This window comes from Corylus avellana, chromosome 6, assembly GCF_965113065.1.
Source record: "Corylus avellana chromosome 6, dhCorAvel1.hap1.2, whole genome shotgun sequence".
In the NCBI taxonomy this organism is placed as follows: Eukaryota; Viridiplantae; Streptophyta; class Magnoliopsida; order Fagales; family Betulaceae; genus Corylus; species Corylus avellana.
The window spans coordinates 25,135,664-25,379,909 of record NC_142495.1 but is presented as its reverse complement, the minus strand read 5'-3'; the positions used below and the strand labels follow the sequence as shown (position 1 = coordinate 25,379,909).

The 244,246-nt window shown below is 34.9% G+C and overlaps 22 protein-coding genes, 2 non-coding genes and 2 pseudogenes across 40 annotated transcripts; 12 read left to right on the top strand and 14 right to left on the bottom strand.

Moving 5' to 3' along the window:
* Positions 1–18,514: 18,514 nt before the first annotated feature.
* Positions 18,515–30,820, bottom strand: LOC148585078 (uncharacterized; annotated as a pseudogene).
* A 1,242-nt stretch (positions 30,821–32,062) lies between these two features.
* Positions 32,063–33,345, bottom strand: LOC132188181 (putative LRR receptor-like serine/threonine-protein kinase At3g47570). Its single transcript, XM_088517131.1, has 2 exons — positions 32,765–33,345; positions 32,063–32,534 (listed from the first exon to the last, which is right to left on the bottom strand). Exons 1-2 carry the CDS (start codon positions 33,087–33,089, stop codon positions 32,140–32,142), a joined length of 720 nt encoding a protein of 239 aa, XP_088373257.1. The 5' UTR covers positions 33,090–33,345; the 3' UTR covers positions 32,063–32,139.
* Positions 33,346–50,164: 16,819 nt separating this feature from the next.
* Positions 50,165–51,778, bottom strand: LOC132188178 (putative LRR receptor-like serine/threonine-protein kinase At3g47570). The gene is given in 4 exon segments (XM_088517691.1): positions 50,165–50,559; positions 50,807–51,171; positions 51,173–51,427; positions 51,429–51,778. Coding segments are annotated over 4 exon segments (1,365 nt in total).
* A 92-nt stretch (positions 51,779–51,870) lies between these two features.
* Positions 51,871–53,467, bottom strand: LOC148585077 (uncharacterized; annotated as a pseudogene).
* Positions 53,468–62,309: 8,842 nt separating this feature from the next.
* Positions 62,310–80,289, bottom strand: SEC8 (subunit of exocyst complex 8). 4 transcript variants are annotated; one of them, XM_088517355.1, is made up of 28 exons: positions 80,152–80,289; positions 79,977–80,073; positions 79,432–79,632; positions 78,421–78,633; positions 77,859–78,032; positions 77,375–77,479; positions 76,495–76,604; positions 75,255–75,428; positions 74,878–75,061; positions 74,678–74,784; positions 73,400–73,707; positions 73,169–73,326; positions 72,495–72,610; positions 70,874–70,944; positions 70,539–70,669; positions 70,390–70,439; positions 69,835–69,935; positions 68,446–68,558; positions 68,143–68,250; positions 66,221–66,418; positions 65,692–65,777; positions 65,302–65,488; positions 65,102–65,179; positions 63,983–64,084; positions 63,783–63,857; positions 63,007–63,102; positions 62,868–62,917; positions 62,310–62,780 (listed from the first exon to the last, which is right to left on the bottom strand). In XM_088517355.1, exons 3-28 carry the CDS (start codon positions 79,471–79,473, stop codon positions 62,690–62,692), a joined length of 3,228 nt encoding a protein of 1,075 aa, XP_088373481.1. In that variant the 5' UTR covers positions 79,474–79,632; positions 79,977–80,073; positions 80,152–80,289; the 3' UTR covers positions 62,310–62,689. The 4 variants fall into 4 exon arrangements, with proteins under 4 accessions (XP_088373481.1, XP_059456224.2, XP_059456227.2 ...); XM_059600241.2 differs by having other exon boundaries at positions 79,977–80,050; XM_059600244.2 differs by having other exon boundaries at positions 75,255–75,423; positions 76,505–76,604; positions 79,977–80,050.
* A 1,819-nt stretch (positions 80,290–82,108) lies between these two features.
* LOC148585076 (cytochrome P450 704C1-like) lies at positions 82,109–83,239 on the bottom strand. The gene is made up of 3 exons (XM_088517824.1): positions 83,155–83,239; positions 82,698–82,901; positions 82,109–82,479 (listed from the first exon to the last, which is right to left on the bottom strand). Exons 1-3 carry the CDS (start codon positions 83,236–83,238, stop codon positions 82,291–82,293), a joined length of 477 nt encoding a protein of 158 aa, XP_088373950.1. The 5' UTR covers position 83,239; the 3' UTR covers positions 82,109–82,290.
* Positions 83,240–83,392: 153 nt separating this feature from the next.
* Positions 83,393–84,893, bottom strand: LOC132188180 (cytochrome P450 704C1-like). The gene is made up of 4 exons (XM_088517825.1): positions 84,556–84,893; positions 83,928–84,143; positions 83,557–83,846; positions 83,393–83,475 (listed from the first exon to the last, which is right to left on the bottom strand). Exons 1-3 carry the CDS (start codon positions 84,862–84,864, stop codon positions 83,604–83,606), a joined length of 768 nt encoding a protein of 255 aa, XP_088373951.1. The 5' UTR covers positions 84,865–84,893; the 3' UTR covers positions 83,393–83,475; positions 83,557–83,603.
* A 5,853-nt stretch (positions 84,894–90,746) lies between these two features.
* LOC132188523 (small ribosomal subunit protein eS1y) lies at positions 90,747–94,064 on the top strand. The gene is made up of 7 exons (XM_059603004.2): positions 90,747–90,885; positions 91,003–91,050; positions 91,135–91,240; positions 92,343–92,480; positions 92,587–92,772; positions 93,254–93,454; positions 93,694–94,064. The coding sequence occupies exons 1-7, from the start codon at positions 90,875–90,877 to the stop codon at positions 93,787–93,789; spliced, it is 786 nt and encodes a 261-aa protein (XP_059458987.1). The 5' UTR covers positions 90,747–90,874; the 3' UTR covers positions 93,790–94,064.
* A 1,307-nt stretch (positions 94,065–95,371) lies between these two features.
* LOC132187248 (cytochrome P450 704C1) lies at positions 95,372–98,300 on the bottom strand. Its single transcript, XM_059601495.2, has 6 exons — positions 97,837–98,300; positions 97,148–97,363; positions 96,776–97,066; positions 96,374–96,694; positions 95,937–96,140; positions 95,372–95,718 (listed from the first exon to the last, which is right to left on the bottom strand). Exons 1-6 carry the CDS (start codon positions 98,191–98,193, stop codon positions 95,530–95,532), a joined length of 1,578 nt encoding a protein of 525 aa, XP_059457478.2. The 5' UTR covers positions 98,194–98,300; the 3' UTR covers positions 95,372–95,529.
* A 20,324-nt stretch (positions 98,301–118,624) lies between these two features.
* LOC132187470 (cytochrome P450 704C1) lies at positions 118,625–122,656 on the bottom strand. Its single transcript, XM_059601789.2, has 5 exons — positions 122,120–122,656; positions 121,059–121,343; positions 119,992–120,321; positions 119,124–119,324; positions 118,625–118,932 (listed from the first exon to the last, which is right to left on the bottom strand). The coding sequence occupies exons 1-5, from the start codon at positions 122,639–122,641 to the stop codon at positions 118,744–118,746; spliced, it is 1,527 nt and encodes a 508-aa protein (XP_059457772.2). The 5' UTR covers positions 122,642–122,656; the 3' UTR covers positions 118,625–118,743.
* A 6,109-nt stretch (positions 122,657–128,765) lies between these two features.
* On the bottom strand, positions 128,766–132,858 carry LOC132187488 (NADPH-dependent alkenal/one oxidoreductase, cytosolic). 7 transcript variants are annotated; one of them, XM_088517241.1, is made up of 4 exons: positions 132,789–132,858; positions 132,544–132,633; positions 129,872–130,358; positions 128,766–129,351 (listed from the first exon to the last, which is right to left on the bottom strand). In XM_088517241.1, exons 3-4 carry the CDS (start codon positions 130,338–130,340, stop codon positions 128,975–128,977), a joined length of 846 nt encoding a protein of 281 aa, XP_088373367.1. In that variant the 5' UTR covers positions 130,341–130,358; positions 132,544–132,633; positions 132,789–132,858; the 3' UTR covers positions 128,766–128,974. The 7 variants fall into 7 exon arrangements, with proteins under 7 accessions (XP_088373367.1, XP_088373366.1, XP_059457798.2 ...); XM_088517240.1 differs by lacking the exons at positions 132,544–132,633; positions 132,789–132,858 and adding exons at positions 130,608–130,671; positions 130,842–130,927; XM_059601815.2 differs by lacking the exons at positions 132,544–132,633; positions 132,789–132,858 and adding an exon at positions 131,364–131,559 and having other exon boundaries at positions 129,872–130,677.
* A 305-nt stretch (positions 132,859–133,163) lies between these two features.
* TRNAD-GUC (transfer RNA aspartic acid (anticodon GUC)) lies at positions 133,164–133,235 on the bottom strand. Its single transcript has one exon. It is a non-coding gene; the product is annotated as a tRNA-Asp (tRNA).
* A 1,728-nt stretch (positions 133,236–134,963) lies between these two features.
* LOC132187397 (AAA-type ATPase family protein) lies at positions 134,964–144,333 on the top strand. 3 transcript variants are annotated; one of them, XM_059601694.2, is made up of 14 exons: positions 134,964–135,075; positions 135,164–135,473; positions 137,175–137,266; positions 137,381–137,400; positions 137,726–137,966; positions 138,073–138,168; positions 138,260–138,375; positions 138,492–138,572; positions 138,695–138,818; positions 139,076–139,125; positions 141,167–141,257; positions 142,731–142,766; positions 143,113–143,210; positions 144,021–144,333. In XM_059601694.2, the coding sequence occupies exons 2-14, from the start codon at positions 135,166–135,168 to the stop codon at positions 144,135–144,137; spliced, it is 1,470 nt and encodes a 489-aa protein (XP_059457677.2). In that variant the 5' UTR covers positions 134,964–135,075; positions 135,164–135,165; the 3' UTR covers positions 144,138–144,333. The 3 variants fall into 3 exon arrangements, 2 of the variants coding, with proteins under 2 accessions (XP_059457677.2, XP_059457676.2); XM_059601693.2 differs by lacking the exon at positions 134,964–135,075 and having other exon boundaries at positions 135,105–135,473; XR_009440828.2 differs by lacking the exons at positions 134,964–135,075; positions 141,167–141,257 and having other exon boundaries at positions 135,105–135,473; positions 138,695–138,802; positions 144,021–144,108.
* Positions 144,334–145,297: 964 nt separating this feature from the next.
* On the top strand, positions 145,298–147,865 carry AUR3 (ataurora3). The gene is made up of 6 exons (XM_059601936.2): positions 145,298–145,576; positions 145,673–145,915; positions 146,003–146,098; positions 147,015–147,229; positions 147,315–147,387; positions 147,496–147,865. Exons 1-6 carry the CDS (start codon positions 145,451–145,453, stop codon positions 147,592–147,594), a joined length of 852 nt encoding a protein of 283 aa, XP_059457919.2. The 5' UTR covers positions 145,298–145,450; the 3' UTR covers positions 147,595–147,865.
* Positions 147,866–148,779: 914 nt separating this feature from the next.
* TRNAV-AAC (transfer RNA valine (anticodon AAC)) lies at positions 148,780–148,853 on the top strand. The gene has a single exon. It is a non-coding gene; the product is annotated as a tRNA-Val (tRNA).
* A 287-nt stretch (positions 148,854–149,140) lies between these two features.
* On the bottom strand, positions 149,141–152,838 carry GRF9 (growth-regulating factor 9). Its single transcript, XM_059603172.2, has 4 exons — positions 152,613–152,838; positions 152,113–152,454; positions 150,631–151,386; positions 149,141–149,741 (listed from the first exon to the last, which is right to left on the bottom strand). The coding sequence occupies exons 1-4, from the start codon at positions 152,656–152,658 to the stop codon at positions 149,344–149,346; spliced, it is 1,542 nt and encodes a 513-aa protein (XP_059459155.2). The 5' UTR covers positions 152,659–152,838; the 3' UTR covers positions 149,141–149,343.
* Positions 152,839–159,838: 7,000 nt separating this feature from the next.
* Positions 159,839–161,471, top strand: FLA8 (FASCICLIN-like arabinogalactan protein 8). Its single transcript, XM_059600939.2, has one exon. The coding sequence runs from the start codon at positions 159,973–159,975 to the stop codon at positions 161,227–161,229; it is 1,257 nt and encodes a 418-aa protein (XP_059456922.1). The 5' UTR covers positions 159,839–159,972; the 3' UTR covers positions 161,230–161,471.
* Positions 161,472–168,717: 7,246 nt separating this feature from the next.
* On the top strand, positions 168,718–170,027 carry FRU (FER-like regulator of iron uptake). The gene is made up of 3 exons (XM_059603356.2): positions 168,718–169,170; positions 169,439–169,813; positions 169,923–170,027. Exons 1-3 carry the CDS (start codon positions 168,721–168,723, stop codon positions 170,025–170,027), a joined length of 930 nt encoding a protein of 309 aa, XP_059459339.2. The 5' UTR covers positions 168,718–168,720.
* Positions 170,028–173,586: 3,559 nt separating this feature from the next.
* On the top strand, positions 173,587–178,948 carry LOC132187717 (DNA-directed RNA polymerases II and IV subunit 5A). 3 transcript variants are annotated; one of them, XM_059602129.2, is made up of 5 exons: positions 173,587–173,714; positions 175,320–175,560; positions 176,395–176,574; positions 177,271–177,384; positions 178,634–178,723. In XM_059602129.2, the coding sequence occupies exons 2-5, from the start codon at positions 175,360–175,362 to the stop codon at positions 178,634–178,636; spliced, it is 498 nt and encodes a 165-aa protein (XP_059458112.1). In that variant the 5' UTR covers positions 173,587–173,714; positions 175,320–175,359; the 3' UTR covers positions 178,637–178,723. The 3 variants fall into 3 exon arrangements, with proteins under 3 accessions (XP_059458112.1, XP_059458110.1, XP_059458109.1); XM_059602127.2 differs by having other exon boundaries at positions 173,595–173,714; positions 175,358–175,560; positions 178,648–178,948; XM_059602126.2 differs by having other exon boundaries at positions 173,595–173,714; positions 178,648–178,948.
* A 1,059-nt stretch (positions 178,949–180,007) lies between these two features.
* LOC132187174 (zinc finger protein-like protein) lies at positions 180,008–186,651 on the top strand. The gene is made up of 7 exons (XM_059601390.2): positions 180,008–180,424; positions 180,778–181,232; positions 182,104–182,218; positions 182,667–183,341; positions 183,901–183,978; positions 185,678–185,791; positions 186,186–186,651. The coding sequence occupies exons 1-7, from the start codon at positions 180,068–180,070 to the stop codon at positions 186,456–186,458; spliced, it is 2,067 nt and encodes a 688-aa protein (XP_059457373.2). The 5' UTR covers positions 180,008–180,067; the 3' UTR covers positions 186,459–186,651.
* Positions 186,652–189,195: 2,544 nt separating this feature from the next.
* Positions 189,196–194,510, top strand: LOC132187034 (Cyclophilin-like peptidyl-prolyl cis-trans isomerase family protein). The gene is made up of 5 exons (XM_059601185.2): positions 189,196–189,308; positions 189,401–189,475; positions 190,139–190,300; positions 193,729–193,887; positions 194,109–194,510. Exons 1-5 carry the CDS (start codon positions 189,306–189,308, stop codon positions 194,190–194,192), a joined length of 483 nt encoding a protein of 160 aa, XP_059457168.1. The 5' UTR covers positions 189,196–189,305; the 3' UTR covers positions 194,193–194,510.
* Positions 194,511–195,147: 637 nt separating this feature from the next.
* On the top strand, positions 195,148–204,518 carry LOC132187779 (SMAD/FHA domain-containing protein). Of its 4 annotated transcripts, none has more exons than XM_059602214.2 (13): positions 195,148–195,459; positions 195,553–195,722; positions 195,800–195,903; positions 196,520–196,600; positions 197,442–197,545; positions 197,659–197,745; positions 198,167–198,369; positions 199,432–199,633; positions 199,735–199,785; positions 199,876–199,974; positions 200,105–200,164; positions 200,774–200,895; positions 202,708–204,518. In XM_059602214.2, exons 1-13 carry the CDS (start codon positions 195,205–195,207, stop codon positions 203,972–203,974), a joined length of 2,805 nt encoding a protein of 934 aa, XP_059458197.2. In that variant the 5' UTR covers positions 195,148–195,204; the 3' UTR covers positions 203,975–204,518. The 4 variants fall into 4 exon arrangements, with proteins under 4 accessions (XP_059458197.2, XP_059458195.2, XP_059458196.2 ...); XM_059602212.2 differs by having other exon boundaries at positions 200,771–200,895; XM_059602213.2 differs by having other exon boundaries at positions 200,102–200,164.
* Positions 204,519–212,719: 8,201 nt separating this feature from the next.
* On the top strand, positions 212,720–213,836 carry LOC132187719 (protein LITTLE ZIPPER 2). The gene is given in 3 exon segments (XM_059602131.2): positions 212,720–213,175; positions 213,269–213,439; positions 213,441–213,836. Coding segments are annotated over 3 exon segments (318 nt in total). The 5' UTR covers positions 212,720–213,071; the 3' UTR covers positions 213,484–213,836.
* A 3,446-nt stretch (positions 213,837–217,282) lies between these two features.
* Positions 217,283–219,681, bottom strand: DHDPS2 (dihydrodipicolinate synthase). Its single transcript, XM_059603019.2, has 3 exons — positions 219,278–219,681; positions 218,946–219,026; positions 217,283–218,369 (listed from the first exon to the last, which is right to left on the bottom strand). Exons 1-3 carry the CDS (start codon positions 219,340–219,342, stop codon positions 217,442–217,444), a joined length of 1,074 nt encoding a protein of 357 aa, XP_059459002.1. The 5' UTR covers positions 219,343–219,681; the 3' UTR covers positions 217,283–217,441.
* Positions 219,682–226,237: 6,556 nt separating this feature from the next.
* On the top strand, positions 226,238–237,960 carry ARK2 (armadillo repeat kinesin 2). The gene is made up of 19 exons (XM_059602683.2): positions 226,238–226,702; positions 227,254–227,354; positions 227,534–227,656; positions 227,905–228,090; positions 228,246–228,467; positions 228,622–228,775; positions 230,085–230,234; positions 231,189–231,277; positions 231,865–232,068; positions 232,572–232,694; positions 233,077–233,211; positions 233,321–233,452; positions 233,900–234,038; positions 234,131–234,223; positions 235,577–235,702; positions 235,841–235,966; positions 236,651–236,794; positions 237,105–237,233; positions 237,320–237,960. The coding sequence occupies exons 1-19, from the start codon at positions 226,516–226,518 to the stop codon at positions 237,481–237,483; spliced, it is 2,727 nt and encodes a 908-aa protein (XP_059458666.2). The 5' UTR covers positions 226,238–226,515; the 3' UTR covers positions 237,484–237,960.
* Positions 237,961–241,673: 3,713 nt separating this feature from the next.
* On the bottom strand, positions 241,674–242,826 carry LOC132187728 (AT-hook motif nuclear-localized protein 18). Its single transcript, XM_059602144.2, has one exon. It carries the CDS (start codon positions 242,593–242,595, stop codon positions 241,675–241,677), a length of 921 nt encoding a protein of 306 aa, XP_059458127.2. The 5' UTR covers positions 242,596–242,826; the 3' UTR covers position 241,674.
* Positions 242,827–244,246: the final 1,420 nt, after the last annotated feature.

Sequence of the window (244,246 nt, the reverse complement as noted above, 5' to 3'; positions counted from 1 at the left end):
TTCCACATTGTTTTCTCTTATTTATTTATTTTTCTTTTTTAAATGTTTTTAAGATACTTCTATTTGCAATTGCTGGTTAAAAGATTTCTCCGACCATTGGACATGACATTAATCTACCTAACATCGACTTTGAGAAAGTTGATCAAATTAATCAACGACTTTTCCAATAGCATTGCCTTTTATTTTTTAATTATTATTATTATTATTATTATTAAAACCAATTTTCATTTGTTTCTTAGTCTTTACGGTCTAGCTTTTGACCTCTGGAAATGCCTTTTACTATTATAATTGTTATAATAATTATTATTATTATAAGAAATCACGATGACTTTCCTCAAAGCAATGCCTTTTTTGTAAAACCTATGTTCACTTGTTTCTAATTAGTCTTTACGGTCCTAGATTTTGTCTTTAGAAATAAATACCTTTGATTCTTATAACTGTTATAATTTTTTATTTTTTTAATGAAAGAAAAAATATATTCAATCAACCAACTCGTTTTACTTACAGGAATAGGAAAAAAAAAAAAAAAAATGCAACTCGTTTTACCCTTTTCAGCAAATACAGCTCAATCACTTGACACTATAAAAGTATCAAAACTCTATTCACTGTACATATTTATTGAAACTCTCTACTTTCTATTACAGTCGGTGAATAAACTTATAATTAAATGAAAAATTAAATAGAAAGGCAAAATAAAGAGAAAAATAGAAATAAAAATTTACGGGTGATTCGGTGCTAAGACATTTATATTCACCACTAAAAAAGAATTGATAGGAATACATTATGTTTAATTCTTTATGATGTTTACATTACAAAAGACTCTTATTTATAAGATAATTGAAGTACGTGTAAAGATGAAGATAAATATCTCACTTTCCATAGAATTTTGTACACAATCTAATTTATATTCTAACAATAAACATAAGCATTAATGGAATAAATAACCACCAAACATTTATCTATTACATTAATTGTAATAAAAATACTAGAATCAATAGGAAAAGATTTTTTTTTTTAATTGATTAAGGAAATTGTTACAAAGGAGAATCTTTCCCACTCTCGAAAGGAAGAAATAATGGTGATCCTAAAACCAAAAAAGGAGTGGCTCACTAACAATATACCCAGGACAAACTAAAACAATACAAAAATAATTATAAAGAGTAGAAAATAGATCAAATGAGTGACATGATCCTTTAAAGGGACCGCACAAGATAGTTACAAAAGCAAAATAAACATAAATTCAAGCGAACTTATCTTAGCCTCTTACTTGAAAGTTTACGTTAAATATAAAGTTGAAATTTAATTTGCAGTTGACCGTACAAGTTCAAATATTGATCAAATCAAAATCTAGATTTTGAAAAAATTGTTTAAAGGCCATTATGTTTATTGGATTTAAGGAAATGGGAAAAAATGGAATTACAAAGGTGGATCTTTTCCACAATTTAAGAGAGTTCACTTGAGCGAGGATAAAAAAAAAAAAAAAAAATCCTGGAAAGATAGTGGACTACAAATTCCATCCCTTAAATGTCCTCAATATACATCAAACTAATAAAAATGTCTCAACGGATCATTGCATAAGCTTTTTTCTACAAACTTTTTGACGAGGAGTAAACGCCCCACTCAAACTGGAGTGCGGCGTTTACCACGACACCTCATTTTTCGTACCATACTCTGCATGCGACGTGTCAGAAAAGGCAAAAATCAAAATTTGACACAAAAGTCCACAGCCAACAAATTTTTAGAATTACGGAGCATAGTTTTATAAATTACCAATGCTTGTAAGCTCCAATAAATCCTTCATCTACACTAAAGCCAGGAGCCAGTATTATATATATATATATATTAACGACGTTAAAATAGGGGCGTTTTGTAAACGCCAACACATTATTAGCATTTTGGAAGCGCTAGTATTTTTTCATTGTTTACTAAATGTCAAAAATGTGTCAGCGGATTATAATTAGATGCCAACAAATTGTTTGCCTTCTCTAAAATTCATAATTTATCACCGTTTTCTAAACACTACAAATTTATTGATGGTTACAAATCGTTGATAATTTTATAATTATTGGTAAATATTGTTAAAGTAATGGTTAAGTGATTAAATTTATCTCTTCTTGTCGACTTAAACTTTGGGGAGAACTAATAATTTAACTTGGTATCAGAGCCAAAGGTCTTGAGATCGAACCTTGACCCGTCAATTTACCCCCATTTAAGTTAAATATTCCATGTGTTATGCCTCATCTATTGAAATGGAGTTTTGAGTCCACACGTAAGAGAAGTATTAAAGTAATGGTTAAGTGATTAAATTTACCTCTCACATCTTAAGAAGAAAAAAAAAAGCTGCTTCAACTACCTTTATAAATATTGTCAATATATGCAACATAATTTTCTAAAAACATAACCATATTTTGAAAACACTATTGTTGGTGCAATTTTTGGTCAACATTATTGTTTGCCAGCTATATTTCTTGGTTTTTCTTTTTGGTTGAGATTTCTATACTTCAATGGAGTTCCTGCAAAATAAGAGCACGGTTAGAAGTCGAAGACTCTTCGATGCCTAAATTGGCATCTCGTATATAAGTAAAAATACATAATTGTAATATGCCTCAAACACCCAACAATTTGTGTGTGAAATGAGATATATGAAAGGGGAGAGAGAGAGAGGGAGGTAAGGGAGAGAGAAGAGTTAAGGAGAAAATATGCACACCTATTTATGCTTATTTACCATTTTGCCATTGCCCACTCACAAGGTGCCAAGTGTCCACCTTGGTCACACTTAGGTATAAAAGGAGAAAGCTCTCCTTTTATAAAGGGAGGCTTCCCTTCTCTCCAACGTCTCCATCTCTCCAGGAGACACTTCTCTCTCCCTTACGCCTCTCTCTCTCTCCCCTTTCACATATTTCATTTCACACCCAAATTGTTGGGTGTTTGAGGCATATTACAATTATGTATTTTTACTTGTATACGAGATGCTAATTTAGGCATCGGAGAGTTTTCGGCCCCAACCGAAGACCGTGCTCTTATTTTGCAGCAACTCCAATATTCAGTGGCGGATCTAGGAGTTCATTCTACCAGGGGTGTCAATAAAATAATAAAATATAATGATAAAGTAATTTTTTTTTTCTTTATATATTATATTTTTATTATAATATGGTAAATACAGTAAAAAAAAAATTATACCACAATATATCTATCACAAAAGGCATATTTATATGCTAAATTAATATATTAGTTACTATGTAGGTACTTATACAAAAGTAAAGGAAAATACAAAATACAAAGTGCCTAAAATTGCATTCTATGCGGTCTTAGAGAAACAAAATCAAGTATCAAATCTAAATCGAAGCTTTCAGCAATTTCCCTTTCAATGTAGACAAGTAAATTATCTTCAAAAAATTCATCTTCCATTTTGTTACGAAGTACTATTTTAATAATTGTTTACTTCTCATACTCTAATGATATTATAATAAAATTATTAGCATATTCCGATAACTATTAGCCTAAAATGAATTAATAAAAAGAACAAATCTAAGATTTGTAATAATCTTCTGAAACTCATTGATGTTTGACAAAATCCCAAAGTATATAAAACACACCAAAAAAAATAATAATAATAAATAACAATATTTTTTTAGAATAAGATAAACAAAATGATGAAAATGAGAGATATATCTTAATTAAAAAGCTTAAATTATAACCAAGACAAATTAAGGCGTTAATGGCTTTAATTATAAACTTTACTCTCAACTTACTCGGCTGGGTACTTGGATTATGACAAGAAAATGTCAAATATTGATAAATAAACATTAAATTTCTTGACAATTTTTTTTTTTTTTTTTTTTTTTTTTTGGGTAACAAAATTTTGTTACCTGGGGCGATAAACAATTCATGCCAAAAAAATACTTTAATTTTTTTTTACCAAGGGCGATTGCCCCCAGGTCGCCTCCACTTCTCTCCACCACTGCCAATATTGACGTACAGAAATCCCAACCAAAAAGAAAAACAAAGAAATATCGCTGGTAAACAATAATGTAAACCAAAAATTGCACAAACAACTATTAAACATGAAAATAAAACATAAGATGAGCATCCAAACATTTGCTCAATACATCATGTCCAAATATCCATGAGAATACTCCACTAGAGCAGCCATCTGTCCAAATTGTCATCCTCGTCTTCAGACCCACCCTCATCCTCATTGTTGGCATGATTGTGATATGCTCAATCATAATGTTTTCAATAATAGGGAAAAGAATGATGAGAGGATCAATTACTTTCTCACAAACAATTTCCATAATTTAGTTTGTATCACCCATCCACCACCCAACATGCAAATTAGATACCCAATTCATTCCAAACTAAAGATGATCATAGAATGCAATTCAAAAACCATTGAATGACTCGAGTTATTACAGACCAATGACAACCAAAGATAGTTGGTAGCTAATAAGATCAGGACAGTTAGGCTAGCTGGGACTATTCATTGTTGGTAATGCTATTCTACAAGATAGGCCGCAAAAGTTTTTGAAGTTTTCGAGTCATTCAAAAACCATTGAATGACTCGAGTTATTACAGACCAATGACAACCAAAGATAGTTGGTAGCTAATAAGATCAGGACAGTTAGGCTAGCTGGGACTATTCATTGTTGGTAATGCTATTCTACAAGATAGGCCGCAGAAGTTTTTGAAGTTTTCGAGTCATTCAAAAACCATTGAATGACTCGAGTTATTACAGACCAATGACAACCAAAGATAGTTGGTAGCTAATAAGATCAGGACAGTTAGGCTAGCTGGGACTATTCATTGTTGGTAATGCTATTCTACAAGATAGGCCGCAGAAGTTTTTGATGCTATGAATTCAAAACTCAGTACCACTATGGAAGTATATGAAAAGTAGTTTACAAGCAGCTGTAATCTTTAGTAATTTTTTTTTTTTTGTTTCTTTATAGAAAAAGGGTAGGTTAGAGAGACCAAATGTTGTTATTCTATTTAGGCGTGATCATAATATATAGCACGTATCCATTAGGAGCCACACAAGAGTGACCTAAACGGTGTGAATCACTGGCACTCCTTCAAATCCGACTTAAGCCATAGCCTAACTCAGTATCACCAGAGCATCAATGAAAACTAAGGTGCTTTACAATAATCAGACATAGAAATTTCTGAAGATTTGGAATCTTTAGTAATTTGACTTGGAAGGCATGATATCTGTTAACAAATAAGTAGTTTATTTATTATTTATTATTTTTTAATTTTTAATTTTATTTTATGTTTGTTCCGATGAGTATAATAGTAACCACTTGGATGTCACTACAAAATATGTGCCCTTTCAAATCTTTTGAGTATTTTTCCATTAAGAAATTTGACTAATTCAATTCTAAAGTAAGTTTGAAATTTTACCACATTCTCCCTTTTCTCAAGATGATTTGGAAACCAATTTGCGACACCACACCGGTTGTATACCCAAAGCTACCATATATAATACACTAATATCCAAAAGACAACTACCATCTTGAATCACTCGAACCCAAAAAAAAGAATTATGAAACCAAAAGTTACCGTCCTTTAATTTCTCCGTTGAACTGTTAAAAGACACCATTTTGAGTAAAACAAAAATCTATTATTGTAAAATTTGGGGCAAAATCAACCTAGAATTATACACATTTTAACTTGAAGTGGAATTTATCACATGCTAACTTAAGTTAATACACATTGTGAGATACGTCTATACGATCATTACTCAACCAAATCATAAGGAAATTTTTTTCCACCTTTTTTTCTCTTTTTTATTTTTTATTTTTTAATGTTTTTAAGATAGTTCCATTTGCAATTGCTGACCAGCTGGCATTTGCTGCTTAAAAGATTTATACGGACCATTGGACACGCCATTAATCTAACTTCGAGAAAGTTGATCAAATTAATGATTTTGCCAAAAGCATTGCCTCTTTTTTTTTTTTTTTTTTTTATTAAAACTTATTTTCATTTGTTTCTTAGTCTTTACGTCCTAGCTTTTGACCTCTACAAATACCTTTTACTATTATATTTGTTATAATTATTATTGTTATAAGAAATCACGATGGCTTTCCCAAAAGCAATGCCCCTTTTTTTTTTTTTAAAAAAAAAAAAAAAACATATGTTCAATTGTTACACAAATTTACGAGTGGTTCGATGTTAGACATTTATGTCCACCATTGAAAAAGAATGGATAGGAATACATTATACTCTTATTCTTCATGATGTTTACATTACAAAAAACTATTAAAACTTGTTTGAGATTGCGTTAGAAAACTTAAAAAATATTTTTAGTACCAAAAATGTTGTACCAAACAAAAGTTGGCTAAAATGAACTTTTGACAAAAGCTTAAAGATGAAGAAAACGTTTTTTTGATTTAAAAGCTCTATTTCTCAAATATAATTTCAAACATTCTTTTATTTAGATATATGTTAGAATCTAATAAAAACTTCATATTTTGTTCATAAAAGTCCATGTGGCAAGATGTCACATCATCTTCTTTTTGTTTTGTCTTTTCTCTCCACTAAAAATATAATGAGACATTTTGCCACTTTAACTTTTATGGGCAAAATGTGAAGTTTTTATTAGATTCTAGCATTTCTCTTTTATTTATAAGATAATTAAGATACTTGAAGATAAAAGTAAATATCTTACTTTCCCATAGATTTTTTTTGCACAATATAGTTTATATTCTAACAATAAACATAGGTATAAATGAAATAAATAACCACCAAAAATTTATCTATTACATAAATTGTAAGAAAAAAAATATAAGTATTAATAAGAAAAGATTCATTTTTTTAATTGAATAAGAAAATGGTTACAAAGGATGATCATTTCCACTCTTAATCTGAAAGGAAGAAATAGTGGTGATTCTAAAACCAAGAAAATGAGTGTCTCTCTAACAACAGACTCAGAACAAGCTAAAACAATACAAAATCTAATGGATCCACCATTGAATTTATAAACACATGTAGGTTATACAAAATTCAATGAAAGATTCACTTTTTCACTATACGGATATGGTTGAAAGTTGGTTGAGATAATATTTTTTGTCATTTCTCTAATTATAATCAATATTTAAAGTTAATTATCTTCTAAGGAATATATATACATTTTATAAAACCATATCATATATTTTAGAAAAAAATGAATTTTTTAGCTAAAGAATATAGAGTTTATTGAGAATACTCTTAATAGGTGAGATCAAATACATGGAATATTTAAAAATAACCTACAAATAATATATTTAATTGAAATAGTAAGTGAAGAACTTGTTATTAACTTATGCACATCAAAGCTTAGTGGATTATTGGGGAGATACGATCAGACCCAATCAAATCATAAGGACACATTGTTTTCTCTTCTTTATTTAGTTTTCTTTTTTAAATGTTTTTAAGATACTTCCATGTGCAATTACTGCTTAAAAGATTTATCCGACAATTGGACATGGCATTAATCTACCTAACATCGACTTTGAGAAAGTTGATCAAATTAACGACTTTTCCAAAAGCATTGCCTTTTTTAATTATTATTAAAACCAATTTTCATTTGTTTCTTAGTCTTTACGGTCCTAGCTTTTGACCTTTAGAAATACCTTTTACTATTATAATTGTTATAATTATTATTATTATAAGAAATCACGATGACTTTCCCGAAAGCAACGCCTTTTTGTAAAACCTCTGTTCATTAGAAATAAATACCTTTGACTCTTATAATTGTTATAATTTTTTTTTAATGAAAGAGAAAATATATGCAATCAATCAACTCGTTTTACAGGAATAAAAAAAAAGAATTAAAAAAAAAAAAAAGCAACTCGTTTTACACGCATTTTCTACAAATACAGCTCAATCACTTGACACTCTAAAAGTATCAAAACTCTATGCACAGTACATATTTATTGAAACCCTCTACTTTCTATTAGAGTCCGTGAAGAAACTTATAATTACATGAAAAATTAAATAAAAAGGCAAAATAAAGATTTACGAGTGATTTAGTATTAAACATTTATATTCACCACTAAAAAAGAATTGATAAGAATACATTATGTTTTAATTCTTTATGATATTTAGTGTTTACATTACAAAAGACACTTATTTATAAGATAATTGGGATACGTGTAAAGATAAAGATAAATATCTCACTTTCCATAGAATTTTATGCACAATCTAATTTATATTCTAACAATAAACATAAGCATTAACGAAATAAATAACCACCAAACATTTATCTATTACATAAATTGCAATAAAAATATAAGTATTAATAGGAAAAGATTATTATTTTTTAATTGATTAAGGATATGGTTACAAAGGAAAATCTTTCATTCTCTTGATTTGAAAGGAAGAAATAGTGGTGATCCTAAAACCAAAAAAGGGGTAGCTCTCTAACAACATATTCAGAACAAACTAAAATAATACAAAAATAATTATAAATGGTAGGAAATTGATCAAACGAGCGACATGATCCTTTCAATAGACCGCACAACACGGTTACTAAAGCAAAATAAGCACAGATTAAAGCAAACTTATCTGAATCCCTACTTAAAAGTTCAAGTATAATACAAAGTTCAAATTTAATTTTCAGTGGACCATACAAGTCCAAATATTGATCAAATCAAAATCTAGATTTTGAAAAAATTGTTTCAAAGCCATAATGTTTATTGGATTTAAGAGAGTTCACTTGAGTGAGAAAAAAATAATAATTATTATAAAAAGGGAAATGCTAGGTGCTCTTCTAGTGTTCTCCTAGTCCAATGTGGATATTATTTTCTAAAAAACAAAAAAGAAAGTTGCTCTTATATCTCTCACTTGGTATTAATAAAATAATATCCATTTAGAACTAGGAGAATACTAAAAGAACCTTATAAAAATGTCTCAATATATTTTAACATAATGTATAACAATATATCTTTCTTGAACAACAAATGTATCAGATAACTAAAGTATTATCTGATACATTTATTTTCAAAACTAAAGTACTAAAGTATTATCTGATAAAACTAAAGTATTATTTTCAAGTGTGTGTGCATAACATGGTAATAATTAAGTTAGCCTTTTCTTAATACATTAACATTTGTAAAAACATTTTTGTGCATATAAGTAAAAGTTTTCATAATCCCAACATCAATTAAAACCATCATTAGGCTTTGTCATATTCTTTCATCCACTTTAACAAATGGGTTGTCCTATTAGCCTTTGTTTCTTGGAAGTGCGTCCTTAACAAAGATACACGCTATAGTCTCATCCTCAAAGGCTACATATTAAGAAATCTAATCGCACCGAGTTATATGCTCTAAGAGACACATCAACCTTTAATTAAGATCCTTCCATACTCCACAATATTTTATTTCTTGTATTTATTTATTTATTTGTTAATTTTCAGACTGATAATAATTTATTTCAAAAAAAATTTATGCACCATTCAAAATTATTTTCAACAATGAACTCTTCTGAAAACTCTGCCACAAACATTAAAGATCATTAATAGTATATATCCTTCTTTTTCTAATAGGACTGACCCAAAAAGTCTTCCCTTAATTGTGAGCGATTAGGTGTTGAATAATGGAGTTTGTAAAGTGATCTCAGGGGATCAATCCATAACCTTTTTTCTACAAACTTTTTGACGAGGATAAACGCCCCACTATCATTTTAACCTTATGCACGTGAAAGTTTAGTGAATTCTTGGTGAGATACGATCGGTACTCAACCAAATCATAACGAATTTTTTTTTCCACATTGTTTTCTCTTCTTTATTTTTTATTTATTTTTAATGTTTTTAAGATATTTCCATTTGTAATTGCTGACCAAGTGGCATTTGCCGCCTAAAAAATTTCTCCGGACCATTGGACATGGCATTAATCTACCTAACATCCACTTTGAGAAAGTTGATCAAATTAATGATTTTGCCAAAAGCATTGCCTTTTTTTATTATTATTAAAACCTATTTTCTTTTGTTTCTTAGTCTTTACGTCCTTTCTTTTGACCTCTAGAAATACCTTTTACTATTATAATTGTTATAATTATTATTGTTATAAGAAATCAAGATGACTTTCCCAAAAGCAATGCCTTTTCTTTTTTGTAAAACCTATGTTCATTTGTTCCATTTGCAATTGCTGCTTAAAAGATTTCTACGGACCATTGGACACGTCATTAATCTAACTTTGAGAAAGTTGATCAAATTAATGATTTTGTCAAAAGCATTGCCTTTTTTTTATTATTATTAAAACTTATTTTCATTTGTTTCGTAGTCTTTACGTCCTAGCTTTTGACTTCTACAAATACCTTTTACTATTATATTTATTATAATTATTATAATTATTATTGTTATAAGAAATCACGATGACTTTCCCAAAAGCAGTGCCTTCTTTTTTGTGAAACCTATGTTTGTTTATTTCCTGGTCTTTACGGTCCTAGCTTTTTTCCTTTAGAAAAAAATACCTTTGACTCTTATAATTGTTATTATTACTTTTTTTTTAATGCACGAGAAAATATAGACAAAAATGGAGACAAAAATCTATTATAATATAGACAAAAAAAATTTAATGCATGACTCTTATACTTGTATTCTTGGTTTTGCAGCATGTAGATTCTATGTTTGCATTTAAATAAATCAATCAAGACTTCCATGCGTAAAGAAATACCATGAAATAGGCATTGCCAACCAAAGTGAAAAAATAAGATCATTTCGAGAAACGAAGAAGAAATCTCATCATAACATGCAATGCAACAGCTCGAAGGGAAAAATGCAATGAGATTATTGACCTTGATATTTTTAATAGATATATCAAACTTTAACTGTCACTAATATTACCTGCTAATATTATGGTCTATGTTTAGTTCATTTGCCTCCATACGTTCCAGTTCCTAGAAGCTTTTTTATGATCAAATGAAACTCAGTTGTAACGTCTCTGATGTCTATCTGTTTTTTTAGTTGTTCAGAAAAACAAGCAATTCCAACCCAAAAATAAAAAATCAAGCAGTCCTGAATTATGTTTATTCTACTATTGTTTTTATTATGAAAATATTTCATAGTTGTCTCTTCTTCTCTTCTCGTAAAAAGAATTGGATCCAAAATCTCGACCACTCGGCCATTAAAAGTTTTTTGGACAAAGGAATGTAGACGAATCAGAGTGCCTTGGAACATGTCTAATAGCAGGATTCGATAACTATACACATCATCACGACACCTCATTTTCCGTACCATACTTTGCATGCAACGTGTCGGGGAAAAGCAAAAATCAATAATCTCACATTCCTTTGTCCCAATAGAGATTTGGGTAGGGCTTTAGAGTTTTTTGGATCCTTCTTGTCTCTTGTTGCATGGTTTGTAAATTATTATGTTTGCGGAACTTTGCCTACTTTAACCGTGTTTTTTTGTGGTACCAATTCTTTTGATGGCTTGAATCATCTATTTGACTCGTAATTCCTCAAAATACAATATGCAAGAAGATCAAATACTGCAATGGGGTGGAGTGGGTTGGGCCTCAACCTCACCTTTTTAAAATAATTAGGGACAGGCATCATCAAACCCGTGGCCATAACCCATACTAAGTTGGGCTTACTGGCCCATGACCAGCGACAAAAATAATTGATGCAACCAACCCCAATTAGCATTACGGTTTAGTCAAGTCTATGCAATTAAAGAAAAAGAGATAGGTAAGGCTGGGCAAAGCACAAAACAAACACTACCCACCACTGGGCTCCCTAAACCCGCTTCAGCACCTGGGTCCTTACTTGAAGAAGAGGCCTCCCAAGCCCATTTGTTAAAAGCCCACTTAAAACTGGACTTTAGATGAAACAAGCGTTTCATATGCTGGAGAGGCTCGTCTTTTTGCTTTTTAACCGCAGCATTGACTTTCTCCTGCAAAAATGGGCTTTGACTTTGACTAGAGGATATTAACACGAGATGGGCCTCTGAACCCTCCAACCCAATAGAATTCAAACCCTCATCAACATGGGCTTATATATAGGATAGGATACTTTTCTTTTTTAAGTGAAATTGAAAACAACTATTTTATAGTTTAGATTAGATTTACATAATACTTTTTATTTATTTTATTTTATTTTTTTTGCGAATTTTAAATGACTTGGCAACATATAACCGTTAGATATTGTGAAATCTAATCTAAACTATAAAATAGTTAATCTCCATTTCACTTAAAATGAAGATGATTATATTCCTAGCGAGACAATGTTGGGGTCATGCATTAAACAATTATATTAGAAATTTAAGATTTTTTGGCAGCAGTTACTTCATGCAAAAAATGCCATTTCCTTTTCATGACCTTTCATAAAATTGAATAATTATTAATAATAGGCATTACCTGCAAATAAATTTTGAATTTTCTTGAAGCAGAATGCAATATTTTCCCTGATGAGGGTTGTTTTTTTTTGATATCTTTGAGACCCTCTATGGCAAACACAATATGACCTACTGATATTTGCATAGGACAATGCTAAAGACTTCGTATCAGGTGATAGGTGAAACTTGAAAGTGCTTATACATAGACAACAATGCTATTAGTTTTAAATTTATCAGTTTCTTATATAATCCCAGTAGAATTTTGAGTATAATTGCAGACGGCTGCCATAAACTCCACTGCACTTCTCGTTCAGTCAAACAAAAGCTCAAAGTTAGCTGTCAAAACAGGCTCAATGCAGATGAAGTTTTCCTTCAACCTAATTTATTAAACTAATATATGCTTTTAGAGCATGTGATTTTCATGTACATTTTTTATCACATACTTTAATGAAATATGTCAATTTAATAGATTAGATTGTAGATATTGCATTACTCCGTTACACGTTTGCTCCATTCATTCAAAAAAACAACAAAACAAAAAAAAAAAAAAAGAGGGTTTTTTGAGTGATGCCATGTACATGTTCTTAAAGTATAAAGTAAAAGACAAGTATGTTGCCCTGTGCAATTGCTTCAACACTTTAGAAGAAAAGAAAAAGTAAAACTTTCACAGATAGTACTGAAAAAACGTGAAGTGAGAATAACTTCATTATTGTGGTTGCCAGCTGATTTTCATGAATATCGATTGAAATTAACTTCCACCTAAAATTTTAACTATGTCCCCCATGGAGATTGATTGCATTTTACTTTCTTCTGGAAAATTATTTTGCCTGCCACAATTAAGAACTAGATATGGTGGAATTAATGAAAAAAAAAAATTTTTATAAGGACTTCAAAAAATACATTAGATTTTCTTTAGAAATTATCTTAAATACATTAATTATTACTTAAATTACTGGCAATTTCAACAGGAAGTTACTTGAATGTTCTCGTAATTGTTATCTTCAACAGGAAGTTATCTCATAATTGTTACATAAACAAAGTTGGCTACTACTTTGTCAACTTCTTCTTTTTCTTGAACCAAAGGTCGTTAATTACTATGGGTTTCAACCATTATGTTGTAATACAACTGGTAATTTTGTCTTTTGAAATGGAAAATGCATCATTTGCAGATAGTGTAAGAAAAAGCAATTTTGTTCCCACTGCCACAAATTTTATCTAGCTTAAGTTGACATAGGGCATATTTATACGACACTGGCTTCCAGAGTGTATGAATCTAGCTTTTTAATTCATCTTTATGGAAGAAATAATTCTTAATTTTCGTTACGTGTTCTTTTTTGATATTCGGTTTCTTATCTGGCTTTTGCACATTTGAGTGCTATGACTTGCTTTAATTAAATTCTTTGCTACAATAATACACCATTGTTTATACTATTTCTGTAGTTGTACAAAACCTATAATTTTCTGCTTTTCAGGTATATATATGATGACATCGAAGATCAAGACGTCCTTATATGGGAGAATCATAAAAATACCATACTGCTTAAATTTCCTTGTTTGTGATATCCATGCTTTATAGTATAAAGAAAAAGCAAGTAAATTGCAATTGGCTCCTGCATGCTTCTTGCAGGGTGAATAAAGGGTCTAATATAAAGTTTCTGTTTCTGTATTCCTTTTATACACCCTACTGATTGAGTGCTGATTGCATGATCAAATGCAAAACTGCAGGCAATGGTGAAGGATCCATTTGGAAACTATGTTGTACAAAAGGTTCTTGAGACCTGCGATGACCCCCAGAGCCTCGAGTTGATTCTTTCTCGCATCAAGGTTCATTTGAATGCCTTGAAGAAGTAAACATACGGTAAACATATAGTTTCTCGAGTTGAGAAGCTCGTCACAGCTGGAGGTGAGGAACCTTAACCTTTTCCCTGAGAAATCTCAGATTTCTTCTGTCAGCCAGCCAGTTCAGTAAATATCAAGACTGTTAATAAGGTGCGTAGGGTTCTCGGTCTCCTTCTCTTCTTGAGGTATATATCACAATTTAGAACAAGACGTTTTTCCTCCGCCGCCACCGCCACCACCACCGAACACTTTGTACATGGATTTGATCAAGCTATTATCTGGAGTCGTTATATTCTAGGAGACTATAGTACGTAGTAGTTTGTAAGTAAACACAAAAAAAATAGGAATAAGAAAATTTTCCTACAATATTGACAGCAGAGACTCCAAACTCCAAAGAGGCGCCATCTTAGGAAGTCGAGATCAAAGAGACGGCACAATATAATTGCCTAACCTTTTCGAGATGACTTGTATAAAGCTTCATAGTTTGTATAGCAAAATTAGTTGTAAATGGTAAATCGCAATGTCAAGAGAGAGGATATTAATTAGTCTATATTAGGTTTGAGTCTTTGTTACATACATATGTTAATAAATTGCAATTTTCTTGAGATAAATAATTTTGCTTTCTTTTGGCTGTCGTGTTGTTTCTTGTGATCATAATTGATAAGATCATTTAACTTGTAGTTCCTAGTTGATATTTTATTATAAAGCGCAATTGAAAGATGGGCGAAGTTTTTCTCCAAATTTTGATGAAAAAATTCTTCAAACCCAAATTAATAAATTGGCACGTGTTTAAAATGCATATAAAAAATAAAAAATGCATGTGAGAATTTATATGCATTTTGGACAAATTAGTTTAATATGCTAGGTTAGAAGAATTTCTTTCAAACCCAATTAGGCTTGGAAAGATAATTAAATAAACTAATGAGGAAGCTGCATAAAATCCAATGACAATTACTCAAAATGAAATATGCAAGAAGGTCAAATACTTTAATGGGCTGGGCCTCGGCCTCACCATTTTTAATAATTAGGGACGGGCATAATCATACCCGAGGCCAGAGCCCAGGCTAAGCTGGGCTTGCTGGCCCATGACCAGTGCTAGCTGCAATTTGAAAGTGAAAATAATTGATGCAAGCAACCCCAACTAGCTATTCAAGTCTATGCAATTGAAGAATAAGTAAAAGGTAAGGCTAGGTGCAGCACAAAACAAACACTACCCACCACTGGGCCCTCTAAACCCGCTTCCGCACCCGGGTTTTTACTTGAAGAAGAGGTATCTCAAGCCCTTTTGCTCAACTTGAGATATTTACCAACTCTTTTTTGAGTGTTAAAGCCAGAAATTTATGATGAATTTGCATAGGTAAATAATTACTTATAAAATGATTTCCTAGCAGAAAATCACAGTGCATATTTGGGAAACGAAGTATCTTTGGGATAACAAATTTGTTATTGCTCTTCCAAATTGCAACAACTCTTTGCTTTATATTCTACCTTTCTTTCTTTCCCATCTATTCCTTTGAATGCGATGGGGGCTCTTCATTAGCATCCATTTTTTGAAGGAAGTGCATTCCACCTGCAACTACAGATTGTAGCTCCAGTATCTGTAAGGACACTAAGGCTATATGGCTTATATCCTAAGAAATTAAAGTTTCCTAAGACATACATATATCTTTTCTTTCCTTCACTAGGAGAAAAAATTATTTCTTCATTTCCTGTTTGAAAATGATAGATTTTTTAACTTTTTACCTCTTCCTTATTATTTTTGAGGTGAGTTGTTCCGCTCCTTTATTAGAACTACTGCTTTCCGCTCCTTCATCATTCTTAGGAGTATTAAAGCTTAGCTTTGCAAATTTTTCTCATTCATCTTTTTCTTGATGAGGAAAATCTTTTATCCACTTATGAACCCTATTATCTTAAAAATATAGATTTTTTTTTTTTTTTGGGAGGCTTGAAGGGATGTTGTCTCTTTATTTTGATCTTTTGTTAGATCACTTAGAAGCCACTGTCGTGAGACTCCTAAATCTTTCCAGTCTATTAGTCTAGGACTAATTTCTGTGTCAAATGGTCTAGGTTCAAATAATTCTACAAAAAATTTTGTCTAAATATCTTGTAGATGTCTGGGTTAGTCTTGTTAATTCATGGATTGTTTTCTAGTGAATTGATAGATCATGAGAGCTTTCTTTCATGTCTATACCTAACTGTGTCTTTCAGATTAGGATCATTGATAGAGATAAAATAATTTGGCTTAATGTTAAACCATACTACTCCATTGACAAGATTTGATTGAACTCCACCAATTATTGCTTTAAGAGGGTCGTTAAACCTTTTGTCTAAGATCAGACCACGGCTAAGACGGGAGTATCTATTCCTTGTCTAAAAAGTGCCGTAATTTCCATTTGAATTAGGCCTATATGGATATATCTAATTTAAGGATATTTCTTTTTCCATCTAGCTACCTTAGCTTTATCAAACAAAGTGATATCTATCTTTCCTTCATTTGATAGTTTTGCTGTGGTGTTTCCACATAATTGTTCAAAGACTCTTGCTGAGAAAATTTTGAATTTTGACAACCTATAGATCTCTTCCTTTTTTATTTCTTGTTTCTTTTTTAATTCTTCAATTTGTTCTTCAGTGAAGCTTATTTCTTCTCCAACAACATCTTTTGAGTCTTAGATTTTCTTTATGATGTTTACCGTACAAAATACTCATATTTATAGGATAATTAAGATAGGTGAAAATAAAAATAAGTATGGTAATCAAATCATTACAACCAGTGTTAATAACTAATTATCTTATAAGGAATATATACCTATTATAAAACCATATATTCAAACAATATGTCTCGCATACATCTTTCTATTTCAATACTAGAATGTAGGCAAAAAAAAAAAAAAAACTATAATGTAGAAACCTTTGTCTAATGATTATAAATTCCTTAAAAAGAAGAAGAAGAAGAAGAAGAATAGTCCATCTAAGAAGGAACTTCTCTTGAAATCTCATATTGAATTTCAATAAAGTATATTCTAAAGTGTTATTTGAAATAATATATATTAAACTAGCTAGTTGTTTTCTTGCTCCCTTCCCCTGTTCCGTAGTTGAAACAGGGCAATGCCTATGTTATAATAAAATATAGATTAAACTATTATTTCAATTCTTCAAATTTTCTTATAGAATCCAATTCTATACTCAAAAGTTCAGTTATATCAATTTAACCTTTTTAAGTATTAAATTCACAAATGAGCACCTTGTACGTAAAGAAATACCATGAAATCAGCAATGCTAACCAAAATGAAGAAACAAGAAGATCATTTCAAGAAACCGACAAGTAATCTCGTCTTAATAATGCAACGAAAGGGAAAAATGCAATGAGCTTCTAATTGACACCTTTAAGAGCTACATCAAACTATAATTGTCACACCAATATTACCTGTAGATCTTATGTTTTACATTTAATTAATTCAACTGCGTCCATGTGTACCAGTTTCAAGAAGTTTTTTTCTGATCAAATGAAACTCAGTTGCAACTTCTCTGATGTCTATCCGTTTTTTTTTTTGGTTGTTCAAAGGAACAAGCAATTTCAACCCCAAAAATAAAAAAAATCAAGCTCTCCTAGATTATGCTTCTTCTAGTGTCGTTATTATGAAAATCATTCATTGTTGTATCTTCTTCTTTTCCCGGGAAAATAATTGGATCCGAAATCTTGACCACTCCGTCAGTAAAAGTGTTTTGGACAAAGGAATGTAGATTTAGAGTGTCTTAGAACATGTCATTTGTGGGTCTTTTTCCGGTAAACATTTTGCTCTATACATTTAAAATCCAATCATTCATTCCTTCAACAAAACACTATAAAAATAGAAGAGGAAAAAAGTTACTTCAACTACCTTTATAAATATTGTCAATATAAACTACATAATATTCTAAAAACATAACCATATTTTGAAAACACTATTAAACATAAAAATAAAACAAAAGATAAGCATCCAAACATTTGTTCAATACATCATGTCGAAATATCCATGAGAATACTCCACTACAGCAGCCATTTGTCCAAATTGTCATCCTCGTCTTCAGATTCACCCTCATCCTCATTGTTAGCATAATATGTTCAATTCAATTCAATAATAGGAAGAAAAAAAAATTGACAGGACTCCAGGAGCATCAATTATAACAACAACAAAAAATAGAAATATATATATAAAATATGGATTTTTAATTCTGGGTTGTGTAAATCATGACCTACCAAAATATGTGTAGTCCCTACCCAATTCCTCCATATAATCAGTTGCTTTCCCACAAACAATTTCCATAATTTGTATCTTCAATTTGCTTAACCAAACTATAATTATCACTAAGTTACCAATATTACCCGTTGATATTATTGTCTACTCGTAATTCTACTAATTCCATGTATTCTATTTCAAGAAGCTTTTTCTTGATCAAAAGAAGCTTAGTACCCACATCTTTGATGCTCAAACGTTCTCTGGGCTGTTCAACAGAACAAGCAACTCCAATCCCAAATATCATAATCAAGCACTCATGGATTTCACTTCTTCTACGTACTGTTGCTGTTTTTGTGAGAATTATTCATGGATATATCTTGTTCGCTTCCCTGAAAAAGAATTGGATCTGCAATCTCAATCACTCGTTCAGGCGAAGCTTCTTGGACAAAGGAAGGTAGATTTAGAGTGTCTTGGAACATATTGTCTATTGGTCTTTTTCCAGTAAACATTTCTAATAAGAGGATCCCATAGCTATATACATCGCCATAGGAGGAGACCTCATTTTCCATACCATACTCTACGATTCAACATATATATATATATATATATATATATATATATATATATAATGATTAATTGTAATATGACTATATAATTAACACCTATATGCTAAGAAAGCAATTATGCTATGATACTCTCTATACGGTGAAACTAGGAAATAAAATTGTACAATACCAAGTTTGTATGAATAAAAAGCATGATAAAATTGTCTTATCCTCTTCAAACTTAGAAATTTTATTAAAAGAAAAAGGAATATAATTAAGGAATGAAAAAGAGTGTCTTCACCTGGAGGAGTATAACCAACAATTCCTCTTACGCCAATAGAGCTCGACTAGTTGGTTGAAGAGTTATGGTTTGCTTTGGGAGAGAATCTTGCTAACCCGAAGTCTCCAACATGCCCAATCATTTCATCATCAAGAAGAACATTGTTTGGCTTCAGGTCACAATGGAAGATTGGTATTTGACAATGATAGTGGAGATATTCCAATGCACTCGCAACATCAATTGTGATATTAAGTCTCTGATAAAGATTCAAATTCCTCTACTCTTGGTACTCCTCATCTTCTTTAGCAATTGGATGCAACCAATCCTCAAGGCTCCCATTGAACATAAATTCATAAACTAGAGCCTTGAAATTATTACCTTGATAATCAACACTTGAACAAACTATAAGAATCTTCACAAGATTCCGATGCCCGATGTTTCACAAGGCCTCGCACTCAGCAAGAAAGCTCTTGGAAGCTCCACGGTGCAGAAGGTTGAGCACCTTGACAGCAACTATCGTTTTGCCCTCATCGATGATTGCTTTATACACGGATCCAAAAAGGCGAACCCATTACTGGCTTTTAGGAGACTTTGGTAAGACAAATTCAAAAGCAAATTTTCAGAAGAACTTGAAGTAGTTTCTTTTCTTTTCTTTCTTAACCAACAAAGATACAGAAAAGAAAGCGTAGAAAATACTCCTAGAAGCCCGCAAATTATGGAGATAATTAATTTCATGGATAAGATCAATTTCATCTTCATGGACTCTTTGAAGTTACATTTTGACAACTGCATCTCAGGTACTCCCCCCACACAGTTGACTATTTCCCACAACTGAAGCTGCACTTAAGTTATTGAAAACGCCGTTTGTTGGCACTAGACCCTCAAAATTGTTGTAAGATAAATTCAAAAGATCCAACAAGTTGAAACCCGCAAAAAAGTCTGGAATTTTTCCTGACAAATTGTTTCAAGAAAGATCTAACTTCTAAAGTCCTCTCAAAGAACTAAAACTTGATGGAATGGTCCCTTGGAAGAAGTTTCCTTGCATGCCCAAAGTCTCCATCATAATACAACTGCCAATACTCTTTGGAATTTCACCAGATAACATGTTTTTTGACACATCCAATATACCCAGATTTTTCAAATTTCCAACTTCCATGGGAAGGGGACCTGTGAAGCAATTTCTGGACAAACTGAGAGCGATTGACAAGGATGAGAGGCCAAAGATTTGTGGAGGTATGGTGCCACTGAGATTGTTATTAGAAAGATCTAATCCATTCAAAGATTGGCAGTTTCCTAAACCTGAAGGTATGCTTCCGTGAAGATCATTATCCCCTAAAGATAGTTGGAGTAACATACTCAATTGCTTGTAATCTTTGAAGTTTTCCTATATCCGGGGGAATATTACTTGACAATTTGTTATTCCTGATATCGAGCCACTCTAAGTTGATTAGATTCACGATCCCACTCGGAATCGTTCCAGCTATATTATTGTAATCTACAAACAACCTTCTAAGGCTAGATGAGAAGTTACTGATGCATTCAGGTAAGACTCTACCTGAAAATTCTAAAACGACTCCAAACGACACCTATTCAAATGTCTAGGTGATTCACAAATATTAAGCGGAATAAGATCTGACCTAACAATTAATAATCAACCAAATTCAAATATGTAATGAAAAACAAGGACATAGATATTTGGTTACGAAGAGGAAACCATTTAGAGCATTCCCAGCAGCTACCCGGTCATCTTCCCTAAGTTTAAGGATCCAAACTACTTTCTGCTTCCCTATGTCAATTTGCACCCCAATAGCTTCCCTTAATGCTTCCCTTAATTATTAAAATATTATTATTTTTATTTTACCTTTTTTATATTTTATTCTTTTAATTGAACCTTTCTTTCTCTCTCTCTTCTCATCTCCGTCTTCATTCTTTCCTTTCTTTCCCTTCCAGCAGCAGCCCATTTCTTCTTCCTGTAATTTCTTCGTTTTCTTCTCCTCCCAGCAAGGAAGCACTCCCGTCCCTGTGATCCTCTTGCACCCAACCAACTCAAATTTCTTCAATTTCCAACACCCGCTCGCGATGGCTATCGACCTCATGTCGTCCAAGTCCGCCGAGTTCTTTATCGACAGCGACTCCAGCCCTTCGCACAACGCGATCCCATCCAACTGCGACCCAATCGGCATGCACATGCCTTGATGCCTTGTGTCTTTGATTTGATTTCTGGGTTTCTTTGGTTTGATTTGATTTATGGGTTTCCAATTTTTGCTATTTTTTAAGCACAACTTTAAGAGATTTCTGGGTTTCTTTGGTTTGATCAGTTGAAAGTTGAAACAAATATCTGATTCGGTTTGAAATCTCTGGTTTGATCGGTCTGGGTTTCTTTGATTTGAATGCTTTGTTGCTTGTTTGCCGTTTGGTGGTGCGAGCAAGAGAGAAAGAGAGGTGAGAGAGAGGGACGTGAGACGAGATCGAGGAGAGAGGAGAGAGAATATTTTTTTCTAATTTAATAACCCTTTGGATCGCTACAGTTGAACCCAAAACATTGGGTTCAATTGTAGCAGCTGATGGTTTAGGGAACCATATAGGGAATCTGCTGTGGGACGTTTTTTGCGATTTTTTAGACATATTCCCTAAACTTAGGGAACAGACTCCCTTATAGGGAGTCTGCTGGGAATGCTCTTAGAGAACTCTCTAAATGTAAAACCTCTCCGGGGCAGCCAAACCCAGGAAATCAATCCACTATAAGAAGAATAAGGAATACAAGAAGAATTACAAAACCTTTGCAATTTACTCTTCCTTGTACACGACAAGCGACCCACTTGACTTCTACCGCAGTAGCCTTTCCAGAACATCTGGCACAATTCTTCTATAAGATTTCCTTTCACCGGAACTCCGATTGGCTTCACGTATTTAATCCCTTCTCAAATAACCTAGAACAATATCTCTCTCTAAGCTCTCTGATTTTGCTCTCCAAAAATACGTACGTATCAATGTAGCAAAATTGTGTTTAAATAGAAAATAAAACAAAATAAAGCAGCCATGTCCGGACATGAGCAATCTGGTGTCCGGACCTTCCCTTCACAATAATCATTTCTGGAAATGGGGTCCGGACCCAGCTTCTGGCGGTCCGGACCTCTCCTTCAAAATCCAGTTTCTGGAAATCAGGTCCGGACCCAGCTTCTGGCGGTCCGGACCTGCCCATCAAAACAGGGTTGCTGGTTTCTGTGTCCGGACCCTTCTTCTGGTGGTCCGGACAGGTCATTCAACAGGAATTCTCTGGAAACTGGGTCCGGACCTGACTTCTGGGGGTCCGGACATGGCCTTCTAGAGTCTGTTTTTTGAACACTTTGAGATGCTTCATTTTCACCAACTTTACATGCAAACCGAATAAGCCAAAACATAACCCAACAAACTCCCCCTTTTGGCCATTCGGGGACAAAAACAATTTTTACATGAAAATGACACATCAAATCAACTCCCCCTTTTTGTCTCAGAAGGACAAAAGGAAACAAACAAACTAACAACCCAAGAAATCTGAAAAAAAAAAAAAAAAATAGCCACAAGGAAATAAGATAGATTATTCTTGCCAAAGATTATCCTTGATATACTTCACATCTTTCTCCAAAGTCGTATGGATTGTGCTACACTTCTTGGGTGAGTGAGTCTTGATCCTTTAAGTTGAAAAGATGGAATCACAGAGAAAGAAAAAGAAAAAAAATAACACACAAAAAAAATTGATCCTCCCCTTTAATATAAAAACAAAATAAACAATAAACCTTCGTTTTTTTTTTTTTTTTTTTTAAGGAAAACACAACTTGTATAGATATTCAATAAATCATGCATGCCCTTATGAATATCTTAACAATCCAGAGTGATCAACAAACTACACTTACACCTTAAATGCACCATATGCATGACACAACCTTGTTTTGTGAATGCAGTCAAGTAGGCAATAATCATAAATCTCATGTGAATGTGTAGTGTGTAAAAACTCCCATTAAATAAGATTTCATCAGTGGAAAGGAAATCTAGGCAGACATTTTTTAAATGAAAGACAAACAGTCTGATTCAAGCCATAGTAAAACCTTATAATGTTAGGACCTAGATTCCCTCATCCGATACACTCCCCCTGAGACTAATTATTCGTTTTTACCATGTCCTTTAGTAATCATCTATTTCCGCAATGATTTGATCACTGATTCTTTCTTTAGGGACATATAGAAGCAAAACTAAGTCATCTGAGCTTATTTTATGCCCCTTTTTCTTTTTCTTCTTTTTTTTTTTTTTGGAAGAAAATGGTGGAATTTTTAGGAGCTAGATTCAACTAACGAGTTGGTCAAGTGGATAGAACTGACACTACCTATCTTCCAAAAAAAAAATGTTTGATCCAAATTCCCAAAACACAAAAAATAATCTAAACCTAATGGGGGCATATAGTGCACAACTTGAACATGAGAGAAACTGACTCTTACTCCTTCAATAGTCTTCAGAAGAACAAGGTAGATCATAAAACATATGGAGCATTAGATGTAAATTGTAGAAATATTGACCCCACTCATATGTAAAATATTCATTTGAGCACAAGACATGAGAAACTGAGTATCCAACAATTAAAACAATCTAAAAGAATAAAAAAAAATAATCAAAGAAAATAAAAACAAAGCAAACAAAAATTCAAAAAGAAACAAAAATGCCCTAGAACAGCTATAGAAAAATATCAATATGCTCAATTTCTAGGCATGTTCTATGTGCCCACCTAATCTAGGTGAGTCCATTACCACTCCCCCTCAATGGGTGAATGGTATTAATCTTCTTGACCCAAACTTTCTTCACATCAGGGACAACTGTGTGACTCTTATCCAAGACATCTAACCGTATTACTACGTCTCTCATCATGTTGAATAATTTTTCATAACTATTTCTAGAATGGAAATATTCTCTTTTAGGCTCATGACTGTTAAGCTGAAAACACTTAGGACGAATATGTCCAAACTTACCACAGTTATGACACGTAGGAATAAACCTTTGAGAAGGTTGGTTCCTTAACATGTGCATACTTCTCGACTTAGAACTAGACATATAGGAATCAGTTAGAGTTCCCTTACCTTTTCCACCTTTGGAAATTTGAGGAGAAATTACCTTCTTTTCAGCCAAGCTATCTTCTTTGTTCACTGGTTTCACAAAAATCATCTTTGAAGAAGAAGCAACATTAGTAGATAAAATAGTAGATTTATCAAAACCCAATCCAGTTCTATCAAACGAATGTTTATGATTATGTAGCATTTGATTTAGCTTTTCACTAGAGAATTTTGTTAAATGATTCTTTGATTCATTCAGTTCATTTTCTAAGGATTTCACTTTGGCAATTAGCATTTGATTTTCAGACATCAAAGTATTATGAGTAGCAAGAGAATCAGTTAAGGTGACAAAAAGTTAATCATTTTCAAGATTAACCTCATTGAGTTTCTTCAATTGCTGCTTATTCAGCTTTTTCAGTTTAGTGTATTCCACAAAGAGATTATTATAAGCATTTTGCAAATCATCTTCTTCTTCCGAATCATTATCGGACACACCTTGTTTGTCTTGAGAATTACACTCACTATTCTCATGCTCACTCTCATAACTAACTCCAAATGCTAAGTAATTATCTCCCTGTTCAGCATCGTCCTTGTCTGGCTCATCACTTTGAGTCACATTAAATGCCTTGCCATTTGACTTTCTCAAGTTAGCACAGTCAACACGAATGTGCCCATGTCCTCCACATTCGTGACACTTGATACCTTTAGGTGACTTTCCTTTCTCAACATTCTCATTTCTAGATTTCTCAGAAAATTGTGAATTGCTATTTCTAAAATTTCCTTTCTTGGCTCTAAAGAATTTCCTAAACTTCTTAGCAAACATAGCAATTTCTTCCTCATTTCCAGAATCCTCATCAGATGAACCACAAGAGTCAACCTTAACATTTTTTGCCTTAAGAGCAATATTTTGGTATTCTTGTGTTTAGGAAGAATTAGCTCAAAGGTCTGAAGGGAACCTACAAGTTCTTCTACTCTCATAGTATCTAAGTCCTTGCTCTGTTGTATAGCAGCAATTTGAGGAATAAACCTCTCAGGTAAAGATCTTAAGATTTTTTTCACCACTTTAGCATCATCCATTTTCTTTCCCAAATTAATGGTAGAGTTTCTAATGGCACTAACCTTTGAATAGAATTCATCAAAAGTTTCATCTTCCTGCATTCTAATCTCCTCAAACTGAGAAACCAACATTTGAATTTTTGAAGTTCTAACAACCTTAGTTCCTTCATGTGTGATTTCTAAAGTTTCCCAGGCTTCCTTAGCTATTTCACATCTAGAAATTCTAGAAAATTTCTCATTTGAAACAGAGATGTAAATAGCATTTATAGCTTTGTCATTCGCAGTAGCATTATTCTTTTCCTCTGTTGTCCATTCAGCTATTGCCTTTTCTGGACGTGTCCATCCAGATTCGACAATATGCCAAACATTAATGGATTTAAAATATGCTCTCATACGAATTTTCCAAAGCGTATAATTTGTTCCGTCAAAGACGGGAAGAGAATTAGGAGCAACAGTATGAGACATTTGATATGGAGTCTCGGATCACACTCAGGAAATAAATCCTTCACAGAGTGAACCCGCTCTGATACCAATTGAAAATTCTAAAACAACTCCAAACGACACCTATTCAAATGTCTAGGTGATTCACAAATATTAAGCGGAATAAGATCTGACCTAACAATTAATAATCAACCAAATTCAAATATGTAATGAAAAACAAGGACATAGATATTTGGTTACGAAGAGGAAACCATTTAGAGAACTCTCTAAATGTAAAACCTCTCCGGGGTAGCCAAACCCAAGAAATCAATCCACTATAAGAAGAATAAGGAATACAAGAATAATTACAAAACCTTTGCAATTTACTCTTCCTTGTACACGACAAGCGACTCACTTGACTTCTACTGCAGTAGCCCTTTCCAGAACATCTGGCATAATTCTTCTATAAGATTTCCTTTCACCGGAACTCCGATTGGCTTCACGTATTTAATCCCTTCTCAAATAACCTAGAACAATATCTCTCTCTAAGCTCTCTGATTTTGCTCTCCAAAAATACGTACGTATCAATGTAGCAAAATTGTGTTTAAATAGAAAATAAAACAAAATAAAGCAGCCATGTCCGGACATGAGCAATCTGGTGTCCGGACCTTCCCTTCACAATAATCATTTCTGGAAATGGGGTCCGGACCCAGCTTCTGGCGGTCCGGACCTCTCCTTCAAAATCCAGTTTCTGGAAATCAGGTCCGGACCCAGCTTCTGGCGGTCCGGACCTGCCCATCAAAACAGGGTTGCTGGTTTCTGTGTCCGGACCCTTCTTCTAATGGTCCGGACAGGTCATTCAACAGGAATTCTCTGGAAACTGGGTCCGGACCTAACTTCTGAGGGTCCGGACATGGCCTTCTAGAGTCTGTTTTTGAACACTTTGAGATGCTTCATTTTCACCAACTTTACATGCAAACCGAATGAGCCAAAACATAACGCAACACTACCAAAATTGTTAGCGTTTATAACCAACCACTCTAAGCTGGTAGCATTGGTCAAAGAGCAGAGAAAACTCAAGTCATCATCTCCCCCAGTTCCTAGGTGGTTGTAGGTAGTGATCAACACTCGAAGCCTATGCAACTTTTCCAAAGAAGGCATTCCACTAAATTTGTTTTTTGCAACTTGAATTTGTTCCAGATTTGAGGCATTGGATATTGAAGGAGGAATGGAACCAGTAAATTGGTTAATGAAAACGGCAAGGTTTTGGAGATTAGAGAGAGTTATCCCTAAGTCCCACGGAAGACTCCCTTGGATTTGATTCATTGCCACATGAAGACTTCTAATAGAAGAGAGATTGAAGATTGATGGAGGGATGGTACCAGATAATTGATTATCATAAATTACAATATCTGTAAGATTCATAAGTTGGCCTAAAGCACTAGGAATACTCCCACCCAGATTATTTGAGGATAAATAAAGTTGTTCAAGTGACGATAAGTTGCCAAGAAATGGAGGGATACTTCCTGTTAGTTTGTTAACTTGTACATCAAATAATTGGAGCTTTGACAAAGAGCCAAGGTCAACAGGAATTTGCCCGACTAGATTGTTACGACCAAGACGGAAAATTTTGAGGTTGGAGCAAGCGGATACATTGGCAGGAATTCTCCCACCAATTGAATTATGCCTTAAAACAAGTACCTGCAATCTATGCAAACGGCCTATTTCTGGAGGGATTTCGTGGCCAAAGCTATTGTTTTGGAGATACAGAAACCTTAGAAAGCTCAAATTTCCAACGAAAGGAGATATGGATCCCACGAGTTTTTGAAATGGAAGGCGCAACTCTGTAACCCTTTGATGGCAGCGACCACATGTAACACCACGCCATTGGCAGAAGTGGGTGGTGTCATTCCATGAGCTCAAAACCATTAAAGAGTCGTCTTCTATTTTGGCCTTGAATTGAAGCAAGGATAGTCGGTCTATCTCAATATTTCCGCCAATGCCATAGGCGGTGGAACAAAAGCAAAAGACGAAAACGATTGTAAGGATGCAAAAAGCCGAGGAAGAGAGTGTGGGAGTTAAGGGGGGAAGCCCCTTGGTTGCTACTTCTTGATGTTTGGTTACACAAAATACTTTCCTGATTCTTCTCTTTTTCGCCTTAGAATATTGTGATTATAAAGAATGAGATAGAAAACTGAAGAGATAAATTGATCACTTTGGAGATATTCTAACAAAATAATTATTATAAAATAATATCTAAAATAATTAAGGAGATTTCAATAAAGAATGATTTTTATAATTAAGGACCTAGCACAAATTAAGTCTTTATAAAAAATTATTGTACTAATAAAAACGAGAAATGAAATTTAGTAGACTCTTATATGACTGTAAACTGTTATAAAACTATGATGATGTGACAGTGAATATCTGCCATTAATTTTTATTTTTACAAGCTCCTGTTTATTCAAATGTTGTTTTTTACTGCCACATCATCATAATTATATAATAGAAGGTCTTCTTATAAAATTGAAAAAAAATAGTCTCATCTTAAAAATGCAGAGAAGGCGAAAATGCAATGAGCTTATAATCATCATCAAATGGTACTATATATTGGACGCCTCATCAAATATGGTTAATTAAGCTACTAAACTACTAATATTACCTGTTGATATTATGGTCTATTTGTAGTTTCAAAAGTAAAGTATTTGCACGCTAAATCCCAGATAGGCGGGGTAATATTAGGGTGATAATTGTGGTGTACCAATCTACTTGGCTTTTCATATCTGAAAGTTTGAGATTGGTTCCTAGCCGTTCATGCTTATTTTAGTAGAAAATTTATTCATTTTTTCAGTGGGATCTATGTTGTCAACCATTTTTCAAAGACTCATTATTCTTTTTTGTAATAACAGGTGAATGGGATTATAACCATTTGATAGTGGAGGACTTCTTTCATATATCAATAAAAAGGAAAAGGGGCTCACCATTACAAAGTGGAGGACTTCTTTTCTAAAAGTTGTGTGCAATACTCATTTCTTTTTAAATATGTTAATAAAGTAAATACTATTTAGTAAATTGTTATAAGACTATTATATAATTGAAATGATGTGGTAATGAAAATTAATATTTAAATGAATTAAAACTTGTAAAAAGAAAAAGGAAAAAAAAAAAAAAAAAAAAACTCATAGCTAATTTTCACTACCACATTATTCTGCAGTTTACTAAATAACATTTTTCGTAGTAATATTATGAAAGACTAGGAATGCATGCTAAACTTTAATTGAAATGCACAAACCCTACGCCAAGGGCTTCGTGATGCACACTACACTTTCTTTTTTTTATTCTTTGTCTTTTTTAAAAGATGGAAAAAAATGTAAGATATAATTTCTAAAGCCAATTGTAGGAATTTAATAATAAGTAATAAGTTTTATCGCTAAACAAGAACTTAATTGCTCAATAACACTATTTTGAATAAGTCCATAAAGTAACTCGTACAATTTATATATATATTCCACTGAGAGGACCAAAATCAAAAGGTTGCCACGGTGTCTTGAATGGGGCTTGTCGAACGAGAAGAAAAGGAGTAGAAAAAGGGCTATCGGGGTTGGGATTGTGTGTGGAAGTTCATTTTCGTTAAGTGTGTAAAAATATGACGTGGAAGGTTTCCATTGTAGGGTGTAAATGACTTAACTTACACCAGGTATAGAAGGAGCTCTTAACTGTGTCTCCAACCTTGGATTAAAATTGAAAGTGTAACTTCCAACTATTTTATAACTCTTTTATAACTTTTGACACGTGTTAGCATATCATTGGAGGATCTTAAAATTAATCTTTTAGTGGTTAATGTGTCTCCAATTATATGCTAACACGTGTCAAAAGCTATAAAAGGGTTGTAAAATACTTTTTTTTTTTTGTAATGTTATGTAGTTAGTTAGAAATTAGTCATATTTTGGCATCAATAGGCATAAGACAAGACAATTATGGAACATAATTCCTTGGTTGACGTTGGGAGATAAAACAGTTATAAAGTTTTTACTAGCTAAGAGTACATTAATATACATAGTTGAACACCACTCTATCCCAAAAGCCTAAGTTAATAGGCTAAGGTCCACTTAAGTATATTAAGTACTCTTTTTCTTTTATATTTTCTCAATGTGAGACTCAACATTCACAAGTGCACTCACAACAATCTTTCTCTCACTTGTGAGTCTCTTCACATTGACCCAACTCCTCCTACCTTGTGAGTCATTTTACATTAAGAGTGTCTCACATCAAGGCTCTGATACCACTTGTTGGGAGATAAAACGGTTATGAAGTTTTTTTTACCAAGAGTACATTAATATACATAGTTGAACACAACTCTAACCCAAAAACTTAAGTTAATGGGCTAAGGTCAATTTAGGTATCTTAAGTACTTTTTTCTTTTATATTTTCTCTATGTGGGACTCAATACTCACAAGAGCACTCACAATATTTTGTAGTCTTGGGCCTCTCTCAACCTCAAAAACTAGCTTAAGAGGTGAGACTTTCTCTTACACTTATAAACTGATCATCAGCTCCTTTCACAACCGATGTGAAATAACCACAATAATCCCCCCTCACACATCGAACCCTAGGTCGGAGCAACGATAACAAAATTGCATCCAACCACTTTGTGTGGTAAAGCTTGTTTGAAAATTCAATCATAATCTAACGTTGAGATTTAATATGCAGTGGACCATATATGCAGGTCCAAATAATGATTAAAACTATGAAATTTTTTAAAGCCTGCAAATAAGAATAATGCAGTACAACCAGGACAACTAATAGCTACAAATTCCATTGTCCCCCACATAACCATCAAATGAATCAAAATGTCATGGCAACAATATTATATTATACTCCATGAGATAAAACACAACACAACAATTACAATCCAACTCCAAATATCTAAAAGCAAATAAAAAAAAGTCTCCAAACATAATAAGTAAATAAAAAACTTTAAACATCAATAAAAACCAATTTCTAGTTCATCAAACACAAATAAGACATCTCACCATGTCCATGTGAGCTTGAACCATACGACGAACCATATCCTCAGATCAGAAGGGTCTTGTCTTGGACCATTGTTTTATCTGAAAAAGAATATATAATAAGATTTAATGATTTACCTTATTAAGTATTACAAGTTAATCCACGCATGAGAACGATTCATTTTCTAAGTTTCTTTGTTTTTTTTTCAAACAAAAACCATCGCAACGACTTAGAAAAGTATGAATTTTAACATGATGTTTAACAATATATTACACTTGAGCAACAATTAAATATATCACGTAAACTATATGATCATTCCCAATATCAATAAACACACAACTACAATTCAAGGTGCTCATAGCTAAAATACGCGATATTCAAAGTATACACACTTGACGTATTAATACCAATTTTAATACAAAATTCCAAGAATTTCTTTACGCTTTTTAACCAAATCAACTCAATGTTATCCAAACATACAATCAAACAAACGTTAATACCTAAGATCAAATTGCAAAATCCCAAATTTTTCCTTGATAAATTTCCAATTTGGGCCCAATATGCCCAAGTCAGATTCACTCAATGCATTAAATCACTAGTTAAATTTCTCGATTTCATGTTTAAACTCTCAATTTTGGAAATACATCAATTAACTCTACAAAATATTTTCATTAACTTCACCCTAAACTGAAATACTAAATGGCTAGTATTCTCAAATTCATCACATGCATCTAATCTAAATTAAACATTCATGCAACTAATTTGATCAACTGGTTGCACAAGAAACCCTCAATTTGAAACAATTTAAGCCATGAACCAAAATCCCCAATTTTCATGCCTAAGTGACCTTCAATCTTAAATTTTCTCAAATTGATCGTAAATCACTAATTATAAAAGAACGGTGCAGCATGTGATTCTAACATTTATTTACATCCCTAAAATTTTGGTAAATTAAATTAAAGCCGAAATGGAAAAATCCCTAAAATTTCTTTAATTTATCTAAAGTTGACAGTAAAGATGGATAGACTGTGTCAACAAACATATTTCTATGCAATCAAATGAAGAAAAACACAAAATTTCGACGGTGGCTGACCTCTGCTTTAGGGGCATAATAGACCAAATAACATGTTAGAGTCTTGGTCTTCGTCTAAAATTGGCCTATTTATAGTGTTTCAACCTAAGGAGAGCCAAATGTTCTCATTCCTTGGCGTCAAAAGTGAAATAAAAAACATAAATAGTCTCATATTAGAAAATAAAAAAAAATAAAAAAAATTGAAATAAGCATTGAAATAGTCTCATCTTAGAAATGCAAAGATCTTATAATCATCATCAAATCTGCTTAACCAAGCTACTAAGCTACCAATATTACCTGTTGATATTATGGTCTACTTGTAGTTTGAAGTAGCCTTTTCTTGATCAAATGAAGTTCAGTTACAACATCTTTCATGTTCATCCGATCTCTTGGCTGTTCAACAGAACAAGCAACTCCAATCCCAAACATCAAAATCAAGCACTCTTGAATTTTGCTTCTTCTAGTCTTGCTATTATTATGAGAATTGTTCATCGCTATCTCTTCTTCTCTTTCCTGAAAAAGAATTGGATCGGCAATCTCGACCACTCGGTTAGGCAAAGCTTCTTGGACAAAATAATGTAAATTTAGAGTGCCTTGGAACATGTCATCCGTGGGTCGTTTTCCAGTGAACATTTCTAATAGTAGGATCCCATAGCTGTATACATCGCCATAGGAGGAGACTTCATTTCCCATGCCATACTCTGTAATATTTGAAGATATTGTAACATGACTATATAATTAACACTTGTATGCTACGAAAGGAATTATGCTATGATGCTCTCCATGTGATGAAACCAAAAAATAAAATTGTACAATACTAATTTTTTATGAATAAAATGAATAATAGACCCTTTTTATCCTCTTCAAACTTGGAAATGTTATTAAAAGAAAAAAAAAATTATAATTGAAGAATGATAAAGAGTGTCTTCACCTGGAGGAGTATAACCAATTGTTCCTCTAACACCAATAGAGCTTGATTGGTTGGTTGAAGAGTTATTGTTATCTTCGGAAGAAAATCTTGCTAACCCAAAGTCTCCAACATGTCCAATCATTTCATCGTCGAGAAGAACGTTGCTCGGCTTGAGGTCACAGTGGATGATTGGTTTTTGGCAATGATAATGGAGATATTCCACTACACTCGCAACATCAATGGCGATATTCATTCTCTGATTAAGATTAAGATCCCTCTTCTCTTGGTGCGCCTGATCTTCTATAGTACTTGGATGCAACCAATCCTCAAGGTTTCCATTGACCATGAATTCATAAACTAAAGCCTTGAAATCATTACCTTGATAATCAACACCTGAACAAACTGTAAGTATTTTTACAAGATTCCGATGCCTGATGTTTCTCAAGGCCTCACATTCAGCAAGAAAGCTCTTGGAAGCCCCACGGTGCAGAAGGTTGAGCACCTTGATAGCAATTGTCGTTCTGCCCTCATCGATGATTGCTTTATACACGGATCCAAAACTACCCACACCAAGCAAATTAGCAGAGGAAAGCCCATTAGTGGCTTTTAGGAGACTTTGGTAAGACAAATTCAAAAGCAAATTTCCTGAAGAACTTGAACTAATTTCTTTTCTTTTCTTTCTTAACCAACATACATACATAAAAGAAAGCGTAGAAAATACTCCTAGAAGCCCGCAGGGTGTGTCTACTCCTTAAGCTATTGATTTCCCTAAGCAACGAATTAAGCATAGGTGTCTACTCTAATTCTTTTCTTTCTTAAAGGATTTAGCATGGGTGTCTACTAAGTTGTTCTTTAAGAAAGCATATATTTGTGAAAATTGACAAACACATGAGGCTTAGGGCATGAGTGTCTACTCCCGGTTCCCCATGTTGAGTAACCCAAGAACCCGGTGTGAATTTTTTTTGTTGCTTTTATTAAACCCAGGACTCGATCATCCAAATTGATTTAATTAACTAGTCCATACCACATGCATATGTTGGCCAGACAAACACATATGAAGAAGTCAAGATAACAGGCATTAATCAAGTTAAATACACCAAAATATAATTGTAGCAAAGGCGCCAATATTGCAATCCTAAAAAGACATGATTAGGGCTTTAATCTAGCCTTAATTAAAATATAAACTACATATCAAAAATAAAAGGATGGAAGAGAAGAAAAATCAAAACTCCTCTTGATATAGCCTTCAGTTCCTTTCCAGAGCTTATACCTCTTTGTCCACCACTTTTTCCTAGAGGCTAAGAGGTATATTTATAGGCTTTTAGAAGTCCTTGACATACTAGTACACCTAGAAAATTCTTAAGGTTTTAGTCCTATTACAAGTGGAACTTGAAAAACCCTAATATGGAAGGAAAGGGAGTCTGGCCGCCTTTGATGTGTCACCAGCGCACGGATGGGCTCGATCGCACGTCTGCGATCGAGACTCTTCTAGTGTGCACACGATCGCAGAAAATACTCGTAGAAAATACCCTTTTCTTTTCTTTATGTTATCACTTTGTAACGACCTTTAGAAAGGTCCGACTTGTTTAGGGTCTTTTTGGGATTATCTATGGATTTATTGCCTATTATTGTTTGTTACAGTCACGTGGAGAAGACAAAGGAGGGTAGGAAATAGGAATGTGTCAGGTAATAGGAATATTTTTACTTTAATATATATATATATATCCACAAGGTTCCAATATTCCCGGTAAAAACTGAGTACCAAAAATCAGGTACCGGAACCTGGGTACTTGATTTTTTTTTTTTTTTAACCGAAACGAGAACCGAATCTCTAATTTTTCGATTTCTCAATTCTGATTCCAGTTCTCATAGAATTTTTGACAGCCCTGAGAGGACATGTTGAATGGAGTTATCTTCAGGATAAGGTACAATGAATGTAGCGAGTTCAGAAAGTGATCTCAACGGTTCATTTCATAAGCTTTTATCTTCAAACCTTTTGACGCACTAGTCAAACTGGAGCTCTTTAGGGATTATTTGCTGTCTTTGTCTTTCTTCTGGTTTAGGTTTTTTTTAAAAAAAAAATTAATTAATTAATTGTTCCTTGCCTATTTTAGTAAAATATAAGAATAAAGATGATATATCAGGTAAAGAGGGGACATTCGCCTTATGAAGTTATACTTTGTATTAAACATTCATAGAAACAATAATCTTTACCTTAGGACCATTAACGATCTATACTGCTCATGCTCTCTCTCAACAACCACTTCACGGTGGTTGTTGCCTTAAACTCTTGAGGCTCTTCACTGAGCCCTTTTGTCATATGTTTTCACCTTGTAACGAACTTTAGAAACATTTGGTTTGTTTATGGTCTTTTTGGGATCATTAATGGATCTATTGCCTACCGTTTATTACTATTTCGATATTGCATTTTTCGTTTGAATTTTGTTGTTGGGATTCTCACCCCTTATGGCTGTTTAATTCCATATAACCCATTTTTTGTTATTGAACCAAAAAAATATAATAATAATTCCAAGCATTGACATGATGTGCTTGATCCAAGTTCATTTAACAAGTGTTCTAAAGAAATTCTAAAAGGAAACATGCAGTGAAAAGGTGTGGAAAATGTTGGACAGTGGCCGGTGGTGCATGCTCAACCAGGTTCTAATATTGTCTTATACATAGAAATCTTGCCCTTTCAGTGGGACCGAGAGAAAGTCTAGTAGTCTACCCTTGTGAGCAGTAAAAATGGTGCTAGCTAGTCTTGAATCAAATTATGAAGGCAACTCAGATTGTCCCCTCTCCGGTCACTTTAAGGTACAATCATATTCTCTCCAATTTAAGGTGCTATGGCCATTATTTGTATTGAGAAACAATTTGAATTCTCTCCGGTTCATTTGATCTAAGGGATTCCATTAGTTTTATTTGAAAGACAAAATTGTCTAAAGAAAAAGTGAAAGGACAATTTTGCCCTTATAAACAAAACCATCTCAATCTCCCGGTTCAAATAAACTAGAAAGAATCCTTATCCCTTAAGAAAGTGTTTGACCCCCCCACCCCCCTCAAATAAACTGGAAAGAATTCTTGTCCCTTAAGAAAGTCTTTGACCTAAGTTTAATTAATGGAAAAAGAATCCTTATCCCTTAAGAAAGTGCTTGGGGGCAAGAATGAAGCTTAAACTTTCAGGGTAGGAGGTATTTATAGGTGAGAAAAAGTAGAGGGCACTACCAACTATTCTGAAAAGTAGCGGACATCCGGTACTATGGGGGCGTATGTCTGATACTATTTACACAACGGTCCAAAGGCTGTAGCGTATGTCTATGTATTATCCAAGAGTTTTCTAAAAAGCAGCGTACGTCCAAGTGGTCCCCAAGCGTATGCCCTTGTACTATTTGCAGGTGTACGTACGTTGGTCCCCCTGCATACATCATTCACTAAAGACAAGAGCGTACGTACGGTACTGATGGACGTACATACGGTCAGAAAGTCCAAAATTTTCAAAGTGCCCCTCTAGTTGTCCTTAGTAACCCAAAACCCAAATTAACCCTCTACCTAAGCTACCTAAGCTTAGTTAATTATTTGAGTCACTACAGTCACTACACCAAGAGGTAGAGATGGCTTTTTGGCAACCCCTTCAATTTTTATTTTTTATTTTTTAGATTTAATTTTTAAATTGAATTAAAAAAAAATTAATATTCTGACGTGGCAAAATGGTGCATTTAGTTTGGGACTGATGGGCGTTAAACCTTTGAGGCAAAATGTAATGGTAGGGGTTAATTTGCCTTTTCGATTGACCCAGTGAGTAAAAATTAGAAAAAATAAAATAAAATAAAATAAATAAAAATTAGGGAGTTTTCAATTTTGGCGCGTTGACTCAGGGATTTATAATATATTTATCATTTTATAATTATAGGCAAATATAAATAGTGCGAAGGCAATAATATTTTTATCTTATTAAAAATGTTTACATTTTAAATTTGACGTTGCTCTATACATTTAAAATCTAATCATTCATTCGTTCAACAAAACACAATAAAAAAAATAAAAAAATAAAAAGCCTACATCAACTACCACTACAAAAAAAAGGTCATTTCTTCACGTGTCAAACAGTAACATTTTTTTGGCACGTCAGTAAATGCTGACGTGTTAAAAGTAGCACGTCAGCAAATTATTTACTGACGTGTTAAAAGGTACACGTCAATATTTACTGACGTGTTGAAAACAACACGTCAGTATTTACTGACGTGTCACTTTGGCACGTCAGTAAATTTGAACCAAATTTAAATGTGACATCATTTTAAAATTAATAAATAATTGGCTGATTATTTACTGACGTGTCAAATACTGACACGTCAATATTTCTTGACGTGTGACGTGTCAATTTGACACGTCAACAATTGCTGACGTGTCAAAGAGACACGTCAGTAAATATATATAGGATTGATCCCAACATTATCAGATTAATTTAATATTGTACAATATGATTGAATTCCAATTAACATTCAATAAAATTAATTTTTAGAAAACAAACACCGGCCAGTACTTTAATATATATATATACTTCTCTTTTATAACACGTACCGTAACCCATGCCATTTGAACATTCAAAATTTAAAAAAAAAAAATAAGAAAATTCCCAACTGTTAGCCATGTTTTACTCGAGATACCGTATATATATATATAGCAAAACCATGCAAAAGGATATATATATATATAACATGGCTATTTAACGTGCATGCATGGTTCAAATTAGACTAAAGGATACATATATATAACATGCATTTTTCTCGATCTCATTCATTTAATTATGAGATATATACCAAATTTGGTATTTCATTAATTAAAATAATTAAAGTAACAATATTGGTGATAGATGATATTAAAGTTTTGACAAACACACACACACACACACACATATATATATATATATATATATATATATATAAATCATGCACGCTATATATTATTTAGGTTTGAGCCATACACGTTAAAATGAAATTGTTGTTTGTAAGAGTAACTGCACTATTCACCTACATAAAATAAAACCAAATACATGAGAACTCAAATGAAATACAAAAGAGGAAAACATAAATTATATTAGTATTAATATAATTAATGCTATATTAATTATAAACATATAAACGTACATATATGTATATATATACATACAAAACAGACAAATATTAATTATATTAGTATTAATATATATAATTAATACTATAACATATATATAAACATATTTATATATATACATATATTAATTTATTCCTGACGGGCCACTTAGGCACGTCAGGAATTACTGATGTGCCACATGTGGCGCGTCAGTAATTCCTGACGTGCCTATGTGGCACGTCAGGAACGTGCGTTGGGAAGGCCAGCGCCTGCTGGCCGTCCCATCGCACGCATACACTTACTTTTTAATCATCATTTTTTTTTCTTTTGTTTTTTTGATTTTCCCTGATCTTTTCTCTCTTTCCCCTGCTATTCCATTATCGCACGCACGCACGCACACTTCTCTTCTCCCGCGCGCCATCCCTGCAGGTATGGTTCTTCTTCATTTTCTTCTATCTCCTCCCTCACTCTTCCTCATTTTCTTCTAGCTCCTCCTTCATTTTCTCATTTTCTTCATTTTCATTTTCTTCGCAGCAGGAACGTTTGACTCTCTCTGCTAGCTAGCTCTCTCCGGCGGCCACGTCCACTTCGCCGTTGCCGTCTCCGGCGATTCTCCGGCCAATCTGCTCCGCCAATCTCCACCATCTCTCCTGCAGGTATATATATATATATATATATATATGTATATATATATATTGTTTTATTTTATAACTATAAATATTGATTTATTTTATATATAATTTTGTTTTAATATTGCAGAATATTGTTTTATTGCATAATATTGTGTTGTTTTATAAATTTGATGTTTTATTCTGTCATATATTTCAATAATGCACTGGATTGAGTATTTGTGAGCATCTAATTGAGCTGAAATTTTTTTTCTTTTTAGGAATATCTAATAATTAATTACTTATTGTACGTTGGATATGCACATGCATGCAAAATGATGTTTCTCATGCTAGCTAGGTTTTTGTTTGAAAATATAATTGCTAAAGGTTGGCTTATTAGTAAAGAATTTATAAAACATTATATGAATTTTAATCTATCATTCATTTCAATATCGTTTGACCTTCTAATTAATTAGTACGTGTAGTGCGTGGTGATATATAATATTTATAGAGATTTAGTTTAAGACTTTGTTTAATTAATATTCAACGTTAATGAGTTTTTTAATATTCTTTTAACCATAAACGTTATGGATTAATTTGTAAGTTATAAAGTCACACAACGCGAGGATTCAATCCGAATTACATGGATTTAACGGGAAAAAGAGTTGGCAAAAGTGCAAACCTTGTCAAACTTAAATAGACGTGCTATATTGAATAAGTAAAAAGTCATGATTTTGTTTTTTAGACTATTTTTTTCGCACTTTTGTTTTGAGTTTTTTTAACAAATCTAATCATAATTAAACACATAACCTAAAACACTTGCAAAATATATTCAATTTGATTCTTACTTTATTCTATCCCACATATATTATTTTTTCAAACAAAAAAAAAAAACATACAAAACGGATAAAATTTTGGTTAATTTGAGGAACTTATATAGCTTGTTCTTGTTGAAATATAACGCATTAAAATTTATATTACCTAAAAACTAGTTGGAATTTTGTTAAAATTGTGATTAATATGAAAGAAATTAATCTAATGTGTCAATAACCCAAGAAACGTCCGAACCAAAAATATATATTACCAAAACATTTGCCATATTTGCAATACACTCAAAATTCCTTTAACCTTTATATATATCATATACAAAATAAATAAATACACCAAACAAAAGAGTTGTATGACCCATGCATGTCATCACCTACTAATTCATGCCAAAGGCTAACGACATTTAAGCTATATTTATTGTATTTAGGGTCCTCGTAACGAACCTAGCTCGGTAGATGTACTAGAACAACCTTATAAGTTATAAGCTAGCTATAATTAATTTGTTTAGGGTCCCCACCAAAGAAAATGCTTAAATTTTGGATCAAGTATTTTTTTTTTATTTGGTTTTTGTAGATTAATTATAATAGATAAGGGTTATAAATACACCCTTCAGTACGGTTGAATGTAGATACGCATGAATATGTATATATTTTTGGACATAAACAATTTAACCCTATACGAGAATGTATAGGTTTATATTTCTAATGTGGTTCAAATATTTAGGTATCGGTTTATGTTTATATACATGCATGTGCTTGAAAGTATGTATACAATTTGTAAGTCTTATGTATTTATTCCTAACTCATGTACGTAGATAAAAATGGACAAGAGTTGGATGACAAAGTCTAGGGGTACGAGGGAATACAGAGACGGGTGTAGAATGTTTGTGGAGTTTGCAGTTAGTAACTGTAGAACCCTTGATGGATTCATCTATTGCCCTTATAAGGTTTGTCGAAATAACTGGCGCCACCCGCCGGGTTTCGTATTCGACCACTTGACAGGGGGAAAAGGAATGATGCCGGAATACAAACTTTGGTTCTATCACGGTGAGAAGCATGTACAGGGTCCTGATACCGGGTCTAATTCCAATCGCCCGGCCTCAGATGCGGGTGCATCCGCAAATCAGGGTGGAGACATGCACGGAATGTTGCGTGATTTATTCGGCATGCACGAAGTAGTTAGGGAAGACAATTGTGAGCCTCAGGCCGTAGTGCAAGGGGGTGAGGAAATTGTGACCGAAGAAGCCGCTGAAGGCGATGCACTAAAGTACTATGCCCTCCTAACAAGTCTTTCTGATGTTTAACATTACAAAGCACTTTTATTTATAAGATAATTGAGATACATGAAGATAAAAATAAGTATATTACTTTCCATAGAATTTTATGCACAATCTAATATATATTAATATAAGTGGATTTATTCAACTATAAATGAGGACTTATGTATTAAAACAAGTTAAGTTATTGGGTACAATTGAGTCCTAGAGGCTATTTAGAGTAGTGGACATAGACGTCTAAAACCGAACCACCCATAAATTTTGTCTCTCTTTTCTCTTAATATAAGTCGCTTTTTACAATTATAAATAGGGACATATGTATTATAAACAAGTTAAGTTAATGAACACAATATAATCTTAGAGACTATTTAAAATTGTGGACGTAAGTGTCTAACACAAACTTCCCATAAATTTTGTCTTTTTTATTTATTTTTATTTTTTATCTTGCTTATGCTATTATTTCCATAATTTAGTTTTCTTCACAAAATTCAACGTAAGATCATAACTTCATCTTATTTCAACAAATAAGAATTTTAGTAAAGCAAGGTATTTAGAAAAAAAATAATAATTAAAAAGACTTGGGTGCTAAGAAGAAGAAAGACTTGTTAGGAGGCCAAAAATATAAAGAAAGACTTAGTGAGTGGATAATTACAATTTTGAGATTAAAATACAAAAAGCTAACTTATTGAGTTTTAATACCGATCTTAATGCTAACTTTGTAATAAATAATCATAGTGGAGGACTTCTTTCATATATCACCATTTCAAAGTGGAGGACTTCTTTGGCAAAAGTCATATGCAATACTCATTGCCTTTTAAATATGTTGTTATATGACTGACTGTCATATAATTAAGATTATGTGGTAATAAAAATTAATATTTAAATGAGTTAGGACTTCTAAAAAAAAATTAAGAGTTAATTTTTACCATATCAGCTTCCACATGTTACTAAATGACATTTTTCATGATAATATTACGAAGGAGCAAAGGAATGCACTCTAAACTTTATTTGATGCACGTTAAAGTCCGCAAACTCTATGCCAAGGACTTCGTGATGCACGATACACTTATCTTTTACGAGTCTCATAACCAAGTTTGTTTATTTATTTATTGATTTAAATTCATGTCAGAAAGCCATTTCCATGTTTAATTTCGATATTCAGCACTTACTTTTAAGCTGCGTAATTGTTTATTGTTTATCATGCAATGATTTTTTCCATTTTCAACAAAGAAAGTTGAAAAACACATCATGGACGTCAAGTAAGGTTCAACAAAAACCCATCATTTCCCGAATTATCTTCAAACCGTTTTGAGTAGTGGACGACTTTTCTTTGAAAACTTGCCTAGAAAATCAACGCCTCTGTGCTGATCATCTTTGCCGTTATACAGACGGGGCAGGAATCGCGAAGAGGCGGTGGGTTTTTCTCACATTCCTGGACTCGCTCCTTTGGAAAGTAAATGGTATGATTAATTTGGTGTTTTGTGACCAATTCCATTTTTTTTTTTTTTTTTTTCCAAGTTAAGGTATCAACTTCTCATGGGAGGACACAAAAGGCTTGATTTATGCAAGAATTCACATGTAAAGCAAGGTATTTAGAAAAAAAGTAGGGAAAATATATATATATATATATATATATATATATATATATAAAGCCCCTTGAATTAACATTTGTTTTTGAAATAGCCCCATAAAGTTTAAAGTTGGCTAAAGTGGTACATCAAACTATCAAAGTGTGTCAAAAAGGCCACTTTGTTTATTATATTCCAGTAATACATTTATTCTCTTAAACTAAAAATGTTTTTTTAAAAAAAATAAAAAAATTATTTGTTTAGATTGTTTTAGTTTAATATATTTATATTTATTTTTATTAAGAGTAACATATGTCGGTATTTTATTGGAGTTGACGTGATTTCTAAAAAATTTCGTCAAATGTTTTAACGAAATTTGACTCCATGAACTAAATTGTTTTTATGGCATATCTGAAGGATCTATGAGTTCACTTTCTTAAGATATTGAGCTATTGTAATTTAGGCCAACTACATTGTACGGTTTTGCATTTATTCCTATTTTTTTTATACAGCATGAGTGATTTGTAATTTAAGTAGACTATAATGACTAATTTTTTATTTATCCATTTGTTTATATATCTATCCCCCTTTGTTTTTTTTTTTTTAAAAAAAAAAAAAATAGTTTAGTTTAGTTTTTTATTTTAGTTCTTAAGAGAATAAAGGTATTATAGGAATATAATAAAAAAAAGTGGCATTTTTAGCACACTTTAGTAGTTTGATATGTCACTTTAGCACACTTTAAACTTTGGGAAATCATATATAAACTCCTTAGGTCAACGCGCTTTTATTAAAAACTCCCTAGGTGTTTTTTTTTAAAAAATTTAGTCTCTTGATCAATCGAAACTACAATAAACTTCCTACCGTCAAAAATTTTAACACCCGTTAGAGCCCCTCAAAACTCTCTGTTTTATCTGATTAAAATATTAATTTTTATTAATTTAATTTAAAAAATTAAATCTAAAAATATATATATATATATATATATATATATATATATATATATATATTGAAGGGTGGCCAGGGGTGGCTCGCGCATGGGTTTGGGGTGGCCTGCGCCCACGGGGTGGCTCGCGGGCCACCCCAACCCCCAAGGGGGTGGCCGCGGTGGAAAGGGGTGGCTGCGAGCCACCTCAAGCCACCCAAGGGGTGGCTTGAGCCTCCCCATCGATTGATTCAGGGACTAAATTTTCGGAAAAAAACACCTGGGGGGTTTTTAATAAAAGCGCGTTGACCTAAGGAGTTTATATATGATTTCCCTTAAACTTTATGAGGCTTTTTTTTTAAAACGGCTGTTAATTGAGGAAATTTTTATATTTTTCCCAAAAAAGTATTAAGAAAGACTTGGTTGTTAAGAAGAAGAAATTATATGCTAGTACATTATTGAACATGCACTTTTTTTTTTAAGTGTATTGAGCATGTACTTAATGACACAATCACACACAGATGAATTAAAATATACGACCATTGAATGTAGTTTAATTTATATAAACTAAAACATGTTAAAATCTTTATTCCCGTCGGTGTAGTTTAAAATGAAAAGAAAGTATATAGAAAAAAAATCGCAAGAATAAAAATTGGATTCTGATTGTCAAAACATTAATAGAAATTAGTAAGAATCGACCATTGAATGTAGTTTAATTTATATAAACTAAAACATATTAAAATCTTTATTCCAGTCGAAGTAGTTTAAAATGAAAAGAAAGTACATAGAAAAAAAATAGCAAGAATACAAATTGGATTCTGATTATCCAAGCATCAATAGAAATTAGTAAGAATCTATTATATTTCAATACAAATAAAACTCGTATACTTCTGACCATTTGAAGAAAAAAAAAAAAAACACAGAAAAGGAAACAAAATATTTTTACTCAACATTTAATGTAATCAAATAAAGCTTCTCCCATCAAATTCAATGCTTAATTATCTATTTCGTATTTCTATAAAACAAAAATCTTTTTTTTTTTTTTTTTTGCACAGTAATCAAATAAATTTTTGATTTCTTTTGCCTGAAAATTTGAGTATAACACAAACGAAAAAAAAAAAAACAAATCTCATTAAACAATCAAATGAACTACAACATATTTGTAAAAATGTTAAAATATTTATTCTCATGTGAGTAGTTTAAAATGAAAATAATAGCAAGAAGAAAACATATGGATTTTGATTATCAAAGCATTAGATTTTATTATTATTGGTCTAATACCTATTATATTTCAATGAAAATTAAAATTCATATAATTCTAAACATTCTAAAAAAAATAAAAATCAAACTAAACAAAATATTTTTTTTATGAATACAAAATAAAACAAAATTTTTCACTAAACCTTTAACGTAATCAAATCAATCCTCACATTAGGTGTAATGCTTAATATTTCTTTGGTGTTTAGAAAGTATCTATGTTCAATTTATGCTTATTAATCAAATAAATGTTTGCCTTGTTTTGCTTTCAAAAGCATAAAAACAATTTTAAAAAATGGTCGAAAATCGACTAAATCACATAAACAAAACAAAAAATAAAGTAAAACATAAGAGCCTTTATTTTAGTTTAATTCATATACATTAAAACATGTTTAAATCTTTGTTCGTATAAGTATATATGATTTAAAATGAGAAGTATAAAAAATAAAAATAAAAAAACAAGAAGAATACATGAATTATAATATAAAAAATTAGTAGGAATATTTAAGATTTTTAGTCTGATATCTATTGAAAAAAAACATATTAGTACTTTGGTAATCCATTTCCAATTTCCTAACGCCAAATCCTATATTATTAAAAAAATTTAAAAAAATCCTATATATATATACACACATATACTACGATTTAAAAAACAATAGCAAGAAGAATACATGAATTATAATATAGAAAATTAGTATGAATATTTAATATTTTTAGTGTGGCATCTATAATATTTCAATACAAATCGAAAATGCATATAATTTTGAACATTTGAAAAAAAAAAAAAAAATACAAAGGAAAATAAACAAATTTTTTTTTCCAATAGATATACATGGTTTAAAATGAAAAGTATAAAGAAAAAAAAATAGCCTTTTAAAAAAATGGGCTATATGGCCGATTATGAGTAGTTTTTTTTTTTTTTAATGACTTATATGGCCAATTAGGAGTAGTTAATTAATGTAGCATGTTTTTAAATTCTAAATGTTGTCTTTATATAGTTTTGGAAAGTAATAAATTCTGAGAAAATAATATCGTACATTAAATTTTTGAACTTGATGAAATCACATATAAGGAAAATTATTGAAATATAATTAAATGCTCTTAATTAAGCTAATTTAATAACCGGTTCACTCTTAAAAAACCGGTTCAAAAATTATGCATTAAAAAACCGGTTTAGTCTTTAAAAAAATTGGGTTCACGCAACATGTCGCAATTCTAGACTTCCTCTAAAGAATGATTCGGTTTATATATATACATAATCATTTATGATTGTCTCTTCTTCTCTTCCCTGAAAGAGAATTGGATCAGTAATCCTAATCAGTCGCTCATGCAAAGCTTCATAGACAAAGGAATGTAGATTCAAAGTGCCTTGGAGCATATCATCGTGGATTTTTTCCCAATAAACATTTCTAATAGGATGATTCCATAACTATATACATCATCATAAGATGCCACCTCATTTTACATACCATACTCTGCAAGTCAACATGCTATAAATTGTAATGTGACCATAAAAATATATGAAACTATTTCAGAACAAATAAAGATAGATTAATAAGAATGAAAGATCAATGACATGTGGAGGTATAGTGTCAGATTGTTATTAGAGCGTTTTAAATGGCACTAAGATTGGAAGTAATTCAAAAGTAATTACCTTTTTCTTCTTGTAGTAGTTCAAAATTAAAGTATTTACACGGCTAAATCCCAGATAGGTGGGTTAATATTAGGGTGGTAATTGTGGTGTACCAGTCTACTTAGCTTTTCATGTCTGAAAGTTTGAGATCGGTTCCTAGCCGTTCATGCTTTCTAACAAAGATTAGATTAGTAATTTTAGTAGACAATTTATTATTTTTTCAGTGGGATCAACGTTTTTCTGAAAGGGACAGTTAAAATAATCTGTCATCATTTTCAATAGATTAAAAAACAAAAAAAAACAAAAAAATCCACATACCCCTCAACGTTGTAATACATTTTTCAAAGACTCATTATTATTATTTTTAATAACAGGTGAATCATGGGATCACCATTTGATAGTGGAGGACTTCTTTCTTGCAATAACAGGTGAATGGGATCACCATTTGATAGTGGACGACTTCTTTCTTGTAATAACAGGTGAATGGGATCACCATTTGATAGTGGACGACTTCTTTCTTGTAATAACAGGTGAATGGGATCACCATTTGATAGTGGACTACTTCTTTCATATATCAATAAAAAGGAAAATGGCCTTTCAAAAAATAAAAAATAAATAAAAAGGAAAAGGGGATCACCATTTCAAAGTGGAGGGCTTCTTTCCTAAAAGTCATGTGCAAATGTGCAATATTACTCATTCCCTTTTAAACATGTTAATAAAGTAAATATTGTTTAGTAAATTGTTATATGCCTATTATATAATTGAAATGATGTGGTAATGAAAATTAATATTTAAATGAATTTAGACTTGTAAAAAGAAAAAAAAAATCCAGAGCTAATTTTCACTACCTCGTCATTATACGTACAGTTTACTAAATAACATTTTTTGTAATAATATATATTCTAAAGGGACAAGGGATTCACACTAAACTTTATTTGAACCATGCAAACTCTACACCAAGGGCTTCGTGATGCACGTTACATCTTTTTGTTTTTTCTTTTTTAAAAGATGAAAAAAATGAAGAGATAATTTCTAAAGCCAATTGTAGGAATTTAATAATATCTAGCTAATAAGTTTTATCGCTAAACAAGAACTTAATTGCTCAATAACTCTATTTTGAATAAGTCCATAAAGTAACTCTTAAAAATTATATTCCACTGAGAGGACCAAAATCAAAAGGTCTAAAAATTATATTTCAACTTTTAAGAGATGGTTAGAGATGGGAACAACTTTGGTGATCCAGTCCCTCCTACGGCTAAAAGTCCTCATCAATATCCACGTAATCATGATCACATGTAGCATCAAGCTAATTAATCAAAATGTCTTAGCAACAATATTATTCTCCATGAGATAAAACACAACACAACAATTTCAATCCAACTCCAAATATCTAAAAAAGCAAATAAAAAAAACATTAATAAGATTTAAAGAGTTACCTTATTAAGTATAAGCAATTAATCCACACGTGAGACTAATTCATTTTATAAGTTTATTTCTTTCAAAGAAAAACGATCATGATTTAGAAAATATTTAAGAGAATTTTAACATGATGTATAACAATATATTTCATGGACAACAATGAAAATTAAGCCTAACAACAAGAGCAACTAATAACATCCCCTAAATGTCCTCAATATCCACATAACATCAAACTAATCGAAATATCTTAGTAACAATACACATAAACTCCATAAGATAAATAGTACACATCAATAACAATCCAACTCCAAATGTCTATAAGTGAATAAAAGTCTCCAATAGTAACGAATAAATAGAAAAAAATATAAACATCAAAATAAAACAAATTTCTAATCCATCAAACATAAATAAGACGTCTCACCAAAGTTCTTGTGGGCTTGAACCATATCCATATGATTCTCAAACTAGCTAGAAGGGTCATGAACCATTGTATCATCTTGAAAAGATAATAAGATTTAATGAGTTACCTTAGCAAATACAGAAAGTTAATCCAAACATGAGACCAATCCATTTTATTATAAGTTATTTTTTGTTTTCAAAGAAAAACCATCACAACGATTTTAACATGATGTATATATAACAATATATTTTTCTTGAACAACAAATATATCAGATAACTAAAGTATGCATTTCAAGTAATATTCTATTATGAGGAATAAACTTTATAACCATTCCTAACATCATTAAACACCATCCTTATTAGGCTTGTCATATTTTTTTTTGAAATCGCAACTTTCATTCCTTTCATAAAGATGAAACAAAGAATCTAGAACCCAGCAAGTTCTAAACAATATGAGCGTGGTGCTCTAAAGTCACAATAGAGATAATAGCAAGTGGGATCTCATCTACCCATATATGCTCTTCGACACTCTGGAGTCCCACCCTTGCGAGCCCATGCGCAGCTTGATTTGCAAATCGTCGAACATGTCACACCATCCAACTCCTTCTCGTACATGGTCCTTCAAATCAGGACATTAGTTTTCGAATAAAATCCTAAATTACATTTTCCATTGAATCAAATCATTGGCCTTCAAATCAAGCCTTTGTATACTACGTTCTTTGAATTAGACCATTAGTTTTTTAATTAACTTCAAAATAATAACTCCAATCAAATCAGAGCATCGAATCAAATTAGAGCACCTGTCTTCAGGTACTATGGTATCATAGTACCTGGTCATTGGGAACTATTCAGGAGGGGCCTATACAATAGGAATTTCAGGCACTCTCTCAAGACCAATTGAGCCATAACCCGACTCAATCCCTCCAGAATATCAGTAAAACCCAAGGTAGTTAATACTAATTAAGCTTGTGTAAAGTGATTCTCCATTGTAGAGAGTCGACCCCACGCCCTTGTAGGTGCCCAACCTCATTCAAATTTTTTTGAGAGTACTGAAGCAACGCCACTGTGGTTGTCTTAGACTCTTGGGGCATTTTAAAGTATAATGCGAGGCGCTCATATAGCTAAAATACACAATATTCAAAGTATACAAACTTGATATATTAATACCAATTTTGTCCAAAATCATGCACACATCATAAATTTTTTTTTTTTTTTCTCATTCTAATCATTGTAAGATTCAGCTCATGAAGTACAGATATAATTAAAAAATTGTATGCATCTCATTACAAATACAGCTCGACTTACGCTATTCGTTTGATAAGCATGTGAAATTATAATTAGACATATAGTATTAGGATAACACAAAAAATTACAACAATTATTATTTCTTTATGTAACATTTTATTGAGGTAGTTTGGAAAAAAAATCCGGCTAACCAAATTTCTCTATTCTCTTTAACCAAATCAACTCCATCTTATCCAAAATTACAAACAAACGTTAAACCGAAGATCATATCGCAAAATCGCTAAATTTTCTTAATAAATTTCCAATTTGAGCCCAATATGCCCTAGGTCAGATTCACTTAATGAATTAAATCACTAATTAAATTTATCAATTTCATTTTTAAACTATGAATTTGGAAATACAATAATTAACTCTATGAAATTCTTTAATTTCACCCCAAACTGAAAAGTAAAATGGTTAGTATTCTCAAATTCATCACATCTAATCTAATTTAAACATTCATGCAAGTATTTTAATCGTTTAGTTACACAAGAAACCCTCAATTTGAAACCATTAAAGCCAATAATTGCAAAATCCCCAATTTTCATGCATAAATTACCTTCAATCTTAAAAAATTTCGAATTCATGGTAAACCACTAATTATTAAAAGAATGGAGCGAAATAGTAAAAGAATATTGGTATACTTACTCCCACTTTACATAATTTTTCCAAACCATGCACCCATAGGTGGCTTTTAAAACCATCATTGAATATAAGATGGATCTTTATTGAATTTTGATCAAATGATAATTTTAAAAGGCAGCTATGCGTGTGAAAAAATTATGTAAAGAAATGGGATTAAGTGCAGCATTCGTCAAACACAAAATTTTGACCGTGGCTGACTTATGCTTTAGGGGCATAATAGACCAAACAACATGTTGGAGTGTCGGTCTTTGTCTAAAATTGGCTGATTTTTAGTGTTTCAACCTAAGGAGAGCCGAATGCTCTCATTCTTTGGCGGCAACAGTGAAATAAGGAACATCAATAGTCTCATCTTAAAGTTGAAATAAGCAATTGAAATAGTCTCATCTTAAAAATGCAATGAGCTTATGATCATCATTAAACCTGCTTAACCAAGAAAAAAAGGCTACTAAGCTACCAATATTACTTCTTGATATTATGGTCTACTTGTAGTTTTAAGTAGCATTTTCTTGACCAAATGAAGCTCAGTTACTACATCTTTCATGTTCATCCATTCTCTTGGCTGTTCAACAGAACAAGCAACTCCAATCTCAAACATCAATATCAAGCACTCTTGAATTTTGCTTCTTCTAGTCTTACAGTTATTATGAGAATCATTCATGATTATCTCTTCTTCTCTTTCTTGAAAAAGAATTGGATCCGCAATCTCGACCACTCAGTTGGGCAAAGCTTCTTGGACGAAATAATGTAGACTTAGAGTGCGTTGGAACATGTTATCTGTGGGTCTTTTTCCAGTAAACATTTCTAATAGGAGGATACCATAGCTATATGTATCACCATAGGAGGACACCTCATTTCCCATACCATACTCTGCAATATTTGAACACATATATGATACTTTGTTACATGACTATATAATTAGCACATATATGCTAACAAAGGAATTATGCTATGATACTCTCTTTGTGATGAAAGCAAAAAATAAAATTGTACAATCCTAAATTTTTATGAAGAAAATGAATAATAAAACTTTCTTATCATCTTCAAACATAGAAATGTTATTAAAAGGAAAAAAAAATATATATTATAATTGAGGAATGATAAAGAGTGTCTTTACCCGGAGGAGTATAACCAATTGTTCCACTAATGCCAATAGAGCTTTACTGGTTGGTTAAAGAGTTATGGCTGGCTTCAGGAGAGAATCTTGTGAACCCAAAGTCTCCGACACATCCAATCATTTCATCATCCAGAAGAATATTGTTCAGCTTGATGTCACAGTGGAGGATTGGTGTTTGGCAATGATAATGGAGATATTCCAATGCACTAGCAATATCAATGGCGATATTCAATCTCTGATCAAGATTTAAATTTCTCTGCTCCTGGTGCGCCTAATCTTCTATAGTACTCGGATGCAACCAATCCTCAAGGCTTCCATTGACCATGAATTCATAAACTAAAGCCTTGAAATCATTACCTTGATAAACAAATTGTAAGTATCTTTACAAGATTCTGATGCCTAATGTTTCTCAAGGCCTCACACTCAGCAAGAAAGCTCTTGGAAGCTCCACGGCGCAAAAGGTTGAGCACCTTGACAGCAATTGTCATTCTGCCCTCATCGATGATTGCTTTATATACGGATCCAAAACTACGATCAAAAGCAAATTTCCTGAAGAACTTGCAGTAATTTTTTTTCTTTTCTTTCTTAACCAACAGACATACAGAAAGAAAGCATAGAAATTACTCCTAGAAGCCCACAAACTATGGAGATAATTAATTTCATGGATAAGGTCAATTTTGTCTTTATAGACTCTTTGAAGTTACATTTCGACAATTGCATCTTAGGTATTCCCCCGCACAGTTGACTATTTCCCACAACTGAAGTAGCATTTGAGTTCTTGAAAACGCAGTTTGTTGGCACCGGATCCTCAAATTTGTTGTAAGATAAATTCAAAAGATCCAACGAGTTGAAACCTACAAAAAATCCAGGAATTTTTCCTGACAAATTGTTTCGAGAAAGATCCAACTCTTGAAGACCTCTCAAAGAATCAAAACTTGATGGAATGGTCCCTTGGAAGAAGTTTCCTCGCATGCCCAGAGTCTCCAGCATAATACAACTGCCAATACTCTTTGGAATCTCACCGGATAACATGTTTTCTAACATGTCCACTATACATAGATTTTTTAGATTTCCAACTGCCATGGGAAGGAGACCCGTGAAACGGTTTCTAGACAAATAGAGACTGATTGACAAGGATGAGAGACCAAAGATTTGTGGAGGTATGGTGCCACTGAGATTGTTATTAGAAAGATCTAATTCATTCAAAGATTGGCAGTTTCCTAGACTTGAAGGTATGCTTATGTGAAGATCATTATCGCTTAAAGATAATTTGAGTAACATACTCAGATTTCCAAGAGAGTGCGGGATGTTTCCTGAGAGATTATTTATCTCAAGATACATCATATGTAGTCTCTTAAGCTTTCCAATATCCGGGGAAATGTTACCTGACAATCTGTTATTCCACATTTGGAAAACCTCCAAGTTGACGAGATTCGCGATCCCACTCAGAATCGTTCCAACTATATTATTGTTATCTACTAACAATATTCTAAGAGTAGATGAGAAGTTACTGATGCATTTAGGTAAGACTCTACCAAAATTGTTGATGTTTACAGCCAACAGCTCTAGGCTGGTAACATTGGTCAAAGAGCAAAGAAAACTCAAGTTATTAGCTCCCCCATTTCCTAGTTGGTTCGAGGTAGTGCTCAACCATTGAAGCTTACGCAAGTTTTCCAAAGAAGGCATGTTTCCACTAAATTTGTTATCTGCAACTTGAATTAGTTTTAGATTTGAGGCATTGGATATTGAAGGAGGAATGGAGCCAGTAAATTGGTTCGTGAAAACGGCAAGGTTTTGGAGATTTGGAAGAGTTATCCCCAAGTCCCACGGAAGACTCCCTTGGATTTGATTACCTCCCACATGAAGAACTGTAATAGAAGAGAGATTGAAGTTTGATGGAGGAATGGAGGGATGGTACCAGATAACTGATTTTCACCAAGTGAGACTAACAAAAGATTCATAAGTTGACCTAGAGCACTAGGAATACTCCCACCCAGATTATTCGAGGATAAATAAAGTTCTTCAAGTGACCATAAGTTGCCAAGAGATGGAGGGATACTTCCTGTTAGTTTGTTGTTGTCGACTGAAAATAATTGGAGCTTTTACAAGGAGCCAAGCTCAACAGGAATTTCCCCGACCAGCTGGTTACTATCAAGACCGAAAAGCTTGAGGTTAGAGCAGTTAGATACAATGGAAGGAATTCTGCCACCCAGTGAATTACACTGGACAACTCCAACTGCTGCAATCTATGCAAACGACCTATTTGTGAAGGGATTTCGTGGCTGAAGCTATTGTTTTGGAGATTCAAAATCCTTAGAAAGCTCAAATTTCCAATGAAAGGAGATAAAGATCCCACGAGTTTCTGAGATTCCAGGTGCAACTCCGTGACCCTCTGGTGGCGGCGACCACATGTAACGCCACGCCAATGGCAGAAGTGGGTGGTGTCGTTGTTCCATGAACTCAAAACCATCAAAGGGTTGGAGATTATTTTGGCCTTGAATTGAAGCAAGGCATGTCAGTCAGTCTGATTCCCGACAATGGCATAGGTGGCCGAACAAAAGCAAAAGACAGAAACAACTGCAAGGATGAAGGTGGGAACACTGGGAAGCCCCATAGAGTCAAGGAAAACTCTGAATTGCTAATTTGGTTGGAACTTGGTTGTTCTGCCACAAAGAAAGAAGATAAATGTTATGGAGGAGAAATATTTGCAATGGTTAAATTAATTGTTTTGGAGTCTTCTGAAAACTCTACCACAGACATGAAAGTGGTCCTTTAATTGTCACATTGTACATCTCACTAGCTGGTTGTAATTTGTAAACACGTAAAGGAAGTCTTGGCCAACCAATTCGTCAGTCCCTTCTATTTCTAATAGGACGTGAGTCACGTGACTGAGCCAGGAAGTCTTCCCATGTGAGTTATGAAAAAAAGGCATCTGCCGTGCAATTGATGTAGCAACTTCAGAAACTGTTCTCAACGCATCATTTCTCAAGGCATCTCAGACTAGCCTAGTCAAATGGGAGGTATACCTTTAGGGATTATTTGTGGTCTTTGTTAAATTTTTTGTTTTTTTACCAAAATATATATATATTAAAAGAGAGGAAGACTCAAGAATGTGGTAAGTAATTTATTTGCAATTCAAATATAGAGCATGTTTGGGATCACGGTAAAAAATAAAGCATTTGAATATAGGGTTTTTGTCTGTAAGCTTTTGCCAAAAGTGTTATTATTAAAAAAAAATTTACATGTTTAGTAATTGTATGTCTTAAGTTATTTTTTGATGTTACTAATGTTTAGTTGCATGTCTCTTGTAACAACCTTCAGAAAGGTTGGCTCGTTTAGGGTCTTTTCGGGATTATTGATGAATCCATTGCCTATTGTTTGTTGTTGTCTCGATATTGCATTTTTTGTTTGAGTTTTATTGTTAGAGTTCTCACTCCCTTATGGTTGATTGATTCCATGTGACCCCTTTTCCGTTATTAAACCAACAAAAAATAAAAGTTCGAAGTATTGACAAGACGTAGCTTAACTGATCTAAGTTAATTTCATGAGTGTTCTAAAGAAATTCTAAAAGGAAACACACAGTAAAAAGGTGTGGAAAATGTTGGACAGTGGCATGTGGTGCATGCTCAACCAGGTTCTAATATTGTCTTCTACATACAAGTCTTGCCCTTTCAATGGGACTGAGAGAAAGGCTACCGCCTTGAATCAAATTATGAAGGTAACTCAGATTGTCCCCTCTCCGGCCACTTCTCCTTTCTTTCTTTTTTTCTTGTTTTTTTTTTCCTCTCCGGCCACTTTAAGGTAATCATTCTCTCCAATTTAAGGTGATATGGCCATTATTTGTAGCCGTAGAAAAAGAATTTGGATTCTCTCCAGTTCATTTGAACTAGAAGGAATTTAGTTAGTTTTATTTGAAAGATAAAATTGTCAAAACAAGAAAAAAAAAAAAAAATGTGAAAGAACAATTTTGCCCTTATAAATAAAACCAACTCCTCTTAAAAATAAACAGGAGAGAATCCTTATCCCTTAAGAAAGTGTTTGACCTAAGTTTAATTAAGGGAACACCGCCACCCCGGAATGCAAATTGATCCTCGAGGAACCGGTTGCTTACTTTTGAGGGGTAAAATTGTTCACTAAAAATGAAATTATAATTTTGCCTATCACATTTCAACCAACCAATTACTCTCTATTTCAAAAGTTCCCCCCTGAATGGTACAAATGTTGATGTAGCAAGTTGAGAAAGTGGTCCCAACGCATCAAATCGACATCAAGTAAGGTCCAACAAAGCCCATCATATCAATTAACCTATCAACTGTTTGAGGATGACCAACTCAAATAGATATGTTTTAGGTATTATTTGTAAGCTGTTGTTTTTGGATCTTATTGTTTAATTTCAATTTTAAATCTTTAAACAATTTAAAGATCATAAAACCAAAATATTTTTTTAACGTATATATGAAAACCCAAAGAATCTAGTAAGCAATCTATTTGAATCCCAAAAAAATAAAATCTATTTGAAATCCGAGTGTACTTGATTGAAGTTGAACAAGTAGCGGAGCTAAGATTTGAATTTACAAGCGGCAAAATTAAAAGATATAGATAAGAAAAAATTATTTAAAAATATTAAAAATGCAATGAGCTTATAATCCTCATCAAAATTTATATAATTTGATCAAAATTCAATAATTATCAATCACAAGCCCAATGGTAATTTTAAGAGCCACATCATCATTTGAGGGACACAAGAGTAACACAATAGGGACTTGTAGCATTACTCTTATATTGGACGCCTCATCAAATTTGCTTAATCAAGCTACTAAACTACCAATATTACCTATTGATATTATGGTCTATTTTCCCTTTCTCCCCTTTCAATTATATATATATATATATTATGGTGTATTTGCAGTTCCGAGAAACTTTTTTTCTGATTAATTGAAGCTCAGTTGCAACATCTTTGATGTCCATCTGTTTTTCTGGTTATTCAACAGAAAAAGCAATTTCAATCCTCAAAATCAAAATTAAGCATTCCTGGATTTTGTTTCTTCCAGTGTTATTATTATGAGAATCATTTATGGTTGTCTACTCTTCTCTTCCCTGGAAGAGAATTGGATCATCAATCCCGATTACTAGCTCAAGAGGAATGTAGATTCAAAGTGCCTTGGAACATATCATCGTGCGTCCTTTCCCAATAAACATTTCTCATAAGAGGATTCCATAACTATACACATCACCATAAGATGACACCTCATTTCCCTTAACATACTCTGCAATTCAACATACCATAAATTGTAATGTTATCGTAAAAAGTATATGAAATAGTTTCGGGACAAATCAAGATATAGATTGATAGGAATGAGAGACCAATTGTAATAGTATTAGGTTACTATGGAATACAGCATGCATATTAAATTGGAGTCTTGTCATTTAATTAAAGTCGAGTAGGAGTTTACCTCCAAGTATGAGTCTAGTAGAAGTTTATTTCCTTCAATAGGTGTCGATAGGAGTCATCTCCAAGTTGTAATAGGAGTTTGTCTCTTATCTCCTACTTCTTAGAGGAGTAGTAGTCTATGTCTACTTTTCAGTCAAGGACGTCAGTTCCTCTATTTAAAGGGGATGATTATTCAATAAAAGGCATGCATAAATTTATTCCACAAACTCATTGTTTGTAAGAGGCTGAGGATACCTCTAATATCCTTCCGTTAGTTTTTCTATTAAAACTAGCAACCATGGGTAAGAATAAGAATCGATCCCCTGCTTCTTATTCGGTAGACAGGCGAATCACAAGATCAGTTACGAATTCTCGTAACAATTTGGTATCAAAGCCAAATTCTTCATCAATGGCAGACCCGAGGATAGATCGGATGGAACAGCAACTTTCTAGCCTCACAGCCATGATTGAAGGCTTGCTCAAGAAGACAGATGATCAAGCAAGGAAAACGGATAGAAAGCTGGAAGAAAACGCAGCCAAGGTAGACAGTTTACTGTCTAAAGATAGTAATGGAACCGGAGAGACCTCCAATAGCAAAACCAAAGATAAACAACATTCGGGTTCCTTTGGTCACATGGGCCAAAAGGAGACCAGGCTGGAATTCCCAAAGTACAGCGGAGCGGATGACCCCACGGGATGGATTAGTAGGGTTGAACAATTTTTTGAATTCAAGAATACGGAGAATAGGGATAAATTACCCATGGCGGCTTACCATTTAGAAGGGGAGGCACAAATGTGGTATCAATTATTTAAAGATAGTGAAGAGATCTTAAGCTGGGAGTCTATGAAGGCTGGCCTCCATACACGCTATGGTCCAACCGTATTTGAAGATCACTTTGGGGATCTCACCAAGTTGCAACAAACAGATTCAGTAAGGGAGTATCAACGCCAATTTGAGCAACTCCTCTGTAGAGTAGGAAAACTCTCAACCCAACATCAATTGGGGTGCTTTGTGAGTGGGCTAAAGGTGAACCTGAGAACAGAGGTGCAAGCGGCGCGACCTGCGACGTTGACAGATGCAATTGGGTTAGCCCGATTGTACGAAGCCCGTAATTGGAGCATAAAGAAAACCAGTTCAGAGGACCGACGTACAACCCAGAGGGAGTCAGCGCCACCCCTGCCTTCCCCCAACCTGGTTCGTCCCAAAACCCCATCTATTCGAAAATTATCTCCGGCTGAGATGCAAGATCGAAGAGTCCGTGGGTTATGCTTCAATTGTGACGAAAAATTCGTCCCTGGCCATAGGTGCAAAAAACTTTTTATGATTGAAGGGGTATACACAGAAGATGATGACTGGGAAGAGGAATACACAACTAGCAAAGAGAGAGATGAAGACGATCCAGTGATTTCCTTACATGCTCTCACAGGAATGCCAACACCTCAGACGATGCGCGTGAAAGGAGAACTGGGTAGGCAACGATTGACAGTGTTGATGGATTCCGGGAGCACACACAATTTTCTCAGCTCTCGTATAGCAGCACAGCTCGGTCTCAAACCTTCTCCAACAGGACTGCTGCGGGTGACGGTGGCAAATGGAGAACAACTGAACAGCACTGGCCAATGCGCCGGACTACTCCTCTGGCTTCAAGGTGAGACCTTTGTAATTGATTTTTTTGTACTACCTTTAGAAGTTTGCGAAGTGGTTTTAGGGACACAGTGGCTACGCACCTTGGGGCCGATTTTATGGGATTTTTCTAATTTATTCATGAGGTTTTCATGGAAGGGAAGGGATATTGAGTTAAGGGGAATGAAGCCTCCATTAAACCGCGTAGTAGCAGACAACACAATGGGAAAGGAGATGCAAAGAAAGGGAGAAGGATGGTTGTGTCAGATAGTGTCACGTGATTGGGGTTTGTCTACACAAGGGCAATTCAATAGTATTACTTTAGGTGCCCAACAAGGAGGGTCCACTTCCACCGAAAGCCAACTTATGTCTATATTAAACCAATTCTCTGAAATTTTTGAGGAACCACAAGGGCTGCCACCCAATAGGCCTCACAATCACAAGATTCTACTCAAACATGGTAGTAGTCCAGTTAATGTGAGACCATATCGTTACCCCCATTATCAAAAAAGTGAAATTGAGAAAATAGTCACCAGTTTGCTACAAACGGGCGTAGTTCGGCCTAGCACCAGCCCATATTCGTCGCCAGTCTTACTAGTCAAAAAACATGACGGTTCGTGGAGGTTATGCGTGGATTATAGGGCGCTCAACCAAGTGACTATTAAAGATAAATTTCCCATTCCAGTGATTGATGAGCTACTTGATGAATTGAATGGAGCCCATATTTTTTCTAAATTAGACCTTAGGTCGGGTTATCATCAAATAAGAATGGCGGAAGACAGTATTGAGAAAACGGCTTTCCGAACACATCATGGGCATTATGAGTATCTAGTAATGCCGTTTGGACTAACTAATGCACCCTCCACCTTCCAATCTCTCATGAACGAGATCTTTAAAGAATTATTGCGGAAGTATGTTTTGGTTTTCTTTGATGATATTTTAATATATAGTAAAACCTGGGATGAGCATCTAGTGCATGTGAAAGCTGTTTTGGCAATTTTAAAGGCTCATCAACTATTTGCAAGGCGTGAAAAATGTCAGTTTGGTCAAGACACAATAAGCTATCTGGGCCATGTAATCTCTCGAGAAGGAGTTTCTATGGATTCAGATAAAATTGAGGCAATGGTAAAATGGCGGACACCGACCTCAGTCAAAGCCTTGAGGGGATTTTTGGGATTAACAGGATATTACAGGAAATTTATTCAAGGGTACGGGTTGATAGCTGGACCTCTTACCAAGCTACTTAAAAAAGATGCATTTGAATGGTCGGATCAGGCAAAACAGTCTTTTGATCTTCTCAAGAAAGCTATGACCACAGGGCCAGTGTTAGCTTTACCAGATTTCAACAAAACCTTTGTTGTCGAGTGTGATGCTTCGGGGTCTGGAATTGGGGCAGTATTAATGCAAGATGCAAGACCTATTGCATTTTTTAGCCAGGTTTTGAAAGGAAAGAATTTATCACGTTCTACTTACGAAAGGGAGATGTTAGCTCTGATAGCAGCAGTTCAAAAATGGCGTCCTTATTTACTAGGACAGAAGTTTATTGTCAGAACTGACCAGAAAAGTCTGAAGTACTTATTGGACCAAACCATAACTACGGAGGCTCAACAAAAATGGTTGGTCAAACTAATGGGCTATGAGTTCACCATTGAATACAAAAAGGGGCTGGAAAATTCAGTAGCTGATAGTCTATCACGCAGAGAAGATTCTGGACAAGTACTAGCTATCTCTAACCCCATTCCTCAATGGGTTGAACCCATCAAAGAAGAAGTAGCTACCGAGAAGGAGCTGCAAAATTTGGTTAAAAATATTCAGGAAGGTGAAGCAACTGGGGCTTGGAGTTATAGATCCGGTTTAATCTTCTTCAAGGACCGAATTTATTTACGGGCACAATCTCCCCTAACCAATGCTATAATTCATGAAATGCACAGTGGTTCACATGAAGGTTTCCATAAAATGTGGCATAGATTGAAGTCTGTTTTCTATTGGCAAGGTGCATGCGCCCAAATAAAGGCTTATTTGAGGGAGTGTGATGTGTGCCAAAGAAACAAGGTTGAATTAACCTTGCCTGCCGGGTTACTACAACCCCTTCCCATTCCAACAGCTATTTGGAGTGATATTTCCATGGATTTTGTGGAAGGCTTACCTCACTCCCAAGGACACTCAGTTATTTTTGTGGTGGTGGATCGACTTTCTAAATACGCACATTTTATAGCCCTCAAGCATCCATATTCAGCAGCCGTAGTAGCTTCGAAATTCTTTGAGCATATTTTCAAACTCCACGGGATGCCTACTTCCATCGTTTGTGATAGAGATCCTACATTCACCAGCAATTTTTGGAAGGAACTCTTTCGCTTGCAAGGTACTCGGTTTAATTTTAGTTCTGCTTATCATCCCCAAACGGATGGTCAAACCGAGGTGGTCAACAGAACATTAGAGATGTATTTGCGGTGTGTTACAGGGGACAAACCCAAGGAATGGTTAAAATGGTTGCCATGGGTGGAATATACTTATAATACAAGTTGTCACTCGAGTACAGGGAAGACACCCTTTGAGGTGATATATGGACGACCTCCTCCAACACTTCTCTCCTACATTCCAGGAACAGCAAGAGTGGCAGCAGTAGAACAAGACCTTCTCGAACGTGATCAGTTACTGCGTCAAATTAAATTAAAGATCAACCAAGCTCAGAATCGTATGAAACAAGTGTATGATAAAGGTCACACAGAAAGGGTATTTTTTCCAGGGGACCTCGTGTATGTAAGGCTACATCCCTACCGACAACATTCGGTGGAGAGAAGGGTGAACATGAAGTTGGCTGCCAAGTATTTTGGCCCTTATAAGATAGTCGAACGGGTAGGAGAGGTGGCTTATCGCCTAGAATTACCCGCCGGATCTAAGGTACATCCAGTATTTCATATTTCCTTACTCAAGAAGAAGTTGGGCCAAGGAGTAATCCCAAGCACCTCGCTCCCTGAGGTTCCATACACAGGTCAGATTCTTCGACCACAGGCTATCTTGGATTTTAGGGGCAAAGATCACAACAAAGAAGCTCTGATTCATTGGCATGGATTTAACCCCGTTGATGCTACATGGGAGCGCGTGTCCACTCTGTACCAACAATTTCCAGAACTCGCCCTTGAGGACAAGGGCATTTTGAAGGGAGGGGAAATGTAATAGTATTAGGTTACTATGGAATACAGCATGCATATTAAATTGGAGTCTTGTCATTTAATTAAAGTCGAGTAGGAGTTTACCTCCAAGTAGGAGTCTAGTAGAAGTTTATTTCCTTCAATAGGTGTCGATAGGAGTCATCTCCAAGTTGTAATAGGAGTTTGTCTCTTATCTCCTACTTCTTAGAGGAGTAGTAGTCTATGTTTACTTTTCAGTCAAGGACGTCAGTTCCTCTATTTAAAGGGGATGATTATTCAATAAAAGGCATGCATAAATTTATTCCACAAACTCATTGTTTGTAAGAGGCTGAGGATACCTCTAATATCCTTCCGTTAGTTTTTCTATTAAAACTAGCAACCATAGGTAAGAATAAGAATCGATCCCCTGCTTCTTATTCGGTAGACAGGCGAATCACAAGATCAGTTACGAATTCTCGTAACACCAATGATCTATGAATGTATGGTGCCATTGAGATTGTTATTAGAAAGTTTTAAAGAGCGCTAAGATTGGAAGTTTTTTAGACTTACAGGTATGCTTTTCCATTAAAATTATTATTTCTTAAATACTCAAATTTTCAAGAGAGTGCAGAATGTTGCCCGAGAGATTGTTTATGCGAAGAAACCTTACCCGTGGTATTTAAAGCTTTCCAATATCATGGGAATGTTACCTAATTACCCGTGGTCTTTGAAGGTTTCCAATATCATGGGGAATGTTATCTAACAATCTCTTATTCCACATTTCGACTCTCTCTAAGTTGACGAGATTCGCAATCCCACTTAGAATCCTTCCCGCTAGGATGTAGTTATTTATTGCCAACACGGTAGGAGTAGATGACAAGTTACGAGACTGCCCAAATTGTTGACGGTTATAGCCAACTGGTGGCTTTGGTCAAAGAGAAGAAAGAAATCAAGTCGTCAAAAGCTCCTCCCTTCCTAGTTGGTTCAAGGCAGTGATCAGCAGTCAAAGCCTATGCAGCTTTTCCAAAGAAGGCACGTTTCCTAGATGGGTTGGCATGGTGGAAGTAACTTCCATACATATACATTTGTAATATTAATTTTGCTAAGAATATTCCATGTATTTTTCTTGCTGAGGTTGTCAAAAGGCCTCCGAGAACCCAAAAACTTTGTGCAGGATCTCATTTTCTGTATTCAACTTGTAATTTAATTGAGTAATTATCTACGTAGACTACGTTGTTTTGGGCTTAATAAGGAATTTGAGATCAATTTGAATCATAACTGGCTACACAAATTTCAAACTCGAATTTAACATAATGCTTCTCTAAAAGATCTTATCAGAAGTTCGGATAAAATGGGATCTGGAAGCGTTTGCGAAACATATTTTGAACAATTTACAAATAATAATCAGCATCAGAAATATACATGGGAGTTACTTTTTGTTCTAATGAATGCTAAATCGAAGCTTCATACAAGCCCAAAGGAATCACATAAGCGCCCAAAATTGATACTACACATGAATAAATTATAATCACTCACAAACTGAACCACGGTGCAAGGCACATGCTGACTGGTGACTTCCATGGAAGTGGCATCTACATCCTCCCATCGCAGCATCAGCCTTCTTAAGAAATAACAATCATCTCTTAGATGCATACCAGCAACATGCCACAACCAAAACGACTTCAGAAACGGGAAAGCTAATGAGATGATAAAATCTCTGATACACGCTCTTGTGCATCCTCAGAAATCTCCCTCCCGGGGACCTGGACCTTTAGAAGATTAGCATACCTGTCAAAGATAATGTGACATGTTATTCACCAACTATACCGAGTATTCCAACTAATAAGAGTAAAGCAGTAAGTCTTATCAACTCACTCTGCAGCAGTAAACAAGTGCTCGTGCTCCACGATGAAGGCTAGCAAGGCCTGTAAACATCATCAACTGAAATGCTGATCACTGGTGGCAACACAATAACTTAAAGAAAGAAAATATTAATTAAGTTCAGATGGCTTGCCTCAAATGGCATGTTTAGAAGTTCGTAGTAAGTACGGACATGATCTAATCTCTGTTGCACAGCTTCACTTTTAATCGATGGGATAGCTGCCAGGGCCTGTAATGCCAACAAAACCAATGTAGAATGTAGCATTGTATCGTAAAATCAAAATGAAAACCAGCAAACCTCATTTGCACAATTTTGGGTTGGCCTTAGGGATGAGAGTACATAACCACCCTAGTTCTAAAGATATTTTGCCATCAGCCCCCAGCAAATGTCAACCTTTCGTAAAATGATGCCAATATCTAGGAAGGCCAACTTGTTGCATCTAAGGTACAGCTAATAGCCTTCGCCGTGTGATTGGCAGGGAGGAAACCCGTCCCATAAATTTTCAACATTAAGACTCATTTTTCCATATTACATGGAACACAATATAACTTTACGGGTAATTCCATCATTAAGGGTCAACTACAATCACTCAAAAGAGCTTCATTCTCTACCTTAAAAAGAAGAAAGATGAAGCTTAAGTTCACCCCCTTTGAAAAGGTTACACAAACCTTATCCCACATTCCACTTGTTGAATTGCTTCCATAGGGATATTATAAAGGACACTGAAGGTCAAGGAAGAGCCAGCTTAAGATGATGGGTAAGCTGATACTCACCGCATCAATACCATTTTTCTTAATCATTGGAACAAATAAAAGCGTTAAAAGAAATATATTTGCTCCTGAGAAAATTTCAAGTCACTCAAACCAGTTTGGAGAACAGAAAGACAACCTATCGGGAACAAAATTTACCTGTTCTAGTGCAATTGAATTCCGGCATATCTGCTGAACCCCAAAGAGGTTGATGGATTTCATATCAGCCAAAGCCTAAGCAGACATTGCCTTTTTCTCATCAGCAGTGAACAAGAGATGAAACATTGCATGGGAAACAGAAACACGTTGAAGTCCAAAAGAACATTAAAATGTAACCAAATATCACAGTGCATGCGAACCTTGATGGACGCAGTAGCCGCAATGCTACAAATTCCACCAAATATGTAATTGCGCTTTGAACTTGCAACAAAAGGTGCCATAGCCTCATCCCTACGTGTTATCTATTGGTACAAAGTAGGAAAGACATGTAAGATTGCTTCCAAGAGAATATGATACTCAGTGAACATGATTTAATGGGATTCAAGAATATATCTGTTCCGATAATCATCCTTGCATAAAATTTGTTTCTAATGTATCAGTATCACTGCTTGTCAAGAAGAAAGTTATTCATGCACTTTGAAAACGAAAATAATTGATGCAACCAACCCCAACTAGCTTGCGTTAGGGTTCAGTCAAGTCTATGCAATTGAAGGCTAATCCACTAGGAAAGAAAAAATGTCAAAAATTAGATTGCATTGATCATGCTTTCCTTTCCTTTCCATATTAGAACAAAAAAGAAAAAAATAATAAAATATTTGGTTTCTTGTCAACTTACCTGCACAAAAAAGTAGTTAAAATCTCATTAGAGATTATAATAAGAATGTTTGTTTCTCTTAATAGTTATATTTTTCCACCCCCAATTCCTTTTCTTGGGATAGAACTTGCCACAAAATGCAGAAAAACCCTTGATCATTTGCAAAAGTACTGTCATGCATGTGGCTTCTCAGATGCCAATATATGTGTACTTAAGTCCTCCATGCTGCTGATTTTTTATTAAAAGGAATGCAATTGCAAGTTAAAACACAGAAAAAGATTTTTGAGTACGTTTTTTCTACTAAAGAAATATTGATGCTACCATGACTAAATTAACTTTCTGACTAAATTAGTATAACGTACAACTATAGGAAAAAAAAAAAATCAGTTCACAATAGGATGCTAATATATAAAAAATAAATAATTTACTTAAATGCATCCCTGTCTAACTTTATCCTAGTATTTTAAATATTATCATATTGGCATATCCACATTTTATCTCTCTTGGAAATCTTCCCCACTCCAATGGATGTGGTAAAAATAATCAAATAAAAATCTTTTGAGTAGGCCAACAGCAATATTACTATTGTACACATAAAATAAAATAAAAATTTAAAAAAATAATAAAAATAAAAAAATAAAAAACTAGAGATAAATATACTGACCTGGGCAGTGAGTGAAATAATAAAGTCATCTGGCTCTTCAGCATCTTGGTCCTCCAAATATTGCCTATTTGTCATTTCCTGTTTAAATCATAAAGCTTGGTGAGCAGAACATATTTCCAGTGTTTTCACTTTCAAGACCTTTATATTGTATCTATTCCCATTGAGACAAAGTATATATAAATTACACAAGGTTTACAAACCTGCATATGGAAAATTGTCTCCAACTGCATCTCTACACGTAAAACCTTAAGGCAGTCAATTGCTAATTTCCTGTACTCATCAGCAAATGATGCCAAATCCCTAATAGGTGCACTGCTTGTTCGAGTATGACGGTGCTTGGGATTTTCTTCAACTTGATTTGATGATCTTGAGTTTGTTTGCCCAAGTCTGTATTTAGCATGAGAATTGTAATTCATTCAAGCAATTGAAAATAATTAGCTACTACGAAGTTTCAGAAAGCCAGTAGTTTTATTAATTTATATGATGTGCACAGTTACATAAAAATAAAGACACATTCTGGGAATATGGGAACAACACAAAGCCTTCTGCTCATAACACAAAGCATAATTTGTGACTATGAGAGAACTTGCCTTTCAATTGAGTCTGCAACATACTCCAATGAATCACTAAGGGATGCCAGCAAAATGATTTTGTTATCATCACGAATTAAATTCTCCTGCACAAGAGAAAATAAAGAAGAAATATCAATACATAATCCTGATACCTATGTTCATTAGCACTTCAGTGCAGTGAGAATCAAATTCACCAGCAAGAGTTCACATAGAGCAATGCTAAAAACTCAACTCTTATATAACTATTGTACAACTGGGCTGACGTAGAGTGCCTATAAACCATTGGATTTATGGGCTTTTTTTAATAAAGGTTGATCCAATAGTTTATGAGCACTCCATATTAGCCTAGTTGTACATGTTTTGTATAAGAGTTGAGCTTTTAGATTTACTCTTTCACATATTTATATATTTTCAGAGAAGTCGAAATCCAACCGGATGAAATTTTTTTTTTTTTATTAGTACTTGAGGAAAATTAATAGCCCAAAATAAGAACACAAATTAATAGTTCAAATAAATAACTTGTAGTTTCAAATGGTCATAGAAGGACCTGCTTAATGGGCCGCAAAGCCAACAATAAGTCACTAAGCTCCAGTTCAATCTCAAAGCTTTCAGCATCAGAGACATTGTTGTCCATGTTTGACTGACCAAGTGGATTTGGTAAACAAGAACTTGCTGGATCGAGTCGCATCAATTTCTCAATATCATGCCTCCCAATGAGCATATAAGTCTGCTTCTCAAGCACTGCCTGAAACATTATGCAAAACGTTTTTGAAAAGTACTAAAGTTTTCTTCAAAGGTTCACAAATCGAGTACACTATGTGACTCCTTGTCCACCTAGAAGTTGAAAGTTAATGATTGGAAAAGTGACTCCAAGACAAGTAGTCATCACTAACATATGCTGTGCACCGCTAATGACTGAAATGTGCATTGTTTCTTAATCTGGTATTGTACTTACATTAATAGCAAGTAGTCCAGCCTTACCTTTATATAAACTAATTTACTAATGCAATTATGACTTAAATGTGCACCAAATGTCCAAACATTTATCTAGAAATGATACATATAGCGCAAACATTATGCAATGTCAAAACTGCAATGGAATATTGATTAATCTATCCAAATGCCAATTGAGCATCAACGCCTCACAATTATCATATGTTGAGAACATTTCTTCTCTCTTTGATAAGCTATCATATATTGTGTCTCCTAGTATCAACATAGGCTAGATGGATAAAAAGAAAGTACCAAAAGATATAGGGGGAAGAAAAAAAGATAACAATTGAATATTAAAGCAGTGGAACTTAGAAGGAAAAATGATCTAGAGCTAAATGGAATATATCCAAAGGAACCGACGGTCTAATCACTAATACTAGAAGGAAATCAGACAGGTTTATAGTATCAAACAGAAAAAGCAGCCATCTAAAGAATTTGGTGGTGAAATAATAAGATTTAAAAAGGGCAATAAAAAATTCCCCTATTAGAAATCTTATATCACAAAGCAAAATTTCAAAGATGTAACAGGGCTTTTAGAGCAAATAACATAAGCAACACAACTAAAATGAAGGGATAGAAGATTAGTATTCTTAAGTTGCATAAAAAGGATAGGGTGAAAGGCATCAGGTTTTGATGGCTGAACAGCATTACATTCATGTCAGATGCAGCGGAATAAAGACCTAAGACACAAGTGGGGTATAGGGGCAAGCCAAGGGTAGAACAAGCATAAAATTAACAAGTTTTCGAAGGATGAGGATAAAAGCCACCCAAAATGCTAGATGAGTGAAAGGGAAGAGGAGTTTGGACAAGTAGAGGGCATAAAAGGGAAAATTGTGAGAGTATCGGGGAAGGACAATGACATTAAGAAAATAAGAGGAACTTTTATCTAACATTTGATGAAAATGGAAGTACGGTAATAAGTTGTATGAAACAGAATAAAGGAATTTAATTATTATCTCAAGGAAAAAAAATATATAAAAACTTTCAAGGGGGGAAAATGGAGTTAGGGAAGCTCAAGAAAAACTAAAGGAGAAAATATTTTAGGATATACTGGTGCTCCTAAGGTTTGAAAATTCATGTTGATGACATGAATTAAAGACTGCAAGGCAACAAAAACTAAGTTCCACGTGAATTATGGGAACACTTTGCAAGCTATATGCAATTACAAAAGGAATAAAATCCAAATTAACTATAATCATTCAAACATACAAATGATACAACTTGTATTTTTTATTAAGAGCTGATAAGTCACATAAAGGAACTTTGGGGATTCCTGATTGGCACATTAAAAAGCTATGGTAAATGATAAATTATGTCAATCATGAGTTCTATTCCTGTTAAATCCATGTGGCCTAAAGCACAAACCAATCAACTAATTACAAAAAAAAAAAAAAAAAAAAAAAAAAAGGATAACTAAAAACAATAATATCAATAATGTGCTGATCCAAAAGGAGAAAAAATAGAGAAACTCCATGCCTCCATGTATGAAGTACGACATCTTTCATATGTGCGCTCAAGGAAAGTCTGCACATACTTCACAAGGTCACCAGCAAATTTAGGCATTGCTTGAGCCCAACCAAGCACCTAAAATAAGTTATAACTTCAAATTAGATAGTCAAAATACCATAAATAACTTATAAAAAAATGTTATACATATATCAGAATAGAACCAGAATAGTAGTGGCTATACAGCCCAAATCTAGTGAAGCCCACTGATTGTACAGTGTATAAGGGGCAAAAAGCCCTTTCTTTTAAGATGGGAAACATAAGTTAACTTGCCTCCTTTGCTAAGAAATCTATAGCCAAAAGCCCCTGCAAGACCGGTCTTCCCTTCTCAACCAATGGAGTATAAGAAGCAGCAGTATGTGCCCTTGGCCGAAATGCAGCTGGACCTACAAGATTACTCACAGGAATAAGATTTTTTTTTGCATAAAAAGGACAGCCAAAAGATTAATATGTGTAACAGGTACATAGGCATCATTTAACAATCTCGAACATGTGTCACAGGTACATAGACATCATCCAACAATCTCTCAGTGACTCATCCAACTCACATACGCACTGTCCTAATCCTCCACGAATGTGGAGTTATAACAAAGAAAATATATATATATATATATATATATATATATATATATATTCTCTTTATAGTTATAGTGTACAGGTTTCATTCTTTCTGCAACTTCTATAGCTTCAAATGTCAAAAACAACATAAACATGTTGTGTCACACTATGGCCTTTTCCAATCATAGACTAGTGATGAAACCTCACGGTTTAACTTTTCTTGTTGTTACAAACATTAGATTTCATATTTATAACTCAGAAGAGTATTAGGCGGGCAGGTATTACTTCTACAGGTGTCAAAAAATTTGAAACAGGGGACACTTTACTGATAACTGGAGCTAAATATGCAAGGTAGGAGAGGAGTCTATAGATCGCCTGCTTCTTCATTGTTACAAGGCCAGCAAATTGTGCTATTCAGTACAAATTGGGTTATGCCTCCATTTGTGCTTGAGTTGTTTAATTTGGAGAGCGGTGGCAGGGAAAGGTCGGCGAGGGCAGCTCAGACGGCAGTGATTAATGTATATAATTCAGAATAGGCACAATGGTAGAGCTTTCCAGGGTGTCAAGATTACTCTATATAAGCACAAGATGGGGCTTATTAAATTGTTTTACTCTTGACATTTAGTTCCACCCAGATTTAGATCCACTTTTTTCTTTTTTCTTTTAATGTTTTTAATTCCTCCAGTGTTAGTATCTGATTTATCACATCTGAGTTGAAACTTTTGTGTATAACACGTGTACTTGAGCTTCGCCCTTTTCTCAAAAAATAATACTTCACTTATTAAAAGAAAATGTATTTGAGGTAAAAGTGTCAGATATCTATGATTCCATAAGGCTCTGGCACACAACTGTGAGTAAGCCAAGAGTTAACAGCACTCAGATGGGCCTTGGGAATTGATGCCGTAGCCTCTTAAAACATTTCAAATAAGATAAAGTTTGCTCCATGACAATGAGCTAAACAATTTGATTTATAGCTTCAGGCTACTCAAGCTAACCAATTAACAAAAGAAAAAAGAAAAAGGAACGCAATGCAAGTTATCAGCTCTCAAAAATATTTCTGAAAAAAAAAAAAAAGACCAAGTCAAAATAGTTTAGAGAACTTGCTTGATATAGCTTGCTGTACACTTTTTCGGTAGTCTACAAACATAGTTGGTAAAAAGTGGTCCTTCACGAAGTTTTCCACAAAAGCAAGCAATCCATCGTTCCTGCAGTTTTAGAAGTTAAAAATTCAAATGCACATCAGTATGGAACCAGGAGAACATAGAAGGATCACAACACTGAATTTACAACTTTTCTTCAGCATTTGGTAATCAGTCAAAACATGACTAGCACACTACAAGAACTTAGGTTGAAACTTTACCACAATAAGAAACATAGATTAAAGTATTATGTGAAGACACATTCTTCCACCTCCACATTTCACTTCTAATGCAGAGCACTATCCCAATTTCAATTAAGGAAGAAGCGAGAAAATCATGCAGAAGACCGAAATAGTAAGACAAAAGTTAAAGGCTTCCTAACTACTCTTTTTTTAATAAGTAATTGGCCCCAAGGATGGGGGCCGAGGGGAGTTGTGCATTGTACATTTCAAGCAATGTGGTGATTCAATGTAAAATTAAATTACTGAACAAGAAAAGAGTACAAGAGTTTTGAGCATACCCAAGCTGGGCATACTTTTTCGGCAGCATTGAAGCGACCTTATCTGTGAACTGCAGATCACATCAGATCAGAAAAGGCCAACTAGAGAACCTGATATGCAAAGATAATATATTTTGCATTGGTAAAATGGATATAAGACAGTCCAGAACCTGAAGCACAGGTCGGTATACAGATGCTGCTAGATAAATGCCTTGCTCAGGCAAGACAGTTGCAGACCCATAACCTTCTTGTGATACATTAGGACCCCTCCGACTCCATCCCTGACGAATGAGGTCGACTCCTGCTTAGGAATCAAGGATACCATAAATGAGATCATTTTTGTGGTAATTCAAGGATCCCGTTACAATTGCTACAACCAACAATTAGAATATGGTAATTCAAGGATCCCATAAAAATTGATACAATTAACTAGAATTGGAAACTAAATCCAACTTATACAATGAGAATCAATGCAGGAAATGTAAGTAATGCATCTTCAACATACCCTGGTTAGGAATGGATATTGTAGCATCTGTGAAACGAAAAGCAAAGGTAAGACCATCTTCTGACCGGTCCCTGTTACACATCAGCATGAAATATTACATGATTGTGCAAGTAAAAATTGAGAATTAAATGACTTATCAAAAAAAAAAAAAAAAAGTGAGAATTAAATGAAACGATTCTCATTATATCTAAGAAAAGTAAACTAGATGTAGCAAGCTACCATGTAGCTTATATGCAAAATAATAATACCCCAACATACACAAACTCTCCTTCGCATCCAGTGATCAAAAAGTTAAGATTATCAGAATTTCAGTATAAGTTATATTAAAAACATGTCAACCAACATATTGGCTTCAAAGTTAAAGCACCCATGGATGACAGTGAATCAGGTCAGCATCTGAAAATGAAGGAATCAGGAGTCCTTTTGATATGTTAATTAAAATGAAGAAAAGACTTCAACCAAGTGGAACATATAAAAGTTTACCAACAAATTCCCATTGTTAAAATTTTAGGAGGAAAAGAATAAACATCCAGCTAAGCTTCACTATTAAAAATAAAATAAAAAGCATCAATGCAGTCACAAATTTACTCTACAGTGGCTTTCAATATATATATATATATATATATATATATATATATATATATATATATTATAAGTAAATCTAAAAATAAGTTTATGAGAACTTGTCCTTTTGACTTTCCAATTATAAGTTTGCAGTGCATACACTTGCATATAGTTGAGATCAGCCTTTCTATGTTGGATTCCATGAAAAGGACATGAAATAAGGTTTTCAGTCTTGGTTTGATGGCAAGTTGAACAGGCAAATTTCTTGGGTTTCAAGTCCCAATTTGTTCTCTTCTAGACTCTCTTCGTCACAATGGAAGGTGTTCCTAGGGGAACTGCAGAGAGAGAGAGAGAGACATGAAGCAACTTTATCTCCCTGAAGCTATCCAAGCTTCACGTATAAACACCCATCAATTTTGATGTAGCCTTGAAAAAGAAAACGTCTATTACATTCTTTCAGAATAGAGGAGAGAATTATCGTTTGATGAATACCTTAGGCAGTATCCACTCATCTATTTTAGTATTTATTGGTCTTTTGAATTTAAATTGTAACTTTTTAGGAGTTTTTCTTGTAGATCATGTGTACTTAAACATGCTCCTCTCATTAATAAAATGAATACTTCTATAAAAATAAAATTTAAAAAAAAAAAAAAAAAAAAAAAAAAGGATTTACAATTTTCAAGAGTCTCACTGTTATTTGTAAATACTAATGATATATATTTAAGAAAAAGGGTGGACAGAACGACCATATCAGGCAATAACTCCTAGCCACAACTGCAAACAAATCCACCATCTGTGTCATTATTTGAACATCACCCCAATGCCGTCACCAAAATGCTCCTAGACACATATTAGACGCACCTTGAACATTGGGATTCAGCCTCTCTAGGTGTACTTTTAATCCTAACTTATCCTAATTAGCAAGGATTTAAGGAAGAAAAGAAATATGAGGGAAAAGCAGCAACTCAAAAAGTAACCTGAATTTGACAGAAGTTGAAGCAATGATCTAGGGAATACCACATGGTAGAGATTTGAATAAGAATTTATAGGCACTTGCCTCTTTTCCTTGGAAGGGGCCTTGCTTGCAAGTCTAGCTGTTTGAACAGCAGCATCTGCAGACGCTGCTTCAGGAGTTGCTCGCAGAATCTCACAAATGAGTTGTTGGCATTCACTCTTTGGCACATTAAATAAATACAAGTTAAAACATAAGTTGGGAAAGGATCATGCCAGTTCATTAATGCTATTTATTTTTTAGAGGAAAATACATATTTTGCACTTACACCTATAAACTTTAAAAAGTAACATTAGGGCTTTTCATACTACCACTGCGTACACTTTTTTATTTTTCTCCCCAAAATACCCTTAAATTTATTAAAAAAATAACCATTTGAAAAAAATTAAACAAAAAAAAACTAAAAACACTAAAAATGGGTTGCCCTTTTCACATTAGCCCCCTTAATTATTTTTTTCAAATTGTTATTTTTATATTTTTTTTAATTTTATTTCTTAATAACTTCAAGGGTATTTTGGGAAGAAAAATGCAAAAGTGTCTAATTTGACTCGCAATGATAATATGTGGGGCCTCGATGTCACTTTTTAAAGTTAGGAGGCATAATTGCAAAATGGGTGATAGTTCGAGGGGCTAAAGTATATTATCCCCAATTTTATTTTTTTTTTCGAATTTAATATCAGGCATCCAGATTGTAAACAACTTAAAGCAGATAGGGTTACCTGCAAAACTGTTAAGGAAAACCCAATGTTGTAGCCCCCAGTAACTTGAGATGCTTCAGAATCAAGGTTCCAATCTGTTGAAATTGACCTTGGTGTGTTCACCTCAGTTAGATGAGTGGATTTTGACTCCAGAATCTCTCCAACAACAACATGATTCTCTGAACAATTAAAAATGAGAAATTTGTTTCAACATTAACAAACAAAGTAAAGACCAGAAAGTAGTTATCTTACCAAATATCCGAACAACAGTATCCAAGATTGAATCCAGAACCTCCCTTGCGGAAGCCTGTGCTTTTCCTGTGGGAGACATCACAGGCGAGACAGGGCTTACCGCCAAAAGAGTCCCAGTCAGAGATATCCCATTCTGGCGCTTCTGTTTTGGCAACTGGAAGCTTCCTAACTGTCCTTTCATAAAATGAAGACCTACAGTTGCAGTTCGGTCACCCTGACCAATGCCAGACCTTGAAGAATTAACAAGTTCTGCGTGAGCTTTAATCTTGGATGTGATAATCTCATGTATTGCCGGTCGCAATCTTTGGCTGTTACAAAACAAAATCGATAAAGTTTATATGTCATCATAAAGTACATGTTTGAGAGAAGAAAAATGAAAATGAAAGTGCCATAAGTTCAAAAAGAAGATACACATATTCAACAGAATTTAGTCATTATCACAAACTAGATGGGGTTCGCTACTTGGAAAAAGATACATATGAAAATCTGAGTATAGTACGTACTCGGTTCATGAAACAAGATACAGTTTCAACAAGACTAAGATTGTTAACCAATATAGTGATGGAAAAAAATAAATATGAAAATCTGAGTATAGTACGTACTCAGTTCATGAAACAAGATGCAGTTTCAACAAGACTAAGATTGTTAACCAATTTAATCACCATACAAATTCACATTCACATCAATTTGCCTCAGCCACAAGAGTGTTATGGCAAAACCGGACACAAAATCAGTCAGAATGCTAGATAGACAGTCTTCATTGACGTCATCCCACCATGCTTCAGCAAAGTACCCAGTACTAGTTTTCTATCTATCCACGACAATTAGGAACCAAGAAATTTAACAATCAGTAAATGAATTTGATCCTATATTCGGTAGACAATTAATATTAAAGGTGCCATAAAGACAAGCATATTGGCATTATTAACATGGCATGCCCTCTATTCATAAGTTTCTTCAGATGGTGGTTGAGGGCAATTTTAGTTGCATATATTATGTCAATGCTTATAGAACAGTGAACACCAATATAACATAACTGTCGATAATAAAAGTACCAAGAACAACAAATATTAAGGTCAGGACCAGATCCAATCATTAAAAGAAAAAGGGGAGAAAGAAACACAATCCAAGAAATTCCCATATTCTAGAAGGAGAAGCTAATATACAACAAAATTATGTATGGAGATTCTGCCCAAGACACCACTGGAAGAAAATAAATCCTTTCAAAACTATTCTTCATACAGAGTCAGAGGGAAGTATATCAGTCAGACAACAAACCATATTATAGCACCAGCAGCTGCAACTTTGCCAAGCATGCAGAGACACTCAACCATGGTTTGCAAATATTTTACATGAAGTGGAGCTTCACTCTTTTTCATTGCTTCCTACATTCAATTATAACACCCAAAGCTTCAGCCTAGAAGATGAGAACAGCAACACATAAGATAACATGAGATGTAATTAAAAGATTCTCTTACAAGAAATTCATCTGGAGTGGAATTTGAAAGCCATATTGGCATTTGACGAGGAACAATTTTGACATCCTTTAGATTACCATTACCATCACCACCATTGACTCTTATTGATGCCTTATACCCTTCTGAAGCAGCATCATCATGTAGTTCCAGAGCACCACCCTCATCATAGCCATCAAAAGATGAACTGTAAGCACATTCTGAGGTATATTTAGATGGGGAAAAAAATGCACAACTATCAAATAAAAATGTGGCATAAGTAGAAGTATTGATAAAGAAAAAGAAGCAGTTCAAATATGATTAACAAGGCGGCTCAAAAAACAGATAATATAAGTAGCACAAACACAGTTAAAAAAAAAAAAAAAAATGTCCGATCTTACCCTCCATCAACAGAACTGGGTCTATATGATCCATCCACATGGACACCAATCTGGCTGTCAACTTTCAGTAACCTGGTTCTTCGAGATAGAGGTTGTGAATTATTCACAGAAAATGCAACAGCTGTGGTCGTTGGCATTTCATCATCCCTTTCATGCACACTTGAGGCAGCTGAGCTGCAGAATATAATCAGCTTAAAGGCAATAAATTTAATAGTCGATTAGTTTTAGCGACTTTCTTGTTCGTTTTGCTATTTGTAGCTAGGTGGTTACTTTCGTATACTTTCTGTGTACTCAAGGTGGCTTATGCTTTCAATGAGACTGGTTTATTACTTATCAAAAATAAATAAAAGCAATACCTTTTAACAAATAGCTCACATTGTAATTCCGAAAATTTGTGGTTCTAGTGATAAATAATCACAACACAACAAAACCTGCAAACTCTTTCTGCCCCCAACCACCAACAAATAAAAAGGAAAAAGGAAGAGGACAAAGACATATCAATAAATAGAGCTGTAGTAAAATCGTCATAAATTTTCTTCAAAACACCAATATGCCTGCCAACAGAACCAAGGAAAACCATATAGCTGATATCAGCATCTAAAATTCTATGTACACGAGGACTTTCTTCTTTCTACTAATCCCCTAACAACTTATCCAAAAATAATAATAATATCAGCATCAGTTAGACTAGCTCTGAAACACCGTCAATATTATATTGTAAACATGTTGATGTCAGACAAACAAGCAACTGAGAAAAAAGTTTAAAGAGAAGAAGAAGCTGAGAGAAGAGAAAATAAACCAGAAGCTCGGAAAAAAGAAGATAGACCACAACAGTCGATCAAAATTTTAATTCTCAATAAGCTACGAATACAATAGAAAATTAGGTTTAAATAGACTAGAGTAAACCCTAACCCTAACTCTAATCGTACTTGGGATAATGGCCAGCTAAAATAACATGAAGGCCAAAGTAAAAATACTACAACCAGTCTGAAAAATAAACAATAAAACAACTAAAATGCAAACTAATAAAACCCAATAATAATCCTGCCCTCAATCACCCAACCAAAAGGTCATGGGCTGGTGTGATTTATGACTCGTGTCTGGTGTCTCCATCACACACCCACATGCCAAACACCACCAAGCACCCCAAAAATAAAATTAAAATTATAGAAGTTGATATAAATAGGATTCTTAGGGCACGAAGGATATGATTGTTGGAGTTAAGAAGAAAAGTAAATACCTGTATTCACCTTTATTGTACAGATGTGCATGCAAGTCCTCCAAAACTTTATAAAAAAGAACTCCTCGCAACTTTGTCAGCTCTGACCGGACATCTTGAAGAGCACCAACCTGGGCCATATAATCCCAGAATAATTATGATGCAAGCACAACACTTAAAAAGTTCAATCCTTACATTTTCACTCAGTACTAGCGTCAACGTGAAAAGACAAAAAGAATCACTTGGAAGCATGATCGCAATACAATTTCTTATTTTGAGGTGAAATGTCTAGAAAAAAATAGATACAGAGCTGCTAGGTAATTTTCTGAATGATTGTCTTTAACTTAACAAAAAAAAAAAAATGATTATCTTTAAAGATACAGTACGAAGGCGAGATTTTTCAATAGATATGTGAGCCAATGAGACATACTGCAATCCTCATGGTCAAGATAGTGTTGCTAGATTTTGCAAACATCAAAGCAGCTAATAATTCAAAAAAAAAAAAAAAAAAGAATAGAACAAAAACAAAAAACAAAACAAAGGGTAGAGTGTAATATGACAGATTACTGGAATTCAGGATGATAAAAACAGTATTGTACTTTAACTCCATGAGTATTGGACTGATGACCTAAGGCTTAGAAACTTGCAAGATACAATGAATCATAATATTTTTTCAGACACCAACCATAAAATAGAGATTTGGACGTAACTTAAGTAGAATACAAGCTACACAAAAACCATGAATCTCCCCTTCCCCCACCCCTTGGAACCAATTACTTATCAAAAAAAGAATATATAAGCTACACAAACCAGGAAAAAAAAAATGAAAGAAAAAAGAACATAAAACACTTCTTATGACATTACAGAAGTGGATGTGATAGCAAAAGGTTAGAAAACCAACAGTTTGAAGCCCCTCTCGCTCAAGCATCAATGTTGATTGAACATGCAACTGAACTGCAGCATAGAACTGCTTGTCAGCAATGAGCTTCTCAATACGAGCTGGAACCTGAGTCAAATTTCAAATAGAGAAGATGAAAGTTTTACAGAATCAGCAGAAGTGTGGCATGCAGATAATTCAAAACAGCATAACTGTAGTGCGAGTCTGCAAGTGGCAAGGTCAGCATACAAGTTCTTTTTTTTTTTTTTTAAGCAGAGGTTAGAACAAGTTAGTAAGGACATACCATAGCATGCATAAATGTGTGCATACTAATGCATGCGTGCCTCTATATATGGATAGATGGAAACTGTAACTCAAGTACAAAAAGCACAGAGGCATAGGTGTAGTATTTTGATGGAATTAGGCAAATGAAATTTAACATTCACCAAGATATGCAAATACATTGAATCTGATATCATCTGAAAGCTGGAAATAGGTATAGACAAACCTTAGCTATGCCCTCAATTTGATCTAACAGGGAAATTATGTGACGCAACGTTACTGACCGATACCACAACTGATGCAATTGCTTATTGCGAGCACTAAGACGCGTCTTTGCCTCAGCCAAATCAACCTTTAAGACACCTATACTGTCGGTAGATTCGCTGAACAAGCGCAAGATCTGAACCAAAAAAAAAGAAAAAGGAAATTACAACACAGAATGGAACTGCAACTCTGACTTTTCTCATTCACTGGGGGGTGCCCAGGGGAGTGGGGGAAAAGAAAAATCAATATTTGAAAGGCTCCATCATAAAAGTATTAAAAAAATATCTACAACAGGAGAAAATAAATTAATAATGTTATCAAAATAAGTTAAATTCACGATTAAGAGACTGCTCTCAGCCTAAGTAAAATACCATAATGCTCCTGCATGATCTATTTGTTCATCACATGAATCCCATCATATGATCAGTAACCGCACCACAAAACACACAATCGCATGCGTGCAAAATGTAGAAGACCATCCAGAAAAGCATGTATAAAAGTCAAGGGGAAAACTGGTCAGAAACCTGGGAATAATTTTGAATTGCTTTGTTGAAGCCACTGTGATAAGCATGCACTACTTCATCCACAACCTCCTCAATAATGTCACTTTGCTCCTTCAAAAACTGAACTTCACTTTCACGATCTTTAGATGTCAAAATGTGTACAACATGGGGTAACGAATCAAAGCGTGCTGCGGCCCAACTCTCATCTATTCTAGAAAGCTCGTCTCTTAGATACTGCATTTACCATAAGAGCAAACAGGGACAATGAGAAGAAGAAAATTACAAAGCCATAGGCGCATAGTAGAATATATAATAAGGTCAAAATATAACAAATGGTCAGATGGTGACTGGCATATCGATACCTGCATCTCAAAAGAGGACTACCATGCCAGTTGCTACAGCTCTTAAAACATTACTATGCACCAGAATCATGGGCATTGCATTGTATAAAGCTAAATCATAATCAAATTTTGTCTGTGAAACATTTTGCAATCTCATTAGCGTTCTTAACATCAGTGTTTCCCCGCAAGAGGAAAAAAAAAAAGGAGCAAAAAATAGTTATCCCAGTGCATCTTCCTTAGGTCAGCCTGTCATGGAAAGACGCTAGCAAAATCAGAACTAGAGGCTCGAAGGCTCGGGGCAGTCAATCAAACTGATTCATTTAATTCTTCGATCTTAGCACACGCACAGTAGAGGGGAAGAAAAGCATTCCCTTTCTGCCTCATATAAACCTCTAAACAGTCCTCAAGAGAGAACTATTTCAAGCCTCAGTAATTCTTTTTCTTCCATCTTCTTCCATGAGATTCGTGGGTCAAATCAGGTCCTATACCAAATCATGATTCTTTTCACTCCAATTTTTGCAAACGAAAAAGACGATGATGATTCTTATGTATTAGATTTCTATGACATCGAGTCTACCTTTTTCTTTTTTTCTTCTATTAAGTAAAAACAAATTCAATGGGCAATCCAATTCTAAAGAAAGTACAACTTATGTTTGTGATAAAAACCTTAAATAAAGCAAACTGAACTTACTGCTTTATTGGGAGACACAGGCAAACCATCAAAAAGCCCCATCTTGATCTTTGCACCTCACCAGATTCCGTAGAAACGAAGTACAACTCAATTCATCCAGGCAAAGGGTTGATCCCAAACAGAATAGTGTTAGACTTAGGACCCTTTTTATAAGAGTAACAATGTTATCAGAAAAAAGCGAAGTGCATTGCCCTAGTACACCTGAAGCATTCAACAGAGAACTATAAACGATTAGTACAGTGCTAACGACAGTGTAACACGAATCTGACCACAAAATAACACAGATAAAGTAATATTTTGTGAGTTAAAAACGTTCGACAAAGCTGATTTTGCTAACAAATAAAATGAAATACGTATGTCCGGTTCTGTGTGTGTATGTGTATGTTTGAAATTGAAAAGTCCGGTCAATTGAGCTCCACGCGGTTGCTTAGGAAATTGAAGTTGAATTTTCTACGTTAGATAAAAACTACAGAGAGAATTACAAATTTTCTCGTCCTTTCTTTTCTTAAACGTAACCGAATTGACGGTAAAATTCGAGAAAATACCTCCAGATCCAGCACGGGGAGAACCGAAAATCGACCAGTTCCGCAAAATCTCGACGCCTAGAACTTCAAGCAATCTGATAATGGCATTAGCATAAGACTAATTCAGAAATCACCGAAAATTCATGAAAATTTTGACGAAAATAAAAGCGAGCGGGATTAGTTAATTAGGTTTTACATTTTCAGCTCGGGGCTGAGGTTGAGCTCGCGGGAGTCGATCTCTTTGATTGCCGAGCGGAGAAGAAGATGACAATCTTGGCACAGAAGAAGAAGAAATGAGAAAGCCGTACCCGGAACTCCTGGCTAAGGTGGTTGTATTTTTCTCTTTTTTTTTAAGTAGTGTCGTTAAAAATGGATGATCCGAAGTTCTCAATTTAACGGGTCGGATATCCCCACTTTATCGTACATTCAGGGCTTGTTTGGTAAAGGGATTGGAGTTGGCTTAGACCCTGTTCATCACCATTTCTAAAAAAAATAACATCAAAACATTTTAACTTTTTCACTTTTTATATCATATCATTCACTTTTTATTATTATTTAAATAAAAAAATCACTACAAAACAAAACTTTTTCACTTTTTCATACCACTTTTTCACTTTTTTATACAAAACATTTTTACTTTTTTTTTCACATCAACTACAGTGTGTAGGCCAACCCATTTACCAAACACCACCTCAAGGAAAAATGCATTTTTTTGGTTTTTTTATCCTTGTAGTTGTAGACTCGTATGATATTTATAAAGTAATTAATCTTTTAACCAGTCCCAAAGAAATTGATTTCATGCATTAGAAAAGTTAACAGAATTTTATAACTTGACACATCAGCAACAATTATATAATGACACATGTTTGTTTTGCTTAGTCATCGTTAAAAATACAGAACAGGATCCTCTCCCACGCAAATGAACTGTAGATTATCCAATTAATTATATTTAAAGAGTATTTTTGTCTTTTTACTTTTTGATAGGTCAAAAATATTCATATACTATAACTAACTAGATATTCTCCAATTCAAATAAACTTGAGAGAACCATAATTTCACACAGACTTGACAAGGCACCCATGATTAAGCCACTTTAACTCTTTCTCTCTTCACGTCACTCTTCTCCATGTGAGAATGTAAAGTAAATCCAGAAAAATCAAAAGTAAAGTAAAATTGTCACTGATTTTCACCAGTATCAAAATGACGTGGTATTTATTGGTGCTAACATTGTTCTTGATTAATTGTTTTGATCATCTTCAAAAAAATAAGTTTCACATCATTTTGATACCCATCTCTTAGCAAAAAGTTTGATAGCCCTAACATTTCTCATACATAATATTGTGGGATAAATGAGAAGTTTTGGAGTTTCTCTCTTGCAAAAAAGTTGTAAACCACATAAGAAAGTATAAGCCCCCGTTTATTTCGACGTAAAATATTTTTTAGCATTTGGCTTGTATGAAAAATGAACGGTGACAGTTTCCAAGAAGTAGCTCAATTGGTTGGGGATCATGCCTCATGAAGCAAATACTACTAGTTCAAATTCTCCTCCCCCTTCTATTTTGTGGACATGTCAAAAAAAAAAAAAAAGAACGACAGCAAAATAGCGGCTGGCGATTGTCCAACAATTTGAAAATGAGAAACTTAAACTCGAAAAATGGTTTACAAAATTTAGAAACTAATACAATTTTCCAGAAAGAAGCTTCTTTGCTCAAATAAAAAAAAATTAAAATAAATAAAATAAATAAATAAACTGGTTTGACTATTATTTTCAATCACACCAAACACCAAAAAGTACATAAAATATTTGATGCCGAAACAAACGAAGCCCAAGTTAAAAGAAATGTATTCAAGGGGCCTTCCCTTAGAAAGACCGAACCCTCAAATTCAAAGCTTCCTATCAGTTTTTATAAATCTGTCATCATTATATATTTATTGTGTTTCTCTAAAATTGATGTTGCTTTAAAATTATCATTGGATTTTTGATAAATTACTGTTGAATTTTGATCCAATAATAATTTTAAAAGTCATATCAATTTTGCATATGCACAAGAAGAACATGAGATGAGATGGTTTAGCATTATTACATAATAATTAAAAGCCAAATTTGTTGTGAGACGGGACAAGTAAAGAACAAATGGTTGAGGTCTTCATAATCAAATCTGCAAAGGATACAACAAATCTGTGGGGTGATGTCGTAGGCAGGCTACTTATTTTCAATCTACCCCGGATCACAAGCCAAAGATTCAAAGCATGAAGAGAAATCACTTTACTATTTAGTACTATAAAGAAACAAACATGTAATTCTCAAATACCCTTTATAGTTTTCACTTTCATGCTAATTTCCATTTCTGTGGAAGGCACGAACTTCAAGACCTCCATCTATGTGAAGACTGATCATTGTCCTGTAATTGACAATTTTGTTCTCGTCACTCATTTTGAACTGAAAACAGCCTACCATAACAGCTGAGAAGATCGTCATCTCCCTATAGGCTAACTCCTTTCCCAGACAAATTCGCAGGCCGGCCTGTAAACCAGAAGAGATTTGATCTTAGATTCTTTGACAAGCAGATTAAGGCTTTCTGCAAAAGAAGTGAATTTGTACAATATAGTTTTTCCTTTTACTTGTTTATGGTAGCATATTTCTGTTTCTTCAAAGACATTTAAATGTTATTGTGTGATCAATATGAGCTTGAAGCATAAATTAATTGAAATGCAAAATGTCCCAATAGACTATATGCTAACCTGGAAGGCTGTAAACTTGAAAGGGCTCTCTGGCTGGAAAATTCCATCCTTGTCTAGCCATCTCTCTGGTCTGAATTCCTCTGCATCATCACCCCATATGAACTTCATCCTGCCCATTGCATAAGGTTGATAAGACACCATATCTCCTTTGTTCACACTGTATCCATCTGGCAGAGTATCATCAGAAAAGCAAATCTTTGCATCCTGTAAGCAAAGAGTATGTCAAACTATTGGGAATCTCCTAGGAAGCTGCTGTGGGAAAGTTGGTAAGCAAATGTAAATAACCATGAAACTTTTAGAATCATCATATTAATGCAATGAGTCCATCTTAACAATCACTCTTATCAGAACTCAAATACTGGTCCCAAAGAGAAAATGAACAGGAAAAGAGCAGCCATTTAGTATTTATATGCAACTTTGATGCAGTGGTGATTCATATAGTTGAATTTTTCCTTACCACCGGAACTGCAGGGTAGAGTCTGATTGTTTCAGTGATCGCTGCATGGAGATAATGCATCTTTTTTAAAGCTTCTTCACTCATACTGGCTGCAAACTCAGCATAGTTTGTGGTCTCTTTCTTTTTGGTAGCTTCCTTCACTTCTTTTGTTATTTTTTCTTGCACAGCAGGATGCTTGCAGAGCATGTAAGAAAACCAAGAAAGTGTGGCTGCTGTTGTATCTTTCCCAGCTATTACGAAGTTAAGAATTATATCCCTTAAGTATGTTGGGTCATTCTCAGTCACTTGCAGAAACCTTGATAGAATGTCTTCTCTTTTCATCTGCATTGTGTATAACAAGAAGTTTATCTCATGCCTGTAGAATTAATCAAAAATAGAAACTCTTAGCTAGTATTCACTCACTGAAGATTCATCCTTTGAGTTCTTCATTTGCTCCATCTTGCTGTGTATTAGCTAAACACGAAATCATTAACGATTTTAGTACTTCTAGTTAAGGCAGCTTCTGATCCAATGTTCAGAAACTTCTTGATTCTCCAGAATATATCAACATAAAGCCAAAGGATCATAGCGGTCGAGCCATTGAAAGCATTTCCGTAACTCTTGCCTTCTTCATTTGATCCACACATGCTGTCTAATTCGGTTCCAAATGCAACTTGGAACAGTGAATCCAGGGTTGATTTCATCAACAGATCCTACAGTAATAACTAAAACTGTCAACGTGAGATATCATATGGGATTAGTCTCTTTGTGAACATTGACTTATCCAAACTCACTTGCGTATCTATTATCTGGTTTGAAGTTGCTGCTTCAGACACCATATTAGCAAGTTTTGCTGCATTCTTTCTGAAAATCAAACTGCTAAAGTCCCTTAAAACCTTTGTGGAGAACTCATGGCTTGATATCTTTCTCTGCTGGCGCCATTTGTCACCATCAACTGTGAAAATCCCATCGCCTAGAAGGCCCTTCAGAATGATGTAGTTATACCATCCCTGCCTCCAGAAGTTCATAATAAGGTAAAGAGATGGAAGTAGAGAAAGAGAGATACATCCACAAGACCGCAGGTGAAAGCCTTGGAGGCTACATCTGTTCTTAATTGATTTGATTGTGTACAAGGCTTATAAGTGATTTGAACAATTTTAAATGTAAACAAATTAAAGTAAAGCAATCAATCACTATTTATTAAAATGAACAAAACTAAAACTAAATCTTCAATCCCAAAAATTTACTTCATTTCTGGGGCCTTGACAAAAAATTGGTCTTCAATCCTCAATAAATTAAAAAAACAAAAAAATGACAATAATAGATTCAGTTCGTGCCGCAGGTGAGAAGTCAATAGCAAAACAAAGGTGGCGCGTGGAGGAGTATGCTTGAAACCAGTTAGAGATGAGAGGACATAGATACCTTGCCATAATTCTGAAAGTTAGTTTTGAGTATATACCCGACATTTGCCGGGTCGGCGGTGTAAATCTCATTCCTAGAGGGAGTGAGGAGCCTGTAGGTCCGGTGCTTGCCGGCAAGATCAGTCATATAGTGGTGCAATCTGTTGAAGTTGAGGAGCTGGTGAAATGAGGTGCCGGCAATGGGGTGGTATTTCTTCTTTCTCTGATCTTTGTTCAGTTTCCGTGTTAGGATATGGAGAGCTAGAAGGGATGCGATAAGAGCCAAAGCAGTAAAGAAGATGGGGTTAGAGAAAAAATCCATGTTGGTCATGAGAGAACTGACAATTGAAGAGGGAAGCTGCTGCTCCGTGACCATGTTTACAGAGTTTCAGTTGAAAAGAGTTGGGTGGATACAGAATTGTTCTTCTATGACAACGATTGATCTGTTAACACGTGCATAAAGAGTTTTGTTGTGAGTATTTTTTTTTTTTTTAAGTAATAAGAAAAAATATATATATATTGACTTTTTTTTGGCCAAACACATACCCACCCTCTCGCCCTCTAGCTTCTACTCTCCCTGATGATCTTTTACGTCTCCGTGTACATTTTCGGTACATCCGTCTAGATATATTTCATACAGTTCAAAATAAGTCAATGTAAAATTTTGATTACATACTTAAAACTTTTCAACAAAGAAAAATTGTTAAAAAAAAAAAAAAAAGAAGCTAAATATTTAATTTGAATTGACAAATTGTTAATGGGCTTAAGAAGAAAATTTTGGCTGATTGTGAGAGGAGAATGGGAATTCAAAGTTGGCTACGATTTTTAATTTCAATTTTAAAGTTTTAATTTTTACAATTCATTCTCACAATGTTTCAATTTTTTTCAATTCAGCGAGTCCGTCAGTCAAAGTCGCACTTGGTCACTTTTGTTGTTTTCTTCCCAAAATGTCCCCCAACTACTCTGCCCTTCTCTACTTCAACTCTTACTCATCTTCAACTCTTACTCATCTTCAATCCCTCCACCAATTTGTCTGAAGAATTAGACAAATCCCACAAGATCTCTCCCTTCTAGATAGCCACACTTGCCCACAAGAACTCTCCCTTCACATTGTAAAATTGCTGTATAATTTATTCATTGCTGATAATTTTAAATTTATCATTCTATTTAGTTATTGATCTCCTATTCAATAATTTATCAGCAGAATCACTTACAATGTCACCAATAAATAAACCAATTGATACACAATGTCATTTTTAATTGTTGTTCTTGATAATTTTAGCTAACTACGATTATATATTTCATACCGTTAAAATATATGTTCAAAAATTTTATATATATATATATATATATATATATATATATATATATATATGTGTGTGTGTGTGTGTGTTAATTGGCTTAAGAAGAAAATTTTGGCTGATTGTGAGAGGAGAATGGGAATTCAAAGTTTGATAATCGTCCAAAGTATTGCTTTGAACACATATTAGGGAAAATTACATTTTTTCTCTCTAAAGTTAGTTCATACTTGATCACTTTTGTTGTTTTCTTCCCAAAATGCCCCCCAACTACTCTGCCCTTTTCTGCTTCAACTCTTACCCATCTTCGATCCCTCCACCAATTTGTCTGAAGAATCAGACAAATCCCACAAGATCTCTCCCTTCTTGATCACCACGAGTCCTACAATGCTGCCATAGCGAAGGACAAATATTAAAATAATAATTAAAAAAAAAAATTTGTTAAATTTTTATAAATTAATATTTGATTTTTAATGTTTCTAAACTTATTTTTGGATTTAAAATTAAAATTTATGGATGAAAAGTTAACATTTTTGGGATGGTACCATAAAATGATTCGATCATCTTAAATTTAATACTAATATCTCAAATTTAGTATTAATACCTCAAATTTAAATTCTCTTTTAATATTTTTCTTCTTTAATTTAAAGAAAAAATTTAAAAAATAAAAATGAAAAGAAGTAGATGTGTGACGCTTGGCTGCCATCTCTATTCGATCGCCACACTTACTCTTCTAGCCGCCGCCGTTCTGATTGTTTGCTGTTATGCCATCTATTCAAGGTTCTATTTATGGAATGGTTTTTTCATTTCCTCCGGACAGAACTTTGTGGAAAAGGGTGCCTATTTACGGAATGATCGTATCAATTTAGCTTCTAAAAGGTATCCTGTTCGATTGTTAATTGGTTTTCCTGTTCGCATATTGCCATTTATTGATCTTTGGTATTTACACGTGTAACCCGTTCAAGTAGTTCAGGGTTTGGTGTTGCAGGAGTTATGGAGAAGGAGAAGAAAATTTTGGTTAGTTTTTGATCGATTTTCTCATCAGCCAAACAAAATCATAACCGAGAAACCACTCTTTCTTATCGTTTGATAGATTTTTCTCAGCAGCCAAACAAACCCAATAAGAGAAAAAGAAAAAAAAGAACTTGGATAGAAACCCACTGCACTAGTCGAACCCACCGCCAATGCTAGGTTTCTGTTTTGTCTTCTTAGTGATCTAATGGGTATTTTGGGACATAGGTGACTCCGAACTAATCCTGAATAGCCAAGATTTCAGCAAACAAATCTTGAACAACCCAGAGTCTGAGGGCTCTTTGGGAAAGAACTCTGAGTACTTCTTGTGGTGGTGGTGCGGGCAGAAACCGTATCGTTGGAGTTGGAGGAGTCTTGGTGTTGGCTCTTGGTTTCTGGGTCAGTGTTGTCCCTAAGGGAGGTGCTAAGGCGTCTCTTGGTGATAGTGGTAGCGGCGTTCGTGGGTGTGGCGGAGAAGAACAGAGAACAAGCAAGAAGGGAGGAATCGACGGATAAGCACTTTTTTTTTTTTTTTTTTGAAAATTGTTCGTTTCTGCTTCATTTTGGGGATGGAGGCATTTTAGGAAAAAAAAAAAAAAAACCAACTGTTCGTGAAAAGGCTCAAAAGGTTTTGACTGACAGAATAGTTAAATTAAGAAAAAATTAAAATTTTGTGGGCATAAATTACAAAAATTCAAATTTTAAAATTCAAATTGAAAATCGCTGCTAACTTTAAGAGGGTAAAGTGTAATTTTTTTCACATATTATAATAGGGTCACAAAACAACTTTAAATATAAGGTTTTTAACTTTTTTATGTTAGCATTAATTGTTAAACACTTTAGTTTTTCTAATTCCTATGGTTATGAACTTCTTGTAATCTATGCAAAGTTCACCAATTTTGGCTGCCTTTCCAAATGTGTATGACATGATCTAACAAAATATTAATTGTGTTCTCCTTGATCACAACAAAATGATTGCAATCCAAATAACATTTAGTTCAACTACTATAAATATCTTATAATTTTTATAGATATGTATGGTGAAAGTTTTACTATCCAAAATTGTATTTACATATTTTTACGATGCAAAATTTTAACTTTAAAACTTGATTTATCGGAGGAAATCAAATAGTTGTATAACAATTTCAAAGCAAGAAAATTGTTCACTAAAAACAATCAGTTTTTAGCAATGAAATGCTCTTGTATCTATTAGAATAGTAATTAAATTTATTATCACTCATATATTATATACAACGAGTATAAGGGTGCGTTTAGGAGTGCGTTTTTTAAAAAATAATCTACGATTTTAAACCAAATCGCAATTTTAGGGTGTTTGAGATTGCGATTTTAAAAACGCAAATTTTAAAATCGCAAAAAAATCTGCGATTTTCATAAGCTGATTAGAGGGTGCTTATTTGAAAAAGTGCGAATTTAAAACAAAATCACGATTTCTATTAAAAAGATATTTAGCGCAATAGTTACCTTTTTTTGAGCGGGAATGAAAAAAATACCAAGAATACCCACCTAAAATATATTAAAACCCTTATTTTCTCTCTTTTTTTTTTTCTTCATCTTCTCTGTCTCGTTCATCCTTTCTCCGCCCTGTAGCAGTGTGCGTCGCTATTGTCCATCTCTCCGCCCCTCTACCAGGTAATAATCTCACCTTAATATTTTCTTTCTCTCCATATAACTCTTTTGCTTTTGTAAAACTTTCCACTGTTTGGTGTTCGGTGTATTTTATGTGGTTTGTATGATTACTGTGCCTTTTTTATATATTCGTTTACGTTCTTCGACCATTTCTACAGAGTAAAGTTGTGATTTTTTTTTTTTTTTCAAAATTTTATTTAGATTACCGTGCATGCATAGTGATCTGCAATCCATCATAGTATGCAGTGATAAATCACTGTACACGCACAATAATGTGATAGTACGTGTACAATAACCGTGTGAGGCTTTTTCTTTTAAAAAAAAAATACTGTACAGTGACCGAGATGATGATTTTTCTCAGGTCACTGTAACAATTTGTGATGGATTTTTATTTTTATTTTTTAATGGGTATTGCATTTTAACAGTTTGTGATATTTTTTTTTATATATTTTTTTAATGGGTAATAAACAGTGAAATTTGATAAACATTATTAGTTTAATTTGATGGATTGTTCTTGTATTTTTTATTATATGTCTGTTTGGAATATGTTTTAAGAAAAAAAAAAATACAAAAACAAAAAAGCATATAGAAACAAGTAATATAACAATATATAATTGCCTAAGTAGAAAACTCAAAGTTAATGTCAAATTATAAGTCATACTTTTGTTTGCATAAGTGTTAATAATAGAGGCTTATAGACAATGTTAGTTATTTTACTGTTATAAAGAAATGTCTTTATTGGTAATTTGGTCATGAAGCCGCAATTATATGCCAATGTTATCCAAATACTCAATTGATAAAAAAAGTACTTTTTAGTATGTTTTACCAAACGCCTGTGCGATTTTAAAAAGTAGCGATTTTAAAAACACAATTTTTAAAAACGCAATTTTTTAAATTGCACTTATTGAAATCGCACTCACAAACGGGCCCTAAGTTATTTAATTAAATAAGTCGAGTTAAAACTATAATATTATAACCATACCTCAACACAACCTCTTCTACACAAATATTAATTACCACACCTTTTTTTCAACCTAAATCTCCAAATCCATTTCTTTAATAGATAGCATAAAAGACCCTGCATTTTAGGGTTGAGGCGATAAGGGAACCACGTCGCTTGCTTATAATGCTTCCATTGCTTCCTGCATCAGTTGCATATACAAAACGTGACAAAATTACCCTCCCATCCCACCAAAATGACACACCCACCCTCCAAGTACAACAACCTAGGATTTGGCTTAAGTGCAGTTGCAGTAGCCCAGTTTGTGGTCGTTTTGGACAATAAAAAAATAATTTTTTTAAAGGCCAAAAGAAAAATAAATAAAAAAGATTTGGATTTTGGTTCTTTGGGGGTGGTCCGACTAACCCCAAAAGGCCAATATATATATATAGGTTTTGAGGGTGATCGAATCACCTTTAAAGGCTTGGGATGGTCCAACTACCCCTAAAGGACCAAAACCCAAACTTTTTTTTAATTTTTTTTTTTTTTTTCATGTGGCCTTTTGGGGGTGGCTGGTGGCCGGACCACCCCCTTGGCCATGGGGGTGGTTTGTTCACCCTCAGACCGGTTATGGGGTGGCTCCTTTCATTTTTTTTTTTTAAATATTTTTCTTTTTCTTTAGTTTTTTAATTTTTGATTTTTTAATATTTTTTTTCTTAAAAAGGAAAATGCTAAAAGCACAACTATTTTGGTCAACTTTGAGCCAACTTTTGCCTTATTTTTTAATTTAAAAAATATCGAAATTAGAAATAAATTTTTTTTCTAAAGCAATAATTTTTATTTTGGTTTTTTTTTTTTTGATATTTTTTAAAAAATAAAATTGTATTTTGCTTAAGAAACTGTTTTCTTATTTTTTTTTTAATTTAAAAAGTAACAAAATTAAAAATTAAAAATTTTTCTAAAGCAATAATTTTTATTTTGGCCCTTCTTTTATTTGGTATTTTTTTTTTAAAAAAAATAAAACTGTATTTTTCTTCATAATAATGACCATTTAAAAAAAAAAATGGTCATTATTATGAATAAAAATACAATTTTTATTTTTTTAAAAATACCAAATAAAAGAATGATCAAAATAAAAATTATTGGTTCAGAAACTTTTTAATTTTTAATTTGGTTATTTTTTTAAATTAAAAAATAAGAAAAAAGTTGTCCCAAGTTGGCCTAAGGTTGGGCTGTATCATTCCTTTTTTTTATTGTCCAAAACCAGCACAACCGCGCCTAAGCCTGATCCCAACCACCAAAAGCACAAACTTCTGTATCCAATACCTATATAAATTATAACCCCACACACAAAAGTAGGGTTTTTGTTCTATTTAGAAGGGTTTGCTTCGCATAGCGGTCCTCGCTCACTCACCCTCTCTAAGCGCCTCTCACCTCCTCCGACCATGGCAGTGGGGTAATCTCTCTGTCTCTCTCGATGTGTCTATCTATCTATGTTCGTGTGTGCGTGCGTGTAAAATGGCATACATGGATTTATGAGGCACTGATGCAATGGTGTGTTTGTATGGAACAGAAAAAACAAGAGGATTTCCAAGGGGAAGAAGGGAGGCAAGAAGAAGGCGTGAGTGTTATCTTCTTATTTTTCATTCGTTTTCGTTTTCGTTTTTCGTGGTATATATTGATTTGTATATGTGTGTATGTATAGGGCTGATCCGTTCGCCAAGAAGGACTGGTATGATATCAAGGCACCTTCAGTGTTCGCTGTGAAAAACGTGGGCAAAACCCTCGTTACTCGCACCCAGGGTACCAAGGTGAGTTTTTTTTTTCTTCACTTTCATTTTATTTGTTTGTTTTTTCCTTTTTATGGGTTCAGTGCGGTGTTTGGTTACCGAGAAAATTTCATAAATTTAGTTCAAATTTTAATCTGGGACTTCTCCGTTTTTTCTTGTGAAGCTTTCTATGTAGCTGAAGATTGAATTTTTCTTTAGATGTTTCAGTTGTCGCTTGCCTAATCAATTTATCGGATGTTTAAGCTTAACTGGTTGGCGGATTTGGGTTAGACGTTGATCGTTCAACTTGTAATTGTTAAAATGGCCCAGATTGATTGATTAGATCTCTGTAAGTGTGGTCTTTGTGCTAGATTTTTGCGTAAGAGACAGTTTTGTGTGCGATTAAAGGCTCTGGAATGTATCGGAGAAAACCAAGGTTTCCGATTTTCTGTGCTGTATGGTTGTCAGTTTCATTCAATTGCTCAGTGGAGTTTCTTGATTTTGTTGTTCCCAAGGGTGAACTTATTAGATTAGATTTCGAAAACCTTTGTACCTTTGTCTCATCAACCAAAGGTAATCAAATTTTTAAGTCTTATACTTATAAAAAATCTTATTTTTAAATTTAGTGGTTTTGGGACATTTTGTATTTTGCATGTGAGCCCTTGCAACGGCAATGTTTGAGTAGAGTGCCACTTGAATTTGTTCATGATGTGTTCAAGACTTGTATAATGTTTCAAGTTTGTAATCCTCTTTGCCATCTCATTATAAAACTATGAGATTTTTAGAATATGAAAGTACCAATTTGCAGTGCCAAGAATGCTTAAGCAGGCCTTTTATTTTGTTCCCTTAACACTTGCTGTTTTACTTTCCAGTGTAAGTTTTTACTACCTTATATTGTTTCTTACACTTTTATCATTTAATACTGCCCGTTAAATCTGTGGTCTATGTCTTTGTTTCTGTGACAACTTTTGCTCTTGATACTTTGTAATGTTATGGAACGATGTCAATAAATCAATGTGATTCTGCTCCCTAATGTGATTTTGCTTAGTTTCTGTTGTCTTTTTTATTATGCTTGTTGATGGTGAACAGATGTTTACATGTGTATGTGTAAATATAAATGTGACCTCTCTTGTTTCCCTTACAGATTGCGTCAGAAGGACTCAAACATAGAGTCTTTGAGATATCAATGGCTGACCTTCAGGATGATGAGGATCACGCTTACAGAAAGATCAGATTGAGAGCTGAAGATGTTCAAGGGAGGAATGTGCTGACAAATTTCTGGGTATGATTGAATTATATTGTTTCATCTGCTGCCAACATTGTTTGTTTGATGTTTCTAATGAAAATCAAACACACTCCGCTTTTTTCTTATTTCTCAAACATTTCAGGGAATGGATTTTACAACAGACAAGTTGAGGTCTTTGGTAAGGAAATGGCAGACTATGATTGAAGCTCATGTGGATGTGAAGACTACTGACAATTACAGTTTGAGGATGTTCTGCATTGGATTCACTAAGAGGCGTCAAAACCAGGTCAAGAGGACCAGTTATGCCCAATCTAGCCAAATTAGACAGGTAATATTATAGTAGCATGTTTTGGCTAACTAAATAGTTATATAACATTTTTTCAGCAGGTTGAGCAAAGATGGTTTGTTGTGTCACTTCCACTGTTTTGTTCTATAGATATGTGATTGTGTTGGTTTCTTGTAATTTCTGAATTGTTTTGTCTTTACTGACTGGAATCAAATGCAATGTGTTTTGTCTTAAATTTAAATGGTTTGTTCTTGCTCACAAAAAAAAAAAAAGGTTTGTTCTGTTTTTTATGCTTCTTGATTAATGCAATAACAAAGAATAATCTAACCAAATGATTTCATCCTTGGCTTATACCTTAAATAATCTGTTACATAATGTCTGTTTTCTATACATTAAAATTGGTTGTCAACTCCATTTGGTTTAACTGCCAAGTGTGTTGATGGTTGTCTCATCATCTGAAATGCCATATTTTGATATATCGTTTACCTTCATAATACAACTAATGTTGCTTTTGTTTTGTTAGATCCGTCGCAAGATGAGGGAGATAATGATCAACCAGGCATCATCTTGTGATCTGAAGGAGTTGGTTCGCAAGTTTATTCCTGAGTCAATTGGCAAAGAGATTGAGAAGGCAACTACAGGCATCTATCCTCTACAAAATGTCTTCATCCGGAAAGTCAAGATCTTGAAAGCTCCAAAATTTGATCTTGGAAAGTTGATGGAGGTAAGACTCTCCCTCCTTTTCTCCCTACCTTTTCATACATTTAGTATGTGTACAACATCAAACAAGTTAATAAATTACACCCTGGGGCTTACAAATTTGTTTCATCGTTAACCCTGTACTTGTGGTTTTATCTCCGACATTTTTGAACTCCACAAGTTTTTGTATCCTGCATCATTATGTCATGTGTTTGGACCAATTGAGCTCCACATGTAATTGTTTGTTGTGGTCTGTGTATGTAGGTTCATGGTGACTACTCTGATGATGTTGGCGTCAAGGTGGAGAGGCCTGCTGACGAGACAATGGCCGAGGTGCCTGCTGAACCAGTTGGAGCTTGATTGAATGAGGGATTCCAAAAGTTTTGTTTTAGCTTTCCTTTTTTCTTTTTTTCTCGTGTTGCCTGCGGAATTGGTTACTCAAAAATTCCCCGTGCGTTGTTCAAGCTTTTTTGAGAATTAGAACGGTTGTCATTAAAAAACACATATTTGTCTGTTTAAGGAGTTATTTTATTATGTTCCCATCCAAATCCATCTGAAATGGGCATGAAATGCTTGTCTGGAGTAATATTTGATATGGGTGAGTTACACTTTTACACCCACCAAGTTTGAGTCTACTTTTTGATTGCATGGATTAACTTATCTCATTGCCATAGTGTGGTTGGCGCACGATGAACATTGCCCTGCATCCTGGAATAGATTTTTTTGTCCAAAAATTATAACTATTAAACGGCAATAGCCTCATTTGAAGTAAACATGAACATGGTGAACAAGGATGTTTGCTCCTCCACCTTTGAAGTTTCTGTACCGGTTGAGGTTTAGGTTCTGGACCCTGGACATTTTGCTTAGAAAAAGAAAATAATTGAACAAACGAAGCCTAAGTTAAAAGAAATGTATTCAAGGGGCTCCTTCCCTTTGAATGACTGAACCCTCAAGTTCAAAGTTTTCTATCAGTTTTTATAAATAAGTCATCATTATATATTTCTTGTGTTTCTCCAAAATTGATGTTGCTTTAAAATTATCATTGGATTTTTGATAAATTACTGTTAAATTTTAATCCAATAATGATTTTAAAAGTCACATCAATTTTGTTCTCCCTCTCTCCTCCTTCCCTGATTCTTCCCCCCCTCTTTTCCCTGTTTTCTTCCCCCCCCCACTCCCCTTTTTTCTTTTTATTCTTCTCGTTTTATTTTAGGCTCTAGCTCCTTCGCGCGGGTGTGCTGTCCTCCTTTTGCCGTGTTTCCTTTTTTGGGTTGATGGGACTCTTGGATTGGATTCTGTAAAGCTTGATCTACGTCCCTTCGTCTGACTCAACTTAACACGGGCCCTCCTATGAGTTGGTTTTTCGCGCTCTGGCCTGAATCTTCCAGAAGCCTCTAGTGGTGTTCGTGGGCTTTTGTGTTTTTTCTTTATTTTTCCTATATTTTCTGTTTTTCCTGTTTTTTGTGGTCCTGGCATTTTTGGTTGAGAATGTGAATAATTTTCTGGCTTGCAAGTTGAGGACGATGAATTTCGGCCAGGGGTTCCTACTCCCTTGCTGAGGAAAATGAGCTACTTATGCATCGAATTAAATTTGTCCAAAACAGATCTGTTGTTATAACTGAAGATTAGTCATAACTCATAAGTTAGCGGAAGATTTCTCATAGATAGGTCTTAAATGTTAGATTATTTTGTATGTATCTATGACTAGTAACATTGTAGTTTCGGCTATGATTTTCTCAGAGTTTTTGCTCTTAGATGTAAGAACGTTTTTGCTCGTGATCCTTCTTCTATTAATGAGACTGGAATGTGTTTCCCTTAAAAAAATAAAAAATAAAAAAGTCACATCAGTTTTGGATATGCACAAGAGGAACATGATATGAGATGGATATTTAGCATTACTACATAATAATTAAAAGCCAAATTTGTTGTGAGACGGGACAAGTAAAGAGCAAATGGTTGAGGTCTTCATAATCAAATCTGCAAAGGAATCACAAGCCAAAGATTCAAAGCATGAAGAGAAATCACCTTACTATTTAGTAATATAAAGAACCTGTACAAACATGTAATTCTCAAATACCCTCTATAGTTTTCACTTTCATTCTAATTTCCATTTCTGTTGAAGGCACGAACTTCAAGACCTCCATCTATGTGAAGATTGATCATTGTCCTGTAATTGACAATTTTGTTCTCGTCACTCATTCTGAACTGAAAACAGCCTACCATAACAGCTGAGAAGATCTTCATCTCCCTATAGGCAAACTCCTTTCCCAGACAAATTCGCGGGCCGGCCTGTGAACCAGAAGAAATTTGAACTAAGATTCTTTGACAAGCAGATTAAGGCTTTCTGCAAAAGGAGTGAATTTGTACAATATAGTTTTTCCTTTTACTTGTTTATGGTAGCATATTTCTGTTTCTTCAAAGAAATTTAAATGTTATTGTGTGATCAATATGAACTTGAAGCATAAATTAATTGAAATGAAAAATGTCCCAATAGACTATATGCTAACCTGGAAGGCTGTAAACTTGAAAGGGCTCTCTGGCTGGAAAATTCCATACTTGTCTAGCCATCTCTCTGGTCTAAATTCCTCTGCATCATCACCCCATATGAACTTCATCCTGCCCATTGCATAAGGTTGATAAGATACCATATCTCCTTTGTTCACACTGTATCCATCTGGTAGAGTATCATCAGAAAAGCAAATCTTTGCATCCTGTAAGCAAAGAGTATGTCAAACTATTGAGAATCTCCTAGGAAGCTGCTGTGGGAAAGTTGGTAAGCAAATGTAAATAACCATGAAACTTTTAGAATCATCATATTAATGCAATGAGTCACCACTCAAATACTGGTCCCAAACAGAGAAAATGTACTCGAAAAGAGCAGCCATTTAGTATTTATATGCACCTTTGATGCAGTGGTGATTCAAATAGCTGAATTTTTCCTTACCACTGGAACTGCAGGATAGAGTCTGAGAGTTTCAGTGATCGCGGCATGGAGATAATGCATCTTTTCTAAAGCTTCTTCACTCATACTGGCTGCAAACTCAGCATAGTTTGTGAACTCTTTCTTTTTGGTGGCTTCCTTCACTTCTTTTGCTATTTTTTCTTGCACAGCAGGATGCTTGCAGAGCATGTGAATAAACCAAGAAAGTGCGGTTGCTGTTGTATCTTTCCCAGCTATTATGAAGTTAAGAATTATATCCCTCAAGTATGTTGGGTCATTCTCAGTCACTTGCAGAAACCTTGATAGAATGTCTTCTCTTTTCATCTGCATTATGTATAACAAGAAGTTTATCTCATGCCTGTACAATTAATCAAAAATAGAAACTGTTAGCTAGTATTCACTCACTGAAGATTCATCCTTTGAGTTCTTCATTTGCTCCATCTTGCTGTGTATTAGCTTAAACACGAAATCATTAACAATTTTGGTACTTCTGTTTAAGGCAGCTTCTGATCCAATGTTCAGAAACTTCTTGATTCTCCAGAATATATCAACATAACGCCAAAGGATCATCGCACTAGAGTCATCGAAAGCATTTCCGAAACTCTTGCCTTCTTCATTTGATCCACACATGCTGTCCAATTCGGTTCCAAATGCAACTTGGAACAGTGAATCCAGGGTTGATTTCATCAACAGATCCTACATTAATAACTAAAACTGTCAATGTGCGATATCAAATAGGATTAGTCTCTTTGTGAACATTGACTTATCCAAACTCACTTGGATATCTATTATCTGGTTTGAAGTTGCTGCGTCAGACACCATATTAGCAAGTTTTGCTGCATTCTTTCTGAAAATCAAACTGCTAAAGTCCCTTAAAACCTTTGTGGAGAACTCATGGCTTGATATCTTTCTCTGCTGGCGCCACTTGTCACCATCAACTGTGAAAATCCCATCGCCTAGAAGGTCCTTCAGAATGATATAGTTATACCATCCCTGCATCCAGAAGTTCATAATAAGGCAAAGAGATGGAAGCAGAGAAAGAGAGATACAAAAATTATGTGGTTCGGCCAAAGGCCTACATCCACAGGACCACATGTGAAAGCCTTGGAGGCTATTGATTGATTTGATTGTGTACAAGGCTTATAAGTGATTTGAACAATTTTAAATGTAAACAAATTAAAGTAAAGGAATCAATCACTATTTATTAAAATGAACAAAACTAAAACAAAATCTTCAATCCCAGAAATTTACTTCATTTCTGGGGCCTTGCCAAAAATTGGTCTTCAATCCTCAATAAAAACAAAAACAAAAACATAAAACAAAAAACAAAAACAAAAACAAAAAAAATGACAATAATAGATTCAGTTCGTGCGGAAGGTGAGAAGTCAACAGAAAAACATAGGTGGCGCGTGCCGGCGCGTGGAGGAGCATCATGAAACCAGCTAGAGATGAGAGGACATAGATACCTTGCCATAATTCTGAAAATTTGTTTTCAGTATATACTCGACATTTGCCGGGTCGGCGGTGTAAATCTCGTTCCTAGAGGGAGTGAGGAGCCTGTAGGTCCGGTGCTTGCCGGCAAGATCAGTCATATAGTGGTGCAATCTGTTGAAGTTGAGGAGCTGGTGAAATGAGGTGCCGGCAATGGGGTGGTATTTCTTCTTTCTCTGATCTTTGTTCAGTTTCCGAGTTAGGATATGGAGAGTTAGAAGGGATGCGATAAGAGCCAAAGCAGTAAAGAAGATGGGGTTAGAGAAAAAATCCATGTGGGTCATGAGAGAACTGACAATTGAAGAGGAGGGAAGCTGCTGCTCCGTGACCATGTTTACAGATTTTCAGTTGAAAAGAGTTGGGTGGATACAGAACTACTCTCCCCGGATGATCTTTTACGTCTCCGTGTACATCTTCGGTACAACTGTCTAGATTTTTCTTTTTCTTTTTTCTGGGAGTATGACACATATGTGAGTACTAAATATTCAATGATCGAAGATATATTGACGATTTATATGTATAAATGTAATTTATAATTTATTTTGTCATACTTAGCGTTAATTTATTCAGTTGTCATTAATGAGTCTTCACATTTTAAAATTGCTGTATAATTTCTTTATTGCTAATAGTTTTGAATTTATATTTTTAATGTAGGTAACCAGACAATTATTTAGTTATTAATCTCCTATTCAACATTCTACTGGCAATAATCACTTACAATGTCACCAATAAATAAACCAATTGATACACAATGTCATTTTTCATTGTTGTTCTTGATAATTTTAGCTAACTATGATTATATATTTCATATAGTTAAAATATATGTACAAAAATTTTATATATATATATATATATATATATATATATAAAATTGATTTCATTGACTAATCTAAATTGAAAAGCTTAAATAAACATTTTTATTATTTAAAAACGAGCTTGTACCCCGTACGATGCACAAGTTGTTTTTTAAAATGACATGATGAAAAAAATAATAATAATAATAATTAGCGGGTGGATAAATAACAAGGAAAAAAAAAGTTTGAGTTTGAGTTTTTTGTGATCATTAAACCTCCCAAAAAAGATCCATTGTGAGCATTAAACCCCACTGCCTATTCTCGTTGCAACAAATATCAAATAATGAGCCTAAGGAAATATTTTGCAAATTATTTTATGATGACAAAATATTTTGGCATGATAGGTTATTAATATTATATTTTTAATTAGACCTATGGTTAATTTGACCATTTTCGGCCATAACTCAGTTCTGCCAAATCTTTGTATTACCAATGAATATATTGCTTCATTTATATTCTAATATAACATGTTATTTTTTACCCATGTTATATTCTAATATAACATTCACCCAATAATGTGCTTAAGAATATTGAGTTAGTTTTGAGTATATACTCGACATTTGCCGGGTCGGCGGTGTAAATCTCGTTCCTAGAGGGAGCGAGGAGCCTGTAGGTCCGGTGCTTGCCGGCAAGATCAGTCATGACTCATATAGTGGTGCAATCTGTTGAAGTTGAGGAGCTGGTGAAAAGAGGTGCCGGCAATGGGGTGGTATTTCTTCTTTCTCTGATCTTTGTTCAGTTTCGGAGTTAGGATATGGAGAGCTAGAAGGGATGCGATAAGAGCCAGAGCAGTAAAGAAGATGGGATAAGAGAAAAAAATCCATGTGGGTCATGAGAGAAATGACAATTGAAGAGGGAAGCTGCTGCTCAATGACCATGTTTACAGAGTTTTGAGTTGAAAAGAGTTGGGTGGATAATCGATTGTTCTTATATGACAACGACTGACCTGTTGTGGGATTTTCCTCGGCGACACGTACATAAAGAGTTTTGTTGTGATTTTTTTTATTTTTTTAATAATAAGAAGAAAAAAAATATTGACTTTTTTTGGCCAAACATACCCTATCAGCCTCTACTCTCCCTTGATCATGATCTTTTACTTCTCTATGCTTCTCTGTGTACATCTTCAGTACATCTGTCTACATTTTTATTTATTTTTTTATTTTTTTTTTATAATCAATTATTAGATCTATAGACACATACGTGAGTCATAAATATTCAATGTTTGAAGATACATTGACAATGTCTACATATAAATGTAATTTATAATTTATTTTGTTACACTTAGCATTAATTTATTGAGTTGTCATTAATAAGTCTTCACATTTTAAAATTGCTGCATGATTTCTTTATTGCTGAAAGTCTCGAAGTTATCATTCTCAATCTAAGTAACCAGACAATTATTTAGTTATTGATCTCCTATTTGGTTAAGTAAATGATTTTTAATAATATTTATTACTTAAAATGTTCTTTCAACAATCTCTCGCAACGGGCAGAATCACCGACAATGTCACCAATAAAATAAACCAATTGGTACACGATATCCTTTTTCATTGTTGTTCTCCATAATTTTAGCTAACTACGACTATATAGTTCATACAGTTAAAATATATGTACAAAAATTTTATATATATATTCATCCACAATTAATTTCATTGAGTAATCTAAATTTAAAAGCTTAAATAAATATTTTTATTTAAAAATAAATCAATGTACATACTTAAAAATTTTCAAGAAAGAGAAATTGTAAAAAATAAATAAATAACTGACCTTTTGCTTTGTTCTAGGCAATCTTTTTACAGTACACTTCAAAAAAAAAAAAAAAAAAAAAGAGCTAAATATTTAATTTGAATTGACAAATTGTTAATGGGCTTGAAGAAGAAAATTTTGGCTGATTGTAAGAGGAGAATGGGAATTCAAAGTTTGATCCCTGTCCAAAGTATGGCTTTGAACACATAATAGGGTCACAATACAACCTTAAATATAAGGTTTTTAACTTTTTATGTTGGCATTAATTGTTAAACACTTTTTTTCTAATTCCTATGGTTATGAATTTCTTGTAAATTTTGCAAAGTTCACCAATTTTGGCAAATACCTTATAATTTTTACAGATATACACGGTGAAAGTTTTACTATCAAAAATTGTATTTACAGATTTTTACAATACAAAATTTTTACTTTCAAACTTGATTTATAGGAGGAAATCAAATAGTTGTATAACAATTTCAAAAATTGTTCACTAAAAACAATTAAGTGATATCTTATTAAGTTCATAGCAATGAAATGCTCTTGTACCTATTAGAATAGTAATTAAATTTATTATCCCTTATATATTATAGAGTAATGATGGAAAGCACGCCTGGCGTGCATCAACAGTGATGCACGCCAGGCACAAAATTTTTTTTTTTTATTATTTTATTATTATTTTATTATTTTTTTAAAAAAAAAAAAAAAAAAAAAAAAATTTTTTGCACTGGCGTGCGTGGGCGTGCCACGCACGCCGCGTGCTTTGCATCATTACTCTATATTATATGCTATAAGTGATTTCCATACATAACTCAATTTGGTGTGACTTTGGAGAAAGTGGCCAAAGAAACAATGCAGGTTGCGTGATGGTAGTGTTGCCCATATAAATCGTGGTATAGCTGAGTTGACAAGCTTTTTTCCCATTATGAAACTTAATACCGGAAGGTTGTGTACCTAAATGGTCTAACATGGAAGTGCCATTTTGTTTTGTTAGGAAGGAAAATAGCAAAGAGAATTGGGCTGAAAATATGAAGAGATGGCGCATCAATAGCCAGGTTGAGAAAACCGTGTAATGGCGGATGGCTGAAGACAATGATTTTGTGCAATCCTTCGAAGGTTGGTGTCTCACAACACAAACAACTAAAATGCATAACAAAGAAAGAACCAAATAAGATATTTTGGAAGTACAAGCTTGCAAATTAAGAATACAAGATCTCATTTTTAGTTAATAGATTTGGTTGTATTGTGTTAAATTATCAATTATCTCAAAAGCTCAAGTTAATAGGTAGAGACAACGAAGAAGAAAAAGAGCCTCGAAAGAAGAAGAGGGAGAAGAAGAAGAAGAAGAAGAAAGAGCGCTCTCGTGCTCTCAATCTACAAAAGAAGACGTATCTTTGCGCCAAACATTTTGTGCTTTCAGGGTCTGTGATAAGGTCGCCAATTGTTGTCAGAAAAGACAAGCCCGAGAGGAAGGGCCTAGATGGTAAAATGATGCCGTCAAACGCCGCTGCTCAAACCCACAACAACAGTGGTAGGAGAGATCAACGGGATTACGGAAGGGCCAACGGTAGTAATGAGGTAACAAAAGGGTTTCCAGATAGTATGTAGTAGGAGACGACCCAACAGTCAAACTAATTTAATCACTTGATCATTACTTTAACACTCCCCTTCACGTGTGGAGCTGATTTGACGGAGTCAAAGTTCGATCTCAGGACTTCTGACTCTGAAACCATGTTAAATTATTAGTTATCCCAAACACTTAAGTTGATAAGAATAGGTAAATTTAATTACTTAACCATTACTTTAACATATTATAGTCAATTGAGTTGTATTGTTGGTTCTTGGTAATCTAGCTTTTTTTTTTTTTTTTTTTTTTTGAATCGATTGGTAATCTAGCTTTATGCTAGAGTGTGTTGTAACTTCATTTCGTTGTTAATAAAATTTCATCCATAAAATAAAAAAATAAAAAACTCGAAAGTTTTGGAGCTGATAAATAAATGAGTAGTTTACCTACTTCATGAAAGCCATTAATTGCAAATGAAGTTTATTGTGATAAGCGTAATGCTAACTGCTAGTTACAGTTGTAAGCAGAAAAGTATATGAGGACCACAATGAGGCAATTGGCTTATTGGATTTCAATGGCAAGAAGTCTTCCCATGGACGTTATTCCACAGTGGTTTGTTGGAACTATCCCATTGATCAGATTGTTTGATTCTTGTTAACATAGTGACTCGACATTTGAGATTGCGAAGAATACCCAAGCAATCAAAGTCAAAGTGGCACACGAGGGATACGACCTTCGATGCTTAAGTTAATATGTAGATTAGGGAGTGAATTAGTAGAATTTAGGTATATAAAGTGAAGTTATTGTACCTGGGAGTTATTACCTAATAGAATCACTGGTAAGTGTTGACTGTAGGGGCCAATATGAAAGGCGGCAAACCCTAATAAATTGCTTTCCAAAATGTCGCTTATGACTTTTTGCCATGCCGCTATCACCACCACTAAAAAACACTGGTAAAAAAATGGTAGATAATTTTTTTCTAACTCTTTTTTTTTTTGTTTTTTACACAAATTTCTCTCAAACTAGTTTGTAGAAAATTTCTTCTAACCCATTTCAATAAGAAAATTTCTTTCAACCTATTTCTTCCAAATCATCCAAAATTTCTATAATAAGGCCTAAAGAAAATGAGAGAATTACCTCTTTTTATGTAACCCACAAATCTAATATTAATAGACCTTCAATAGAATATATATATATATATATATATATATATATATATATATATATATATATCAAGAGTATCAAGAATAATGTTATATAACACACTATTATTCATCACTATTTCACTATGCTCACGGGTAAGTATCAAAATTATTTAGTATTAGCCACTATTAAAGAAAATAAAATTCTTTTGTTTTGTAATTCCTATGGATTTGAGCTTTTTATAATTTATTTAAGGTTCTCTATTATTAGTTGTCTTCCAAAATGTGTATGACATGATGTAACAAAAACAAGAAATGCATTATACTTGATCACAACAAAGTGATTGCAACGCAAATCCTTGCAAATAACATTTCGTTTGTGTATGTATAAATATCTTCTAGTTTTTATAGGTATGTATGGTGAAAGTTATATGATGCAAAATTTTAATTATAAAGTTTTATAATGCAAAATTTTTATTTACAAAGTTTTACAATGCAAAATTTTTATTTACAAACTTGATTTATTGGAGGAAATCAAATAGTTGTATAACAATGTTAAAGCCATATTTAGAAAGAAGAAATATTGGGCCAACGTGTTATGTGTATGAAGAAGACCTCTGATGAGCAAAAGCCTGTGTTTTATGTGGCTAACACCTGTGTTTTGTAAGAATGTGTTGTAAACTGAATTAGTTGCAGAGTTGGTTAGAAGGAGTGGGAAAGAATGGTATAAGAAGTGGAATTGAGAGGTTCCATTTCCATTTCGTTTCCTTTTTCACTTATTCTCAGACCATTATTCCCAACTAGCAAGAGAAATGGAAATGGAGGGTGTGAGAAGGAGGAAAAGAAAGAAGGCGAGAGAAAATAGGAGGCTAAAAGAACTGGCACTAAGATCCATTTCGCTGCTTGAAATCTCAAACTATAAAATGACCAATTCCTCAATCTATGGGAAAATTACACTTTACCCCCCAAAATTTGAGCTGATTTTCAATTTGACCTCAAATGTTTCATTTTTTATAATGCACCAAATCAAAGTTTCAAAAATTTTCAATGTGGCCCATACGTTAACAATTTCCGTCCAATTTAATCGAAAATTGGTCACGTGCCAGGCACGTGTATTTTTTTGTCCTAAATTTTCAAAATTGCCCCCATATATTTTATCAAATTCCAAAAATACCCAAATTCAAACCAAAATAAAAAAATAAATAATAAATAAAAATAAAAAATTTGGGTGTGGTTGTTGTAACATCCCCAGCCCGTTAGGGTTAGGTTTGTTAATGATTTTCTTACTTGCAAAGATCCATAAGGTTTATCAACTAAACAATACTAGTATAACAATAAATGCATGAAAGTCTAGAATATCATGTCTAAAAATAATAACTAAACTGAAATATTCTTGTTTAACAGAAATATGTCTCACAACGAGATAGATATCCTTATTAAAATAAATCTATCAATTTCTGAAAGAAAACTGTGCCAACGCACTTATTAACTTGACTAATATGAAATCATAAGAAATCCTAAATACGCCCGCCCCCATTCCGGCCTCCTAGTGCAGCCTGGTCACCACCTGAAACAAGAAATAAAAACTGATGAGCCCAAAGGGGGCCCAGTAAGTGAAATCCACAGCCATGAGCAGTTTTACTCCTTGTCCCGTTTCAAAAAATGGAACTCATAACTACATATGTTCCCAGTATATTTTTAAAGAAAACAGAAAGCAAATAAAATATATTTTCATCAATAAAATTTATGAGTTTTTATCTCATACTAGGGCCCATGTATACTGTTACCCCCATATACTAGGGTTGTGCGGTCCTTGCGACCTGGGATGAGATACTGTGGCCGCAGCCCCGTCCCCTGGCCAGCCGATTAACTCTGGGTGCACTCAGCATGGCAAAAAAATAAAACTATGATGGAACCACCTTCTGGCAGAGCCTCCTTCAGCGGTTGCGCCTCCATCCTTAGCATCGGTACCGAGCTTTTTTCTTGTTTCTCTTGGGCCAAAAATACACTCCTCCCTACATGTGCCCTCATTTTATAACACTCTTTTCTCATTTCTTGTACTTCTCTAGGGCAACATATAGGAGGGTTTATGATTATTGTCTCAAAATTCTCCTCATAAACATCACTATTTTCACAATATTTCTTTTTCTCAAACTTGTCATGCATGTAGCAAAATTTCATAATATAAACAAAATAATCATTCGCAATTGAAAACAAAATTGCATAAATAGCATGACATGATAATTTTTATGGAAGGGATAATAAATTCACTTACCTCTTGACTGCCGTAAAATTTTCCTCTGACTGCTAACTAATCTCCTGAAGGAAATACAGACACATTACTACCCTCATACACGTCACAACAAAACATTCTACTACTATTATGAGTTGGCTTGCTAATAAATTGAGAATGAACTTACTTAGGTATTTAGGTATATTTTCTCATAAAATTTTCAGAATTTATTTTATTTAGTAGTACTCCTTTATGTATATATACTTTAAGTTCTTCCATACTATATATATATATATATATATATATATATATATATATATATATACTGCCCACTACCCCATCTATATATATAGATGAACAATTTGAATACCATATATATATATACACGTCCGTCAGCATGATATATATATATATAACTCTACCATGCGTGTATATAATATACCTCCGTCAGAATGCTATATATATGAACAACTTGAATTTATATATATGTGTTGATATATTTTAAAGTATTATATATATATATATATATATATATATATATATATATATATATATATATATATACCTTGAATCATTATAAATATATTGAACCATCAGATGTACATATGTTTTAAATCTTTCAACTCATTATATATATTTACATATTTTGAAACCATCTAGATGTACGTATATATTAAAAATCATTATATATATATATATATATATATCATACATAACCATAGCTGACCGTGAGAGTCTACGGCTAGAGTGGAAAAGAAGAAAAATATTAATGGGAGAACTTGTTAAAACAACAATTAAGAGGGCTGGTCATAACTTTATTTTCTCTAAAGACAAGTAGGTGTGAGATATGCAATGGAATCACGTGTAGAGTAAAAATCAACCCCCTCCCCCCCCCCCCCCCCCCCCCCTCCTTCCCCACTACAAGCCAACATGGTAACCAAGGCTAAAATGAACAATGACTTTCACTCCACTTGCTTTTGAATGAGTATATGTAATACTAAGAAGAAAAGTTGTGAGTCTAAGGTCATACCTGCAGAGCTGACACTCACGTTGAGGAGGAAATTGCACCTAGACTTGGTGTGCGTGGATTACTGAGAGAGAGAGAGAGACGTAGTACTAGGGTTTGTCTTATTTGTATATATATAAGTTTGGCAAGGAGAAAGATAGGCGGTGCTTAGACTTTAGGGTTTTCATTTTTTTTTTTTTTTTGTTGACGACTAGGGCTCCACATATATATTATTACTATTATTAATATTTTACGCTTTTATTTTATTTACTTATTATTATTCTCATTATTATTATTATTATTATTATTATATATTTTTAATTTGTCCATTCTCATTGTTAACCTAAGCCAACCCTTTTTTTTTAAAAAAAAAAAACTACGAGTCAACTACAAATACTCTAAAGGGACTTAGGATTGTCACAGTTGTAGCCACCCCTTTGGCCATTTGGGGACCCACACGACCTATATGGGTGGCCAACCACCCCCAAACGGCCTAAATAGGGGTGACCGAAACCACCCCCAAACCCATTGGGGGTGGCTCACCACCAAGTGGCTAAAAAGGGTGGTCAACCACCACCTCATGGGTCGTGGGGGTGGCTCGCCACTCCCAATCCAGTCATTTGGGGGTGGCTTGGCCACCACCAAAGGATTTGGGGGTGGTCCACCACCCCCAATCCAACCAGATGGGGGGTGGCCACCCCCTCCAAAATGGCTAAAGGGTTGGCTACAATCACCCCTAAATTTTTATTTTTTTTTTAATTTAATTTAATTTTTTCATTATTTCTATTTAGAAAAAACGGAAATGGTTAACGAATGAGTTACATTGATTTTTTTTTTCTTTTTTAAACTTTGGTGGGGTGCATTGTAAAAATTGAAACATTGGAGGTTGAAAATCGGCTCAAACTTGGGGGTAAAGTGTATTTAGAGGAATTAAGAGGTTCCATTTCCATTTCATTTCTTTTTTCACTCATTCTTAGACCATTATTTCCTACTAGCAAGAGAAATGAAAATGGAGGGTGTGAGATAGAGAAAAAGAAAGAAAGCGAGACAAAAATAGGAGGCTGAGAGAACTTGCGCTAAGACCCAATCCACTGCTTGAAATCTCACACTACAGAACGATCAATTCCTCAATCTATTTAGCCTATTCAAAAAGGAAAAGACGAATGCTGAGGATGATTTCGAAGCAGGCGAGATCACTCGAGAAGAAATGGAAACGAGGCTGCTAAATGCAAAGAAGCCCCTGAAGAAGGCTGCTGAGAGGGTCATTTGATGTGAGGAGTGCGTCGTTGATCTTTTGAATTACAGGACAGAGATCGGTGGCTCTAGGAGGAGGATCACTGTGATAATTCTTGCTCAAGATGAGAGGGTGATCAACAAGATCCAAGAAACCGCTTTCGTTCATGGAATTGATGCGTGCCGTCTCTAGGTAATGGACCTTTACAATTAGTGGCGGATATAGAAATTGTTATTAGGAAGGGCGGGAGAAGGAGGAGTATGGCTAGGGTCAAGAAAACTAAAAAAATTTAGCTTAAAAAATTTCTTTAAAAAAACTTTTTTGAGGGGGGGGGGGGGGGGGAATGGCTGAAAAATAGATATTGAACTAGTAGACTGATATGGCAGAAACGCCATTGGAGGCTTTTGGATGGTTTGGAAAAAGTCAACAAACAACTGTGCAAAGAGATGGAATTTAAAATAATAAAAAATAATAATAAGGATTAGGAGGAGGAGGGAGATCATGGGAAAGCGCACGTGAATTTGGTACTAAAACAAAAGCTGAATTTGGGAGAGGGGTTAGGGTGGCAGCTTTTTGTTTGGTGCAGCTAGCTCGGCTGTATGTAAAAAGGCTAATAGAATAGGACTTATCCTCGGTAGGCACGTGATTTTGAAGAAAAATATGCTTATTTTTTAAACTCGAAGCAATCCTATCCTTACTCCCTGGGACGTTATGGAAATAAGGGAATAAGTTGACGAGTGCGTATATAAACTTAGTGAAAAAGATTTCCATAATAGCAACCAGATTTATGAAAGCCTCACATGTTCTGCGCTATACTTTTGAAAAGACTTTTAACTTTCGTGCAAAAACACATTCTACATTCCCATCAACTTAATGAACCTTGGCAATATATCATAATAACAATCAATTTTAAGGTCTTTTTGGATGTTATTGATTTCTTGGAATCGGTTGTCATCTTTCACCCTCTGCAGTATCTTGTCAAGTTTTGGGTGAAGAGCGATCATGTCTTGCCACTTCTCTAGCCCGTAAATTCTTAGCTTAGATATTGTGAATTCTTTTTACATGATTTTGGAAACTAGAATTAATAAATATTACAGTTACTTTAATTTCTCTGTCAATATCTTGAGATTTTGAGGTCTCATTAGATATTGAGATCTCAATTGGATCTTGAGATCTTGATTGATCGACTCTTTTTTATTAATTTCAAAGCATGACGAGCAATAAGAGGAATACCTTAACAAATTAAAACAATTTACATTCCTTCATGAAGTTGAGATTGTTTTCCAAATGCTCCAGCAACTTTGGATAAGTCTTGTAAAAATGAATATTTATTTTCCAACAAAAAAGATCTTATTAATAAAAAAAGAAAAAGAAGAAGAAAAAAAAAGGACACTTACCATTTCTTGAGCTCCAGCAACAACCACCAATGGTGGAGTCACTATTTCAAGTGGTGGATTTTGAAACTCTAGATCACTTCTATGAAATGGCTGAAAAATAGATATTGAACTAGTGGATTGATATGGGAGAAACACCATGAGAGGCTTTTGAATGGGTTGGAGAGAGTCAGCACACAACTGTGCAAAAAGATAGAATATAAAATAATAATAAGGATTAGGAGGAGGGGGGAGGTCATGGGAGAGGGCACGTGAATTTGGTACTAAAAAAAAGCTGAATTTGGGAGAAGGGTTAGGGTGGCAGCTTTTTGTTTGGTGCGGCTGGCTCAGTTGTATGTAAAAAGGCTAATAGAATAGGACATATCCTCTTGGCTGGCATGTGATTTTGAAGAAAAATATGCTTATTTTTTAAACTCGAAGCAATCATATCCTTACCCGTTGGGGATGATATGGAAATAAGGGAATAAGTTGAAGAGTGCGTATATGAACTTGGTGAAAAATATTTTCGTAATAGCAACCAGATTTATGAAAGCGTCGCATGTTTTGTGCTATACTTTTGAAAAGACTTTTAACTTTCGTGCCAAAAATACATTCTCCATTATCATCAACTTCAAACAATTTACATTCCTTTGTCAAGTTGGGATTGTTTTCCAAATGCTCCAACAACTTTGAATAAGTCTAGTAAAAATAAATATTTATTTTCCAATAAAAAAGATCTTATTAAAAAAAATTAAAAATAAAATTTACCATTTCTTGAGCTTCAGCAACAACCACCAATGTTGGATTCACTATTTCAGGAGGCGAATTTTGAAACTCTGGATGTAGTGGTGGATATAGAAATTGTTATTAGGAGGGGCGGGAGAAGGAGGTGCATGGATAGGGTGAAGAAAACTCAAAAAAAAAAAAAAAAAAAAAAATTACCTTACAAAATTTTTTGGGGGACGGCTTTGCATCCGCTACTGTCCTCACAAACTCTCAAAAATCAATTCAACAGAGTTTTCCTAAGATTCAATATGCTAAAATGAGGGTTGGGGGTCATATGGGGTGGGTTATTTATAGGGGAAAGATTCTAAGGGTGTTAAGGAAAAATTCCTTAAAAGTTGCGACAGCTCGTGTATTACAGTGCCGAGCGCTCGTATACTATTTATCCAAAGGTTTTCGAGTTGCAGGTGGCACGCAGGAGCAAAAACCAATGGTCAATAAAAAGTCAACGAGTGCTGGTCCTGGTCCCCACACGAGCTCTCGTGTGGGGTTGCCAGGCGAGCACTCGTGTGGTCCTCATGCGAGAGTTCATCCATTGTAGCTTTGAAATTCTAGAATTCCAAAAATATCCCTCCATGTGTTCCTAGTGATCCAAAGTCCAATTAACCATCTAATTAAGCTGCCTTAAGCCTAATTAATTATTTTGATCACTATAACTGGCCACCCCATTTTAGCCAAGGGGGTGGCTGGAGCCACCTCCCATGGCCAGTATGGGGTGGCCGAACAACCCCCATGGCCTTGACCACCCCTAAAAACTGAACCATATATATATATATATTTCTTTTGGCCTTTTGGGGGTGGTCCGACCACCCCAAGGGCCATAGGGGTGGTTCGGCCACCTCCTTGGCCAAAATGGAGTGACCGACCACCCTTCTTTTTTTTTTTTTTCTTTTTTTTTTATAAAAAAAAAATTTAATGTTTTTTAATTGTTTTAATATTTTTAGTTTTTTAATTATTAATTTTTTTTTTATTTTTTAATTTCCAAATAGTTTTTTTTTATTATTATTTTTTTAAAAAAAAACCTAAGTTTTTCCTTTCCAAACAGTGCAGTTTTGGATAACTGCTTCACTACTGCATAGAAGCTGGATCATATATATATATATATATATATATGAAAGTTATACAATATATGTTCCTTACCTACAATTAATATGAAAAAAAAATGGAGTTAATTTACATTGAAATGTCAATGTTAGTGTATTAATTGGTAACTAAATTTACTGTTTAACATCTGTATCAACTGTATGCATTATTAAAACCATTTTCTTAATTGAGTTTACAATCATTTTCTCAACGTAAGCTCAATTAAGAAAAGATTGTACCCTCATTTCGAGTAATATTAGAAATTCTTTTTGTGCCACTCAAAAAATGAGGTAGCTTTTAAAATCATCATTTCATTAAAATTCAATAGTGATATATTACAAGTCCAATGGTAATTTTAAAAGTCACGTTATTTTTTGAGGAACACAAGAATGACATAAAAGAAACTTCTAGAATTACACATTTTCTTGTGTCCATCTCATATAACTATTTCAAGTCAATGTGGCAAACGTTTGACTAAAGAATGTAAGAATTCAATATATAATTAAATGCTAATTGACAATAAAAATTAGCAGTGGAATGAATAATTATATAAATACCTCTAGCCATGCTTTACTCAAACTAATTGAAGAACAGCTTCATAGAAACAAATCTGGAAAACAAAAAATATTGAGAGGTTCTTCTGACTTATGCCTACTAGTGAGTACCAATTGATGGAATACACATGCCTTATTTATAGGTAGGTCAAGGGACCCTCAATTTGAACTGTTACCTTAATTATTCCTCCCATCAAGGAATAAAAATTAAATCAATACAGCTAATTGATTCCACAAAAATAAAATCTTTAATGAAATCAAATACTTGTTCCACAAGAATTAAATCAGTGATTTAATTCAGAATATTTGATTTACACAATAAGCTTTAATTGGAATAAATTATTGAACACCGTAATTTTATAATTACAACAATATATGTGACATAAGGGACATACTTTAAATGAAATTTCTTACATTCTCCCATTTGGCCCTTATGACACATAAATTATTTATAGTGTTCAATTCTGTGATATGACCAATACTTTATTTATTCCAACCATTCATGGAATCCTCCCACTCACTCAAGGAATACTACATATGAATCATGGCGGTAAAGCTTTTATATGATAAGTTGTCCCTTCCATGTATCACGATGCGTAATACTTCCCTAAATGAGTACTTTATGGATAATGTACTTTATGAATGAACTTCCTATGAGTCATTCGGGTCCAACTTTAATTTTATCCCCATGGATAAAAATAATATATATATATATATATGCGCACAAAAATCTTTATAACATAACTTTTATGTCTATAGACCAATTAAAGAGAAACTAAGCACAAATGAATTAATGAATCTCATATATTCTACATGACTTTATACTTTCTTTTACCGGTAAACCTTTAGTCATGGGATCCGCAATCATTAATTCAACACTTATATGCTTAATAGACACTTATTGTCACTTAATGTTCTCTTTCATAGTGATACTTTATGTCGATATACATACTTCTGCTTCTACTCAGTTTATTATTAGAAAAATAACTGTAGTAGAATTAACTCAGAAGATCTTTATGGGTCTAACTATAAAATCGACAATTTTGAGACCTTAACAAAAATGTCTCAACCATAATGCCTGTGTAATTAATTGACAACATGTAATGACCTTTGCTTTCATGGTAGATGTAGCAACTATAGTCTGCTTACTGCATCTTCAGTACATATATACTGAAGTTGATTATCTACTATCTACACATTTAGCAAAAATTAAACCTGAATAAACACCACCAAATGGTAAGTGTATTTTTAGGTTAAACTGTAGTTCTTGATTCATTGCATATTCCATAATACTATATTGACCCAATAGTCCAACTGCTATTTCAATGTCAGGTCTAATGTAGACCTATACATACATATGGAATATTTTTCATTTGCCTTTGTTCCAATACATTTTGGGACATTATCCCCTTTAATAATAGGTGCTACTGAAGATTCATAGTTCTTCATTCTGAATCTCTCCTAAAACTTTAGTGAGAGGAACTTTATGTAGCAAACCTAAATTAATGCTTACAAGCAAAATATTATCTATATACAGGACTAAAAGAAATGTAACTTTACTCCCACTGACCTTAAGGTATATTCAATGATTAACAAGGTTCTCAATAAACCTATATGAGGTAACAACCTTGTGTTATATACCACTAGTGAGAGGCCTATCTTAGTCCATTAATAGATATCCTTAATTTGCAAGCTTTCTGACTGTTATTAATAAAACCCCTTAAGTTGTCTTATGTACACTTCTTCCTTAAGATCCTTATTTAGGAAAATTGTTTTTTTTACATCCTTTTGATATAGCTCTAAAACAAAATGAGATACTCATATCATGATAATCAATGTTTTCCTTTTGAATGAGATCATTGGCTACAAGTCTAGCTTTATATCGTTCAACATTATCCGGAAGCATCCTTTTAGGTTTTATAAACCCATTTGCAGCCTATGGCTACAACTCCCTTTGGTAAGTCAACAAGATTGCAGACTTGAATTTTAGCCAAAGATTTCATCTCCTCCTTCATGGCATTGAAACACATTGTGAAGTTATCTCCACCCAAAAAGATGTGAAAACAAATTTTGGATCGTCCTTAGATCCGACATAAAAATCAGACTCCTGGAAGTATACAACATAATCACTAGAGATTGTTGGTCGCCTTATTTTAGAAAATCTTCTTAATCCTACTTCATTTACTTTTGACAAAGTCTGAGTAGGTTCATTCTAAACTTGTTCCTTATGAGTTGACTATTTCTGAAACCGATTGTGCTTGAAGATAATCAATTTGAATTTTCTTAAGCACAATCAAACACCCTTCATGTGAAGGGGCTTCAGTCAACTCTTGTACTTCCTCTAATTTAATCCCTTAAGGATAAGCACTCCCACTAAGTTCAGCGTTCTCTAGAAATTTTTAATATTAGACTCAACAATTCTAGGACTAAATGAAGACCAGTAAAGCCTAAACCCCTTGGAGTTTACTGTATAACCTATAAAATTCCGCCAGTTGTCCTTGAAGCTAATTACCTTAGGTGTGGATTATAAATCCCCACTATAGCAAGACAACCCCATATGTGTAAACAATTTGAACTTGGTTCCATTCATTCCTTAATTTAGGTGTCTTATGTACAACTCTGAATGGAATCGAGTTAAATGTATACACAGCGGTTTTCAAGGCTTCACTCCATTAGGAGAATAGAACATTACCTTTCATGTCCCCTTTTCATGTACCTACCATAATACTATCTGCCTCTATCAAATCTTACGATCTTAATTTTCTTTTGTTTTGTTTCTCTACTTCTACCTTATAGGTACTGGAAGCATTAATGCCCAAACCTTATGATTTAGAAGATAGAGATACATAAACCTTTTATGGTTATTACCGGAAGAGATAGGATATCTCTAACCATTGAGGCAAGAAGTATGGAAAAGGTTACACTTGTACATGATCTCAAGAATTTAAATAATCCTTTTGTTGGCACCTTTATTGGTATAGTTGGTCTGTTTTTCCTTAATGCAATCCACATAAATACCAAAGGTAATAAATTTCAAGAGTCATAAAAACTCTATCATTTATCGACCTTTTATTCTTTATAGAGATATATTCCAATCTCCAATGCTATAACATAGAGGATTTTCTCATTCATATGACTCTGCTTTATGTCAACATTTATATGCAATGATTAATTTTTCAAAAAATTGGGATCTAAATCAATTTTAAATAGACCATTAATTTAATATTCCACCCAAAAATTTTTTAACAATATTCAAATTTGATTTAACAAACTAAAATAGAAATTAAATTTCTAAAAGAATTGTGGAATATATAAAAACATTATTAAGGTCAAAATGACATAACTGAATTTTTAAAATTAATCTATGGATCCCAACAACCTCCAATTGTAAACAAGTATTATTTAGAAAACCTTGCATTATGTTGACAACGTGGATCGCTAAACCAAATTCAATCCACATAGTCCTTAGGAGAGTCAATAAAAGAGATTCATGACACACTAGGTGTATGAAATTACCTTTATTTCAAGTCATTTATGATACTTTATGCAATCATTCTTTATATGTCCATAATTTTCCTTAGTGTGAGAGAAACAAGTATCTTAATTGCCATAACACTTTGTTGGCACCTTGTTTTCATTCATCAACTATTGGACATGATTACCTATAAAGGTCTTTCCCTTAACATGAATAACTTTTTGGATTCTCATGTCTTAATCTCTCATCTTCTTAAACACACATGATCAGAAGTTCCTTAATTGATCAGTTATCCTTATGTGTGCCACAAGATATTTGAAAAAATATCATATTTAGATGAGAGAATAAAATTGACCATAATGACTCAAAAACTCAACCTTTAGGGACTTTATAATGAGCTGTTATGTCCTTCATTTCCATAATGTGCTCAAGCACATTTTGAAACTGTAAAAAGTTTTACTTTAAAGCTTTTCTATTAGGGTGCAGGCCAAAGCCTTATTGGAACTCACTAAATATTTCTCAATGACCTTTCTTTGGCCCTAAAACACTAAGGAATAAAACTCTAATGCTTTCCTTGATATGAGATTTCATGAACGTTGAAACTTAAGTGATTTAAATCACTACAATCGTTCATGTTTAATAATCTCATGTGGCGTACTTGTTTCCGTGGGAAAAGGTGATTCGTCCACACGAAACGCCAATTCAGTCTCCAAACACCCCAAAGTGAAAAACACATTTTTCTTTTCAGTCAGGAAAAATTACCATTAGGAGTTATTGGAACATAAAATACTAATAATTAAAGCAGTAGGAATACAACCAGTAACCAAGAAAAATTGTATACTTTAATGCTATGAAATAACCTTATTTAAATTAACCAATGTTAATTTAATAGTAAATTTCAACCTACCTGTGGGCAAAGGTGCATCACGCATGAAATTTACTCTTTATTAATAAGACTAATAAATTTAGCATTAATAAATAAAATTTTCCGTACCTGTGGGCCTAAGAGAAATTTTATTTTCAATGTTAAATTTACTATCTTATTCTAATTAACTCATAAAAATAAAAACGTCCCTGTGGGGATTGGCAAATTAAATTTATGAATTAATTACAACACGATGTTAATTTTCTTTATGAAGTTCATATATATAATCTTGATGCAATTATCATTATAAAATCGGGATGCTGTGCCTCTCCCAAAAATTATTATGACAATTACGACTTCATTAACATCGAATTTATTTAAATTAACCAATGCTAATTTAATAATAAATTTCAACCTACCTGTGGGCAAAGGTTGCATCACGCATGAAATTTACTCTTTAATAGGACTAATAAATTTAACATTAATAAATAAAATTCTCCGTACCTGTGGGCCTAAGAGAAATTTTATTTTTAAAGTTAAATTTATTATCTTATTCTAATTAAATCATAAAAATAATAACGTTCCTGTGAGGATTAGTAATTAAATTTATGAATTAATTACAACAGGATGTTAATTTCCCTTATGAAGTTCACATATATGATATTGATGCAATTATCATTATAAAATCGAGATGCTGTGGCTCTCCCAAAATTATTATGATAATTACTACTTCATTAACATCCAATAACTGTATAGATGACACAAATAAAGTTCCCAAGAATAAAAGACAAAACCATCATGTTAGTGGGTAAACAATATTTTTCCAAAGTACAACCGGATAGTGTCCCAGATAAGTGAGGGGCGCACAACGGCACATTTAAGTCCCAAGACTTACCTTGTCAGAGCTTTCCGATTGCAATTTTGGATAGTACCATAAACATTCACCAACACATGAGGCTTAGTTAATTATTCTCAGGTCCAGGCATCAAACAATTTGTATTTAAACAATTAAAAGAATAAATATATTCTTGAGTTCATGTATTAAAGAAACAATAATTTAATACTAAACAATTTGAATCACAAGATAAATAAAAATGTAATATTAAAGCATCATAAACTAAATAGCCTAATGGTCTTGAAGTGACATTAGGCCATTTATCCCTTAAGAACTTAAGTTCTAAACCCACTGAGCCCAAATCATTTTTTTTTTTTTTTTAATCTGAATGGGCTATTTGTATTGGGCCTTTCTTTATTGGATTGGGCCACTTTATTGGGTTACGGGTCAGCCCACTTAATGACCCAGTTTTTATTATTATTTTTTTATTTTTTATAACTGGATCGGGCTTGGGTTAAAATAAACCCATACCCAATTGCCCAAAACACTAACCCGGTTCCATATGGGTTTGAAACCCTACCCGGATCATATGTTCCCCAATCCGAAAATACCCAACCCTAGCGCCGCCGCCTTCCCCTTCACCATGTGCTGCCGCCGCCCCTTTAGCTTTCCTTATGCGTTGGCCACGCAGGGCTGCCGTTCAATGGCCAAACGGCCATGGTGATCGGCAAGGTGCCGCCGCCCAACCAGCTCATAGGCAGCCCCATACGGGCTGCCATTGCTGTCCTCACAGGCAATCGTGTGGGGCTGCCATCGTCATTCTTCATGGGCGACCCAGCAAGAGCCGTCGTCCTGCAAATCCTTACGCGAGAAAAAAACGGTGGAGATTGAGACGATCCCACCGTCGTTCTCACCCTGCAGTGGTGTCCTTGCGAACACTGGGCCTGAAACGGCGCACTCCGCCGCAGATTTTCCCATATCGGCCAGTCGGCAGGAAGCCCGTGTAGGGCTGCCGCCCTTATTCTTTATAGGCGACCCAACGATGGTCTGCTCACTGAACGCGGCAAAACACCGCTTGTGGAGGCCATGGCAGTGGGTCATGGTGCATGGGCGTGGGTTTCATTTCTGGGTCAACGGCTTGTTTCCTGTACTCGTTGCCTTCTATTTTAATTTATCTCAACATAAACAAGTATCAACAAGACCGTGCAAATATATATATATATATATATATATATATATATATATATATCTTGGGTATCAGCTTATTTCAAGCTAATTTTGTTTCAATAATTAATTAAACAAAATCAATATTATTGAAACAAAAAATAAAAAATTTACAACAGGCATATCTAAAAAATTAGACTGAGCAAATATGGCATAGAGGAGGCTCTGATACCACATGTAAGAATTCAATATATAATTAAATGCTAATTGACAATAAAAATTAGTAGCGGAATGAATAATTATATAAATACCTCTAGCCATACTTTACTCAAGCTAATTGAAGAACAACTTCATAGAAACAAATCTGGAAAACAAAAAATATTGAGAGGTTCTTCTGACTTATGCCTACTAGTGAGTGCCAATTGATGGAATACACATGCCTTATTTATAGGTAGGTCAGGAGACCCTCAATTAGAACTATTACCTTAATTATTCCTCCCATCAAGGAATAAAAATCAAATCAATACAGCTAATTGATTTCACAAAAATAAAATCTTTAATGAAATCAAATACTTGTTCCACAAGAATTAAATCAGTGATTTAATTCAGAATATTTGATTTACACAATAAGCTTTAATTGGAATAAATTATTGAACACCGTAATTTTATAATTACAACAATATATGTGATATAAGGGATATATTTTAAATGGAATTTCTTACAAAGAATACATAGACATTCACGTTTATGTGGATACTATAAATTCAATGGTGAATTTGAAAATATATATAGAGAGAGAGATTAAAAATGTAAAAATAGCATTTTTGCTATAACATTTCAACAAAATCAAGAAGATAATTTCTCCAAATATTTCCAAATTCTGAAATTTATTATATATATGTTCTAGCTAGCTTCTGGCATGTTTATTATAGAATTTACAGTAGCTACTAATAGAGCTTCATCAAATCTAGAACTTATGATCCTGCCCTAGAAATTGCACAAACATGGAGGCCTCCATGAATGTGAAGTGTGAACATTGTCCTGTAAGTTACATTTTTGGTTTCATCGGCTAATTTAAAACGGAAGAACCGGAGAAGAGCAATTGAAACTATTTTCATCTGCCTGTAAGCAAACTCCTTTCCCAGACAAATTCGAGGACCAGCCTGCACATAAAACAGCACAAGTGAAAATATTAGAAAATGTTCGACTTTTGTTGTCGGTCTGCAGTTCATCTTTTTTGCAAATCAATATGCATCGATCTTATAAATTTAATGGTTGATTTGCAAAAAAGTTGTATAGAGATGGATGGTAGAATGAGCAGTAGCATTTTTTGTAATGAAAAGATGATACGAACGTGAAAGGCTATGAATTTGAACGGTGATTCGGGTTGAAAGATCCCATTTTTTAGCCATCTTTCTGGCCGGAACTCCTCAGCATCTCCTCCCCAAATATAAGGCATCCTGCCCATGGCATAGGCCAAGTAGTATACCCCATCCCCTTTCTTCACTCTATAGCCATCAGGAAGAATGTCATCCATATCCGAACACCTCCCATCCTTGAAGTACACCAAAAGAGAGACCATATGTTATCAACTATCATAAGTATTTTAGGGTTTGTTTGGGTTTGCAATATAAAAACACAACTAAGCGTCTAATAAAATCATAGTTTGACCTTTAAATCATGCGCTTTTTAAAGCAATTTGAAAACGCATATTTTTTTACGTTTTCAAATCACAATTTTTTAAAAATGCAATTCCAAACGATACTAAAACTACAATGTAATTTAAAATTGAACTTTTAATCTATGAAATCACAATCTAAATGCACTAGTATTGGTATCATGGGAATATGACATTGACCTCTCAATTTATCACTCAATTTGCAATGTTTCATTAATCTTTCAATTTGATATTTAATATACATTGTACTACAATTTATCATTGGGGTTGCAATTTCTCCCTTTTTACCTACAAAAGGACAAAAATACCTTTAAAATAATTTAAAAAATTCCGAAAAAAAACTCACCCCACGTTGTGTGGGTCAGTTAGCTATTTCTTTTTCTTTTTTTTTTTTTAAAAAAAATAGAAGTATTTTTGTCTTTTTGGTACTTTTAGGGCTAGTTTTGTCTTTTTCTCTCAAAAAGAGGACATTGCAAACCACTTTAGCAAATCATTAGCATACATAAACCAAATTAAAAGCAAAATTAGTGTAAAAAATAATTACCAGGGGAGCTGCAGGGTATAGCCTCAAGGTCTCAGTCAATGCTGCATGAAGATAATGCATACGATCTAGTGTTGCATCAGTTATATTTGCCATGAACTCATCAACGTTTGCTCCATCGTCTACACTATCTCTCACTTCTTGTGCAATTTTTTCCTGTATCAGAGGGTTCTTGCAGAGCATGTAGATGAACCAGGAGACTGTGTTTGCACTTGTATCTTTTCCGGCTATCATAAAACTCAAAATTATGTCCCTTAGATATTGATCATCCATTTTCTCTGGATTTCTTGTGCTCTCCACCAGAAACCTCGAAAGTATGTCCTCCTTCTCATTCTGCAAATCATTCAACATATTATCAAGATTGTCAGATCTTATATATGTCAAAAATTACCAGACCTTCTGTCACATGTTGGGTTTCAGTTGTGTCGAAATATGAAAGTCAGACTATATACGGTTAGAAAATTTATCCTATTCTAAAAACCGGTGGTTCACCACCAAGGGTTACATTCACAGAGTTTCAGTAATGTTTCATTATTTTTAAGAGAAACAATATAAGAGGCATCAATATATAATACATCCGTATGAAACCCTAGTCAAAAACCCTATCGGCCCAATCCTTCGCTCTATGGACTAAGATCATGTTTGAGATTCGTTTAAGATAGAGTTTTTAAGTCAAAAAGTGTCTTTTGGCAAAAACTTTATTTTAAAGTTTTTGCCAAAAACGCGTTTTAACTATTTTAGGTTTTTGAACTCTTAAAAGCGCTTTTATTTATTTTTTATTTTTTTTCTTTAAATAGAATTTTTGAGTGTTAAACACACTTTTAGACTCGTCAAATGCACACCCAAACAGGACATAAGTCTAAAAAAAAAATCTCATTTACATCGTAGACCTTCAATGTTAAATCAGGTCAGATGTGAACCCGATCAAATACAAAACTAAGCTCGACATATATAGGCTAACATACGTAAACCCTAATTCATTAATTTCATGATGAGATGGACGGGAGATGGGCATAAGAATACAAAATGGAATTTCTGTTTGGAAAAATAATAGTAATTATAAAACTTACGCATTCTCGTTGCACAGCTAGCAGTTTCCTCTTGGTCCTAATCAGTCCATGCACAAAATCGTCGATGATTTTAATGTTCTTCTTAAGGAGAGCTTCAGAGCCAATGTTGAGAAACCTCTTAAGCTTCCAGAGTGGATCGACATAGCGCCAATACACCAAAGCGTTAGAATCATCAAAGGCCTTCATGAACCTGCTTCCCTCCGTACTTGATCCCTCCAAGCACTCCAATTCTACCCCAAACCCAACTTTGAATATGGAATCTAATGTGCATCTCATTAGAATGTCCTACAAAAACAAGCATAGTAAAATAAAATCATATATGTAATAAGGACACAAAACCCAAAAAAAAAAAAAAAAAACATGTTTAAGTCAAACAATATTAATATTAAACTGCTCATTTTTTTATGACAACTTCTATGTAAGAGCATTCACAATGGGCTTTTTATATTTAGTTTTTTCTCTAAGAATTTAACAGAACTCATCAAAATACTCATTTAACAAGCTATCATCTCTACTTTGTATTTAACTTTTATAATGGATGCTCACTATGTACATTCCAAAAATCAAAAAGCTAAGTTTTATGATTTTTTTAATCTTATTTTTTACCCTTCTCTCTTGATTGGTTTAAAACTAATAAAATAATAATATTTAACCAAAGTAAAAAAATGTATAGAGAGTTTGACGTTTGACTCATTTTAAAAATGGTTTTTTAAATTTAATAAAGTGAATTTTTCTCTTCAAATTTAGCTTTTATTTAAAGAGTCTATTGTGAATGCTCTAACGACCCAAAAAAAATGTTTCACAAAAAAAAAAAACAAAAGACCTAAAAAAAAATGTTAGTCACATAACTTCAAAATGACTAGTCACATAAATATATTCAAATAATATACATATATGATATAACAAGGCCACCAAATTTAACTCAAGAAAAAAGGATATAAGAATTCATAAATTAAAATATTATTTTCCTTAAAAAAAAAAAAAAAAGATATTATTCTTAATATTATATAATAAAGACTTCAATTGAATCTACGCTATTCAGATTGAAATTACATATATACCTGCATGTCAAAAGGCAAACCGGCATCCGATAACTCGGAAACAGCTGCGACCAACTTGGCAGCATTTCTTCGAAACACAGAGCAGCTAAAATCTCTAAGAACTCTCGTTGAGAACTCGAAGCTCGCAAGCTTCCTCTGCTGCCGCCACCTGTCGCCGTCCACTACGAATATCCCCTGCCCAAAAAGATCACGCATAATATCCTGGTTATGCTCACCTTTCGAGTACTTGTCGAAATTGGTTTTCAGTATATGCTCGATGTTTCGCACGTCGGTCGTGTATATCTCGCTTGATTGCGGAGTCAGCTGCCGGAAGGTTGGCAGGTTCTTGGCAGTTTCCGTCTGGTAGTCATAGAGTCTGTTGAAGTAGAGGAGCTGGTTGAAGACCGTGCCATTCACCGGTGGGTAGTTCGGGTTCTTTATGGATTTTCCAGTGAAGATTCTCAGCATGAGAAGAGAGATAGCTAGGAAAAGAAAGATTAGTGAAGAAGCTATCATGGTCAACGTGATCGAGATGATGTCCATCTTTCTTTGTGTGGCTAGCTGGCTCCGAGTCTACTTAAAGATATATAAAAAGTGGGAATGACTTTTAAATAGTAACTTTTCCTTTGCACTTTAAATTTATTATTTTATCTTTATTCTTTATTCATCGTGATTTAGTTAGATAAGGTTATTTTTATCTTTTGACATTTTTTTAGATTGTGAAACTATTAATTTGCCCTTCCTAATCTAATGAATTTAAAAAGTTGTTTAGATATTTTTGTCTTTTGGCACCGCCTTCTAGACAGTATTTCGGTATGCACTGTTTTGGTGTTAAAATGACGATTTGGCCCTTACTTAGTTTGCCCATAGAACTGATGTTGTGAGGAATAAAGGAATTGAAGTAATTTGTTTTCGTCTTTTAGCAGGTTCCAGAGTTTTTGTTTGACTTTTTTGCTTATTTCTCTCTCTCTCTCTCTCTCTCTCTCTCTCTCTGTCTCTCTGTCTCTCTCCCTGTCTCGCTCCCTCCCAATTTTTCCAATTTAAACACACTTCTTTTTTCCATTCTCCCTTCCCATTTTTGAGAGGAAGAGTAACGCACCCATTATTGAGAGGGAAACTTGAATCTCAGTCAATAGTAAGATTAGTTTCTTCCATCAATGTATTGTCTTCATATTAATTTAATGTTTACAGAATTCTGTAGTACCAGTATAGATCACTCCAATTATTGTTGATAACAAAATTATTAAGTTATATGTTTTTGAGAATCTTATATTCAGTTTCATATGCTTCTTCATGAGAGTCCCATGTTGTTATGTACCTATAGGTTGGTTGAGATATTTTTCAATACCCTTTGATTTGAAGTAACAACTTATGTGTGATATCTAAATTAAACATCTTTCGTTTTCTTTAGGTATATCATATTTACTCAATTTTATTGTCTTACTTTTCGGAAAGTTTTATGTATACTTATTCAATAATCTAGACATTAAATCTATTTAGAGGATAATATATGTATATTATTAAAATTATAATAGTAACAATTATAATGACACATAATATAAGGAATGAAGCACGTGCATTGCACGTGCCATCCCAACTAGTATACTAACATATGAGTAATTCATTTATTATATCCAAGTTATATTCGTTTATTTAACATGTTTTAGGTGATTTTTTTTAAAACAAAAAACAAAAAAAAAATGAAGTATACTATTTTTCAAAAATTGTATTGATGTGGCAGTTTGATCTAAAAGCTTATTTTTACTACCACATCATCATATTGTGAGTACTGTTGAGTTTCACATTGAGAAAGTATAATGAAAATCCATTGCCCAATTAATTTGTTTATTAAGTTTTGCATGTATTGTTAAGCTGTTATCAGAGAGGATTATGTTTTTCTAGAGGAATTTCTACCATGTATTTATGATATTAATTATTTTAGTTGAACGTTGTACTTAAGAGGTTTTCACACTACAAGAAAATTGGTCTTCAGCGACCATATTTTTAGCGACGACCCAAAAGTCATCGCTATTGATCAGCATCAGCGACGACAATTTATTGTCGTTGCTAATTTCACAAAAAAGATTTGAAAACAGCTAGTCGTCGCTGATGGGTAGTCACTAATGCTGAAATAATAGATTTTATCTAGCGCGAAAAGCCGTGCGAAAAAAATTGTGACCAGGTCTAAATCATTAGCGACGACGATTAATAATTGCTGAGCACTATAGAACTATAAAAGTTAGCCATTTAAAAAAAAAAAAAACTAAAATATCCAATCGGATGGGTTTTTTTTTTTTTTTTTTTTTTTGGTACATTTTAATTACTATAGAACTAGCCAAAATAACTCTTAAACTATATGAGATTGGGTGAAATCATCTATTTAATATTCGTTCAAAGCACATTCAGCAAATTGATAAAAATAAAAACAAATTAAGCTTCTTCTTTTTTCTTTTTTCTTTTTTTAATAATGAATCAATGAACAAGGTGTATTCTTGATATTTTTGTAAGCAAAAAAAATCTACTTTTGTTTATTTGTTTGTCGACAAAGTCCAAGCCTATATATATATATATACATATATTAGATTAGATTATGCTGATGCATGCCGATACCTTAGAGAGGAAGCAAATCTCAATGACATGTTGGTTAACCTCTTGATGATCAAATAATGCTAGAAGTTATTCAATGAGATACTATCTCAACATATTTCCGAGTAGAAGTATTTGATTGAAACTTTTCGAAATAAAATAATTAATTTTCCAATTCGTTGCCTTCGTCCAAAAGGAAGAGATCGAGAAGCAGCAGGCCAGGCCATGACAATATCTACCTATTTTTCATATTATCCAAAATTGTTGCTATCAACTCGTCGTATTCACAAAGGAAAAATGAACTTTCACCCCAATTAATAAGACAAGGGGAACTCCATACATTTTACAATGGTTTCAAACAGACCAATCCAAGCAAATAAATATAATATAATATTTTCCAACCGACGTATCAACTCTTCTTCGTGACCATTAATACGTCTTTCCTGATCTTCTTGATATTTCCCCACAACTTGTCCATTAATATTTATTTCTAGTGCTGCCACTTTTGTATTTTTTTGGTTATTGCTAACGCTCCAACGTTAACACATCTTGCCCTTTCATTGTCTTACTGACTAAGACTTCATAGGTCTCGAGTTAAAGAGAAAGTCACAAATATCTCATACAATCACTCAAGCAAAACAAATGTGACATACACAAAATTTACATGGTTTGATAATTTGCTTATGTTCACGGTGCAATAATAGTATTCAAAAGGGAAGAACACAAAACTCAAATCCCCAATTACACTAAACTTCTCTTGCTCGCAAATCTATCTTGCTATTTATAACCATAAGGTGCAAGAGAATGACAAAGCTTGGTAAACAAAATCAGCAGCTGCTGTTTTGTTGAAAAATGAAGTGAATAGTATAAATATTTGAAGTGATAATGTTTAAATATTTTTTTTAGAAAAATGAAGTGAACAGTATTGAAGGGAAAGAGTTTAACAGACGATGCCTTAACAAACGGTGCGGCAACTACTCTTAGTCTTAGGTGCGGCTGTTTTTTTTCTATGACTCTGATGGGAAAAATAAGGTAGGGAGAGGGAAAAATATCCTACAATACAATCATACAAGCCACTTCCTACTTTGTCTTTTGGTGAGAGAAAGTCTTCATTCGGTGCCTCAAACTCAAATACAAGATTTGCTGACAAGCTTTAAACAGAGCAATAAAACATTGAGCCCATTTCTTGTGAAAAAGAGCAACCGAATCTTTCTTCTTGTTGGGGAGATCGACGCATTGTGATAGTGATGCAAGAGGCGAAGCACGAAATATTGGTTCACTTAGTTTAATTTATTAGTTAATTGGGCTATTCGTATTTAATTTTTAGGAGTCAATATTGGTGTTGCTTTTGAAATGGAGAGTATCCATTTAGTAGATACTGTCTTAACATTAAAATAAGGATAATATTTACAATATCACTCCTCATTTTACACTAAATGGATATTCTTGGAGAGGATCCTATTCCGTTGCTTTTGGCAATTCAATAAACATGCGTAGCTCTAGGGTTTAGTCCTTAGTCTGTTTAATGGAGATACACTTTGATGGAATAAAATTATAAGAAGATTGATTCTCTTCTCTCTCTCTTTCCCTTTCTCTCCTTCTGAAAGTCCCCAGTCTTCTCTTCTCTTTCTTTCCCCTTATAGCTTCTTCGATCTTTCTCTCTCACCTTTTAGCTTCTTTGTTCTCCACTTTCTTTTTCCTACTCTCGGCTTCTTTCTTCTCCCCTTTCTTTTTCCTACTCTCATTATGATCTTAGTGATTATTGTTTGTCCCGCATCAGTTAGAAATTAATTAAATTATTAAAGTTAAGTAAACAAAAAATTACTAAAATCATTATTCTCTATCAACTTAAACTTTTAGGAGTCTTCTGGTGAGGTCATGTTGAAATACCACTCAATCAAAAAACTCAACAATCTCCCTTCGGACTCCTCCTCCCCCTTTTAACAAAAGGGAACCTCTTATCCATGTCATGTGCATCGCTTAAATTAATAAGTTTGGATCTAACTATATTATATTAATCATTCACTTTTGCAACATCGTCCATTGTAGAACTCAATTTATTTATTTTATTTTTTTAATATAATAAACACTTACCTTTCGAGAAACATTGTAAGTTACATAAGTCAATATTCTCTTAATCAAAGCAAGAGAAAAGAACCTGGATCGTGTTTGTTAAATATATTGTGGAATATATTGGAAGTAGAAGAATGAGAGAGAGAAGAGAGAAAGAGCGGAAGCATATATGACTACATCTCTTCTATATTGATAATGATTACATAGCTCTTTATTTATAGAGAGAAAATAAGTAGTGGGAAATAAACCATATACTAAACCCTAGAATATGTAAGGAAACATAATAAACTAAATAATATCAAATATTCTAACATCTCCCTTAAACTCAAGGTACAAGCTTGAGTTTGTGAAAAAGAAAGGGAAATAATGAATTTTTTTATTTTTTTTTTGTTCGCCTGAGTGGTGGCCGAAGGGTGGCAGCCGGGGGCGGAGGACAGCAGTAGTTAGCTACTGATGGCTGAAGGTGGCTGCTGGACCCAAAATGTTGAGACTTGAATCCATTGGGATGGATTGGACCCAACACTTTCGGCTTGAGACTTGAATTGGAGCCTTACAGGATAAGCTAAATTGGGACGGTTTGATTGGGCCAAAATAGGCCAAAACCCATGGACCATTGCATATGGTCTGACCCGAAAAGATATGAATCGGGTTGACTAATTTGGACCGGTTGGCGGAATTGACCCGGTTGGACCGGTTTAGAACCCAATAAGCCAGTTAGAACCGGCTTTGGATCGGCTTGGAGATGCCTTGGATGGATCCAAAATTGACCCGATTGGACCACTTTAAAACCCGATGACCCAGATAGAAACCGGTTTTGCGCCGGGTTGGAGGACCCGATGACCAAGTTAGAAACCGGTTTCGGACCGGGTTGGAGCCTCAATGACGTGGCTAGGGTTGATGTGGCTCGTTAAGATGCTGCCACATGGTTGCTGGAAAGAGAAGTAGCGTCTAGCGCGTGTGGTACACGCGCCTTCATTGGCGGCCACGCCTTGGTGCGTGAAGCCCACGTGCAAGAAATTCTACCAGCGCGTCCAAAGTCCAATGGCAGTGTGCTTGGCAGCGATCTGGCCGTTGGCGTTGGATCTGTGGAGCAATGCAGAAACCGGGCTGATCCACTTGACATGGTGGCGCATGGAGAAATTGCAGCGGTGCGTGGAGGCGTGTTGAGTGACGGACTGAACCTTCTGGAGGCGCATGAGGGCATGTGGAAGTTTGGACGCTCTAGATCTCTTCGAATCTGGACTTGGCAATGTCTAATCTATCGTCTAAGGAGGAGCGTGCAGCTCAGGCAGGGCCAGTGGCGGCACGTGAGACGCGGGTAGAAACTGGAGGTGGCGCGTGGCAACGCGTTGGAGGGCCGATGGCAATGGATCTTCCATAGATCTATAAATCTGTGCCTCGCAAGCTAGAATTTGCCAATCTGGGATTAATTTTTTCAGATGAGGTTGCGATGAAAAGCGTAAAAGAGATTTTGAGTGAATGACCGCTTGGCAGCGAGCGGACAACCGGAAAAGGGAGGTCGCCAGAGGGAGCACCGGAAAACATTAAAGACGTTTATTGGAGGCCACAAGAAAGTGGCTTTGATACTATGTTAAATATATTGTGGACTATATTAGAAGCGGAAGAATGAGAGAGAGCGAAAGCATATAGGACTAGATCTCTTCTATATTGATAATGATTACATAGCTCTCTATTTATAGAGAGAGACAAAGTAGTGGGCAAGAAACCCTATACTAAACCCTAGAATATGTAAGGAAACATAATAAACTAAATAATATCAAATTTCTAACAGTGTTGAAGAACATCTTGTTTAACAGAGGTAGAATAAAGCTGAATGGGATTAAAATGATGAATCAATACAATATCTAGTCCAAGTAAGTTACTGCCTAAAATGACCCTCAGCTTTTCAACACGTATAGTGAGTGCATCACCAAACTTTCTCATTTATCATATCATAAAATCATCCGAAATACAGCTTACAAGAAGAATAGCTGGTTTTTTTTTTTTTTTTTCCTTCTAATTGAATACGAGAAATGGTTACAAGAGATGATCGATCGAAAAGGAAGAAAGAGTGAAGGAACCGAAAAAGCGGTGGATTCCCCAACAACAGACCCAAAAAGACATAGAACAATGTAGAAATCAATACAAATGATAGGATATTGGTCAAACAAGTGACCTGGTTTAAAACATGTTATGACATGCTAAAATTCACAAGTCTTATTCAACAGCATTCAGTGCAGGACTCAGTGCAGAGAGTTTCTGAGAAAACATTTCAGATGTTATCTTGTTCTTGCTCTCGGATGGAACACAAGAAGGAAGATGATGTGAAGGGAAGGGAAAGATGACAACTTTTCCTTTTGCTCTTCCAGTTTCTAGATACCGAAAAGCTTCAATTACATCTCCGAAGGTATACGGACCGGTCGGATCAATCAAAGCCTTAAGCTTTCCGCTCTCCAAATATGGCCTGAGCTTCTCTAAGTCATCACCAGACACTGTCAAGCTTGAATAAACAGCTCTTGGATGAGATGGAGGCCATGTTATGTCAACGATCAGGGCCTCATCCTTAGCTACCACAAAAGAATTCTTGCAGTCACCTGAAGATCAAAAGTTTAAAGAAAGATAAAGACCAATTGAATATATATTGACAATCTGACATATAAGCATGCTTTAAGGTAGATCAGATTCTTGGATTTTTGGTAATAACTTCTGAAACCCCAAAATCTAGTGTAAAAAAGTAAGTGTCAAGAAGCTGATACAAACCTTGAGCAATGGAAGAGTGTCGAAGAGCTTATATACATACAGTTAATATTGCACTTAACCAATGTGGGACACTTAGAACAGTAAAGTGCTTGATAATTTATGGTAGATTCTTAAAGGGAACCTGGCTGTCTTCAAACATATGTTTGGAATACCTATTAAAAGGCACTAATCCTTATTAAATACAATCCTAAACTACCACTTCTTGCAAATATACAGAACTTACATTCAAAAACAAGAGTCAATAAATAGTTAGATCTATTCAACAATTCAAGGTGATAATATAGAGAAGATTTACCATAAAGCACTTCACTAGGGTAGAAATTCCAAGTAAAATAACCTATTTGAGGAATTTACCAATTGTATCATAGAGAAAATCATATTTCTCCTCAATGTCTTCGTATCTAGTCTTTGTGTAGTCAACAACTTCATCAGCACCCAAGCTTTTGACGAATTCCACCTTTGGGGTACTACATGTAGCAACAACATGAGAAGCTCCATACATGTGCTTGGCCAGTTGAACAACCAAAGTTCCAACACCACCTGCTCCACCAACTACAAAAACTGTTTTCCCTTCTTTAAAACCTGCAGTTTTGAATCCTTCTACAGCAGTTTGAACTGCTAAAGGCAGGCTGGCAGCTTCCTCAAATGAAATATTTTTTGGTTTTGTTGCAACCAAAGTCTCTTCCACGACTATGAACTCTGCCAGAGTTCCAAGCTGCTTTAATTTTCCTTCTGCATTGAAATCTTGAATGTTGCCATAAACTTCATCGCCTATATCAAACTTGGTAACACCACCACCTTTTCCTACCACTATGCCAGCCATGTCACAGCCAGGTACCGTCTGCACCAATACCATCATATCTTAATATCTTGCTGGTTTCCTACACTGCTAGAGATTAGAGGGATAGTTATATTTTGCATGTTCTAATGATGTTTTTCAGCAGAATGAGGATGAGGTTCTCTAATTTCTCAAAAGTATCACCATATAATATGTTGGAAGCCACACATATATGACACTTTTCAGCTTACATTAATTTTATCTTTCAATTTGAATTAATTATCTATTGTTGTTTATCTTTGTCCTTCCTACCAGCTTCCAGAATCTTTTCACAACTTTTTTCTTTTATTTGCCAATCTCTTCTTTCATATATATCCTGCATCTTAAAATTGTAAACAAACTCATCAGTTCAAGTAGGGTACTCTGAAGTCCAAATGAATCATATATCTTAAAATAATCAATAGTGATTAATTTATGCAAAAATATAATATGTGCAATCAATTCAAGTACAAATATATACTTGTCTCACACTTTGTTTCTACTCACAGGAAAGTCTGAAGGAAAGATGGGTCGTTGCCGCCTTTTGAAATCAATAGGATTCAAAGCAGCAGCTTGAACTTGGACAAGTAGCTGGTTATGCAGGGGAGTAGGAATAAGGAAGTCTCCCAGCTTAAGCACTTCCTTGGGACCATACTCCTCGTAAAACCAAGCTTTCTGCATATTGATAGTTGAAATGGTGATTGTTCTATCCGTGAGAGAGATGATGTATTTAAAGGGTAGGATGCCAGTATAAATTATGAAAATATCTTCTCCTCCCTGTCTCCATTCTGATTGAATTAGTGGCTCAGTGATTTTATCTTATCTATTTGGGAATGATTCCAGTGATGGGATAAAAATATGTCTTGATGAAAAGGAGCAGTGCCATTAATATTTATTCTAGTGATGAAGAAAAGATGTGAGATGACTGGAAAAAGACTGAAGCAATGGCTATACCCAGCACGTCAGGCTAATTTGTGGCCATAGGCTCAATTGGTAATATAATAGAAGTTTGATAGAACATCTAACTACCTGAAAAATGTATTTGATGATGATGTTGATACATCTCTGAAGTGATTAAAGTTGCAAACATCTTCTATTGTTCATTCTTGAAGGATGATCATCCAAAAAATAAACTACGGTGAAAGCAAAAAATATAAAGGAATTATTATCGCTTAGTGCTTGTGCTAAGGAGAGCTTGACCATAGGGAAAGGAACCCCAATGAAATTAAAATCAAACTCTTCCCATCTGTTTCAGAAGGTCCAAAGATTTGTTTCAAAAAACAGGAATGTCAGAGCAGTTAGTCCGCATGTCCCTATCTACCTTGTTCCTGATTGGATTGCTTTCTTAGTGTGGCATCTTATCTTTTTGTTCACCGTCTACTGGTGATATTATAAATATAGATAGAGAAAGAGGCTAAGCTAAGCCTGTAGAGGAATTCGACCTGTTGTCTTAGAAATGAATTATTATCGCTTAGCGCTTGTGCTAAGGTAGATAGGGACCTTTATGGCCTTTTCTACTGATATTCTATCCAGTTCAACAAGTACTCCAATCTGGTAATTAATGGCACCTCTCCTAAGACGTGCTCAGAGCTTCTTATGCTTAGAAACAGATAAAAAGGTTTAAGCATATGAAGAATAGCTGTATATATATGAACAAAAGCTCAGAAAATAGCTGTATATGAAGAAAAAAGAGTTAACAAAACAGAAGCAATTTCGTTAATGGTGAGTTGTATTTGTTCTCTTTGTGAATTCTTTTATTTCAAACACACTCTTTTAAGTTTTCAGAGTCTAATGGGTATGGGTAGAATCATCAAACTAAGAAAAGTATAAGCATTTTTAATCCATAAAATAAGACTGATCAGTTGATGGGTCTTTTAAACGAACATTGTGAGAGAACTTAGGAGATTCCTCTCCCTAGAGAAGAATAATTCTCCAAACTCAGCTCTTAACGAACTGAAGAAACCCAGTTTACCCATTCTTTCCCTGAACCCCCACCCTCCCAATTCACACTTCTTTTGGGGCCAAAAATAGTGATTAAGGCATAAAAATAGGGTTCTTTCTAGTCATGAGGCCATGGTAACATTGACAAATAATGAGAATTTAACAGATAGTCAATGACAAGAAAAATGCATCAAGAATGTTAGGTTTAAGTAAAAAACATGATCTTTCAAACACTGCAAATTGGAGCAATCGACAATAAAAAGCTAACCTACAAATTTCTGATTGGTGAGATTGTGCTACCGTCTATCCGTCCCATATCGATTCTTTGCCACATAGTCTAGCAACAATTGAAGCATATCTATACAAAGAAGAATTCACAGCAACAATTATAAGATAGAGATTGAAGAAGGCAGGGAGCAATAAATTGCCCAGGACCATTACTTTTTATCAACAAATCATGCTAATTAAGAACTAGAACACAATAATTTTAGCAATTGGCGGAATTCAAAATACCTGCAGAAGTAATCCTTGCTTTTGTTATATCACGTACACTTAAAAAAGACATAGTTACTATTATAAATAATTGTTGGAAATAGAAAGTGGAATATTCAGAATTAGTGCAGAATATTGTATGGAAATGGATGAACAGTAAATCATTTTCATTCTTCACTTCTAGGTCTTGTTTAATTTTATTTTTTGAAATTCATGAGGAATTTCTATGTTTGGAATGTGTCAACTGGAGACTATAGGATTTTGCTAGACCCCTAAAATTTCTGCATTGACACGATGAAGCAGGTGATTTATTTGAGCAGAAAATAAAATTAAACAAAACCCAGAAATGAATGAAAAACAAGAAAGTGGAGCAAAAAAGGCACAAAAAAAAAAAAACGCCGTTGCCGGGGATCGAACCCGGGTCACCCGCGTGACAGGCGGGAATACTTACCACTATACTACAACGACCTTGTTGAAAGTTTATTTACAATTTATATTATATAGTATGTTTTAAAACATATTTTTGAATATATTATATTATCTTAAAAATTGGAATAGAATAAATCTTTTTTGTGTCCCTATCCTATCTATGTATTGAAACAGGCTAAACAGCTATATAACTAGAGTATAAGAACTAGGCTAACTATAACTTTGGTTCCCTTAAAATTTAGATTTGTTGTCAACTTAATCCATCAAATACTAATTTGGTTTAATATTTTCACATTGCACCAAAGCTGATCCTTTGATTCCTTTCATCTATACGTGTGTATGGCACTGTAATTTCGCATTCTCAACGTGTAATTTTGAACTAAATCATAAAAAATGTAACGTTTAGAAGCGCGTTTTTAAAAAATTACAATTTAAAAACATAAAAAATATTCAGTTTCAAATCCTAGGCAATGGGGTATTTTTTTAACAACGCGCACTTTTAGAAGTTCAACTTTTTTTAAAATCGCGTTTTCAAATCGCAAACTCAAATAAACCTTAAATTGGCTAAGTGAGTTATTTTAAACTTTTTTCCACTTTATTGAAGAGCCAAGTTTTATAATATAAATTGGGATGTGCTCACCGCACTTTCCAACTCGTACATAAGCAAACTTCGTCTAGTCATCACACTCGCCAACTAGATCGCAAGTGACCAATCATTTGTGGACAAAAGGGGGTCTAAGCCATTTGACGAACTAAATTGATAACAAATATTAAATATGGCTAACAATGTTTGACATTACATCTAAATTTGACATGAGCATGATGAAAAATTAGAGGTTTAGTGCAACATGGGTCGGGTTAAAATTGATTGATCGATTAGACACGAGTAATAAATGGGTCAAATTTGTGTCAATCCATTTAATATATATAGCATGTATACCTATAACTCGACGTGACAGAAATTTAACCTATAAATCCAAATTGCCACCGCACAAATTTAATTTTGGCCATTATTTTCCTAACAAGTCCAAACTTGAAGGTGTCAATTTATAACTTTGCCTAGGAATTATGCACAACTACACAGGTAGGTAACATATTTCTTTATCTTCTTTTTGCCATTTTTTTTTTTTCAAATGAGAGACATTCGAATTGCATTATGAATTAATAAAATTTTGGATATTATAATAACTAAAAGACTTAGCTAGTTTTAATTGTTATCTATTAGTTAGTTGTTTCGTTTGTATCTTTATCTTTTTCTTGTATTATTATTTAAAGACGTTCAATAAATAAACAAATAATCAAAAAATTAAGCTCAAATATTGTGTTTAAAAAATATTTTAGGTTTCCTTAAAATCTAAAAGGTTTATGTTCATTCAGAATTTAAGTTATAAGTTTTTTTATGACCTAAAATCTATCTCCGTTACGTATTAATATCCCTTACTTGAAATTGAACTTGATTAATATTTTTATGTCGAACAATTATATTAAATAAAAAAGCAAGAAATAAATAACTAAGCACAAATACATAGTATATAAAAAATATAAATTTTTTAACCTATCTTTTGGAATAATTGTTAATGAGATATTAAAAAAAAAAAAAGTTGTCTTAAATGGTAAATTTATTTTTCTAAGTAATACGTCTTAAATAGGTAATTGTGTTTCAATAAAAAAAAAAAAAAAGTAATTGTGTTTGAAGAAGTTATGGGCTTTAAAAGGTATGACTTTTGAAAACATTATTGAGACCTACATTGTTGCCGTAGCGTGCGCTTTAATATCTGAATTTGCCGCCTTAATACCTGAATATGTCGCCGTATTAGATGCAGATACGTGTTTCAGAACCCTGAAGCATTCCGTCTGAAGCACTTTCTCGGAAAAAATGGTAAGACAATCTCTCTCTCTCTCTCTCTCTCTCTCTCTCTCTCTCTTCCATTTTCTTCCTGACTCGGTGAATCTTCCTTTGTTCTCAGACATGAGCATCCTCAAGGGACTTATCGATTCTCTTGGCTCAATCTTTAGCTCCCCCTACGAGCCTGTTCCAAACCCTAGCTCTCCCAATTCTTCTTCCACCATGGATGGTGCAGCTGGACCTTCGGTTTCGAACGAGCGCGTAGCCTACAAGCTCAAAGGGTTCTTCGACTTGGCAAAGGAAGAGATCGCCAAGGCCGTGAGGGCCGAAGAGTGGGGCTTAGTCGACGACGCCATTGTTCATTACAAGAACGCCCAGCGGATACTCATTGAAGCTAGTTCAACTAGCGCGCCTTCCTTTATTAGCTCAAGGTAGCACACAAAATTTCATCTAATTGATGATCTGTTTATATTTTGTTGGTTTTGCCCTTCTAGCTCGGTAGCTTCACTTGTATACTTAATGTAACTGGGGCGCCTCACGCTTATAAAGTTATAATGACATTTCGATTATTTATAAAAATAAAAATAAAAATTATATTTTGTTGGTATTGTTTTAGTGGATAAGTAGTGGGTGGTTTTTCAATTTGGGTATTGGCTTGATATAGGGGGATCAGAGTGTCGCTGGGTCTTTTGTGTTTACGTTCTGTTTGGATACTGAGAAAGTGGAAGAAATGGAAACAAAATGGTAACTAAGTTTTATACGTACATCATGTGATTCATGTTTCTCTGTCAAGGAAAATAAGGAATTCCATTAATGGGGTTGTTTTTAGTTATAACTTTACTTCTTATCGCATGTATATGCAGCAACTGATATGGACATTAGGAACAAATGACATGGGCATTTGTGTTTTTTATTTTTTATTTTTGTAATTTTATTCTAAGATGGCCAACTTATTAGATATTTGAAGTGGTTCTGATGGTCTTCTGGCCCCTTTTGTCATTCTAGGTCTTGTTGCTGAATATTTTGAGCTCAACTATATAATGGCACTTAAATGTAAAAGGAAAATTTTTTTTTAAAAAAATGACAGAAGAAACTAAAGGTTATCAGCAGGTTAGCTGTAGAAAGGTTATCAACAGGTTAGCTGTCAAATTAAAAATAATTCTTCTTCTATCTTGGGACTTTGATGGTTATTGTTGGCTAATTTAGCTCTCTCAAAATTGCTCCCAGCTATATGTTTTCTTTGCTTCCTATGCACCTAGCGGCACCTTACGCTTTTAATGATATTTCAATTACTTATAAAAAAAAAAAAATAAAAAAAAAAAGAAGAAGAAAAGAAAAGAGCTCTTTCTTGGGTTTTCTTGTAAAGCATGATAGTGATCTTAAGATTTCTCTTATCTGATTGGTGAAGAAAATTTTAATGAAATGTGAAGTTTAAGTGCTACTATATGGTTTGTGAAACTTATCAGTTTATTTCTTTAATGATTTTCTAATAAAAAGTTTTTCCAGCACTTGTCTTAAGTACTCCATTGATATTTAGCAAGTGGAAAGGGGATTGAATATGAGCACATTGTTGGGTTTATTAATATCTCCTTTCTCATAGGCTGTAATTTACAAAGTTTTAAAAGTTATCCCCCTTCAAAAGATGTGTATATGTGATATGAGCTTCCAATTCTAATTCTCCTTTTCCTTCTCTAAATGAAATATTTAGGGCTCTTTATGTTGTTATGTATTCTTATCTATTCTTTTGTTTTTTACTTCTTGAGCCACTATAATATTTCCTTTCCTTTCTCTAGAAGTGGATTAGGGGCTAGTTTGAAGGAGTCAGATTTTGCATAATCTATATCACTAACACATAGTTACCAACTTAGCAATGACCTCCATAGCAAAAGTAAAATCTTAACAAAACAGATAATCATGATTGCAGCTTTCTTGTAATTAAGTTACAAAAACTATAAATGATTTGTTGTTCCCAAGGCTCCATGTGGTTGCCAAGGAGTTGGAAGGTTTTGTTATTTTGGGAAGAGAGTGGAGAGGGGTGCTTTGGGAAGTTGGAAGTACGTTTGCCTTATTATTGATTTCGTGGAGCACAAGGGTAACTATCTTTATTACTTAAATATGTGGTTCTGTAACAGTGAACAAGAGAAGGTAAAATCTTATCGTCAAAAAATATCAAAATGGCAGGGTCAAGTTTCTGAAAGATTACAAGCTTTAAGTAGGCGTGCAGGTTTGTATCTTACCCTGATATGACTAATTGTGCTTTTTTTTAAAAAAAAGCTGAAATGGATTTTTAGAGAGTACTTATACATTTTCCCCCTTTCCTGCCTCCTTCTCGTTTCAGGTGGCACATCCACAAGCAAGGTACGTTTTTTCAAGTTGAAGCACAAAGATGGAGTTTTAATTTATTTCATCTCCACCCAAAGCATGATTGTCAGGCTAGCAGGTGTAGGTCGTGTCAAATTCCACTTAAAGACATCCTTTTTTGATTTTACTGAATGTTGAGTGTATTTGCAACTGTTCTTCATCTTTAGTTTTGACTATTCGTTCTGTTGTTTCTACTTATCATCTAGCCTCCCTGTGTTTTTTCATTATTAAAGAACCTTTTTGAAAAAGTTTAGCAGAGAATTATCATTTGTGTTGATAATCACCTATATGCTTTTTTGTTTTATTATTATTTTGTTTTCAGAGCACCTTAGCTCCTGCCCAAACAGCTGCAGTTACATCAACAACATTGAATACTAGAAAAAATGTGTTACAAAAGTCCTCTCGCTCTAGTACAAACAACCCAGTGATGAGGAATCAGACAGATAAAGCCGTAAGCCCAAAAACTACGCAAGAATCAAACTCTGGTTATGAAGCAAAATTGGTTGAAATGATAAATACTACAATAGTGGATAGAAGTCCTTCTGTTAAATGGGATGATGTCGGTGAGAATTATTATATGCTCTTTCCCTCTCATTTTTCTGTGTCTCTGCTTGTCATATAGCACATTAAATAACAAAGTTACTCATCTGAGTTTTTTTTCTTTTTCAGCTGGTCTTGAGAAGGCGAAGCAAACTTTAATGGAGATGGTCATCTTGCCAACAAAAAGAAGAGACTTATTCACTGGTCTTCGGAGGCCAGCCAGAGGTAATGCTTTGGAATACTTTTACATACAGACCAGTCATAGTGCAGCAATCCAAGAATTTATTTCATGAAAAACTTCTGACATTGCTATCAGGTTTGCTTGTATTTGGTCCCCCTGGGAATGGGAAGACCATGCTTGCTAAAGCAGTTGCATCAGAGTCCGAGGCAACATTTTTTAATGTTTCTGCATCTTCCTTGACATCAAAATGGGTGTGTCTCTGTCCTTGTTATAATTTGTTTTTAAAGATTGTGCTGGTTATGGTTCTCTTTTTTGGTTATTGTCATTATTGAAGAGGATATTATAAGTTCTATTTAAAATGAAATAGGTTGGCGAGGCTGAGAAGCTTGTACGGGCTCTCTTCATGGTTGCTAAATCCAGACAGCCATCTGTAATTTTCATGGATGAAGTATGCTACTCTTTTCCAGATGGTGCTTTATTTTCCAGAAATAATAAAATTTTGTATTTTTCAAATTTGCAACATATTGAAAATGGGAATTTACTAGCCTTAATTTGTTTGATTGTTAACAGATTGATAGTGTCATGTCAACAAGGTTGGCTAATGAGAATGATGCAAGCCGAAGGCTAAAGTCAGAGTTTCTAATACAGTTTGATGGGGTGACCTCTAATCCTAATGATGTAATAATTGTCATTGGTAAGCTGTATGTCTAGTTCAGTTGAGTTTTCTCCTGACAGTTTGGGGTCAGCTGCATGCGTATTTTTCTATGACAATGTTCTTTCTTGGGCCAGGGCCATATCTTTTGTTTAATACTAAATCATCATGTCCAAGATCCATGGACACTTCTTTTGGCTTCTTGGTGGTTCTAATTCATATAGATGTAATTTGTTCTGATTATGTATCTAATGTTCCATTTTCATTTGGTAATTTTCTCTACTTTTATGCTAATGCAGGTGCTACTAACAAGCCACAAGAACTGGATGATGCAGTCCTTAGGAGATTGGTTAGTATATTATGCCATGAATGCAGCAATTCAATTGTTCTAGGGACTTAAAAAGTGTGAAATGCTAATAGTATTTACTTTCAAGTAAAACTATCATAAAAACTGTTATAGTTTGTATGAACGGTTTATACACAAAAGGTGGAGGCTATTAAACTTGTTCTCTTGTAGCCTACCACACATATTATTATATAGGGTTAGAGAAATATTACAATGACCAAAATACTCTCAAACCCTAATGACTTACAAACCCTAAGAACTCTTCTAACACTCCCCCTCAAGTTGGAGCATGTATATCATATAAGTCCAGCTTCGAAAAAACAAGCAAACGAAAAACATACTCTAAAACTCCCCCTCAAGTTGGAACAGCTTGGAGCACACATTACAAAGACCAATAAAATTAAAAATAATAAGAAAATACGCTAAAAAATTTCAACGCCAGTTGAAAACTCGCCGGAAACTGCAACGAGTGGTTGGATCTCGTCGAAAAACACCAAGGCCAATAGGATCTCGTCGGAAAACAACAAGGACCGGTCAGAACCCACTGCAAAACACCAAGGCCAGTCGGATCTCACCGCAAAACATTAAGAGTAGATTGGATTTCACCGCAAAACACGAAGGCTGGTCGGATCTTGACGACTAACAACGATCACGTTTCACATGATCAACCAACAACGAGGAACTACTGGAGCAACAAACCCGATGGAAGCTTCATGTAGCCCAAACCAAACATATATCTTCTTCACCAACTAACTTGCCGAAAACCTACCGTCGATGACCAGATCTCACCGGAAACTGATGGATACCACTGGAACCACCAGAACTTGCTGTCGGAGACGATCATACAGCGCCAGAAAACACCACAAAAGGCCACCGGAAACTTAGAAATCGCCAGAGATCACAAAACACGGCCGTGAAACACTACAAAGCCTCCAGAACTCACTAGAGACGACTAGACAGTGCCAAAAAACACCACGCTGGAAGCTTAGATCTCGTCGGCGACACCAACTACAAGTGCTATAGAACTAAACAACAACCACCGTGAAAACACACCAAGTTTTTTTTTTTTTTTTTTCAAACTCAACAACATATATATATATATTGTATTTTCTCACAACGAACATCTTTCAGGGCACTGCCTATGTGGGCACTAAGCCCACATGGGCGGTGATGCCACCAGAAGAACACTCACCAACAACAAAACGTGGGAGCGGAAAACTAAGACTACAAACAAATGGCCAAAATCTAAACCTTAATGCTCTGATATAAATATATATATTGTATTTTCTCACAACGAACATCTTTTAGGGTGCCCACATGGGCGGTGATGCCACCAGAAGAACCCTCACCAACAACAGAACGAGGGATTCAACCAAAACAAAAAGAGCGGAAAACTAAGACTACAAACAAATGGCCAAAATCTAAACCTTAAGGCTCTAATACCATGTTATAGTTTGTATGAACCGATTTATACACAAAAGGTGGAGGCTATTAAACTTGTTCTCTTGTAGCCTACCACACATATTATTATATAGGGTTAGAGAAATATTACAATGACCAAAATACTCTCAAACCCTAATGACTCACAAACCCTAAGAACTCTTCTAACAAAAACCATGATTAATATTACTTTCTTTTTTTTGTCTAATATCTCAAGCAAAATTATGTGATATTTGGGTTGACATATTTGTGTGTAAAGGTAGCATTGTCATTGGATTTAGCCTTAAAGTGTATTGATGTGAGAGCTGCTTCTGTAATTATATTTTTTAATTACTTCTTTCCGTGCTACCACTTCCTAGCCCTTTGTTGACTTGGGGCCTCATTGCTATATAATTTGTGGGGGCAGACTTATAAAAGAGGCCAAGCCTTCAGGCCAGCAATGCCGGTGACTAATGAACAACTAGAATAGTATATTAAAAAATGTTCTCAAATTTTTTTGGGGGTTGTAAGCTCAGTAGGGTGTTGATAGCAATTTTACAGAATGTTACTTAAAAAATTTCACTTTTGGTGTTGTGACTGAGTTTAATGTGAAACCTTGAACCAGGTGAAGAGAATATACATACCTCTACCAGATGAAAATGTTAGGAGACTACTTCTTAAGAACAAACTCAAGGGCCAGGCTTTTTCCTTACCCAGTAAGAATACGCTCTTATATTGCACTGTATCTTAAAAGCTTGTCCTTTTATTTTTTATTTTTTTATGAATATCTTAAAAATTTGTCTTTTTAATTTGAATGGAACCATATTGCTGATCAGTATGTTTAAAAGAAGCTATAGAGCTACTTATATTTGGTGGTACTCTTTTTCTTGTTTGTTTGTTGGTTTGCATCTCTCACATGGCAATATATGCGAATTTTTAGAACTTCGAATGCTTTAAAAAAATCTGGATTACATTGAACTTGGAGAAAGGGGGAACGTTCCCCAAATTGGCTACAACTTTATGGTGCTAAATGAGTGTAATAAGTCCCATAAAAGATGAAATGCTATCCAAACTACTTATGTTTTAGTGATTAAATCATCACCCTACCCTCTCTATATTCAGCTTGTCCAGTAAATCTGAGAGATTGTTATCAGATTTGATATTAAGCTAGTGTTGGTCCTAGATTGAGAGATTTAAAGAAGAAGAAAAGGTAAGTAAAGGACAAAGTTTTCTTCGAAACTAGATTCCTCCAACCCAGCCTATAAAATTGTGGTGTGTCCCTTAAGCGTGAAAAATACATGTTTTTTTAACAGTATTGAAAGAGTTGGGAGAAATTCTATTAAAAACGATTAGAAAGGCACATACTTCTCACATGCTAAGAGACGCATGACAATTTTAAAGACTGAGTGGAAGGAAGTTTTTCCAACCTAGTTTGAAGAAAAACTCTGTCCAGATGTAAATTGAGAAGGATGAGGAAGGAGACGAGAGAAATAGGAATATGGAAGCTCTATATCAGGTTCTTGGCACTCCTTGTTTTGTTTTGGCTAATAAACTAAAAGGACTAAAACTAGATTTAAGACATTGGAATAAGGAATTCAGTAATATAAACGAGAGGAAGAAGTCCTTATTGGAGGAGATATAATCTCTTGATTATGTAGAAGAGGAGAAAGTTAGGAGGCAGTTAGAGGCAGAAATCTAGGGTAACTTGGTTAAAAGAAAAAGATACAACAAGAGGTTTTTCACCGTCTTGCCAACTCTCATAGGAGAAATAATTTTATCTCCAGTTTTCGTATAGATGGCACTACTGCCTCCGATCAAGAGGTGATCAATGGTACAATCATCCAGTTTTACAAGAATCTCTTTAATAGAACAGTTCATTGGCGCCCCAAATTAGATGGATTGGAGTTTCCCTTATTAGACTCTGCAGAAGCGGATTGGTTGGGAAGATCATATATATATATGGTCTCTAGCATAGTAGCATTACTCTAATAATTGTAGGTAATGCTAGTATGGTTATAGTTAGAAGTTGTAGCGTCCAGGAGTAGAGTTAGTACGTGTTGTCTCATCTTATAGTACACAAAAAAGTGCATTGGGCAAGCATAGCTCTTGTGATTGTGCATTGTTGTTAGTCTCCCTTTTACTGCACTGCACTATGATATGCATGATAATTTGCTTCTCATTATTGTCAGGTGGAGATCTAGAAAGACTTGCAAGAGAAACAGAAGGTAAGATAACTGTCCATATTATAGCTTTTGACTTATTGAGTTTGCAAAATGACTCCTTGGTGGCTCAGTGCAAAAGAGACAGAAGGAAAGAATTGCAGAGCCTTTTTTGGTGTGCATGACTTATTGAATTGGCAAAATGACTGGCATTTTTCCCTTGGCAAATGAATTTGGCTAAAACTAAGCCATTTGGTGTCTCGAAACCTTGGTGCTCTGTGTTTTGTAATGGTTTCTGGGTTGCAGCCAATGTACTTATGCCACTTGTGGCAGAACTGAATCTTAAACCTCCTCTTAATTTTTTTTTCTTCTGGTCCAATTGAACTTATGAATCATTATTCGTGATGTGCAGGGTATTCTGGAAGCGATCTACAAGCCTTGTGTGAAGAAGCTGCAATGATGCCAATCAGAGAACTAGGTGCAAACATTCTTACAGTCAAGGCAAATCAGGTAATCTAGATAGAAAATGGTTGTAACCCAATTTTTGATCTGGTAACTGACTCTTATATGATTTTAATTCTATGAAATTAGTTGTTGGGGAGTGTTTTAATAAATTAGAAAGTAGTTTTCTACAGTTGTCAATTTAGCTTGGATATTGTGTCGAACTTTATATAATGCAAGGTTTTACGGATGTTGTGGTTCATCCGGAATCTCATTAATTCTTGTTTCCTTGCAAAGAATCTCAGCAGAGACTGCATTGGTAAATGAAAATGTGAAATTTTTGGGTTTTAAAATTCTCCCTCTATATTGTGTTTGAAACTGATTCCTTGTTGGGAAATGATTAGGTGACACATCATCTAGTAATCAGTCCTATAGATTACACATGCACAAATATGTTGGTGTGTGGGAGTATCAGACATCTGTATGATATATGCCAAAATGTTGAGGATACATTTCAAATATGGGACATCCATCAACCCTCTTATTTGTCCAAACTGTGCGAGTAATGCAGAATTTTTTGTCCGGCAACCCTTTTTTATCTTTTATTTTTTGGGATAAGTAGCGATCCTTTTTTATCTGATTTTATTTCTTCTTTTTGTGCACAAAATGGTGCAGGTAGGAGGAATGTACACTGGAATGAGTATTTGGTTTTTTTATTTTTTATTTTTTATTTTTAAGTTAGCCTTATTGTCATGCATCTAAGTGATTAGATGTGGTTGATTTTTAACCTTTTACTTTGGCTAACGAATACTGGGATTTGTAGATTTTGTTTAGAAATCATGTCAAATATTTTTTATGTCAAGTAATTTGGTTTATCAGGTACGGCCACTAAGATACGAAGATTTTCGGGAGGCGATGAGAGTCATTAGACCGAGCTTAAACAAAAGCAAGTGGGAAGAGCTTGAACGGTGGAACCAGGAGTATGGCTCTAATTGAATTCCTATCACCAACATACAAAGATTTTAACGATTCAAAGCAAGTCACTCCACACAACCTGAAGTGAACTCTTCTATTGTTATTTCTCTGCATATAAGTTATTTGTTGTAAAGGTAAGGTTTTCTTGAAATGGAATGGAACCCTCTGTAAATGCGTATGCTGATTTAAAGGGCAAAGGAAAATGGATGTTTGATCATTTGCTGTATTTAGCTGAGCAAATAAAAAAAAAAAAAAAGGTTGGCATTAGTCGACTTAACTGGACTAGTCTTTGTTTCTTCAATGGAAGAGGATTAGAGGAACGTTAAATGTCTCATAGATAACATTTGAACCTAATTCAGACTCTAGTCCATTTCTTAATTTGCTTTATCAACTTCCCTAAGGTTGTGTCAACATAAAGAAAACAATGTGGAGGCCAAGAAACCAAAACTCTGTGGTTCAGTCAATGCTAGGCCTGAAAAGTAGGGCCGAAATTTTTGCAACGACACCAAAATTTTGTGGTTCAATCAGTGCTATGCTCGTACGGTAGGGTTAACATTTTTAACACGATTTGTGAACTCGACACATTAAAAGGCTTAATCCATTTAATTAAATGGATTGGGGTTAGGGTTGACTTATATATAGTCTTATATTTATGCATCGAGACGCGACTTGAACTTGACAAACTTGACAAACAATATTTAGGGTTGAAAATTTTTAACTTGGTTCACAAATTCGATACAAATCTAGCACAAAATTAGCAGGTTATGATTGAGGGATCTAATCTATTTAATTAAACAAGTTAAGTTATGGTTAACTTATATAGTTTTAACGATATATTTCGATACGACTCAAATCTAACACGCGAACACAAATTGTTACTCTTACTGAACAATTTGTTGGGTTAACAGAAGTTAAAAAAACCAATGGGGAGTACAAACATTGAGAATATGAGTTACCACTCTCACAGTCGGTTTGGTTTAGCAGTTTTAAAACGAGCGGTTTGAAATTTTTTCATTTTTTTAAAACTATCATATTATTTTTTCAAACACATTCTTAGGGGGATAATTTTTGCTATTTTGTTCACAAATGCGCGTTTAATCTGCAAAATTGTGGGAAGGGTGCGTTTAATAGGATGTATGCCTTAGAGTTGGGCTTCAAGGCCCAGCACGCTGCGTTTTCTCCAAAATCCAAATTCCCGTAAAACTCTTCCTTTTTTGAAAATCCCCCAAGCTTTCAAACCCCGAAAGTTCCCTCTCAATCTCACTCACTCCCCGAATTCCCCAATTCTCTCACGCATTTCAGGATAATCCCGAAATCCAAACAAACCAAAACGAATGAATTCTAAAACCCAAGGGCGAGAAGCGAATCCGAAGAAGCAATGGTCGATGCAAGACTTCGAGATCGGAAAACCACTCGGAAAAGGAAAATTCGGCCGAGTCTACCTCGCCAGAGAAGCCAAGGTAATTCGATTCAAATTTCAAGTTGTAATTTCTTAATTGTCTTCCTGGATTTGATTTGATTTTTGTTTTTGTTTTTATGATGTATATATTTTGAAGAGCAAATACATAGTAGCGTTGAAGGTGATTTTCAAGGAGCAATTAGAGAAGTACAGAATCCAACACCAGCTGAGGAGGGAGATGGAGATCCAGACCAGCCTTCGGCACCCGAATATACTGCGACTCTACGGGTGGTTCCACGACGCTGAACGCATTTTCCTCATACTCGAATATGCTCATGGCGGCGAGCTTTATGGCAAGCTCAGGAAAACCGGCCATCTCTCTGAGAACCAAGCCGCCACCGTATTCCTCTCTCTCTCTCTCTTTTTTGGGTTTTCAGTTATACCAGTTGGGAAAGATCCCTTATGTATATTCCCTTGTGAATTTTAGTACATTTTGAGCCTCACGCAAGCATTGGCCTATTGTCATGAGAAGGATGTGATTCATAGGGACATCAAGCCAGAAAATCTGTTGCTTGATCATGAGGTATGCCACAACTTCTTACAGCACTTTTTATTTCTTTCTTTTTTTATTTTTTATTTTTTCTTGTTTTGCCCAGGAACCTTTTCTTTTCCAAGATTTGTGTTGACGATATATATGGGTGTTTTGTTCGTGGATTGGAAGTGAAGTTTGGAGTCAGAGAGGTTATTTTAGAACTAGTATGAACTTTGGCTCTAGATAGGTGAACTTACAGGGAAAATCATTGCTGGCTTGAATTTGTATTAGTCATACTTGACAAGTTTACCCCAAATTCTCAGCAGTCAATTCAAGAGTTTTATCTGTTTGATTGCTGTCCCAAAATTTTCTGTGTTTTTAGTTCAAACGAAATATCCAAATTTCAATGATTCTAAATTCTTATAAAACTGGTTAAAGTATTTCTGTGTGGACTTTTAACTTTATTTAGGCATGTGTATGTAAGGGCAACTTTGGTATTTACATGGTATTTGCAGAGATGGTCGGACCAATCATGAATGCGACTAAGGTTGGACATACTTGAGCTTATGAACAGAACAATGTCTTTAACTCTCTTCTCTCTTCTTTTTACTGTCGGTTTCCTTTTTGTACTTGAATAACAGTTTCCAAAGAATCCTCGGGTGCTAGTGCTCAACCTCAAGATGCATTGCTATTGATCAGCTTCCAACTTAACTCTAACTAAGTTTTTAATCCTAATTGATTTGGTGTTAGCTTGTTGACCAACTTCCAATGACAATTATCTTCTTAAGAAGCTTAGAATAGGCATATTTTGCATTTCTTCTTAGTTTTTTACATTTATATGATAGAAACTTGTCAATTATTGGAATTTCTGATATTTTTACTAAACCTGCATTGGCAATATTGTTGTTGAGGAAGTACAAAACATATTACGGATGTTTCGCTTAACCTAGTAAAATTATATCTGTAGGGTCGACTGAAAATTGCCGACTTTGGATGGTCTGTACAGTCAAGAAGCAAGAGACACACTATGTGTGGAACTTTGGATTATTTAGCACCAGAAATGGTGGAGAACAAAGCTCATGACTACGCAGTTGATAACTGGACTTTGGGTATCCTTTGTTATGAGTTTCTTTATGGTGTCCCTCCATTTGAGGCTGAGAGTCAAACTGACACCTTTAGAAGGTAAGGTACGGATAATTGTTTCAGTGTATATAGTATGGATGAAATTTTTAACATGAACAGTGTTAATTTTGTTTGGCTGTACCAGGATAATGAAGGTTGACCTGAGCTTCCCTTCCACCCCTTGTGTTTCTGAAGAAGCCAAAGATCTCATTCTTCGGGTAAGTTTGTTAATGATTGTTTTTATGTTGAAATCTGGGTGTAAACTAATGCTGTCAGTCAATTGGTTTAGTTGCCTTTCTGAATGCATAATGTGAAAATATGTGCAGCTTCTAGTAAAGGACTCCTCAAAAAGGCTCTCTCTTCAGAAGATCATGGAGCATCCTTGGATAGTCAAGAATGCCGATCATATGGGTATTTGCAGATAAGTAGGATTTGAAACTTCTGATCTGATTTTGCCATGGCTTTGAAGAATTCACATGGTTGAATTGTGCTTCCAATGGTGAAATTTTTTTGGCGAAATGAAGCACCTTCCAGAATTCATCATTGTAACCTCCAATATCTCGTCATGTACTATACCATCTGTATATGAGTATACATTCCCTGTCTTGTTCATGGCATTGCAACCGCGTATTTAAACATAGAAATTAGATTACTGGATTTATTGGATCTCTTTAATCTATTTATCCAAATGGTAAAGTGAATTGTCAATGCCAGTTTATTTTGATTGTTGTAATGGTTCCGTGTTCATAAATATTCTTTTTGTTGGTCTACAATAGAGTTGCAGCTTACCTTTGATTGTTGCAAAGGTGGATTATACATGTTATTTGTCATCTAGACCTGCACCTATTTAGCATATGACTCAGGCATTTCTTTTCGAATTATGCTGTCCAACAACTGAAAGAGGAGACCTGAGTTGTCATATTTTCATGTAAATTTAGACCACTCAACCTCCATCCCTTGCATATAATAAATTGAATCAGAGCTTATTCCCTCTGACTCAAAGGGTACTTTCTCCCTCCATAAAGAATGCAGGTGCATTATTTGAATTGGTATGATTGATATGCTTAACTCCAGTCGAAGAAATATATCCATGCCATGATGCATAGGGAACTGATCTTTCAAGCCTGGCCCAAACGTATCTGGTATTCTCTCAACTTCACACGTTAGTATTGTTTTTTAATATTTTAGGGACAATTTGACAAAACCACCTCAGAAAATGGGGGCATTTTGGGCCATGCCCGTCTGCGAAAGTTCGAGCTTTATCCAACCAATGTAGAGAGAACGCTTTGCATAGTGACTCGATGATCTAGTTGAAGCGAAACCCTCCTATTACTCCGGTTATTAAAATGCTCAAGAAGGGTAATAACCATAAGTACAAAAGATGTTTTGGAATGAAATAATTATGAATATCATAAAAAGATGTTTCAAACACGTTCGGTCTTCTGACCAATAATAAGAATTTAAAGTCCACAAACAAGAATCCAGTCCATCTGTAATTCTATAAAATTTTTAATTCTTAGAAAATCTCCGTACACAAACCGGAGATTTGGTCACAGTTATTTGACTCTGAGAATAATTGACTTAATAGCAAACCACCGAAGTCAACAAAAGGTGTCGTGGTGTAGTTGGTTATCACGTCAGTCTAACACACTGAAGGTCTCCGGTTCGAACCCGGGCGACGCCATTTTGTTTTCTTACTACTTCTTACGTAATCCATTCCTTTTGTTTGCTACTATACTAATATTTATGCACACCACGAGTATTATACTTGCCTAGTTTAAACAGTCAAAAACAAATTTCCACCTTCCTTGCATTTCGTTTCATATTTTCATCTTCTACCAATTCTCCATCCACTCCACTAAAGTTGAATTTTGAGGATGAGACTTCTATAATTTGATTAATCTCTCTCATCTCTTATTGGTCTATCCAACCCAAAAACGCAAAGTGAAAAATGAAAAAGAAAAAAGAAAAAAAAAAAAAAAGGGCACCCATTTAATTTAACAAAAGGCTTCTAGATAGTTACAAGATACAGAACATGAAAGCTCAGTGGTTACATATATCCTCCTTAAACAACACAAATAACATTACTGTTTCCTCTGTTTGCACCAACGCCTCAAAACTGGTCTCTCTTCAAGTGCTTTCACTCTTTCTAGAGAAGCATCTTATGAAGAAACCTAACCATATTCATTGGCAGTGATGCTGGTGTCTGAAATTGTAGTATCACTGCTACTGCTGGTACTACTTTTCTCATTACGTCTCAGTGGAGGACTTGCTTGGATTGAGATGGAAAGATCTGTGTTCGGGATTGCATGATCTGTTTTCTTGGGTATGCTTGATGAGAGAGATGGCGAAGCTCTATGGCTTGCAGCAGTGGAAGCAGTGGGTAGAGGAATTGTTTGGGAGGCCGCCGCATGCCTTTTGGAACCTCTGTGCATGTGTTGCATACAATACTTCTTATCAGGAACAACATCCCTGCTACACCGCCACTTCTTCCCATCTGTTCTTCTACACCTCCCCAGTTCAAGCTCGATGCTATTTCGGTTTCCAAAGCATGAATTGTTGCAACCTGGAACTGAAAGTAATAGTAAACGGGCAAATCAACCTTACTTTCATCATTCAAAAAGAGAACATGTGGTAAACTATGATCTGTCTATAAATTTCAGTAAGGCATGATGAGGTTGAATAAACAAAACCCTACTAAAAGCAATCAATTTTTTTTTTTTTTTTATAAGTAATGTTGTATATACCAAAAAGCGCAGAGGGGCGCAACCCAAGTATACAGGCCGTATACAAGAGAACGCCTAAGAAGAATAAGTAAAAAGAACAAGAAAATCAGGAAGGTTAATCACTAATGAAGCTAAATAAGCAGCTGTCCAAGTGATGAACAGGGAGATGAAAAAAAAAAGGCATAAAGATAGTTCATGACAAATAATCAGCACCTAATCCTGTTCTAACTTTGAGGTGACACAACATTTATCAGGATCAAGAGACAAAGTTCCAAACATCAGACACAAATTCTCCTAATGAGCTATTTGATCAAGTTGATTTGACCTCAACTTACACCTCAAAGTGCTAATGGCAGTTGATGGATTAGAAATTTTGGAAATAAAAGCATCAAAGTTTTAAAACCAATGAACTAAAAGAATTCTGCCATCAACAGAAGCAAATCAAATGCATAAAGACCAAGTCCCAATTACCTAAGAACCTTGATGAGAAAGCACTTTCATAAACATATATAAAAGAAAAAAATAAATCTAGAAGAACAAACTAAAAGGACATACGTAAAGATCACACAACCTACATGTGAAGGTCAATGGAGGAGCCCATCTATTTGTACCACCAAACAATATCAAGAAAGCATTCTCTTTGTACGGGAGGGGAAAAAAAAAACATCTAGGGCCTAACAATGTCATCAAATATATTTTTCAGATGAAAAGGGGCTTCAATTTTACTAATATTACCTTGAAGAACACTCTTTGGTGAGAAGCCCAATCCTGGTGATATCCCAAAACTTATGTTGTTAGCCCTGTTGTTGCTGCTTTTCATGCCGGTATGGTAACCGACAGCGTTGCCACTCATATCCTTTCTCTCGGTATTCTGGTCAATTTTTTTGTTACCACTCATATCCTTTCTCTTAGTATTCTTGTCAACTTTTTTGTTGGCATTGGCCGTGAGGGTAGGTGCAGTGGCAGGGGTAGTGGTAGTGGTGATCCTCATGGCTGTGGCGGCAGGTGTGAGGTGGGGTGCAGTGGCAGGGGAAGTGGTGATCCTCATGGCTGTGGCAGCAGGTAGGACGGTCGTGCTTGCTGCAATCGTAGGGATGTGGGTTCTGGTGGTAATAGTGTCACAATAAGCATTTTTCTTCCTTCCAGTATTGCTAATGGAGATGATGGTGGTGGAGGTCTTATGATTGGAAGATGGGGTCATGAGTCGAAGCCCTACAGCTTCTGGGTTGCCACGATTCGCATTTAGCTCCCCCAATTTGTCATTTAACTTTTCAGATGGCATTGCATCTGAAGAAATTGAAATTTCAACAGCTTCCACAGGCTTTCTTGAACGCTGACGGCCTCTGTGCATATGCCGCTCACAGTATTTCTGGTCCGGAACCACATTCTTACTACACCTCCACTTCTTCCCATCAGTTCTTCTACACCTTCCCGGTTCAGGATCCGTCATGGTCCTATAGTCAAACCCCTGAGGGCTAAAATAGCCTATAACTGAACACAACCAACAAAAAGAAACGAAGGCCAGATCATAATCTTTAACTGAAACTTTCTAGATCACCGCAATATCAAATTAATGAAAACACATCTTATAACTCATGTCTAGTAAACATAAACCAATTTCAACTGACAAACCCAAATCCATCTCAAACATCAATGTCGCTCAAGTAGCAAGCTCATAGAAACGAAGAGCGATCATTTTATTTGACATAAACCTATTTCAAATTTCATGTTGAGCCACACGACTGATATCATTTCAGATAAACAAAACCAATATAGAATTTTTAAAACAAACATTCTCAGGACCAAGAGAAAACTAATCTGATATGATTCCCGTTTCAAATTACAACCCTAATAAGTAATAAACACCTCCATCTAAGAAAACAAAACCAAGATCAACATCCTATGGAAAATCCAACAAAAGAAGCATGGTTGATCTGATTAACATAATCTCATATCATGTCTCAAGTCTTATAAGCTTAAACCCATCTCAAATACACGGGCGCAAACATACACATGCATGTACAAAATCTTAATAATATTTCACTTACAAATCCACTGAAACTAGGAAACCCCAGTTCAATCCAATTCCTAAAATTAGTTCACACCAATTTTTGTTTAATATCCATAACAAATATAAATAGACCAAATTAAAACCTTATTGAATAGTAGCACAAAATAAGCCAAGAATCATTTGAAAGGAAGAAAAAGAAGATTTACAGCTAGGGTAAAGGTCATAAATAGCAGGGCCGAAGCAGCTAGCCACACTCTTCCAAATGGGAATGAGAAGGTGAAGAGGAATAGGAAGACCAGCCTCTAAGTGCTTGTATATGAGGGCCTGTCCTTGAAGCTCATGCGACTGAGCTGGTGTCAACGACGCAGGCTTTCCGTGCTCACTCACGGGGTTTTGTGCAGGAGCAGCAGAGTAAGCACCAATCCCAAGGCCCAGCTTGATCCACGGTGGCTGTGCTTCCTTCACCACCCCACCCTTCCCCTTCTCTTCAACCTCCACCCTCGATTTCTCCTCGTCAGACATCCTCTGGGGTCCACCTCCTCCTTTTCCTTCACACAACATATACAATATATATTAGATTATTAGTTATTGCACCATTCAAATTAGCCAACAAAAACTGACCCCAGATACCAAAAATGAAAAAATTAAATATATATATATATAAAAGAAAAATAGGCAGACGGAGAGAGGAAGAGAGAGAGAGAACCAGAATGCGAAGAAGGTACACTAGTTTGAAGCGGCAGAGCTTCCATTTCACATGAGCATCATCAAGATTCAAGAGAAAACGAAACCCAATTTGTATAAGTGTTGGGGAGAGAGAGAAAGAGATAGAGACAATGTTAAAAAGGCCGAATTCAAGAGGCAAAAAGCAAGAGCTGAAACAACTGAGGGGTGACAGCGAGTATTGACAGACATTGACATACTAATTTAAAAGCGCAATTCAAAGGCCAAAAGCAAAACCACCCAAACCTGTCTCTCTGCAGCGCGCTGAGACAGAGAGAGAGAGAGAGAGAGAGAGAGAGAACGTGAGGTTAAAGCGGTGTCAGAGTGTCAGATGATCTGACAATCTCAGCCTTCTTTTAATTTTCTCTGAAGCTCTCCGCCTCAGCCCTCACTCCTCGAGCAGGCGAGAAGAAAAAAAAAGAAAATTCAGAAGGAAATCACGCGGGAACGCGCTGATGCTCAGCTTACTGACGAGGGAGTGAGACGCACGCACCAATTGCTGGAGCGTTTAGTTGATCACCGAGGGTGGCGCCCACGCGCCCTGTCAGGGTGGCTGTGTGGCAATTAGTTGAGGCAGAGGAGGACACATCATCGGGTTTTCCGTTACGTGGGCCCGAGTCAGAGAGTGGATGGGGTGGGGCCCACGTGTGCGCGGTCAGTGACAGGTGGGCCTTGGCAGTGGCCGAGGAGTGTCCTCCAATGAATTTTTTTGTTTGTTTCCTTCTCAGCTTTTTGGGGATTGGGTTGGGCAAGATAGAATGATCACTATGGGCTGGATCTATGATAAGGTTGTCTACAAAACATTGTCCAATTCATTTTACTGGGCCTGAAGGCCCATCCTAAAATAAAGATGTTAATGTCAGATTGGCCCATTGAAGTAAAAAAAAAAAATTTAAAAAAAAAGCCCCTCCTATCGGATATAGCGTAAAATCTACTTTTACGGCCTTTAATAGAAATTTGATACATGAGTTAAAAACACAAAATATAATAGAAATGAAAACATTATATTTTTAATTCAAATCAATACCATAAATGTTTCTATTTGCTCAACCCAATGTCCACCCCTCACTACGTATTCCCCACCTACTTTCAAACTCTCAACACTGGAGTCTCCAAAACTAACCAAGACAATAACTCATGTGATTTTAGCAATGGGTATTTTGTTTATAAAGTATTTTGCCAAACGAAAAAAAGTTATTTAGTATGAAAAATTATATATATGTTTTTTTCAAATTGAGGTGGATACTTTTTATAGAATGTGTAAAATACCAAATTTACACCACGATCTAATTGAAGTTAGTTTCTTTTTAATTAGCTACATTTATAGAGGTTCTAGACCCAAACCCAAGAGCCACCGACACTTATTAGACTAATTCCTTGAGGCTACAAAACCAGTTTCTCTCTCTTTTCTTTTCCTTTTTTTTTTTTTTTTTTTTTTGAGCAAATCACTCTTCATACAACATAGACTTTACTCCTAATTACTTGACATTATTATCCCAAAGTTTTGCAGCTTTCACCTTCACTATTGAACGGAGCCAAGGGTAGGAGGGGGCAAATGGCTTACTTGGTTCACTTAAAAACATTGAAAAAATAAATGGAATTCTATTTTTCCTTTCACTCTCTCGAATGTATAACTTTTGAGGTGACATTTAAAATTATTACTAGATTTAAAATTTAATAGTGATTCATTTAAAATTTAATCTCATTTTCAAGTACACTTGAACAATTGAACGTGTAAGTGTGTATATCATTTCTCTAGTATAGAAAAATAAATGGGATTCTTTAAAGGGAATGATTTGAATTCCAAACATAATGACAATAAATAGGCTCAAAGTTATGTTCCCAAATGGCACATTAAAAATAAATAAAAAATTCAAATGCTATATTCCTTTTCCTATTGATCGGACCGTTCAGTCAATGCCATTTACAAAGATATAGAAATGCTACTTAGCATTTTCAAGTGTTCATCTCATAGTATTTTTATTATTATTATTCTTTTGTTTTTCAAAAAATAAATGAATGTGAATGTGTCAAGTAGACAAGAATACTGGGAGATAGACGTTTTAAAATGCTTAGTAAAATTTCTCATAAAAATATTTACAAAGCTGACTCAAGTTAATCCATAGATTCTATGCTATTGTAAAGCACAGAATGATAGTCCTTCTACTTCTATCTTTTTAATATCTTTAAATACAAGCCTTCTCATTTTTTCAGAAAATGCTCTCACCCTTTAATAATCTCAACAATGAAAATTTCAAATTCTATGTAATTTAGATTATGTTTGGTTCTTTTTCTAATAAAAAGAAAAATGAAAATAATAAATAAATAAAGTCGAGTGATGCTATACGTAACATTTTTGTCTTTTTTTTTTTCTTTTTTTTTTTTTTATCTTCAAATATGACATAGCTTTTAAAATTATAATTAGATCAAAATCTAATAATGATCAATACAAATTCAATAATAATTTTAAAAATCACATCACTTTAAAAAATAAAAATAAAAAAAAATAAACGTCCTACTTCTGGCATTATTCCATAAAAGTCACATGGCATCCAATTGAAAGACATAATGTACTTTTAATCTTTAACCAACACGTGTGGTGTTATATTGTTGCCGACAATATACCATAAATTAACCACCATCAAAAACAAAAAACCATGGTCCCATGACTCCCATTACGTTTTTATTCTCATTTTTCTGTGAATTTCGGAAAGTGAATGAACTTTGTTTATCATATTCATGATGATCTAACATCTTTTGAACAAAACAAAGAAAATATTGCTCTAGAGTTTCCACAAATCGATGAAAGATGTTTCTCAATACCCTTTACCTTCTCATAAAACTGAGAAGACTGTAAGCCGCGTATAACTTTTATTTTCTTTAATTTCTTTAAACGTTACGTGAGTTTTAAAATCACTATTGTTCGATTATTTTCATCACCAACAAACCAAAAAGGGAAATTGAGATATTTTGTATTGATTGGATACCCATTACCCATTCAACAGATGAAAGGCAAGGTCTTGCTTCAGATTGAGGCAGACTAGATGCTTAATTGCCAACCCATTTTCAACCTTTTCTTTTTCTTCTTGTTTTTTTTCTTCTGCTTTTAGGCCTTTGTTTTTGTTTGTAGCCTCTTCGGGCTTCAGGCTACATGCGACTTTACAAAGTTAAAAAGAAAATGTCCACAATAGCTATGCAATTGCACCGAAAGAGTTTGCTCCTTTTAATCTACGTGTGGTGAAGCTAGGGGTTTCATCCAAAGGACAAGAAATGCAAAATTACTTATTAAAATATTGCTAAATATCAATAACAAATTTTAAAAAATTAGCTGTCACACTAAATATAATATAAATGTAAACTGTAATTTATTTTTTAATGTCTAATATCAATTTATTGAGTTGCCTTCATGCTTCAATGATTTTTCGTGTATTAGAAGCGTTGCAAGATCTTTTCATCAGTAGCTTAAATATATTTTTTAGATACACCAAATCAAACAATCGTTCATCCATTTATCTCAACATCACTCTAACCCAATCCTCAAGGGGCAGCTCAATCGGCTGTGAATCACGTCTAATGAAGCAGATATCACTAGTTCGAATCCTCCATCCTCTTCCCTTGTGTGGACATGTAAAAAAAAAATATATATATATATATAGGTTTTGGGTCCACTTAAGTATAATTCACTTACAAAGGTGAGGTGCTTAAAAACTTATATACACAGTCGATATTCATAACAGTCCACTCTATTGACTTGATTCAGTAATACCAAATGGTACAAACATTAAATAAAAATTACCATTGAAAATAGTTAAAAGCTAATGTTAATTATTTTTAAAGCCACATTAACTTTAAGGGATAAAAGGAAACAAAAAGATGGTACGTAGCATTACTCGAGTTGCCACTACCCCCGCCTTTATTAAAAGTTAATTTCCTGCCTTAAAATTGCTTATCATTCGTTCTCTAATGCTTTTAAAAGTTACGTAGAGGTCTTGACTGTTAGTGGTTACTCTACTTGAACATGACCATAGTAGTATCTATTTGTTGGGCATCATTCAATAGGGGTCTCGACTGTTAGAATGGCAGGCACTCCCTTAAGACCGTTCGAGTCATAACTTAACACCAACTCCACCAATAATTTAATAGCACCCAAGCCAATAACTCCGAGCGCTTTTTATTATGAGATTCAATCTTAAAATTTAGCCCCCACGGGCCATCGATATAACCCAAATGCTACCAAACCCTAAGTAGTTCGGATCCCCAGCATGAATTTGATCATGCAATGATATCTATTAAACTTATCAGTTCGTTGTAGTCGAAAGTGCTTGTGAAGCTATAGTTTATTTGCCTTTGGATGCAGCAGCACTTAATAAATGAGTCACATATGATTTCTTTTTTTATTCTTTACAGTCACATATGATTTCAAGCACGAGCAGTGTGGCCCATTGCTCAGTGGTACACAGTTGGTCGAATGTCCCTTATTAATGCAAAATAAATATTGAAAGTTGCAAAAGCTGGATTCCTACGACTTTTCACAACTCACAATTACAAGAAAAGAATTATGGGAAGGATTACAATCACTCAAATTGCCTCCATAATTGTAATAATGACAGTTGTGTAGTGGTATTAGGAAACTTTTATGAGATTGGGCTAAGGTGTGTGTACGACTCTTTGTAATGAAAAACAATTAACACAAGCCTGATTAATATTAGTCACCTTGAGTTCATCCTAGTAGGGCTCGGTTAGGCTACAATCAATGGTATCAAGGAAATTTCTATGAGGTTGGGCACGTACTAGGACATGAATTCGATTATATGCAATGAAAAATCATTTACACAAGTTTAATTAATATTAGTCACTTGGGTTCATCTTAGTAGGACTTGGTCAGGCAGCAATTCAATTGGTATTGAAAAAGTGCCTGTGATTTCCATCATTTAGGTGCTATCATGGTTACGCTCAACTAGAGTGGTCATAGTGGTCGTCCATTCTTACCCATTTGTTAGAAAAAAAATTAAAAATTAAAATTAAAAAAAAAAAAAAAAATTGCCTTCATACATTTTGTAGCACGTCCATAAGCTTGTTCAAGAACATTGAACATGATTTATAACAACAATCATATGAATTGTTGGCAATGGAAGTCATTGGAACTTGTAATGAATTATAAATTGTGGAAAATAATAGAAGCAATAAAAAAAATGAAGCAAAATATTTTGGGGTCGTTCGCCTTAGAAGCCTAGGTTTATTACTGTGAATTGCCTTAACCACTACATTTTGCTTTTATTCAACTTTTTTTTTTTTAACTTGAGTAAGAACAAGTACAAACAAACAATACAATTATAATTCAAATTCAAAATACAAAGACCAAAAAAATAAAATAAAAAATAAAATTCAGATATTGACAACAATCCAATCACATAAAAGCGGAACTAGGATTTTAGGTTTAGAGCCTATTTTCAATTGTGTTTGAGAAGTAGAACTTTTAAGTCAAAAATGGCTTTTAAGCAACAATTTCATTTTTAAACTTTTGCCAAAAGTTCTTTTTTTCCATTTTTATAATTTTTTTACCCTTAAAAACACCTTTAATTTTTTTACTAAACGAATATTTTTTTTCTTCAAACACACTTTTTGAGTGTTAAAAGTATTTTTAGACCCCTCAAACACAATCCCAAACAAATCCTTAGTATAGGCAAAACTAAAAGAAGAATAAATTTCTCAATGAGTATTAGAAAATTGAATTTTTTTGAAAAATAGAATGGGGCCATTAAGGTCTTTTGCCAAAGAGACCCAAAATGTATAAAGGTAAAGTCCAAAATAGAACTTGGGTTTATGAGATGTAAAGCGTCATGAAGTGTAGCCAGACTTTGGGTTATAATAGATTAACTAATAAAATTGTGAAGGGTTTTAAATATTGGATCAAATTATTTATTTTTTAAAATAATTCTTAGAATATTCTAAGAGCATAATTATTTAAATTTTAATCATTATTTTTAAATTAAATAGTAGAATTTTTGTTATATCAATATTATTCTTAGGATTCTTCTCAATATATATATATATATATATATATATATATATATATATATATATTATTCTTAGGATAAACAATAAGATGATAAATAATAGTTAAATATGATAAACAATGAAATGATACATGATGAATATGACAAAAAAAATTATCATTTAAAAAAAAAAAAAAAAACTAATGGTTAATATTTGAAAAATTCTATTCAATATCAATGTTTTTACAGCATAGCTTCTTTTTTTTTTCATTTGTTTTTAGGCAAAAATATAAAATTAGTCCATATGGTTTATCTAATTTGCAATTAGTTCATTTTGATATTAAAATGAACTCAGAAGCCCCTGAGATATGCCAAAATAATAATTTACTCCATAAATTCAAATTTTGCCAACTGAATTAATATATTTTGTTAAGGTAATATTGACTTAAATAAAACACGTATCATAATTTTATTGGTTCTGACGAGTCACATTATTGTTATCTATTAACTATAAATAAAATTTGACTATAAAGAAGAAATTATTTTTTACCTATAAATTTATTTTAATACCACATAAAACTAATTATAAATCAAATAAAATCCTATACGGACGGATTTTACATTTTTTCCACAATTTTTATACAAAACATTCTAACCCCAAGTGAGTGGTGACCCCTAGGCTGCCCAAAGGCCACAAACCTCAACCCATCATGCATTTACCATTTCTTAAAGTAACCCTCAATGATCAACCGAAGTGGTGAAGCAAAAAAGTTTTTAGTACTTTGATACTATCTTACATAATATATTCGTATCTCAAATCATCAATTGACACAATTGTCCTTGAAGTCTGCAGAGTTTTTCATATACTACGCGGTACATAATTTGCCTCATTGTCAATGTTACAAAAAAAAACACATGTATTTCAGTTCCATGTGATCATATGATGAACCTTCTATTCGATTATCAAGTTTCCTCAACTGTCAACCTTGGGCTTGTTTAGACTTTAGAGCCGTTGAGAACCATCTTCATCGTAACTCCCCTAAAGCAAAAAGAAAGGCCATTCTCGTCAATTCAACCCAAAAAAAAAAAAAAAAAAACCAAAAGGGATGCAGGAACAATTGGCAAAGAAATATGCCACAGAATTTCCTTTTCATTTCCAGCTGTGAGCAAAACCCTGCTGCCCCCTCACACTCTCACGTGGCCCCCTCCCGTCCCCTGACCGTTGCATTGACCATGGTTAACGAAACCTCTCAACCCTAGTTAACTCTCCTAACCCCATCTCTTTTAAGCTCGGGCAGTCTCACACTCCCCCTCCTCACTCTCTCTCTCGCTCTCCAGTGCCCAACCATGGCAGCATCGCAGCCAATCCTCCTCTTTCTCGCTCTCACAGCCCTCACCGCCACCATCTCGGCCCACAATATAACCGATATTCTCTCAGGCCACCCCGAGTACTCAGTCTTCAACGGCTACTTGAGCCAAACAAAGGTGGCCGACGACATCAACAGCCGCCAAACAATCACTGTCCTCGTCCTGAACAATGCGGCCATGTCCGCCCTCGCAGCCAAACACCCCCTCTCCGTCATCAAAAAGGCGCTCAGCCTCCTCGTCCTTCTCGACTATTACGACCCACCCAAGCTCCACCAAATCTCCAAGGGCACAACCCTCACCACCACTCTTTACCAAACCACCGGAAATGCCCCTGGCAACTTGGGGTTTGTCAACATCACCGACCTCCAGGGTGGCAAGGTCGGCTTCGGCTCCGCGGCTCCCGGATCCAAGCTCGACTCCAGCTACACCAAGTCTGTGAAGCAAATCCCCTACAACGTCTCCGTCCTCGAGATCAACTCGCCGATCATCGCGCCGGGGATGCTCACCGCGCCGGCTCCTTCAGCTTCGGACGTCAATATAACAGCCGCCCTTGAAAAGGCTGGGTGTAAAACTTTTGCGTCGTTGATTACTACTAACGGTGTGAAGAAAACTTATGAGTCAGCACTTGAGAAGGGTTTGACCATTTTCGCGCCGAACGATGAAGCTTTTAAGGCGCCTAGTGTGCCTGATCTGAGCAAGCTCAGCAATGCCGAAATAGTCTCGCTACTACTATATCATGCACGCGCTGGTTATACTCCACTCGGGACGCTGAAGACCACCAAGGATCCGCTCACTACGTTGGCAACCAACGGTGCCGGAAAGTACGAACTGAAGGTTACCACTGCCGGTGACGAGGTCACTCTTCACACTGGAGTCGACTCGTCCAGGATCGCCGACACGGTGCTCGACTCAACGCCTCTAGCCATTTTCACCGTGGGCGATGTGCTTCTTCCGTCCGAGCTGTTCGGAAAATCGCCTTCGCCTGCCCCGGCGCCGGTGCCGACCACGTCGCCAAGTCCCGCACCAGTTTTGGCGCCGAGCCCGGTTAGTGTGGCACCGTCTCCGGCAACTGCGTCTCCACCTGCTCCGCCGACAGATACGCCGGGAGGTGCCCCGTCGGACGCGCCGTCCCACGATTCTGAGAACAGTACCTCGGACAACGGAGCTGGTCACGTGAAGGCTTCTGCTTTGGGCGCAGTACTGGTCACCGTCATTTCCTCATTTGTCTTGTCCTGAATACTAATTTCAGATGCCTGTTTAAATTTTTGAGTTCCTATTTTTCTTTTTCTTTTTCTTTTTCTTTTCTCACTTTTACCTTAATTTATTTTTGGATTTAATTTATGGGTAGAGCCGTAGAGGACGGGAGTCGGTGGAGGATGCTTCTTGTTCCGTTTATTTGTGTTTTTTTTTATTTTGAGATTGTATTGATATTATATTTATGCAGTTACTGTTAAATTTGAATGGATGAGATTTTGTTTGGGGTTTGTGTGGATGAGGTGGTTGGATCTGACTGTTAGCCCACGTGGAGAAAGGACCGGGGAGTGGGGTCCGATCTTTCTACTTTCCAGAAGCTAGATAGATATATAGATACGTTCTGTTGCGGCGAATGGGTTGGCTGGAAAGCAACACTACTTGTATTTCTATTTCTATTTGTATTTTAATTTTTAATTTAATTATATAGGGTAGGACAGTAGTGCACGCGCAGCACTATTCCACGTAGAACTGTCGAGTCCATTAATAAATAATAAGGTCTGGTCGAGAGTGGTCCAACGCGCGTATGTGCCACTCTCTCTATCTATCTATGGTTCACTGGCTCACAGTCTATCTTGTGTCTGAAGAATGGCACTGCTTTAGGGTATCAATGCGATAGGGTGGTTTTACTTTTACGTTGTCTATATTTTATGTTGAAGATCGATTATTTAGGCTAGCTCTGAAATAAGCTTGCCCCACCATTGAATAGTGCTATAGATTATCATGGAGAATGAGAGAATGTGTAGTATTATTTTTTCACGATTTCATTGAGCTGATTATATGAGCCATTCAAGTGGGATTGCAGTTGCAAAATGAGACATGTAGGTAACCTCTGCGTAGTTCAAAACCAATCTAGTGATGGCTGAACCACCGACTTCAAGGACCTTGGCAAGGGTAGCCAAACCATTGACATGGCCATGGGGTGGATAGACAATCACTCTAGTCGATTATAGGTCTATAGCCAAACTACCTCAGCAATTTTGAGGTGGTTGACCACCTTAGTCCAAAACTTTTAGTTCTTTTTGATCTTTATTATTTTTAGGGTTTATTTGTAATTAAATAGTGGCCCTATCAAAAAATGATTGAAATTTGTAGGAAGATAGTTATTTGTTTTATTAAGGATATAAATCCTTTTGATTTGTGATTATTGTTGATTTGATTTGTTATTGATTACCCTTAATTAAAGGGATTTGTTTTGTATTTGAAATTATGTTAAAGCTCTATAAATAGAACTATGAACTCAAATCATATATTAAGGAAATATGTAGCCTATTGAGCCTTTAGTGCGTAGATGTAGGCTATGTACCGAACCACCTTAATTTCTGTGTCTTTCTCTCTTTTCTTTATTCCATATTATTTCGTTTTACATTTATCTTATTATATGTTTCTATAAAATCATTATCTTCTTATTCTCTTAACTAATCTCATTGTATTGTGTTATTTTGACCGAATCATAAATAGAGTTAACCACTTTTAACTGTTAATCTATAGGTTATTAAGCTCCCACATAAGTCATGCCCACATTGACAAACAACACAAAACTTGTTAAATTCCGACGTTGTGTAGGTGCTTTATTGTTTAGGTATAGGCATGTGATTAAACCAAAGTAAATGCCAAGTCACATTGATGATATTTAACATAATGTTGATTTTTCTTTTTCTTTTTAAATACATTTTGTTGATTGTTGTCTGTTATTTTTTCTTTTCTTTTTCCAGTTATTTGTTTTTAGCAAAACAATTCAGAGAATCGATTTTGGTTACTTCTTCAGTGTATATATATATATATTTCTCCATGGATGATAGGTTAGAGAGTTTGAGTTGATGGAAAGCATTATATGTTCGTCGGTAGTGTTTGTCTAATAATAGGGGAGCCAAATCAAACAAATCATAGAAATTGATTTGTCAGGACACACGACCAAATACAAGTCTCTGAATTTGGTAGAATTTGGTAGCAACACTAGCACCAATTATATGTCGTGGGCTGCCTGGCGGACCCCTCACGCAACCTAACCTATTGAGATATGTAGGGAATATACTCCCTCTCTTGTTCCATTACCTCCGTCGCTTCCTCGCCCTCTTGCTACCCTTCTCAATTTCGAATTAGATCATCTTCGTTTCAAATAAATTAGATAATATTCAATTAGATATATTAAAAGCAAATTTTTGTCCCCTCAAAAAGTAAAAAAACAAAAATATCATTTCACTATAACTAAATGAATATTATTCAGTTTATTTGAAATCGAGAGGATCATGTTCTTTCAATTTCTCTTATCATTATCCAATTTTTTTTTTTTAAAGAGAAAAAAACATTTTCTAATCTCAAAATCTAATCATCATTGGGGGGTTTGTTGGGCCTTGTACGGATTGCCTCGCTAATTGTTTCAAAACAAAAGCATTTTTAATGTTAATCCAACCGTTGTGCTTTACCCAACACCGTTGGACCACTAATTTATGAACCCAAGTCAAATTGCTCGCCAACTACCAATGAGATACAAATTTTACACAGAATTAAAAAACATAAAGTTAAAAAAGTATGACCATTTGAATCGGTCCATTCTAGCATCTTCAACGGAAAAGTTTGAGCTTTGAAGTTTGTTGGTGTGCAATTGAGAGTAGCGAGCTTTATAAAAAGTGACAAGACACCAATGCGATTTCATGGGCCATCCTTGGTTTGTTGGACCTTTTTCTTCTCCCTTCATGTCTTGTTGGTGGATTGTTAAATGTCAACTAAACTCTCATCATTGTTGCATGTTGTGAACAGGAAAAAAAAAAAAAAAAAAGAGACATCGAATTATTGTTGTGGTTGGGTTCGATGGAAGGACATACATGTAGGTTGGCCCAAACCACTTGCTCGCGGGCTGATTGGACAACAAGCAGATGGACTTATGGGCTTTTACCCGGACCACATGCAAACGGGGTGATCCCAATATCATAGATTTTTTTTTTAATTGGATTTTTAGATAGAATTATGGTTTGGGATTTCTTAAAAGAAAAAAAAAATGTAAAATCGGTTCACGGGTTTAGCTGGTTTACAATTAGTTAATTGTAACATCAAAATAAGCTTAGAGGTCTTTTAGGTATGTTACAAAAAAAAAAAAAAAAAAAAAATTACTCTCTATAGTCAAATTGCGTCCATTAATTAAAATAGTGTGACATGTCAAAGCTAATAAAATTATAATACGTATCATATTTAAGGCAGTGTCACACTAATGAAATCTATTAAGTCGGTATACAAAATTTGTAAGACCCTACTCCAATGACAATCAATATTATCCACTTTTGGCTTCCCTTAATCAAACTCTCTAGAAGGACACTCATCCTAGTACTACACACACATAAGCTGGCTTAATTTTGGAGTTATGATGGAATCATAACCATCACAGCTTTAAAACGCGTTGATGTCATAAAGGTGTAAGTATACATATAAGCACATCTTCATCTCCATTTCCATACCTAAGCAATGTAGGATGCCACAAAATTTATCTAATCCAAATAGATTTGCCATAAAATACTTCTATATAAAATATAGACCTTGTCACGTTCATGCAGCATTGTTTGGTCGTGACAATATGCCCTAGCCCATGATTAGAGGCAAAATTAAGACCTTTTTTTTTTTTTTTTTTTTTTGTGGGGCCAAAACTTAGGAGGAGTTGTCTAAAATGTCAAAAATAGGTATTCAATTGTATTATTTAGGACTTACTATTTATAGAAAGTTTTTAAAAAATTTTGCCCTGCAACTTGATGACCCACATTTAGGCCTGGGCATCCGTTTGTTTAAGGCACCTTTAAAAAATAAATTTAAATTTAAATTATAGATCACTCAAGCAAGAATTGAGATCCTAGGCAACAGTGAGAAAACTGTCCACCAATTTTTTTTTAAGTTTTGATCATTCATTTTCATCTAATAGTCACCATTCCGCCACGTGTCCCACTTAATATAAAATAATAAAATATTATTATTTTTTAAAAATTAAATAATAAAAATTAAATATAATTATTAAAAAATATAGGATAGCTGAACCACCCCATAGGGGATAGCTGGCCACCCCAGTTCAGCCTAGGGGATGGTTCGGCCACCCCCAAGGGCCGGTTGGGGATGGCGGAGCCCTTGGGGGTGGTTGAAGGCTGAACTAGGGTGGCTGGCCAACCCCTATGGGGTAGTTCAGCCACCCCATATTTTTTAATAATTATTTTTATTTTTTATTATTTAAATTTATATGTATTTTTTAAATAATAATAATATTTTATATTTTTATATTAAATGGGACACATAACGAAATGGTGACTATTGGATGAAATAGATGGCCAGAATTTAAAAAGAAAAAAAAAAAAAATTGCTGGACAATTTTCTCATCTCCATTCCCCAAGCAAAAACCATGGAAGTCAACTCTTTTTTGTTAATGTGCATTTAAAATTAAAAGAAAAAGTCAGTCTCCAATTGAGTTTGAGACGCGTGCTAAACCCGTGGAACGATGTGGTCGTACGCCGCCTCGCATGCTAGGAGTATTGCGTAACACACCCAATTAAAAATACCAACCACCAATTGCATTAAGCCTCCCTATACAAATATTATATACCATAGGTCCATAACTTATACTCCTAGGGATTCACCCAAATTGTGAATTTGAATGAGTAATTGTCGTATATCTCAATCCAAATTGATGCATTAGATTCTTGATACAGAGAGTATTAATCACTGTTAATAATTATTTCAATTGTCATTGTCAGAAACCCTATGCGAGACTTAGTTGTCCAAATCAATTTTAGGCTTCGTTTGTTTTGAAATAAAATGTTTTTTTGACAGAAAATGGAAAACATTTTTCTTCCAGCAGAGTCCCAGTGACATCCGTTCCGGATTCGTCGACTTGAGAATGAAAAGCTCAAATTCAGAAAATAGTTTATAGTTTTGGAAAATTGAAACCCATTTTACGAAAATTAAATAAAAATTTTCGGTCAAACATAAATATTTTTTGTTGACTAGTATTTTTCGTCGCATCAAACTCTAAGAAATACAAAAAATATTTTTCATAAATCATTTTATGCCGAAACAAATAGAACCTTAAACTATCCGACCACTTATTTAGATAAGTGATTTTATAAGAACTCTCTTGTACTAACTATCCAAATTAGTGGCAATTAGACAACTAATTAATTGTCGTGGATCTCAATCTGAGACTGAAGCATTAGATTTTTAATTTAGAGAGTAAGTATCCAAAAATTAGAAAAAATAGTGACACGTGGAAAGTGACATGTGATATACTTGATAATTTTCCTACCTTGTTATAGTAAGGGCCTATTTGGAATTGCGTTTGAGGGACTTAAAAGTGCTTTTAACACTTAAAAAGTCTGTTTGAAGAAAAAAGTACTCGTTTGATAAAAAAATATTAAAAGCGCTTTTAATTGATCAAAATGCCTAAGAATAGCCAAAAAAACACTTTTAGCATAAGCTTAAAAATGAAGCTTTTGCCCAAAAGTTCTTTTTAACTTAAAAACTATATTTCTCAAACGCAATCTCATACAGGTTCTAAGTTTTTTTTTGTCCTATATCTTAAATAATAATTATGCTTCTTTTTTTTTTTTTCTTTGGGTTAAATTGGTGAAAGTTTATATATGACATCATCTTAAACATCATAAGATTCCATTCACACCTTAAAAAATTGGATAAACCATACCATGCCTTGCCTGCCTTCTGTTTATGTCAAGATTCAATCTGTCCCTAGAGGACAACGAAGTTGGAAACAAACCAATCCACGAGTATTATTGGTATTTTAACTCAAATAAAAAAAAGGAACCCTAATTTAATATTTATTAAAACCCGCATGCTCCATCAATTTAAGTGAGATAAGATTAAGCTCAAACATCAAACATGTTCTACTTAATTAATATATCAAGTTTATTTGTCTTCATTATTTTTGTCTTTCGACCAGTTCCTTATTTTTTTGCATCAAGTTGGATTATACGAGTGTCCAATTCCGAATAAGAAGCATGAGGCAATAATTAATTATCAAAAGAAGCATCTCCAAGAGGTAGATCAATCGGCTAGGATTACGCCTAATGAAGCGGAGGTCACTAGTTCGAATCTCCCTCCCCCCTTGTGCGGATATGTCAAAAAAAATATATATATATATCAAAAGAAGCGATCATTAGGGTGGTGGTTTAGTAGTTTCCAAAAAAATTTTAAGTGATTAAGTAAATATTATTGCATGAGTTGAGTTCGAATCCTACAATGGGAATTTCTATGTCATGATTAGTGTAAATTACGATGGGTTCTACTCATATCTTGATGAGACTGGATCAGGCTATGACTCAATTAGATTCGAAAGAACAGTTTTCCAATCAACATGAGCACTCACATCTGGCTCAACAAATATTTAGATAAAAAATTAATTTTTCTATTTTAGCTATCAACTTTTTGAAATCACCTATATGACTATATTCAACTCAACATTTTAGTTATTCACTTTTACTTTTATATATATATATATATATATATATATAATCTATTTTTCCTATTTTCAGGGAAGAGATAGAGCAAGACTACTTTCATTATTAATATAAAGGATTTGTTAAGTTACAAGGCTCAGCAAATTTGTTGAATACTGTATCAGTTCAACAAATCCTTTTATTGAGCCGGATGTGAAGCACTTTTGTTACATTACAAGTTAAAATAGCGAGAAAAAAAAACTAAGGGGAAACTTCAGAAAGCCTTCATGAACTTTTAGCCGTTTTGACAAGTACCTCCTCAATTTCTAAAATTCTCACTTAGACCCCCTGAACCTTGGTTTGCTCTCACTTTAGACCATTTTAACGTTAAATTCAAACAATTTGACTTTTTATATCCATTTTACCCTCAACCAAAACTACACCGTTTTGGGCTTCAAAACTACATCACAATTCAACCCAAAACGACGTCGTTTTGGGCTGAGTAGGTGTTGTAGTTTTAGGACACAAAACGACGTAGTTTTGGAGAGGGTAAAATGGATATAAAAAGTTAAATTGTTTGACTTTAACGTTAAAAAGGTCTAAAGTGAGAGCAAACCAAAGCCTAGGGGGCCTAAGTGAAAGTTTTAAAAATTCAAAAAGTGCTTGTTAAAATGGCTAAAAATTCAGGAAGACTTTATGAAGTTTCTCCCAAAAACTAATTTGTTGAGTCCAATGCATCGGTCCCTATCAATTCTTTGTGCCATTTTCTACTATGCTTCGGGCCAAGATTAGCAAAGATATAATAGTCTTGACTTTTAGAATGTTTAAAAAAATGAAATAGAAGAGACAGAGACAGAGAGAGATGTGACAACTTATAAAAACTACCTAAATACCACCAACTGATTATTTGGAGGGCATTAATTGTTTATGATGATTGTTTTGTCAACCCTTCACAGTTTTGGTCTGATTCCGTTCACACCAAAATTATATAAATCATTTGAAGCATGTCTCCATGAACCATGATGTATTCACCATCAAAGACCATTTGATAGGGATGGATGCCTCTGGAAACTCCCTGGTGCACATGAACGATTTTGAGTTACACGATTTTGTTGACGAATCCAACTTCATTCACTGCATCGATTTGATCCGAGGAGAAGGGAAAGATCCCGTTGTTAATTTTGACACCGACCTTATCAATGGATGTTTTGTGGATACCCAATTTGATCCGATTCCGGGAGATATCTACAACTTCAATGCTACAACAATGGCATCTGACCCGAATTCCGTGTTTGATTCGTTACCGAATTTTGGCGGGGAAGAAGAAGATATTGACGGGGAGGATTCCTCCGCAACCACTACCACCACCATGACAAGGAGTACAACCCCGACAAAGAAGGCGAAGGTTGATAGGTCGAGGACTTTGATCTCGGAGCGGAGGAGAAGAGGAAGGATGAAAGAGAAGCTTTATGCTTTGCGTTCCTTGGTTCCCAACATAACAAAAGTATGTCTATTTTGTTTCCCATGTTTACGAGGATTAGTTCGAACTGTCCACTCGTCTAGTTAATACTACAAGATTAGCTGTTTGAGTCCTTACTCAGCCGATACCCGACTCTTGCAGGCGGGATTGTATATATATATGGGTGGAACTACTCCTGGGCATGGGTTTCCCAGCCCCCAAGCCAAGGGGTGGTCCCAATTTTTTTTTTTTTTTAAAAAAAAAAAATTAACTTTTGCCCCCAAATTTAACGATGCTCCTTGGGCATGTGCAGATGGACAAGGCGTCCATTGTTGGGGATGCTTTACTGTATGTGCAAGAGCTGCAGACGAAGGCTAAGCAGCTGAAAGGTGAGATTGCGGGTCTTGAAGCATCCTTATTGGGGTCGGAAAGATATCAAGGATCAACAGAAAGTCCAAAGAAGATTCAACTCCTGCAAAACGAACACCATCCGATCTGCAAGAACATCATGCAGATCGATGTGTTTCAGGTGGAGGAGAGAGAGTTTTACGTGAGATTGGTGTGTGAGAAGGGAGGCGGGGTGGCTTTGTCACTTTACAAGGCGCTTGAGTCTCTTGCCGGCTTCGTTGTTCAGAGCTCCAACTTTTCCACAGTTTCTGAGAGATTTGTACTCACCTTCACGTTAAATGTATGCTTCAATATTTCTTCTCCCAATAATTCCTCGTTTTCCCTTTTTCTTAAAATTTCAGTTGTTCAGAAATCTAACTCGATCGTTGGTTGTTCTTTGATGGCAACAGGTGAGAGATAGTGAGGGGGACATGAACTTGCCAAATTTGAAGCTTTGGGTTGCTGCTGCACTCGTGAACCAAGGATTTGCATTTAAAACGCCTTTATCTGCCTAATATCTCTCTCTCTCCCTCTCTTTTTAGGCCGAGCGATGGTGCTAATAAGAAAGCAAAAGAGAAGCGCGATGGGGTTATGAGAGTTTATATAGCCCCGTCCATAGGAAATGTGTGTCTATAAGAAAATTTTAGTATAAACTATAATATCCCAAGCACTTTCTTCTTTGAGACGAGTCCTCGTATTATGAATAATGCTAATAGTCTTTCTTGTGTCATTCTCGTGTCCCTCTAAGAATAATATAGCTCTTAAAGTTACTATAGACTTGTGATTGATCATTATTGAGTTTTAATCAAATAATAATTTTAAAAATCACATCATTTTTTTGAGGGACATAAGAGAGACCCATAAAATTACTCACATACCCCTCCAATAGAAAAAAGTCAACCTATTAATTTTTATGATATGTAATCATGGTTGGGTAATGCTATATATTATGAGCACCAATCAAATAGCATCTACCATCACACGTGTACACAAGTCACTTGTTAAAGATGAGCTAATATGGTCTTTGACGTGTAAATTTAAATAAAATTTGGTGGCCTCAATTGTTTTCGTTTAGTTTATAATTGAAGTGGTTAATTTAATCGGTGACAATAATTTTTATATATAGGAGCCTGGTAATTGGTATGTATCCTCTCTAATAACAGATAGACACATCAGTGTGAAGTATCGAAATGAATTAAAATGAAAACATCAAATCTCACCATATTCGCTACATGGATCAATAAAATTTATCCTTTCCATTTAAGAGAATCAAACACATCGGCTCTCTCCTCCGCTGAACACTACTCCCAATCGACCACCCATCTCTCTGCCACTCCTCTGCTCGCAACTCGATCATTGCCTTTCCTTATTCCCATTCAAGAGAATTGAACCCACCACCCCCTCTCCTCCGAACAAAAGGAATATGAGCATTCTTCTCACAAATTAAGTCTATCATCTTCATCCCAGACCATATAAACTTAAATAGGCACCACGTGCTTTGTTCAATAAGTTCAAATATGTGGTTGCACAACAAGGTTTGTTCCCAATGCCAATGACTCAGCTCTCTTTCTTCACAGAATTACTACCATTATCACTCTAGTCCTCTATAGGCCTATTTCATGGTCTTCACTTTAATTGGGCTCATTCTTAGATTTAAAGGCCCATTGAGAAATGCTATACCACAAGCTATTATTTATTGGCTGTGACCATACTTAATGAAATGAAGGTCACTAGTTCGAATCCCCCTCCCCTCTGGTGCGGACATGTTAAAAAAAAAAAATCAATATCTTGTTGAGTTTAACTTCTACGTCGTCGTTGCACAAAACTTATGTTTTGTGCTCACCAGTCAAATGTTGACACCTCAGCTTTGAACAAGAAATTTCAAGAAAACAAAATGTAAACAAAACACCGGATAATATCAAATTTGCCCATTTTAAAAAACTATTCATTTGCCTTCTTCACCCATCACGCCATTGCCGCCGCCGCCCAGCCGAATCCCGGACGCGACCACCTTGCCGTAGGTTCTCTCTCTCTCTCTAAGAATCACCAGAGCTTCCTCTCTCCAAACTTCATCAACCAAAGTTAGAAAGTGTGGGTGATCAACCCAAAAATTATAGAATCTGAATGGTTTTTTAAATCTAGGCATATCTGCAAGTTTAATGATCATAGGAGAGCGGTCAGAAGCCCCTGCAGAAAAAAAAATAGTGCTTCAGAACCTGGGAGAACAAACAGGTTTGGACCCATGGCTTCGGAATCTGAATGGTTCTTTGAGAGAGTGAAGATCGGATTTTTCTTCCAATCTCCCTTAGGACCCATGGCTAGTAGCTCCGTCGTTGATCTCTCCTCTTCCTGCCTGGCTGTGACTCGTATGTCAAGACAACAACAATCGATTCCTAACGAACCCGGACCGCAGGGATCCGGAACCCGGTTGCAGGGGGCTGGGTACCGTGGATCAGGCGGGTCTTTGCCAGAGACCCGCCGTGGGTCAGGGGCTGGGTTGCGCCGGTAATCTCTCTCACGGCTGATTATTTCTCTCTCCGACGTGGTAAGGTTAGGCGGTCTAGGCGTGGGTTGATTTTTTAATTTTTAGAGAATTTGGTTATTATTCAGTGTTTTGGTTTTATTTTGTTACGGTGTACTAGGTGAGGTGTCAACCTTTAGCAGCAACTCTCTATGTTGTTATCCGCTCGAGTCAGAAGGCTGAATATCAAACATTGGCTAGCACCACCTCTAAACTTCATTGACTTTGCCGCTTTGGTTAGAGCCGTCTTAAATGAGCTAAGCTGCTCATAAACTTGACTCAAATAAACTCGATTGAGTATTGATTTGATTAATAAAAGAGTTGTTTGTTAACAAAAAGTTTGCTTGAATATTGATCAATACATACTCGTATAAAATCAGCTCAAATATGATAATGTTCACATGCTTAACTCGTATAAAAATTGACCTCTTTCGCTTCTAAGACTCTTAAAACTATCATAAAAACAATGCCCAATTGTTTTCAAATTGTTTGTAACTTTTTAATTTTTTTTTATTTAAAGATAGATTTTAAATTTTAAGTAATTGTGCCAAATAAAGAGCTATGTAACATTAATTAATTAGGCTGACATGTCATACTGTTAATTCATTTGACGGTAAGCTAATAGTGCGACCTATTTAAAATTAGAGAAAAACCTAAAGACCTAATTATTAAAATTAAAAACTGAAATTTGATTTTTCATTGTTTTTTTATAATAGTATATATTTAGGTTTAATATCTTAAGTATCATCAATACATATAAAAATATTAATTCATTATGTTGATTAATATAATTTCAAATATGTTATCAATAGAGCGGTCCAAAAATTAAATGATTTTTTTTTTTGCCCCAAATGAATATCTAAAATTAAATTTTAAGCAAAGAAACGTAACGGAGTTGACTCTTTTCCACCGAAATCAAACAAACACACAACATATGTCTGATTAGTATTAACTACCTTGGATTCTCATTAATGTCCTGGTAGGACTGAGTCAGGCTATAGCTCAATCAAACTTGAGGGAGCACTTGCGGTTTCCACCGTCTAGGCCCCTCATGTGCAGCTCTCAGTGGGTAGGTGTTATCTACTATGGTCACACTTAGGTAAAATAACCACAATTGGTCTCTCCAACCTACTTTTTTTTCTTAAAAAAAAAAAAAAAAAAAAAAAAACTAGAAGAATGAGGCTACCTACGGGCTCACACATGGTGGGTCTCATAGGATCCGGATCCCCTGGAATTCCAAGGAGAATTTTAGTTTTTGAAATTTCAAATCTAAGCCATCAATTTTTATCCAAGAGTCATTATTCTGCCACGTGTCCCACTACTAATAAAATAATAATAAATTTTTAATGATATTAATAATCATCATTATTTTATTATTTTATTAATAGTGGGACATGTGGCAAAATAATAGCTCTTAGATGAAAATGAATGGCTTAAATCTAAATTTGAGAAACTGAAATTCTTAGGAGAATTTCAGGGGATCTAAATCCGGGTCTCATTTAAGTCGCATTACTTAGACATACCACACGACGTCTCTTCATTGCTGCGCAATTCTCACCAGCAATTGAAACCCTACTACCTCTTATTTCGTTCCCTGTCTCTCTCTGTCTCTCTCTCGCTCTCTCTGTTCCGTGGTCGGCTCGCTCCGGCGGCTTCTTTACGTTGATTACTCGTGTGAAAGGTAAGCAGTTATCAGTAACACCTTTATTGCTTTCACTTTCAATTGTCCGATGTTTTAAATGTTTTTGTTTTCAGTTTGTGCGATTCTGTTGCCCAGGTTTCCCATATATTATTGTTTATTTATATTTACTGTATATTTTCCAGTTATGGGGTGTTTAATTTTGCTTTATTGAAGCAAATGTTTGTGTTTTTATGGAGCGAAGTCATGTGAGAATGAAATATATTCGCAAAGTATAATACCCTTCTCTTTGGGTCTGTAACCGTGGATTTGGACGCCTAGATAAACCGTAGAAGATATTAAGATAATATAAAAGGAAGTTTTTTTTTTCTTTTTTTCTTTTTGGGTTTTTGATAATTAGTTGAATCGGATTCTGAAGTAAGTTAAAAAGTACGTTTCTTTGAATTGGTGTTTATTGAATGGATCGTTTTCAAATGCCGTGATAAGTTTTGATTGTATTTTTCCTGAGCTCCTATTGAATCAATTGCTTTTGTTTCGTTTTGGTGATAGTTATCATGATTTTCTTTTTCATTTTCCCCCTACTTGTCAGGTGGCTTATTTTGTATACTTCCTATGTACATGAGGTGTCTTATGCTTTTATTGATATCTCGAGTACTTATAATATATATTTTTTGTAATAATATCAATTGTCAATGTCGGCCGCTGTGACAAATTCTGAGGCTGTGCAACAGTAGCATATGATGTTCAGTGTGCGTGTTTGCAAATCGCCTATATCCTTGAGTGTGTTTAGTAAAGAGTTTTGTTGTGGGTTTTTTGTTTGAATGAGAAGTGATTGATGTGATAGAAATGTAAAATGAGATTTGAATATTTTGTGAGAGAAGTGAGGAAAGTTGTTTGGTAATAGAAAAAAAAAAAAGCGGATGACTTTTCTTTAGGAGAAGTGAAAGAACTTAGTAAAGTTGACTTTTTTTTCAATGCTTTGCCCTCTTCAGTTCATGCTTTGTTTACTTTTAGTGATATTTAGGAGGGTTTGTGGATCTTCTCCTTCAAGTGTGCTCCCCTGATTCGTCTTTAAATTAAGAAGTCTAAAGGCATGATCAAACATCCTATAGTGGGAACTTTCTTGTGGTTATCATTGTATATTCGAAAATTTGAAATTGTCACATTTACCTGATTTATGTCACTTCGGCTTTCATTTTATGAGTTAGAGGAAGGAGGTTTCGCTTGTAAGAAACCTGTTCTGTTCTCGGTGTGTTGTTCAGAACTCAAAATCTTTACCAGTGTGTCTATTCCATCTAGCTGGAGCTTTAGATGTATGCATCTTGATTACTTATTTTTGTCTTATTGAGAAATTGTTAGGGTCATTATTGTCTTTTTGCTAGCTTGGGGGAGGGGAGGGGGGGCATATGTGGACTTTTACTATATAGGTTCTTGATTTTAAGAATCTCGGTGAACCCAATTTTGTACGTTGGAAGCTCTTGGCCATCGATTAACCACTTAGGGTTTGGAGGGTGCTTAAAAATATTTTAATTTTCCGTCATATGTTGCTCAAAAAGATTATATTGATTCTGAAATTGCTCACAAAACTTAAATTAGTATTATGATTGACAAAGATAATTAAAAAAAAAGAAGATTTTGTTGGGTTAGGTGATTAACAAGCTCTTTTCGCAAACTTATCAACGAAGCAATGACGCTGTCGGACGAGGAAATCAATAGGCTTTTCAGGATTCGAAGAACAGTGATGCAAATGCTGAAGGACCGGGGATATTTTGTTGGGGACTTTGAGATTGACATGACCAAAGAGCAGTTCAGGAATAAGTACGGTGAGAGCATGAAAAGGGAAGACCTTGTTATCAATAAAGCCAAGCGAAACGATAGCTCTGATCAGGTATTTATTCAATTCTATTTGTCTACATTTTTCGTGCTTTTGTGATTCTTATTAATGTAGTTGAGTCTTTTTTGTTTTAGTAGCAGTAGCATTATATTGCTTTTCTTGAAGTAAAATGTGACTGAGAGGCTCTGCTTCTTTTCACTCCTTGATTATTGGGTACGAGGAGTTTAATGTGGGGTTGATAGTTGATCACATAGGGATTTTACACTAATGGGTTGAAGGGGAATTATAGGAAACTGTAGTGCCGTGTGTCTGTATATTTTATGATGTAGGCATTTCCCATGCATAAAGTGAAATGAAAATTTTTCATGGTGTGGACGATGTGATATTTGGAAGAATTGTGACTCTAATGGTCTTTTCTTGGTTGAATTTGTAGATTTCTGATTGCTCTTGTTTATTAGTTTGGTCTAGCAGGTTGATATTTAGGTCCATTATTATTTATATCAGTGCCTAAGGATAAGATTATATCCGTAATAAAGATATGAAACTCTAAGGAGAGTGGCTTCTTAATATAAAGATATTGGCTTGCATGTGCACAAATTTTTCTTGCTTGCAGTATAGTTTAAAATAGGACTTGTGCAAAATTTCCCCATACTTGCCGTTTCTTTTTCATCATAAAGGCGTTCACATTTTTATTGTCAGTGATTTAACTGTTGCCATAGTTCTTCTGGGATTAGGGAAAGTAGAGCTAGATCAATTTGTATGACACAATTGTTCTCTGTGCATAGTTTCTTTACATATATATGATTGGACAGTATGAAACATACCGCCCATGTATTCTTCTCTCCATGCCTTTGTTTGTCTTCTTATTGGTTGTCTCTTGTATGTTAGATCTATGTTTTCTTTCCTGAGGAACCAAAGGTTGGTGTTAAGACAATGAAGACTTACTCCCAACGAATGAAGTCGGAGAATGTTTTCAGAGCAATCTTGGTCGTTCAGCATAATTTAACTCCTTTTGCTCGGAGCTCCATAAATGAGATTTCTACAAAATTCCAATTGGAGGTTTTCCAGGTGAAACTGAGTGCTTTGGTGATGTTGAAGAACAAAATTGTGGCTGTTGATTTTTTGTCTAGCATTTTTTTTACCCAAGGATTCTCAGTATCACAGACATCAGGGCATTGTGATGGCCTACTTAATTTGCACATCTCCCGAGGACCTTTGAGGTTCTAATGGTATATCTATTTAAGTGAACATGAAGGTCGTACTAATTTGATTGATCAAAAATTAATAATGGTTAGATTGGATGTCTAGGTTCATCTGAATAATATACTTTTACCATAGAAATTACACTTGAATGTTTATTCATTCAGTGACCTTGATGGTTGAAGAAATTTGATCAAATGATGTGTGGAAGAAATTGTCTTTGTTGTTATATTTTCTTTTGTTTTAAACAGATTTATCATCATCATTAATTTGAACTGCTGGTTCTATTCTAAATGTGACAAAGTAAATGGTTCATTTTATGACATATGAACCATTGCTTTTCTGTCTCTGAGTTTTTACTCGATAGGATTTGCTTGATATCTGTGACACATTCAACTGCAGCTTGGTGTCAATATTTTCTCTGATTTTGATATTGATCTTACGTTATTATTCAGTGACATTAATCACATCTTCAGTTATTAGCATGCATTATTTCCTGAACTTATTGGAAGATAGTAATTTTTTTTCCTTTTAGATTTTTCACTAATAGCACCATTTATACAGGAGGCAGAATTGTTGATAAACATTAAAGAGCATGTTCTTGTCCCTGAGCATCAGGTACTTACAATTGAGGAGAAGAAAACTTTGCTGGAAAGGTACACCGTGAAAGAAACTCAGGTCAGTGGATGTGAAAATTGCATTTATAAATTGTAAAAATTTGGAAAATACTGGGAGTAATATTTGTCAGCATCTAAAAGATTAGTTGCTTAGACCAGAGGCTTGCACTATGCAACACAGGCCATGACCTACTTACAACATGCCATGAAAAATATTATTTATGTGTCCACTCTATGCAATCTTGTTTGATCGTAATGATTACTGTTACGCAAAATCAATCATTGAGAGTCAACTCTGTGCTAGAGATTGGTTAGTCTGCAACCATATTAGTTTGAAATACAGTAAAGCTTTAGAAGCCAAGGGTAATAATAGAGCTAATGAGCAGAACTAGCCAAAATTTTCCCTAGTGATTAGGTTAGTGATGTTGAATGTATGTTTGGTTCTCTGGGCATGTTAGGTCCTACCAAGTCAGATTCCCTTTGGTTGTTTGCAGTGTGCGTTATGCATGGTGCCGCTGATATAATCTATCTCAATGCCCCAAATCTATAAATTTTCCTAAGTCCACTCTAAGAAGTAGACATAACTTGTCAAACTAAGTTATAAACTAGTTGTAATATGATGGACCGTTGGGTTTGAGGCATATTTATGATACAGATGCTTTTTGGCCTTTGCATAAAGGTTACGCATGGATTCTGTTACTGAAAAAATTAGCTCAAATCTGTTAATACATGCAAGCCAACGTTGCTGAATTCTGTGAGAAAATGTTAGTATTTTCAGTTGGGAAGTTCTTTGTTACGATCAGCATGTGGCTTTAATATAGGATATAGACATGTATTCAAGTTTCTGCCAAAGATAAATCACTAAGGAAACTCTCATGCCGTGGTCACGTTTGATAAACATTTTCGATACATAATTTATCTTGACATTATTCTAATTGTACGAAAATAGTGGTATCAATAACTAAAGGGAAATTACAAATGACTCTCTTACTTTTCAAGTAGCTGTCTGAAAGTTCAATAATTAAAGTATTTGTTGTAAAGACAGGTGTTATCATTTAAGAGGAAATTAGTTATCACACTTGAGACTTTCAAATGATTGAAATATTATTCTGTGATGAAGGCATAGTCATTGACTCATTGTTCATTTCAATTTTTTTCAACTGGTATATCAGTGTTAGTTAATAATTCAGATAATGTATTTTTTGCTATTAGATCTCGTGTTGAGATGTCAGTCTTCACAATGCATATCTTGTTTTGCATTTCTGTTGCAAATCCCATCAGATTCTGACATTTTCTGTCTGTATTGTGAGTAAACTGAGTTCAGCTGCCTCGTATTCAAGTGACTGATCCAGTCGCGAGATATTATGGGCTGAAGCGTGGACAAGTCGTGAAGATAATCCGGCCAAGCGAGACTGCAGGCCGATATGTCACTTACCGTTATGTTGTATAAGTACTTCTTACATCTTAGTAACTTGCCGAGAAAAGTGTTGCAACCGGACCTGAGTGGAAAGTGTTCATTGCCTCTGTCAAAATGGCCAAAGAACCAAACTCAACGACTTTGTAATGAAAATTTAAAGACGAACCCTGTTTTGACCTTATTTATGGGTATTTCTGATCAGTTGTGCTTCCCTTTTCTCTATGTGGTATTAAGTAGCCTCTTTAATTGTGTGCTTCTCTTTCATCTTGTTAGGTCTAATGCTGATAATTTTTTGGTATATATGTATAAGTAATAAGTTTTGTGTATGCTCCTCAACGTCTTAGGTTCGAAACCCATGCAATCTGCTTTTATTTATCAAAAAATCAGTAATAAGTTTTGTGTATTTGTTTGTTGTCACGATTCAGGAAAGTGTTAGTCACATTTGTGTTATACCTTAAAAAGCATATGTCGAGGTTGCAATTAAAACTCCTTAAAAGTAACTTAAAGGAGAAGGATTAAGGGTCAGTTTTGGCCAATTAACCCGTTTGAAGACATCTTCAAGGAAAAAATCCAAAACCACGGGCAATTTATCAGGGTCAGGGCATCCTCAATTTCAATCGACGCCAACCAAAAGCAAAACATCTTGGGCTACAGTTTTTCTTCACTCGAGCCAAAGGTTTTTTCTTTTTTTTTTTTTTTTAATTTTTTTATCTTCTCACCACTGTTCAACAATGCATCGAGGGTGCAAAGCCAAAAGCAAACTCTCCCAAGCTAGCCACACCAGTTCCATTAAATATGTTGCCACAACTCTCCATTCCTATACCATGAGTTCCTTCTCCCCAAAACTGTGTGCAAATCCTTGGGTTTCCTGTTCATAAACTTCTAGTGGGACTTTAAAGCAGAGAAATCCAAAAACCTTGCATTCAAATTTTGGCGATCAATCTGTTAATGGGTCAAGGAGATGAGTTTCTCTTTCTTAATGGGCTGAGTTATTTATTTAACCTAGTCTTGCTAGTTACTTTATTACTTGTTTTTTGCACTGTTTTCGATTGTTTAGGGATTATTGTTTGGGTTGCCTACCATTTTTATGTTTTATTCTATTTTAATTTTTCCTTTCCCGTTCTGTATGTTGAAAACAAAATAAATTAAAAAAAAAAAAAAAACTACAACATATAAAGCCGGATCCCTATCCGACATCTAACCCTATTCACTTTTAAACGACCGTGAGGTGCCGTCGTTTTTCAGAACACAAAGCGCCGTCGTTTTTAAGTGCAATCATGGATCGTCAAAAGCATATAAGCCATTCATTACAGGAACACCTTAATCGATGATCATGGAGGCCGATAATCCTCCTTGCAGAAGCACCAACACCAAAGACAGCAACGCTTCGACCAACCTTCAGCAAGAGAAATGGCAACGTTGCATCTTCGACCTCCCGCCCAGCTTCTTCGACGCCTGCCGCCTTCTCTCATCCCCTCACTCCTCTTTGACTTCAATCTCCGAACCGCTCGATCACACCAATGAATCCACCGCCGAAACCCTAGACGTCCCAGAAAGCGACGAGAAAACCGCCCAAAAAGACGTCTTAGCGACACCTAGATGGACCTGCAACACCTGCAAGGCCGAGTTCGAGTCCCTCCAGGACCAGCGCACGCACTTCAAGTCCGATATTCATCGATTCAATGTAAACCGAATTCCGTATCTTCCATTTTCCTTTTTGATAAATCGGTTTTAATCTTGTTTCACTTGAACTGAATTAGGAAAATTTAGCTCTGTGTGTGAAATTTATTACCACCCCCCCCCCCCCCCCCCCCAAAAAAAAAAAAGAGAAGAAAAAGAAATTGAAATTCTGTTAATGAATTGATCAGTGAAATATGTTTCCTTTATAAGCTTTTCCAAAGTTTAGAGAAAACAATTTTTTTTGGGTCAGTAGAATGGCAGAAATATTGATAAGACTTTTGGATTTTTTGTTTTGTTTTGTTTTTGTATTCTAGGAATGCTCATTTGAAGCATATTCTTGGTTATATGTGACAATAGGTGAAGCTAAGCATTGCTGGAAAGAACATTGTGAGGGAGGAGGATTTTGATGAGTTGACCTCTGATTCTTTCAACGACTATGATGTATCAAGTATATCAGGATCAGAAGATGAAGCCGACAAGGGGTTTGGTCCCAACCGTGCTTTGCCTAGGGGAATGAATGAAAACCTTAAGCAAAAGCTATTTTTCTGTCTTAATACGGGAGAGAGAGTTTCAGTTTGGAAGAGTTTACTTATGAATGAATCTGAAAATGTTTCTTATGAGAATAATGTTGTAGTCAATGGCGGGGGTGTGCCATACTTGAGAGAGAATGAAGTGATCGAGAGACTGAAAAGTTTGATTCGGGAGCCTAGAGATAATACCTATTTGAGAATTGTGTTGCTTGCAAGTGGTGGGCACTTTGCTGGTTGTGTCTTTGATGGTAACTTAGTCGTTGCTTGCAAAACATTCCACAGGTTAGTATATTTTCTTCTTTGAATGAACTAGATAGTGCAAATACAGAGATTTTCTTATATGTCTTTATCTTTGCTTGACGTGCATTGGTTGAATGCCCCCTAAGCTTTGGAGTATCCGCTCTACATATTAGCCTTTGACTCTTGAGGCATCATTTTATGTTGTGCTTCAAGGCAAGCTCTGAGATTTAAGTGGCACATGGCTTTTTGAAAGTTGTCATTTCCTCCTAATGTTGTGATTGTCAATGTGTCATGTTACATAACCTTTGAGATCAGAATCACAAATGAAGCACGTTCCTGCCATGCACCCCTCTTAGCTTTTGATATATGAATCATTACTTATCAAAAAAGCTCCTGCCATGCACCCATGGGATGAGCCTTATGGCAGCAAAAGGCAAGCCTTAAGCTTTGGGCTCATATGTCTTCTAGCATGCCATCTCTAGATTGTGGTTTTCATTGCCTCATTGTCTTAAATTCACTTTCCTTTATCTAGGGAAAAGTTGGTTTTGTACTTAGTTGCTGCTACTGTTTCCAACCTGTTTTGGATAACCAACACAGTGGGACACTTTTTGGTGACTTGAGGATGAATATTTGCAATCTCTCTTATTTCTTCTGGTCTGCTTTAAGTTAATGGGGCTTTAGGAGAGGAAATAAACTGATCAATAGGTGCCAATGAGCTTTAGCTCAAATTGCACCTCCTCCTCTGTAAGAATGAGGTAGATTATAAAGTTGTTGATTCAATACCAACTTGATGCGTAAATTACCAATCAACAGAAAAAAGAAGAAGAAGATTTGCTCAATGGTCGCTGTCTACAGTCATTCAAACATTTTATGTCTGCTAAAGTGTGCTTGAACTCTTCTTTTTGTCATGTAGATATGTTGTAAGGGCCAACGCTGGAAAAAAACAGTCATCAAAAGATGCTGGCGGCAGGGCTATACATTCTGCTGGGGCTTCACTTCGTCGATATAACGAACTGGCTTTGAAGAAGGTAATTAAAGCTAAATTGTTTGCTTCAACTGTGTCCTAATTGTTTGAGTTTTGTTGTTATCACATAATTTATGTGGTATTCTGGTTTATATCTATGAATATCAATTCAAATCGATTGACACTAACACATCATTGCTAGTGCTTTAAATGTTTACATTTTAGACATCTCTTGAAAAACATTTGCCATCCATGTCGACGATAATTTTATATAATCCAAACGTTATTTTATCTTCAATTTTGTCAAATTTCTTTCCTAATTTACTCTTCTATGATATCTTTAACTCCAATGATTATTCTTTTTGATAACCAAATTAAATGGCCTTAGCTGTATTGCATCAGAGTTTACGTTGGGGTCACAGACACATGCATGTTTGAATGCATGACTGTACCAAAGTATGGATTTTAAACTCTTCTAAGGTTGATGAATTCTTGTGTCATGAATTGTTCAGGATATTCAAGAACTACTTGCTTCTTGGAAGCCTTATTTTGATGCTTCCACTTGCATCTTTGTTTATGCTCCTTCAAACAACCATCAACTCCTCTTTAATGGGGAAAAACCTTATTTTAGCCATCAGCACTGTGTAGTTCAAAATGTTCCATTGACTGTTAGGAGGCCTACCTTGAAGGAAGCCAAGCGTATATATAGCCAATTGACACGAGTTGGCTATGAGATAGATGAGAAGGAAATTCCACCAAGCATCGAGGCGGACTCATGTTCAAGTATGAGTACCATAAATAATGGCAGCCTGGGCTCCATCAAAGAAGATGTGGGTAACAAGTTGGGCCATTGGGATAATGTGGATGCTTGTTCAAGTTACAAAAAATCTGATGAACTGTCTATGTCAAGTGAGACTGAGATTGAACTTACTGGTGGATCAACTCCTTTGCATGAAGCGGCACAGTCTGGCAATGCTTATAAGGTTCTGGAACTCCTAGAACAGGGTCTCGATCCTTGCTGCAATGATGAAAGAGGACGGACCCCATATATGCTGGCAAGTGATAAGGAAGTCAGGAACACTTTTAGAAGGTTTATGGCCTCGAACCTTGATAAGTGGGATTGGAATGCTGCTAAAGTGCCTAGTGCATTGACAAAAGAAATGGAGGAATCACAAGCTGCTAAGCAGGTAGACATTTGTTTCTGTCAACAATGATGTATCAGTGAGTGGCGTATAATGAGAGTTAAATGACTCCTAAATTCGTACATCATTATCTTGGTTATTTTCTTTGTGGCTTGGTTGCCATGTCTCATTCAATTTATTTGTTAAATTCACATAACTGTTATGTACTAGAAACATCATATATTGAAGAAAAATATAATGCAAAGAGGAAAGGGCATTATGCTGTAAAAGAATACATAGTTGGGATCTTGGTGGTTGTGTCCCTTATTGTATTTTGTAGCATAGATATTCCATGTTAGCTTGTGCAGCGTCAGGATACATCACGGAGAGCCACATTACCTTGGGGTGGTGTCAAAAAATCATTTAAATAATGGATTTCCCAGTGTTCGAGTGATTGTGTAACTTCTTATCAGTCAATGATATTCACATACATAATGGTTTTACCAACCAAATCTGTTTTCTCAATAGTGATGCATTTTCCCTTGCTTTCTTGATCTAACCATTTCAAGATTAAATTCTATGCTTAACATGAGAGACTGGTTGTTTTCCTTTTGTGGTTCTTCAGGCAGAAAAAGATGCAAAGAAGAAAGCAAGAGCAAAAGAATTGAAGAAATTACGTAAAGCAAAAGAAAAGAAGGCTCAGGTGCATAGTGCTTTTTTTTCTTCCCCCTTATATTTTGTGAAAAGATGGTAATGGAGAATTTGTTAGCCTTTAGGTTTTTTGTCTTGTTTTATGCTCTCCAGAATTAAATCTATGTTTACCCTGGATTTATTTAGGATAACATTTGAATTGATGTGATTTCCCCTCCCCCCCCCCCCCTCCCCCTCCTCTTTTTTTTTTTTTTTTTTCTTTCTTGTAGCTTTTAGCCAATAGAAGGGAGTGGCAGTGAGGAGTCAACTTCTAGTAACTGATTTTTAGTATAATGAAATCTATAGTTTGAATTACCCTCGTGTCTAGCATTAATTATTAGAGTATAATTAAAGGTCAAGCATGTTAATTACCCTGTTTCGAAACCACCTCAGAGATTTTGTCAAGTGCATTGAGCTTGGACCTTGAAGCATGGGTGCATGACCCATTGAAGCTCCAATTTTAAATTTAGGGCTTGTTTGGAATTGTGTTAGAGGGCTTAAAAAGTCCTTGTTCTACTTAAAAAGCCCTGCCAAAAAAAAGTTGGCCTGTTTGATAAAAAATTTCAAAAGTACTTTTTCGACTTTGTTTTTTATTCTAAAAATGACAAAAACTTAAAAATGAAGCTTTTGCCAAAAAATGTTTTTTTGACTTAAAAGCTTTTTTTTCAAATGCAATCTCAAACATGTTCTTAATTATTATTCTTTCTGTTAGTCCGTTTGTTAAATTGGAGAGCTATAGTAGCCGGCTGTGGAATTTTGAGAATTTTTTTGTTGAGAAAATTTGTGTTTTTTCTCATAAGCAAATGCAATTTATTAAAATGCACATTGACTCTACGGCTGCTGTCAAGTGGAGTCTTGAAGAAAAAATCCTTTAGTTCCACTACTGCCGTTCATAGTCTTCAAAGTTCGGATCATTTCTCTTCCTCAAAAGACACCACATAAGGCAAGAGGGGACCTTCTTCCATATAACAGCATTCCGAATCCTACCAAAATACCATTTCCAGCTAGCAAAAAGATCTACCACTCGACAAGGCATAACCTTTGCCAACCCTACAAGGCTAAAGATGGTATTCCATAGAGCATTAGACATCTCACAATGTAGTAAAAGGTGGTCCACTAACTCCCCACTCTTCTTATACATACAATACCAATCAACCACAATGACATGCCAAGTTCTAAGATTATCCATGATTAGAATCTTCCCTGAGGCAGCTGCCCAAGGAAAGAAAACCATTCTCAAGGGAGCCTTGTTCCGCCACTTCTCCAAGGGAAAGGAGTGTTATTGCGGGGAACAAGGACATTATAGTATGATTTAACATCAAACATCCTTCTCTTGGAAGAAACCGAACAAAGCTGTCTTCGTCACCCCGTTTCAATCTAAAGGAAACCACAAATTGAAGAACGAGGTAAAGAGATCCACCTCCCAGTTGTAAGTCACTCTCAAAAAGTTGACATTATATTGATGAGACTTACTAGAAAACTCCAAATGATCTGCTATTGAAGCATCCTTACAACTGGCCAAATTGAACATGTCAAGAAAAGCTGCCTGAGGGCTTGATCCCCACACCACACATCATTCTAATATTATTTTATTAATCAACTAAAGCATGTTATCAACTGCATGTAATGGTCCTGCTTTTTAAACACATTTACCCTTCACTATTTCCATTTCAATTTCATATCTTCAATGTCATCCTGGTGTGATTTTGCAGTCTGAGGCTGCCCTCGGCCAGAATGCTTCAAAAGGTGTAGAGAATCAAGGAACAACTTCAACTTCTATTCTCAAGGGATTGCATTCTAGTGGTGGTTCACAGATCTCTAAAGAGGTTAGAATTATAAAAATGATATTATTATTATTGTTGTTGTCATCGTTAATATTATTGTTTGAAATTTTTAGTGTAGAGAGTCGGGCCCTATCTTACATGAACTTAATATATAAAACAGCATTATATTGTTTTAAAAATGCTTTGCACAATTTTTCCCGTTTGTATTCATAACATCATCAAAAGGCGAATCAATTTTGGGGTCATATGCTGGTGCTTTTGCTAATGACATCGATTGTTTTTTTAAGGTTTCAATTTTACTTTTGATTGGAGCTTGCTGGGGAAGGGCGCACTTATTTTATTACCTTACTTTATTTCCCTTTTGCCACGTCAGTGTCTTAATTATTCAATCGCAATTACATGTACTGTATGAGCTTTTTTTTGGTGACTGAATCAGGAGGAGCTGAAAAGGGCACTGGCCACTGAGAGGGAAAAGAGGGCAGCTGCTGCTGAGAGGCGAATTGCTGCGGCTGCAGCCCTTAATGGTCAAGGTAATAACGCCCCAATTGTACCAAGCACCTCACAATCCAAAAGTGGGTTAGCTGGCGACATTACTTGCTCCTGCTGTAATACTTCACTGGCGGGTAAAATTCCTTTTCATAGATATAATTACAAGTACTGCAGCACCTCATGCATGCATGTACACAGGGAGATCCTTGAGGACGGATAAAATAAAGCCACCCTTTTTTTGAAAAGTAATTTAATCTCGTTGAAAAGTGGGGCGCAATTTTAATACACATGAATATGCAAGAGAATCCCGTATTCCATAGAAAGATGACATAAAGCCCTTGTATTACTTTATAGTTTCATGATCTAATTTTGACTTCTTAATGGCAATCAATTTGAATTTTTGTCTTTCACTTGGTGTATCGTGTCTCATTCTTTTGGTAAAGCAATTGAAGATGTAAGAACAGCTTATATCCTGAAGTCCCTAAAACTTACAGAACCCTGAACTCTCAACTTCATTCTCAAGACAAAATGTCTATCTTAAGAGGACTGGGTTGTTTTAGGTAACCGTGTCTCCTTGATGACCCTACAATCGAGAAATTATATATATATTAAATCACTTTTTATGGATAATATATTCTTTGTTATTATTTTTAAATTCTCGAAATGCCTATAAATTGAACTTTTTCCCAAGTTCATTCGTTAGGTCAATTAACCATGATATACTCTGTTGGTAGCCATGGATTGGGAAATGACTGGATGAATATTATTGGTGGCATGTAATGAAAAATGTCAACTAAATCGAGCTCCCCATTCCCTGGACTTTAGCAGCTCCCTCCTTGATTAGCCTGTCGTTTCAATTCATAACCGTAATTCATATTAACATGGGAGAAAGTAGAAACACAAAAATTTTCTATTTAATAACCCAACTGTGGTCGCTAATAAATTTTATAAAATTAATTACTTGATACTCCTCAACATGCTCTTGAGGTAGGTTAAAACAACTAGGTGAGAGCTTAAACTTTTCAATTTAATACTAATAAGATTCTGCATTGCAAAAATACTTGTAAAAAAAGAAGAAAGATTTTGTATTGGAAAAACGACAGTTTTGCCAACACTCTTGAAATCTTGGATGACAGCTCATATTTTATTGAAATGTGTGTTTGTGAAGTACCGTGTGGGTGTGGTAATCCACATCAGGTAATCCACTGATGTGGTAAGCGTTACGTGGATTATCATGTTAATTTGCAAGTGTAAAGAACTAAGGGTTACATGGATTATTATGTCGGTTTGCAATGTGACACTTATAAAGAACTAGTAGTACTTTGAACAATACTCAATTATGAATTGAAATTAAATGGCATCAAGAATAGACAAATATCTGTCGTTTCGATGCAAAAGATATTACAAGCAAAATGTAACCTGAAACTCTGGCAAGTCCCATAAATTTCAGACCAAACCATGAATGAAAGATTGGCCAAAGCAATCCTCACAGGTTCGAGTGCTACATCATAAGATCATGCACTAATGGGGACTACTAATGTCAATTACAAGGACAACATAGTGCGCATCCTTCGCTAATTCGCTTACAAATATATATATATATATATATATATATATATATTGTTAAATCATCACTTATCTTAAAAGTTAAAGTTGATAGAAAATGATTAATTTAATTATTTAATTTAGTGTGATGCTATTTAATAGGTTGGTATACGATTGTCATACAAGTAGGATGTCGTAGCAATGAAAATCATCTTTCTTCTTTTTCTTTTTTCTTTTTAATTACAAGTGCTAATTTTTACTACTACATCATAAATTGTATGACAATCATATAATAATCTACTAAATAACATTACTCTTTAATCTATATTCTAAAATTCACGCGTGTGCTCAAATTTTTTTTAATTAGTAAGGCCCAACAAGTAAAATATAATTAATATGGGAGGTGAATAACAAAGACAATGTGTGAACTTAGAACCTTTACTTTGGTATCATATTAAAAATCAGAGATAGAAAATGACAGGTAAAAACCTTAAAATAAAATAAAATAAAATAAAAATTGTACCAACTATATGTATTTCTTGATATCCGATCAATTATATGATAGGGTATTTAATCAAAAAATTTGGGAGATATGGTCCCATACTAATTAACTATGATTATTTTATACATGAATGATATCTATGTAAAGAAACTACCGGCACTTCAAGTTTGGTTGAATCATAGCCTCATTCAGCACCATCAAGACGTCAGTGAATCTTGAAATAGCTTGATCCATATGTGCTAGTTATTAGTTGACATTCCCATACCTAACAACTTAATAGCCTCATAATACCGCTTTTAGTTATAATCTTCTGTCTTAGATACATGATAACTACAAGTCTACAAATATAAATCATCCACTTCTATATATAACAAATAAATGAGTAAGAACCAACTGGTAAGATGTTGTCAAAATGGAATGGACAATTTCTTAGATTTAAATGCTTTACGAAATAAGAATAATATTATAAATTGATGATGTAGTTGATGCATAGTCAAGTTTGGGCAACAAATACTTGCAAGAGAGAATAAGAATTGTAGAGACTTGTCAAGGGTGGCCGAAGGGAATTAGAATTTTCTCAATTTCATTTAAAGTGGATAATATTTAGTTAGTTATATTGGAAGGGTATTTTTATCCACTCAAAAAAATAAAATGACAAAAATTGGAGAGGATCCTGTTAACCCAAACCTTCGCCCACCGCCTCAACAATGGTTCGTCGGTCATTTCTGGGGTTTTTGAGGCACATAATCTTCGTGCACCCCAGCTTTCGCACCGTTGGAAAGTATCTAGGAGACTGGGACTATTCACAATCACCGACTTTTGGTAGAATTCGAACAGGGCGAATGACGGCGTCGTTTTGTCAATTTTGGGAAATATATATAGGCTCGCTGAAAATAGAGTACAAAGTACAAACCGACATTGCCTAACCTTCTAGAAAGATCTCGGCGCAATAAAAAGCTTGTCAAATTTTGCAAAGCTCGATTGCTTCAGAAATTTGTAAAAACAACACTCGCAAGCATAATGGTTAGTCTCTTTTCGCGTACTTTCATCGAACACCTTAACTTCATGAAGTAAACCATGGATTCACGCTTTTGCGTTTTTTTGGCATTTTGCAGTCAGTTACGCTGCACACGAATCTCGGCGACATCAAGTGCGAGATCTTCTGCGACGAGGTTCCCAAGGCTGCCGAGGTCAGTGCCCCGCATTAACAAATATTTTTATATTCTGTTTGTTTCCCGGGAGAAAACTGTTTCCTCCGGAATTTTCCGGGAAACTTTTTTCTTGGACCTCTTATTTGCAGAGAACCTGAGAAGAAGGGAAAGAAAGGAAATTCGAAAATTAGGGATTCTTGGATCTCTATTTGTTTTCTTTTGGAATAAATGAAGCAACTTTAACTGAATGTTATCTAGATATTCACACTCAGTTTCAAGCTTTCAGTTATGCTACAATTTTCGCCCTATTGTTTAATTGTTCTGCATCATGATGTGCTTTCTTTTGTATTTATGTGGGCCATCTTACAATTATGCTAAACCCTAGCCAAGAAAGATATGCTCTGATACGGTTATTGGACATGAAACTGTTTATAGAATGCGGTGCTATATCGTATTCTAATTCCTAACAAAAGCAAAGAAAGTAACTTGAGCACTCTCACTTCCAATTAGCATCGAGTGCATTGTCTTGTGATACATTTGTTTTGTTTATTTGCTTTACTTTGTATTACATTTGAATTGGCAACTTAAAGAGTTTTGTGCAGTGGAAATTCACCAATGATATGTGTTGCTGCATTAATGTCTCAAAACCTTGTTTTATGATGTTGTACTTGTTCACAATTATTGTGATTCATTTGAATGCAGAATTTTTTGGCACTATGCGCAAGTGGTTATTATGATGGGACCATATTTCACCGGAATATTAAAGGTTTTATGATTCAAGGCGGAGACCCAACAGGTACCGGCAAGGGGGGGACCAGTATATGGGGCAAGAAGTTCAGCGACGAGATAAGAGAGTCCCTCAAGGTAAGTTAGTCTAATCCATGAGGCATAATTAGGCTGTTAGAGCTTGCCATTTGCCTGCTTTGGTTACCTCTTCTATCATGTGCAATTGCCATAGCCACCATTTTGTTTTTATTTCCCAAGTAGGATTGGGGATCTCCACGTTATTTGACTCTTTGACCTATTTAATGCAAATTAATAGCAACATATTAACGTGACTTTCATTACCTTTGGACTGCCAATTATGGTCACCACATCCCATACCAGGGGCTTCTTCCAACCAATCCAAGTAAAAGCAGTAGTGCATTTTTTGTCATGCAATTTCATTGCTAAACAGGAGGGCGGTTGGCTTTCATGCCACTCTTACTCATGCACTTGCTCTTATATAAGGCTTGCAAGTCGGGTCTGAACCTATAAGGCTTGCAAGTTCATAGTGGCTCTGAATTATACCTTCTGGGCCTGGAAATAATAATTTTGCATCCTCTTTCCTTTCCTCTTCTTTGCAGGCTGCAAGCTAAAAGCAGCCTAACTAGATTTTAACTATGCTAGAATAATCAAGATCTTAAGCCGAAACTGCCATTATATATGATTAGGCCAACCTTATAGAGTGGTTTAATTTGACACGCATCCCCTTTTTGCCTCACATGGACATTTGGAGAGGAATATCCATATTTAATGGCGTTGAGCTGTCTATAATCTTTATTCTTGGGATCTTTGTATGAGTTGATAACTGCTTTTGATGGTATTCCTATTCCTTCTTTCTCCTCTTTGTAAGTGTGAGAATCTCAAGGGTGTCGTTCTGGTCACTTGTGGCGTTTGTCTAGTGTTTGGTCACGGCTTGTAGTTCTAGTGGATCACACATGGCGTTGGTCTAGTGAGCGGTTATGTTGTGGTCGATTTCTCCAGGGTGTCGGTCAGGTGTGCGGTCACAGTTTGTGGGGTCATGCATGGCGACGGTCTAGTGAGTGGACAAGGCGTGGCCGATTTTTCTCATGACGCCAGTCTGGTGCTCGTCATGAGAAAAATCACCATAGTTCATAAATAGATGGGAGTAAGTGGATAAAAGGAAAGTTAGGAAGAGCATGAAGGAATGATATTTATAATGCAAGAATATGGGTACATAACTATGCGTTTGAGATTATAAAGCATGTTTTGTTTAAAGTTTTATGTTTATCTACTAGTAAATGAATTGTACGGTATCGGTATGTGGATGTATGTGTTTAATGTTTTGATTATGATAGTAGAAAAATCTTGTAACAACTTTCGTTTTAGTGTTTCAAGTAAAGCACAAAAGTCTCTCTTGTTTCGACTCCAAGAAAAGTATTTACACTGTTGCTTACCTCAAAACTATTAACCTCAGTTTTGTATTTAATGTTTTCAGTGAAACAAAATAAAGACTTTATGTAGGGGTGTCAATGCGGGCGGTTAAAAACCGCTCGCTAAGCGCTATAACCGCTAACTGTTAACCATTTAACCGCTATAACCGCTAACCGCTATAACCGCCTAGCGGTTAGCGGTTATTGAGTTTACTAACCGTAACTGCTAACCGCTAACCGCATTTTTATATATAATGTTTTTATAATTATAATTATAAAAAAATTTATACATATAACATAATTACGTGATCAGTAAATCACAATTTAAGGATTAATATATTATCACTATAATCTATATGATTATATCACATGATCAATTGATCATTAAATCATTTGATTATATAATAACAAATTATACATATATAATATGACATAACTCATAAGTATACCAATTCATACTAATACAAGAATTAAATATTTAGAGACTTATTTCCAATGTATGTTATAAACTTATAAGTCTATATATGTTATAAGTCTACATATGCATATGAATAATATAAATGTATAATATCAATACTTAATCATATGATTCAATGACAATTCAAATACTTTATTCAAGACTTCAAGTGAATCATATTATTAATGTACAATGATGATATGATTGGTATAATATCAAATTAAGTAATTGACATTGGATTAAACAATGATCAATGTGTTACTTATAAACACAATTTAAGTATTAATGTATTATCATTATATGTTGTGACAGTTGTCTGAATTCTGAACTTTTTTTTATATGTTGTGTTGATTTTTTTTTTTTTTTTTTTTTAAATTAAGCGGTTATGATTTAATATTTAAGGAAATTTTTTTAAAGTACAGGTAAATGTAAATTTTGGGTCAAATATTTTTGATTTTTCAATATGGGCTCTTTTTATAGCAATTGGGCCTAAGAAGACACTAAAAATACAAAAAAAAAAAAAAGAGGGTAAAAAAAAAGCCCAAAAAGGTCCCAAAAGCCCTAAAGAAAGCTCAAAAAGCCCAAAAAAAAGCCCAATTTTGAAAAAGTGGTTAGCAGGCGGTTATCTATTTCACTAATCGCTAGCCGGCGGTTAACCGCTAGGTGATTAGCGGTTGCGGTTAGTGAAATCTACTAACCGCTAAGGCGGTTATGGTTAGCGGTTATTGCCAATAATCGCTAACCGTAACCGCCTTAACACTCCTAACTTTATGAAAACAAGAGGTCTCACATCACACACACAATTTGATTGGAGGGTTTTACTTCTTGAGTCCTGGACTCATAGTTCCCTTGGAAAATTGTTTAATTTTACAATTGTAGCAGCGCCGGAGGTGGATGAGCTTGAGGGATATGTGTAATATGACCTGTAGGGTTTGGAATCATAGTTTTAGAGACCCAGGATGATGACGCAACTTGGAGAATTTCATATTTGGGTCAGGTTGGCTTAATGCCACTTTTGCTGATGTATAGTTTTAATTCATATGAACAAAAGATATGTACATTGAATAAAGTTGTATATAAGTTATGGTTGAATTTAAGTAGTGTTCATTATAATGCTCTGGTAGTTGTTCTTGCAGTTATAATTCAGTTAAAGTTTCAAAAAAAAAAAATACATAGCAATTCCTGCTGCATTGGTTATCTGGAAAGGTAGTAATAGCGTTGCTTGGATAATGTTAAATAAACCATTTATCTAGGCGGGGGTGTTACAGGCCCTCTCATCTGTGTTTTGGTTAAGGAACTATTGGACCAGATTTGTTTGGATCCATTTTCGGTTTTATTTGTAGTTCTAATTCCATGCATTGTATGGCTGTTTTCTGAGTGTTTGTTGTGCCCCATCCCCTCCTTTTGTAGTTTTATATTGTTTTAAGGTAATTGTTATGTTGCTAGGAAAAGAAAAAACAATCCTATTGGTCTTGTATTCTTTTTCTTTTTCTTTTTCTTTTTTTTTTTTTATTTTGTGTAATTCCTTTATGGCGGTGTGTATGCACAAGCATAGTTGTTATAATCTCTTGCTTACCACATCGCTGGTTGGGGATATGGTTAATTGAGTAATATTAGTTTGGAGATACTTCATTCGGATCTTTATACCAATAATGTTCCCCTTTTTCTCTATTTTCCAGCACAATGCAAGGGGGATTCTTGCAATGGCCAACAGCGGCCCCAATACTAATGGAAGCCAGTTCTTCATAACTTATGCAAAGCAACCACATCTAAACGGACTATACACTGTGTTTGGGAAAGTGATTCATGGGTTTGAAGTCCTTGATCTAATGGAAAAGGTACGTCCCTGAGCTCCAGTGCAAAAAATGCTTTTTCCCTGTTTTGTTGGAAGTAAAAGCATGATATTTGATTAGTCGTCCAAAGGGCCAGTAGTTTTGCACTCTGTTTTTGGGCTTCCCTATGTAATTCTATATTCTCTACGGAAAATTGCTCATCTTAAATTTTTCCCATAAAGAGGATCAAATGTAGCATTACTGATTTGAATTTGGGTTTTGTGCAGACTCAAATAGGTCCAGGAGATCGACCACTTGCAGAGATCAGACTAAATCGTGTAACGATGCATGCTAATCCACTAGCTGGTTAGTCTCAGCTTGTAGCATTTTTGGCTGTGTACTGCATTCTGGGGAGGTCTCTGTGTTATTCAAATTTTAGGATTAAACTCTTCACCGCAGTTTTATACTTCTGATCAACTGGGGCAATGTACTTGAACTGAACTAAGAGAGAGATAGAAAATTATATAATGCTGTTATTTATTTGTATGACAGCATTTGGATAACTTGAGAAATGTAAAATTGAAGCTTGCATTGTACTGCCAACTGCTTTGAGCATTTCCATGTGGTATTATTGTAATTACTTAATTGACGTATAGGGTTCAATCGAAGCTGCTCATCTTGTTTGTATTTGGCCATTGTGCTTGCGTGCCACGGCTTGAAGCGCCTGCGGGGAACAATTTTCAATCAGTTTTTCAATCCAACAGAAAACGGAGTTTAACGTGTAAACCATGAAACAAAGAAAGCCATCTTTAAACATTAGGGTTGCCACAGTTTTGCTTTCAAACGAAGGATAAAATCAACGGTTACATTTTCAGAATTTATTTTCAACTCTACATCCATTCTACTCCTATCTCATTCCTTCCATCAGGAAACTATTTGTGGCGTTTTACATTGTCGGAGTGGGTGTGATATAGTATATGCTTTCTTTAAATGGTACGAGACTATAACAAAATTGTGTGTCTGACTAAGGCTTAAATCAGACGATTCATATAACAGACTGTTACATTATATTTCAAAACCAACCAAAATGAGAATTCATTTACTTGAGGTGGTTAATTGTGCGAGATAAAAATGTGTTTTGAAAAAAAAAAAAGCAATTTAACTTATAAAATTACAATTTAAGCTTTCAATTATTTATTTTAACAACTCTTCTTCGCACGTGCCATTTTAAATATATATATACGCAATTTTTTAAAGAGACTCATACCAACCGGAGGAGCAGCGAAGCAGGCAGACCCCATTCCGAACTCCCCAAAAATGAAAATGAAAATGAAAAACAGGTAGTTAGGGTTTTCAAAGTCCCCGCCAAAATCTCTCACTCTCATGGCTGCAGTCAGCGACGAGAACCCAGAGACGACGACCCCTATAGCTCCAAAGCCCTCCGCAACCCCCGGCTCTATAGCCTCAGGCGCCGGCACTCCTCAACCTCCTCCTCCTAGTACGGACTCTTTGTCGAGCGCCAAGGACCACATTCTCTCCGTCGCCTCTAAGATCGCCTCCCAGCCTCTCCAGAACTCCGACCCCGACGTCTGGGCTGTCCTCACCGCCATCTCAACCAATGCCCGCAAACGCCACCAGGTCTAAACCCTATTCCATTCTCTTCCGGTTCTTATTTTCTGTGAATTTGTTTTCAACTTGTACCGAAACATAGACTTTGTACCCTAAACGCAGAGCATAAATATGCTTTTGACTGCGGACGAGCATTGCATCGGGCGGTTGGTAGAGGATACGCGTTTCCAGATTGAGTCCAATGCGGTCAGCGCAAATCATTGCAAGATATATAGGAGGAGGCTCAATGCCGATGATTCTTCGGAGCACACCGTCTTCCTGAAAGACACGAGGTTCGTGCATTGTTCTTCTAAAGCTTTATCCTTTTTTCTCTTCTACTATATTTCTAAGTGTACCGAGTCTTTTGCAGCACAAATGGGACATATCTCAATTGGGACAAGTTGAGGAAGAGTAGTGCTGAAGCCAGAATCCATCACGGAGATATAATATCGTTTGCTGCTCCTCCTCAGCATGGTAATATCTAACTCTTTGAACCCCCAATGGGTTTTTCACTGATGGTGTCTAAACTATTCTACCTGATTAATTATTGAGTAATAGCTACTTATATGCCTTTATTTGCTTTTCCTATAGTTATTTCTGTATTTTAAATTTGGATGAGAAGCATTGTATACAGAAGAGGTTTGAAAACGACAATGGGTGCAATACGAGAAAGAGAGATGCCTTCTATTTTTTTTTTCCCTGCTTGTGTTCTATCAATTTTTTTTTCTTCTTTCTTTTTTATTTTAATTTATTTGTATTACTTTGAAAACTTATAAAATTTGTCCCCCACTTTTTTTCTTTTTCTTTTTGATAAGTAATTGACTCAAGGAGAGGGGGAAATGAAAATTTGAACTAGTGACCTCCGCTTCATGATTTGCGATCCCCAACCAATTGAGCTACCCTTGGGGTTATTATATCTTACTTATTAACTTTTGATACTGTAATGTGTAGTCTCTTGTTGTGTAGGTTGCTTAAATAAAATAATTTTAAGGAATTGTTACATCTCTTTACTTACAGGCGTATGGTATACAAGCCATCATGTTTGACAACTAAAGTCCTATTGACCTTTTTGTCTATAACTTGATTACAGAACTTTCATTTGCGTTTGTATATCGAGAAGTTCTTGTGTCCACACCCATGACGGATGGTGTAGTTTCAAAAAGAAAAGCAGGTATATTCTTGACAAGTATGATTTATGGTATCCATGGTTTTTTGTTGTTTATTTGCTCCTAAGCATCATTGAAATGAATGGTGATTTTGGATATAAACTTGAATGTTTCATAGATGTGGTGATGTTTTTTTGAAGATATTGTTGGCCTAGAAATAATAAAAGCAGAACCTAGTTTTCGTGATTGTTGAATTTTGCTGCCCATTAAGTGCTATCATTCGACATTTGACATTCACAGGTAATAATATGATGCATTTGAATGCATTAGAAAATCAATACTAGATCGTATGCTGTATAGATAGATCAAATGCTATTGGCAAAGGTACTTTGACATAGTGAGACGCACATGTGGAAACTTGTGTCATTTGAAATTTAAGGAATGGCTCCGAAAGAATGACATTTGAAAGGCCAAGGTGGGGATTAGAAACTCCAAAAATGTATAAATGACATGCTTCCAAACGCGATTACTTGATAAGTGAAAATGATCATTTTTAGGGGTGATGAGTGGCCTTTAATAAATAAGTAATTGATAAGTGAAAATTATCAGTTGCATTTCTATGGTAAATACTTCATTAATATGCATTTCAACTTGTCTAATTTCCAGTATCAGTATTGGTGGATTGAATGTCACTGTGGCTGTGGTGGAATGGTTTTAATGTTGATGCTGTTAAATGCTCATTTGTTCATTGAAATGAACTATAATTTTAGAAGAAGCAGCTCTTACATATGCTGTTTGCATTTTACTTCGAGTTGATGGATTGAAATTTGGACAGTTTGGATATGTTGATATAATGATATTGATGCGCTTTGTTTGTTTGTTTGTTTCTTTTTTGTTTTTGTGCAGAGGAATTTGTTACTGAGAACAAGAGACTCAAAGGTATTGGCATTGGTGCTCCTGAGGGACCTATCTCTCTTGATGATTTTCGAAGCCTTCAACGGTCAAACACGGTATCTCTATTTGGGTTACTGTAATGAACGATTATGTAAATAAATTTTGTTATGAAGTCAGCTAGAGTGTCTTTGTTTCATAATTTATATATGTGAAGTGTTCAATTTTGCAGGAACTGAGAAAGCAATTGGAAAATCAGGTCCTTACAATTGATACATTGCACAATGAGAATCGCGCATCAGTTCAGCGTCATGAAAATGTAAGTGATGCTGGTGAATTTTGACTCTCTCTCTCTCTCTCTCTCTCTCTCTAATGTGTGCTGGGGTGTGTTGTGTTGGAATGAGTGACTGAGTGCATATGTTGTGCTCATATGGATTTCTTCCTCCAATTGAGTCCTTGTAACCCTTTCCCCAATTTGCTTAGAAAAGAAAAAGGATTTCTTCCACCAAAAATGTTGTGTATTCATTTGAAGCACAAGTTATATGAGATGATTTATTAATGAATGATTCATCATTCCTTTTTCTGATAAGAGTACATGAAAACAATATCTTTGTGATGTTGATCCTAATGGAAACAATAGCAAATTTTGAGCTTTTTCGTTGTATTTCTTTTTAGCAACTTGACTAGAAAATGGCTTATGGGAACTTCTGTGCTCAATAATAATTCATTTCATTCTGTAGGAAATGAAAGAACTCAAAGAATCAGTTACCAAATCATACCTTGATCAACTAAATGGGTTGCACCATACATTGGAGGTCAAACAGAGAGAGCTGGAGTCGATCAATAGAATATCTGCAGAACAAAAACATGCTATGGAAGACCTTAACCGAAGACTTAGTGCTTCTATACAGTCATGTACAGAAGCAAATGCAATAGTGAAGAGGTAAGACACAATTTCATGGCAATTTGCTATTATAAGCTTTTCCCTCAAATATCAACCTCCTTAGAGTAACTAAACCACAAAAATATTACGTTGCTATGTAACATCACAAAGGTACTTTCCCTAGTTGAAGTAGTTAAACCAAATAGAAGCCAAGTCCAAAGACACCAAGCTAACCAACTTGTTGGCCACTCTCCTTGCCTTCGCAGACCTTAAAAAAGGGTTATTACGGTTCAAAAATCCCTGCAACTCTCTCTCTCTCTCTCTCCGACCTATAAAGGACGATAAGCCAAAGATCTACCTCCAATCGCGGGAAGATGGCATTGATTAGATGTTCAAATGAAATATGTAGTCCTTTCTTTTTTTTTCTTTTTTTTTATCTCTCTCTCTCTCTCCCTCTCTCCCCGACCTATAAAGGACGATAAGCCAGAGGTCTACCTTCAATCGCCGGAAGATGGCATTGATTAGATGTTCAAATGAAATATGTAGTCCCTTCTTTTTCTTTTTTTTTCTTTTCTTTTTTTTTTTTCCACTGTGCTTTTTTCCTTGGGACCAATTGCTTTTTTGAGCAATAAGAGCTATCCTTCATGTGATGCACTAGAATAAGAGGCAGCAACTCTTATTGAGAAATGATTTATGGTGTCACTTATGATATCCACTATGAGCCTATGGATATAGCTAGGATGATTGATTGACTTAACTGGCTAATTGTAACACCTCGGTCCCATATTAGGAAGATGAAGAGTAGTCCATATAGAGTTAGTGGTTTGTAAAGATAGTTATGAGTGCTAAGTCCCACATTGCCTAGTTACTATGTGAAATTTGACTTTACAATAAATTATAGGAAAGCTCCAACTCGACTAGTCATTTTCAGGTGGCTAGCGCTTTTTCCTGAGTCTTTACACTAATATTAATTTATGTGTTGAGGTACTTGTTTATAGAGTTACTTGAGCATGTCTTGACTCTTTGGAGAATGGTGTTTGACCATGTGGTTCTCTTTTGAAAGCAAAATTTAGGAAATCTACAAGAAAAAATATATTAATAGTTCCGATTACTTGCTTGTAGTCAGAAGGCATCTATAGCTGAACTCAAGGCACAATTATTTGAAGAGCGAGATCAGAGGAGAGAGGAACGAGAAAAGGCTACAGCAGATTTAAAAGCAGCAGTGCAGAGAGCACAGTTAGAGGCACAAGAGGAATTAAAACGATTGTCTGATGCATCCTCAAGACGAGAAAAGGAGTTTCAAGAAGTGATTAATAAGCTTCAGGTCTGAAAGCTTTTTTATACTAATTTAAGAAGGGGATTTTCTATATGTATTGTTTGTTTTAAACGAACAGCTGAATTACATATCCATGTTTATATTCTCAGGAATCAGAGAGAGAGAGGTGTTTGCTAGTGGATACTTTGAGGTCCAAACTGGTATTGTTAGAGATACCTTTGTTTATACCATTTTTTCTACTTTACTTGAATCTTGAGAGGTTTACCTCTTTCTTGCCTTTTCTGCTGCAGGAAGAGACTAGGCAAAAGTTGGTTATCTCTGACAATAAAGTCCGCCAGCTGGAAACCCAAGTTTGTGAAGAGCAGCTAGCCTCTGCAAATGGAAGAAAAGTAATCATGCTTCTTTTGCTTAATTTGATATTATATTTAATGTGTATTGCACTATCTTTTTTTGGGTTTAATTGACCTAAAAGAGATGCTGAAGCTAATGCTTATTATGTTTTTTCGGGTGTTGAAGCAGAGAGTGGAAGAACTTGAACATGAAATGAAAAGATTGAGGAAAGAGCTTGAGATTGAGAAGGTAGAAATGGAAGTCTCTTTTGCCTGTTAAAATATTGCATTGGTTACATGAATCCTTTAGCCACATTGTTTATATAGTTTTCTTAGCGCCTCACCTTTAGAATCATCTTTGATTTTGTCCTCCCATTTTCAAAAGTCCTTGTGTGTGAGTTGTCCATGTTTTGTAGGTTATGTCATAAACTAATATGATGTGTTTATATTATTGACATTGAGTTTTGTTGACTGGAAAACATTGAGGGAAGTATTTTAGCTGAGATGACATGAATGAAGTGTTTCAATATTGTTATGAGCAATAATATGGCCCATCTGTCTACAGATGCTGGATTTTCCCGCTAGGCTGTTGCAGTTTATATTTGTTAAAAGTATAAATTAAATAATTAAATTTACCTTTTCCTATCAACTTTAAGCTTTTGGAATAAGTGGTGATTTAACAATATTCATATTTTAAATTGATTATGATGTGATGCTTAAATACTAGTTTGAAGGATTTAGCCTTGTGTTTAATTCTTCGAATGTGATTTTGATAGAAGCTGAGCCTAAGTTTCTTTTTAGGCACCCTAGTGAATATATTCTAATTTTAAGCTGAAGTTTATCTTACTGTTGGTAGCAGTCAGCTCGAGAAGAAGCATGGGCTAAGGTTTCTGCCCTTGAACTTGAGATAAATGCCACAATGCGGGATCTTGATTTTGAGAGACAAAGGCTAAAAGGTGCCAGAGAAAGAATTATGCTCCGGTAAGATATCTGAAACTGTAGACACCGACTAATATGCCTTTTTGCTCTTTGTAGTTAGGTGATTCCTCTTGTATACTTCTTGTGTACTTAAGGGCGCATTTATGCTTTTAATGATTTTTGCTGATTACTTATTACAAAAACTTTTGTTGCTGAAAATTTACTGATAATACGTGTTTTTTTTTTATTTTTTCTTCCCTTTCTAAAAGTCATTTGGTAATGGGAGTGCTCGAGCCTCAATTTTTAATTTCCATCCACTGATCTGTTAAATATCTTGCTTTGTTGTTTCCTTGATTCCCTATTTTTATTTGCCTCTCCTCCTTCCTGCAACCCCATTGCTGATTAATGAAGAGCTTTTGTGGATTTTTATTAACTGATTCTGCTGGACATTGCCGAAGTGTAACTTTTTTTTTTTTTTTTTTAACACAATTAGAACAAATGCCAGTATTTCTCAGAACCTTTTAGGTTAGAACATTAGTGGGTGTTCTTTTTGTGTTAGTAGAGAAACCAAGAGATGTCTCACATGGGGCATGTGGTTTAAATTTTAATGGGATTTGCTTTTGGTAACTGTGGACTATAATAAACATCTCAAGATGAAATAATGATTGAACATTGCAGTGGAGAGTGTTAAAGTTAATTATCAATTCTGATCACAAATGTAATCTGTGACATATTTGAAATCTTGATAGCACTATGTGCACTTACTTTGTGGCCATAAATCCATTTGGAAATTATTCTTTATCACTATGGTGTCCGCCCTGTGTTTGGCTCACCCCTGTGGCAGCAATTTTGCTGGTCCCTGAAGCGTTTTTTGGTATGTTTGAGATATGAACATGAAAGCTAGACACCCATTATTGGTAATCCCTTAGTCAGATGGAAATACAGAATGTTGCTTATTTTTTCTAAAGTAAGAAGGTGGTTCCTAATATTTTTGTATTGATCCAGGTGATTAAACAGGAGGTAACTTATTCATGATTTTGTGTTAGAATTGAACAATTCCACTCGAATAATTTCTGGCTCAATAGTTTCTGCTAATCCACCTAAATTTCTGAATCCATGCTTTGTGGGCATTATTCTTAATGATATCCTTATATACCTGCCACTTTGATTAGAAGTAAAACAGTTAAAAGGAAAAACACCTTGTTAATTATAATTATGCCCTTTATACCATATGATATCCAAGGAGTTAGACAACCAACATTTGTATTTTCAGTTGGGAAAAATAGTACTGATGATAGATGTATTCATGGGCTTATTGTTTGATTCTTAATCAAGCATCAGAAAGATTCTAACATCAAAGAACACATGCTAATACGTACCCTGGTGGCATCCATTGTGAACAATGATATGATTTATTTTAAGCCTATAGTTGTACTTGATTTTTCTTAAAAATGTACATGGAACTCTCTCTCTCTCTCTCTCTGAAGTTTTTCTAATATTGGGTAAGAATGAAATTTCTTGTTTACAATCTTTTTTGGGCTTACATTGCTTTTCCCCTTTGTAATTACCTTTTATATATTTTCTGCGGATAGACACCTTCTAAATGTTCTGCTGACTTTGTTATCTTCTTTTTCCAATCTTAGACCATATGTCACGAGCATGATCTGCTACTGCCAGATTTTCATTTGGTGAAATAGACTGACACCAATAGATAGATAGATGGAGACTTAATTTACAATTGTATGAATCCATCCTTTTGTAATTGGGTAGCCTTTATATATTTTCATCGAGTGTTGGAGGTTTTCTGAATTTTGCATCTTTCAATTTGCTTGAATTTGTCGTTTGATTCTTTTTGGACATATGGTTGTCATACAGGGAAACACAGCTACGAGCATTTTATTCCACAACTGAGGAGATTTCGGTGCTGTTTGCTAAACAGCAGGAACAACTGAAGGCAATGCAGAAGACTTTGGAAGATCAGGAGAATTATGAGAACACGTCATTTGATATCGACCTCAATGCACCGATTCGGGTCATAAATGGAACCTTAGGTGGAGAAAAAGAAGCAACAGGGTTCTGTAGTAAAATCACTGCGAAGGCAGGCCCAGCTGCTTCAGCACAGGGGTTTGACATAAATCAAGTTGAAACTTCTAGTGATGAAGCCAGCATTACTGAGAAGCATGACTGTGATTTTAGAAGCCAAGAATGTCAAAATACCCAAGAGGCTGAATTTACAAGTGCAGACCATTGTGTCAAGGCTGGGTTTGGTTCTGACATTGATGGTGTTGGCACAGCACCTGTTTTGGAGGGAGATGCCGTTGGCACTGAGCGAGTTCTTGAAACTGAAAGCCCTGCACTTGATGGTGAACGTAATATTGATTTGAACAGGTGCAGCACTTTAGCTGGGGATACAATGCAGCTTGATGATGAAGCCCATGTGCAAGAAACTGATGAGCAAACACAATGTCAGGGAGCTATGTATCACTCTCAATCAAATACTCCCCTTGAAATTTTGAAGTCAATGGAAGATACAGAAGCTGAAGGCACAATTAGAACGGCGGACCTTTTAGCTTCCGAAGTTGCTGGTAGCTGGGCTTACAGCACAGCTCCTTCTGTCCATGGAGAGAATGAATCTCCGAGAAGTAGGGATAATGATGGGGAAGCTGCTGCTGCTCAACATGATTCCAATGTTCAGGTGGCTGAGAGTCAAAGTGCCTCCTCCTCTGAGGGTATTGCCAAAAGGAATGCATCTCCAAGAAGTAGAGACAATGATGAGGGAGGTGCCACTGCTCTACACGAATCCAATGTTCAGGTAGCTGAGAGTCAAATTACCCCCTCTTCTGAGGCTGCTGCCAAAAGACGTAATCATGAATGTCAAGCACTAAGTGAAATGATTGGAATTGTTGCTCCTGACTTAAAAGATCAGTTTGCTGGTGCAATGGATGATGATTGTGATCGAGGGAGAGAAAGGCGGGATTCTACTTCTGACTCAGATACTCAGAGTTGCACTGCCAATGATGATGATGATGCAGTTGAGGATAGTGATCAAGCTGATACAGATAAGAAACCGGATGATGGAATGGATGAGGATGATGCAATGGATGAGGATGATGAAGCTACCCAAGACGATTCTCTTGGGTAGAAGGTCTGTTGAGAGGTGCACAAAGTTTCTTCTTTTTTGTTTTTCTGGTCTGGATGGGTGGACGAGGCTGTAAATACTGAAGACCTATATCGTAGTTTCGTTTTTTGCTTCTTTTTTTCTTTTCCCCTCTCCATTCAGAAATTTGTTCTAATGTATCCAAGGACCTGATAATAGTGTAAATCCTGTATATGGCTTTTTTCTGCCTTTTCCATGAACGGCACCCTGTTAGCAACTTTTGAATGACTAGATCAACAGATGAACAGAAGGCAGAGGTCAGATGGAAAGTGAAACTACTCTTGGTTCTTAGCCTTTCTCTGAGTTGCTCATGTAACTACTATAGTTCTTTCAGCTCAAAAATCTACGCTCCTGAAATGGGTACTTCGAATTTTAGGCAGGACCAGAAGGAGGCTTCATAATTTCTCCCTTTCACATCTTACTTTAATTTTTGTTTTCTGGTTTATGATTTTGAATTATTTTTCTTTACTCAGTCAAAAGAGGCCATTGCTTCTGTACGCAGCATTTGGAGCGAGTAATTTCATCTTGTCTCTTACCCATATTTCTTGTTAATGTGTAAAATGGTTATCTTCTTTTGTGGGTGTGTATCTCATAACATTAGCGTGGATCGCCTGGTTCAAATTTTACAGAATGTATAATGAGAAAAACCTACAAATCACTTTTCAGTCGCTTTTCACTCTCCCCTCTCCCTTGTGTGAGAGGGGAGAGCTCCTTGTCCTCCCCCCTCCTCTCTCTCTCTCTCTCTCTCTCTCTCTATCTACTGCTCATCCATCTCCACCTTTCTCCCACACGCCACCCCATCACCTTCACTGGCCTCCACCTCCACTACTCTTTATGGTTTCAATCCAATTTCTCGGCTCTCTTTTGCATCATCTCCCTCCTTTGCTTTCTCATTTGCCTCTCCAAAGTCGGTATCTCCTTTTAACCATGGACACTGCTAAATCCAAATTTGATATCTCTTAAAAAGGGCACTTCTCTCGCTGAACATTGACTAGCTATTGGACTAGTCATTGCTACAGTTGCTCACCAAATTTAGCAAGCAACTGTAGGGGAGCCAAAACATTTTGGCCATTTTGGCCAATTTTCTAGTTCTGCTCATCGCTTTGCTCTACCCTTCTACAGCTTTGAAACAAAAGATTGGCTACAAATCCAAATAAGAGACTCTGGCCAACAATGGGAGATCCCAAAAACTACTCTTCACCCAATTCTGATCTCATCCTCGTGATCCACAACACAACCCCACTCGGCTTCTCCATTACCCGCAATTCCTCTAACGACGTGGTCTTCAACGATCTCAGGTGCGTTGTGAGTGAGCATATACACATCTTCTTGGGGATGAAGATCGGCATGTCGTGGCTCAGGATCATTGTGTATGGGGTTTTTGAAAAGTGAGTAGATAAATTTTTTTTTTTTTTAGAAAAAAAAAAAAAAAAAATGGTTAGGTTTTTTAGCTGAATTTTGACTTGTGGAATGCTAATGCTCTAAGCATTGCCTCAAAAGTCAGAAACCAAGAGTTCATCAACTAAGTGGATTGAAAATGATTAGACCTTTTGAATTCTTTTGACATAGATGTTAACTGTCTTAAGATGATAAAAAAGAAACTGTCAACAAGCTAGCAATGGTTTTCAATCTGATGGTTCCAGATTAGGCTTATCCGAAAAGAGTGGGGTTTCATATGTCAAATCTTGACTTACAAGGAAAGCAAATAGAATTGTGACTGCTTTCTTCTTTAAAACCCCTAAACTCACCAAATAATTGTAAGCTCCCATCAATTTGATAAGACAGATTCCATGAAATTGATAGCTAAGCCGCCCTCAATCTAATCATGCAAGTTTAACATCGACAAACATTACATATATGATATGTTTCTCTCATTATTCTCTAAGTTATTGATATGGTTCTCAGCATGTATAATTTGTTATTGGGTATTGTTAGGGTTTCTATAACTTTTATTATATGTACTGCTGTTTTTACTATAAATTTTTTTACAAATTGAGATATCGGTTTATAGATGGTGAAATAATTAAGCAACGAAATTCAATTTGCTAATTTAATTATTTTTTAGCTTTTATTTTTTCTAATCAGATTCAAGGGGAAAACGGGAAAAGGGAAACAATACAAAAGCTATAGTGTTACAAAATAAAAATTACAATTCTAAGAGCATTCCTAGCAGCCTCAACAAATTTTACTCACTAAAATAACCAAAAGTACATTTTTCTCTATTTTAACTATCCACTTTTTTAAAAGCACACTTAAGCGGCCTCACTATTTTAACTATCAACTTTCACTATTCTATTTAAATATTCTTTTTCAAATACTTCTTTATATATATATATATATATATATATATATATATTTTACTTTTTCGAAGAATATAGAAAGAGAGAAAAGTTATATTATTTTTTATTCATTTGGTGAGTGAATATTACTCACTAAAAATAGTGAAGATTGTTCACTCACCATTTATTTTGGGTTAAAATGGTGAAGCTGAAAATAGAGGATTTTAGTCACCTTTGTTAAATTGCCTCACCAAAATAACCAAAAAATAGTTTTGGTGAGGTTGTAATGGGCCGTTGGGCCGCTTCGCACTTGGTGTTTGAAAGCATTCCCGACAATTCTGTTAATTGTAAATTATAAACTCTTAATCATTTTACCAATTATAAACTGTATATTGAACTATTAGATGTTAATTATGATCATCACTTGGATAATTACTTTTAATTCAAACTTTGTTTACAAAATTTAACTTGGCTCTCATGACTTTTGGTTTTGGTTATTTCGGGTGCACCTTAATTGGAAAAGAAAAGAAAGAAAATTCGTATGCATTACTTCTTTTTACTGTAACTTTCTTTTTCTCTTTCCCTGCCTAGGCTTCTATCTACTTGTTAAGTCACTTCAATCAGTGGAATTGCTTTTTGATACTGTAACACGGATTGAGATACAATATCGTATTGCAAATACATTTTATCTTGGGTTGTTCATTTAGGTTGTGTTTGGTAAGTGAGTTGGTCTAGGCACTGTAGTTAATGTAGATTAATATGAAAAAAAATAAGAATGTTTGATATAAAAAAAATGAAAAAGTGGTATGAAAAAGTGAAAAAATTTTGTTTTGTAGTGATTTTTTTATTTGAATAATAATAAAAAGAGTGATTTGATATAAAAAGTGAAAATGTTAAAAACGGTTAGACCACCCTGAACTATCACTTGGGGGTTGCCCGGGGGTGATTTGTTCACCTCTTAGCACTTGAAGCCAATATTTTTTGATCGTTTTAATTACTTTTTAATGTGCTATTAAAATTAAATGGACAATCCAAACAAAATATCTTGCACCTATACGGGAGATAAATAGTTTGAAAGATTTTACCAAATAGGTTTATATACATATCTGAACACCACTCTAACCTAAAAGTCTAAATTAATGAGCTTAGGTCAATTTAAATATATTAACGTACTATTATTTTTCTTTATATTTTTTCAATCTAAAACTCAACACATACACTCATAACAATTTCAACGAGGCGAGGAGAGAAAAGTGAGTCTTATGTTACAAGACAGCATATATAATATATATTGTAGAAAGCATAATATTGAGATCCAAAGGCCCATAGGAATTAGGATAGGGGTTCTTCAATTCGTACTTGCAATCGTCGTTTACCAAAACAAAAATTCATAGAAGCTATTATTGTGCACGTAAAAAGTATATATCATGATGGTTACTCAAGAACAGATGACTTTCTGTGTGTCTACCAATCTTTAGGCCAATCGATTACAGTAGATATATATAATTGAGTGGCAGAGGGAGCCATCAGCCATGCCCATGCCTTTAATTTTTTATTTTTTTTATTTTTATTTTTGAATTGGGGATGCTCTGATGCGGATGCTGATTGTGATGGTGACGTGGACCACATGTTGGTGGTGAGAGGTGCATGAACAGCCATGATACAACACATAGTATAGTGCGTGTGAAACTACCTACATATATCCTATGTTGTACTCTACTTCACTAGAGCTTTTTTAACAAAAGAGCTCTAGTGAAGTAGATTTAAGGTACATTATTATTGTTTTGGTAGTTTGGAGGGTAAATTGTCGTAATTGATAGTTTGAGGGTAGATTGTCATTGGAGTAGTAGTTTGAGGGAGTTAAGTGGATTTTACCTTCTTTTTTTTCAATTGATTCTCTTCTTGTATTTCTTTGTTTTTCCTTTTAATGTATAGAGCATATTATCTTATAGCATTTTGATATGAGCAATGTTTTATATTACATTTTTATCATTAAACTATCTGACAATGCTGAAGTTCTAATTAATTTTTAACTTTAAAAAAAAAATAACAATAATGACTGATTAGAAGGTTAGTTGCGATTGTCATGTTAGTATTACAAGATAGTTGTAAAATAAAAATATAATATATAACATTATTAATTCATTTTGATATTTCTTGAATGTTAAGAGGCCAAAAGCAAACATATGTTTCTAATTGTTGTTTCTAATTGTTGTTATGTAAATTAGATTCTTTAGTTTCATCCTTTAGTCTTCATATTAACTAGTGATATTGTCCCATTCTTGCCATTTCAAGTGTTATGAAGAAGATTTGTTTCATGATTCATATTAAATTTTACAAATTCAATGGTGAATATGCATATTATCTGCCATTTTAAATTTTTAAATGATGTGATACTACTGTTTACACCGTTAAATACAATAAAATTAAATGTAAACTATAAAATTAATCGTATCCATTTCACTCAAAATAAAAACGATCATATTCCAATTATATATATATAGATCAGCATCACCATGAGGTTGACGAAATCAATTAGTGTTCTATTGGGTATGCTATACATACTGGTATTTGCTATCATTACCCTTACAGTCATCAGTTGTTGCAGGAATTAATTGCAGCACTAGCTACCACTAACATCACCAATGCCATTCAATATTCTCTCAATGCCCGGCCTGCGCATCACCGCCTCCAATATTGTGGATGTTATCACATGCAGCACCATTGCCGATAGTCAATGCCACACATGCATGCCACCAACCCTTGAATATTGCATCATTCACCACCATTTCTAAAAAGCTTTTAAGTTTTATCCATTAAAGAAAAAAAAAAACACTCAATATCATATGCTCTCATTCAAATTCATTCTGACTTTGGATACTCTGTAATTAATGAATGTATTTTAATTTTATTCACAAGAAATTCGGCTTATTTTTAACGTGACAATAAAAATTATTATTAATATAAAATATACAGATTAACTGTTTAAAATTTATTAGTAACTTTCACTTAATTAAGCAAATGAAAGCACGTGTAGCATTTATATTTGTCAAAAGAGGACGGGTGTTGGATACCCTATAAATGCACACCCAACTGCACCATTAACTGGCAACTCCATGCACATGGTGTATTTTATGGTCTGGCCAACTCAAGCTACCCATAGGAAGGGTAGAGAGAGAGAGAGAGAGAGGTAATAAAGAAAAGTAGGCGAAACTACTAAGTATTTTATGTATATTTTCTTTTATTATTATTAGTAATAGAAAGGAAATAATGCATGTGGTAGGAGGACTTCATAAATGCTCAATATATATATATATATACCCAAAAAGATTTAGTTAAAAATAAAAGATATATATGAAGATACATCCAAATACGGAGTATATAGAGCAGCAATGAGATGATTTTGAATATAATATAGGGGGGACTCATTTTTTAGTTGACTATCTTCATCTCATCCCTCGAATAGTAGTGACAGTAATACAAGAAATGAGTGAAGTTTTGTGGTCCTTGTCCTCATCAAAATGCCTCAATCTCTTCCAGATTCAAACAGGCATGATGAGGATTGAGGAGTTTGAGTCCCCCTATTTTAAACCTACATTCAAATATGGAAGCACATGTAACTCACCAGACAAACAATATTAAAAATATGTACGTGTGTGTTTGTCTATTTCTTGTTGGTTTCTTCTTTGTGCCGAACAATTAGTGATCGTAATTCCATCTTGCCCATATATTTTCATGCTAAAATGATCTGTTATTGGTCATCAATGGAAGTCGTTCGAGTCACAATCTCGTTAATACATTTGATGACCGAGAAATGCTATTTAATAAACTACTGTACGATTGTGATTACTTGGCGTTGTGATGTGAGAAAAAAGGAAAAAAAAAAATGCATAATTGGTTTTTGGTCCCGAATCTATTGTGGGCTAGTGTAAGTTAATTGTGCGCCGACTAGTAAATAAAGGGACCATGTGAAGTGGCTGAGCTGAAGTTGGACAAAATACCACCACCACCATCATCATCATTATGATAACACCGGCCAGTGGATGAGAGAGATGGAGAGGGATGGATGGTGGTGACGATGATGATGATGATGGAGGAGAAGAAGATGAAGCCAAAATGGGGGTTCGTTTTCCAAATAAATGAGCATGGCTTTGGCACTCGATTACATGAAGAAAAGGGACAAAACAAGGACCTAACCACATTGACTACTCGCTCTTCATCCTCAATACCCCTCTTCCTTTCCTTCCATATTTCTACTCATTTCCTCTTGGCTTCTTATAGCTAGTGACCCTGTTCAATGCCTCCATGTGATTTGCACGTGATCGCCATATATGCCGGCCTTCTTTTTTAGTTGGACTTGGGATCCATAGTGGTTGTAGAGATTAAAAACCATTTAAGCCTAATAAATCGTCATAGTTAAGAGTGTTGTTAATTAGGGGTACTGGGTAGAGTTTTTATTATAAGTTAGGCTACTAAACAATTAGATTTATTTGTCAAATTTTGCTGCTTAATTTTTTTTACTATTAAAATACTGTTACGTGAATTTGTGAGATCTGAATCTTCTGCAAATGTGAGAGAGTTCTTATATGACTCACTTGCCCAAACAGAAGGTAGGTTGCCCACAGTGGCGGATTTACCTAGGGGCGGACACCCCTGGTAAAAAAAAAAATCATTAAGTCGTATTTTTCAGTCAAAATTTTAAGAGCGCCCCTGGTAAAAAAAATTACCAGGGCCCCTTGGCCTTCTTTTTGTCCTTCAAAAAGGGTCATCAACGTAGAAGTGTGGAGAAAGAAGGCTATTTTTTATTAAGGAGAGAGAGAGAATAAAGTTATATTTTAATAGGGGAGAGAGAGTAGATAATAGTTTATTTTTTAAAAAGAGATAGTGGGTGTATTTTGTAGTGTTTTTGGTCAGAGTTTATAGATAAATGTAGTTTTTTTTTTTTTTTTTGGCTAAATTTAGACTCTAAGTCTCTTTTTATGTCCACTCTAGTCTCTAATGTGATTTATGCTTTGAGATTTGAGACTTTTCTAAAAGAAATAGCCATATGCTAATGGCCCACTAAACGGTATTCATTTTTCTTAGACACTACTAATCATTTAATTGTGCTTAGTTTATTTTACAAGTAATTTAAATTATTATGTGTTTGTGACGTTGTTAGAAGATTTTTAATAGTTATTTTGATTTTTGTTTTTTTTTTGGGTAATTTGATGAGTTTGATTTGACTGGTGATACATATATTATGATATAATTAATTTTTGGATTATATTTAACATATTGTAATAAAAATATAATACATAAAGAGAAAAAAAAAATTATCATTATGTTTTATTATTTTTTTGCGCCCCTAATAACTCCAATTCCTAGATCCGCCACTGGTTGCCCAAGACATGCTCGTGCAGGTAAACCCGTAAGGAGTCTTACATTTGATGCCCAAATTACTGAAGATCACTATTTGAGTTTGTAAGAGGTTATAACAAAAGTTGTATTACTCCAAATGCTTTTGTGTAAGATACTGTGTAAAAACTACAAGAAAACACCTAAGTCAAATTTCTAAACTATAATACAATGACAAAGTGACACGTGGTATACAAGTGGCTCCATTTTATTGGTTTGACCTGTAATTACTTAGGTCTTAGGGCATTAATAAGTGGTTACGTGTCTAGCAAATCAATCTCATATTCTATTTGCATGGCAATCTACGCAGCATAACAACAACAAAAAATAAATAAAAAGTTTGCTTATCATCTTCTAAAATTAATGCAAAGCTAAGTACAATCAGCAAATAATTAAACATTTGGATTTACATTAATTAATTATTTAAAATTGGAAAAAGATTTCAACACGTAAAGTCTTGTGTAAAAGCTAGACTATTCTGGAAAGTGGAAACGCGTTGTCTGCTTTTCTTACACAACCTTTTTCATAAACAAATGTTTCAGAGTTAGTCTTAATAATGAAATCAAATCATCACTTTTTGACCGCCCACCACATCACATGCCGTTTATTTTCTCAACTGAATTATGAACCCTGGCCTAGTTTTCATCTAGATCAACCACTCCTACACTAAAATCTTACGAAAATAAAGGAAAATGTTCCGAGAACAATTTTTATGACGATATAAATTTAATTATTTAGTAACCGATGACGTTTACGAAGACAAGATTGGTTACCAACCCAACAACAATTGTATATGAGCCTCGAGTATATGCAGGGTCGCCAGTTTTGAAGACAATGTCAAAGTTGTTTTCAACAGTAATGATGAGATACATACATTTGATTGCACCAAATGAATATATGTCTTATATTTTAAGGTGTGTACGTAACAGGAAGGACCCAACTGAAGGGGAAATTTCTAAAATTCAAAAAGGTGACTCCAACTTGGAAAGGGCTAAGGTGGGTGCTGTGCAGGTGCAGCCCCTATTTCTGTGTGCCCCTAAGTCTTTAGACTCTCAGAGAAAATTAGAAAAGTAACCAAAAAGGGACAAGGAATGTAATGAATTAATGAAACCCTCTTTTCTTTCTTTCAGCTTCTTCTTCTTCTGCATTCTTCGTTTATTACTGGCCTTTGTAATCATGAGTCTTTGCGCCATCATTGCTATGGAAAGCCTCTCTCTCTCTCTCTCTCTCTCTCATGTGCAGATACAAACACAAAATCACAGCTATATGAGTCTTACCCACAAAGCCACCTATTTAAAGTGTAAGAAGTAAGCGTTTTTTTTCCCTCATAGCTTTCTTTCATTCATTCATCTCTTTAAAAGGAAACCCACCTCTCATTTTTCTCAAAATAAACAAACAAAAACAAAATGTGCATTAACTCCTCATCGATCCCACGTTGTCCCTTGCATTCTGCCTTGCGCCATCCACGGCCGCCAAAGCGACAGAACCTCCGAGTTGGCCGGCTTTGCAGGTTCGACCGACGTAACATCTTAATTTCCTCCACAATTCTCTCTGTCTGTCTTTCTCTGTTTCTAACAACGAAGTTGTGTGGGCTGATTTACAGGAGGAGAAGGCTTTTGAAAGAAGCGAAAGAGAAGAAAAGGGTGAGGGCAGAGATGGAAATCAAGAACTTGAAATTGTACATGAAGAACCGGAGCATCATAGAAGAGAACGAGAAGCTGAGAAAGAAGGCTCTGCTGCTTCACCAAGAGAACCAGGCCCTGTTTTTTCAGCTCCAAAAAAAGCTGTCTCAAGAGCAACAGCGACATCAATCACTGATATGAATATATGCTGCCATGCAGAAACTAAAAGAATAGGAAGGAGTAGGAGCCTCGATCGCTTCTTTGATGATCTTTTGGGGGAGTCTCAATGTCTCATATATATCTCCTTTTTTTTTTTCTTCTTCTTTTTTGGTTTTCTTTGGGGGTAAATTAAGTTTCTTTAAATAATTAGAGAATAATAAGAAATGGGTTTATTAGCCTTTTATGAGTAAGATATATATGCCTAGACATAATGTAGAATTGTTCCACCATGCGTATTTTCTTATGGGTATTTACAGGGAATATGGTGTAGAATACTACAATTATCCATGCCTAAAAAAATCTCATATTACCAATTAATGAATATATAGCTTTATGTTGAATGAGCATTTCCATGGCCTCCATTAAACGGCGATTAAACTCAAAAACGGTTGCCCAGAAAATAGAAACATATTGCAGCTTTAGTGTGTCTGCACATGTCATTAAAGTAATTGATGTAATTAAGGAAGAGCTCATATCAATACTAGGGTTAGCAATTTTTAACATGATTCGTGAACTCAACACAAATCTTACACGAAATTAACATGTTAGAGCTAACAAGTTTGACTCATTTAATTAAATGGGTAGCGATATGGTTAACATATATAATATTATACTTATGTCTTAACACGGTCTCAACCCGATATGCGATATAAGGGTTGACAATTATTTACACGGCCTGCAAACTTGACACGAACTCAATACAAAATTAATAAGTAAGGATTGAGGAGTCTTATTCGTTTAATTAAATAGGTAGAATTATAATTTATTTATATAGTTTTATATTTATATCTCAACCCGAACCCGATACATAAGCACGAATTCCCACCCTTGTGAATACCATACACACAAGTAAAATAGATCTAGAACCCAAATTTTCACGAGTCGCCTGAAGGAAGAATTTGCCATGTTGAATTGGGCCGAGGCTCAGGAAATGGGGCCTCAGCAGCAATACAAGTATACAACCAAAAATGAGTGTGTCCATACTATTTTGCCCCGTGTAAACACTTTGCAAGAATTCCGACTCCAAGATGAACATCATATATCACAATTTCTTCTTTTTGACATTTTCAATTTGACATTTTTATAATTAACAATTATGGTTGGTAGAACCATTACTCATTACCAAAACCATTAATTAATTAAATTCCTTTATAACTTAATGAATACAAAATTTTAAAATATACAAGACTTCCGACACAAAAATAAGGTTATCTACACATTTTTCACTAAAAGAATTCAATCATCGATCAGCTTTAATATTATCTTTGTAAAATGAGCTCCACTTACCTTTGAAGTGTAGTGCATAGGAATTGAAGACACAGGATTGGGGCACAAGATATTTGTCTAAAGGTGATGCCAAACAGGTAGTAAAAACAATTAATTTTCCGAATGATAGCTGGAGCCGTTTCGTGCACATCGTGGCAAATATTCGACTTAGATTACATACATTCCCACGATGGCAATGTGGTTTTGTGAATCGAGCAGCCAATTATGCTGCTCATGGTCTAGCTAAGATGGCCACTAAGTGTGTCATAGATAGAATTTGGAGAGATGGGACTCCAGCTTGTATATGTGATATTATTATGATGAAACAATTTGCTTTATCTATCTGATTTATGAAAGTCATAAGTTTTCTTAAGATAAAAAAAAAAAAGTTGGATGTTAGAGGAGAATGAAGGAGATTTGACAGTATGTTTAAAGACAAAAATAGGGTTGAGTTTTACTTACAAGAATAGAAATCCATGTTACGGAATTACCCTAAAAAAAAAAAAAAAAAAAAAAAAAAAAAAAAAAACTACTATTTTGGGTTTTATAAATAAAGGTAATTATATTTATTAGTGCTATAATATTTTAAAAATAAACATAACTTTTATTCTTAATAATTAATATTTTGACGTCATTAGTTATACTAGACTACTAATAATGTTATATGCTACACTTTTTCTATTTCTTTTCTTTTTTTCTATTTAATGCTAGGGGTGAAATTTAAAACCGCCTAACCGCAACCGCTGACCGCTAACCGTTATAACCGTTAACCGCTAACCGCCTAACCGCCTAACCGCTTTGAAAGCGGTTAGTAAAAACCGCTAACCGCTTAGGCGGTTGCGGTTAGCGGTTAGTAGGTTTTGGAAATCCGCTAACCGCTAACCGCTACCCGCTAACCGCTTTTTTTAAAATATAATATATATTTATATATTATATATATATAATAACAATAAGTTGTGAGTTTATGAACTTTTTTTGGTTGATTGAAATGAGCCTCAAGCTTCAAGTTTAACCATATATGTTGGTTTTTTTGGTTGCTTGTGAGTTTATGAATTTGTTTGTGTTTTATTTTATTTCTATGTGTGAGTTTATGAACTTGCTTGTGAGTTTATGTATAAGACTACAAGTGAAGTGATGATTTTGTTGTAATTTTATTTGTATATTATATGATGTGTAGATTTGTAGAAGGTGGCCAACAAGATTTTGGTATATAGCAATTTTTAATGCTAAAATGGTCATGGAAAGGGAAAAAAAAAATGTTTAAAATGAGAAAAAAAAAATGTTTAAAATGAGAAAAAAAAAATGTTTAAAGTGAGCCTAAAACCGGCCCAAACCCGGCCCAAAATCGGTCCAAAGAAAAAAGCCCAAAAAAAGCCCAAAAAACGCGGTTAGAAAAAAGCGGTTATTCCAAAGCGGTTAACCGCTAACCGGGCGGTTAACCGCCTAGGCGGTTAACCGCTACCCGGTTAGCGGAGGCGGTTAGTAAAATTTACTAACCGCCTAGGCGGTTGCGGTTAGCGGTTTTAGCCACTAACCGCTAACCGCAACCGCTATTTCACCCCTATTTAATGCTATATGCTATATACTAAACAAGTATTCATTTTCCATCCACCAAATGTTAGGAGTAATTCTAGAAGTCTATCTTGTATCATTTTGTATTCTTCAAAAAATGATGCGACTTTTAAAATTATCATTTGATCAAAATTCAATAATGATCGATCACAAGCTCAATGGTAATTTTAAGAGCCACATTATTTTTGGAGAGATACGAAAATAACACAAAAAAGATTTGTAGCATTACTCATTATTAAAGACCAAGTCACATCAATTTGATGAATTCCAATATATGTCATTACTCTAATTATACAACATAAATGATGTTTATTCATCATCATTTATAAAAAGAGAAATCCAAAAGTTTATTTCGAGCTACCACATTAACATTGTTAAATAATTGTAATATAATAAAAAATGATATTTAGCATTCTCTAGTCCTTCTATCATTCTCCATTCTATTTTTAAAAAATTAACCATTTAATTTATAAGACCCATATAGATGAAGGTGTGAATCCAACGAATCTAATAGTCAATTTAAAAAATAAATAAATGAGAGAAGGATGGGAGAATCCTAAATAGAATTTAGCATTATCCTAATAAAAAATAGTTAAATAACAGAATATTAGTTATGAGGCACGTGCCTGGAGACATAAACCCACAGTTCCGAAATTCAAACACCACAATTGAATCAATGTAAATCCTTCGTTCCTGTGATCCTACCTATCTCATCTCACTGAAATCCATCCAGGAGGAAATTAAACCTAGGTGCTTTATTGGGATTTCATTGAGAAACTTAAATAGAAGTACTGTAGTAGGACACTTTAGGCAATTTCAATGATAATCAGTACTATCATGGGAAGCATCAACAAGCAACTGCTAATCAAGAGACTCAATGCTACAAAAGGAAATAATACTCTTATGACTAAATACTACAGACTCACTGCCATAAGAAGTAAAAACTGCTAAATGCATCATATAACTTTATTTATGAATTTATAATGGGTAAAAAATCCAAAAGACAAACTCAAACTAGCACTTTTTTTTTTTTTTGATAAGTAACTCAAACTAGCACTTAAAACCGAAACCACGAATCTAGAACAAGGAAAACAAGACTAGTACCGGTCAATCAAGATAAAGTCATCACTATCGAGAACCTTAACATCTTTTTCTCCAACAAAATTCTCCCGGCCAATTTCGTTCACCAGATTCACAAATTCTACCCTCTTTGCCAGAGAAAGAGGTACATATGGGAGCCTGAAAACTGGCCTTACAACTCCAAGTTGCGCGAGAGCCGTGTTTAAGCCAATGGGATTTGGTTCATGAAAAAGCCACTTAATCAGAGGCATGAGCTTCGTATTCAGTGAAGGGTTCTTTCCTCCAAAGATGAGTTCCCGCATTAAACCTGGAGCCAAGTTGCTAGCAACAGAGATCACCCCAGTTGCCCCATGGCTCCATCTAGCATCATGGCACTCATCATCGTTGCCACTCCACACCACTATACCGTTCTCTGTATACTGTTCGACCCGATCATTTCCAGTACACTCCTTCACGCCGGCAAAGTTAGCACTCTGGGCTACAGTGTGAATCACACGTGGGGGAATATCTTGGCCGGTCCGTGAAGGCACATTGTATATGATAGTAGGGCCCATGGATAGAACCCTTTCGAAGTGAGAAACCATGCCCTCCAAGGAGGTTTTGCCATAGTAAGGATTAATGTGAAGGGCAGCATGCATTCCAACAGCAAAACCCTGTTCAGTGGCATGAATTGCTTCCCTAGTAGAATTGCTTCCGGTGTTTCCAATTACCTTAATAGATCCACCAAAACAGTTAACCGTGTGGCCGATGAGCATAATATGTTCATCCCAGCTCATCAATTGCCCTTCACCAGTGGTGCCACCAACAATAACACCTTCAACACCATCGACAATCTGCATATTCACCAAGTCATCATATGCTTCTAGATCGAATCTACCATCAGGTAGGTATGGAGTTTTGATTGCTGTTATCAATCTAAGAGACTTTATACTCTCTGTTGATGTCCTGCAAACATAGGAAGAGAATACTTACATTCTATTGCACCAATTCTCTCAAAAAGAGAAGTAGATATTTATCATCTTCACTTTTCAACACCCCACAGCTACAATACACCAACTATTACTGTGAAAAGAAATTAAAATTTATCATCATACTATTTGCTGACAAGGCTAGATTTGTTAACACATAACCATACACACCAATTTACACCATTTGCACACTGCGTGACAAGTTACTCCATATTAGTTTTTGCAACACTCATCAGTCTAGCTTTGGATATTTTATACGCATATATAGATACATTTCATATGATGCCTCGGTTCCATTCGCATAATTCAAGCTTTCTTCTTTTATAAAAAAATTAAAAAAAAAAAATCTTAAGAGCCCCATGACATACAGATGTTATTGAAATGTTCTATAAGCTTTTCTTTGAGAACCCAATCAAAGGCAGAGAGCTGTTTCCTGTCAAACTCTTAAGTTGGCACACACCCACACGTTTCAAAAGATTAAGTAAAGATGGCACAACCCAAATATTTTGATATGAAAATGCATCAATACAGGAAATATAGATCGATCATTTACCTATTTTTAGATTCCAAACTGCGCATTGGAAGATGGAAATTAGGTATTACAGCAGCTCGCGGAGACCTCCACTTAGCATTCCTAGCTCATAGCAACAGAGGAAACAACATTAACAAACCAACCAAAACAGAGTTTGTGTTAGTAGCATCAAGGCTTAAGAAACCTCGTACTAGGATAGATCAGATTATTAACCAACACAAAAAGGAAAGGGCTCCAGTTTATTTAATTAATATTTAAAACCTCACACCAGATAAAAATCAACTTTTAGTTTATTAATAACAAACAAACAAACAAAACAAAACAAAACAATTTATTAAATTAATCAGATTAACCTCTTATAGCTATCGCCATAGTTGAGACGCGGAGAACACAAGCTATAGCTCTTCAACGTAGCCATTTCTTCGCCTTCAGATAGCGAGCAAACCCGGATCCGAATAACAGGTTGGTCCGACCCGAATAGAGGTTGGGAAAGAAACGCGACTGGATGCAAAAGGAGAGAACGGGGGAGGGGCAGAAGTGAGATTTTCAGTGAATCGTGAGGGCGATAATGGTAGTGGAAATGCGGGTGGTGAGGATCGTGGAGCCCGGTGTTTGGTTGAGGGAAGCGAGGAGGTTGGCGAGGCGGGCCATGTACGTTGGATTGTGGAGAATGAGTGGCGGATGATGGCTGGAGAGGAGAGGGCAATGGAGGCTGCGCTAGGGAAAGAGTACCCTGTGTCCTTAGGGTTTTGTTTTGTTGTACTGAGCCAGGCTGTGAGCTGTTGCCCAGTCACTCGGATAGCTTACTTTATGGGCCTCCTTCACTAACGAAACATCTGGTGATGACGCGTGTCACAAACTTCACGTCGTCTCTTTTTTGGGATGAAGCAGTGCTATTTTTCTTTCCGGATAAATTTAAAATTAGTCTATTTGATTGGCTTCATTTATAAATCTTAGAAGTACGAAAAATAATTAAGAGATTCTTGAAATATGCTAAAATAATAATTTAATCATTACAGTTAAACTCTGTTAAAATATTTAACGGATTTTGTTAATGTGACACATTAATACTAATAAAATAATGACATGCATTACTTTAAATAAAAAATATATAGTCCCTAATGGGTAGTTCAATCGGCTGTAGACCACGCCTAATGAAGCGTAGGTCACTAGTTCGAATCCCCCCTCCCCCTTCCCTTGTGTGGACATGTCAAAAAAAAAAATATATATATATATATAAATATATAAAATTTTAAAAATTAATTAAAATAAATAAATAAGAAAGGGGTGGCTGAGAATTTGGGTGCAAGGGGTCTATGGGATTTTGTTCCCACCGGAGGAGGAGGTGAACACACAAAAAAAAAAATTAGAAGCTCAGATCGTTAAGGTTATCACAAAGCCCAGATCTGGTTGGGTGCAGGCATCCATCATACTGACACTTTGTATCATTTTATAGGTGCCGAAGTGTCACATTAACGAAATTCGTTAAATGTTTTAATATAATTTAATTGTAGAGTGTAAATTGTTATTTTAGCCTATCATAAAAACCTATTAATTATTCTTTATACCTCATGAAATGATTTGTAAATTAAACCAACCAAATTTTGCATTTCCTTTTTCTTTTCTAGTCTATTTATATATTTTTTTTCAAATATACATTGAATGCGTAACTAAGACCCACTTTTTTCAACCCAAAAAAAAAAAGAAAAAACCACTTGAACAAGAGATGAACAATAATTAAAAGAATAGCAGGTCTCTCTTCCAATTTTATCTTTTAGATTTCCGTTTTTAATCTCATCTTTATCCCTTTAAATTTTTTAAATTAAGAATAGCATGTCTCTTTTCCAATTTTATCTTTTGGATTTCTGTTTTTAATCTTATCCCTTTCATTAAAAAACAAAAAAAAAAAATTATATTTTAAAAATTTGTCTGAGGCAACGTCCCGAAATCAGCAAAAATAGAAAGAAGAATGCTACACTTACTCCAATTTTTTTACGCCATTGGTGAAAAAATTGTTCAAAGAAGTTAGAATAAGCATATCATTATTTAAATAGAAAAGTATGGTAAGTCCAGGCTGGTATGATGGGCTTCCTATTGAAACCCAACGTGAACAACGATTAATGTTGTGAGGTTTGGACATACCCAAATTTGAATTGAGTAATGTTATTTAGTAGATTATTATATGATTGTTATATAATTATAATGACTTGACAATAAATATTAGTATTTAGATTTTTTATATATATATAAATGCTTATCCAATAACTGATTTTTACTGTCACGTCAATAAATTGTATTAACAGTCTACTAAATAACATTACTCATTTAAGTTTGATGACACATCGACGGTTTGCCAAATAATTTTACTCTAAGTAATACTATTTAGTATATTGTTATATGACTGTTATACATATTGATGGTGTAGTAGTTAAAATCAACCTATATATATGTAGACTAAATCTGCTCATGTAATGCCAATAGACTAAATCTTATAATCATATTAGGATAATAATAAGACTCGATATACTTAGCAAGTACATTTACGTAAAGTCTAACCATAAAAATGACAACAATTATATATGACTGAATCTTAAAAACGTGTCTAATAAAAGAGTGCAAAACACTTGGTCAAAGAATACCTAAAATAAAAAAAAAAAGTCATGTCATGTAATGATGGTCCCTTGTGGTCTCCTACTTTTCCAACATTAGTGTTGAATGTGGGTCGCTTTGGGCACTTTGGTAATTTGGGATGGCGAAGCCCATACTTTTAGGGGGGATGGGCATTGATGATGGATATTCATAGGCTCATAGGCTCATAGTATATGTGAAGGTTGTTATCGTAAATTAAGTCGCAATATGAAGCCAAATCCCTTCTTGGCGCCTTTGAGAATTTGTAATGCGTTCCCTAAACTTTAGCCGCTTTGTGCCCTTTCTCGTGATAGCTTTTGCATTAAAAACAAAGTCGCTTTTTACGAGGTGAATTTTTACAAGGTGAATTTTTATTTTTATTTTTTCTTGAAAAAATGGTATTATGTAATCTAAGGTAAAAGTTTTTTTTTTTTTTTTTTTTTGAGTGTTTTATGTTTCAATTATTTGTTAATATTTTTATTTTTAAAAAAAAAAAAAAGAAAGAAAGAAAGAAAGAAGAAGAAGGAGAAAAAATATTACCAAACAAAGCCAGTTCAATGATGTATGCATTGCTAATGTATGTGGTTTGTTCATTACCCAAGTGAACCTTTTTAAGATTGGATTCATGTACCTTTTTTTATATCTATGTATGTGTTTAATATCTCTGCACGGAAGATCCGAATCGCCTATATGTACTTGGGTATTGTTCGAATTGCTAACAATTTAAGCAGTTCTTTGACAAGCATCATAATTGATTAAATCTTACTTATAGTGCTGGCTCAATAAATTTGAAGGTTTAAAGCAACAAATTAAAGTGATATTTTTTATATTACCAATAATGCTATTATTTGATAGCTTCCTTAAAACATGAAGAAATTGAGATATGGAAGTATAAAAGGTAAGTAAAGAGAAGCAAAGAAACCCTGAGAAAAAAAGTGTGAGCTGTCATTGCTCTGATACCATAAAAGAATGGAGAGAAATGATTTGGTAAAGCTTGCCAAAACCGTGTGTTCCGTTAATGAAAAATGCTTTGTTTCCTCTTCTAGTCCTTCTTTCATCCTCTTGCTTATTAAAATCATCATTAAATATGCGGGGCTCATGTAGATTCTACACATGACCTTATAAATCCAATAATAATTTTGAGAAGTACGAAAATGGATAAGGATTTGAGTTACTGTAGATATGTACAACACTAAGATCAAAACTATATATATTAAAGGTGTTAACACGGTCCGATTTTCCAATTTTTGGACAAAATCGAGACCGAAATTGGGGTACCCCGGTTCTTGGATTTGGGAAACTAGAACCGGGAACTGGGTGCCGGTTAACCGGGGTCCCGCTTACCGACCAGTTCCCGTTTTTACCAGGTCCGGTAACTGTGTTTTTTTTTTTTTGAAACCTCATGAAAAAATTGTTTTCTGAAATGAAACCTCATGAAAAAATCATAAGGTTTCATTTCAGAACCATTTAATCACCTTAATATCAAATTGACAAATACCCAAAGCTTAAAGGAAAGATAAATTTATCTTTAAAAAACTGTTAATCCATTCAACCAAACTCACTGATACAAAACTCACCAAGAAAATCATTAAGCACAAAAAGCAAATCTTCAAAAAATGAAGCACATAAAAACAAACTAACCAAAAAAAAATCTATACCATATACAAAAAGTGGAGAGGAAGAAGAGAAACGGAGGAAAGATGAGAAGAAGAGGGAGAAGAGAAGAAAATGGAAAAAGAAAAAATGAGGAGAGAGAGGAGGCTCTCGGAGGATGAAGAGGAAGAGAAAAAGAAAGAAAGAAGGAAAATAGAAATGATGAGAAGACACAAATAACCCTTTTAATTTAACTATGACAAATAAAGAATAAGGTTTAACCGTAAATCTATACCATCATATAAAAAGTAAGTGAGGTGCAATACCCAAAAATCCGGTCAAACTAATTCAAAATTCATTATTTCCTTACCTTTGCGTATTAAAAGACAAAATAACCCCAAATCAAATTCATTATTTCCTTACTAATTAAACTGGGTGAGCTTAATACCAAAGGGCAAAATAATAATTTGGCACCATCAAAGAAAAATCACTGTTATAGAAGTATTGGCTCTTTTGTGTATATATATATTAAAAAATAATTATTATATATAAATGCACTCGGTTTCGATTTCCCGGTTTTCACCGGGTGCCCAAAACCGAGACCAGTTTTTGGTTTTTTTACAACCGGTTTCCCGGTTCCGGTTCCCCGGCAATAATAATGTTTTAAGGTCTCTAATACAAGATAACATTATCACTCTATATTGATAAGATTACAACTAGAACATATAGTATAAAGCTTATGCAACACCTGGTATCATGCAGTTGTGGTAATTAAGAGGCTGATGTGGATTTATTTGAATTGGTGAGTAAAATTTGCCATATTAAATATTGACCACCTATTTTTTAAGGAAATGTGTCATTATTTTTTAATAACATAGAAGCCGGATCTTGTTTCTCTTGTCCCTCTGGTTTCTCTCGTTTTCCAAATTTCATCTTTGATCTCTTATTGTCATTTTCGATTGGGAAGGAGGGAGGAGCTCTGACTCCTCATTCTTTGGTGCCACCACTTTAGACGCACCGGTTTTGGATACTCTCTAAATCAATAGCTTATTCTTCATTTCGCATCTCGATTTCTATAGATGATACCCTCTTTTAGTATGTGGAGACTACCATATCTAGTTGCATACTTAGATACGGTATCCCTTACGCCTTCATCGTCAGCTACCTCTCTCTACGGATATTGCTGTCATGCTTCGCTTAAGTAGCTCTGATACAATCAATTTTAATACTCTTTTCCTTGTTGTGGTCTCCAAGCTCGCTTGTTGGCAGTTGGTTTTGTAACATGCATATCTACCTTTTGGTGTGAAGATTCAAATTGTCGTTCATGGCAGCCTTGTTCTCCGTTGTGGAGCCAAGTGTCAAATGGACCGTGCCAACTCGTTGTCCCATTCCCAATAGTCTTTAGGCTTAGGTTTTGTGTGTTTTGTTGGGTTGCTCCGCTCTTATTTTGTGTTGTTATGGGTATTGTATTTCTCCCTTTCCTCTCGTCCGTTTGTAATTGCTACCAAATTCTAGATGTCAAATGATGGTTTCAATATTAACCATTTAAATTGTCTTAAGAATTATAGTACTACTTTTGAAATGAGTTAGTACAGTGGCCATGTTTGCTTATAGAATAATGCTCATGTCTTTTTTGTATCATCTTAAAATTAATATAACTTTCTAAATTATCATTAAATTTATAATGAATGATTATTGAATTTTGATAAGATGATAGTGTTTTACCTATCTATATATGTCTTGATTGCCTAGCCTACCAAGACTACAATGTTTTTACGAAGCATTCTTTCGAATGGCCAATTCTAAAAGATATGGTGGTGGGTGGATGCCACGAAATTGACATATTGGCTAAGAAAAAAACCCTTTCTCTTGGTCGATGAGGTAAGAGCCTTAACTTATAATCTACTATGATGTTCAAAGTGACAGGACTTCTATTGCCTGTAAATGTAATGACTTTAATTTTTATTGTGATATCTAGAATTTTACTTGCAAATAATAATAATAAATATGTCGCCTAGATATTTAATGCGGCTTATCTGTCTGCGTCTATCTGTTTAGAATTTTAATTTCAAGCTCTAAATGAGTAGTAACATAGTACCAGATTCGGTTACGAGTTACGATGCTGTAAGAAAATACCATATCATATATATAATTTTAATTTTTTTTTGTAATAATTGAAATTTAATTTTACTCTCCTTATTTCTCATAAAAAAATTATAGAAAAAAGAGTAATATTATAAGTCACTCTTGTGTCATTCTAAAGATGATGTGACTTTTAAAATTACCATTAACCTTGTGATTGATCATTATTAAATTTTGATCAAATAGTGATAATTCATCAATGAAAAGTTCTAGGGAGCCAAATAAATGAACCCAGAAAAATTTATAAACTGACATGGCAATGGTTTTTAAATTAAAAAAAAAATGCAGTTTTCTCTCCCTTGTCTGCCACTCACGGTTTGTCACGTCAGTTTGAAAATTTCTCTAGGTTCATTTGTTTGGCTCGGTAGCACTTTCCTTCATCAATTAATGAGACTATAATGATTTTTCCTTAAAAAAAAAAAAGAAAAAGAGCCACATCATTCATAAAGAAGTAATTCTAGAAGTCCTTCTTGTATCCTAAAAAAATGAGGTGGCTTTTAAAATCACTAATTGATCAAAATTTAATAGTAATCAATCACAAGGTCAACGGTAATTTTAAGAGTCACATTATTCTTAGAGGATACAAAAGTAATACAAGAGAGAGTTGTAGCATTACTCATTCATAAAGTGATATAAGATAAACACAAGAGTAACTTCTAGAATTACTCCAAAAAAAAAAAAAAATATATATATATATATATATATATATATAACAAATGTTACTTTCAAGATAAAATTTGTTATTGACTCAACCTAAAAAGAAATAAAAAAAGCAAGGGAGGAGCTGCGCCACTAGCGCACTACAGAGCCGGTCGGCGCTATTTTAGTCACCCACGATTCCACGAAGGAAGTCAGTTCTCAGACACAAATATATATTTTACTCCAAACGGTAAAAAGCACCAAACGCAGAATCGCAGGACGAGGAGTAACCGTGTAAAACAGTACAAGATCGATGAAGGCATTCTCGTAATTTCACCCACAGGGCCCCATACTATAAAACCCAGGTGGACCCTCGGCTCTGCGATTCCTCTCTCTCCTCTGTCTCCTTCCACACTTCGTTGTTTTCTGTCTTTTGGTTTGAAAATCACAAGCGCTGCTTTGAAACCACCGAACCTCCCCCCCCCAAAATGCGACGCACATTCATGCTCTCCGATTCTTTCTGCTTGGTTAGTTTGAATGGAAGAGAGAGTGCTTGAGCTTCGGAGGAGAGGATAGCAATTGGTTTTTGATGGCTTCAAATGCATATAGAAATGGCGCTCACAGGGGAAATAGTAGCATGAAGCTGGATCGGCAACTCCCGCCGGCGAACCTCAAATCTTCGTCGTTCAAATCCAGGGTTCCGCCGTCTCAGTCCCCGGGATCCGCTCTCCGCCGCAGCAGCCCCGCCTCTTTTGCCTCAAAAGGCAACGACGGAGGTGAATTTCATTACAAACACGATCCAATGCACAACTATGTATATCTACTTTTTTTATTTCTTGCAATGCGATTTCATTTTGTGTGTGTGTGTTTTTGGGATTACTGCGCTATAATGTACAAATGTACTTGAATTTGCATGAGCTGTGAAAGTTTTTGAATTATTAGAATCTTAAGAAATTCCAGAACTGATTTTACAGCTCAATTTGTGATTATAGCTCTGGTATTATTTAGGTACGGTTCTGGATTGTGGATTTAGAGCTTTTTATATGCTTTGCAAGTAGTAGAGTTCATTTTCATGGAGACAACCAAACACTCCCTTAGTTTTTTCTTTTTTCTTTTTTCTTATCAAATTGTTGAGGATTTTAGAAGTGTTAATAACTTTTGAGTGCTCCAATTCTTGCTCCTTTCTTGTATAGCCCTTGTCTCAGGTGCTAATTGTTCACACACACATATGTATATGTATGTATGTATGTGCGTAAGGCGATCTCCACATGCATTGACTAAATGGAATTTGTTGTTGTGCCCTATGTTTGTGCTTTTTCCTGGACAGTTCCGGGAAGAGTTCGAGTGGCTGTAAGATTGCGACCACGAAACGTGGAAGAATTGGCGGCTGATGCGGATTTTGCTGATTGTGTGGAATTGCTGCCAGAGGTGCTCCTAGTGTCATTCTAGTTACGATTTGTGGATTCTACATGTGACTTTTAATTCTTGTATTTTCAAAAATGTTCCCATACTGATGTTTTCTTTTTTCTTTTACGTTTTGAGCTTTCTGCTATTTTATTGCTTGGTTGTGGTGCCATAAATGATTCTGGGATTTTGCTCTACCTCAGCTTAAAAGATTGAAACTTCGGAAAAACAATTGGGATTCAGACACTTACGAATTTGATGAGGTGCTTACTGAATTTGCATCCCAGAAGCGCGTCTATGAAGTTGTCGCCAAGCCTGTTGTAGAGGTGTGTTATTTTTTGGTACTTATATTAATTTTTAGAGGAACTTCCCTACTTTAGCTGTGTTTTTTTTTGGTTCGTTGTAGCTGATTCATGTACCCATTACCTTCTAGTTGTATTACTTTATTACTGGGAAGTGTTCACAATATTTCTTCACATTAAGGTTATATGAAACAAATCTCCTGTCATATGTTCCTACTATTATATCTTAGATATTGTGGAGCAATCTAATATCGCGCCCTTGGCTTTTATAGAGTGTTCTGGATGGTTACAATGGGACTGTTATGGCTTATGGTCAGACTGGTACTGGGAAAACTTTTACTCTTGGACGGCTGGGAGAGGAAGATACATCTGATCGTGGAATCATGGTTCGTTCGATGGAGGATATTTTTGCAGATATTTCTCCAGAGACTGATTCTGTCTCAGTCTCGTATTTGCAGGTTTCTCTAGTTACATTGCTTCATAAAGAATACTTATATTCACGATTCTCATTCATCATTAATGTTAATATTGAAAACTTGTTTTCAGATTTTAATCTCTAATTTCATCCTGTTTACAAAATGTCTGAAATTTTTATTCTCAACAAAATGTGTAGCTTTACATGGAGACTATCCAAGACCTGCTCGATCCTGCAAATGATAACATTCCTATCGTGGAAGATCCTAAAACTGGCGATGTTTCTGTACCCGGGGCAACTCTTGTAGAAATCAGGGACCAACAGAGTTTCATGGAACTGCTTAGAATAGGGGAAGCTCATCGAATTGCTGCTAACACAAAATTGAATACTGAATCTTCTCGTAGTCATGCTATTCTGATGGTGAAATAATTTTATCTGTCTATTATACAATAATTTTCAGTACATATTTGTTTATGCTCTTGCATCAACATTTCGTGATATACATGTTGTAATTATTTGCATTGTTCTGCATTGCTTAATGGAAATGTTGATATATGTAAATTCCTTACTGCAGGTACATGTTAAAAGGTCTGTCATGGGGAGAGAAGACATCATTTCCAGTGAAAATGGTGACCCTCCTCACTTGGCCAAACCTTTTAAGTCGCTTGTTCGGAAAAGCAAGTTAGTTGTGGTAGATCTGGCAGGTTCAGAGCGTATCCACAAGTCAGGTTTATACCCCGACTTATGATCTCTTTCATCAGTCACGCGGCATGTTTATTTGGTTGTTTGACCAGTAATTTTATAAGTAGCTGCTTCTCCAAGGCATGTTGTGTATGTTCCACCCAGTGTCAACAATATGCTAGTAGGCTCCACCATGGAGGTTAGCCTTCTTTGGGCAGAGCGGGGTATTTATGCATTCCCATGCCTGTAACCGTAACATGGTTTAAATTTCCGTGCTGGAGGCGGATTGTTGTGTTTCAGTTGTTTGGAATGATTGAAAAGTCAATGCATGTATATGGTGCTGAAGGTGCTATTATGACATGGATTTGTTCAAAAAAATTCATGACTTGAAGAGAGCATCTCACCCTCTCCCCCCCACCCCTGCCCTCTTTTTTCTCAAGCAGGTGGCACCCTGCTTGCTTGTGGCTGTAGAACCCGACATCCTACAATCAAGAGTGATTAAATGTCTACAAAAGCTTCACAAGTTGGAGTCCTATTCATGTCTGTTAATGAACTTTTCACGCGTAGGGGGTTTGGGACATTTAGTGCACAGGGCCTTTGGAGATGGATTATTGTGAGTCCAGTAAAACACTTCCCTTAGGCTACTTTCATTATAGCGAAACTTGTGTATGAAAATGAGATGTAGAATAGTACTACAAAGAAAAAAAAGGTTTATATTCTAAAAAGCTTTTGTTTTAGATGGAAATCTCGCTAGAAAATAGAATCTATTTTTTTCATTAAGCAGTGCATGACGGCTGGATCTGCTGGATGATATCTAAGGGTATTAGGTCCTTGTATGAAGACATCTGTGGGTGGGTCCCTCTTTTTTCTGAAAGAGCCAGTAAAAAATGAGACAGCATTCTATTTATGCATCCCTTTGTATTTCCTGCCAAACAAACAAAGCTTTAGAGATTACTGGTATGGAGATTCTCTACTAGTTTGTAAGCACGGTAAGGTTTCAAGTAGTTATGATTAGACTTGGAGTTTAGGCATGAAGTCTCTAACTTAGTTTTACGGTTCTTATGTATAATTCGTGAGGGTTTTTCTTCACCATCCAACGATTTCTGAAATTCTTAAATGGCTTTCAGCCATACTAAAATGTTTTAGTACATCAAATTTTTTTTTTTTTGTATGAGTTCTTCCTGTCTTCCACCAGAGGATGTTTTCACATTTTTACATCCAGAAAACTGCACTGTTGTTGCAATGGTTTAAGGGCCTTATATGGCTTTTGATGAATTTACTTTATTTATTCCAATGTGTTTATGAGTTTCACTCCTTAGTTATATAGTGACATTATCTCTGTCCTTTTACTGGCAGGAAGTGAGGGACATATGTTAGAGGAAGCTAAGGCTATCAATCTCTCTCTTAGTGCATTAGGAAAGTGCATAAATGCTCTAGCAGAGAATAGTCCTCATGTTCCAGTTCGTGATTCAAAGCTTACGAGATTGCTTAAAGATTCATTTGGAGGTGAGATGTCTTTCATATTTATGTGACTATGTGCTTAGACTTTGATGGTCAATTTTTTTTTTTTTTTGATAAGTAATTCAATTTTATTAGAAAGCTTAGAGGGATGCAACCCAATTACACAGGGAGTATACATAAGAGACACCCAACTAGGGAGAGGAAGAACACAAATCTAGACACTCTTAAGAAATTAGAAAATAGGGGACTATTGTGAGCAGCCATCCAAACACAGAGGGATTTGAACATAATAGCTTTTAACTCGATCATCGAACTCTCACAATCTTCAAAATTCCACACACTGCATTTATGCCAAAAACACTACATTAAGCACATGGAACCATTCTCCAAACTTCTATGGCTTCCAAATTGACCACTCCAACTAGCCAATAGCTCTGCCATCCGTTGGGGCATGACTCACTCTATACCAAATAGACGGAAAACCGAAACCCACATCTCTAGCCACCTCACAATGGAGCATAAGGTGATCAATGGATTCCCCGCTCTTCTTGCAGATACAACACCAATTCATCATGATTACATGCCTCTTTCTCAGGTTATCCAAAGTCTATGTATTTCCTAATGCAGCCGTCGAAACAAAGAACACTACTATTGCTCCAAATGCTTTTGGAGTGGCGTTCTTTGTTTGGATGGATGCGTTAAAAAAGATGTTGACTTTGGATAACCTGAGAAAGAGACATGCAATCATGATGGATTGCTGTTGATGGTCAAATTATTATATGAGATGTTAACCATGATTCAAATGTGTACATATTGACTCAAAGTTATTCAATACACCTTTTGGCTTAATACTTATTTTAGCCTTCTCTGACATAATGCCAATCTTTATCTTCATTCCAAGTGGTTCTTTCTACTCATTTTTTTCCAGCATATTGAAGCTAATTACAGTTCCATAACTTTTACTATATGTTCTGTTTCACATTGGTTATTGTTTCATAGGCACGGCGAGGACGTCATTAATTGTGACTATTGGCCCATCCCCACGCCATCGAGGAGAGACTGCAAGTACCATACTATTTGGACAAAGGGTAAGTTCTTATTTTTAGAAGGGCTTTAAAGATTTAGCTTCAAAGCATCTAATATGCATCGTGCTTTCAATATTATTTGTAACTTCACACATATAGAGCTACTCATGTTCTATGCTAATTTTTTTAGATAGGCACTTTGGCTGATATGTTATTATTTAGAGCTTGTTTAGGATTGCATTAAGGAGCTTAAAAAGTGCTTTTAGTACATAAAAAGTTGTGCCAAGAAAAAATGGGTCCATTTGGTAAAAAACTTAAAAGTCCTTCTTTGAGTTTTTTGCTCTAAAAAGCCAAAACGCTTTGGGAAAAAACTTGAAAATGAGGCTTTTTCTAAAAAACTATTTTTGGCTTTTTTTTTTCAATAGATAAAAGCTCTATTTTCTAACACAATCCCAAACAAGCTCAACAGTTACACATTGTTTAGATCATTACAATCTTTTTCTTGTTCTTCCCATTTCTTTCTTGATATCTTATTACTTCATTTGGTTCTTAACCATGCCTAGTGTTTATCTTGATATAAATGGAAACTTTGTTGAGGGTTCATATTAAATGACTAGATGAGACATTATTGGATGTGTCATCTTTCACAGGCTATGAAGGTGGAGAATATGCTGAGAATTAAGGAGGAATTTGATTACAAAAGTTTGTCCAGAAGGCTTGAAGTACAACTGGACAAGCTCATTGCAGAAAATGAAAGGCAGCAGAAAGCTTTTGAGGATGAAGTTGAAAGAATAAATGTAGAAGCACAAAATCGAATTTCTGAGGTTGAGAGAAGCTTTGCAGATGCATTGGAGGTTTGTTGAATTATTTATTTGAACACTCTTTATCTGCAATAAATTTTGAACTGATTTTCTTTTTTTTTTTTGTCAAATGCATATGTATACGTGGGTGTGTGTACTTAAATCATGAAATCTGCCATATATATTTTATGCATCAGACTAGATAATGGTTGATGGTTTAATGCTAATGCCTGTTCAAATGAGTTGAAGAATGAAAAGTGCAAGCTAAACTAGCTGGGTTCTTGAGGGTCAACTCACAGCCCTGGTGGATCAAATCCAAGTATTTTGTGTTGTTTCTTTGTTAAATGTTGTCGTGCTGGGTTTGGCCTTCATTTGGATCTCAAAAAGAACAAGAGAAAGAAACAGAATGCATAAAATGCTCAAGAAAGGAAGCCATGTTAGAACATTTCTTTTCCCTTCTTGTCCGCAGTTGCAAAGGTTCCCGGAGCCTTGAAGTTATTTAGTTTTTAATTTCTCTTTTATTTGGCTATGTGTGTAAGTATCATTGTTTCTTTCAGAAGGAAAGGCTAAAATGCCAGATGGATTATATGGAATCAGTCAAGCAGCTGGAGGAGAAGTTGGTGTTTAATCAGCAAAAGCATGATCGTGATGGCTTCACTGATGATAAATGTATTCTACAGGTACTCCCTTTTAGAAACCATTTTTGTTGCTATATTGTGGTTTTCTTGAAGGAGTCTTGTGTCAATTGTTGGTATTAGGTAACTTTTTGAGACAACAGACATGCATGGTTTTGTTTAATTTGTTTACTTCTATGTGAGTTGACTGGAAGGGTCTGATTCAAAATCAGCTGAGTTCAGTCTAGTCTATAATAGGAGGCATAGTGCACTGCTTTTATAGAGTTAGATGGCTCATTGCACGAGAATGAAGTTTTGATGGTTTTTTTGTAATGGAAATGCTTTGGTATAATTGCCCTAGTTGGTTTAAAAATTTACTTTCTGTACACTGATCTGTTGACTTATTTTAAGATAATCATTATTTATTTTTATTTTATTTATCATGCAGGTGCCTAGGTTTTCTGTTTCCGAGGAAGTTGTTGAGATCAGAAAGCTCCTTGAAAACGAAACTAACCTAAGAAAGGTGGCTGAAGAGGAGGTGAAAAATCTTAGAAGTCAACTAGGGCAACATCCACCGTTAGCGGTATGGTTTTACCTGGATCACAAAGTTCTTTTGTACCAGCATCCTCTGGATTTCTTCGACTTCCAAGCATGTAATTGCTGGTATATAAGGTTTTGTTTTGATGTACTAGGCAGGTGGAGATGCAGAAATGCTAAAGCTTCGGAAAATTCTGGAGGACGAGGCTCGTCAGAAGAAGAAACTTGAAGAGGAAATTATAATTCTAAGAAGCCAGTTGCTTCAATTGAGTTTTGAAGCTGATCAGGTATTTGATTATGAATGTTAAGCTTAACCTTTAGGCTTGATCTAAAATCTGTTTGTAGTTTATATGTTGATATTACCATGATTCTTTTGCTTTTTACTCCGTTATGGAGTTATTTTAGATTTTAACTGTCCACGTCATATAAAAGCTTTATAGTTTCACTGTTTGTGTGAATCCTGGAGTTTGATAACAGTTTGAGACATAGGGAAGAGTATCAGGAAGAGCTCACTAGATTTTGCCAGATATCTGCCTCCTTAGTGAACTCTGAGAAAAAAAAAAAAAAAAAAAAAAATTGAAAGTGCTTCTTTGTGTTAGAAACCCCCCTGTTTAGCGGATTGAATGGTTTAGGTTATTCGTGATAATGATTATGAGTATTATTGTCCCTCCTTTGCGTACATGTGTATTTATGGAATTTTTTTTAATACTATTTTCTTTGGTTTATGTTTATAGATGAAAATGTGTCTTGACAGAGGTGGGACTGGAAATGCATTCGCGGGTCTAGATTCCTCCATGTCTCCTGTTAGGCATTCCCAACTCAAAGACTTGGGGAATGGACAGAAGGCATCAATTGCAACCCTCTTTGAGCAAGGTAAGGGAGGAATTTGTGAAAATTAATGTCATTTGGATCTTATATAATCTTTCTATTTCTTATTTTCTTTTTTCTATCAAATAATTTGATAGTTGGATTGCAAAAAATCTTGACACTACTTGAGTCAGAAGATGCCAATGTACGGATTCATGCTGTGAAAGTGGTGGCCAACTTAGCAGCTGAAGGTAGGTAACTTGGCTCTCTTTCACCTTGTTTTCAGATATTTGCTCACATGTACTATCTGTTTCTTGTTGTATAGCTAGCATAATCTAGATTGAATGGTTATGTTTCTGTCAAGTTTTATTTGTATAACTAACTTATGATATGGTCTGTGTGTGATCACTACTGTCTGTGTGTGATCACTACTGTGCCTTGTTGAACTCGGTTGAAGGTTCCTTACAATGGCAAACTGGTAGATTAGTCATGGAAAAGGCCAAGTTGCCCATTGTATAGGTTTTCTACTGGTGACAAAATAAAAAAGTAAATTCTTAATGAACTTTGGTAGAGGAGAATATTTACCCATTTAATATTGCTGTAGTTATTGTTCAGTGAAGGCACAATCCTTTTTTTTGTGCAGTAGACTAAAATTTTCTTAATCACTACCATTTGAAAATAAAAGGTAACATGTGCAAATAGAGTTGCAACTACTTGCTAATCTTTATTTCTAGAAAGGGAAAATATCAAAATCACACCATGTGTTCTCAGTCATTATCAAAGAGTTCCTTGAGTTTTTATTTTTATCACATAGACTATTCCCTCCCCCCCCTCCCTAAACCTCCATGGCCGTGGAGAGATGTTTTTCTTCTCCTTTCCTTTTTTCTGGTATTTTTTTCTTCTTTAGGGATAATTGATATTTCATAAGCATTTTGTTAGAAAAATTTACAGAATATGAAGGGAAGGTTCTATTTGATAAATTCTTAATCTGCAGGGATCTATAATTGAAATCTCAAGAAATTTTTTGATAATGACTGAAATCACAGGGTGTGATTTTAATATTTTCCCTTTCAAAATTTTGTTTTCCATTTGAAACTCTAATTTTGTAGGATTTTATATACAACTCTTGCTTGGTTAGTTATGATTCTTTTCTGGAGCAAATCCAGTTGAAGGATAATGAATGAAGCCAAAGATGAATATGTTTCTTGTAAGAGACATTATCTCTGCTGTATTTATTATATACTATGACCTAATACGGGTTCGTATCCGAATCCCCCAACATGTGATCTGTAACTTGATGAAAGGAGTGATCTTATAGTATGGACTTTTCATTTTCTCTTGTGCCCTGCTCGTTACCTCATTGTCCATGATGTACACGCACATGCGCAAGGCCACACATGTTATGACCTTTTTGGCTTTCATCTGATAAGGTTGTGTCAGAGTAATGGTCAATCATCTCAGGATCCCTAAAAGTCCTCTAAATTTCCAAATTAATTCTATATCTTAGCATGCCTACTATTGTTATTTTTTAGATGTATTTCTTGTATTTTTTTTTTAAAAAAAATTATTGTTAAAAATGATGTGTGCTCCCATGCAAAAAGCAGAAGCTAACCAGAAAAAGATTGTTGAAGCTGGTGGTCTTTCTTCCTTGCTGATGCTTCTTAGAAGCTTTGAGGATGAAACTGTGCGCAGAGTAGCAGCTGGTGCAATTGCCAATCTTGCCATGAATGGTAATTTGGCATTAATATTTTTTTCCTTACGTTTGAGAGGGCTGGAGCTCTATTCCTTAGTTTGAGTTGTATTACCATTGTGCTGGCATTTGTTTATTTGGGTAATATCGGTTTTTCTGTTCCTTTCTGTCATAGCAGAAGCCAATCAAGAACTTATAATGACTCAAGGGGGAATTAGTCTTTTATCAATGACAGCAGCTGATGCCGAGGATCCTCAAACCCTACGCATGGTTGCTGGAGCTATTGCTAATCTATGTGGCAATGGTATACTGAATTTCTTTCGCAGTGTCTCTGTTATGTTTTTGACCATTCATGCCATTTAGCTTATGAAAAGTATCTGTTGGGAACTTGGAAAGAATTCTTGGGCACTACATCAATCAAGAAGCGTATTTGTTTTAGCACCTTTGCATTAAAGGAAGGGATACTTTAGGTAGTATGACAAAAATGTTTACCATTATACTTTCCTATCTTCTACCGTTTAAAGATCTTATTTTTATTTTCTATTGTTGCTTATAAGATATATGGAAGGTTGCCTTTACCTAAAATTCTCTCTGCATCACTAATTTTTCTCGTGTTTCAAGTTAATAATAATAAAATCTAGTGAATGAAGATAAATTTTTTGCTGTTAGTTTCCAAATATTATGGTGTGAAATATTATTTTTTACTTGTTGAACCCTTTTTTTTTTCTTCTTTTTTCTGCTGAAATTTGTTAAGAAGAAGAATCATGGTCTGGAAAATTGGAAGAGATAGGTTAAGTTGATCTTGTTGATGCCTGTTGTCCTGTTATATAAGACTTTATAGAAGATCGTATTGCCATTCTTCAGTATTATACTGGTTTGAATGTTTTGTCCTCACATTTCCTGTATGCTAGTTTTTAAATCTAAATCATTACTTGCTGATAGTCATTTTCTCTCTTTTTGTCATTTCCCTATCCCCTTTAACCTATAGATAAGCTACAGATGAAGCTAAGGTCTGAAGGCGGTATTAAGGCCTTGCTAGGAATAGTGAGATGTGGGCATCCCGATGTTCTATCTCAAGTTGCACGTGGAATCGCCAACTTTGCAAAATGCGAGTCCCGATGCTCTACTCAAGGTATGTGTGCCTCAATTCATCACAAATCATTATATAGTTCTTGAGTGTTGACGCGTCGAGAGTTGTTGTCTTCCCATCACCTGTAAGTGGTGGTAAATGGAATTTGATAAATATTCAACCTGATTGATGTTAAGTGCATCGTGGTCATGCAATTTACTAAGTTGCTTATTGGTTGTCCAAAAATGAATACCCAAATGGTTGAATGAAAAGATTGTCTTGTTAGCCCAATTTTTCTCTTGTGCATGTTGTGTTTTGAGGTCATTTTCACAATTTCCTACTATGTGTAATGTTATATGGCGCCTCATTTTAGGGACAAAAAGTGGCAGATCTCTTTTGATAGACGAGGGTGCGCTTCCATGGATTGTACAAAACGCTAATAGTGAAGCTCCACCAATCAGGCGTCATATTGAGCTTGCACTCTGCCACTTGGCACAGCATGGTACGTACATGGACTTGTCTCTTCTTATTGAATAACTTAGATTTCTTGTACTTGTTCCTTTAAAATTCTGGGTTTTTGAAGTGCAGAAGTAAATGCAAGGGACATGATTAGTGGAGGTGCCCTCTGGGAGCTTGTTCGTATCTCACACGATTGCTCTCGAGAGGACATAAAGAGTCTTGCCCGTCGAACATTGAGTTCCAGCCCTGCCTTTCGATCTGAAATGCGACGGTTACGGATGGAGTTTGATTAACAGAATAATGGGCCTTCTCACATCTAGCTGGTGAGTGTGATGTGCCGAATCTTCTCATAATACGGCGGCGTATAAGCTCGGTTGAGGAGGGGTTCTTACACCCCCATCTTCTACATATATAAAGGGGCATCCCATAAGATATCCACTCGCCAATTTTGTGTAAAGCGTGGGTTGGGTCCTGTAATCCATGTTTTTAGCTTCTTTCTTGAGCATCCATGATTGTAGCTTAACGGAAAAGGGAGAGAGAAAATTTTGTTCTTGAACGAGCGAGTCAAATTGGTTCCACCTACAGTATTCTGAAGGGGGACAGACTCAAAAATGTCCAGCGCATTTTCAAAATTGTACAAATTGTTTTCTATTGGCAATGAAAATCAATATTGTATAGCTTTGTTGGGAGTAGACATTTTGTGCGAGACATTTGTGTAATGTTAATAATAGAAAGCACGACCAATGATATCATGTCATCTTGGGATGGAACCAGAAATTCTTTTCGAGGAGGCGAGAGCATGAAGATAATACCTATGTAACTTAGAGTCTTGTAGTAGTACTAAAGCTTCTTTTCTTTGTGTATTAATTTTTTCTTAGTTTTTTGGTATTTCTCGATTGTCTGAATTTTCTTTTTAATTTATTATTTTGTTATTGCTTCTTACGAACTAAAAACTATTATAGTTATTAAATAACAATTAGATATATTGTAGTATCCAATTAATTAACTTAAGAACCCGTGTGATTTTTTTGGTCTATCTCAAGTTCTTTTATTTTGGTTGTTTTGGTACCTTAACTTAGTTGATACCCATATGGTAATGTATTTCACATTGTCGAATCGTCAACTGACTGACTTAAGACTCTGTTTGATTTCCTTAAAAAACTTATTTAAATTAGAAAACTCTTTGGACGTAAAATGTAAAAGCTTATGCATGCTCTCTTGGAATGACTTCAATATGTTAAAAGGAGATTTTGAAATTTCAGGAAGTAATATTCATTAACACTTCAATATCAATAGAATTCCTCAAAGAACTCCTCAAGGCAATTTTAGTTCTTCATGTCGAAAACAAAGAATTAAACAAATGAAAAGGAAAAATAATCATGTAATTATCCTACCTTATGAAATTTTCACACAGTGTTGTGTTGCTAAAAAGGATAAAATTGGGTCCTTTATGAGTTTTTAAATGAAATTAGGGTATTTATCATAGGAACATAAGGGTTGAGTCATAAGGGGCCAAACAACACATGAGCTTTGTGTCCTCGGCCTCCTGATCGACAAATTATCAAAGAATAAGTGGGTCTACAAGTTGAGGCAACACTAGGATGGATCCATATGGATCAATGCATTGAGCAGTATTATTATAATTCACGGTTTGTATTCGACCAACAATGTGGTGTGGATATAGATGTTTAACCTTGTCATCAAACATGCCACTGTCCGAATTGTTCTTGCCCTAGAAATGGTTTTCAATTGGCACATTAGACGTACAGGTCGATATATCAAATGCGTTTCTTCATAGAACTCATCAAGAAGGTATTTATGGATCCACCACAACGTTTTATCATCAATATATACCGATTATCCTAATTATGTTTGCAGACTAAATAAGGCAATTTATGGGTTAAAACAAGCAGCACCCGGCCCCGTGCACATATGAACTCTTCAGCCTTCATCTGACGACTCTTTCAAAGATAATTAACTACGATAGATAATAATTATCCATGCACATACACGTACGGTCGATAGTTTATCAACATAACATCAGTAGACTATATATAGATCAGATTATGTTTGTATTTTGAATGTTTCAGTCTTGTAACATGATTCAATCTCATAACTGTACCTTCTATATAAGAGTAATACAATATACGGTTTTGGTGAGTCTAACCAAACCACATACAAATCTTTCACCATCTTAAGTGGAATAGTAAAAATTAATTAAGGTTGTTCTCATGAGGAAAATGCTGGACAAGCTCAGCTTGAACCAGTCGGCAAATATGGGAAAAGTGACACAGAGAAGGAGGCGAAGGAATCCACCAGCCCCTTCTACAACCGACAATTGAAGTGGGATAACCCAATAATCTCCTTCTTACTCATCGGGCCTTGGATCGGAGTAAAGACAACTTATTTTTCCTGTGGACTATTGGGCCGAGAATTGTTGCTTAAATCTGGATTCTGATATTAGTGTTGGGTGGTCTTGGACTTATCTCAACCCCAAAAACTAGTTCAAGATGTGAAATTTTTCTTACACTTATAAACTGTCGACCAATCCCTTCCACAACCGATGTGGAATAACTTGACATGTTTGAATCGTGAATTGTAGCACTGCCATAGATTGGCGTTTCAAGCTTTCAATCATTTCTCAGTTTTTTCTTGAAAAACAAAATCAAGCAAAAGTTGACCGTAGTTATATAGAAATGAAATCCTAACATTTCTATTACCCACAATCATTTGACTGTAGTTTTAAGAACCAAACGGTGCTCATCATTAATTATGAAACCTTAAAGGTTATCTTATCTCAAGCACAGTAGACATGGTCCACGCAATGATAACCTCCAAGTTGCATTACTTTTAAGTCGCTTACTACGCAAAAATCTGCCTTATATTATATCAAAAGCCAGATGCCGGTTTATATTTGGTTTTGCATGAAATTTAACGCAAAAAAAACCAAAGGGAAATGAAGTAACGAAAGGAATTTGGTTTTGCATGAAACTTAACAAAGAAAGAAGGAACATTGAATGAAGAGGTGCGAGATAGAACTGCTATATATAAAAGGAAACCCTCCACCCGGGACTCTAAAAAGAAGCTCATGAAAATCTATATATAAGAGGAGGAAGATTACAAAAACAAGTAAAAGATCGACTTTTAAGGCAAGTAATGAAGAGATCGAGCCTAAAAAAAGTGTGTGTGTGTGTATATATATATATATATATATATAAGATGTTTCTACAATTATAAAACTCTTTCTATTTATTTAGTTTTGATGGGGGTACTGATATCAATATCAAGATTTTCTCTGATGATGATGTTCACTGAAAAAGATCTCTGAAACTCTGATCATTAGAAGATATAGACAAGTACTAAGAAAAAAAAAATGAAAATCCAAAGAAATTCTTTTAAAAGAAAAAAAAAAAAAGAAAAAGAAAAGAAAGAGAGTAGTAAGGGATATGCGGGCTGGAACTGGGCATGGGGGAGTTCCACAGCAGAGAAGCAGATGTTTGGCTAGGGTTTCAAGGAGCAAATCCATTCCATAATCAAGATAAAATTTAGTTATATTATACTTACCTTTCTCATCTGTTGAATCACTCCACCCCTTCCCTTTATTTCTCTAGTGCCAATGAGAGAGAGAGAGACTTTAACGCTTGCTTGAGGTCTGTTTGTTCTGGTTGTTGCCTCGAAAAGGAACTTTTTGCAGAGCAGAGCACGTGTGACCCAGTATCCAATGTTCATCTCTGCAGCCTCCATAATAAACCCTAATTTTTTCACAGAGAGAGAGAGAGAGGAACTCTAAACGTACAGTCACCATGACCTTATTATCTTCAAGTTAAGATTTTTGCCACCTCCTCCACTAACCTTAAAACAATCACCAACTTTGTTGAACCTGCTATATATCACATCAATACAACTTTACAATAATTTTTAGAATGTGGGAAGTGAAAAGGGAGGTCTGGTGTAATCATGGTGTTGAGCAAAAAAGGATCAATATCACTCCTGTCCTGTGTTTTTATAAATTTATATTTAAACTACATAAATTAAAAAAAATATTTGTGTTTTCTATTTCGACTAAGTTATAATTCTTTAAGGGTTTGGACTTGCAGTCTTACAACAAAAGATAAAACATAAATTTATTTTTTTATTTAAAAAAAAAAACCAAAAATATTGTAGCTAGATGGCTTCCTTTTCCGCTTCTTCTGCATCTACTGCTGCTTCATGATCTCTCATGAGCTAGCTACTATTATTCGTGGAGGGATAACAAATTCAGACAAATCAACCCACCAAAAAAATTCATAAATTTTTTACATCCTTATAAATCTTCAATCAAAATCCAACGGATAACATGCATAATTAACATCTTAAAACTGAACATAATTAACTAACTTGTAAAAGAAGAATATTCAAAGTTGATTGAAATAAAATAAAGCTAGTAACAAAGAGGAGGATAATTAATTAAAACACAGGGCGTTTTTTTTTTTTTCGTAATTTTGTTAATAAGAAGGGCGACCATTGCCACCCCAGTAGGCCTCGGATGGCAATTGGCACGAGTTGAGAAGATTTTGCGGCATCCCATGAAAAAGAGGTGTGTTCGGATCAGGCATTAGTTGTTGCTGTTGCTGCTGCTGTTGCTGTCCGCCAATTCCAGGGGATTCGAGAGATCCGCCTCCGGGAATTGGAACCCCTGGGTCTTCCTCCTCCAATGGGAGCCTCTCATATGCTGCATTACCAAATGATGCAGCCATTATTACCACCGGACCAGAGGCTAGAAGGGGGCCCACGACGCTGCCGCCGACCACCTGGCCTTGACCGCCTGCGAGATAAATGGTCAGCCCGGAGGCTGCTGGCGGTGCCGGAGGAGGTAAGAATGAGCCGGACAAGGATAAAATCTCGAATCTTCCATGTAAAGTGACGACTGCACCGGGTGAAGCGGGTTGCCTGAGGGTGACGTTAGTGACGGTGCCACTCCCGCTCAAAATGCAAACCCCTCTTTGCCTGCGCCTGGCGAAGGTGGAGAGGCTTTCCATGATATCGCAGCCGTTGGAGACTTCGACGACGTGGGATCGGAGGGCGTTCGCGCTGTCGCGGGTGATTATGATGGGCGGCTTCGGCTTGTTCTTCGACCCGGCAGGCCTGCCCCGGGGTCTTCTCGTCATCTCTCCCTCTGATCCGGTGCCACCCGACCCGAAAGCATCCTTGCTTAAGCTTTCGATTGCGGCGGCGGCGGCCGCGGTGGGGGTGGTGGTGTTGTGTTCGTCGCGATCTCGCTTCTGGCCACGGCCGGCGTTACCGCTTTGTTCTTCCTCGGAATTTTGTTGCTGGTGGTGCTGGAATTGATGGTGGGGATGTAGATGAAGATCTCTTGAAAGGAAAGGCGGTGGGAGAGGACGGCCGTGTGCTGTGACTGGATCCATTATTTAACCCTAACTAACAACAACCTCAAAAAAACGAAAGCAAATTGAGACTAGTACTACTGTATCTTTGATTATTCTTTACCTTATCAGAAGCAAATTAAGGGTTTTTGGAAGTGAAGCATGATGATGATGATGATGATGATGAGCAGCAGTCATATATTTTTCTTCTGTTTGAGGTTTTAAGTAAAAAATGAAGAGCAGCTAGCTAGAGGTAGAGTAGACAAGGGTAAGAAGAGAGTTGTAAGTGTGTGTGTTTTTTGTTTTGGCTTTCTGGGTATATTGGTAATGGTGTGGGTGTGTTTGTGTTTGGGTTAGGGTTAGGTCTATGAGGAATCGGATCGATAATGGGTTTGGTTTTGGTAAGACAGCGTGCGCATGGGCGGTGATGTGGGCCCCCCTTCCATTTCTCTCTCTCCTCTTTGTCTCTCCCTTTGGGGGCCCCAACACCCCATGCTCTCTCTCTCTCTTACAATATAATATATACAATATTACATATGATCAGTCCATGGCTGGCTGGTTGGCTGGTTGGCTAGGATTGAAAGGCCTGCAGAATAACATCAATCTTGTCCTTCATTTCAATCCCTCCTCTTGAATCATATATAGTTTCCACAAAACGTACGTACGTACTTGTCTTGATGTAAAAACCTGCTAAAGAAGAACACTAGTTCGATCTTTCCTCCTCTACACAACATTATTATTTGTTGTTAAATTTAGAGGGACAAAACAACCTTGGATTCAATGGGTTCGTCTTGTTTTCAGTGTTCCATCGTCCTTCGGACCATAATGATTTCACCCGGCCATTTCAACCGTAAAACTAAAGAATTGAATAACGCCTCTCTGCAGAAACAAATTACTCAGAACTTTTCCAACTCATCCTGACATTTATTTAATTTAACCATGTTTTTTACTTTTACAAGCTTTCCATTCTTTACATATATTTAAAAATAATAAAAAATAAAAAAAGAAGGAGCTTGTTGTGCAGTTTAGTAGCTCGAGAATTAAAGTCAAGCTCCTTAAGGGCCATACTGCATACATATTATAATTAACGAAGTTGAGAAAGTTTTGATTTACAACCAATTAAATTAATTAAACAAAAATGATTTGTCCTTTTTGGTGGCAGATTAAGTGTTGGTTTAGCGGAAGATAGAAGACAAAAAATAAAACTGAAGGCGGAAGAGTTTGTTGTTAATTAGCCGCGCGCTGTGAACAAGTTACAGCCTTGCCGGGTCCGTTACTCCAATGCAGTTTTGTACGGGTGGCATTTCGTGATTTGCTGCAACACTAGGGGCATTCATATTTCATATTTCTCTATATATAGAGAGAGAGAGACAGACAGACAGAGAGAGAGAAGCGCATGTGGGTCATGGGAAATTGGAGATGGCCCACCCAACAAACAATTCGGGTCAGGGCGTGTCTTGAGGGCGACTCTCGATTTTAGGAAACCAAGCCAAAACTCTCTCTCTCTCTCTGTGATGTTGATGTTTAGAGAATAAGGGGGATAGTTGATATCGAGACGTGTCTCTTCCCGCTCCTTCACACTGATTAAGCACCAGTACTCGCCTATTCGGTTCTTCCTCAGTTGCTATTAAATTTCTGAGAAATTCTATGGGTGTTACTACCCAAATTGCATACTCTTGAGTGCATAACTTCG

Coding starts and splice junctions, on each gene's coding strand:
- LOC132187717 (XM_059602127.2), top strand. CDS start 175,360: ATGACGCTGTCGGACGAGGAAATCAATAGGCTTTTCAGGATTCGAAGA. Junction 176,575..177,270: donor TCCAATTGGAGGTTTTCCAG/GTGAAACTGAGT, acceptor CCATTTATACAG/GAGGCAGAATTGTTGATAAA. Junction 177,385..178,647: donor ACACCGTGAAAGAAACTCAG/GTCAGTGGATGT, acceptor AACTGAGTTCAG/CTGCCTCGTATTCAAGTGAC.
- DHDPS2 (XM_059603019.2), bottom strand. CDS start 219,342: ATGGCTACGTTGAAGAGCTATAGCTTGTGTTCTCCGCGTCTCAACTAT. Junction 219,027..219,277: donor TATGGCGATAGCTATAAGAG/GTTAATCTGATT, acceptor GCTATGAGCTAG/GAATGCTAAGTGGAGGTCTC. Junction 218,370..218,945: donor AGTTTGGAATCTAAAAATAG/GTAAATGATCGA, acceptor CTATGTTTGCAG/GACATCAACAGAGAGTATAA.
- AUR3 (XM_059601936.2), top strand. CDS start 145,451: ATGAATTCTAAAACCCAAGGGCGAGAAGCGAATCCGAAGAAGCAATGG. Junction 147,230..147,314: donor CAAACTGACACCTTTAGAAG/GTAAGGTACGGA, acceptor TGGCTGTACCAG/GATAATGAAGGTTGACCTGA. Junction 147,388..147,495: donor CCAAAGATCTCATTCTTCGG/GTAAGTTTGTTA, acceptor AAATATGTGCAG/CTTCTAGTAAAGGACTCCTC.
- LOC132187397 (XM_059601694.2), top strand. CDS start 135,166: ATGAGCATCCTCAAGGGACTTATCGATTCTCTTGGCTCAATCTTTAGC. Junction 138,169..138,259: donor TCTTCGGAGGCCAGCCAGAG/GTAATGCTTTGG, acceptor CATTGCTATCAG/GTTTGCTTGTATTTGGTCCC. Junction 138,573..138,694: donor CTGTAATTTTCATGGATGAA/GTATGCTACTCT, acceptor GATTGTTAACAG/ATTGATAGTGTCATGTCAAC.
- LOC132188523 (XM_059603004.2), top strand. Junction 91,241..92,342: donor CTCGCACCCAGGGTACCAAG/GTGAGTTTTTTT, acceptor TTTCCCTTACAG/ATTGCGTCAGAAGGACTCAA. Junction 93,455..93,693: donor ATCTTGGAAAGTTGATGGAG/GTAAGACTCTCC, acceptor CTGTGTATGTAG/GTTCATGGTGACTACTCTGA.
- ARK2 (XM_059602683.2), top strand. CDS start 226,516: ATGGCTTCAAATGCATATAGAAATGGCGCTCACAGGGGAAATAGTAGC. Junction 230,235..231,188: donor GCTTAAAGATTCATTTGGAG/GTGAGATGTCTT, acceptor ATTGTTTCATAG/GCACGGCGAGGACGTCATTA. Junction 232,695..233,076: donor ATGATAAATGTATTCTACAG/GTACTCCCTTTT, acceptor TTTATCATGCAG/GTGCCTAGGTTTTCTGTTTC.
- SEC8 (XM_088517355.1), bottom strand. CDS start 79,473: ATGGGGCTTTTTGATGGTTTGCCTGTGTCTCCCAATAAAGCA. Junction 73,327..73,399: donor TACTGTTGTTCGGATATTTG/GTAAGATAACTA, acceptor TTAATTGTTCAG/AGAATCATGTTGTTGTTGGA. Junction 68,559..69,834: donor TGTACAGCAAGCTATATCAA/GCAAGTTCTCTA, acceptor GTAATCTTGTAG/GTCCAGCTGCATTTCGGCCA.
- FRU (XM_059603356.2), top strand. CDS start 168,721: ATGGATGCCTCTGGAAACTCCCTGGTGCACATGAACGATTTTGAGTTA. Junction 169,171..169,438: donor TGGTTCCCAACATAACAAAA/GTATGTCTATTT, acceptor GGGCATGTGCAG/ATGGACAAGGCGTCCATTGT. Junction 169,814..169,922: donor TACTCACCTTCACGTTAAAT/GTATGCTTCAAT, acceptor TGATGGCAACAG/GTGAGAGATAGTGAGGGGGA.
- LOC132187470 (XM_059601789.2), bottom strand. CDS start 122,641: ATGGACATCATCTCGATCACGTTGACCATGATAGCTTCTTCACTAATC. Junction 121,344..122,119: donor GTTTGCCTTTTGACATGCAG/GTATATATGTAA, acceptor TTGTTTTTGTAG/GACATTCTAATGAGATGCAC. Junction 118,933..119,123: donor TCAAATTCATAGCCTTTCAC/GTTCGTATCATC, acceptor TTTTATGTGCAG/GCTGGTCCTCGAATTTGTCT.
- LOC132187034 (XM_059601185.2), top strand. Junction 190,301..193,728: donor AGATAAGAGAGTCCCTCAAG/GTAAGTTAGTCT, acceptor TCTATTTTCCAG/CACAATGCAAGGGGGATTCT. Junction 193,888..194,108: donor TCCTTGATCTAATGGAAAAG/GTACGTCCCTGA, acceptor GGTTTTGTGCAG/ACTCAAATAGGTCCAGGAGA.
- LOC148585076 (XM_088517824.1), bottom strand. CDS start 83,238: ATGAGTGAAGAAGCTTTAAAAAAGATGCATTATCTCCATGCAGCGATC. Junction 82,902..83,154: donor TCTACCCTGCAGTTCCGGTG/GTAAGGAAAAAT, acceptor CTTTGCTTACAG/GATGCAAAGATTTGCTTTTC. Junction 82,480..82,697: donor TCAAGTTTACAGCCTTCCAG/GTTAGCATATAG, acceptor TCTGGTTTACAG/GCCGGCCTGCGAATTTGTCT.
- LOC132187779 (XM_059602211.2), top strand. CDS start 195,205: ATGGCTGCAGTCAGCGACGAGAACCCAGAGACGACGACCCCTATAGCT. Junction 195,904..196,519: donor TGCTGCTCCTCCTCAGCATG/GTAATATCTAAC, acceptor ACTTGATTACAG/AACTTTCATTTGCGTTTGTA. Junction 198,370..199,431: donor GCAAATGCAATAGTGAAGAG/GTAAGACACAAT, acceptor ACTTGCTTGTAG/TCAGAAGGCATCTATAGCTG.
- FLA8 (XM_059600939.2), top strand. CDS start 159,973: ATGGCAGCATCGCAGCCAATCCTCCTCTTTCTCGCTCTCACAGCCCTC.
- LOC132188181 (XM_088517131.1), bottom strand. CDS start 33,089: ATGGTCAATGGAAACCTTGAGGATTGGTTGCATCCAAGTACTATAGAA. Junction 32,535..32,764: donor AATTGGTTATACTCCTCCAG/GTGAAGACACTC, acceptor CAAATATTACAG/AGTATGGCATGGGAAATGAA.
- LOC132188180 (XM_088517825.1), bottom strand. CDS start 84,864: ATGACCAACATGGATTTTTTCTCTAACCCCATCTTCTTTACTGCTTTG. Junction 84,144..84,555: donor ACTTTCAGAATTATGGCAAG/GTATCTATGTCC, acceptor TTCTGGAGGCAG/GGATGGTATAACTACATCAT. Junction 83,847..83,927: donor ACCAGATAATAGATACGCAA/GTGAGTTTGGAT, acceptor TTATTACTGTAG/GATCTGTTGATGAAATCAAC.
- LOC132187174 (XM_059601390.2), top strand. CDS start 180,068: ATGATCATGGAGGCCGATAATCCTCCTTGCAGAAGCACCAACACCAAA. Junction 180,425..180,777: donor CCGATATTCATCGATTCAAT/GTAAACCGAATT, acceptor ATGTGACAATAG/GTGAAGCTAAGCATTGCTGG. Junction 185,792..186,185: donor GTTCACAGATCTCTAAAGAG/GTTAGAATTATA, acceptor TGACTGAATCAG/GAGGAGCTGAAAAGGGCACT.
- LOC132187248 (XM_059601495.2), bottom strand. CDS start 98,193: ATGGTCACGGAGCAGCAGCTTCCCTCCTCTTCAATTGTCAGTTCTCTC. Junction 96,141..96,373: donor TCTATCCTGCAGTTCCAGTG/GTAAGGAAAAAT, acceptor CTTTGCTTACAG/GATGCAAAGATTTGCTTTTC. Junction 95,719..95,936: donor TCAAGTTTACAGCCTTCCAG/GTTAGCATATAG, acceptor TCTGGTTCACAG/GCCGGCCCGCGAATTTGTCT.
- LOC132187728 (XM_059602144.2), bottom strand. CDS start 242,595: ATGGATCCAGTCACAGCACACGGCCGTCCTCTCCCACCGCCTTTCCTT.
- GRF9 (XM_059603172.2), bottom strand. CDS start 152,658: ATGGAAGCTCTGCCGCTTCAAACTAGTGTACCTTCTTCGCATTCTG. Junction 151,387..152,112: donor TTATGACCTTTACCCTAGCT/GTAAATCTTCTT, acceptor GGTTGTGTTCAG/TTATAGGCTATTTTAGCCCT. Junction 149,742..150,630: donor ACCAAAGAGTGTTCTTCAAG/GTAATATTAGTA, acceptor TATTACTTTCAG/TTCCAGGTTGCAACAATTCA.
- LOC132187488 (XM_059601812.2), bottom strand. CDS start 131,015: ATGCAGAAAGCTTGGTTTTACGAGGAGTATGGTCCCAAGGAAGTGCTT. Junction 130,359..130,841: donor TCTTTCCTTCAGACTTTCCT/GTGAGTAGAAAC, acceptor GTATTGGTGCAG/ACGGTACCTGGCTGTGACAT. Junction 129,352..129,871: donor TTTTCTCTATGATACAATTG/GTAAATTCCTCA, acceptor TTTGATCTTCAG/GTGACTGCAAGAATTCTTTT.